This window comes from Carassius carassius, chromosome 4 (genome assembly GCF_963082965.1).
Source record: "Carassius carassius chromosome 4, fCarCar2.1, whole genome shotgun sequence".
NCBI lineage: Eukaryota > Metazoa > Chordata > Actinopteri > Cypriniformes > Cyprinidae > Carassius > Carassius carassius.
In genome coordinates this window covers 32,288,451-32,570,744 of record NC_081758.1, presented here as the reverse complement: position 1 = coordinate 32,570,744, position 282,294 = coordinate 32,288,451, and the positions used below count along the sequence as shown (strand labels likewise).

The 282,294-nt window shown below is 37.5% G+C and overlaps 16 protein-coding genes and 2 pseudogenes across 30 annotated transcripts; 7 read left to right on the top strand and 11 right to left on the bottom strand.

Moving 5' to 3' along the window:
- Positions 1-16,957: 16,957 nt before the first annotated feature.
- On the bottom strand, positions 16,958-31,104 carry LOC132139843 (globoside alpha-1,3-N-acetylgalactosaminyltransferase 1-like). Its single transcript, XM_059548492.1, has 6 exons — positions 30,979-31,104; positions 30,018-30,132; positions 25,216-25,251; positions 19,815-19,838; positions 19,394-19,528; positions 16,958-17,877 (listed from the first exon to the last, which is right to left on the bottom strand). The coding sequence occupies exons 2-6, from the start codon at positions 30,080-30,082 to the stop codon at positions 17,187-17,189; spliced, it is 951 nt and encodes a 316-aa protein (XP_059404475.1). The 5' UTR covers positions 30,083-30,132; positions 30,979-31,104; the 3' UTR covers positions 16,958-17,186.
- Positions 31,105-37,134: 6,030 nt separating this feature from the next.
- Positions 37,135-44,661, bottom strand: LOC132139838 (histo-blood group ABO system transferase-like). 4 transcript variants are annotated; one of them, XM_059548481.1, is made up of 8 exons: positions 44,569-44,651; positions 44,392-44,465; positions 39,267-39,296; positions 39,104-39,139; positions 38,660-38,704; positions 38,395-38,427; positions 38,168-38,302; positions 37,135-38,014 (listed from the first exon to the last, which is right to left on the bottom strand). In XM_059548481.1, exons 5-8 carry the CDS (start codon positions 38,674-38,676, stop codon positions 37,324-37,326), a joined length of 876 nt encoding a protein of 291 aa, XP_059404464.1. In that variant the 5' UTR covers positions 38,677-38,704; positions 39,104-39,139; positions 39,267-39,296; positions 44,392-44,465; positions 44,569-44,651; the 3' UTR covers positions 37,135-37,323. The 4 variants fall into 4 exon arrangements, with proteins under 4 accessions (XP_059404464.1, XP_059404462.1, XP_059404461.1 ...); XM_059548479.1 differs by lacking the exon at positions 44,392-44,465 and having other exon boundaries at positions 44,569-44,661; XM_059548478.1 differs by lacking the exons at positions 44,392-44,465; positions 44,569-44,651 and adding an exon at positions 39,452-39,685 and having other exon boundaries at positions 39,267-39,420.
- Positions 44,662-61,226: 16,565 nt separating this feature from the next.
- Positions 61,227-113,380, bottom strand: LOC132139835 (globoside alpha-1,3-N-acetylgalactosaminyltransferase 1-like). 7 transcript variants are annotated; one of them, XM_059548470.1, is made up of 8 exons: positions 113,259-113,380; positions 91,852-91,962; positions 71,128-71,163; positions 70,678-70,704; positions 68,339-68,386; positions 65,028-65,057; positions 64,781-64,918; positions 61,227-61,965 (listed from the first exon to the last, which is right to left on the bottom strand). In XM_059548470.1, the coding sequence occupies exons 1-8, from the start codon at positions 113,309-113,311 to the stop codon at positions 61,275-61,277; spliced, it is 1,134 nt and encodes a 377-aa protein (XP_059404453.1). In that variant the 5' UTR covers positions 113,312-113,380; the 3' UTR covers positions 61,227-61,274. The 7 variants fall into 7 exon arrangements, with proteins under 7 accessions (XP_059404453.1, XP_059404455.1, XP_059404454.1 ...); XM_059548472.1 differs by lacking the exons at positions 91,852-91,962; positions 113,259-113,380 and adding exons at positions 74,451-74,557; positions 74,639-74,690; XM_059548471.1 differs by lacking the exon at positions 68,339-68,386.
- Positions 113,381-113,517: 137 nt separating this feature from the next.
- LOC132135659 (arf-GAP with Rho-GAP domain, ANK repeat and PH domain-containing protein 1-like) lies at positions 113,518-133,926 on the bottom strand (annotated as a pseudogene).
- A 4,877-nt stretch (positions 133,927-138,803) lies between these two features.
- On the top strand, positions 138,804-151,651 carry LOC132139850 (DNA excision repair protein ERCC-6-like). Its single transcript, XM_059548501.1, has 5 exons — positions 138,804-138,918; positions 139,043-139,084; positions 145,244-146,957; positions 148,300-149,803; positions 150,812-151,651. Exons 1-5 carry the CDS (start codon positions 138,875-138,877, stop codon positions 151,624-151,626), a joined length of 4,119 nt encoding a protein of 1,372 aa, XP_059404484.1. The 5' UTR covers positions 138,804-138,874; the 3' UTR covers positions 151,627-151,651.
- A 2,170-nt stretch (positions 151,652-153,821) lies between these two features.
- LOC132131121 (MAP7 domain-containing protein 2-like) lies at positions 153,822-172,459 on the bottom strand (annotated as a pseudogene).
- A 2,576-nt stretch (positions 172,460-175,035) lies between these two features.
- Positions 175,036-188,613, bottom strand: LOC132139821 (ribosomal protein S6 kinase alpha-3-like). Its single transcript, XM_059548434.1, has 22 exons — positions 188,269-188,613; positions 186,427-186,462; positions 182,743-182,859; positions 182,569-182,650; positions 182,346-182,426; positions 182,108-182,187; positions 181,770-181,876; positions 181,531-181,568; positions 181,235-181,377; positions 181,086-181,156; positions 180,924-181,012; positions 180,766-180,830; positions 180,189-180,291; positions 179,970-180,100; positions 179,757-179,882; positions 178,853-178,942; positions 178,608-178,766; positions 177,535-177,696; positions 177,338-177,414; positions 177,066-177,183; positions 176,824-176,964; positions 175,036-176,660 (listed from the first exon to the last, which is right to left on the bottom strand). Exons 1-22 carry the CDS (start codon positions 188,329-188,331, stop codon positions 176,538-176,540), a joined length of 2,202 nt encoding a protein of 733 aa, XP_059404417.1. The 5' UTR covers positions 188,332-188,613; the 3' UTR covers positions 175,036-176,537.
- Positions 188,614-190,100: 1,487 nt separating this feature from the next.
- On the bottom strand, positions 190,101-200,073 carry LOC132139822 (pyruvate dehydrogenase E1 component subunit alpha, mitochondrial-like). Of its 3 annotated transcripts, XM_059548437.1 has the most exons (12): positions 199,912-200,067; positions 198,686-198,706; positions 194,670-194,738; positions 193,992-194,165; positions 192,901-193,027; positions 192,686-192,777; positions 192,493-192,585; positions 192,156-192,311; positions 191,990-192,061; positions 191,734-191,801; positions 190,892-191,000; positions 190,101-190,685 (listed from the first exon to the last, which is right to left on the bottom strand). In XM_059548437.1, exons 1-12 carry the CDS (start codon positions 199,966-199,968, stop codon positions 190,521-190,523), a joined length of 1,203 nt encoding a protein of 400 aa, XP_059404420.1. In that variant the 5' UTR covers positions 199,969-200,067; the 3' UTR covers positions 190,101-190,520. The 3 variants fall into 3 exon arrangements, with proteins under 3 accessions (XP_059404420.1, XP_059404421.1, XP_059404419.1); XM_059548438.1 differs by lacking the exon at positions 198,686-198,706 and having other exon boundaries at positions 199,912-200,073; XM_059548436.1 differs by lacking the exons at positions 198,686-198,706; positions 199,912-200,067 and adding an exon at positions 197,129-197,824.
- Positions 200,074-201,727: 1,654 nt separating this feature from the next.
- Positions 201,728-207,412, top strand: LOC132139820 (CTD nuclear envelope phosphatase 1A). 2 transcript variants are annotated; one of them, XR_009433672.1, is made up of 9 exons: positions 201,728-202,371; positions 203,474-203,540; positions 203,850-203,968; positions 204,617-204,688; positions 204,899-205,015; positions 205,182-205,293; positions 205,508-205,592; positions 206,050-206,128; positions 206,505-207,412. XR_009433672.1 is itself a non-coding variant. In XM_059548433.1 (8 exons), exons 1-8 carry the CDS (start codon positions 202,267-202,269, stop codon positions 206,563-206,565), a joined length of 738 nt encoding a protein of 245 aa, XP_059404416.1. In that variant the 5' UTR covers positions 201,728-202,266; the 3' UTR covers positions 206,566-207,412. The 2 variants fall into 2 exon arrangements, 1 of the variants encoding a protein (XP_059404416.1); XM_059548433.1 differs by lacking the exon at positions 206,050-206,128.
- An 8,987-nt stretch (positions 207,413-216,399) lies between these two features.
- LOC132139819 (gamma-aminobutyric acid receptor-associated protein-like) lies at positions 216,400-218,480 on the top strand. Its single transcript, XM_059548432.1, has 4 exons — positions 216,400-216,591; positions 217,221-217,299; positions 217,401-217,519; positions 217,656-218,480. The coding sequence occupies exons 1-4, from the start codon at positions 216,502-216,504 to the stop codon at positions 217,737-217,739; spliced, it is 372 nt and encodes a 123-aa protein (XP_059404415.1). The 5' UTR covers positions 216,400-216,501; the 3' UTR covers positions 217,740-218,480.
- Positions 218,481-220,717: 2,237 nt separating this feature from the next.
- On the top strand, positions 220,718-232,337 carry LOC132139817 (G protein pathway suppressor 2-like). Of its 3 annotated transcripts, XM_059548429.1 has the most exons (13): positions 220,769-220,872; positions 221,181-221,251; positions 221,473-221,590; positions 221,733-221,842; positions 221,946-222,058; positions 225,250-225,329; positions 225,456-225,535; positions 225,706-225,880; positions 226,033-226,116; positions 226,925-227,001; positions 227,113-227,208; positions 230,001-230,084; positions 231,624-232,337. In XM_059548429.1, the coding sequence occupies exons 2-13, from the start codon at positions 221,249-221,251 to the stop codon at positions 231,714-231,716; spliced, it is 1,113 nt and encodes a 370-aa protein (XP_059404412.1). In that variant the 5' UTR covers positions 220,769-220,872; positions 221,181-221,248; the 3' UTR covers positions 231,717-232,337. The 3 variants fall into 3 exon arrangements, with proteins under 3 accessions (XP_059404414.1, XP_059404413.1, XP_059404412.1); XM_059548431.1 differs by lacking the exon at positions 221,181-221,251 and having other exon boundaries at positions 220,718-220,872; XM_059548430.1 differs by having other exon boundaries at positions 220,758-221,251; positions 225,459-225,535.
- Positions 232,338-237,568: 5,231 nt separating this feature from the next.
- Positions 237,569-244,423, top strand: LOC132139815 (cellular tumor antigen p53-like). The gene is made up of 11 exons (XM_059548427.1): positions 237,569-237,828; positions 238,741-238,812; positions 238,998-239,043; positions 239,121-239,297; positions 241,498-241,681; positions 241,789-241,901; positions 242,033-242,142; positions 242,236-242,375; positions 242,484-242,581; positions 243,390-243,497; positions 243,615-244,423. Exons 1-10 carry the CDS (start codon positions 237,584-237,586, stop codon positions 243,495-243,497), a joined length of 1,293 nt encoding a protein of 430 aa, XP_059404410.1. The 5' UTR covers positions 237,569-237,583; the 3' UTR covers positions 243,615-244,423.
- Positions 244,424-244,703: 280 nt separating this feature from the next.
- On the bottom strand, positions 244,704-249,798 carry LOC132139816 (zinc-binding protein A33-like). The gene is made up of 11 exons (XM_059548428.1): positions 249,694-249,798; positions 249,236-249,299; positions 249,029-249,153; positions 248,202-248,282; positions 247,364-247,480; positions 247,133-247,264; positions 246,907-247,035; positions 246,455-246,506; positions 246,296-246,322; positions 246,170-246,196; positions 244,704-246,065 (listed from the first exon to the last, which is right to left on the bottom strand). The coding sequence occupies exons 2-11, from the start codon at positions 249,258-249,260 to the stop codon at positions 245,506-245,508; spliced, it is 1,275 nt and encodes a 424-aa protein (XP_059404411.1). The 5' UTR covers positions 249,261-249,299; positions 249,694-249,798; the 3' UTR covers positions 244,704-245,505.
- Positions 249,799-251,880: 2,082 nt separating this feature from the next.
- Positions 251,881-254,370, bottom strand: LOC132131115 (macrophage-capping protein-like). Its single transcript, XM_059543063.1, has 8 exons — positions 254,125-254,370; positions 253,863-254,017; positions 253,261-253,422; positions 252,985-253,134; positions 252,694-252,780; positions 252,386-252,518; positions 252,212-252,303; positions 251,881-252,130 (listed from the first exon to the last, which is right to left on the bottom strand). The coding sequence occupies exons 1-8, from the start codon at positions 254,315-254,317 to the stop codon at positions 252,065-252,067; spliced, it is 1,038 nt and encodes a 345-aa protein (XP_059399046.1). The 5' UTR covers positions 254,318-254,370; the 3' UTR covers positions 251,881-252,064.
- A 3,402-nt stretch (positions 254,371-257,772) lies between these two features.
- LOC132139814 (serine/arginine repetitive matrix protein 1-like) lies at positions 257,773-265,658 on the top strand. Its single transcript, XM_059548426.1, has 10 exons — positions 257,773-258,028; positions 258,947-259,007; positions 259,104-259,766; positions 260,116-260,754; positions 262,750-262,880; positions 262,976-263,069; positions 263,154-263,202; positions 263,357-263,431; positions 264,828-264,980; positions 265,078-265,658. The coding sequence occupies exons 2-9, from the start codon at positions 258,967-258,969 to the stop codon at positions 264,969-264,971; spliced, it is 1,836 nt and encodes a 611-aa protein (XP_059404409.1). The 5' UTR covers positions 257,773-258,028; positions 258,947-258,966; the 3' UTR covers positions 264,972-264,980; positions 265,078-265,658.
- Positions 265,659-266,560: 902 nt separating this feature from the next.
- Positions 266,561-269,611, bottom strand: LOC132139813 (small ribosomal subunit protein mS31-like). Its single transcript, XM_059548425.1, has 7 exons — positions 269,380-269,611; positions 268,657-269,085; positions 268,349-268,498; positions 267,659-267,805; positions 267,496-267,569; positions 267,264-267,401; positions 266,561-267,181 (listed from the first exon to the last, which is right to left on the bottom strand). Exons 1-7 carry the CDS (start codon positions 269,502-269,504, stop codon positions 266,955-266,957), a joined length of 1,290 nt encoding a protein of 429 aa, XP_059404408.1. The 5' UTR covers positions 269,505-269,611; the 3' UTR covers positions 266,561-266,954.
- A 1,169-nt stretch (positions 269,612-270,780) lies between these two features.
- Positions 270,781-275,281, top strand: LOC132139812 (mitochondrial ornithine transporter 1-like). The gene is made up of 7 exons (XM_059548423.1): positions 270,781-271,172; positions 271,513-271,611; positions 272,189-272,456; positions 273,522-273,665; positions 273,788-273,963; positions 274,798-274,956; positions 275,085-275,281. Exons 2-7 carry the CDS (start codon positions 271,557-271,559, stop codon positions 275,204-275,206), a joined length of 924 nt encoding a protein of 307 aa, XP_059404406.1. The 5' UTR covers positions 270,781-271,172; positions 271,513-271,556; the 3' UTR covers positions 275,207-275,281.
- Positions 275,282-276,233: 952 nt separating this feature from the next.
- LOC132131107 (transmembrane 4 L6 family member 4-like) lies at positions 276,234-280,850 on the bottom strand. Its single transcript, XM_059543049.1, has 5 exons — positions 280,524-280,850; positions 279,963-280,028; positions 277,897-278,030; positions 277,621-277,807; positions 276,234-276,576 (listed from the first exon to the last, which is right to left on the bottom strand). The coding sequence occupies exons 1-5, from the start codon at positions 280,698-280,700 to the stop codon at positions 276,568-276,570; spliced, it is 573 nt and encodes a 190-aa protein (XP_059399032.1). The 5' UTR covers positions 280,701-280,850; the 3' UTR covers positions 276,234-276,567.
- Positions 280,851-282,294: the final 1,444 nt, after the last annotated feature.

Here is a 282,294-nt window from a genome sequence, read left to right as displayed (position 1 = left end):
CTGCGTCATGTGTCAGTTGCTGCGGTGCATGTTGCGCCTTCGGTAGTGACTGACACCTGCTGCTGGGTGTCGCTGCATAATGTAGATTGCGTGACACACTCACTTAATGGCAGAACGATATTGAATTAACAGTATGTTATTGTCAAACATACGTCTTATTACATCGCGGAGTTCATTTGTAAAACAAATATTGAGTTTTTATATTGAGATTAAAATGTGTCTTACGCCTCTTAATGTGTATTTTTCATTGTAAGTTTATTTCCAGTAGCCTGCTTTGTGCAATGCATTCAAATACGTAAATACGAGTTTTTTTTTTTTTGCATAGATTTGACAGTTCGGTTGTATCATTTGTAATTATAAAATAATATAGAGACTATGCAGAGGCCATAAAAAAAGAAAAAAAAGAAATCAAATGTGCCACCACTAACTGACAATTGTGTTTAAAGTTTTTCTACGAGTTATATAATTATGAAAAACAGTAAACAAGTTTCCCCCAAATTTAATTTGTCTTTAAATTTATGAAATTTAAACATATTTGATTTTTGGTAAATAAAGGGGATTTGTTATTAAAATTAAAACATGGAAGAAATATTGTGATTTATTTAAAAAATAAAGTTTAATAAATTTTTTCAACAGTAGTAGCAGTATCACATACATATTACTAAATAATAGTAATATTTCTAGTACAATGCCTTTATGTAAAAATTAACTTTTAGGCTTAATGAATGCATATTTGTCATTTTAACTGAACTTAAGACTGGTGGTGATGCTTAAGATATTTTTGGTCATTGAGGGTTTCTGTAAAAAAATAGTAATAGATCATATTAATTATTATTAAAAGATAATACTACTACTAATTCTACTATCATACTAATGTATATACAATGCACTATGAATTGATGAGCTGCTGGGTTCATGAATATTAATCACGTTGTCTGCGTTCGGTCAAACTGATTTGCTGAAATCAAAACAGGGACGGTACTATTCAGCACCAGCCAATGAAATTGCCATTTGCGCATTAACTCCGCCCACTACCGGAGAAACCGGTATGTCTTCTGCTTGTTGGAAAATGAATATGAATAATTCTAAATTAACTCCATTATTTTGACAGGAGAAGACAACAAAGACTAGTTTACATATAGCGTGTCGATTCAGCGTCTTGCGCTCTCTCTCTTTGCATGTGTGAGAAACAGCGCTACCAGTAAAGCGACGGTGAGTCGTGCGCCTTCACAAAGAGTTTACAGAGCATCAAATACAGGTGCGCTGTGCGTCCATTGAGATGAACTGAAAAGTTCAGATCGCTTGATGGAGAGAGAACTCTGAAGCTCAGATGCTATGTAGTAAACAAACCCGCACGTCTCTGCCAATCATTAATTCACACAGAGACGCGCAGAACACGGATTCATATTCAAACAACTTTTGCGGCTTTTACAGATTTACATATTTCAAACAACATTTAGGCCTACAGATACTGGTCCATATGGAGATTTGATTTGATTAATTTATGCTAACTTTGACAAATTCCATGACTGTCCATATTAAAATCTAAGTTTCCTTTTCATGACTGGATTTTGAGATTCCGTCCTCGTTTTCTGCTTCGCGGAAACCATAGCGCTGAACCGGGTTTGAACGGGACCTCGGTACTAAAGAAACCTGGTACCGTCACATTTAGCTAATTTTTTTTAGTACCAACTTGGTACCAAAGTACCGGGTCTTTTGACAACACTAATCTGTTTATTCTTCTTATTCTTTTTATTACTATTAGGCCTAATTGGGGCTACGTCTTAACCTCAGTGGTTATATAGTTAATTTGTCTTATTCAGTTTTACATGACCAGTTTTTTTTATTATTAGGCTATTATTTTATTACAGCTCCATCAACTAATGCACAAACCGTTATAGAAGTAGGCCGAATTAGAAGGATGGGCCTATCTTCATTTTGAGCAAATGCAATATACGTCTGACTGTTTTGTCGTCATGTATGACTAGCACTGATCCAAATGTCTCATTCAACCTAATCAGTAATGCTGTTTTCCAGGTGCGCACTGACAGCAACTGCAACAGAAGCTGAAATATGGAGGCATGCCATAAGGTGGTTTGCCCTTTCGGCGGACAGGAGAGGAGGGCGCCAGGAGAGACTGGCGCGTCAGCAGCAGGAGCAGCAACAGCAACAGCTGACACCTAGTGATTTTGTTTAAGTGCATGTTTTTTTTTTTTCACGTTGCGTTTATAGCCTGTGCGTTTTTATCCATTAATTCTGTTTTTGTTGTTGACTGTGTTTTGTGTTAATTGTTGACTTTGTTCATGACTTTGTTGTTCATTTTTTATAATTAAATCTATGAATTCGTGGTCATTAATTCTGTGTTTATTAACTTTGTTCACGTTGTTTTAGTATGCGTTTTAATCATTAAAACGATTTATTTCAGCTATAGCCTATAGGCCTACGCATTGCTCCAACTGAAACTAGCCTTTATCAAGTCAAGTCAAGCTTTTTATTTATAGCCAAGGCCTTGTAGTGAAAATGTTTTTCTGGACATTTTCACAGTCTGTGAAAAATGTAGGCTTATGCATAGGTTAGGCTACTATGATACCCTAACTGACAAAAATGCCGGAAATAAGGCAAAAGGACAATCCAGTGGTGATTTAAGCGGATTCGTAACACATCAGGCACAGCTCCGGTAGGCGGAATCGTTTCACGCACCCGTTACGCATCTGTAACGGGATGATCAGGCGGTGTTGGATCGGTGCTGGCACATATCCGCAACAACCCCTAAAAACAGACCAGAAACGGCTTCGGCCCGATGTGCGTTTGGACTCAGGAACGAGTCCGTGAGGCGGATGCGGGCCAGACCCGGCTCTATCGTTTTGCGGTTGCGGCCCTGTTCCGTTACAGCGTCCAGTGGCTATCTGGGTCAGGTCGCTGAAACCGAACCGTTTCAAAAAGTCCTGCCCGTGCCAGGGTGAAGATTTTCAGAAACTCCGGTTGCAGAGTTGTCGTGTAGCCGGTCAAACCGGATATTTTGACTTGTAACGTCATTGTTAACACGTGGAATGTCTGTGATGGCCAACACCTGTTTTTATACAGTCCATGGTCTTTACAGTTAGGGTATATCGCCACCTGTTGGTTTGCCATACACCTGACATCGCTTCATAAGCGTGCTTTTGCCAATATCATCTGTCTGCAATACCCAAATGTATGCCCACTCAAAACTAACTCTAAAGCGCTGCTCATGTGTTTAAATTATAACATGCATAAAAGAGACAGTTCAGTTAGCTATCTTGTTTTTTCCCCCCTAATTTTATCTTATGCATAATATATCTGATGGAGGTATTTTAGGGATTCTAAGATGCTGTCAAGTTTAAAGAAGTTTTTTTTTTACCATTCTAAATAACGTTAGTGGTCTGTTGTGCCATCTCACGCTCTGTTGTCTCTAATGCAGCACTGGGCTCTATACCAAATATATATAATACATACCAAACTGTATTTTTATCGTTCCTCCAGATAAGTTCAGCTGCATACTGTGGAACCGCGGATATATTTTGAGGCTTTAGAATGCCACAAACACACTTGCATATGTACGTTAGCTAGAAAATACGATGATTTAAATTCTTGTAATTTTGTAATTTTACTCATATTAAACCAACAAGTACATATATTTAATTACCAAATTTGTAGACTGAGAAAATTTTCCAAATTTGTGGAGAAGCTCACCAAGATGGCTGACTACGAATGTTGTCTGTCTGAAATGGCCTTCAAGAGTTAACCAGTTATCGGTAGCCATTGACATCCATAGTATTGTAAATTACTATTGAAGTCAATGGCTACTGTTATTAGCCATTCAGTGGCTACCTTTAACTGTTACCAGCATTCAAAAAAATCTTCTTTGTTCAAAAGAAGAAAGAAACTCACATAGGTTTGGAACAATGTCAGGATTAGTAAATGATTACACAATTTTCGTTTTTGGGTGAACTATTCCTTTAAACATGTAATATGTTTACCAAAGTTAATGTATTGCTCACTGCTCATGGTGGTGTCCCTCCTCTCAGGGTGGAGCACCGAGATCTCTCCATGCATTGTTTCTAGCACAGCATTATAGGCGTGGGACAGATGATGTCTCAAGCCCCCTCTTCTATTCAATGCGGTATACTCCAGTTTCACATCGCATCCTTTATGCCTCTTTCAAACCACCTATATTCTCTGTCCAGAATTCTCAATTCATGATCATGAAAAGTGTTTTTCTTCTGTTGTAGATGCATAAAGACTGCTGAATCCTGCCCAGAAGAGTTTGCACATCTATGCTGAGTCATGCGTCGATACAGTGTGTAGTAAGTTCGTGTGGGCAAGGAAGAGGACAAAGGGGTCAGCAGGACTGCTGACGTATTTATTAAACAGAAAATAATTTAAACTTTGCAAACACCAAATGGTGACTTCTATTCTGGCACGTTGTCCCGGCACTTCCGATTTACTCTTTCCGGTTTCGTTTCCGGCTTCGCGTCAGCAGTCCATCTCTCTCTCGCTTGCTTCCGACTCTCCTGGCGTTTTATACTCTCTCCACGCCAATTACTAGAACCAGAAACAGGTGATGATAATTTTCGCCCAAACCACTCACTTACCGCTCGTCTCCTGATTCTCTCTCCCGCTGCAGACTTCGCTAAACCACGCCCCCCCTGCCACATACCCCCACCGCCCAACTCAGGCCGCGGAGCCATCCGGCCTGCAGCCCCCCCCCCCCCCCATTTCTGGAGAGGAAGTCGGCCACCGCCATCTGAACACCCGGCCTGTGGATCAACTTGAACTTAAAAGGCTGAAGAGCTAGATACCAACGAGTGATCCGCGCGTTGGTATCCTTCATGTGGTGGAGCCACTGCAGCGGAGCGTGGTCCGAACAGAGGGTGAACTCCCGTCCCAGGAGATAATAGCGGAGGGGGAGGACGGCCCATCTGATGGCAAGGCACTCTTTTTCGATGGTGCTGTACTTAGCCTCTCTCTTCGAGAGCTTCCGGCTAATGTACAGCACCGGCCGTTCCTCTCCCTCTATCTCCTGGGACAGGACTGCCCCCAGCCCCCTGTCCGACGCGTCTGTCTGCAACAGAAAAGGGAGAGAAAAATCAGGAGAGTGTAACAACGGCCCGCCACACCGGGCAGCCTTGACCTGAGTAAAGGCCTGCTGACACGGCTCCGTCCACTGGACCGTATCTGGCACCTCCTTTTTAGTGAGGTCAGTCAAATGGCTGGTGAGGTCCGAATAATTAGGAATAAACCGTCTATAATATCCCGCCAGCCCCAAGAACTGCCTCACCTCCTTTTTGGTCTTGGGACGTGGGCAGGTCGCAATAGCGGCTGTCTTATCAATTTGGGGACGCACCTGCCCATGCCCCAAGTGGAAGCCCAGATACCGTACTTCCACCCGCCCAATCGCACACTTCTTTGGGTTGGCCGTGAGCCCCGCTCCCCTCAGCGACCTCAGGACAGCCCTCAGATGCTGCATATGCCGCTGCCAATCATTACTAAATATAATGATATCATCTAGGTAGGCAGCTGCATACGCAGCATGGGGCCGTAGGATCCTGTCCATGAGGCGCTGAAAGGTAGCTGGAACCCCGAACAAGCCAAACGGAAGGGTAACAAATTGGTGTAATCCAAACGGCATTGTGAAAGCTGTCTTTTCTCTGGACAATGGAGACAAGGGGATCTGCCAATAGCCCTTTGTTAAGTCCAATGTCGAATAAAAGCGAGCCGTGCCTAGCCGATCAAGCAACTCGTCAACCCGCGGCATTGGATATGCGTCGAATTTCGACACAGCATTCACCTTGCTGTAATCTACACAGAAACGGACTGAGCCGTCCGTTTTCGGAACTAAAACTATCGGGCTCGCCCAGTTACTATTAGATTCCTCTATTACCCCCATGTCAAGCATAGCGCCTAATTCAGCCTGAACTACTTTTTTCTTGTGCTCAGGTAAACGATACGGCCGGCTGCGAACTACCACGCCTGGCTCGGTCTCGATATGGTGCTGAATCAGGTTAGTACGGCCCGGTAGGGGCGAGAAGACGTCGGCAAACTCTGCCTGCAATTTCGTTAAATCAGTGAGTTGGGACGGCGAGAGGTGATCTCCACCTGGAGCCAGGGCGAGGGATTGTGGTTTGATATTCGCCTCTGGCCCGAGATCATCCTCTCCGCCAATCACCGTTGCCAACATCACTGATTCCGCCTCATTCCATTTTTTAAGGAGATTGAGGTGGTAGATCTGACGGGACCCGTTCCTATCGGACCGTATTACCTCATAATCGAGATCTCCGACCTGTCGTGCGACCTCGAACGGTCCCTGCCACTTAGCCATTAATTTGGAGCTCGACGTTGGGAGTAATACAAGTACTTTCTCTCCCGGTGCAAATTTGCGTAACCTAGTTCCCCTGTTATACAGCTGGCTCTGGCGGTCCTGGGCTTGTAACAAATTCTCCATTGATAGCCGCCCCAATGTGTGGAGTTTTGTTCTCAAGTCCAGCACATACTGAATTTCGTTTTTGCCCTGAGATGGTCCCTCCTCCCACGTTTCTCTCAGTATGTCGAGCACCCCCCGGGGCTGGCGTCCATAGAGAAGCTCGAAGGGGGAAAACCCCGTGGAGGCTTGCGGGACCTCTCGCACAGCGAATAACAAGGGCTCTAGCCACCTATCCAAAATTTTTGGCGTCTTCGTGAACGAACTTACGGATCATGGATTTAAGCGTGTGATTAAATCGTTCGACCAGGCCGTCGGTTTGTGGGTGATAGACGCTAGTTCAAATCGACTTAATGCCCAATAATCCGTACAGTTCGTGTAGCGTACGTGACATAAACGCCGTGCCCTGATCGGTGAGGATTTCTTTTGGAATCCCCACCCGGGAGATAAGACGAAACAGGGCATCCGCAACACTTTTAGCGGAAATGTTGCGGAGGGCCACCGCTTCAGGATATCGTGTTGCATAATCAACTATGACTAGTGCAAAGCGATGTCCTCGTGCCGATCGCTCTAATGGCCCGATGAGGTCCATACCAATTCTCTCGAAGGGGACCTGCATTAAGGGAAGAGGGCGCAAAGGCGCTTTTGGGGCGGCCGGTGGGTTTACCAACTGACATTCCGGACAAGACGCCCACCACCTGCGCACGTTGTCATGAATGCCCGGCCAAAAGAAACGGGCCATGAGGCGATTTAGTGTTGCTGCCTGTCCCAAATGGCCCGCCATAGGATTAGAATGAGCCGCGTGGAAAAGCATTTCCCTGCGGCCCTTTGGAATTAACAATTGGGTTGTATTCAATTTTGTCCGAGCGTCTTGGGTCACTCGATACAACCGGTCTTTTAAAATGGCAAAATATGGATAGGAGAGCGGGAGGGCAGGTTGGAGAGACTGGCCATCGATAGCGCGGATCTGTTGAAACGCGTGTTTTAGGGTCTCATCCTGAGACTGCTCCAGAGGAAAGTCATCACGCTCCAAGAGAATCAGTCTCCCGATTTCGTTCGGTTCCCCTGAAGCAGAACCCAGCGGTCCTGGCTCAGTTTCCCCCACCTGTACCCGTGCGGTCTCCTTCCGCGCCTTATTTCCCCAAGAGGCATCCGCACATAACGACCCCAATAAAACCGTAAACGCGGGCCAATTCGTTCCCAAGATTATCGGATGCCGGAGGTGGGGACTAACCGCAACCTCCACACTATGCTTTTGTCCCCGGAATTGAATTATAATTGGGACAACCGGATACTCCACCACATCCCCGTGTACGCACCGCACCTTAACCACGCGGCTTGTATCCAATGCCCCCGGTTGAATCAGGCTTTGATGGATTGAGGTTTGGTTACATCCTGAATCCACCAAGGCCGGATATGTACCCCCCTTGATACTCACAGGTATTTGGTACTCGCCAGCCTGACCGGGGGTGACCTGTGGGACGTCCGGGACCCGGATCATCGTCCCCACCTCCATCACTGGACACCTGTCCACGAAATGCTCCAGGTCCCCGCAACGCCAACAGGCCAGCCCAGACCTACCCGCCGCCCCAGTGGCAGGGAGTGGATTGGAGAATTGGCGCGGAGAGAGCGGAGAAACGGAAGCACTGTCCCCTCCGGCAGGCCACCATGTGGTCCTCCGCCAGATGGATGGCCGAGTCCAGCGACGTGGGGCGGTGGCACTGGATCCACTCGGCCGTCTTTTTGGGAAGCCGAGCGATGAACTGCTCCAGCTCCATCCATCCATCAATCCAGCTCCGGAACCTCTCGCGGTCCTCCTGCTGGGCCTGAACGATGGCCTGGAATCGTCTTTCCTGATCGGTCCTCAGATCCAGCAGGGCCTGGTGTTGTTCGCGGTGCAGGACCGCGAGGGAAGCAATAACGTCCGCAAGTGGCGTGGAGGACGGGCTTTGCATGGCGGCGGTCCTACTTCCTTCCCGGGTTTCGGCACCAGTGTAGTAAGTTCGTGTGGGCAAGGAAGAGGACAAAGGGGTCGGCAGGACTGCTGATGTATTTATTAAACAGAAAATAACTTAAACTTTGCAAACACCAAATGGTGACTTCTATTCTGGCACGTTGTCCCGGCACTTCCGATTTACTCTTTCCGGTTTCGTTTCCGGCTTCGCGTCAGCAGTCCGTCTCTCTCTCGCTTGCTTCTGACTCTCCTGCCGTTTTATACTCTCTCCACGCCAATTACTAGAACCAGAAACAGGTGATAGCCTAATAATTTTCGCCCAAACCACTCACTTACCGCTCGTCTCCTGATTCTCTCTCCCGCTGCAGACTTCGCTAAACCACGCCCCCCCTGCCACACAGTGGTTGTTTTGTTTCCCCTATTTATAAGTCTCCATACTCCTCACTGAACTTAACAGCATATACAAAATTACCTCTTTGGAGTTTGGAAATTCAGTCCTTTGGATTGACCAAACATTATGTCAGTGTAGTCACTGGTTTAAAATACACAGGAATCCTATTCTTGGACAGAACTCTTCTAAACTTCTCAGATACTCCAGCCACATAAGAGATAACCACATGGTTTTTCTGGGAACTATGTCTCCTTTGACTTGATTGTTTCACTTCCCTTTTTTCATTTTGTATGAGTTTGTATGAGTTTCAATGCCCAATCTGCAACACTTCTTTAGTGCTTGTTTAATGTGATCATTCTCTTGTTCTCTGGATATGTGTCTATACTTTCCACTCGAGGTTGTGTGGATCCAACCAAGTTTTTGTTCTAATGGGTGGTGTGAGTCCACTTGTAATTTTCTGTTTTCATCCATTCTAATAACATGATCGAATAAAGGAAGTTTGTTATCACACATCTCCTCTTTAGTGAACCTGATATTGGTGTCCAGTGAATGAATATGCTCAAGAGAACAAATCAATCGTACATCTCTTAATTTTCACCAATGCATCATCCACATTTCTGAACAGTGGCTTGGGACCTCCCCGCTATCTATATGTGGCCTATGCTTTCCTTTCCATTTCCTCTATAACAAGTAGCTCAGTGATTTTAATAAACCAATTTTTTGGAACGCTTTTATTACCTCGATGATTCAGTTATGAATCTACACAGATTCAAAGTCTGAATCTGGTGCAGGAGTATGAGAAGACAGCAAGGAAATTGGTGGATTTTAAGAATTATGTATAATTCAATTTGAGATGCAGACATTGTGGGATTATACAAGTTTACATCTGACATCATCTTCAAAAGACCATAGCTATTTTGCAGAGGGCACAGAAACAACTTCAGAATGAAAGGATTCAACAAGTCCCTTGAAGCTTTGGCTGTAAAGGATCACCAGTTATCAGAAGCTGGCTTTGATATTACCAGAAGAAATATTTCACAAGGTGTCCAGCATGCACAACATAACAATAGTAAAGAAAGGCAGACTAAAAAGTTTGCATTTTTGACATCAGATGTAAAGACCTAAATAAAGACTTGACATGTACTGATAAATGGGTGAAAAACCTGTCTGACAAAGAACTCACAAAGTCAGAGATGTAGGTTTTAACTAAAGGTTTGAATTTTGCAGTGGCACTGGACAAGGTTCCATTAGTGGAATGAATTATTGCAACAGAATCTGCTATTCAAAATAAAAACATTCCAGAAGTGGAGGCCAAACAGCTTCACACAAAAATATCCATGACTGTGTCTTGTGCTAAGCTAACAACTCCTAAATACTCCTTGTATGTATGGATTACCAAAACTACTTATGAAAGGTTTTCCACTCAGACCAGTAGTGAGTAGTATTAATTCCACCACATATAACGTGTCTAAATATCAGACTACTTTTGAACCGTTTCTTGGCTAAGATGGAACGGCATATACAGAACTATAAGGATTTTGTTGACAAAATCAACGGACTCACCCTCAAACCAGACTATTTGGTGTCATATAATGTTACATCATTGTTTACATGTGTGCCGACAGCCCTGGGGGTAGAAATGAAAAGGGAGAGCTTGATCACACACTGAGGACTGGGGCAAAGTCATATTCTCCGATAAAGCCCCTTTCCGATTGTTTGGGGCATCTGGAAAAAGGCTTGTCCGGAATAGAAAAGGTGAGCGCTACCATCAGTCCTGTGTCATGCCAACAGTAAAGCATCCTGACATCATTCATGTTTGGGGTTGCTTCTCATCCAAGGGAGTGGGCTCACTCACAATTCTGCCCAAAAACACAGCCATGAATAAAGAATGGTACCAAAACACCCTCCAACAGCAACTTCTTCCAACAATCCAACAACAGTTTGGTGAAGAACAATGCATTTTCCAGCACGATGGAGCACCGTGCCATAAGGCAAAAGTGATAACTAAGTGGCTCGGGGACCAGAATGTTGAAATTTTGGGTCCATGGCCTGGACACTCCCCAGATCTTAATCCCATTGAGAACTTGGTCAATCCTCAAGAGGCGGGTGGACAAACAAAAACCCACTAATTCTGACAAACTCCATGAAGTGATTATGAAGAATGGGTTGATATCAGTCAGGATTTGGCCCAGAAGTTGATTGAGAGCATGCCCAGTCGAATTGCAGAGGTCCTGAAAAAGAAGGGCCAAGACTGCAAATACTGACTCTTTGCATAAATGTCATGTAATTGTCGATAAAAGCCTTTAAAATGTATGAAGTGCTTGTAATTATATTTCAGTACATCACAGAAACAACTGAAACAAAGATCTAAAAGCAGTTTAGCAGCAAACCTTTCTCAAAAATTCTCAAAACTTTTGGCCACGACTGTATATCTCAGAAGTGATTAAACTAACATTTTTAAACGTTTTATTACCTGGATGATTTAGTTATGAACACAGACAACTGCCAACATTTCTATATGTTGAAATCATTATGATCACACTTAATAATCGCTTTAGTGAGCTTCTGCCTAAAATTAATTCAATGTTAGCTAACTGTAAGATTCTATTATCTTGAACTGTTAATTTGTGAAATTAACATTACTTGGACACATTTCACTTTTGCTATGATCACTCTAAATTGTATAGTATATATGCATTTTCTGTAGTAGACACGTGTATTGTGAAAAGTTCAGTACAAGTAAATATAAAGTGAATTTAAGTATTTACCCTGACTGTTTAATGAAAATGTTCCATAAATGCATTTACAGTAAAACTGCAAATGTGTAATGTTAAGATTTTTTTACTTTTGAATATACAAATATGAAATGTTGGGAAAATGCAATAACATTTTTAAATCAGACCAGTAGGTGGTGGCAAATGACTTAATGTGTGAGTCATTGTTTCAACCTATTCCTTCAAATGGCTGATTCATTCATTAACAAAACATTGTTGTCTGTTGCTTGGAGTTCCGCTACTGATTTGGTGTGGCTTTGCTTAGAAATGTTTTCATTAGCGAAATGGAGCAAAATGTGTCTAAAATGTAAGTCAGTTAATATTAATCACTTGTTTATTGAACTCAATTTATTTATTAAAATCAATGTTACATTTACAATCGTACTAGTTGGGAAAACATCACTCTTGGTCATGTGATGTTGCTTACCTATATCATATATGAATATTTATATTTTGTTTTTACCACAGTATGTTTGTTCATGTTTGTTTGTGTATGCTGTTGCGCCTATTAGTTCCAATTTCTCCATGATTCAGACAGGCTGCAGGAGCCTCAACTGACGTGACCCTGATACTGTCATTAGTCAATCCGTTATTACCATTAACACGGAAAGTAATGAAATCTAAATCATTCTTGCCAAAGTTTCTGTGATGCTGCTGCATAGGGTGTGTGTTCACTGCTGTGTGTGAGCTCTTTGGACGGGTTAAATCTAGAGCACAAATTCTGAGTATGTCTCATCACTTTTCGCCCCTTCACAAAGTCTACTTGACAAGCATTAACGTCAAGTCCTGTCATAGTGTAGGGCTATGTGGGCAATCTCTGTGTTGTTGTTTTTTGCAACACTCAATAATGTCAAATCAGTTCAGTTCAGTTCAATGCTTTATTTGGTTTACACAGATGTATCCCATAGGAGTTGGTCACAATTTATGGGCTTCTGCTAGCCACTTGCCTTTTGAGGAATTGACCACAGGTTCTCTGATTGAAATCCGGGGAGTTACAGGTGTACATGTTGTTGTGTGTCTGTTGTCCCACGCGAACCAAAATATGTGCACCTTCCTGTAATTGTTTTGGGTAAGAGAACCAGAACTGTGCAAATAAAAGTACATACATTTCCCAGAAGTTAGTGTATTGGACAAGTTTGACTGCATTAGCATGGTTAACTTCCATTTCTTTAAGCCCTTTTAATTAATACAGGTGTACAAGAGGCTGATTGCCAAAGCATGCATTAAAACATGTCAACAAGTAAAGCCATTTTTATTTGGATAGCACTTTTCACAGTCCATGTTGTCATCTTATTTTTTAAAGCAAGCAAAATGCAAATAAACTTATTAATGATAACAATTTATGGCACACTGCAGTTGAACCCTTGATTATGAACAGAAGTTCCTTGACCAAATTACAGTTCCATATCTTCTGGAGAGCAAATGTTTGAAGATAATCTTGCTAAACAACCTTTAAACTGACAACGGACTACATTTCCCAGCAGCCATTTTACTAATCACGTTAACTTGAAACCAATCACACACAAACTATATAACACCCACTCAGATCCTGTTCAAACTGCTGTGTATTGTTTAAGCATTTATGCTAATCAGTGTAGCAACTTTATGGAGCCAGTTCCTTGTCGATATTCAAAACGTTTAAAACACCGCACACTGGTGATGCCTGCTGGTCAAAAGTGTGTAAATGCAACAAAATTCAGGCTTAAACAAGCATAGAAACATTTGTTAAAGCCCATTGCAAATTTTTTATTGAAAGTATACTACATTAAATGCAATAAAAATAATAAAATATCATTAAATATGACGTGTCTGTATAATATGTGGTTTTTAAAATATTTTATATTAATTAGCTGGCTTGCCTTATTTGTTTTATGGGCAACTTCTATAAAGAGGCCAGTAAGAGGCTATTACCTACTTCTCATTCTTTTAATTACACAAATATCTTGTTAAAAATGTCTACATATTGATGAAACTGAACTGAGATCAGTTAAAAACAATAGACGCTGCTTTAGTGTTTGGCCACTTGGGGGGGGGGGGGGGGGGGGCATTGAAATTTCAAAACAAAGTCTCATTTGCTGAAATCACTAGATTATCCCAATTTAATATGCGCTCCGAACCACTGATTCAAAACAAAAGATAAGTAAAAGTTTCGAAACTTCATGAAGCAGTGTTTCAAAAGCAGCCATTAGTTTACATAGTCTAGTCCAGTCTTTCCCATTTTCTTGCGTTTTGATCTTCTGCCTGTGTATCTTAGATTAACCCTTTGCCTTGGTGTTTCGAACTGTTTGCAGCTCACCTGGACTATTGCTCATGTTATTGGATTACCGCTCTTGTCAAACCCGATCCACCTAAGCCTGATTATCAGATTACTCTTGTGTCTACCCCTCAATTAGGTGTGGGCGATATGGAAAAGATGTCATATCACATTTCTTTTTTTCTTTTTTAGAAATATCACAATTCACGATTTTATCACAATTCTTTGTCATGTTGGTTTTAGTATTTTGCTAGTTGTCTGAGCATTACAGCCAAACTAATTTCCCTATTATAAAGACGAAGCCTTTCAAGGTAACAAAAAAAGACTGGGAGATATTTAGGCCAAAGAGGGTGAAGATAAAAATCTTTGTTCTTATCTTTTAATAACAAAGATAAAAGAACGACAAAGATGCACATTACAACTACACAATATACAAATAAAACAAATATTGCTTTATTATCAGGTAAAATAGGTGCATTTAGCAGGAGCATTTAAGAAATTGAATGAATAAATATAAAAATAAAACACTATATAAACTGATTCCTAACGCAACTGTATTAAATTTCTTCAGTCTAGAGCAGTGAGTGATTTTTCTTTGTTTTTTTGTTTTATTAACGTAAATTATAGTACATACAAAAATAAAATCCTGTCAGCTGTCTGTCAATTCTGTCATAGTGTTTTATTTTTATACCACCATTTACTCACTCAAAAGTGGTTTTAAACCTGAATGAGTTTCTTTCTTCTTCTGAACATAAATGCTATTTTGAGGAACATGGAAAACCAAACAATTGCTGGTCCACACACAGTGACTTCCATAGTATTTTTTTCTACTATCAAATTCAATGTGGACCAGAAACTGTTTGGTTTTCCACGTTCCTCAAAATTGCATTTATGTTCAGAAGAAGAAAGAAATTAATACAGGTTTGGGACAATGTAAATAATGACAAATGAAATTTAGGGTGATCTATCCCTTGACAGTAATGTCCCTTTAAGACATGCACACATCTAATATACAGGCACGTATACATTTTTCTCTCAACTGTTCACTTTCATTTTAGACATAACCAACTGAGCCTATGTAAACCTTGTGTGTTTTGACAGTATTAGCACAAAGATAACTTAGTTCAATAATCAGGCGCTGTTTGACAGTCTTTAGCACGCAGGCTTCGGGTGTATGGGGCGCTCAGAAAAAGCACAGGCAGACCAACGTGCGAATGAAACATTTAAAAGCACATGCAAATAATGAAGAGTAACTCTACTCAGGGCCGGCCCTGACCAATTTGCTGCCCTAGGCAGGATTTTACCTGGCGCCCCATGCATCACAGCCCATTTCACCCTGTCATTGTGTTCATGATTTAGCATATATATATATATATATATATATATATATATATATATATATATATATATATATATATATATATATATATATATATATATATACACACACACACACACATTACAGCAGAACTGTTTCCAACACTCATAATAAATCATCATATTAGAATGATTTCTAAAGGATCATGTGATAGACCGGATGTCACATGTGACACTGAAGAATGGAGTAATTATGCTGAAAATTCAGCTTTGCATCAGAGAAATAAATGATAATTTAAAGTATAATAAATTGAAAACAAATTATTTTAAATTGTAATAATATATCACAATATTACATTTTTTTCTGTATTTTTGATCAAATAAATGCAGGCTTGATGAGCAGAAGAAACTTCTTTTAAAAACATTACAAATAGTATGTTTCCAAACTTTTCTCCTTTACTGTATCCCCCCAAAACTGCACAACTGTAGAGTAAAACATTAATAAAAAAGTGATAGAAAATGTGTCTTAAAACTGACATGATTGTACAAAATCACAGTCTGGGGACTCAGAACTCAGAACAACTGCTAACATTAAGTTTAAGGTAAAAATAACTGCCATGAAATTATAGTATCTTACTCCTATGCAATAAATTGTTCTTTCACTACATCTCTTTACCTCTGTCTTTATCCTCTTCTCTTCTTTTTGGCACTGTATCTATCGCAGACTATGCTCATTTATAATGTGTCATGTAAATTCGGCTTTCCGTCACAATCTGGAAACTTTCACCGTGTCTAGAACTGGCGCGAGCTGCCAGGCCCGTTTCTACGAGCTGTGTGTTAACAAAAGCAGTGCTGTCTACATTGGATGCGGCGTCGGGCACGCTACACAACAAATTACCAACAACTGATCGTGCGCGCGCTCTGTTTCTGACGCACTTCAAGCACTCGATGGGCGGGGGAAGATTGAAGAGCCGGACTTTTTTTTTTTTGCTTTATTTGGTAGTATTTCGAATTAATGGTTTTTAAATAGTAGCCTATTATAAAAAAAAATATGTAAAAAAAAAAAAATTCACTCGTTTACTCATTCTGGCGCCCCTATGGATGAGTGGGACCCTTAGCATTTGCCTATACCGCGGGCTGGCCCCTACTGCTGAGTTAACACTGCTGTGAATGCATGTGGCATTGTACAGTAGCCTATATGACGGAGGTGTCAGAACTGCTGCTGATAGAATGTGCGCTGTAGCACGATACTACGATATTTCTTCAAAAGCAGACCATGGAGACATTTTTATCATCTACGATCAGCATACCGCACACCCCTATCCTCAATATTGCCATTGTCTGACCTTAGCCTGTTTGAAAATAAAGATTTGCAGATGGCAGGGCCATCCTCAGGGGGGTACAACTGGTGCGGTCACACCAGCCCCGCGCTTGAGGGGGCCCCATGGGGAATGGACTGAGGAGGAATGAATGCGATTGCGAATGGACCAAGGGGGAATGAACGCGAACGAACCGAGGGGGGTTTTCAGTATTTTGAGGTAAATGAGATTTGATTAGTTCTTATACACTGCAACATAAACAAAACATTTAATGAATTCTATACTTAAAACAAGTAAACTAAATCTCTAATTAAATCAAGAGAAAACACATTTTACATGTCTAAAAACAGGTCTTAATTTGCTTCTCGTGTCAATCAATGTTGTTTTAAGGGTGTTAAGACTTTTTTTTTACTAGAGAAGAAAAACAGGATTTACCATGTTGATTAAATATTATTAGATATTTTATATGAATACATCTGACCTTCACTAATTCACAGCTCACGAGAACATTATATTACACAGAAGGCATCTTTATTGACTTATGAATTATAAAAAATATTATGGCACATGATTTAATCAGCATTTAACAAGGTATCAGAAACTCATAACTAAAACTATGTGTCTTTCAGTTAAATGTCCCAGTGGAAAGCCAACCTGCATGAAATGGATTCAATGTGTGATGTTTCAAAACTAAAAATTCCTTGTGAAACAACATATTTGTAAACTTTCACAAAACTGCTACAAGTTTGGACGAACTTCAGCATTGTTTTTAGCTACATGAGAGAAGCGAATTATTTTCACTTGGCCTGCACTCATACTAATGTCCCGCCACAGATATTCAGGTGAAAGTAGTTTGCTGGGTTTGTTATAAAAGAAATACTTGTTCAAGTGAGATTCCTCGTGCCATATCGCCTCAATGGAGTTTGCAGCATCAATGTTCATCTGCTCCCGGCAGGTTTTGGTGAGTTTATGCACATCTTTCAATGAGCCACCAAATGCAGCGGCAGTATAATAATAATCACCTTCCCCAGCTGGAATATATGCTTGAGACTCTCGTCTATGCTCATATGTAAATATGAACCTCGGAACATTAAAGAACCAAGGATGTATCACACCTACCAGACGACCCAAAGTCTCCACACCCCAACGGCCATAGAACTTTGTATCTACATCAAGGCAGAAAATATAGTCTGCCCTATTGGCCAGTTCATTCTCTATTAGTTTTTCAAGTATTTCCATCCTGCCCATACTAATGTCCTGCCATCTGTTCAAACTTGGAACCTTCTTTACTGTCAGATAACGGTCTTGACCTAATTTCACATTAGGAACTTCCTCTGGTTGATCTGTAAACAGGTAGTAATGCACCCGAAATCCAACAAAGTAATGCTCCTCTGCTGACTCCAGAAAATCTTTCAGAAAACGTGTATATCTGGAAAAAAGTGAGAGGAACAGATATTAAGATGTATACATTTTATGTGTACGTTACTAAAAGAAATACTTTTATTAAGCAAGGACAGTAAAAAGTAAGAGCAAAAACAAACCATTGTTACAAAGGATATCTACACTCTTAAAAATAAAGGTGCTTCTATAGACCCCTTAAAAGTTTGTAAACATTCCAACGTCTCCGGGTGGGCGGGGCTTAGCTGGAGGCAAAAAGAGGCGTGGACGCAATGTTGACAAGCGTAAGCTAGCACATTTTAGGAGGGATTTATTAAACGTGGATGCAGAAGGTTCGGAACTGTCCGAATATGTACAGTCCCTGACTCTGCGGGACCGTGACAGCTTTTTTAAAAATTTTATTAACTCTCGCGGATGGAAGCAGGCTACCTGACCCATATGCCATACGACCATATGAATTACTTTTGGGTGGTATGGGGAATTTTGTCAAGGCTTATTTTCTAATGTAACCTATCGCTGGGCTAACTATTATAAGCAATGAGTATTATTTTAAGAGACCATTCAAAGGATGGCACACACATCTATCACTGTATGTTTGTTTAACATTTAAGCTAGTGCGTTTAAGGTTGGCGACTTTTCACCTATACTAGATAAAACCAACACACCAGTTCATATGCATATATTATTTTACCTGATATAAAGTGTGCACTGCAAACACGAGCATTATTTATGATCATCTCTGTCCAGTCTGTACGCCATACTGCATTCAACCACAATTGTCTTCTTGATTTCTGTGAAGGAATGTCTGCCGGGATCCGTTAAAACTTTAGTTTTGAAACAAAAGTGCTGTTCCTTCTATTCTGGCAGCCAAAAACCCAAAAAGAAGACATTTTAAAGTCAAAACCTCAAACCTTTAGCGCACCTGCAATGAGTTCTGCCTTATGTTTTGCCTCCAGCTAGAGCGGTGACGTCACAGTGACGTATGCGATTAAGGGGTCTATAGATTCTTCACAACAATGCCATAGTAGAACCAACATATTTGGTTCCACAAAGAACCATTTAGTCAAATGTTCATTAAAGAACCATCTCTTTCTCGCCACAAAGAACCTTTTGTGAAATAATAATAATTCCTTACATTTATATAGTGCTTTTCTAAGCACTCATAGCACTTTACATTGTCGGGGGTATCTCTTCAACCACTCCAAACAGAAACGTTCTTTAGATGTTAAAGGTTCTTTATGGAATTATCGTGAAGCACCTTTATTTCTAAGAGTACATTTGAAAACAATGTTAAACAAAATATAAACAAAAGACACTTTTATTAGTAAAATAGCTTGCATGTACAGTAATCAAGCATTTTGCCTTTCCTTAATAATTTTGTTGCTAGTTAAATTTACTAAATCTAAGGACATCACAAAATCTTCCAAGAACTCTGTATTAACATAAAAGGTAACAAAATAAATAGAATATAATAAAATAAAAAGGGAAAAAATGATAAAGAGAAAAATATGTAATTTGAGAGTCTGAGAAGTATGTAATTTTTTTACTTTCCCAAAGCGAAGAGAGTGGTCGCTATGGTGATGTTTTGTTGTTTGCATAATGGGTCAATCAGTGTGGCGTCAAAGGTTCCCTCCCAAACAATCGGGGCTAACCATGGTGTTACAGAAGCAACATCTGTCCGACTGTATTAAACACACACACACATATAATCATTCATTGATTACAATTAAACATTGGTGTTTCTATGCAAGCATGTGTACACTGTACACAGTTTCCATAACCAGCATTTATTTTAAACAATTTGCAAACATTAAAAAATTTGCATTCTTCAATTATCTTGTCATGGTATTAAACAGTGTCTTAAAAGTTTTAAAAGCGCCATATAGTGTAATTATGTTCATGTTCATGAACTTACTTGTATGTCGAAAAGAGAATACATATGTGTGTAAACATTATATGAGAGCTTACCCCAGGTGACCTGTTAGAAGATTTCTGCAAACCAAAACACAATTATGACTGGACTATGCAACTCATGTTTAGCTGTAATCAAACTACAACAGCAGGGTTTTCCATAGTCAAGCAACAGTCCTCATCTGTATGTCAGAGTGTACATGACATTATGCTTAATTACATGTCACATATCACCGGTATTTCAGAGCATATGCACAATGTGTATAAATGCTGGGAGAGGCTGAGCTACAATTGTGCTATCCGTCTGTCCAACCAATAATTGTGGTACAACATAATTGCACTGGTATGATTTCAGTCAGATTAAAGACATTATATTGTGATATTTTAATAAATTGTAGCCTCAATTTCTTAGCTGACAGGAGTAGCACCTGGTGTCAGTGTTGCCAAGTCTGTGGTTTTTCTACCACTATTTACTACTGCAGACTACAATTGTTGCTGCAGGTTGTTTTTTAGTCTGTGGGTTAAAGCAATCTCCCCACAATGCTTTTTCATTGGAAGGGGTCTACAACAGAGGGAAAAAACCATGGAAAAAACATAGTTGGGCTAGTTTTGATTAACAGAACTAATGTCCTTGCCCGGTGTGGTACCGAGCTTTTACAAGACATTGCATAGGTTTCTCTGCTATGGGAACGCTTTCCTTTCAAACCTTTCCTTAAGTTATATTGGCTCACGCCAGTCCAACTGACTGGCCACTTGTCGCAAAGTATGCAAATCGCATGCTTATACTAACAAGCTCGAGAGACAGTATAAAATGCGTCCCATACTTTGCAACAATTGGCCACTCAATTGGACACTGTGAACCAATAGGACTTCAGTAAAGGTTGGAAGGGAGGGAGTTCCCATAGCAGAGAATCCTCCGCAATGTCTCGTTCCTGCTCTCAGGGAACCAAGGTTATGACAGTAATCAAAGCGGTTTTCTGCTGCTTTAACCCATCTGCTTCAAGCTTCGACATGCTGTGTGTTCGGAGTTGCTTTTCTGCATACAATGGGGGAAAATATTTAGTAACACTTTCTATAAAGTCCGTATTCATAATACATTATAAGGGTATTCTTAAGGCATTATAATGAATGCATAATGCATTATATAAAAAAAAACTTATATGTATCAACTCATGAATAATCATAAGTATTATGATGTATTATAATTGTTAAGTATTTGTAACTTTTTTATTTGTCATTATTTAGAACACAATTAACTCCTATTAAAGGTACAGGTTGTAGGACCTGCCACTAGAGGGCACACTACCAAAACTATAACAATCGCGTGGTTTGATGACGCTATAAGGAGGAGCGTGGAATGATGGGATTTGCTGTCTTCTACCCAACCACTGATAAATCATGGTTTTAACGCGAGTTCAACTATTTGTGCAAGTAGATTACATACAAAGTCAATGCAAAGACGTGATCAGACTATGGATCAGACGGGTCCTGGCACAGGTCTATAGACGCGATGCCCCGCATTTGGCGTGTATGCCCCATAATACTAATCTTGTTGATTGTTATTGACATTTTCTGTAAAGATATGAATCAAAACAACTCCCCTGTTGAGTAAAACACAAGCGAGATCGGCATCTCTTTCTAGTTGAAGTTTGACGTGAAGTTACTTCCGCATTTGTCCACCACACTGTTGTCATGTGGTTTCTACGTCAGTAAAGGCGGTAACAAAGGGGAACTAACGTCATTGACAGGCGACTGCACTGCCCCGTGTCACTGTTTAGAATGGGAATTTTCTCATGATTTACAATTAGTTGAAAACATTAGAGATATTGTTATTTAATCAGCTGGACAAAATATATAACACTAGTGGTTTTTGGATATTTTACTGCAAATATCTTACAAAATGTACCTTAAAATCTACTTCATTTACAGTATAAAATGGAATGTATCATATCTTGACATTGTTTAAGATCTGCACAGTATCTTACTACAACTTGTGAGTAGTTAGATGTTGCGTATTATTTGAGTGTTTCCTGTGGAGCTAATGTTAATTAATTGAAGTGAGTTTAATACTCCAACCTAAAAAAGTGCAATGTTTTATTTGGTTTCATTTTATTTTGATGGTCCCCTAAACCAATCAACTATGAGCAACTTTACAACTGCATGCCAACTAACTCTCATTAAAGTATTAGTATGCTCAAGAATGGTAGAATCTAGTATGGTAGAATAAGTATGTCAGTTTATCTGTTGGATGACCATCATATTAAAGTGTTAGCATATATTTACAGTAGCTGACATACTAATACTCTGATGACCGCTAATTCATATGTAGTTGCAGAGTTACTTATCAACAGCTATCTAAAGGTTACCATCAAAATAATCAAACTGATATTACAATAAAAATAGTTCAAATAATATAATACACATTCATTTGATCTGATCTTATGCCTGAGATAAAATATATATATATATATATATATATATATATTATTAATACTTATAAGTAGTCTTTGATTGCTTAAAGGTGCTATGTGCAAAAATTGAGCTAAAAATATTCAATAAATGACCTACACGCATCAAAAGTATGAGAAGAAATAAGGGCGATGATGTCATTAAAAAAATGTAAAGTTATAGTGCTGCAGAGATATCAACCTTAATTAGCATTAGCATTACTAGCCCCGGCCCGACAGGTGTCGTAATACCAGTTTCGGCCATGGGAGGCGGTATGCGGGCAACATAACCACCAGCCAACCTGCAATACACGAATAACTCGCACGGCTTATAGGCGTACCTGAACCTGATGTCAATCATGTGGAAAGTACAGCCCACTACTTCATGTGACTTAAGCCCTTGGCAAGAGACCACCCCCCGCTACAGGGAAACAACCGCGCTCGGAATCACAAATCAAATCCAATAAGAAAAGGAGCCGAACCAGAGTAAACATCGGCACTGCTTTCAATCGCTGGTGACAACTGATGGACCTGAAAGAAATGAGGTTCGACACCGAACTTGCAACATTTCTTTTGGATTGGTAAGTTAGATGCTGTTAGTATTTCGCTAGAAGTTTGTTTTATATGTTTGTGTATTTTTTTTTTGGGAAGTTATAACATAGAAATGTATCGAAGGCTGTTCTAGAAACGTGCTAATGTTAGCGATGGCTAACCGTAGCTGCGTTTGATAATTAGCTAGCTATAACTTACCCATTTTTTTATATCATAAGTAACCTGCTCTGTCTAGTCTGTTGGTCTCCGTGTCCTCTTTGCTTCGTGGTTTTTCTGAACATGAGAAAATTGATGTGTGGCGTGAAAGCGTGTGAAAAGAGTCAATTGCGTGTGTCTCACAGTGAATGCTTGTGAGAGTTGGCAGCTCTGGTTACGTTGGTTGGAACTAGCTTGGTCAACATCAGCTGTCTGATGTTGACCAATGATGTTGACAGAATGCTGTCTGTCAAATTAATTTAATTCCAATAATGTGTATTTACAACTCAATGTAATATGAACAAAACGAATATGAACATATTCACTGGTAAAGGTGAAGGGGAGTAGCTTGAAGATGTCATGTTTCAAAATCACTTGACATCACCCAATGTTCCTCTGGAGGCAAAACGTCCACTTATAGCAGCGGTTCTCAATTCCAGTCCTCGCGCCCCACTGCTCTGCATATTTTGCACGTTTCTCTTTGTTAACACACCTGATTCAGATAATCAGCTCGTTAGAAATGAACTCTGTGCATTAACTGTTTTTCAAATGTTCATTGCTCCCTACTCTCTGAGCAGGGGAAGTCTGTTTAAGTTTACCTCACATCGAAACATTCATTCACTGATTTGTGCTGTGCAGCGTCTTTAAACATGGACAACTGTGACATCATATACCTCTGTAAATCGATACAATTTAAATTCACGTCTTGCACACTTCAATGCACTTTGATTGGAACATATAGCTATGTTCACTTCGAACTGGAATCATGGCTGAATATCCTGTGATGTCCACTTCGCAGGGCACTTATGTTCGAATAGAACAAATGTCTGAAGCTCTAAGAGAAACGTTCAAAATGTGCAGAGCAGTGGGGTGCGAGGACTGCAATTGAGAACCGCTGTCTTATAGGCTTCAGCTATGCTCTAGGGTTGTTGTGAAGGTAGGGACGGAGCATAGAGACTATGCCGTTTCTCGTTTGTTACTCTAGAGTAGACCAATTCACTTTATTGAGGCATACTGCCCCCATCTGGTATGGAATGTGGAGTATGACTTGATTTTTTTGCCAGATATGACAGATGGCACCTTTAAAGTAAAGTAGCATATGAAAAATGGCAAGATACGAGACTCAATACATTACAACCATGAGAAATATCAATTGTAAAAGTGGATGCAACATGTTCATTGTGTAATAAATCATCAAATTCTTAAAAGCTATAACCATAAATAAGTAAATATTATAATATATTAAAACTGTTCTTATGAATATTCATGAGATGATACAACATATTATAAGGTTTTTTTTATAATGCATTATGCATTCATTATAATGCCTTAAGAATACCCTTATAATGTTTTATAAATAGGGGCTTCATAGAAAGTGTCAGCAAATATTTATTTGACTCCCTGCTGATTTTGTAAGTTTGCACACTTACAAAAATATTTATGGTTGGTAATTTTTATATGTTTATTTTAACATTTAGAGACAGAATACTAACCCCCAAAAAATATATATAAAAACTTCTGTGCTTGACTGTAGGGATGGTTCTTGGGGCCATAGTCAGCATTTCACTCACTCCAAACACGGCGAGTCGAGTTAATGCCAAAGAGCTTAAATTTTGGTCACCTGACCACAGCACTTTCTCCCAAGCCTTCTCTGAATCATTTAGATGTTCACTAGCAAACTGTAAACAGGCCAGTACATGTACCTTTTTGAGCAGGGGGACCTTCCAGGCACTGCAGGATTTCAGTCCATTGCAGCATAGTGTGTTACCAATGGTTTGTTTGGTGACTGTGGTCCCAACTGCCTTAAGCATGAATGTTTCGCCAAGCATCATTACATATTCGGGTCTTTAGCGCCCTGGACCTATATACTTTCTGCACGAATTAACCTCTATCTGCTGCAATAGTAGAAAATTATCTTGAGGTATGGTATGCATTTAAGGGTTAACAAGCTCCTCCCGTGTATTTCAGGGCTTAACGAGCTGAGGTTGGGAATAACTTCTTAATAGGACAGGACTAATCTGTGTTCTATATGGACACATAATCTATCTGTGGGAGCCGGAATTCTTGCAGGTTGGTAGGGGATTAAATACTTCACTGAAATGCAAATAAATTTCTAAACTTCATATAATGTTTTTTTTTCTTTTTACAAAATCAGCAGGGGAGATAAGAAAATAAGTTTTTGTCAGTTATAAATTGTTTAAATCAGATTGAAACTGAATGTTTCATTTGATGACTGAATATATGCATGAATATAGACTACTCACCCAAACCAAATGGACTTGAATCCCCAGTAAATGAGCCTGTGAGGGAAGACATAAGAAGACACTTTTTTCACTGTTTAAGTTAAAAGTAGGTTTTAAGTAATTTTAGGTAGTTTTCCTTGTTAACAAATGGTCTGAGGAAGGAAGTGAAAATGCAGTTTGTCAACCTCATGCAGGAAAGTTGGTCAGCCTATCTTTTTGAATGGTAAAAAAGGAACTATGTAACGGTTTCAATAACATATTTTACATTCCATGAATATTAACTCTCAGAAACAAATTAGTACCTTTAGGCTGGGGTTCAAGAGCTCGTTTTCTACATGATAGTACCATAAGAGTACAGTATGTTACACCTCTTGCGTTCACGTCGCTGCTGACCTATGATGCTGCTGACGTGTTTTCTGGCGTGCCCAATAACAAAGATAACATGTCAGCAGCGTCGTACATCAGCACTGCAGTGTTGTAAAAAGCGCTATACAAATAAACTTAAATTTGAAATGTGAACGTGCTCACAACAGACCCAGAAGAGAAGACAATGCTGAATAAAGTCGTATTTTATTTTATTTTTATTTTTTTCCGAAGATGAACGGAGGTCTCACGGGTTTGGAACGAGTCATTAATGACATAATTTTCATTTTGGGGGGAACTAACCCTTTAAGTAAATAACATACACATAAAAAGTAAGTAAAGATAGTAATGTATTCCATGTTTTATTGTACAGTGGGGAGAACATTTAACTGTTCATGAGGTAGATGGCCTGAAAGGGAAGGAAAAAAAAGCTCTGTAGCGCCAACCACATGGCAACAGTTAAAAGAGGAAGTGGCATGGGTGTGAGGGGTACAGAATGACTTTGCCAGCCCTTTTATTAACTCTGGATGAGTGCAGTTATTAGAAAATTGTTAGGGTTGTACCAGTGATTCGCTCAGCAGGTGCAACCCTACCAACTATCCATAAGGCTGTATCATTTTATTTATGTGCATACAGGATTTTTTTTTCATTGAACACACCTTCAGTGGTGATTAGCTGTGGGTATATTATTGTTCTACTAACATGTATTACAAAAGAACCAGATAATTTAAACAAAACATTATTTTGTGAAAAAACACAGTGATCAAAATTAATGAACAGTTACCACTGTAGTACTAAAGAAGATTTCAACTCAAATTTGAGCGTTACAGTTGTCAGAAATTAGTATAAAGTGTAGATGACAGCTCTTGTGTGATCTTGGTCTACTTTTCTTCATAGTTCAGTAACTGTGGTGGGTTTCTTAGCCATCCTTTGTCACCAAGGATTTCCCAGTGATTTTCAATTGGGTTTAGATCAGGACTCTGGGCTGGCCATTACATTATTTCAATGTTCTTAGCTTCAAGTAACTGTTTTGCATTGCGGCAGGGGCATTTTCTTGCATAAAAATTGCAGGCCGATTGCTGCTGAAAGAAGTTCTGATATATATATATATATATATATATATATATATATAGAGAGAGAGAGAGAGAGAGAGAGACACACACAAACCCGATTCCAAAAATGTTGGGACCCTGTACAAATTGTGAATAAAAAAAGGAATGGGATAATTTACAAATCTCATAAACTTATATTTTATTCACAATAGAATATAGATAACATATCAAATGTTGATATTGGCTCATTTTGGATTTCATGAGAGCTACACATTCCAAAAAAGATGGGACAGGTAGCAGTAAGAGGCTGGAAAAGTTTAATCTAAATATAAGGAACAGCTGGAGGACCATCTTGCAACTTATTAGGTCAATTGGCAACATGATTGAGTATAAAAAGAGCCTCTCGGAGTGGCAGTGTCTCTCAGGAGTCAAGATGGGCAGAGGATCACCAATTCCCCTAATGCTGTGGCGAAAAATAGTGGAGCAATATCAGAAAGGAGTTTCTCAGAGAAATATTGCAAAGATTTTGAAGTTATCATCCAAAGATTCAGAGAATCTGGAACAATCTCTGTGCGTAAGGGTCAAGGCTGGAAAACCATACTGGATGCCCGTGATCTTTGGGCCCTTAGACGGCACTGCATCACATACAGGAATGCTACTGTAATGGAAATCACAACATGGGCTCAGGAATACTTCCAGAAAACATTGTCGGTGAACAGCAGATACTTTTTTATCAGATACAGCAGATAAACATGTGATACTTTTTTAGGATACTTTGATGAATAAAAAGTAAAAAAAAAAAAAAAAAAAAAAAAAAAGAAGCTATGTTTTTAAAATATAAATATTTTGTAATAACAATATACACTACTGGTCAGTAATTTGGGGTCAGTAATTTTTTTTCTTTCTTTTCTTTTTTAATAAAATCAATACTTTTATTCAGCAAGGATGTGTTAAATTGATAAAAAGTGAAAGTAAAGAAAAATATTATTAGAATATATATTATTAGAATTTTTTTTATTTTGAATAAATGCAGTTCTTTTTAACCTTTTATTCATCAAATATATTAGACAGCAGAACTGTTTCCAACACTCATAATAAATCAGAATATTAGAATGATTTCTAAATGATCATGTGATAGACCGGATGTTACATGTGACACTGAAGGCTGGAGTAATGATGCTGAAAATTCAGCTTTGCATCACAGGAATAAATTATTTTTTTTAAGTATATTCAAATAGAAAACTATTATTTTAAGTTGTAATAATATTTCACAATATTACAGTTTTTTCTGTATTTTTGATCAAATAAATGCAGGCTTGATGAGCAGAAGAAACTTCTTTCAAAAACAATTAAAATAGTAATGTTTCCAAACTTTTGGTCTGTACTGTCTATATATATATATATTCTTATCAGACATCAATTTCTTGTCAGATTCAAATTGGTTGTCATAGTAACAACACTAATTTGTATTCCAATTTCTTCCACATTCTGGTGCTCAGTTTGAACTTCAACAGATCGTGTTGACCATGTCTATTTATTTTGTAATTTGCAGAGTGCACAAGCTTTTCAGGACTAACAAAAATGCAGGGGAAATCAGAAAGCCATGCTGTCGTGGCAATTTTATACTTCAATAAAGGTATGAGACAAAGTCTTTTGAATATTTATTTTCTTTCAAGAAAAGTTGACTGCAGTGTGTGACCAAGAGGAAACACCACAACTCAACATTTATACCTTCATCAAATGCAGATGCTCTGATCTCATCCAATCACAATGCATAGTCAACATATATGTCGATTTAAGTTATCCAAATATGTCCCATAGATGCGTTTCTATGTATTCCATGTAAAGCTAAGTATAAAGTAGCATTTATCGTGTCACACTTGTCTTGCACATACACACTTTAAATAGATTTCCTGTTGCCTCTCACCTCATCGAAAACTCTGAAGCATACTGAAGCAAACGGAAGCGCTCAGAGACAAGTCTAAAGAACACTCTTTAGTACAGTGAAGCAAGAAATACTACTAATAATATTCATATTTCAGAGATAAATTAAATTTCCTCCACACATGCACATGATGCTTTTTTTGCATTGGAAATACAATGATCATCACCTAACTTGATTCGGATTCAAAAGATTCAACATGTTATCTGAAAAAGCATCTTGAGGTAAGTTTAGTGCCAACTCTCATGCAAATGGCATGGTCTCATGTGACAACATTTTCTCAAACAGTGACAGAGATGTCTATAGGTTATTTTTTTAACACCTATAACTAACAGTATAGTTAGGCAAAATCATAAAAGCAAGAATATTTTTCAATAATTTAACCATATGTTTACAATCAATGTCGCTTAATGGTCCCATTAACATGCATAATAATAATTTATTTTTACATTTTTATGATATTTGAGGACAAATTGAGAGTGGCAAGCACTTTCTTATTAAATTTGCTTTAAATTTGTTTTTATTTGTACATTAAATGTTTTAAAAATGCCTGTCTGAATAAATTTTTCAACAAATGCTGTAGAAAACTGATGAAAATAAAATGCAGAGGAAAACCAAGTTCTACAGTATGTTTGATGATGTAAATTTTTAGAGGTCGTTAACACAAAAACAAGACATCAAAGTTAATATTTCCCTTTGTGTTACATACTTTAAGTATTCTATAGTACTTAGATCAGGCATGTCCAAACTTGGTCCTGGAGGGCCACTGTCCTGCAGAGTTTAACTTCATCTCTAATCAAACACAGCTGCCTGCAATCTTCAAGTAATTCTGAATACTGTGGTTAGATTTATCAACTGTGACTACGTTTACATGGACATCAGTAATCTAATTGCTGTGCCGAATGTGCCGATGCCCCCTCCATAATTTTACATGTGTACATATAGTTCGTCTCCGTGATGATGCCATGTACAGATCTGGGTGTTTCATTTTTTATTTCATATCTTAATTTGATTTCTGTTTATTTCAAATATGAGTTTTGCCAGATTAAGGTAATCAAAAATCTCTGTTTACTTGGTATATTCTTATTCATAGTATTGCCTTAATCTTGTTGTCCATGTAAACGTACTCTGTGTAAGTAAACGTAGATTAAGGATTAAGCTAAACTCTGCAGGACAGGCCTACCAGGACTGGAAGAGCCCAACCCTCTTTTAAAACATTTATTTTGTAACCTGAAGTGAAACACATTTTAAAAGCAACCTTCCCAACACTGCATGCCTACATACACTGATTCACAGCCATGTGAATGACTGATTATATCTGCAGTAACCTTAAAAATTGACCAGGGAGCATATATAAAAAATTACAAGACATAAACAGATTCAACACTATTACTGTAAGTAATTTAATATTCAAATGCAAAAAGTGAGTAAATCTGCTACATATTTTAAATATAATTTATACATACCCACTCAGAGACAAGCCAACAAACATCCCAAGAAGGAAGAAATGAACACTCTGACGTAGTCGCATTTTTGTCGTATCAGCTGGGTCTTGTGTCTGTATTCACTCGATGGACTGAACTGGAAAAATGAGAGCAAAAATATTGGGCATGAAACAGTGTGCTGACATGCTGCAGGAGAGATTTACAAGTCAAATACAGCCTGGGAAGGGTGGGACTTTACATTAAGACAAAACCAACAACTAAAACCATAACTACACAACAGCTTAAGACTGATCTGCATCCTTCAGCACACCAGTGTAGCTAACCTGGTCTTTTTTGAGTATGGAGCAGGTGCTGAATTATCACACAATGCATAAAGAACTGGTTCTTCGACTTTGAAAAACTTTTTATTTGACGGACCCACCCTCATGTTCAAAAACAAGTAAACGTCACAGAAAATCTAATGCATTCTAAAAAATACTGTAGATCTCAGTAAACTGTGAAGATCAACAAAAGAGTATTTAATGAACCCAAATGACTAACTATGTAAAAGAGTGCTGATAAAGACTGTTCAGTTTGCAATAATTTTATATCATTTTTTATTTCCTACAGCCACGCATGACAAGATGAGTTGTATATCTGCTGCTGCAAAAAAAAACCTTCCAGAAAAAGAACATTCAATATTAATGATAGTTAAAGAGGATTTTTTGATGTGGTTCTAGTCGAGCCGTTTTTGTTGGGGGGTGATTTAATAATACTTTGAATAAAAGAAGCATTTCACAAGGAACAATGTAAAGTTTACAGTCCAATGTTTTAATGCAAAAACAGTAACACGCATTTGTGACAATGAAATGGCCTTTAGGCTATGTACCTGTATAATCACAGCACAACGTTAAAAAAAATCAAGTTTAGTCCTATCGTTGGGATCCGCCGACAGGCTACACTGACATGCATATTTTTCTACAACAAAGTGTGAAGAACTTACGTGACATTGTTATATTTTCGTGTTTGTATAATGGCAGCCACCAGCCTGCAACTTTCTGTACCTGAACCGATCTCTCTGACCGCGACGATGACGTGTGCGGCATCAGGCAAATGAGAACAACGCTGTGATTTAAAGATAAGGCTGATTTTTATAACTAGACATTTTTACAGTCGTAGTAAGTGCGTGCTCTTTTTGGACTGGGCAGTTCTGAAACTTAAAGTATATAATAGGCCAATGACCGTTAAAATAAGCCAAAATAAGAAAATATTGTTACCGAATTTATGACTCCTTTGAAGGTGTCTCTGTTTGGCATTAGCTGTTATAAATCAGCTGTTTATAAATAAATTAGCTGCATTAGCTGTTTATAAATTTGATGTGTCATAAAGCATTTAGCCAAAGATGAAGAGAAATGAAAGCCATATAATCTTGTTAATCATTGTAGCCACTCAAAAAATACTCAAAAGGTTATGAAAGTTTTTTTTTTTAAGTAAAAACTATCTTTAATAACCCCTCAAAAAAAAGGACAAAAACACTATACTTGCATTCAGAATTTGACTTGCATCTAAAAGCCCATCATCCTCAAAAAATGCAAGGTTAGCTTTATACACAAAATGTGGTTTTAGAACATATATATTTTTCATATATGTCGTTAGAGATGCACTGTACAGATTTTTTTCAAAAAAATTTTAGGTTTAAGGAATATAATCTCTCTCTCTCTCTCTCTCTCTATATATATATATATATATATATACTATATACAGGTGCTTCTCAATAAATTAGAATGTTGAGGAAAAGTTCATTTATTCAACTCAAATTGCGAAACTCATGTATTAAATTGTCACGCTGTCAGTCTCTGTTTTCCTGGCTGTCCACTAGTGAGCTCACTTCTCCTTAGGCACTTCACCATAGGCACTATAATTCCTCTAGTCTGGTCCTGTCTTCACAGTAATTGCATTCCAGTTAATCGCACAGGTGCAGGCAATCTATTGTCATTAGTCTCCTTATAAATACCTGTCTTTCCCTGTTGTTTAGATGGAGTCCTTACCCTTCGTGTACCTATGTTCTCGTCTCCCGAGACTTCCCCTTACCTTCTCGTTCCTCCGAGTTCCCGTTCCGTTTCATCCGGTTACCTCTTTTGTTTTGTTTGTCTACTTGGACTGTTTGTTTTGTATTACCTTTTTGTGCAATAAACACACCAGCAATTGGATCTTCCCCTCTCCTCGTGTATTCCTGGTACTCAATCGTCACAGATCTGTTGAGACAATTGAGAATTGAGACAATACACTAGCTCACTACCCAAATTCAACAGCTAAGATCGCCTGCTGCGCCCACCCCACCACCTGTCCCCCTCAACCCTACCAACATCACCAGCCAGCACGAGCCCAGGATACCAACGCCTGAAAGATATGCGGATGAGCCAGAGCTGTGTTGAGCTTTTCTGACTAGATGCTCATTATTCTTCTCCCTTCAACCTGTTACATTTTCCACTGAGAGATCCAGAGTGGCGTTGGTGTTAAACCTGCTGTCGCGGCGTTCGGCTCTTTGGGGGACAGCGGTGTGGGAAAATAACGATCCTTGCTGTTCCTCGTTCCAGGCAATACAAGAGGAGATGAGACGGGTGTTTGACCGCGCTGTGTCGGGCTGCGAGGCAAGCATTTAGTTTCTGACTACATGATACAATTTCGCACCTTGGCTGCCGAGTGCCACTGGAATGAGGAGGCGCAGTGAGACAGATTCCGGCATGGGCTGGCTGACCGTGTCCAATGTGAAATTTATACATTGGATCTTCCCAAGAACTTGAACGGACTGATGGAGTTAGTGTTACGGGTCGACTCGAGGTTGGAACAGTGCTCTCAAGTGGAACAGCACTACCGAGCCAGAAGACAACTCGAGCCATTGGGCTTCCTCGCCGAAGACATGGTCAGCCCACCCAGCGATCCCGAGCCCATGCAGGTGGGTAGAGCTGGGCTTTTCCGGGAGGAGAGAGAGCGTCGACGAACTGAGGGGCTGTGCCTTAACTGCGGCGTGCCGGGGCATTTCCTCAATCGCTGTCCACTAAAAGATCAAGCCCGGCAGTAGGGAGGAGGCTATGATTGCCAGGCACTGGTGGATTCCGGAAAGGAGGGTAATTTCATGGACTTTTCTTTGGCCAGTCACCTTGGCATCCCCATCACTTCACTCCACCAACCCACTGCAGTCCACGCTCTCAGTGGTCAGACATTACCCACCATCACGTTGACTGTAGCGGGTAACCACACTGAGACACTGGAATTCTTCATCACTGACACTCCCCTCAGCCCCATAGTTCTCAGGCAACCATGGCTGATCAAACACAACCCCAGGGTGGACTGGGGTCAAGGCTCCGTTTCCACCTGGAGTAATCAGTGCCATGCCTCTGCCCATTCATCTGTATCTAGTTCTGTGTTTCAGGAGGAGACGGTGGATTTGTCTAACGTGCCCAAGGAATACCTCGACCTGAAGGAAGTGTTCAGTAAGTCCCGGGCTGCTTCTCTTCCTCCCCATCGTCCCTATGACTGTGCTATAGACCTAATGCCAGGTACGTCTCCGCCTAAGGGCAAGTTATATTCACTTTCTACTCCTGAAAGGGAGGCCATGGAGAAATATTTTTCTGATTCACTGGCTTCCGCGTTCATCCGCCCTTCCTCTTCTCCAGTGGGGGCGGGGTTCTTTTTTTGTGGGTAAGAAAGATGGATCTCTGCGACCTTGCATTGATTACCGAGGGCTAAACAACATCACAGTGAAGAATACCTATCCTTTGCCGTTGATGTCTTTAGCCTTCAAGAGGCTGCAGGGAGCATCAATATTCACAAAACTGGACTTACGTAATGCTTATCATTTGGTCCACATAAGGAAGGGGGATGAATGGAAGACAGAATTTAATACCCCCAGGGGCCATTTTGAATATTTGGTCATGCCTTTTGGGCTGTCCAACTCCCCTGCTGTCTTCCAAGCACCCTGGCATTTGTGCCTCTTTGAGTTTCTTATAGATATCTAAATGGCTAAAGTCTAATCTCAATGTAATAAGCATAAACTGGGCTATAATAATATGTAAGCAGCATATATGTACATGATCGAGTTTTTGAGAAAAAAAATATTATGTGTGGTTCGTGAAAACCTAAAAATGTTAAATCACTTGAATAAGGCAATAAAACAAATACAGAACATTGGTTCCCGGGACTTTTGAGAAGATGCATCAAGGCCCAAGCTGATCGCCACCGGTCTAAGCCTCCCGTATACGTCATGGATCAAAAGGTGTGGGTTTCATCCAAGAACATTCCTCTGCGTTCCGTGAGTAATAAACTGGCTCCCAAATTTCACTGTCACCATATCATTAGTCTGGTGGCGGTCCGCCTCAAACTACCTCCTGCGTACAGGAGGGTTCACCCCGCATTCCATGTCTCCAAATTAAAACCTGTTTTTCACTCCCATATTAACCCACCTGTCCCAGTTCCCCCCCTGCCGCATCTCGTAGATGGGGAGCCAACTTATACGGTCAATCTTATTCTGGATTCGAGACGAAGGGGACGCGGATTTCAGTATTTGGTGGACTGGGAGGGTTACGGTACGGAGGAGAGAAGTTAAACAGTGTTGAACTGCCTTTAGCAGCCTCCCTTTGCTCTCTCTCTCTGTTTCTGTCTTCTTTTTTGCGAAGGCATAATTTTTCTACAGTGTGCCAATAACAGCAAATTTGGTGTTATTTAGATCAGATCATATTGGTTCAACATTTTGATTTAACAAGAATTATAATTATCGCTCTAGAATGTGGATGTTATACACACTGTTAACTTAGCACCATCATTAAAAGACTAGGAGCAAAACAAAAACGAAAAAAAAAATACAAAACCAAACTCCCAAATGATTAATTCAACCACTGTTTGTAATGTATTAATGCCCTTTCACTGCCTGTCAATGGGACGAACTTATGAAACTGTTGTCTCCAGTCCAGTGCTCAGAGATTGTGAGTGATACTGCGGAGTGATTAGCAGAATCAGTGGATCATTAGCGGAGTGTTAACAGACATCTGGGATCGAGAATGGGTGCGCATGAGGGCAGGGGCTGAGAGAGGCACTTCAGATGATGAGGGCAGAGGGGCAGTGGCTCTAGACACAGGGCCACCCCACTGTGCACGGCCCTGCTGCACACGTGTGTGGTGCAGTGAGGCTCTGATACAGCCACTGAAGCTGCACCCGGTCACTCTAGTCAATGCTTGTGTTTTTTCCAGCCATGCCATGCGCGTTTCTGAAGCTGCTGTCTGCTACTGTAAAGATACACGCATACGCCTTAATAAATATAGCCAAAATGTGTTGCCATGACTTATCACGAGTGGCAAAAGATTACGTTTTAGTAGCATTACCTTGGTAAATGGAAACGCTTTTTAATCTACATTTATAAAATATCACCAAAGTTTTTCCCTGGGTTCTACCTCGCTGCCCCACCGCGGGTATGGCTGTGGTTCTGCTAGTCCCGCTTCTACTGTTTCTAAGCACCTGGTCAGTGCTACCCAGCCCATCTCGCTGGCTTCTATGGACCATCAGCCTCGGCTATGTGATTCAATTCGCCCGGCATACCCCCAAGTTCAGCGGTATCTGCTTCACTACAGTGTAAGCAGCTGATGCCCCTGTTCTGCGGGCAGAGATCGAACTAGTCTTCTACCACACTACAATCCATCACGCTCCCTAAGGTCTCAAAATGCTGGACTTTTGGTAGTTCCTAGGATAGCAAAGTCCACTAAAGGAGGTAGAGCTTTTTCGCAGTTGGCTCCAAAACTCTTGAATAGCCTTCCTGATAATGTTCGGGGTTCAGACACACTCTCTCTGTTTAAATCTAGATTAAAAACGCATCTCTTTCGCCAAGCATTTGAATAATGTATCTTAAATTGTGAGAGTAGTTGTATCTGATCAAATGTGTATTATTCTTTAGCTTGGGTTAAACTAATTAATTTTACTTTGTTGGAACAGCAGCTATGCTAATGATGTCTCTATTTGTTTCTATGTTTTGCCACAACAACAGAATCAACAACAGAACTAACAAATATTGCTACAAGTGTGACTGCATCATATAATAATTATTAATAATATTAATAATGTTCATCATCTGGCTGACTACGTCTTGTATAAATTTTTCTACAAATCCTGTCATACGTGCACAAACTGACAGTGACCACTTATAAGCTATTATTAAATATTGTAGAAACATAATTTTCTGTAAAGTTGCTTTGTAACGATTTGTATTGTAAAAAGCGCTATACAAATAAACTTGAATTGAATTGAATTTAAAGTCAAGCAAAAGGCATGCAACTAATAGCAACGGCTCTGATTGACAGATAGGCCTATGTAAAAATAAACAGGAATTTTCCGACTGTTGAGCGATTAACGACACATTTTTTACAAATTGTGTGAAATTTGTCTGAACATCTTTGAAAATCTACTCACTTTTTCACAGATTCTGCAAGGGGTTCACAAACTTTCTTGGCACTGTATACAGTATATTGAGTTCATTGTATTTTATTTTAACTAATTATTGTTATTTATCTAACCATTAAGTATTTTTATATTTATGAAAAGCTGTTATGTTTAGTGTATTATTACTTCAAAATATCAAATCTACAATAGCTACAATGTGTTTATGTTAAATTGTATATTCATAAGCACATTTATATTTATACAAATGCAAACAAACAGAATTCAATGTTTCACAATATACTTCTATAAATAACATAAATATATAAAATATTTATAAAGATTCTGGTGTTTCAAAAGCTGTGCATACATACAGGTTTTTATGGTGTCAATATTTCACCTATCACACATTGTTTCATGTACACCAAAACATACAAAAAGTCAGGTATCCTTGCATGCAAATACCTGAGATCACGCTGTAAAGTAAAATCATATTTATGCAGTAGTACACAGAAAATACCATTTCAAGTTCACCATTGGTTTTAGATTCATACCCTGTATCTACCTGGCTTTCTCTCAAAACTTCCTCCATCAAATCTATTTTTAAAAAGAGGTAAAATAAAGGAATGTCACTGCTTTAAATACACACAGATTCCATTTGGTTGCATTATAAACGCAAGAGTGTTGCAAAACATTAGATAACAAGTTCATATTGTGATTGTTTATTCAAGAAGACTTTGGCAGATTTAGTTCCAGGTGCAACTTTGTACTTATAAATATCTGTACATGTCTGTGATTATCCATTTTATGGTGGCAGTTGTCGACTTCATCATTTTCAGTATTACTTGTTAACAAATTTACAATATTTTATAGGATTCCTGTGAGAACACACCATGGTAGTGTTGCTGAGTATTGGAAACAGTTGCTATGGGTTTGGACGAACGTCTGCATTGTTTTTAGCAACATGAGTGAAGCGAATTATTTTTATTTGGGCTGCTCCGACATTGATGTCCCGCCACAGATATTCAGGTGAAAGCAGTTTACTAGGTTTGTTATAAAGGAAATACTTGTTCAAGTGAGATTCCTCGTGCCATATCGCCTCAATGGAGTTTGCAGCATCAATGTTCATCTGCTCCCGGCAGGTTTTGGTGAGATGATGTACATCCTCCAATGAGCCACCAAATGCAGCGGCAGTATAATAATAATCACCTTCCCCAGCTGGAATGTATGCTTGAGATTCTGGTCTACGCTCATATGTGAATTGATTCCTCAGAGCATCAAAGAACCAAGGATGTATCACACCTACCAGACGACCCAAAGTCTCCACACCCCAACGGCCATAGAACTTTGTATCTACATCAAGGCAGAAAATATAGTCTGCCTCATTGGCCAGTTCGTTCCCTATTAGTTTTTCCAGTATTTCCATCCTGCCCATACTAATGTCCTGCCATCTGTTCAAACTTGGAACCTTTCGAACTGTCAAGCTACGGTTTTCACCCATCTTAACTTCAGGAACTTCTTCTGGTAGATCCGTAAACAAGTAGTAATGCACTCGAAATCCAACAAAGTAATGCTGCTCTGCTGACTCCAGAAAATCTTTGAGAAAACGTGTATATCTAACAAACAGAGAAAACAAATACCGGGAGATATATTTTGGTTAATTTATTCAATCATTTATTCATTACTATTTCCAGAAACAAAGAAAAATCGAGGAGAGGAAACAAATGAGAAATACTGAAAGATTATGAGAGATATCACAAGGAGCTCACTTTCCTAAAGCGAAAACAGTGGTCGCTATGGTGAGATTCTGTTGCTTGTAGATAAAGTCGATTAGTGTGGTGTCAAAGGTTCCTTCCCAAATGATTGGGGCTAACCATGATGTTACAGAAGCAACACCTGTCCGACTTCATTAAAACACACATACAGCACTGTAATCATTCCATTCATGAGTGGAAATGTGCCATAACAAGGTTGATACAAAAAACATAATACTCACCCTACCAGTGCACTGGGCTGGTTGTACAAAATCCTGCAATACAAATGAATAAGCAGAAAGAACAACAGACATTTTATTGGTTCATGGAGTTAATATTTAATATATGGGTTTCCCAGTTTATCTATTTCCATCTCTCACTAGTCACTATTCATCTGATCAGAACCATAAAAAAATAAGCTAAAAAAGTTTTTGTCTTAAGCAGTAGCCCCCATTAACTACGGATCAACTTAAAAAAAAAAAAATGGAAGATGGAAGTTTTACACACCCCGGCGATGAGTGCATTCCAAAGTTCTTCAGCTTCCACTTTGGCCTGATGAAAACAGAGTCAAACTTTTACTCTTCTGAATTTGATTATATGGTGTGTGTGTGTTTTAATTTATGTATATAAGCATGAATAAATCCAAAAATCATACCTTTAGGGTGTTCAAAACCGTAAGAGCACATATTGCTTCCTTAAGGGTACATATTACTGTGGTACTAACATGCACCCTTTAGGGGTAATGAAGGAAAGAAGGAGCAAAGGTGTCCCTTTGAGGGCACTACCCCAGGGACGAGCTGTTGTACGCCTAAAGGTACAATCTTGCAAAAAAAAAAATATATATATATATTTTTTTTAAGTATTTACAGATACTAGATTGTAGATGTGGGAGCATTTGTTTACGTGTGTTAAAGTGAGCTGTTTATGTATGTGCATTACATTATTACTTACTCGATGAAGACTTGTTTTATTATTTGCTGATTGCAACTTAAAACAGTAAAAATACAAATGAATAAATAAATAAATATCAGCAATGAAAACTTCCTAAATCAAGAGATTAACACATACTGTACGTAACATCTGAACTATGTTTGCCTAACTGGATTAAACTCACCTGGTCTGGTTGGAGTTCAGGTAAATGAGTCTGCGAATAAACACATATAACTTCATGAGGAGAGATCTTTGTAAAGATGTGTGACTGTTCATTTTTGTGTGTGTGTGTCTGTGTGTGTGCATGCGGTGGATTTTCTTTTTATTGTCATAAACCTCTTCAGTGTCTCTGTCTCTGTCTCTGTTTACAGCCAATGAAAAACTAAATGGTCGTTTATAGTCACTCTGAAGACAAATAAATCATATTAATAATGTTAAAATAAATATTAATGCTTATAAAACATTAACATTACAATCTGTAGCTCTGTATTTAAGCTTTGAAATGTTAATTTCACAACCTGGCACACAAATAAGTCATGAGGTTCCTGCTGATATCTAGCCTACACTCTCAACAAAAATGGTGCTAAATGGCACTAAAAGTGGTTCACTGTCTTGCAATCATAGGGTAACCACTCAATACATTTATGAGAAGTCCTCTCAATGGCAAAAGTGTTGCAAAGGAGCCAAATTTACACTATTCACACACTTTTACTTTTTACACTGTTATTTGTTAATGTTTTTGCTGTAGCCAATTTAAAGTTGAAACTATTTATCATTTTTTAAATGTTTGTTAATGATTACTAATGTTAAGGAGGTGAGTGAGGACCCAAATGCGGTTCAACAGAAAATAGAGACTTTAATGAAAACATTTCTGTAATCTATATAGCCTACCACTCAAAAGTTTTTGAACTGTAAGATATTTTGTTTTTAAAGAAGTCTCTTCTGCTCACCAAGCCTGCATTTATTTGATCCAAAGTACAGCAAAAACAGTAATATTGTGAAATATTTTTATATTTAAAATAACTTTTTTCCCTATTTGAATATATTTTAAAATGTAATTTATTCGTGTGACCAAAGCTGTATTTTCAGCATTTTTACTTCAGTCTTCAGTGTCACATCATTCAGAAATCATTCTTATATGCAAATTTTCTGATTATCAATATTTAAAAGATGAGTTTTTTTTTTCAGTATTCTTTGATGACTATAAGGATCCAAAGATCAGCATTTATGTGAAATAAAAAGCTGTTGCAACATAATACACTATATCATTCAAAAGCTTAAGAGTCAATATAATTTTTGTTTTTTGGAAAATAAATTAAAGAAATTAACACTTATATTTAGCAAGGACTCTTTTGTGGGTTCGAGTCTCAGGCCAGCAACACCACTGCTCCCCGCCGGGCACCGCAGCATAAATGATGACCACTGCTCTGGGTGTGTGTTCACTGCTGTGTGCACTTTGGATGGGTTAAATGCAGAGCACGAATTCTGAGTATGGGTCACCATACTTGGTTGTATGTCACTTCACTTCACTTTGAATTGATCAAAAGTGATGATAAAGTAATAATTTTTCAAAAGATTTCTATTTCAAAATAAATGCTGTTCTTCTTAACTTTCTATTGATCAAAGAAACCTGAAAAAAAATCTACTCTGCTGGTTTCAACATTATCATAATGTGTTTTTTTTTTTTTTTTTTTTTTTTGAGAAGCAAATCAGAAGACCATAATTATTTCTGAAGGATCGTGTGACTGGAGTAATGATGCTAAAAATTCAGAGTTGAAATCTCAAATAGAAAACAGTTAATTTAAATAGGTTAGTAAAAATATTTCACAATTTTTCTGTTTTGCTTTACTTTGGATCAAATAAATGCAGGCTTGGTGAACAGAACAGACTTATTTAAAAAATATTAACAAGCTTACTGTTCAAAAACTGTTGACTGGTAGTGGATACTATAGGCAACTTTAATTTTTCTCAAATTTCTAGCTTTTAAATGGCTTAGAAATCTATAACTGCTGGACAATAACAAATAATAATGATTTGTTTATATACTACAAACAGATTTTTTTTATCACATAATAAGGCAGAATAGTTTCTATTCTGTAATAAAATCTATGTCAATTGCTACTGCATTGTTCATACTTTATTTATCACCTGCTGAAGATTACTTGAAAAACCATATATTGTTGCAATCGTATGTTTAATGTCTTCGTGTTTGCAAAAGTGTCTGGGCTTTTTTCTGTGTAAAAACTGTTTTCATACAGCGATAGCTGGACGCTTTTCCCCATATTAGGAATTTCTTGAAATGACTTTCTGCGCGAGAGCGACCTCCGGCTTCGAGGATGAATGAAATGCACACTGCAGGAGTGTTTGCGCTCTGTGATGTCCATCTCGCTGTATTCTGGGTCCGAATTAAATATCAAATCTTATGCAGACTATCCCGTCTCTTTGAATTTAAATCTATGTTTATTCACACCAGCTCTTGAAAACCTCTATGAGAACAAACTTGACCGAAAAAGTGCGGGGAACGAATTACCATGATATTAAAGGGGGGGGGGGGGAGATAATCCCATAATCCGCGTCCCCTCTGCAGGGGCGTGTCCCCCCCCCCTGCAGAGGGGACGCGGATTATGGGCTGACCGTGAGGGATGGAACTCTCTCTGCATCAGGCAAACTGGACAGATATAATGGAGAAAGCGATAAACAGAGCAGGAAGGGTTAACAGGCAGGTCACAACCAGGACAAGACAGGACTGGACTTGCCCTGACTCTGACAGGGTAGTAGTATGCTTCCTACGAGAAAAGCTCAAAGAGAATCTGACAAGGAGGCAACAAAAGCAGAGGAAGAAATAGAGGAACAATCAGAGGGAAAGAGGGAACAGGTGGGCAGAGTGCAAACGAGGTAGTCAGAGAAGATGATTAACAGCTGGGAAACGAGAAAGGGAAAGTGAAAGTAACCCAAAAGACCAGAAGAGGGAGACAGAGTAAAAGGAAACAGGAACCTGACAAGACAAGAGATAACAACTAATCCTTTAGTATCTTTATGGGCATTGGAATTTTAGCTAATGTAACAAGGCTTGTGTAAAGGGTGGCTGTTTAAGTTTAACTAAATGCTTGCTAAAGACCTAACAGATTGTAATTTGGGTGCAAAATTAGTTTTATTGCCTCAACACTCACACTCTTATCAATAAGTGCTTGATCATATGGAATTGAAAGTTTAATGACATTTGTAAGCATTTCAACCTACATGAAATAGTGATTTGTTTAAATTTTATTTAATGTTTAATAAATTTATTAGCGAACATTAAAGGTGCCATGTGTAAAAATTGAGGTAAAAATATCCAAAAAATGACCTACACGCATCAAAAGAATGAGAAGAAATAAGGGCGATGATGTCATTAAAAAAATGTTAAGTTATAGTGCTGCAGAGATATCAACCTTAATTAGCATTAGCATTACTAGCCACGGCCCGACAGGTGTCGTAATACCAGTTTCGGCCATGGGAGGCGGTATGCGGGCAACATAACCACCAGCCAACCTGCAATACACGAATAACTCGCACGGCTTGTGGGCGTACTTGAACCTGATGTCAATCGTGTGGAAAGTACAGCCCACTACTTCATTTCAGTTCAGGGAAGAGAGCGGAAGGATGGCTGAAGCCCTTGGCAAGAGACCCCTACCACCAACACCTGCTACAGGGAAAAAACCGTGCTCAGAATCACAAATCAAATCCGATAAGAAAAGGAGCCGAACCAGAGTAAACATCGGCACTGCTTTCAATCGCTGGAGACAACTGATGGACTTGAAAGAAATGAGGTTCGACTCCGAACTTGCAACATTTCTTTTGGATTGGTAAGTAAGATGCTGTTAGTATTTCGCTAGAAGTTTGTTTTATATGTTTGCGTATTTTTTTCGGGAAGTTATAACATAGAAATGTATCGAAGGCTGTTCGATAAACGTGCTAATGTTAGCGATGGCTAACCGTAGCTGCGTTTGATAATTAGCTAGCTATAACTTACCCACAGATCCGATCCGGTTTTCACCTGTTATCTACCAAAGCCCGTCTCTACCAAGCTGATGCTAAAATGTAACATTACCTAAGAAGCTAATGCTGTAAACATACAGAGAGTCCTATCAGCCCTATTGACCTCTTAACGTTGATAAAAAAAAAACACTGATTGATCGATATTATGTATGAGGAATACATTTTGGTCATTTGTAGCCTACTGTATCTTTCAACAGTGTTCGTGTTTTTTTTACTATAGTAGAGATGATCGGTTCACGTGCGCTAGGGATCTGCTGTGTAACATTTACAAGTGCCAAAACGGTATTGTTTGAATTGCGTAATAAAATTGACAGAATCTGATATTTTTTATATCATAACTAACCTGCTCTGTCTAGTCTGTTAGTCTCCGTGTCTTCTTTGCTTCGTGGTTTTTCTGTACGTGAGAAAATTGATGTGTGGCGTGAAAGCGTGTGAAAAGAGTCAATTGCGTGTGTCTCACGGTGAATGCTTGAGAGTTGGCAGCTCTGGTTACGTTGGTTGGCGCTAGCTTGGTCTACATCAGCTGTCTGATGTTGACCAATGATGTTGACAGAATGCTGTCTGTCAAATTAATTTAATTCAAATAATGTGTATACACAACTCAAAATGTAATATGAACAAAACGAATATGAACATATTCACTGGTAAAGGTGAAGGGGAGTAGCTTGAAGATGTCATGTTTCAAAATCACTTGACATCACCCAACGTTCCTCTGGAGGCAAAACATCCTCTTAGGCTTCGGCTATGGCTCTAGGGTTGTTCTGAAGGTAGGGGCGGAGCATAGAGACTATGCCGTTTCTATGCCGAGTAGACCAATTCACTTTATTGAGGCATACTGCCCCCATCTGGTATGGAATGTGGAGTATGACTTGATTTTTTTGCCAGACATGACACATGGCACCTTTAACAAGCACATTATATCACGTTTCTAACTCTTTAAATTTATATTAACTAATGATCCATAAAGCATTATATAATGTTTATTAATCATTTATCAATGACAGTTAGTATAAATTGTTACCAACTCTCCTTTTAATCATGTCTTTTAAAATGGATAAATATTAAACTGCCCATTCAGTATTTAAAATTCTATACATGAATTACTTATAACAATTTAGGAATATATGTAGAAAACTATTAATAGTAAAAATAATGCTTTTGCGTTGTCCAGACATTTTCAAGGGCACCATGTTTGAAATTCTGTGATATATGCAATTATTAATTTGTTCACTATGAAACCTAAACAATATACACATAAATAGTCTAAATACTTTATGTACTCCTCCTGGCCCCATGTCAAGCAGTGGCAATGTTTCCAACTTCTGAGAAAATTTCTCAACTGCTTCTAGACAATTAAGAGTTTTCATTATGCTGCATTATTGTCACATCAATTAACAAACTAAACACCAAGGCAAACAATCTAAAATTGCTGAAGAGTAATTACATACCCAGTCAATACAATCCCAAAGAACACAAGAATGATGAAAAAAATCTGACGGAGTGGCATTGTTCCTGGAATAATTGTCCGCATTGATATGAAGTTAAAGACTGAACCGTAAGCGAGAGGAGTAAAGCAAGAGAACATGACATCAAAGAAGGAGGAGTCTGTTGCCATGGTGAGAGGGACATTTCTGAGTCAAAGAGACATTAGGGTGGGGCCCTTTATTAGAGCATAACAAATGAGAATTGATGCAAACTTTTTTTTTCACCAAAGTCAAACTGATGAGAACAATATAAGAAGCCCCAAAACCTTTCAACTTTTGAAAGCTTTTCAAAGCTTTCAACTTTTGAAAGCTTTTCAAAGCTTTCAACTTTTGAAAGCTTTTCAAAAGCATTTTCTGTCCTGACTGATAAAGAACAGAATTATTAAAACTCCCATTTACTGTTGTGTATTTGAACATGTAAATAGTGAAACTCATGAATAAACCTTTTAGATCTTGAACTCACTGGATGTAGTAAACAAAATAATATATACCGTATTTTCCGGACTATAAGTCGCACTTTTTTTCATAGTTTGGCTGGTCCTGCGACTCATAGTCAGGTGCGACTTATTTATCAAAATTAATTTGACATGAACCGAGAGAAATGAACCAAGAGAAATGAACCAATAGAAAACATTACCGTCTACTGCTCATTTTCCTGTAGTCTACACTGAAGACATAGAGCGCCCTCTCGTGGCTGTAGACGGTAATGTTTCCTATTGGTTCTAAATAAATGCGATTTATAGTCCAGTGCGAATTATATATGTTTTTTTCTTCATCATGACGTATTTTTGGACTGATGCGACTTATAGTCCGAAAAATACGGTAATGAAAATGTGTGTACTGACTTGAAAGAAACCTGGGGTGTATTCCAGAAAGCAAGGTTAACTTACAGATACATATACCCAGAACTCTCCTTAACCTAAACCTTGCTTACTTGAGGTATGCTGGTCCAAAACTCTTCCAGGAGTAAGTTCAGTCAACCCAGAGAGAGTATGTTCAGGGTTAACAAACAAGACGAATTGACGAGTCACCATGGAAATGGACACAAAAAATTATATTGTTTGTTTGATGCCACATATGTATTTTTATTATAGAAATGATTCATTATGGATAATGCAGATCCACGATGTGTGAGATGACAAAAATATATAATAATTATATTACAAAAAAATTACCTTGTTATAATTGTGTTTTAAAATTAATATATATGACATTAACATAATACAAAAAATTAAATAACATTAGAATAATATGATATTACCTTATATATTGCTTATATACTGCTACCAATGTGTTTATGGTGTGTGTGTGTGTGTGTGTGTATGTGTGTTCACTGCTGTGTGTGTGCACTCTGGATGGGTTAAATGCAGAGCACGAATTCTGACTATGGGTCACCGTCTTTGGCTGTATGTCACGTCACTTATATAGTATATATATATATATATATATATATATATATATATATATATATATATATATATATATATATATATATATATAGTTGTATGATATGTTAATTATTCAGCACTATTATAAGCAATCAGGCATAACATTATCAACACTTTTCTAATATTATGTTGGTCCCCCTTTTGCTTCCAAAACAGCCTTGACCTAGGCATTAAAGTGTTAGTTCACCCAGATAGCAAAATTATGTAATTAATAACTTACCCTCATGTTGTTTCAAACCCGTGAGACCTCAATTTATCTTTGGAACACAGTTTAAGATATTTTAGATTTAGTCCGAGAGCTCTCAGTCCCTCCATTGAAACTGTGTATGGTCTGTCCTTGTCCAGAGAGGCAATAAAAGAACAAAAGAGTGCAAAAGAACCGGTGAACCGTTTTCTTCAACCGGTTTATTGAATCGAACTGTCCGAAAGAACTACTGATGATCCGAAAACCAATGCAACTGGTTCTTGACTCGTGAACGAGTCAGTCTTTTGTTCGTTATCTGGCTCGGCTCGGTGTTCATCTTCAGTTCTCTCTTCACCGTTTAAAACGATTCAGTTCGATTTGGTGAACTGAATGATTCGTTCGCGAACCGGATATGACAAACTGCTTTGTTTTGAACTCCCTCACACAACAGACACGGAAGAGAAGACAATGCTGAATAAAGTCGTGGTTTTTGCTATTTTTGGACCAAAATGTAATTTCTGCTTCAAAAAATTCTAACTGACCATCTGATGTCACATGGACTACTTTGATTATGTTTTTCTTACCTTTCTGGACATGGACAGTATACCGTACACACAGCTTCAATGGAGGGACTGAGAGCTCTCGGACTAAATCTAAAATATCTTAAACTGTGTTCCAAAGATAAACGGAGGTCTTACGGGTTTGAAACAACATGAGGGTAAGTTATTAATTACATAAATTTGCTATCTGGGTGAACTAACCCTTTAACTCGACCCCTGAAGGTGTGCTGTTATATCTGGCACCTGGAAGATAGCAGTAGATTATTTAAGTCCTGTAAGTTTTGAGGTGGGACCTCCATGGATCAGACTTGTTTGTTCAGAACATCCCACAGATGCTCAGCTGGATTCAGATCTTGGGAATTTGGAGGCCCAGTCTACACCTCAAACTCGTTATTGTCCTCAAACCATTCCTGAACCCTTTTTTGCTTTGTGGGAGGGTGCATTGTCCTGCTGAAAGAGGCCACAGGCACCAGGGAATGTACATGTACATGGTCTGCAACTATGCTTAGGTAGGTGGTAAGTGTCAAAGTATAATCCACATGGATGGCAGAACATAACACTGCCTCTGCCGGCTTGCCTTCTTCCTATAGTGCATCCTGGTATCATGCATTCCCCAGGTAAGCGATGCACACGCACCCAGCCATCCATGTGATGTAAAAGAAAGCATAATTCATCAGAACAAGGCACCAGTTCTGATGCTCATGTGTCCACTGTCAGCACTTTCGGTGGTGGACATGGTCACCTTAACTTGTCTGCGGCTATGCAGGCCCAGACTCAACAAACCGCGATGCACTGTGTATTCTGACACCTTTCCATCACAGCCAGCATTAACTTTTTTCAGCAATTTGAATATTTTTGATAACTATATTGTAATCATATATGTGACCCTGGACTACAGAACCTTAAGTCTTAAGTCACTGGGGTATTTTTTTAGCAATAGCCAAAAAAAAAAAACATTGTATGGGTCAAAATGAATGCACTATTTCTTCCAAAATTTTGATATCAGTTGCTTCAAAAATAGACATAGTATCTTCTTTTTTTATATTGCAGTTGAATCTGACTGACCTCTGTGTAACTTGAGGATGTGCTAATCTCCTTCCTGATATTAATGATCTTCTCAGAAAAGAAGGAGGCAAACTCGTTGCATTTGCTGTCAGAGAGCATTTCACTGGGAATCTGACTGGGGGGGTTGTCAGTATCTCAACAGTAGCAAAAGGAGTGCGAATGTTGTTTAAGTTATTGTTTATAAGGTTTGAGAAGAAACAGCCTAGCTGTGGCTAGTTCCACACTGAAAGCATGAAGGCTGTCTTTATAGACAAGTTTCATCTTCTGCCACACCCACTCAGCTTTTCTGTATCGTCTTTTCATACTCTGTACTGCTGTTGATTTTCTCCAAGCTGATTTCTGTCCATCTGTTTTCTTACTGACTATTATTGGAGCAATATCATCAATAACATTCTTAACTTTTGAGTTAAAGGAATCAAGGAGAAGATCAACAGTGTCTGCAGAAATGCTTGGTTTTAAAGATATAGCCTCTATAAATAGCACACTAGTGTTCTCGTTAATGCACCTCTTTCTGATAGAGACAGATCTAGATTCAGTGGTAGCAGAGATCAATATATTAAAGAAAATACAGAAGTTATCAGATAGTTCTACGTCCTTAATAACAATGGATGAAATGTTTAGACTTCTACTAAACATTGATTAAATCTAGCGTATGTCTCTTATTGTGTGTAGGTTTATGCACATGCTGAATCAGGTCAAAAGTGTTTAAAACAGTTATCATTTCTTTTGTAGTTTTGTTTTCTGCATTATCTATGTGCATATTAAAATCCCCTGCAATAGCAAAACAGTCAAACTCTGAGGAAATCAGTGATAACATCTCTGTGAAGTCTTCAAAAAAGGCTGGAGAGTATTTTGGAGGCCTGTAAACAGAATGCTTGGAGCACCTTTTCATCACAATCCCTAGATATTCAAAAGACATATATTTAAAAAAAAAAAATTGATTAGTTATATGTATTGCTAAGAACTTAATTTTGACAAATTGAAAGGCAATTTTCTCAGTATTTAGATTTTTTTGCACCCTCAGATTCCAGATTTTCAAATACTTGTATCTCATCCAGATATTGTCTGATCCTAAAGCTTATTTATTCAGCTTTCAGATGATGTATAAATCTCAATTTTGAAAAACTGACACTTAAGACCAGTCCAGGGTCACATATAATACAGGTCCTTCTCAAAAAATTAGCATATTGTGATAAAGTTCATTATTTTCCATAATGTAATGATAAAAATTAAACTTTCATATATTTTAGATTCATTGCACACCAATTGAAATATTTCAGGTCTTTTATTGTTTTAATACTGATGATTTTGGCATACAGCTCATGAAAACCCAAAATGCCTGTCTCAAAAAATTAGCATATTTCATCCGACCAATAAAAGAAAAGTGTTTTTAATACAAAAAAAGTCAACCTTCAAATAATTATGTTCAGTTATGCACTCAATACTTGGTCGGGAATCCTTTTGCAGAAATAACTGCTTCAATGCGGCGTGGCATGGAGGCAATCAGCCTGTGGCACTGCTGAGGTGTTATGGAGGCCCAGGATGCTTCGATAGCGGCCTTAAGCTCATCCAGAGTGTTGGGTCTTGCGTCTCTCAACTTTCTCTTAACAATATCCCACAGATTCTCTATGGGGTTCAGGTCAGGAGAGTTGGCAGGCCAATTGAGCACAGTAATACCATGGTCAGTAAACCAGCCAGCCAGGTCGTGCTGAAAAATGAAATCTTCATCTCCACAAAGCTTTTCAGCAGATGGAAGCATGAATTGCTCCAAAATCTCCTGATAGCTAGCTACATTGACCCTGCCCTTGATAAAACACAGTGGACCAACACCAGCAGCTGACTGTGGGTACTTGACACTGTACTTCAGGTATTTTGGCATTTCCTTCTCCCCAGTCTTCCTCCAGACTCTGGCACCTTGATTTCCGAATGACATGCAAAATTTGTCCAAAAGTCCAGTGCTGCTTCTCTGTAGCCCAGGTCAGGCACTTCTGCCGCTGTTTCTGGTTCAAAAGTGGCTTGACCTTGGGAATGCGGCACCTGTAGCCCATTTCCTGCACACGCCTGTGCACGGTGGCTCTGGATGTTTCTACTCCAGATTCAGTCCACTGCTTCTGCAGTGTCCCCCAAGGTCTGGAATCGGCCCTTCTCCACAATCTTCCTCAGGGTCCGGTCACCTCTTCTCATTGTGCAGCGTTTTTTGCCACACTTTTTCCTTCCCACAGACTTCCCACTGAGGTGCCTTGATACAGCACTCTGGGAACAGCCTATTTGTTCAGAAATTTCTTTCTGTGTCTTACCCTCTTGCTTGAGGGTGTCAATGATGGCCTTCTGGTCAGCAGTCTTACCCATGATTGCGGTTTTGAGTAATGAACCAGGCTGGGAGTTTTTAAAAGCCTCAGGAATCTTTTGCAGGTGTTTAGAGTTAATTAGTTGATTCAGATGATTAGTTTAATAGCTTGTTTAGAGAACCTTTTCATGATATGCTAATTTTTTGAGATAGGAATTTTGGGTTTTCATGAGCTGTATGCCAAAATCATCAGTATTAAAGCAATAAAAGACCTGAAATATTTCAGTTGGTGTGCAATGAATCTAAAATATATGAAAGTTTAATTTTTATCATTACATTATGGAAAATAATGAACTTTATCACAATATGCTAATGTTTGAGAAGGACCTGTATTGTGCGCAATCTGCCACGCCCATTGGAGTCTCATCAATAGGTCACAGATGCGCTTATAGCAATGAAGTACAATAACCCTGAAACATAACCTACTCCAGAGAGAATAAGTTGCTATGGCTACTTACATACCCTGAAAGTTATCTCTGTAATTGGAACTGGAAACTGAGTTTATCCTCTTACTTACCCTTAAACATAACTGGGTACGTAACCTGCTTTCTGGAATACCCCCGGCTTATGACAGTTAAACCAACCTCAGCTCAAATATCAACAATGGGTAGGATAAAAAGAAGTTTGGAAAAAATAGACAGAAAAAAAGGGCCAAAAAAATAAAATAAAAAAGAATAGAAGTAACAAAGGACAAAACCAGTTACACATGAAACTAAAAGCCAGGTTTAAAATATGAGAAGTAACAAGAAACTTATTTGTACTCTGGCACACCCTTGATATTCTATCTGACTGTTTGAGGAACACTATAATAAAGGAAGTTGTTTAGCTTTCCAAACTCTATTTTCTAAATGAACCTGTTTTCTAAACAAACACCTTAACACATCACTGTAAAAAATTAATCATGGGTCTTGTAATTTTCATTGATCTAGATTCAGTCTAGACCAGTGTCACTAAATGTAATATTTGCTCAGGTCAATATTTACCTAACTCTTGTTGAACACCAACAATCCATTTTCCATTTCATGAATTTGCATTTGAATTTCCGTGATGCTAGGCATTGAGTGCAGAGAGACATTTACATTTACATTTACATTTATTCATTTAGCTGACGCTTTTATTCAAAGCGACTTACAATTGCTATATATGTCAGAGGTCGCACGCCTCTGGAGCAACTAGGGGTTAAGTGTCTTGCTCAGGGACACATTGGTGTCTCACAGTGGATTCAAACCCGGGTCTCTCACACCAAAGGCATGTGTCTTATCCACTGCGCTAACACCACCCCCATGAAATTAAAAAATTCTTATTATTTATTGTTAACTTCATTCAAAGTATGATAGCATTGTTTACAGTGCCCTCCACTATTATTGGCACCCTTGGTAAATGAGCAAAGGCGGCTGTGAAAATAAATCTGCATTGTTTATCATTTTGATCTTTCAATCAAAAAATGAACAAAATTCTAACCCATCATGGAAGTAAAACAATTGAAAGTGTGGTAAGAAACTCATTGTGAAATAAATGCTTTCTCAAGTTCATTTTAATGACAATTATTGGCACCCAATTATTGCAACATCCTTTTCCCAGTAACAGCTCTGAATTTTCTCCTATAATGCCTGAAGAGTTTGGAGCACATCTGATAAGAGATCAGAGACCATTTTCTTCACCTCTCCAGAATATCTCCAAATCCTTAGGATTCACAGCTCCATGTTGGTGCTTCTTCTCTTCAGTTCAGCACACTCATTTTCTGTAGGATTCAGGTCTGAGGACTGGGACAGCCATAGTAAAAGCTTCATTTTGTGCTTAGTGACCCATTTTTGTGTTGATTTTTGTTTTGGATTATTGTTCTGATGAAAGATCAAACTATGGCCCATTAGAAGATTTCTAACAGAGGCTGTCAGGTTTATATATTTTTTTTAATCTGTTGGTATCTGATAGAATCCATGATGCCATGCATCCGAAGAAGATGTCCAGAACCTCTGACAGAAAAATAGACCCACAACATTAAAGATCCAGCAGTATATTTAACTGTGGGCTTGGGGTATGTTTTCTCCCTGTTTGTGCTAAACCCAACTGGTGGGTTTGCTGCCGCAAAACTCTTTTTTAAGTTTCATCTGACCATAGAAGCCAATGACGTTTTTCAGCACACTGCGGAAAGCATGAAGTGTCCAACCTGACAGGTGTCTCTTTACTCCTCCCCCGCCTGCAACTGGAAGATCTCGACAGCCGGAGGCAGGCTAGTGTAATTCATCTCGAACAAGCCTAATGCCTCTGCCTACTATATAACAGTAGGAGAAAACAGCATGTGAATAGATTAGTATGTCATGGGTTTCAGACATGTGACTTCTTTGTTGCAGTTTGTGTCTTCGGCTGTTGCAAAAAAAAAAAAAAAATTATAATATAATATATATAATATATAATATATATAATATAATATAATATAATATATATATAACACTGTATAATGGTCAAAGTAGACATTTACTTGAACTTCCCTTATGGCTCTAACTGCTCCTTGTCAGTTCAATCAGAGAAGTATAACAAAGATGATGCACTTGGCTGCTTGGTGTTCACAACTGGCTGAGAAGTAGCATCTCCCATTTCTTCAGTGAAGATACTTCTCTTGGTTACTACAAAACAGAATCATATTAAAAGCATTTTGTAACATGTTAAGAGAAAAGTTATTCCTGTGTATTGCTGAGTGAAGAAGCAACTAAAGTAGCAACAGAAGTGATGAACTGATTCTGTGTTTGTGTTGTATCAGAGGTGACCATCTGTACATGTAAAGTCTGCTTACATTTAGAAACAAGCAGGACAGAGCTATCACAGGTGATCTCAGACATACTGATGACTATTCATTTGATTGCAGTACATTATCATCATGAAAACAACTGAAAGCTAATGCATTTAGTTTATTGAGTTTATTTGAAAACATCAATCTTCTATAGAATTAGCAATACTACAAGTCATGTCTTCACTCTCACATCTTTAAAGAAATATGAAACAAAAACAATTTTTGCTTATTTAAAGTACATTAATAAAATAAGAATGTGGAAACTAAAAATACAAAACTTTCTCCTTGTATATGCTGGACCGTTATTATCCTCCTTTTATTCTATTATCTGTTGTTTGTGGTTTGGAGTGTTGATTGTCAAAGTTTAGTGCAGCATATACACTCTAGACTATCATAATTATACGTAGATCAAAGATCAAAAACATCTTGTTCATGTATTAGCTTTAGGTGGTAAGCTAAAGTTCCCTGTCGAGTGGGAACAAGACATTGCGAGAACTGCATGTGGGAACTCCTCCCCTTATCCAATTTCCTTAAGTCTTATAGGATAACACCAGTTCATAAACTGGCCAACTGATGCTCATCTATGCAAATACCGACGGGCTTGGCGGGCAGTATAAATGTGGCGAGAGTGGCAATTGCGTAAGAATCTTCTCCTTCAAGCTGCCATCATCGAAGATGCACCAGAAGATACTACAACTACTTCACCGCATCCGGTGGCACCTTCTGTCCAATTGCATGGGCCCCATCAACCCACTGGACCAACAAGAAATCTGCATTGCCTGCCTGGGCCTGGCCCACTCTAAGGCTTATTTCTTTGAGTCTGACTGCATGCTCTCTTCTGACTTGGATATTTCCTCCTCATCCTGTCTATACAGCATTACCCCTCCTCAGAGCAGAGCTGCTGTAAGTGCCTGTTATCGGTGTTATCCTCCACGAGCTGTTTTTCCCCGCCAAGGCGTCAGTCTTCTTGGCTGCTGAGCATAATAGAACACAGGTATTCTCTCCAGTTCAGACGCAGACCACCCCGTTTCAACGGCGTGACTCTGTCACTGACATTGCTTCAAAATACCCCTGTTTTGAGACAAGAGGTTTACAGCTTGCTCGAAAAAGAAGGGGTTAGAGCAAGTCTCTGACTGAGCTGGAGAGCAGGTTTTACAGCCGGTAATTTGTGGTACCAAAGAGAGATGGGGGGCGTTCATGTACATGAGTCCCATCAAAACAGCACTTCACAAGTGAGCGTTCAGGATGACGACTCTGAAGCAGATCCAGGCACAATCCATTCTGGGGACTGGTTTGCATCCGTAGATCTAAACGATGCATACTTCCATATTCAGATAGCACGGCACCACAGTTGTTTTCTGAGGTTTGATTTTAGCCCATTCACGAGATGTGCTTATCAATCATACACAGGGGCACTGCACAAGATCCCGGGCCCTATGCATAGGCAGTCCTAATGCCCCCTACCCCGGGAAAAAATATATTTTCCACAATTATCAAGGGCCCTCTCTTCCTTTGGGGCCTTGGTAATCAGTACTGGTTTTACCCCCAGTCCGACGCCCCTGATCATACAGACGTGCTACTTCACCATCTGTAGTCCCTATATGCTGCACATGTATATGCAGAAGTGTATATGCATGAATGTTCACCCCCTGTCAATCTTGGTGGAGATACGAGCCTGCCGATCTCAAGAGTGCATAGCGATGATTTCATCAGTTTTGCCCCACTTCAGACTGACCTGGTCTGTTCCCTTTTTGGAATTTCAGAGGGTTTTGGATTTATTAGTTTATAATTAGGCCTTATAAATGAGTTTGCTACTTGGGTTTTCTTCACATAAACCGCTTGGATCAGAAAGCGGTGTCCTTAGCCTTAGTGACTTTTCTGCTGGAGTGCCCATGAATCTCAGTAGAGGGCACTCCACTTAGGACCATTCCACCCATCAACCACCAGATGTCACCATATCATCACTTGGACACTAGCACCTCTCATACTGTTGCACCACACCCAAACTACATCTCCCATGAGTCACTGCATCACTATCACCTTGCCACACCTGCACCTCATTCATCAGCTAATCTCTTTGCCACACCTGCACCTCATTTACACACACATATAAGCAGCACACTCACTCCAGCAGATTGCAAAGTCTTGTTTAGCCCTGTCTACCTTTGGACTGTGTATTCCGACTCTGATTCTCTGCTGCCTGTCCCGATCTCTGCTTGTTTCTGGTTACAATTCTGGTCACACCTGACACCATTCCTGATCTCTGCCTGTCTGACCATTCTGTTTAATAAATGCTGCAATTGGATCCAAACGTCTCTGAACGTCTCTACTCTCCATTAGAGTGACGCTTATCCCCAGTCTCCTAAACCGTGGAGCAGACATGCTTTTGAGGAACAGAATTTCTCACGGGGAGTGGAGACTGCATGCCAGTTCGGTTTGAATGATCTGGGACAGAACCAATCAATCACAGAGACCGTTGGCTCACTTCTGACAGTGCATTCAAACAGGGCTGTATTTCCCAAAAGTATAATTTAGAAACCATTGATGGTAGCGGCAGCCCAGTACAATGCATATCAGAGGACAGAAAAAAAAAACATATGTTTGAATTATTTCATGATAAATAAACTGAAATTGTAGCCTACATGTACATAGTTTGTACATACATACATTTCTTCAAACTGAATGTTAAAAGATCATATTGATCATGTTCTATTCTGTAATATTAGTATAAATCATACAGTGTCAGAATAAAAAGGTTGCATTTTATGCATGCAACAGCCTGCCACTGGCAGTCCCTTATAATAATAATACATTTTATTTATAGGTCTCAAACTCAGAGTGCTACAACATTTACAGAAATGAGACTTCACGAGTTCACCCTTACATCTAATCTGAAAGTGAATAGTAAGCATATTTTGGCGCGCTGTCCTGGGGGAGGGGTCCAGGCCCGGAGTATAGCCCGAACCCAAAGAACTCCCCCTATCCCTAATTTTGGATAAAAATGGATGCCGAAAAACTGTCGTAGGATGGGAGGTAGGAAGGCTGCATACTGTATATATACACTTGTTGTGCTAGTTAAGATGGTTAGCTAAATGAGATGCTCCTCCCAAACTTTGTTAATAAAACATCATAAATCAAAAAGAGCAAAAAATACATTATATCAAAAAAATACACAATAATAAAATATATATGTGACGAGTGGGGCGGGGCCGAGGGATGTAGGAACACGAGTGAGGCCGGTGCAGTGATTGGGAAATCCGCTACACCTGCGACCCACCACCGGTCTTGAGTCCCACAGAGGAGATGGAAGGATATAAAACTGGAGCGACGACAGTGAAGGACGAGAGAGGACCAGGCCTGGGCTTTTAGTTGTGTTTTGGTTTCATTTTATGCACATCAGTCGTCCGTGAGGGGCTGATGCGCTGTTTTGTGTTTATTTTTATAATTAAAGTTTCATTTGATTGTCCGCCGGTTCCCGCCTCCTTCTTCCGGATGAATATGAAAGGTTGAATTCATTACAATATATTAAAAGCTTGACTAAAGACTTCCGGTTATGTCGAGGTGCTAAAAGGTCACAACTTTTTGGCTCTGCTGTTAGCATGTAATTAATCCTACAGTACCAACTAGAAGTGTATTCAAAGCGAAGCAACAAGTACATAAGAGTACAGGGAATCAAAATGTCACGTAAAGGTGGCAAAAAAGACAAGAAAAAAACGCGAAACGAAGACGAACTCTCTGAGGGGGAAGAAATCAGCGACGCCATGGCAGCCATGGAAGACGGCCTTGACGAAGAAGGAGATGGTGAAGTAGAAACTTCGGGCGAAAATAATATCATGAAAGCCATAATGTCTTTGAAAAGTGGCCTTTATAAGAAGATAGATGGTGTGCAAACAACAATTACGGAGGTAAGAAAGGAGATACAGGAATGCACAGGGGTCAAATAATTAGCTTTACCAGCTCAAAAAAAAAGTACACAATTAGAAATAAAGACATTAGATGAGAAAATTAAAGAACTTGAAATAGATCTCTACAATAAGAAACCCAACTCTAACTATATACATGTACTATTACTTTTACTTAGAGCAAAGTACAATGAATTGTCAGCTAACAAAGCAGCAGTTAATTTAATGAGACTAAAACAATCCTTTTATGACCAAGGGGAAAAACCAGGGAAACTTTTAGCATGGCGCATTAAACAACAACAAACAGAAAGGTCTATTAACTGCATTGAAGATCAAAACGGTAGAACCATAGTAGACCCTAAAGAAATTAATGAGGCCTTCAGGGTATTCTATGAGAAACTGTATAGTTCTGAGGGTACTTGCAATTTCGATAAGCAAATACAATTCCTAAACAACCTTAATATTCCTAAAATTTCAGAAAATGAAAGTAGTGCATTAGATGGAGAATTAACAAAAGTAGAAATCGTAGAAGCAATTAACTGTATGCAGGCTGGAAAAGCGGCAGGCCCAGATGGCATACCTATAGATATTTATAAAAAATTTCAGTCCAAATTAATTTCACCCCTATTAGAGATGTTCCAGGAGTCTTTCAGGAATGGTCTTCTTCCTACAACCATGAGGAGAGCCCTAATAATTTTACTTCCAAAACCAGGGAAACCAAACACAAAGTGTGAAAACATGCGTCCAATCAGCCTTCTAAACTCAGATACAAAAATACTCAGCAAAGTTCTTGCAAGAAGATTGGAGGGCCTGCTACCTCTGGTGGTGGGAGAGGATCAAAATGGTTTTATTCAAGGTAGACAGGGCTTTCATAATGTCAGACGAGTGCTCAATATTTTACATAATCAGAGAGGGGCAAAAGACACGGCTTTAATCTCTCTTGATGCAGAGAAGGCCTTTGACTGTGTCGAATAGCACTTCTTATTTGAGGTGCTCACTCGCTTTGGCTTTGGGAATACATTTTGTAATTGGGTTAGAATGCTTTGTACTGAGCTTACCACAGAAGTTTTGACCAATAATGTGGTCTCCAAACCTTTTAACATCTCTAGAGGTTGCCCGCAAGGAAGTCCTCTATCACCTTTATTACTTATGATTGCAATAGAACCTTTTGCCATAGGGGTGAGAATGCATAGTAGCATTTATGGAATCCAAGAAAGTCACCTGGAACATAAAACAGCACTATTTGCAGATGACATCATTTTGTTTCTGAAAAACCTGACCAGATCTGTCCCTGCACTCCTAGATCTCATTGAAACTTTTGGAAAAATATCTGGATATAAAGTTAATCACTCAAAATCATCCATAATGTTACTTAACGAATTAGAGAGGGAAAATTGCCCGAGTTATGCGTCTACCTTTACCTCAACAGATAAATTTACATATCTGGGCATAAATATTGTCCCCAAGGTGAATAAGATTGCCCAGATAAATTATGACCCAATTCTGGAAGATACTACCTCATCAATAGAACGTTGGACATCTTTACCCATCTCAATGATTGGCAGGGTAAACATTCTAAAAATGAATATACTCCCTAAATTTCTCTATTTGTTCCAGAATATTCCCCTACCCCCTCCCTCATCTTTGTTTAGTAGAATTAAGAAATTGTTTACCAACTTTATTTGGCAAAATAAACGTCCCAGACTACGTCTATCTTTATTATACCTACCATTTGACCGAGGAGGCCTTGGATGTCCAAACATTCAATGGTATTACTGGGCAGCTCAGCTGCGTACAATTATGTTTTATTTTTCATCTGAAAGCCGTCCTGCTTGGATGGATTTGGAAGCTTGTTCAATTACACCAAAAATACCACTGCACCTATACCTGTACTCAGCAGACCACAAATACCTAAGAAAAAACACAGATAATCCTATTGTATTGAACATGATCAATATTTGGTTTAACTCATGTAAATATTTGAATTTGAATTCCCCCTTGTCACGTTTCAGCCCTATTTGGGGTAACGCTAATTTCAAACCAGGGAAATGTGATGCACAATTTCGGATATGGGCTGAAAAGGGGTTAAGAAAAATTCAAGATATGTACAGTGAAGATGAAATACTTATGTCCTTTGGAGTAATATCAGCTAAATGACATTCCAAAGACCCATTTTTTCAAATATCTTCATCTTAGAAGTTTTATATCCTCATCTCAAAAATATTCATTAGACATACCGGACATTTCCCCACTAGAGGCAGCAATTATAGGACATTGTTATGATAAAGGTTCAATCTAATCTCTGTATGACTTGTTTGTGTCTGGGTCTGACGAATCCTCAGAATCAAGATTAAGATTATGGAAAGAAGATATAGATGACGAAATATCCCTAGAAGATTGGAATGAGGCATGTAAGAAGGCTCAGGTGCAGACAGTCAATACTAGCTTGAAACTACAAATGGCTGATGCGTACATACATAACTCCTGCCAAGTTGCACAAATTTAACGATAATATTCCTGATACCTGTATAAAGTGTAACGAAGCAAGAGGTACTTTGTACCACTGTATATGGGAATGTATAAAAGTGAAACCCTTTTGGCAGGATATTATTGATATGATTGACCAAATATTATCAAAGAAACTACCACTGGATCCTAAGCTTTTTATCCTAGGTATATATCCTACCAGCCCTCCCGTACAGAGCAGAGAGGTCAGATTCATAGACATGTGTATTTTACAAGCTAAACGTACAATTGCTCTGAATTGGAAAAATATCAATGGGCCAAGAATTGGGATGTGGGTTAAAGAAATGGCATCAAATATGTCAATGGAAAAGATAACGTACATTGTCAAAAATAAACAAAATACTTTTGAAGATGTCTGGAGACCTTTCACTAACTTCTTAAGACACAATGTTAATGTTGGTAACCTGCTACAACAAGAACAAGCTCTGAGGGAATAGAGTAGCATCATGATCTTCTGAGTAGAATTGTTAAACTCTCCTTACCTGATTTATGTATCTTTAAAAGAAACACAGCCCTTTTTTTTCTGGGGAAGGGTTAGTGGGAGGGATAATAGGGTGAAAAATGTTTGCTATGTTTTACATGATTGTTAGCCTATTCATTATGTAATCTGATGTGATATGTAAACTGAAAATTTAATAAATATATTGTAAAAAAAAAAAAAAAAGCTTGACTAAAAATATGTTTCTTAAAACAGTCCAAAGATGTAGCATTCTTAATATATGCAGGTAATAAGTTCCATAACTTAGGGGCATTGTAGAGAAAGGACCACCCCCCATAGTTTTTAGTTGACAATGTGGCTGGCACAGAGAGGGGAGCCATCAGAGCCGAGAGAGTGAGAGGGTATTGATGGTATAACCAAGTCACGGATTATGAAAATGAACCATGGTTTTACTAAAGTGACCATAGTTCAAACGTAGTATTTGTAGATTTATTTATATTTGTATTTATATTTGTAGAACTATTTTAACCATCTGTAAATAAAAAATATAACTTAACATGATGCAATTAAGGCATTTTGAATGTTAACATGTGTTTCAAATATAAAGTTAAGTGAGTATCATTACCCCTTTTACTCTTAATAATGAAAATTTCTGTTAAAAAGTATTGTATCAGTATCGATATCGACGATACTGTCCTTTAAAATTATTGGACAGAACAAATGCTTGAACAAGGAGTTGTGCAGCATGTTCTGAAAGAAATGGCCTGATCTTCTTGCAGGATCGGACAGTTTTAGCAATGTGGTCTAAGAAAGTCAGCTGATCATCAATCATAACTTCAAGGAATTAGTGAAAAGCCATGTTTCTGAATGACAGAACCTAGTGATGCCATGTACACAGAGGAGAGAAGTGGTCCAAGAACTGAGCCCTGAGGCACTCCAGTAGTTAGATTTTGCAACTTGGACACCTGACCTCTCCAAGGTACTCTGAAGGACCTATCTGAGAGGTAAGACTCAAACCACTGAAGTGCAGTTCCTTAGATGCCCTTTGCCATTATTTTTACACTCTTACACTCATCAAGCCTGCATTTATTTGATCAAAAATACAGAACAAAATAGTAACAGTATGAAGTATTAAAATTTAAAATAATGGTTTTCTGTTTTATTGTATTTTAAAATATAATGTATTGCTGTAATGAAAAGCTGAATTTTCATCACCCAAAAGATTTCTATTTTGACAAAAAAAAAGTTGAATTTCCATTTAATTCCCATTTCCAACTTAAAATATTTCCAAAATACCCCAGATTATATTCCCATGTAAAGTTTCTGGAAAATGTCCACCTCTTTGCAACCCTGTACAAGATTTTATACTAATTGCAAATAAAGTCCATAAATATGTGATAGTTTACATCTGTTATGGGTTTGGACGAACTGCAGCATAGTTTTTAATAACTTGAGAGAAGCGAATGATTTTGACTTCATTTGTGTGAGGTTTGAAGTCCTGCCACAGATATTCTGGTGAGAGAACCTTACTGGGTTTGTTATAAAGGAAGTACTTGTTCAAATGGGACTCCTCCTGCCATGCTGCCTCAATGGATTTAGCTGCATCAATGTCCAGTTGCTCCCGGCAGGTTTTAGCAGCCTCGTGTACATCTTTCACTAAGCCACCGATCACAGCCCCACCATAATAATAATCGCCCTCAGCATGAGGAATGAACGCTTGAGACTCGGGCCTGCGCTCATATGGAAACTGTTCACGTGGTGTTTGATAGTAACCAGGATGTATCACACCTACAAGACGGCCCAAAGACTCTGACCCCCATCGGCCGTAGAACTTTGTGTCCACATCAAGGCTGAAAACATAGTCAGCTTCACTGACCAATCGACTTTCAATTAGTTTCTCCAGCTTTTCCATCCTGCGTAAAGTGATCTCCTGCCATCTGTTAGAGCTAGGGACTTTCAACACCGTCAGCTGACGTTCTTCACCCAGTTTCACTTCAGGAACTTGTTCTGGTTGATCAGTGAAAACATAATAATGCACACGAAATCCAATAAAGTAATTCTGCTCTGCAGACTCCAGGAAATCTTTAAGAAACTGAGTGTATCTGGGAAAAAAAAGGAAGAGAGACTGAAATTTAGAGTAATAAAAAAAGCTGTAAAACATTTTACCCCCCCTTTGGCATTTTATTAACCAAAAGAAGACCATAAGACAATATCTAATATACTGTACATTTGACACCATACAAAACACTAGATCAGGATTGTCCATGCAGCCATGAGGAAAAGCAGGATATCCAAGAAAGCAGGGTTACCTTACCATCGGCGATGGGTAGTATTTCAGATACAAGTATTAAAAATACGCATTTGAAATACAAAATACTCTTTTATATTTTAAAGCCATTGGAAAATAATCTAATGTAATTTGTATTTACATTTAAGATTAGTATTTTTGTAGTTTCAAAATACATAAAATATTTTGTGCCAGTCAACCTCTATCAAACCCCAACATTCATGCATGTGAGCTGCAGCTGTACATCTCCATTCAGCATTGAGTGAGTGACTTTTCTGGAATAAGAGAAGTTGAGGATGTCTTGGTCAATTGTACTTGTTGATTAAAGTTAAAATAGTGCATCTTTCAGATTTGCCTTCAGTTAACATGAAAGAATAAAAGATCACCAACAAGGAAAAAAAAAATAGCGTTAGCCATTCAGTTTTGATAGTTAATCGGTTGTTGATTTTTTTTAGCAACTAGCTTGACTTGTGACATTAGAACAAATTATACTGTATGAATATGATATAGTGAGGAAAATATTTATTTAATCCCCTGCTGATTTTGTAAGTTTGCCCACTTACAAAGAAATGAAGGGTCTGTCATTTTTATGTTATGTTTATTTTAATTTATAGAGACAGAACAACAACCAAAAAATCCAGAAAAAAACCCCCCATTATATATAGGTTAGAGATGCATAGCTTTGCTAATAAGGGTGTGCCATGCAGTGGCGAGCCTACATAAGGGCCAGGGTGGCACTGGCCCACCCAATCAAATGAGGAAAAAAGAAAATCCTGCATACATTACAATAATTGCTCAAATACATGAACATACAAACAACTTGCATGTGTGAACAAGTAAAAAAAAAAAAAAAAAAAAGCAAGCATTAATAAGATCCTAGTGGATGAGCGCTGATCTTCTAGTATTGCACTTCAATTATTTTGCAAACGCAAGAGCTGTCAATATAAGCAATCAATCCAATCTAAGACCGACTGGTCTTTAGTCATCGTCCCATCCAACATACCTGAGATCCGGTTTCTACTGGTTAAACTTACAAATGACGCATCACCACTATAGCAATGTAATCTTATCTTAGATGTTCTAAGCAGGATGTAATGTCACTCTAAAGGCTGGAATACTCACACAACACAACTTTTTCAGTAGTTTATTTGGGGGTTCTTTGACGCTAATCTCTTTTACTTAAATCTGGGATTTCTTTGAGAACATTGATTGTGGATTAAAGCTTTTTTTGTGAGATTTTTGTGGTTTTGGTTTTGTTCCTTTCTTTGATTTGGCACAGTCTAGTCCTTTTTCTCTTTTCCCCATTCTTTTGTGAACCTAATAGATTTTTGCTTGGTTTAAAATTGTATATCAGTTGTAAATGTATGAAAATAAGTATGTTGGGTTAATCTTTTGGCCTGTTTAATTACATTGTGATAAATGTAATTTATCAGTTTATTAGACTCAAAATTGTTTGTTTATAAATAATTGTAAATGTTATTTAAATTAATTATAATTTTAAAATGTACATTTTAGATAAACTTTCTAATTTGAATAAACTGTATACAACACAATAAACTTTACATGAATTAAAAAAAAAAGAAAAGAAAAGTAAAACACATCTAAAAGTTTTTATTTTTTTTGTCTGTTTTGTTGTAATTTTTTGTGTGTGAGTTTGTTTTGTTTTGATATATTTATGCCCATCTGCGCTTACCATCACATAAAACCTGGAACACTTGGTTGATTGACAAAGATTTCTTACTCATGGTTATCAGTTCCCAAAACATCACCACTTTAAATGCTTATTATTATTGGTATCTTCTTTGATGTGAAGATCAGAAGATATTGGTGGTGATCGTCGCATACTAGGTGGTTATGCAATCTTTTTTTAATCTTCTCTTTTAATCTTTAATATGTTTTTATTATTGTGTGATATTGAATTATCTTTTTGATGCTAAATAAACAAAATAAGGTTATGTTCAGAGAATAAATTGCTATGGCTACTTGCATGCCTTGAAAGTTACCCTTCAAAACAATAATAAAAGGCTATTTGTTTACTTGCGCAACATACCATGGGGAACAGCCCAGACAGGATCCAACTGCAGTCTAGCATTTATTTAATAACAATAGTCAAAAGTACACAAGAGACTAGAAAAAAGAAACACAGGAAACAGCAGCCAGACAAGGGAACTAAACTAATAAATAAAAAGATGGCACAGCCTTTGCAATGGGTTTAAATGGATCACCCTAAGCGCCTGATCACTTGGAATCCATTATGGTGCTGATTTATCATTTCAACCTTCTTCTGTCTAGAAGAAAAATGGAAAGCTAGTGATCCTGAAGACCTCGATCAGCTGGTTCATGTGTGTCAAGCTGGAGCTAAAGTCAAAGACGAGGATTGGTCACTACAATAGATGAACAAGTCCATATATGCAAGTGGCAAAACTGGTATAACCACATAGATGGCCAGATAAAAAGACACTTTTTTCTCTTTCAGTGTGTGCGATGTGTGCTATGTCAGTCAAGTTTATTAATTCATGACGATACCACCGTCTGCCTGACTCTTACAATTAAATGTTACAATTAAATGCTACAGTTAAATTCAAAGTCAATGAAGATCAGAGGAAGAGATTGGAGAGATGGAAACTCACTTTCCAAGAGCGAAGACTGTAGTTGCTATGGTGATGTTTTGTTGTTTGTAGATCGTATCAATCAGGAATGGATCAAAAGTTTCTTCCCATACAATTGGGGATAACCACGGCGTCATGGCAATAACTTTGCCATCTGGTCTGTTTTAAATGAGGAAATACACACATGTGTGGATGAACAGCAAATCCAAATACAATCCAAAAGTAGTGTAAAATTAATAAATAATAGTTTAAACAAGTATGTTCTTACCCTACTACACTGGGCTGTTTGTATGAAAGCCTGTAAAATAAAATAAGAACAGTTGTTGTAAGATTATTTTTCTATTCATTATTCTAAACTGTTTTGACCTCCGACCTATTTTTTCAAAAGTCTGCTGATGATGTGGCTTAATGTGATCTGAACATGGATCTTGACACCGGAAATCTCAAGGTTAAATGTCTGCGACACATCACACCCAAACTCTACCAGTTTTACTCGTTACCTGTCAACATCTGCATTCAATCGGAAAAACCAATAATAGCTTTCACAGCTCATTATAGTCTTGTCCATCACTACCTCAGAGTTACTCCCTGCCTACACACCTTCCTACTGTACATACTTTGGTCCCCTGAAGCCACTCTTTTGGAATAGTATATTACCTTAATATGATTTGCATTTCTTCTACATCTCTCTATACTGCCCTTCCCCTTCTTTTAGCCTTGGCTCCGGATATATTAATCACAACATTAAAAACTTTGACTGAAAGCAAAAAATGACTGGAGAACCTGACAAAAAGACATAAGGTACACAACTGCATAGTTGATGTTAATGAGGGTAAGAACTATAATCCAAAGAAACATTGCGAATGACAAATTAAAAACGAAAAAAAAAAGAGAGATGCTAATTATAGACGTTTCATCGGGCGCACGCGCCTGGCCCTAAGTTAACTTCCGGTCTGGCTGCGGTGCCTTCTACAAACGCAATTAAAGTTAAGGTGATGAGAAGACTGAAGTTGGGCTCAGGTGGTTGTGATGTGGGATGTGTTTCCCATACATTAATTTATTTGTGGAGACTCGCCACGAGTTTACAGCTGTTACTGGGGAAACCTCTATTTCTCGCGCTTTAAAGCATCTCCTGATAGCAAAGAATGAATTTGCATTTTCATTAAGTCCGCCTGATTTACGCAGCAAACATATTTTCTTTGTTATCAAAAAATATCTTCTCTAGAGGGACTTGGCTGTTGTTTTTGATTCTATTTGGAAGTCTACCAGAAGTTAAGTTAGGGCCACAAAAGCGTGCATGAGCAGTAACGTTTGTTTATGTTGTTGCCGTTGAAACCGCCTATAGATTTAGAAACAATATATGTATGTTTATTACAAATTGTTTAAGTAATCTAAAAGTATAGAGAGATCATTATTACGACTATAATTATGACTATTAAGTTCACAGTGCTTCATGGAAGTGAAGAGGCACTAAAAGTTCTTTTGGCGAGATTTGGTTGTCACGATTCTCTGATTGGTGGAATCATGGGTAATGTAATTTTTCACCAAAAATGTAGCTGTTACAAGATGTTTTAAAAAATAATTTGAAATAATGCAAGCTGATAGCTTCAACAAAAGCATATAGGTGACCTGTGCTGCCAAAATTAGTCATAAACCTTGGAATTAGTCACAAACCTTGAATGAAGTATGATTTGTTGGAATCGGGCAAAAATGACTGAGGTGAGTTTTATGTCGAGAGATTCAGCAAAGTGATTTTTGAGAAAAATCACAGAGCAATGTTGCATCTTTTCCTCCAATTACTATATTAATAATCAAAATATATCTATTTTTATTTTATTTTATCTCTGTTATTATAAATAAGAACAGAAGCAAAATAAATAAAAGTAATTAAACATCTAAAATTATTATTTGGAGCATTGGGATAGCTAGATGAGGTCTGAATGAACAAATTTTTGTGAAAACCTCAAAATCAACATTTTTTTATTTTTTTATTTTTGCCTGTAGCTCAAAATTAGCTTGAGCACATTCCAACTCATTTTGCCAGCACGGGTCACATGTGTCACCCTGGACCACAAAACCAGTCTTAAGTCACTGGGGTATATTTTTAGCAATAGACGAAAAACATTGTACGGGTCAAAATGATCCATTTTTCTTTTATGCCAAAAATCATTAGGATATTAAGTAAAGATCATGTTCCATGAAGATATTTTGTGAATTTCCTACTGTTCATTTTTGATTAGTACTATGCATTGCTAAGTACACATTTTGGACAACAAAGGCGATTTTCTCAGCATTTCGATTTTTTTGCACCATCAGATTCCAGATTTTCAAATAGTTGCATCATGGGCAAATATTGTCCGATCCTAATTTATTTAGATGACTTATAAATCCCAATTTTTGAAAAATCGACACTTAAGACTGGTTTTGTGGTCCAGGGTCACATATAATTGATTAACAGCCTCGTAGCTCACAGTAGGTCTGTATTTAATGGTTTATTAGTCATTGCTAAAATCAGTTCCTATATAAAGAAAATGAATGGGATTTTTACTTCCAGAACCTGACTGTTGCACTCTTCATAGGGCTTAACATTCCATGTCATCCATTTTTGGCAGGTATATTTCAAGGTACATCATTGAACCTCTCCCACCCTCTCTTTGTCACATCTCCCTGTCCTCTTACAAATTTGAAAAATCTAATGACAATTTTTTTTTAATGTTCTTCTCATCCTATCATTTATTCTCTAACTCTCACTCCCCTAATTTCCCTTATATTTGCTGGCATTAATTCCTTAATCTTATTTTCTTTTGTTGTTGTTGTTGTTGTTGTAAAGCAATCAGTGGTTTAAAGGCCAATTCACACCACACAGACAAATGCCAACAAACACATTTGTTGGGTGTTACCCTGTCTGCATCTTTTGGGGTTTGTTTTCAACTGAGTGAACATACTCAATCAGCGTTTGTCAGTGTCTGTTAGGGAAGTGTGAACATGATAGCTGTTTTTCATAAAATTCTAAGTCCAACGGCAAACTTATTTGTTGGTGTTTGTCGGTGTGAATTGGTCTTAAAGACTTATGCAAAAAAAGTTATTTGAAAAAAAAATGCTGTTACAATAAATATACAAAATTATGAGTTGAGTGTATTGTATTTTATGGTCTCTGAATTAAATGCTCTTTCCTCTTCACTGTATGTAGTAGTGACTCCTGACTTGTTTGGGATAAACAGTTTGTAGGCTTTATATTCTAGTTGCTGAACACATGCATGGCAGAGGATTTAGTGTCCTTGCTTAGTCAGCCTAAGGGGGTGCTCTAATGTTGATCAACAGGTTCTTAGTACACAAAACACGTGCATAAAATTATACCTTGTTTTATCTAAAAAGGAACCCCACATATACCTTGTTAAGGATGAAAAGACAACTAGTTACTTACCTTATATAGACTAACACACATAGCTGAAGTTTTCAGTTTATATTGAGGAAAATTTTGGTGGGGCACCATACAGATGAACTGTGGTTGACTGAATGACAATTCAACAAATAGATCACAATAAATTAGAGCAAATCTGTGAGAGTGTTTGTACTCACCCTTGCGGTAATTGTAATTTCGAGTTTTCCTGGTGCTCTTTTGTTAGGCTAAGAAATAGAATACAGAATCAGTAAATAATTAAGTAGGCTTGAAAAGGCCAACTTACTGAAATCCCATTTAAACTAATTCTTCTTCTTCTGAGATTAAAAGCATCAACCCTAACTTCTCCTACTTGGAGCTTTCAAGCTACCACCAGAAAACTTAGCCCAGTGGGTGCAGTTGCATAAACTTAGCCTCTATATTAAGACAATTTCTTAAGAATGAGTTTGACCAACTAGCTGTTAGACAAGTTATACTAATGTATGCTTTTTTAAACTGAATTAAAAAAAATGATGACCAGTTTTAAATAAAAAAAAAAAAAAATTGATGACTAACTTGAAAGACTAAACCTTTTATACAACTAGCCCCAGATCTTCAGACTGTTCTGACCAACAACGGCACATTAACACCAAGAACGATAACTATAAAGATAACTATATTAGCATCCATTAGATTTCATCTCTTTATTGTAAGCACACACTGGTCTGTCCCTTTAAATTCTCAAGCTAAAAATAGCTGGAAATGGAGGCGGAAGCCAGACATAAAATTGACAAATGTGGCCCTGGACCACAATATCAGTCATAAGGGTCAAATATTTTTAAATTGTACAACTATTTGAAAATCTGGAATCTGAGGGTGCAAAATAAATAAATAAATAATAATAATTCAAAAAGAAACAAAAAATCTAAATATTGAGAAAATTGCCAATAAAGTTGGCAGCTGAAGTCTGTAGCGATACATATTACTAATGATAATACACTTTTTTGACATATTTATGGTAGGAAATTTAGAAAATATCTTCATGGAACACGATCTTTTCTTAATATCCTAATGATTTTTGGCATAAAAGAAAAATCTATAATTTTGACCCATATAATGTATTTTTAGGTATTTCTACAAATATACCCGGCATTTCCATCTGGTAAAAACATAAATACTTGCAGACAAGCTTCATTAACTTCTCCATTGTTGTCCAGTCGTAGTACAACCAGGGTGTGATGTTTGGTCAGTGTGGTATTGGTCCTGCCCCTTCTCCACTGTGATTGGTCAGCTGACTTAAAAGTTACAGTGGTGTAAACAGGCCTTTAGTGTGCTATAGAAACCACCCATAACACCCTAGCAACCACCTAAAATACCCTAACAACTGCCTAGCAACACCTTAGCAACCACCCGAGCATGCCTGCAGCCACATATCAACACCTGAGCAACCTACATGGGTACCCTAGCAACCGCATTGCAACACCTTAACAATTACACTGGGTACCCTAGCAACCGCATAACACCTTAGCAACCACCTTGAGTACCCTAGCAACCACATAGCAACACCTTAACAACCACACTAGGTACCCTAGCAACCGCATAACACCTTAGCAACCACCCTGAGTACCCTAGCAACCACATAGCAACACCTTAACAGCCACACTAGGTACCCTAGCAACAGCATAACACCTTTACAATCACCCTTAATAACCTTGCAAACGTATAACACCTTTGCAATTACCCTGAGTACCTTAGCAACCGCATAACACCTTAGCAATCACCCTGAGTACCCTAGCAACCGCACAGAAACACCTTAACAACCACACCGTGTACCCTAGCAACCGCATAACACCTTAGCAACCACCACAGGTACTTTAGCAACTGCTTAGCAACACCGTAGAATCAATACAATATACAATTTATTTATCTATTTTCTAATAGACTGTATCCACCTTCATGTAAGCATGGGTACCGCCATTTCTGAACTATAATTTGTCGGATTTCGGATAAAGCACTTCTGTTGATAGTAGTTGTTTTGTGATGCAGTAGTTTTGCAGTTTATAGACATTTATAGACGTGTGCAAGTGCATGAGTGAATTTATGTTTACAGAGTATATATAGTACTATATTTATTTCTATAAAATGTTTCATTTCTTTTTTTTATAAAATATCACTAAGAAGCTTTACTAGGTTTTAAGTTTCTGGAATATAAAAGGAATATTCTGGGTTTAATGCAACTTAACATATTTCTAACTCTTTAAAATCCCCACAAGTCAATTTGTTTTTAAAATGGGAAGGCATGATTCCCCTTTATTAAAATAATGCTCACACCTTTACACAGAAGTAAAATATCTTCTATCAGGATAAAAAATCAGGTTATCAATTCATGTTTAAGAGTACATTCAAGAGCATCCTGTTGCAAACAAAACATTCTAAAAACTCTCACTGTATAAAAGTGTACGTGTGCTTCTGTGAATGTGTTTTGGTATGTGTATGGGTGTATGTTTTAAGTGAGTGCATGAGCAGTGACAGTACTTACTTGAGGCAAAATCTTTTATCTTTATATCTGAAACAAAGATAAAGTCATAATACAAGAACACTGCATCACTTACAGTATTTTATTATCTTTTTTATTTGATGCTCTTTAAGCATACATGTTGCCTTTACAAAGTATTGGTGAAAGTAAATTTAAAATTTAAAATGGCTATAAGTATAAAATTGACCCTAAATGTAATCAAAAAGCAAATTGAAAATGCTAATTTGGTAACTGATCAATTTGCGGTTTCTGTTATAGACAGTGTCTTATTCTCATGTTATGAACTGTATACATTTTATAAAATTATTTCTGCACAAAGATTACATTACTCCAAGAGCATCCCATTCATTTCCAGAACAGTAAAAAGCAATTATTAACTGGTTTTGTTTTATAGATATATAAAAAAGACTGTTCTGATGGGTGCAGTTACCACAAAAAAAAAAAAAAACTTACCCAACTGAGGTGGAGGTGTAGCCCAAAAAAATGAGTCTATGAGAAAACACAATAACAGAAAATGAATGATAACACTTATTTAACATTCTCATTCACTTTCAAGTAATTCCAGAACTCTGTGAATGAGGAAACCGCTTCGACACCTGTTGCAATAGGATCAGGGTAATACTGAAATAAGTTAAACCACCAGTGTAATGTTTCCGTATGCTTGATATCTCGTTACCAAAGTGCATGAGCTCATGCTGGCATCATTATTTCATTTTTAATGCACAGTTTAATTAGAGGGAGAGAGAGATACGTTTTACAGGAGAATTCGGGAGAAAACAGGACAAAATATGTAGATCACAAAAAGAAAAAAATATATATTTTCACACACTTCATGGATTCAACTGAACAGGAAAATTACCTTTCAACTGGGTTATTTATTTCAGACCCAAACACCACAGACAAGAATAAAACCTACATATTTCAAAAAGAAATGACATACCCACTAAGCAATATGCCAAACAACACCAGAAGAAAGGGATTTACTCGCATTGTGTTTTAACAGTTGGATCCTTAGTAATTTGAGAAGTAGACTGACTGGATGGTCAGATAATGGAGGAGAATATGGTCCTTTTCTATAAGGAGCGAGGAGGGGTGTGTTGTGTGTGGTGTTGTTCAGGCAACAACAGTCCCAGCTACCTGAGACTCAAACAACCAATCAAACTACCCCTGGCAGTTTAACAGCCAATGACTGATCAGAATCATTCAGTACATTATAATATCCCCCAAAGAGTCTCTACACCAGATCTAAATAACAGGTTCTGAAAACTGTCAAGTCTACAATAAAAGCTTGTGTAGGTGTAGGACAGAGTATGTTTTTTAAAAATCTAAAAACGCTGTGCAGTTTTACAAAACCTTCATTATTATGCACAGTTGTCTATTGTTATCTTGACGCATTACGTCTGTTTTATTGAATCAAAAGATGTTAGCTACTGCAAGTTTAATCTTCTGGACCAGTCGAACTCACAAATGAATCATTGGGACATTCTAAAACCCTTAACGTAAAAGTATGTGGCTTAATGCATTAAAACAGTGTTTTAATAAGGCCTAACTCAGTAAATAAATTATTAATAAAGCATTCTATTCATAGACAAGCAGATAATGTGCCCAAAATACGACACATTAGCCTATTGTGGTGTAATTTATCAACTGCATGACAGATAATTATATGTAACAATAATTGTCTTTATCATGCTATATAAATTAAAACAATACTGATACATCCTTTTCATTTTCTTTCTCATACTCTGATGATATGAAATAATCTAATTTTCAAAAAATTATTTAATTCATAATTCATTCTTCTATCTGAAGACCTGATGCTCCCACTGTGGATAATCAACCCAATTCATTTATTAAATAGTGGGTTGTTCGTCTGTTAGCCTAAAGATCAGCTTAATAAAAACAATTGCTTCATAATATTGGGGACATGGAGAGTTAAAGGCTAATGTTTTTTTTTTCTTCTATGCATTATAAGGAAGGCTTTGTAAAACTGCATAGCGTTTTAAGCTTTTTAAACAACATACTCCATCCTACAACAACTACGTACACATTTCCTATCATGTAAGTCTATGAAAGACGACCGAACCAATCAGAGTAGGACACATGCAGCCCCACCCCAGGTGCAGCCCCGCCTCCATCTGTAAGCTGCAGCCAGGTGCTTCTCTGCCATTTTTTGCTGCCACAACCCCCAACAGGGGGTCAGTTTTTACAACGAAGCGACAGAAATGACAACAAGATTAAAAAGCATTTAAACTGCTTTATATAATGATACATATCCTGTTTATTGCAAGCATCCTAGCCAAGTAAATTTATTAATAGTAATGACATTAACATATGTTCTGTAGGGACACAGATTGAATTTATTAGTCTGATTCTGATGCGTACTTTAGCTTAAATAAATCAAGTCATTGTCCATAATGAAGTCGGATATGCCAATCCATTTATTGTCCATTTGGCATTGCAAATAACAAAATAATATAAAGGAAAAATATAACTTTAAACGTAACTTTGTTTCTTCATTAATAAACAAATATTTAATTCAAACAAACTGTTAAGAGGTACGACCACAATTTCCTGCACCTGCAAGAAATACTGTATAGTGAAAAAAAATGGAACCAGGCCATGTCACAACATTTCTGACACATTATCATCATCATTTTGGGAACAATTTAGAATAGGGAACACTTATTCACTATTAACTACGACTTTTCCCTCAATAAATTCCCAATTTGCTGCGTGTTAATAGTTAGTAAGGCAGTTGTTAAGTTTGAATATTGGGTAGGATTAGGGATGTAGAATAATGTCATGTAGAATAAGGAATTAATATGTGTTAGTACTAATTAATGGCTAATATTCTAGTAATATGCATGCTAATAAGCAACTATTAATTAGTAGAAACCCTAAAATAAAGTATTACAAACCGACTTAGTCCAAGGGCAATCCTATGCTACAAATAAAATAAATAGTGATAATTCATATAATTTCAAGGTCATAACATTTCTGCAATTGCACAAAGCACAAAAAGACTGAAGTATACAGGATGTAAAGATTTTATCTAGGATAACACAGCACTGTTGCTTCATGACTTCATGAGACAGCTGTGCTTTTTTTTTGCAAGACATCAATTCATGAGAAATAAATTAAAATAGTGTAGCCCCATTTTGTTTCACTTTTGACTGTATCAAATTATAAAATATAGTACAAGATTTACCTCAATACTCACAACGTTGTGATGTGGGAGGCTGACATGTAAAGTATTGAAAAATTAAAAAACATTAAGCACCATTCCGAAGGAGTCAATTAAACAAAAAAAACTTTGCTGAAATAATCAGTAAGAAAAAGGTTATACAGTAGCATCATGATAATGCAGTTATTGTTTTAGATAAATTGGTAGTTAATGGTTATGAGAGGCAGTCATAAAATGTGAATAATTTGGCAAAATGTCACTAAGAGTTATTACCTGCTAGCATTACTAGTCCCTGGATCTTTTTAAATACTGTTTTCTATGTACTATTTATTAGATTTATTTATTTTGCAAGATTTTGCACCAAATGATTGTATTTCAATTTCGTTGTACTTGTCACGTTTAGAGTAGACCATTTCATGATTTCATATATATATATATATATATATAGCCTAATATTTTAGTACTGAGTGATACACATAACGATAGAAAAAATAGCGCTCAATTCAAAGTTTCTTATTAATAATCAACTAAATCGTTCTGTATAATTCAAGATCCAAACAAAGATAACGTAAACTAAGTAAATACGTACCCAGTTACTGAGATGCCAGCCAACACAAGAAGAAAAGTGTTAATATTTTGAAACTTCATTATTCCTGTAGGCTATGTTTGTCCTTGTTTACTTCAAACAGAAAAAGACCGAAAGAGAGATGACGGTACTAAACTAGCTTAATCTGTGTGAACTTTGGCACGGTTTAATGAATGGTTCTAATATAGAGTTCTTTATAAAAGACATGTTGAACTTAACATTGCCTGTTTACGCGAGAAGTGTTCCGGTGTAGGTAAAACTTCTGTCCTCTGAGGCGCTGGATAGCATCCAGGTCATAGAACACTCGTGCCACACCCGTCATTTGCTTTTAGAAACTTTATCCCAATGTGTTTGAATATGTGTGCAAATAGCAACATCAGAGATGTTAATCAGATCAGAGAGAGACATTTTAAGGAAATAAGGAAAAATAAAAGGATAAGCGTGCTCCACTTCAGACATTTATGCCATTTCCTTGCTAACTTTCTACCGTCTCGTTGACTCGGATGTACGTCACTAATTTTGTTGTTCCAAATGTCCACTCCTGGTGGAACCGTCCTGAACATCCTCGAATCAGCTATGGAGTTAGTTGACTTTTACATTTAAAAATTTGTTTAATGCAGCATTTTATAAGTAGGCCTATATGTGTATGATTGTGCAGCTTTAAATATTAAAATAATAATAATAATAAATCACTGAGTTGTTTGAGGTGAGGGTAAATTAAACGCGATCTGCAGTGAACGGCTTGCCATAGTAGTTTACATGCACACTTTTTGGTTCAATCGGACTGAATTCATTACGATTGATGAATCTGATTGTAGTGTTTACATGAACGCTGAATAAAGTGATCGGGTTGATGTGCGGGTTTATATGTCACTGGCTACAAATCGGAATATATTTTTTGACAGGTGCACACTGCTCAAATAGCGAAAGTGAAAGTGACGTAGATAATATAGAGTTTCTCATTGTTTGGACATAATAACCACTCTCCTACACGGTTTCTTTCTTTCTTTGTTTTAATATTTACCCGTTTATAGATAAATATACATATAAACCGCTGTGCTGTGCTACTCATATTTACCACGCAAAAAAAAAACGGGTTGCCTGTGGATGAGTCTCCAAAACAAGGTTGTCCTGCTCACTTCACAGTTGCCGAGTGAAAGGAGAGTTTTATAATGACAGGACCATAGACTGTATAAAAACAGGACAGGACACGCATTTATACAACACTTTATTCAAAAGGAAGAGCCGCTTGTTCCGTGCGTCATACGTCATTACCTTATTTCTGCGTCATTGCCAGGGCTTGACATTGGGTGCGTTCGACATGAAGCAGGGCTACATGCAGATCGGGGGCGGAGTTGAAGACAGACATGTCAAGCCCATAGACTGTGACTGAGTCCCAATTCGCCTACTTATACTACGACCTAAAAGTATGTACTTTTTTTTGTGAGGAAAAAGTACATACTTTTGAGTGTGTAGCAAAAGAGTATGCACGTTCTGGGACATACTTCGATGACGTCATGCAACGTGACCGACAACGTGGTTGCCTAGTTACGCACACCACAACTGTTAACGTTTCATTCATTCTTGTATGTCCAATAAAATTTTATTTACTATTCCCATCTTTTTTTCTCATCGTTTTTTTTCACAATACATTTTACAATGTGTTCTTCTACCAAGTTGAGGAGTGAAGAAGCAGGGCGTCGTCGTCGTAGAACCTCCCGCACGCAATGGGTTGTGGGCAATATTAGCACTTATGCTGCGTTCCAGGCAGGTTTTTGAGCCCGTAAGTCACGATTTCAAACCACGACTCACGACTTTATAGCGTTCCAGGCAAGTCACGCCAAACTTCCTGAGCGCAAGCAATTGTAGCTAGATTATTAATTTTATTGCAATGTTATATTGTCCTAAAATCGTTTTTTCAACGTGCACCACTTGCGTAAACACTGCATCCATAGGCAATATTATCCGTAGAGGCTGCCATTTTTGTTTCGCAGGCTATGTGACGTCAGAGTTCGTAACTCGGAGTACATCTATCTAGTAAGAGTTCACGGGTGGGAAGTCACGGGTTTGACTGCTGTTCCAGTGCACTTTCACGGGTAGAAGGTTGGAAAAACACGGGTTACGGGTTGCCTGGAATGCGGCATTAGAGTGTGCATTGATCATGCATTGATCTGCACTTCGAATTCTAACCGGAAATAGTAGACCATCCGGGTATCTTTGGAATACTCTTTTCAACATACTACGATTTGGGACGTACTAATTCTAGTTTCGCATACTATTTAGGATGGATATTATGCGAATTGGGACTCAGTGTGTATAAAAACATGGACATAGTGTCCGTGACGTCACCCGTAGTCTCCTGAAGTGTGTTCTTGAAGCCTAAAGTGTGTAGAGCGGGCCGTCGCCATCTTGGCAGCGCGTCACCGCGCGACTCTGCCGGACAATCAAAAATGGGCAAAAAGGCGGGAGCTAGTTGCTGAAGCCACACCCACCTAGCTATGGTCAGCAGCGGCAATCCACTTGTCACTCAAGTGGCCACGCCCTTAATTATGCAGAACTTTAAGTCTTAATATAATTTAAACGGATGAGTTATAAAAAAATTCACCCCCGTCACAGTTGTCATGAAGGGCAAAATTAGCTATTTAGACCAAAATCATTTTTTGAACCAGGCTGTAAACATGTTTTTTCCTGCTGTAAAGTTGGGCATTTTAACATGGGGAGTCTATGGAACTGACTCCCTTTTGCAGCCAGCCTCAAGCGGCCAGTCGATGAATTGCAGTTTTAGTCACTTCCTTATTGGCCTCACGAGAGAGAGCGGGAGGTTGGCGCTCGGTCAAGCCAGACATCTTCAACTCCCGTTAGTGACACTCACGTGGCGATTGCATACTTTATCACAGATTAAGTGAATTAAATACAATATTTGTAAAATACACAGACGTTTTAGAAACGTTTTCATTAGCAACAGAAACTGTTTTTACATACTGCTTATTTTTTCGATATAAGCAGCGCCATATTTTCAAGAATAAAGTTCAACATAAACATATACTATTTAAATACTAATACAGTGGGGCATATATGATTTTATCAGTGTTGTATGATAAACGGGACTCAATACAACAGTGCGACTACATTTAAAATCTTTTACCATTCTAAAAACTCAGATTTGTTGCCATTATCGGAACTGAAAAGGTTCGTCTAAACATGGGGGCAGGGTTTCATATTTTTTTGAAGCACCCCTGGGCGCCGCCATTGGCTAGCGGACCCCCACCTACAGACGGTTGGTCTGGGAACGCCCCCGGGAACGCACCGTCACGTGATGTGAATTTAGCCCGTGGGGGAAAATATTGCCTTGGCGCCAATTGAAATACACGGGACAATCTTGCCGAAGAGTTGCTGTGTCGTTTTCTGTACCTCCAATAAACTAACAAATTATGAATTGAAGTTCTACATCCTTCCTAATAAACATACAGAGCCGGAAAGGATGACAACTAAGCTACAAGCAATAAGTTGTAAGGATGATCAAGGGAAGTTGTGGAATCCCAAGACTAAGCATGTGTATGTGTGCAGTCGGCATTTCATCACAGGCAGGCTATATTAACATCGTGTTCATTATTAACGTTATCAAAACTGTGTAAGGTTGTTTCAGAAAGTGGCATGCATATATAATTAGCCTTATCATTCTACCTGAAGCAAAACTATGTAACGTTAGCCTAGTGTCGAACATAAACCCACTTAAAGCGTGTGGACACGTAACAACTTAGTTTTGTGTCAGAACTTTTACACTTTCATTCATAAATTCACCCCGTCTGTGTTTGCGAAACAATTGAATCGCGGAATCTAGTCCAAAATAGAACTTGCTGTATAAAGCAGAACGTCACGGAATTAGGCTATTTTTGAATGAATACATCTACATTAGGGCTGTAAAATGAATCAAATATCGATATGGACTAATGTATATGAATATTAAAGTTAAAAGAGACTACAATTGTTCTACGTGTCTCTGGGAATGAGTGCTCAATATGTGCATTTTTGTCATTCAAATACACACAATGTTCGCAGTGTTTTCCCCCACGCCGACTCCGCCCTCACCACGCCCCCAGCTATGACTAGATGCCGACTGTATGTATTCTCCATTTCATTTTGGCGTCACTTTGACAGTGAATAACTTTACATCCGAGGCGTTTAAAGACTCCATTTGTCCATTAATTATTTCTAATGAAACACGAAAATATATAAAAGGCTGCATTACCTTGTAAACAGGGCCGGCGATTAGCGAACTAGGCGGTTGCCTAGGGCGACAAATATGTTGGGGGCGCCCTCTAGGGTCGCCGTTACATTACGTTACGTTATGTAACGTTACATTAGGCAAGTGCACAGTTGTTGAAGAAAATGAAGCGGTCTAATAAACCCAGTGCTTAATTTGTGCCGGAACAAGCCGGATCCGGCACCTCATTTTGGCGGTTCCCCCTCCTCCAGGGGCGGCGTTTCAGTATGGCAGACAGAGAATAGCCTGATATGTGCCGTGAAAAACTATCCAAAATTCATATCTCTATTATAATTCTTTATTATTATTTAAAATCACATGGTTTTAGAAATATTTAACTAATGATAAGTTTTTAAAGGAGCTTGTAAAACTTCGTAATTCCACTGGATCCTCAAGCTCTCGTGAAACCTCGTCACTTCACGCGCCTCCACTCAGATTGATGCGCATGCACAGCCTGGAGGAGACAGATCTCCGCTTATTTGCAAAGCAAGGGTAAACAAATAACTTTGAATAGTACAGCATTTCTTTATTCAAACACTATGTCTGTAAAGGCTATTGTTTTGTGTGTTTGAAGACTGGAGAAGTAGTTTTTTTTGCCATCTAGCCAATATTCTTTTGTACGTTGAAAATATCCTGTGCATAAGTGCTTAATCGTTTATATCATGAGATTTTGGCCAAGTGTATTAAACAGTGCAAAAAAAAAAAAAAACATAAAAAAACATTAAAAAATAAACGTTATATCCAAACCTGTAAAAGGTAATAATGGCATATAATGCACTGCACTTTCCTCAGATGCGGACAAAACACAGATCTCCTCATTCGCCGGCCAAAGACCTTCTTAAGTCTAAATGTGACTGTGAGGGCACATAATACAGCCTTTGGAGCGTGTGAGTACCAAATGGAAAATTCTTAAAAAGGTGTGCAAATTATTTTACAATTTTGTGACAATGCAACAATGACCCGATTAGTCAAGTGACAGTTCTGTCAGCTGTCCTGAAATGTGAGTGAGTATCGCAGCGTGCAGGTCACTGATGCGCTCATGAGAAGCGCGCTCTGAGAGAGTTCATGGATTCAAATGACTGATTTAATCTTAGACTTTGTGTGGATTTATTTTATTATTCGAACCTACAAGCTATGTTGAATAAATGCAGGAATTTCCCTCATTCTAAACTTGAAAGCTGCGAGATTTATTAAAACCATGCAACCCATAGTCCCCCTCAGAAAAGTTTTTAAGCCTGGAAATTGTGGTTTTAAAATCGCATGGCATTTCCATGTTATTCATGACCTTACAGACCCTATAAAAGCATCTGCACGCTCTTAATCACTTAAACTGGTCCACCAATGTGATTGCGCGAGTGCTCCGTTACCTCTCTCCCTTCTGTAATCGCGTTCCGGATCCGTTGCCCTGCTTTGTTCTGGTACCTCGCAATTTAGAAATTAAGCACTGTACGTATTACTAGCAAACGTCACTTCACTGATAACCTACATGGTTACAATTTAATTCAACACTTATTTGGCTGTTGCAGGTGAAGGGGCCACATCTAGCATTCCAGGTCACAGTGAAACACAGACCACTGAGACTAGGGCAACCAAAGGGCTAGAGCCGGCCCTGCTTGTATCTTACGTTATGGTTCCGTAGAAGCAGTTTTTGTAAAAAATAGGCTAACGATTGCATCATGACCAGCGACTCTCTGTCGCACAGTAGAGAAATTACCCTATGGACAGGAGGAGAAGCTCGCAGACAATCTTTTACTGTCTATGAGGCAATCGGGGGGACGTGGAGGCATAAAGTTCAAGGGAGATAATTAATCAGAATACTTACCAAAATTTACTGCTGTTCACGCTCGCCTTCTCTGGAAGATTCGGTGGGTGATTCAGATTTCTCTTGGCACAGCGATTAGAAGACTTACAGGTTGCTCACATGACATCTACGTCATCAAGCTGAGTTTCAGTCTGCGCAGTATGCCTGACACCCAGGAAGTGCGTGCTTCTAATTGACTTCACTTTTCTACGTTGAATCCAATGGGGTCGCTGTGTCCATTTCTTTTACTGTCTATGCGTCTGACCCGAAACACACGTGATCATTGTCATGTGCATTGATTGGTGCTTGGTTGTTGGCGGCTGTACTGCGTTTGAGCTCCGTCACTATATTCTTTTCATTGACTATTTTTAACTCAAAAATCAATTTTATACATCATCGTCTCCGTTTATATAACGTGTGAATATATCCTCTATTGTATTCTACAACAAAAACAATCAGAGCGCCTCGCTATCACTAGTTTTATTTTGATCTCCCGGGTCCGCTATTAGCTTTTAGCCCGTTAGCATCAGCGGCGTGGTTGCAGCTAACTGCGCTTACATTGCTAATACTCTATTCACACACATTACCACTGCTGTACTCACTGTTACTTGCTTTAATGGCGGATGAATGTCTCCACTCTGTGCAGCTCGAGCTCGAGGCCGTGGAAAAGCAGATTCGCGACCTGGAGGTGAGGCAGGCCCAGCTGAGAGAGTGGAGAGCCACGCTGGAATCATCCCGGGCTGACGCTCACAAGTCCGGGGTAAGTATACAGCGATCTGCTAACAGTCCCACCACGTCTACTCCGTGTGTTTCTCTGCACAGGCCCGGTGCACCCAGGACGCGATCTTCCCAGATGTCCTTCACTGCGACACCGGGACACCACGGACCCTGGGTGCATCCACAGCGGAGGACGCGAGCTGGGTCCCGGGCGACGGCTTCTCCCCCTCCTGCCTTCGACATCTCCATCCGGAACCGCTTCGCTCCCCTCCGCGAGACAGGACGCGACGCTGTGATCATCGTAGACTCCATCGTCCGACACGTAAGTGCTACGTTAGCCGAAGGTAAAGTGCACACTCATTGTTTGCCTGGTGCTCGTGTTCTCGATTTTTCTGCGCAGATACCCGCGATCCTGAAGGCCGACGAGAGCTCCAGAGCGGTCTTTTCTGGGAGCGTCCTAGGCTGTTTCGCGCTGATGGATTACACCCCAGCAGAGTAGGAGCGGAGCTGCTCTCTGACAACATCTCCAGGACACTTCGCTCCATGTGACTAGTAAGACAATTCTCTAATAACTATTATGATGAGTTTTGTTCCACCCGCTTAAATGATAAAAGTACTTGCGCTGTAAAAACTATTAAGACTGTGTCTGTTCCCCGAATAGTGAGGTCAAAATATAATGTAGGATCTAGAAAAATTCTTATCGTAATTAAACCAGAAAAATGTAAAGTAAATGAACAAAAACAATTTTTAAAGTTTGGGCTCATAAATATTAGATCACTCACACCCAAAGCAGTTATTGTAAATGCAATGATCACAGAAAATAGAAAATGTACTCTGCTTGACTGAAACCTGGCTAAAACCAAATGATTATTTTGGTCTAAATGAGTCTACTCCACCAAACTACTGTTATAAGCATGAGCCCTGTCAGGCTGGTCGTGGCGGAGGTGTTGCAACAATATATAGTGATATTCTCAATGTTACCCAGAAAACAGGATACAGGTTTAACTCTTTTGAAATACTTCTGTTAAATGTTACACTGTCAGACATGCAAAAGAAGTCTAATGTATCTCTTGCTCTGGCTACTGTGTATAGACCACCAGGGCCGTATACAGAATTCCTAAAAGAATTTGCAGATTTCCTCTCAGACCTTCTAGTTACAGTTGATAAGGCGCTAATCATGGGAGATTTTAATATTCACGTTGATAATGCAAATGATACATTAGGACTTGCGTTTACTGACCTAATAAACTCCTTTGGAGTCAAGCAAAATGTCACCGGGCCCACTCATCGTTTTAATCATACACTAGATCTAATTATATCGCATGGAATCGATCTTACTGCTATAGATATTGTACCCCAAAGTGATGATATTACAGACCATTTCCTTGTATCGTGCATGCTGCGTATAACTGATATTAACTATATGTCTCAGCGTTACCGTCTGGGCAGAACTATTGTTCCAGCCACCAAAGACAGATTCGCAAATAACCTGCCTGATCTATCTCAACTGCTATTTGTACCCAAAAATACACATGAATTAGACGAAATTACTGACAACATGGGCACTATTTCTAAGCTGTTGCCCCCATCAAATTGAAAAAGGTTAGAGAAAAACGTACTGTGCCATGGTATAACAGTAATACTCACTCTCTCAAGAAAGTAACTCGTAGTCTTGAACGCAAATGGAGAAAAACTAACTTGGAAGTTTTTTAAATTGCATGGAAAAACAGTATGTCCAGCTATAGACAGGCTCTAAAAACTGCTAGGGCAGAGCATATCCACAAACTCATTGAAAATAACCAAAACAATCCAAGGTTTTTATTTAGCACAGTGGCTAAATTAACAAATTACCAGACGCCACCTGATTCAAATATTCCACCAACGTTAAATAGTAATGATTTTATGAATTTCTTCACTGATAAAATAGATAACATTAGAAATACAATAGCGAATGTAGATTCTACAGCATCTAACACTTCAGTTTCATCCATCGCACCCAAAGATAAACTGCAGTGCTTTACAAATATAGGACAGGAAGAGCTAAATAAACTTATCACTGTATCTAAACCAACAACATGTTTTTTAGATCCTGTACCCACTAAATTACTAAAAGAGCTGTTACCTGTAGCCGAAGAACCGCTTCTCAATTTCATTAACTCGTCGTTATCTTTAGGTCACGTCCCAAAACCATTCAAGCTGGCGGTTATCAAGCCTCTTATTAAGAAACCAAAACTAGATCCTAGTGTACTGGCAAATTATAGGCCTATTTCAAATCTTCCATTTATGTCAAAAATTTTTTTAAAAAGTTGTGTCTGCTCAATTGAGCACCTTCCTGCATAAAAATTATCTGTATGAAGAATTTCAGTCAGGTTTCAGGCCCCACCATAGCACAGAAACTGCACTTGTTAAAATTACAAATGACCTGCTTCTTGCGTCAGATCAAGGCTGCATCTCATTTCTAGTCTTACTTGATCTTAGTGCTGCGTTCGACACCATAGATCATGACATACTCATAGATCGATTACAAAACTATACAGGTATTCAAGGGCAGGCTCTAAGATGGTTTAGATCCTACCTGTCCGATCGCTACCATTTTGTTTACTTAAATGGGGTGTCATCTCATTTATCATCAGTAAAATATGGAGTGCCACAAGGATCCGTCCTAGGTCCCCTTCTATTTTCAATATACATGTTGCCCCTTGGTAATATTATTAGAAAATACGGAATTAGCTTCCACTGTTATGCTGATGATACTCAGCTATATATCTCAACGAGACCAGATGAAACTTCCCAATTATCTAAGCTAACAGAGTGTGTTAAAAATGTAAAAGATTGGATGACAAATAATTTTCTCCAATTAAATTCGGATAAGACAGAGATATTAATTATTGGACCAAAAAACACCACACAGAATCTTGTAGATTACAATCTGCAACTAGACGGATGTACTGTTACTTCCTCTACAGTCAGAAATCTGGGTGTTATATTAGACAGCAATTTGTTTTTTAAAAATCATATTTCCAATTTTACAAAAACTGCATTCTTCCATCTTAAAAAACATTGCCAAGCTACGAAACATGTTATCTGTTTCTGATGCAGAAAAGCTAGTTCATGCATTCATGACCTCTAGACTGGACTATTGTAATGCACTTCTAGGTGGTTGTCCTGCTTCGTCAATAAACAAGCTACAGGTAGTCCAAAATGCAGCAGCTAGAGTCCTTACCAGGTCAAGAAAATATGATCATATTACCCCAATTTTACAGTCTCTGCACTGGCTACCTATTAAGTTCCGTATCAGTTACAAATTATCATTACTTACCTATAAGGCCCTAAATGGTTTAGCTCCTGTGTACCTAACTAGCCTTCTACAACGCTGCAATCCATCACGCACCCTAAGGTCACAAAACGCTGGACTTTTGGTAGTTCCTAGGATAGCAAAGTCCACTAAAGGAGGTAGAGCTTTTTCACATTTGGCTCCCAAACTCTGGAATAGCCTTCCTGATAATGTTCGGGGTTCAGACACACTCTTTCTGTTTAAATCTAGATTAAAAACGCATCTCTTTCGCCAAGCATTCGAATAATGTATCTCTTAAATTGTGAGTGTAGTTGCATCTGCATTTTTATTCTTTAGCTTGGGTTAAACTAATTTTACTTTGTTGGATCAGCAGCTATGCTAATGATGTCTCTATTTTGTTTCTATGTTTTGCCACGGGATTTACATCCCATGGTAACTAGGATTTACACAAGCTCCAGTCTGGATCCAGAACACCTGAGAAGAGATGATGCTGACCCTCAGAGGACCCCAGATGATCCTAACCTTGAATCAACAAACAGAACTAACAATTATTGCTACATGTGTGACTGCATCATATAATTACTATTAATTAATAATATTGATAGTTCATCATCTAGCTGACTACGTCTTGTATTATTATTATTATTTTTATTTTTCAAAAATCCTGTCAAACGTGCACAAACTACTAGCTACTACTAAATATTGTAGAAACATAATTTTCTGTAAAGTTGCTTTGTAACGATTTGTATTGTAAAAAGCGCTATACAAATAAACTTGAATTGAATTGAATTGAATCATGTGCTGAATCTGACCAATCGTGAAACAGCTGTGTCTTCATCAGCGCTCCTGCAGCCGCTCTGGAGAAACTGCAGCGGCTGAGTCAGCAGGCTGCTCTCGAAACACTCTCGCGGTACTTTGATGGCACAAGTGACAGTCATGTGGCATTGCGCCGTCTCAAGTCAGACAAAATTTCAGAATCTTGCAGAGAAGGCGAGCGTGAACAGGACCAAATTTTGGTAAGTATTCTGATTAATTATCTCCCTTGACTTCATGCCTCCACGTCCCCCCGATAGCCTCATAGACAGTAAAAGATTGCCTGCGAGCTTCTCCTCCTGTCCATACGGTAATTTCTCTACTGTGCAAAAGAGAGTCGCAGGTTATGAAACTGATTTTGGACAGGCCTCTAAGGCAGCGTAATGGTTTAATGATCTACAGCAAAATATAGAGAGCTTTGGTGATAACTATGTATATATTTATTTACTGCAATATTAATTTCTCGCTAGAAATGGCATAAAAAGTGAAAAACGTTGATCAGAAACATACATTTACACACAAACTGACCACCGACCGCAACTTTCAGACGCCATCTTTATTTTTTGGCTTAACTCTCACGGAATGAAATGCACAGGATTGTGGGATATCAAAGGCAGCGAAGGATCCTGTCATTATATGCCTTCAAAAATTGGCCAGATGGAGGCATCTCAGGAGACAGGAAGTGCAGCTAACTTTGATTTCGGACGTGCCTTGATGCCTTCCTACCTTGGAATGCGTCCTCCGAAGGCAGCATTTTTCAGTTTTCGGATGCAGCCTGAGTCTGTGCAGTACACCCGACCCCCAGGAATTGCGTTCTTCTAATTGACTTCACTTGTCTCCGTTGAATCCAATGGGGTCGCTGTGTATATTTCTTTTACTGTCTATGGTTATATCCACTTGGGCCACACCGCTCTTCGACGCCGGCTCACATTGACTATGTTTACATGCAGCCAATAACCCGTTCAAAACCGGGATATTAGCAATAACCCGGTCACGCACGGCCATGTAAACAACGGCAAAAACCCGGATATGCTCATATCCCGGTTTTTAAAAACCGGGATATTATACCTGGGGTACCCCTTTTCTAACCCGAATATTTGGTCTTGTAAACGCGTTTCGGCATATCCCCATCAAAATGTGTGTTCTGCGCATGTTCTATTCGCAAGGAATCTTGGTCTTTTGAGTAGAGACGGCGCATAAAAAAACCCTGCGTGCAGTATAGAGGCACAGTAGTGTCAAGTGCTGCTGGTGGATCAGTACCAGCGCCAAAGCGCAAACAAAGTCTATCGCTATCTGCCCCAAACTATTCATTATCCGCCTGCTGTTGCTGTTGTTGTTGTTGTCTTTGGATACAGGAAGAAGAATCGGAAATGACGCATATTGCGTCTTGTTGTCCGTACGTCCAGACGCTAACCGTGCGTCACCGTTTACATCGGGATTGGCGACTGATTACACATTCCATGCATACAGGAGTAACTCTCTCTGCTCACGCATGTAAACGGGTTATCCCGAATGTTTCAGAAACCCGAATAGTGACCTTAACCCGACCATAACCCGAATTTTAACAGCATGTAAACGTAGTCATTGAAAATGAATGACTTCCGGCCACTTTGAAGCTCTTGACGGGTCACAAATAGCTCTGGCCGCTCTGCTCACAACGCTGCAGAAAGATTCGTGAGCGCTCTGACGTAGATCTAATGCTTATCTTGTATTAAAGTGGCCGCAAAGCAAACAAGCTTGTTGATCTATGAGAATGAGAGTAACGTTATAAATTAACCTCATTAAATGTTGTTGTTTACAAAGTATTAAGATCCTTTACCTAATAATGTATAAAGCACTGTAAAAATACTCTGATGTAAGTAAAAGTCCTGCATACTTAAGTAAATATAATACAGTATAAACATTACTTAATGTAAGTACAGGCTAATCAAGGGAATTTGTTTAAAAGTAAACTGGGACTACTGTACTAATTATTATATCATTAGATTATTATTCTTATATCGTTACCACACATTAGTAACTCACCAGGAAAATGAACAATCTCAGACACCTTGGTCCACGTATCATTTTTATTTTATTTTTTATCATAGATTGTTGCAAACCCGCCACAGCAACAATCCTAACTCGTCCACTTCAAAAATGGCAACGGGCATTCACCCGAGGGGAAGTCCTCGAGTGTGTTTCAAAATATCAAACAAGTAACACCTGTAGTGGGTGCTGTTAAATAAAAGACGCTAAGAAAAGCTAGGATTAAAGTCTAAAACCTGACTAACAAATCAATACGGACTAATGCGGTTTCATAAACGACCATTTCACACAATTTTACTAATTCGATCCAGGTCCAGCGAGTCAGGATTATTTGATGTGCACGTTTATTCTTAAAGCAGCCTTTAATTTAAGATCGATCATGCATCAAATCGATCCAGCATGGCAAACAGCGATTTTTTTTTTTGCTGTTGTTTTCATTTGAGATGTTGTGTTTTCTTCGGTCCACAACTGACATCTCAGGTATAATCAGAGGTGGGTAGTAATGAGTTACATTTACTTCGTTACATTTACTTGAGTAAATTTTTTGGGTAACTAATTCTTTTTTGAGTATATTTAAAGATGGGTACTTTTACTCTTACTTGAGTAAATTTTTTGGAAAAAATCTGTACTTTTACTTCGTTTCTGTGGGCGACGCTCCTCTCGTTACTTTATCTTAATGCAATAAATGTTATAAATGCTTCAGTTTATTCCAAACGCGCAGTCTACTTTTCTCTGGGCAATGAGCGATGCCCATTCGCGAATGATTCATTCTATTGAGTCAACTCTGTTCAAAGGCTTGATCAAACCAGTTGGCAAACGAGTGAATAGGTTCATGAATCAGTTTGAATGATTTGTTCAGTTCCCTGCCGCACGCACTGAACGTTTAACATCAGCAGCGTTGAAAACCGTGGCTATGGAACTGCACCTAATTGAAAGCAAATCTGCAAAGGCTATTGTTTGCTAGCGATGAAGATCTTTATTAGATGAACACCGCGTGTGCTGTCTACTTTTCAACAGGTAATAACTTGGGCTACATTCGATTACAGTACACGATACCACTGTGACATTAGTTTGTTGTACGTGTGACTTATAACGGAAGGGAACCAAGTTGAATGCAGCTTCCAAAAGACAAAATTAGCCGATTAATATTAATACAATCACACCGGCGTGAGAATGTTCAGTGAGTCATATCATCAGCTGCTAAATTCAGATCTGTGTTCGCTGGCTGGCGCTGAGCCAGAGAGAGAAGCGTTTTTACAGCGCTGCGCATTATAACCAATCACACATGATTCTGTTGAGAATCACACACGATTCTGTTGATTGCAATGGCCAATCAGAGGTGTTCCGATGAGTCATCGCTGAAATGCCGGTGCTTCCTTCACTCGCTCACTGACGGAATACCTCTTTCTGGCAAATTCTCTCGTCAGAAACAACAAAGTGCAGATGTGTATACGAATCTGTAAATAAGATATTGATTTCACAGTGTTAACAGTTTCAGTGATTTTAATGGGAGTTTTTAAGAGTGATTGAACTTTAGACTGTCAGTGAAAATGATTTTTGATAATGTAAATGTTATTTGCTCTCTTTATGAACAATGAAAAATTAGTAGCAGTTTTTATATCACATTGACTTTCAATGTTAAATTCACATTTAATATAAAGTCAGTCGTATTAAAAATATGTTATGGCATGACACCTATATCTGTTAAGTAAACAGACAGATGTTCTGTAACTTAACGGTCATGTGAGGAGTTTTCTCTCTTCTCTGTGTCAGAGGTTATTTATACATATATAATACATACTTTAAAATATAATTTATTTCGTGATGCAAATCCGAATTTTCATCAGCTGTTACTCCAGTTTTCAGAGTCATGATCCTTCAAAATATAATTCTAATATATTGATTTATTACCAGTGCTGGAATCAGTTTTGCTGCTTAATATTTTTTTTGGAACCTGTGACATTTTGTTAGGATTATGATAAAAAGAACATCATTGATAGTAAATCAACATATTGGAATGATTTCTGAAGGATTATGTGACATTGAAGACTTGAGTAAAGGCTGATGATATATATATATATTTATACACACACACACACATACATTACATACATTTTATCTATATATCTAAATAAAAATAGGCTCAGTATATATGACCCAAAGTAACTAGTAACTGACTACTTGAGTATATTTTTTATCCGATACTTTTTTACTCTTACTCAAGTAACTATTCAGACTAGTACTTTTACTTGAGTAAATATTTCTATAAGTACTTTTACTTGAGTACAGTTTTTGGGTACTCTACCCACCTCTGGGTAAAATTTTCATCTATAAATGTTAGAAAGTCATGCAGAGTGAACGAGCGCTCGCAACAGATGGAACGCAATACAATAATAATAATTATTCTGCAATAATTCTGAATAAAATATGCATTCTGCTAAAGTATTTGTTGTTGGACATTAAATCTGATCCATGTAGAATTTTAATGCTACATGTAACTTAATTGTTACCACAGCAGTAACTACATTAAAGCTGCTAAGGGACCTACAACCCTGCTCCTGGAGAGCTGCCATCCTGCAGGCTTCAGTTCCAACCCTGTCCCATCACACCTGTCTGTAATTATCAAGTAGCCCTTGATTAGCTGGTTCAGGTGTGTTTGATTGGGGTGGAGCTGAAATATACAGGATATGCCTAGGTACAGTTCTCTCACTAGTGTTTTCTAGAGAAGTCTGTATATTTGTAGGTTTTGTGTGCCATCTGAGGGTGTTAAGTTTGGTCATGACATTGATATTCGACTAAAATATTTGATTTTGATGTTGAAGTTTGATGTGTGTATATTTTGGTGTGAGATTGTTTTTATAGCTGTGAGTAAATGGTGAACTGTTTCATGAATTGTATATTAGCTACTGAGAAAAACTGTAATCAAAAATTAGTGACCTGTATTCTTTAAAAAAAAACAACAACAATATCTTCCCCTTGCAACGACATCATGTTTTTCATTTAAAGCAACCTGTCATTTAATGATCAAATCAACTGACAGTCACACCCTACATTTGAGTCAACAAAATTCAAATCCGCCCTGTTTTGTGAGTTATCAGAACAGGTGTGCCCTCTTGACAACACAATCACGGGCACAATACTGCATTGTCTTCATTTACTCAATGTTACGCAGGATAACCTCAGTCACCACTTTTTTACATTGTGAGAAAAAAAGAAGAATGTAACTGGTGGGTGCAGCTGTTAATCCCTAACATTCTGCCTATAAATGTCTTAGTTTAGTTTTAATGAATTCAGTATGAATTCAATGGGTGGCAGGATAAGCCCATGTCAATGGCAAAAGCACGTAGGCGAGACTGGAATTGGTTCTACCTATAGGTAGCCTCTAATATTATTACTGTCAAATTATTGTAAAGGTATAAGTTAAAGCTAGTTTTCAATGATTAGTTGGGTCAGTTACACTTTTCACTTTATAAAAAAGACAAAGTGCTTGGGGCATTCAATTTAATTTTTTTATTTTTTATCTTATGAAACATTTGAGTGGGAGTGACTGCAGAGTTGTGCATATCACAATAACCAATTCCTGTAACACTTTTGATAAACATAAAATGTGTATAGAATAATAAAAAAAGCATGTAATTTACATATAGGTGAATATCATTAAATCTTTCTTTAGTTGGTTATTCATACATTGTGCCCTGCTTGTTAATGATAAGTGGGTTAGCTGCAGAGATAATTCTTAATTTTTAACTCAGTGTGTGAGTTCCAAATGCAATAGAGTGAAAATGTGAAAAATCTGTCTTTGTCTGTGGACTTTTGCACTAGTATTTGTAAGATAAATTTAGCCTTTCTGACAGACAGAGGGGGAATGTATTGCTGCATAGTAATGGCATGGAACTACTTCTGCTAAAAAGCTTATAAATTTGGCTATGGTATATTTAGTACTGTAGATTGCTACAACCCAAAGTATAATGGACTTGTAGTACAAGGGTTTTACATAATGCTGAAATCTTTTTCATCAACTTATGGATACATAGCCTTGTTTTACAAATACAGTTTTAAGTAATTAGTTTGAAGGGGTGAAACTTTAAGATATATTTTTAAATATAAAATAATATATTTTTTTGTAATGTTCACACTTCTTAGGTGTTCGTATAACCACTTGTGAAAAATAAGGGGACATCGGGCCAAATGAGAATTCAGAATCATACAAATGCACCACAACATAATTTTTTTTCAGTTTCACTTCTGTTTCTTTTCAACACGTTCAACGTATTAAACATCATTAACATGTTTGTTCCAGAACGTTGGCAACACTAGCAACTAGTGTTTCTCTGTAAAATACTTATTGTAGCAGCCCACTACCTAGTAAACACTACTTCAAACACTGCTTCTAATTGTAGATACATTGTAGCTTATTCCTTTGAGATCACAACACACTAAAGATAAGAATAAACCAGCTTCAAATGACAAATAAGTAAATACATACCCAGTTAGTGACACTCCAGCCACCACAAGAAGAAAGGTATTAACGTTTTGAAGGTATTGCATCATTTTTGAGTTAGGTTTTGTGTCTTTAGTCACTCGGAGAACTGAATGTCTGATAGAGAAAAAAAACCCAGGAAGAGATAGTGGGAGGAGCGTGTGGCTGTGGTGACACCCATTTATTGTAGAAATGTTAAGTAAACATGCGTAACTGTAATATATTGTGCTAGGAGGTGGTTTTGGAGAGATGAACGACAGACACATACTCTGCAAGCTTACTTGTTTTACTGAGAACTCACGTTCAAATCAGGCCACACACGTAAATCTCACTCAGAAACATCTATTACACTACTTGCCCATTAGATTTGAATATCTTCCTTACAACATAAACAGCTTGGAAACATATTTTTATTTTTTTTGTGTAACAGGAAAACCTAATGGCTTCAACCATTTAGATGACGGTATTACAAAATAATAAAACAAAGTATTATAACAGCTGTTTCTTTAACTTTAAGCATTTGCAAAGAACACCTATAATACTGTAACTTATAAATTCAGCCTTTTTGGAGCAGTACGAAACCTCTGAGGATATCTGCGAACAGTTTCCACAGCAGGTATTGCACTCTCTGGAACTTGTGCTGACAAATTCTCTATGTTTTCAGGGCTCTTAGGCTCAATGATTGGCATGGAACAGTCACCAATGGTAAGAAAAAAATCAGTGTTCCTCTGTTATCATCAGTGACACTTGAATTTGGGATCTCTAACACACCCAGCATGGGAGAACCTTCTGCAGCATTTCTTGGCAACATATGGACCACATGCACAGTGCACCTTCTCTGACCCTCCTGCACGACATAACTTACAGGATCCTTTCGCTCAATCACTGTTGCACTCAACCATTTCTCCTGCCCCTCCTCTGAAATTTCGGACTCGTACTGGTTCTTCCTCCACAAAGGATATTATGGCTCGTCTTCCTCGGTCATGTTGTTTCTTTTGTTCCTGCTGTCTGTCTTGAACTGACTTTGCTAGATCAGGCTTCAACAGTGAAAAACGTGTTCGGATATGACATTTTATAAATTGCTCTGCTGGTGTTTTTCCTATTACGGTATGAGGTGTAAGGTCTGTAATATGGTTTGCTATAAATAGCATGTAAAACAAACTGGGTTCAACTAATATGTTTCTGTTGATGGATGCGCATTCTGGATTCCCAGACATTACAACAATAGCGATAAAAAATAAAATAAAAACCCTGGACAACCGATTCACTCTTGATCAAAGTGAATGATTTGGGTGCTGATAGCGGGTGCGCACTGATGAGACCTGAACAGCACACGTTAACTAAACTCATTCAAGCTTTTACATTTAAACATTTAAGAGCCAGAGGACGCGAGAATTGTTCATGCGCTCAACTCAAATGCACTCAGTTGGATAGAATATTCTGCTTTTTTGTATAAGAAAGTATTCTTCCATAAACATAGCACATATAGAACTGTACCGAAACCCATGACTGTAAAACCGTGAAACAAACCGAATCGTGAAAAAGTTGAACCATGCCACCCATAATCAGCACTAATGCCAATCGCTACATTCGGAGAGCTGCGAAAGTTGGTATTGCTGCCTTTGGTCTGAGCATCGCAAGCAGATGCTTGTGGTCAATTATGAGTGTGAACTTCCATCCGTAAATATATTTATGGAACTTCCTTACCCCATATATGACGGACAGGGCTTCTCATTCTATTTGAGCATACTTTTTCTTGGTTTCCATCACAGCGAGATGCAAATGCTATGGGACGCTCCTCTCCATTGTCCAATATGTGTGAGATCACTGCGCCCACCCCATAAGGTGAGGCATCGGACGCTTATTTCAGAGGTCGATTGCAATCATAATGCACCAGTACTGTGCTACTGAGCAACAGCTGTTTCGCCTCCTCAAAAGCCATATCACAAGCAGCACTCCAACTCCACGGTTGCTTCTGTTTAAGCAGATTATGTAAAGGCTGAAGCCGACTGTAGAGATTTTGCAAGAAACTACCATAATAATTTAGGAGGCCCTAAAAAGGCTGTAATTCAGTTTGTTTGGTTTTGGGGCATTTACAATTGCTGCTACCTTTTCGTCAGGAGGATGAAGTCCCTCTTTATCAATGCTGTGCCCCAAATACTCAACACTGCTTTGCATTAACTGACACTTGAATTTACTCTGAGGCCATACCTCTCCAGTTTGGTAAGCACTTCATCCAGTTTCCAGATATGATCCTCTTTTGAGCTGGCAGTGACAAGTAACAAATCCTCTGTGTTGGGTTGCACCGACTAATCGACTTGTCGACTTCAATGCTCTGCCATGACACTTTAAGCTGGATGTTGACTAGTCGCTGGTCCTATAGAGGGCGCATCAGTATAATAAATCTTTGCAGGACTACCACATTAAGGCACCATATTCAAACAGTTAAAAGGACAATAAAAGTATACTCTGAAAGGTCCACAAGACATGTGTGATTATATAACTGGATGCTTGAAATTGAACGTGAGAACGCATATTCTAAACAGTTTATTGTACAGTTAAGTTAATCACTGTTCTATTCTAATGCGCTGCACACACAGCAGCTTGTGTGTCACTCGCAGATCATTCACGCACAGAATCATTCAGTGCGGAGATGTACTGTCAACGCTGTTCTGTGATTTCTCAAAAAATAGCTTAAAACTGTAAAGTTCAAGCATATATTTGTTGATAACTAAATCCCACAGCATCACTACTACTAGAGAGATGCTGCCATGTAAAATAATTCACACACCCAATCTCTGATTGAGAAATGAGCACAGATCTGTTAGAAAAAAAATGACCCAAAGACAAAATAACTGATTAAAATGAGCTGTTATAGGAGCAATAGACATGTAGGCAGCACTGTGTCATATGCCATAGCTGTGCACAAGGGGTTTTTCACAGCTCCAGACTTATTTGTTTATTTGTTTATTAGTCGACTTCGACTTGACTTTCATCACATAAAAGTCGACTTTAAAAAATCTGTAGTCAATCAGCCCCTAGTGTTGGGTAGCTGATATGTTTCCTCCTCCAGATTCTGGTTTATGGTGACTTTATAGTCACCACAGATGCGGATGGACTTATCACTTTTAGGCACAACTATAATTGGCGCTGCCCAGTCAATTTTAGATACTATGCCTGCTTTTTCCAGTCTATCCAGTTCCTTTTCCACTGCCTCTCGTAATGCATAAGGAACAGGTCTAGCTTTCTGGAAGATTGGTGTTGCATTCAGGATGCACTAGGATAGTTGCTTTAAAATCATTAATTGTGCTCAGTTTGTCAGAAAATACCTCAGTGTGTCATCTCAACAAAGTTTTCCCTTCAGCTTTCTCCACACTGAAAATGTTTGGCCAATCTAACTGAATTTTTTTCCAGCCAGTTCCGGTCCAGCAGAGTTGGTCTTTCCCCTTTGACAATGACCAATGGCAGTGTCACATTTTGCTTTTCATACTGCACTGGCACATCTACAGATCCCAGAAATGGAATTCTCTCACCTGAATATGTAAGTAGCTGTATGCTAGTTTTGCTTAACGGTAAGTGTGACAGGAACTCCTTGTATGATAGTTCTGACATCAGCGACACAGCTGCATGTCCATGCACTTCCCATCCAATTCAACATTCACCACAATTCCTTTTTTTCCATCTGAGGTTGTTTATATTGTATACACACCAAATAACTCTGATTCATCCTCTTTTCCTTCATTACAACTTTCTGCTTCCACATACTGTGTCTGTCCAGCTGCTCTTTTATTTCTAAAGGCTCTTACAATGTGTCCGATTTTGTTGCACCCATGACACTCCTCATTCTTGAACCTGCAGTCCCTAGCAGAATGTTTCCCAGCACATCTGTAACATTTATTGCTTTCTTCTGGTCTCTCTTTCCTCTTCTGGTATTTTCCTTTTTCAGAATCATCTCTACCCTTAAAGGTGCCATGTGAAAAAATTGAGGTAAAAATATACAAAAAATGACCTACACGCATCAAAAGTATGAGAAGAAATAAGGGCGATGATGTCATTAAAAAAATGTCAAGTTATAGTGCTGCAGAGATATCAACCTTAATTAGCATTAGCATTACTAGCCCCGGCCCGACAGGTGTCGTAATACCAGTTTCGGCCATGGGAGGCAGTATGCGGGCAACATAACCACCATCCAACCTGCAATACACGAATAACTCGCACGGCTTCTGGGCGTACTTGAACCTGATGTCAATCGTGTGGAAAGTACAGCCCACTACTTCATTTCAGTTCAGGGAAGAGAGCGGAAGGATGACTTAAGCCCTTGGCAAGAGACCACCACCCGCTACAGGGAAACAACCGTGCTCGGAATCACAAATCAAATCCAATAAGAAAAGGAGCCGAACCAGAGTAAACATCGGCACTGCTTTCAATCGCTGGTGACAACTGATGGACTTGAAAGAAATGAGGTTCGACACCGAACTTGCAACATTTCTTTTGGATTGGTAAGTTAGATGCTGTTAGTATTTCACTAGAAGTTTGTTTTATATGTTTGTGTATTTTTTTTCAGGAAGTTATAACATAGAAATGTATCGAAGGCTGTTCTATAAACGTGCTAATGTTAGCGATGGCTAACCGTAGCTGCGTTTGATAATTAGCTAGCTATAACTTACCCATTTTTTTATATCATAAGTAACCTGCTCTGTCTAGTCTGTTGGTCTCCGTGTCCTCTTTGCTTCGTGGTTTTTCTGTACGTGAGAAAATTGATGTGTTGCATGAAAGCATGTGAAAAGAGTCAATTGCGTGTGTCTCACAGTGAATGCTTGAGAGTTGGCAGCTCTGGTTACGTTTGTTGGCGCTAGCTTGGTCAACATTAGCTGTCTGATGTTGACCAATGATGTTGACAGAATGCTGTCTGTCAAATTAATTTAATTCAAATAATGTGTATATACAACTCAATGTAATATGAACAAAACGAATATGAACATATTCACTGGTAAAGGTGAAGGGGAGTAGATTGAAGATGTCATGTTTCAAAATCACTTGACATCACCCAACGTTCCTCTGGAGGCAAAACGTCCACTTATAGCAGCGGTTCTCAATTCCAGTCCTCGCGCCCCACTGCTCTGCATATTTTGCACGTTTCTCTTTGTTAAAACACCTGATTTAGATAATCAGCTCGTTAGAAATGAACTCCGTGCATGAACTGTTTTTCAAATGTTCATTGCTCCCTACTCTCTGAGCAGGGGAAATCTGTTGAAGTTTACCTCACATCGAAACATTCATTCACTGATTTGTGCTGTGCAGCGTCTTTAAACATGGACAACTGTGACATCATATACCTCTGTAAATCAATACAATTTAAATTCACGTCTTGCACACTTCAATGCACTTTGATTGGAACATATAGCTACGTTCACTTCGAACTGGAATCATGGCTGAATATCCTGTGATGTCCACTTCGCAGGGCACTTATGTTCGAATAGAACAAATGTCTGAAGCGCTAAGAGAAACGTTCAAAATGTGCAGAGCAGTGGGGCGCGAGGACTGCAATTGAGAACCGCTGTCTTATAGGCTTAGCTATGCTCTAGGGTTGTTGTGAAGGTAAGGGCGGGGCATAGAGACTGCCGTTTCTCGTTTGTTACTCTAGAGTAGACCAATTCACTTTATTGAGGCATACTGCCCCCATCTGGTATGGAATGTGGAGTATGACTTGATTTTTTTGCCAGATATGACAGATGGCACCTTTAAACGTTCCTTTTCCTCTTTTATGAAACAGTTTTGCTTCATTCACAGTATTCACTGACTGTTAATCCCTTGTCTTACCCGCAATTTCCAGCGTGTTTCTTGAGGCCAGCTCCATGGATGATGCAATTTTGCAAGCCTGGTGGAAAGTCAGATCCTTTTGACTCAACAATTTGCGTTGCATCGACTCAGAATTCCACTCACAAATCTGTCTCTAAGCGCACCACTCAAATACTGTCCAAATTCACAGCTCACTGATAGCTGCCTCAAAGCCACGATGTAATCCGTCACAGATTCACCTTCCTTTTGATTGCGTTTCTGAAACTTAAAATGATCCACGATCATTAATGGTTGCTGTCTGTAAAGGGCTAGCAACGCTGCTTTTAGTTCATTGTACGTCATTTCGCGGCTTCGTTGGTGTGAATAGATTCTTTAACAGTCCATATGTGTCTGCCCCTATCACAGAGAGAAACACGCTAACCTTTTTCTCAATGGCAATGTCATTTGCCAGCAGCCACTGTTCAAAACACTCAATGGACGATTCAAAATCTTCCTTTACTTCCTTGTATGTTACCTATCCACACGGCCAAACTGCATCGCTGCCATGTTAGCTATTTCGATAGCAGTTTTTTACTCACGCCTTGTTCCCTTTTCTTTACTCTTACGACAAGTGCAACACCGTGTTTCTCCACCACTAACAGTCTCTAAAACAAACTCTTAATACTCGTTGCCACTGTAATATATTGTGCTAGTAGGTGGTTTTGGAGAGATGAACGACAGACACATACTCTGCAAGCTTACTTGTTTTACTGAGAGCTCACGCTCAAAACAGGCCACACACGTACATTCAATAGGGGCGTGGTTTACGAAAATCTCACTCAGAATCATCTATTAAAGTAACTACAGCATTCTCGTTGCTCTGCTGGTAGAACAAGGTAAAACTGATGTTTTACATATACAAAGAATTTGGTTTTGATCTGATCTGGTTCGAACATTGGGAGGTTGAAGTGTGGGTATGTTTCCTATGTTTTTCATGTAAAGCATTTTATGCACGGAGGATAATATTGCTCTAATTACTCTCAGGTCACTTGAATAATTTATTCAGCCAGTTAGTTTAAAAGTGCAGAATGAAACAAGCACCACTGATATGCGTAGTTTATATTCTCCCTGAAGTTGGTATTGCCACAATTGCTTATTAAATTCAGCTTCATTAACTTCATTTTTCTACCGTGTAAGTAAATAATTCATGCAATTTTTTATAGCCTACATTCATAATATGAGTGCATCATCTTTGTATATCTTTATTATATATTTTTTATATTAAATATTTTTTTTTAATAAAAGTAACTATGACAGAATCTCAATAAAAAGACCTTTAGATTCAGGCCCTACTGAAAAAACGAATTAGCATTTACATGTTTTAGAGGACGTTTTAACATGTTTTAAGTGATCTTTCTATGGACAAACAATAGATTGTTTGCTGGCCAAGATAGAATCATCAAAATATCACTCCAGACAATCAAAGTTGGCAACACTGTATATATATATATATATATATATATATATATTCACTAAATGACTGAAAATCTTCAGTTATGCAACTAAAATACACTTGTGCTGGTACAGTAAGCAAGCCTTTTGCCTGTATGTTCATTTCCTCTATAACACAGGCCACTGCTTTTAAAACATCTTGTTTACTACCACATTCAATACACATCAGTTGTAATTGTTGCAACACTGGTCCTGCAAGGGCCAAAAGTTTATTTTTCAGGAAATGTAACTTTTGCTAAACTGGTTTTAATTGATACACCATGGTGCAACCCTTATCGTGGCTAGGGACCTTTTAGAGTGTAACCCTTACAAAACTCATGCTCTGTTAGCGCATTAATAGAAACCCAGCTCCCTTTTTTGTAGCAGTTTAGGTGTACATTTAAATAAGGTGTAGTTGTTCAGGGTACATTTTATTTTATTTTTGTCTTGATTTTGACCCTTATCTTGATGGTAAATTTTACGTGGCCATCAATTTTTTTTTTGAGTGCACACTGTTTTACCAGTTAAACCACATACCTAAAAAGAAGTGATGCTTTGAATTGGTGCATACAATGAATGACATCACGTATGACTAAATTAACTTCTTTTTTGCTTAGTATTGATCATCTCTTTCACTTCCACTTGATTTGTGTGTATATGGTGCATATGTAAGGTAACAGTGCAATACATTTTATCATATTATTACTATTAATAATAATATGACAATATCTGACTACAGATTCTGTAGTAAACTTGGATTAAATGGGAGGGGAAACCCTGCCCATAACCAGCTAGGATAAAATACTGATGTGCATTTACTAAAGTATTCAGGAACTGAATAAATTACTGAACAAATTACTGCTAAATAATAATAATAACAACACAGCTTTAATAACAAACACAACAAACAAAAAAGAGATTACCTTAGATAAAGTTTGATTAATATGTAGGCTATAGTACCAGTCAAAAGCTTGGACACATGACTAATTTTAATGTTTTTGAAATAAGTTTTTATGCTCATCAATCCTCCATTTATTTGATCAAAATACATACATACATACACACACACACACACACACACACATATATTTATATTTATATATATATATATATGTTTTTTTTTCTGTATTGTTGATCAAATAAATGCAGGCTTGGTGAGCATAAGAGACTTAATAAAAAATAAAAAATAAACATTAAAGACGCAAATATGATGCAATTAAAATTTTCCCTTTCTCTTTTGGAGTGTTATATGGTGCATAAAGAAGATCTGTAAAGACTGTGGAGACGCTGAGTTTCATTTTGAAAGCGAAGCTACTTTGTTTGGCCTTGCAAAATAGGACACAACTAGAAATCAGTGGTTTAGTTGTACTTACAACACTGTTCTAGAACAGTTCAACCCAAATATTCAGATGTATGCAGAACATTTTACGGAGGATAAGGACTGATTCCTGTGAGAGTAGCCCACTATGCCAGTGTCTGTTTCTATAAAGTGGGACAGTTCCACCTTTGCAAGGACAGTGTGGCGCTTCTGACACTCAGTGTACATTACATTTATTCATTTAGCCGATGCTTTTATCCAAAGTGACTTACAATTGCTATATATGTCAGAGTCGCACGCCTCTGGAGCGACTAGGGGTTAAGTGTCTTGCTCAGGGACACATTGATGCCTCACAGTGGATTTAAACCTGGGTCTCTCACACCAAAGGCATGTGTCTTATCCAATGCGCCAACACCACCCAGTATAGAGTAACTGGTAGAACTTGTTGTTTGTCGTTTCTTTGATCACAAAAATGCACAGTGTTTGGAATAACGGCGTTTAAAAGAACGGCGTTAGGTAACGACGTTATTTTTTCAGTAACTGGGTAATCTAACTAATTACTTTTCCCGTCGTTACAACGCCGTTAACATTACTGGACGTTAAATGCGGTGCGTTACTATGCATTGATTGAATAAACTGTATAATCCGAAGTTAACGCAACCCTGGCTCAAACAGCGAGTGAGGAGGTGGGTTAATAACGAGATAATCGATTATGATTGGCTAAGGCAGAGTCATGTGTTTCATGCTAGCCAATCAAAGCCAGTGTTTTTACACACATGCCAGCACACATGCCAGCGGCGCCACACACACACACACACACACGCAACAGCTTCGCAGCAGCAGCAGAGATGGCGAGTCAGGAGCAGTCCGATGAAAAGTTGGCCTTTTTTTTGAAGGTGGAGATATAAGCACTACTTCAAATTCATTGTGGTCAAAGGCAAGAACGTACATGTAATGTGTACATTATGTCCAGGAGCGAAGACTTTGTCGACATCCGTTGTAAGCAACTCTAATTTAATGAAGCATCTCACAACGACACACGCATCTACAAAGCTAGTGGCCAAAAACACTTTTCTTACAAAGATAATACTTGAAGTGCAGGATAAAACTCTTGCTGTCTGTTGACGTGCAATAAATATCGAAAGTTATGTACGAACACCTGTCTGTTCTACTCATTTCAACTGACTTGTTAAAACTGCTAAAAAAATACAAATTCTTTGACATATAGCAACTTTTTTTTTTTTTTTAAAGAGTAACGCAAATAGTTACTTTCCCTGGTAACGAGTTACTTTTATTATAGAGTAATTCAGTTACTAACTCAGTTACTTTTTGGAACAAGTAGTGAGTAGCCTAACTATAACTAATTACTTTTTTAAGTAACGTTCCCAACAGTGCAAATGCAGACATGGTTTTATGTTTACACAGCGCGATATGCAACACAACGTCACACGCTTGAGGCATTTGGCCAATCACAACGCAATGGATTGCTGGCCAATCAGCATACACCTCACTTTTTAGAATGATGAGCTTTTTAAAAATCGATGCGTTTCAGAAAGGTAATAGTTTCGATGGCGAAATTTCTCTTAATAGAGGAGAAACAATAAAGTACAGTATGTGGAAAATAATGTGTTTTCTGAACCTTAAACCACATAAACACACTGAATTACACCAAATACACAACATAATATTATTTTTAGCAATGTTGTATGATCCCATTAAAAATAGTAATATGTCCAAATATTTTACTAGTAGCCTAGTAAAAATATACAAAATATAAAATTAAAAACATGGGTCGATTTTCACATTTTCACAACAGTACAAACATCAAATGTTCATTAAGTTGCTAGTTCCAATTGGTCAATAAAAATGCACATTTATGATACATCATATTATTAGCTTGTATATATAACTTTTGTTCAGTTAGGTACACTCTTTAAGAAAAAATATGTGGGAAAACTGAAAAGCTACTAGTCATTTTCTGCCAGGATGTTATCTTATCTTCTTATCTTACTTTTATCATTTAAAATATTTTGTTTATATATTTCGTAAATACACTTAGGTTAGGCAATGACATCGTCACACAATGCAACGTAATTTAGCTATAAATCAATCTGCTTTTAGCAACTTCCCCTGGAAATTAGTTGGCAACACTGGTGCTGAAATTGCGTGCTCATGAATCCTCTCATTTTAACACAAAGTATAGACATTGTGAAGGATTCATTGTGCATATATTTATTGTGTTATAACAGAGCTTTATGAGATCGTGATTAACTGAGATTGATAGTGATAATAAATGAAGCACTGCTCTGCCATGCTAGCAGCTCATGCTAGCTTTTCTGTTAAAAATAACAGTGGTTTGTGAATGTTGATGCTTGATTTCACATAGAGCAGCTGTTAGGCCTACTACACGGAGCCATTGTTAACTGAGAAGATGCGCAAATCCACTTCATTTTCAGCGTTTATTTGCGCATCTTCTCAGTTAACAACGGCTCTGTGTAGTAACAGCTGCTCTGTGAAATCACGCACCTGAGGGAATTTACCGCTGATTAGAGAACCGGCTTTACTGACGAGATGCGCATTAACGATCGGCCGATCGTGATCGGAGCAGCCCTAAATTTTAGCCCGACAGCACTTGCATAAAATGGATATTATATATGCATAATCTGCCTGCAGTGAATATGCAGTCCGCAGCACGGACTCATTGTGCTTTCACACAGGACGTGTTTGCAGTCCGCTAGGCCTACTGATCCGCATCTGTTTAGTCCACAAACACAACATTTGTTCATTGTTTTGATTTCATATCATGCAAAAAAAAATTATAATTATATATATATATATATATATATATATATATATATATATATATATATATAATTTTTTTCTCAGCATCATAAGTCTTTTATCACAGAACAGTAACAATCTTTCATATAGACATTAGTTTAAACTCAATAAATATAAACAACGCATTATTCATGCATTTTATTTCTAGGTTTGTATAATAAGCTGCTCAAGCAAGCGGAAAAACATTTAAACACAATAATTAGCCTACGTTACTTGTTAAAATATTTAAAATTAAAACACCACAGACAGAAACAGTCTCGTGCATTTTGCATTTAAATCTTTATCAAAAGCAATCCCACGGGACGGGTCATATAATGAACTTTGTTTTTCTGCTTCCATAATAGTGAACATATATATTGTTTTCCTTGTTTATCTAAAAGTGCTCTTTTTCTTGTTTTAAACCTAGCCAAAAACCCATGTGACTGCGTTTACAATCCATGTTCATTTTTCCCGCGAACAATGCGCTTTCACTTTAATTCAGCGCCTGCAGCAGAGCAAAAATCAGGGACGTGCGGTCAGGGTAGGCAGGGTAGGCAGTGCCTCACCAAAGGAAATGTTGACATTACATTTATTAATTCCAAGAGCTTTATTAATTCACCACATTATTAATTGCATTAATTTTATTCCAAATATTATTTTTTGTAACAAAAATTTTCAGGAATACACATAATATACTCATTTTGCCATTGTTTGCTCCTAAAAACCGTTGTTTCATGCAGGAAATTCAAAAGCCATGGCCATTGAGGCAGAGGTGAGCGGTGCCTCTTTGGTCCATAGAACGTAGTTTATGTAGGTTTGCGCATGCGCAGTCAGTTCTCATGCTGTCTTGAATTATCAACATTGAGGCAGAGACCGAGCTTGCTTCATGTCACGTGATCTACTCGCTCTCACTCAATCAGCGCGCTTCCCGAATAGCATCTAGTATACTTGCGTGTCGGTGTGTGCGCCTAGCAGTTTGTAGGAGCGAATAAGCTGTTTTTGTACTTTAAAGCTGTACTGCTGACGCAATGTTTTCTGACTGTAGCCTGGTGCGCCGTCACCAGACCAAAAGTGTGTGTGTGTGTGTGTGTGTGTGTGTGTGTGTGTGCGCGCCGTGGCTGTCTGTGCGCGTTTGCGCATTTTGATGGAGTGACTAGGCTGCCGCGCCGCCTCCTTCTCTGTGTCCCTCACAAAACATTTGTTTGTTGTATAAGTCATAAGATAGATGTGTCCATTAATTTGATTATTATATTTGATTGTGCATTAGCCTCACATGACTGACTTTGCTGAATGCAGGCAGCGATCTGATGATGCCTGATATGAACTTGGGTTGCTAAATTAACTGAATGAATATATGAACATATATTCCACACATTGATAGGTCACAGCCTACCCATGACAAGATTTCACCGCACGTTACTGGCAAAAATAGACTCACTACGTTAACAATCGCTGCACTGCTGCAGAGCACCGCTCCTTTACACCTCGTGCAGCTGAAATCCGTTAATACGCACTGCAGACGGACCTTGTGAAACAGGCGTTATAACGTAACACCAGAGCACTGCTTTGTGTACCCTCACCACCATAAACATCATATAGGTAGACGCCCCATCGAACGCTACTGCCTATTGGCACGAACGAGCCGTGGAGCCGCCATCTTGGACCGGTCGACAGCTCCACTCAGTGTAACTTGTTTGCCAGGTGCAATGAGCTGTCAGCGCATTAAATTAATCATATCTCACTGAATACCAAACTGATTTTGACGCGGGTTTTTTTTGCTGCAAAGGTCATTCATGCAGCTATGATACAGGACACATGGTTCAGCGTATTTTAATATTCATAATAGGCTTTACAGTTACATATTATATTCTGATACAACCCGAATTCCGGAAAAGTTGGGACGTTTTTTAAATTTTAATAAAATGAAAACTAAAAGACTTTCAAATCACATGAGCCAATATTTTATTCACAATAGAACATAGATAACATAGCAAATGTTTAAACTGAGAAAGTTTACAATTTTATGAACAAAATGAGCTCATTTCAATTTTGATTTCTGCTACAGGTCTCAAAATAGTTGGGACGGGGCATGTTTACCATGGTGTAGCATCTCCTTTTCTTTTCAAAACAGTTTGAAGACGTCTGGGCATTGAGGCTATGAGTTGCTGGAGTTTTGCTGTTGGAATTTGGTCCCATTCTTGCCTTATATAGATTTCCAGCTGCTGAAGAGTTTGTGGTCGTCTTTGACATATTTTTCGTTTAATAATGTTAAAATGTTCTCTATAGGTGAAAGATCTGGACTGCAGGCAGGCCAGGTTAGCACCCGGACTCTTCTACGACGACGCCATGCTGTTGTTATAGCTGCAGTATGTGGTTTTGCATTGTCCTGCTGAAATAAACAAGGCCTTCCCTGAAATAGACGTTGTTTGGAGGGAAGCATATGTTGCTCTAAAACCTTTATATACCTTTCAGCATTCACAGAGCCTTCCAAAACATGCAAGCTGCCAATACCGTATGCACTTATGCACCCCCATACCATCAGAGATGCTGGCTTTTGAACTGAACGCTGATAACATGCTGGAAGGTCTCCCTCCTCTTTAGCCCGGAGGACACGGCGTCTGTGATTTCCAACAAGAATGTCAAATTTGGACTCGTCTGACCATAAAACACTATTCCACTTTGAAATAGTCCATTTTAAATGAGCCTTGGCCCACATTTTTGCATGATAGAGCTTTAGTTGGCATCTGCTGATGGCACGGCGGATTGTGTTTACCGACAGTGGTTTCTGAAAGTATTCCTGGGCCCATTTAGTAATGTCATTGACACAATCATGCCGATGAGTGATGCAGTGTCGTCTGAGAGCCCGAAGACCACGGGCATCCAATAAAGGTCTCCGGCCTTGTCCCTTACGCACAGAGATTTATCCAGTTTCTCTGAATCTTTTGATGATGTTATGCACTGTAGATGATGAGATTTGCAAAGCCTTTGCAATTTGACGTTGAGGAACATTGTTTTTAAAGTTTTCCACTATTTTTTTACGCAGTCTTTCACAGATTGGAGAGCCTCTGCCCATCTTTACTTCTGAGAGACTCTGCTTCTCTAAGACAAAGCTTTTATAGCTAATCATGTTACAGACCTGATATCAATTAACTTAATTAATCACTAGATGTTCTCCCAGCTGAATCTTTTCAAAACTGCTTGCTTTTTTAGCCATTTGTTGCCCCCGTGCCAACTTTTTTGAGACCTGTAGCAGGCATTACATTTTAAATGAGCTAATTAAGTGGATAAAAGTGTAAAATTTCTCAGTTTAAACATTTGCTACATTATCTATGTTCTATTGTGAATAAAATATTGGCTCATGTGATTTGAAATTCCTTTAGTTTTCATTTTATTAAAATTTAAAAAACGTCCCAACTTTTCCGGAATTCGGGTTGTATAAGATATAAGTTACCTGACGCCCAAAATCTAAATATGTGAGGTAGGATATTTATAAATCACACATTATAAATATGATAAAGAAGCAGAAACAGATATTGCAAAATAAGATATTTTAATAAGTTGAAGAAACAATTTAATTATAATTTGTGACATATACACTCTCTCTGGTTCTCTCTCTCTCTCTCTCTCACACACACACACGCGCACACACACACACTTCTCCCTCCCTCCCTCCCTCCCTCTCTCTCCATCTCTCACACAACACACACACACTCTTCTCTCTCCATTACACACTCTTCTCCCTCCCTCTCTATCTCACACACACACACACACTCTTTTCTCTCTCTCTCTCTCTCTCTCTCTCTCTCTCTCTCTCTCTCTCTCTCTCTCTCTCTCTCTCTCTCATACACTCTCTCTCACACACACACACTAAAACCCCTGAAAGAGGACTGTTTTGCAGAGCTTCTTTCTCGTGCTCCCTTTCTGTAGTTCAAGAGAGGAGAGTTTGTCAACATGGTGGAGCCTAATCTTTAGAAACACAGACACAACCAATGACAACATATCAGACTGATTGTTGATGCCAAACTGGGTCTCCTCCATGTGCTCCCCAGGAAGGAAAACATCCTCTGTCGCAATCTCCTCCCGCACAATGTGTGTGACTGTTGACACCTTAGGAGCTTGTATTGCTGAAGCTTGGCGGATCACCCTCTCTGCAGCTCTCAGCACCTTATAATGAGAATACAAATAATACATATTTATATAGCGCTTTACACCGTACTCAAATACACTTTACAGAACAGAGAAAATATGATCAAAGCAACCTTAATATACTTTACTTCCTGATATCACGTGCGCAAACACAAATAACAGTTATGTTCTGTCGAACAATGTATGTATTAACTTCAGATTGGATTGTGTTGGTAATAGGCACTTAACGTTACCTAACGCTAAAAGTAAGTTTCGTGCGTCTAACAAGTGCTTTTTCGAACTTCTTTCTGATCTGAATAGTAAGTTATGTGAGAAACACTTGAGTTGAGGGAGGTAAATAGTCTACTAACGTTAGCTAGCTACGATTTCAGTACAGTACTATCAAAGATCCTTGCTCCTTCTCAATTCTCTGGATTTAAGGACAAACTACAACCAATAGTACAATAGTAATGTTAAATCTTACTTGTGAAAAGTAATCCCGAGCCATACTTGCGATGGTCTGCCGATTAGAACAGGAAAATGCTGCACAGTGCTCTGGCATTTTAGCTGCTGCTACGCAACGAAACTAGGAGTACGACCGGTTCAAGATGGCGGCCGCAAATCTTGTCGCCCAGCGGCCAATAGGGCGTCTACCTATATGATGTCTATGCTCACCACGCCTCGCAGTCGCTGCTTAGAAGTGCAACATTGTAAAGGGTCCGTCTGAAACCGTGTCTCGCGGCCGTGGCGCAGCATAACGTTCGTTCCGAACGCTGAGTAATTAAATACACCGGTATGGCAGTATATTCAAAATTAACATCGTAACGAAAATATACACCGGTTTTCGGTATGAACCGGTTTACCGCCCAGCATTAACACTTTTCATTTATTTTTCACTCAAGTCAGTTTCTCTGAAGTGACTTAATTAGGGAGAGTAGGAGGGCAAGCCATCAGGAGTCCAAATTTGGAAAAAAGAAGAGGGTAAATAGAGGTAAACAGTATCTCTATGCAGCTATCACCCTACCTGTCAACATTAGTTTTTCCCGGGAGTTTCCCGTATTTCACATCCATCTCCTGGCCCCCTCCCGTTTTGTTAGTTCTCCCAGTCATTGTTACAAGATTTTTGGTTTCTGAGATTTTCAGCTTCAGTGGGCGGAGCAACATGAATATTCATTAGTTTCCCTGCCATTTCGACCTTCATTAGGGACCCCCGAGAGGTCTGTATCAGATTAAAGGCCATACAAATCTTAAATAGTTACCGTGCATGAATACAATGTGTGATCAGTGCCTCAAGAGCACTCATACACACATTAATATAATGGACGCATGCTTACTGTACGGCTCCTGTAGAAAATGACAGAGCTTGTGTTTAAAACCAAAACACATTGGAATTAATAATTCACTGAAAACACAAGTCTGTTCTCTCTGCAATCTCTGATGTCATCAGCCTGGGTCCCTTTACATTAGCGCTTTTTTGGACGGATTGTTTGGATGCATTTGCTTACTGAATCATAGGACTGAAAACTTTCCTGGTTTAGTGGCTTAACATTTTCCAATCACAAGCAGAGAAGCAAAATTGGGTTAAAGGGTTAGATTAGAAATTGTGCTTCAGTAATTTTGTATAAACCTATGTATATGCATTTTCTTAAGAATTTTTTGAAGGCTGAAAAGTGAAGTTCATTATTTTATAAAACTCACACATGAAATATTTAACCCTGGGTTGGATTAAACCCCAGATGAACTGAATCCTGTGATCACGTTTCACACTGCTGATACTGTACCTGGGGTTAACTGTTAATCCTGGCTATTCATTAACAGACGTTTCACTCTGTACATTCCTAAGCTCCGGGTTAACATTCTTATTTGCGGTGTCACTGCCATTGAGTGGACGCACAGCAGGCAACCAGTTTACACTGCTTTTCCAAAATGTTTTACAAAATGTTTTTTCCAAAATTTTACAAAATGTGGCCACGTAGATCTATCAGTCAGTTACTTAAATGCTCTATTATTTCTGACCATGCCATCGAATTTGTATTGAACAGACTTTTCTGACCGTAACTACAAATTATACTGTCTCCTCATCTCACCAGTTCACACACCTTCCATCTTTTGACATTTCTTATTTTTCCCTCACCGGCTGCTGTTTACACAACATGTGTGTCTTGTTACTGACGTGACACGAGCCTCACTGCTCAATTTCTGATTGGCTGTCTGTTGCCAAGCATCCAGCAGCAACCAGTAAACACCACTCCAGTCCATTCCCTTTCAGTCGGTCACTCTTGACGTCACGGATCTCTCCAGAGAGACCAATCCATTTTGAGTTTAACTAAACGAGCCGATGAACATTGGCCTGTGGTATTTCACATCTGGCTACCACACCTCGCAAAGCGGGTATAAAAGGCAGCAGGTGCACTGCATTAATTCATCCTTTCACTTAGGAGCTGAGCAGTGGTGCATCACTCTCCTGTTATGAGTGATTGCAGAACAAGTGTGGGCATTACAGGACAGCAGCGGTGTTCAAGATCGCACAGGAAAAAATATCATCCTCATGCAGACACATGGGTGACTGCGCCTTTAAAAAGATGTGATAAGGGTGATAAGCCATGCATTTCTGGATGTGGTCATTCTCATGATACAGACATTATTACATTTTTAAAATTAAGTTTGATATTTTCAGAGTAGTATTGAATCTCATTTTGTAACTGTGCACTCTCCAGGCTGCAGATGAAGCTCTTATCCATGATCCATTGAGGAGACAATGCCAATGAAAGACCAGGGGACATCAGGATTGTCAACTAGCGCCAGATAATCTTACTGTTATTTGGATAACATGACATTCGCTACCACAAAATCCAACTGCCCACCTAATTGAAAGGGATAGTTTACCCCAAAATTAAAATTCTGGTATAATTTACTCACCCTCAAGTTGTTCCAAACCTGTATAAATTTCTTTGTTTTGCTGAACACAAAGGAGGATATTTTGAAAAATTTAATTATAACTATCCCCAATTCCTTTGAGCAGTATAATGATGGCATTTTAAAAACAGCACATTTTCAAAGAAAGTCTTTCTTAAAAAATTTGAAATGTAATTTTATCACTTTAGTTATAAAGAAATTGTTCTTAGTGGGGGAGATTAAGTATTATTTTTTGATGTTGCTTTACTGATTTTATATGGGGTTCTATTATATTTTATCAGATGGATTTCAAATGAGCTAAGTGTGTAACATGCTTCTCTGTATATTTGTAATCTGTATGGATTGTTGTGTACTGTTGAAAAAAAATACAGTTTTATTGTCCTATAATTATTATTATTACTATTTGCTTATTGCCTCCCTGGTTTTATAAATGTACAATATTAAGGTTGTTAAAAACACTTTTATTTACCATAGATTTTATTATAGTTTAATTTATTAAAATACCACTGCATATAGTGGATAAAGCTTTCATTTAAACAAAAACAATGTTAAATCAGCAGGAACATGGCATTAAAACATGAAAAATCATGTTCATTTAACAGTATTTAAGTTAGGTAACATTAACAGAGATAAATTATGTTGAGAGAGCATAACATAACATGTGTACATACATATATATATATATATATATATATATATATATATATATATATATATATATATATATATATATATATGAAACAGTAAATTTGTTCTGACCTGCACTTGTTAAAATATATAAAAGAAGGTCATCTCATACAATGATACAAAATTATATTATATTTAAATGACTAAAACTTCTTTCTGAAAAAGGAGTAAAACCTGAAGGATAGGGATGTTCTGTGATCCCTAAATAGTCTTTTCATGTAATTTATTGTTCTAAATATGGCTGACAAGATTTTTGTGAACTGTTACACTAAATAAAATTTTAGTGGATGTCTTCTGCAAAAGTGTATGATAGTCATATTTGCTTAGAAAATTTAAGACACATTGTAATTAATGAAAAACCCATTTTCATCTTTCAAAACAATTTCATAAATCAGGGGTGTAAAGCAGGTTATGTGACATAGCCAGGTATGTCTGAGGATAAGCAAGCGGATAACCTCAGGTTCTGGTTACAAAATCAGAGGTTACTTTCAGGGTAAGTGAGTAACCATAGTAACTTGATTCTCATGAGCAGGTTATGTTCCAGGGTTAGTTCACTTCAGTGCACAGGTGTCAACAATTTTGTAAAGCTGTCCGAATTCTGAGTGAACTACTTCATTCCCTACATTTGCTCACTACTTTTTACCCACAATGCATTCTAATTTTGAGTGTACAACCGATGTTTACTTAGCTGAAGCACTGTTTCCCATAATCCAATGTGAAGTAGCAACGAGCTGGAGGAGAGATTGGAAGCAAGCGAGTTTGAATGAGAGATGGCGTAACTTTCTTATTTCTGCTTTAACATTAATTTCATACTTTATTTATATTAAAATATATTATGTAGGCAATAACTCAGTTTAATATTTTACAAATTTACTGAGGTGGCATCATTGTTAACTTACAAAAGTGATGGTAATTTGGTGGATAATTAAAAAATGTTCGTCAATCACCTGTAGGTAGCATATTCATTCTGTTTTAAAATTAACAGTCGCCTGAGGGCCCTCTTCGAACATTATCTTATCTGAGCCAGCTCTGACTCAAAATGCTGCTCGGGAGAGTGTCAAGATACTAAAAATAATAAATACGACTGCACCTCTAAAGACGCGTCAAGCTCCTGAAGTTTGCAGACGAGACTACAGTAATCGGTCTCATCCAGGACAGTGACAAGTCTGCTTACAGACAAGAAGTTGAGCAGCTGGCTGTCTGGTGCAGTCTTAACCACCTGGATCTGAACACGCTCAAAACAGTGGAGATGATCGTGGACTTCAGGGGAAACCCCCCTGCACTCTCCCCACTCACCATCATGAACAGCACTGTGGCGTCATTCAGATTCCTGGGAACCACCTTGTCTAACATTGTATTTATATTTACAATTTTTTTTTCTGTTTGTTGTTGTTGTCGTCTCTGTGTACTGAAAGCTTATGTCACTAAAAATAATTCCTGGTATGCACAAGCATACTTGGCAATAAAGCTCTCTCTGATTCTGATTAATAGTATGTTTTGTACAAATAAATAATATACCATCAATGAAACCACAATGCTGACACGGAAGTATGTATAATTACAATAGAGTAATTTTGAGTGTTATTGCTATTAATATTATTTACATCTAATATAAAAGTACATGTGACAATGTTTTTGCAACAGCTCCAAGTCTCAGTGTATACGTTCACTCCTTTCTGATCTGATCTGATATAGTCCAATCAATTGCCATACACTAGGGATTAGTGAATGAGTTGAACAAGTTGAACAAACGATTTCAGACACAGTTTACTTCCAGACGTATTTTTGGAACCACATTCCTCGAGTAAGCAAGGTTTGGGGTTAATCAACCGAAAGTTCAGGGTATAGCTAACAGTAAGTTAACCATGCTTTCTGGAATACACATCAGGAGGCTAACCTTTGTATAAATCTTCATTTAGAGAAAACAACAAGAAGAATCAGAGTTATTCCATATGAAACCATGATGACATTGTTCACCGATTATTTTACTGCCAGTCTTTTTGCAGTCTTACTGACTTCCTTTTTGAAACTGTAAGTTTCTCTAACAAAATGGCAGGGCAGATTAAAACATGGGTTTCACATCACAAACCTTGCCTGTTTTAGCTAAAACTTAACTGAAACATGACTTGCCCAAATCATAAACTTTAAACAAGTTAAATTATTATAAAAACTTAATGAATTGTTAAAAAAAAGGAACTCAAGGAGACTCTAATTCAGATGTGTGAGTATATGAAGATTTTAAAAACCACAAGCACATTTCAAAGGAATAATTACATACCCAGTTAGTGAGAAGCCAGTCAACGCAAGAAATAAATAAAAATTTACTTTCATTATTCCTGCTTTAGGTTTTGTGTCTGTTATCACTGGAGGACCGATTGTCAGTCAGAACTGTAAACAATAATATGCAGACAAGGAAGGAGGGGCCAGGATGGGGAAAGCAGTGTCTTGTGACGACAAAAATGTTTGGTGAGCACAGTAAGTTGTACTTACCTACAGTGTTCCTGTAGCTCAACTGGACAGGATACCATGTGTATATACTTGATATGTTTTTCAGATAATGATTCCTGAGCCTACACAAAGTTTCTAGCATGAGCACAACCTTGTATTAAAAATGGAAGAGACTGTACCATAAAAACGATTCTGCATCTTAAGAAAACAGTGATCACCCTCATGTAGGTTCAAACCCTCAAGGCTCATTTATCTTTGGAACACAATCTTTTGTATATACTCTCTGAATCCGAACTAGAAATTTTATTTAAAAACTATGCATTTAACTCAACATACAGTAAATAACATTCAGAATAATGGACAAAACAAGGGTATAATTAAGAGCCAAATTGATGCCAAAGATACAAGAATTATAGAGGAATTTCATTGTGTCATTTCACATAATGCAAGAGGTCATTGTGCTGCTAGTAATAATTCATAATCTGAGCTTGGCACAGTCTGTTTGAAAACACTTTGAAGTCACTTTTTATATTTTTTTCTTTTTAGTTTCTTCCTTCAGAAGAAACTGCTGCTATCCAACCCATCAGCTGCTTTGAGGTTATTTCACCAGGAGGGCCAGATGTCGCCATCATACTATGAATAAGATTAAAACTTTAAGTTTGCTCATTTATAAAAATGCATTTTCAAATTTTTACATGTTGTACATTGCATATTTAACTAGAATTTTACAAATTAATAATTCAAAATTGTGTGACAGATGATACCTGGATGCTGTAAAATGTGGCTGTCCATTCAGTCAACTCATCCTCATTCTCGCAGCAGAGATACCTTAAAGAAAAGTATTAGTTAGTTAAGTTCAAGGATAACTAGTTAAAGCGGACATGACACACACAGTTCCTGCCAATCTCATGTTAATATTGAGTACCTATAGAGCAGTGATGTGCGGTGGTGTTCTGAAATGAGGAGATAGTAACTCAAGGCAATAACAATTTAAACAATATAATTTAATTGTGAACTCATGTTCAGCTATTCTTTTTAATGGTTAACTTTTAACTATTTTTGAATTATTCAGTTCATCAGTCATCAAAGCTCAGCAAATATTGGTCACAGACACAGATTTACTTTAAATTTCACCAAGCTGATTTCTCATTAATAACTCATTAATTGTAAGACATTGTAAGTCTTATTTTGATGTAACAAAGTGATTATATCTAAGTGTATGAGTTGTTTGTTTACTTTTTCAAATGAGTCTTCCCATTTACAATATTATATTGTTCATTCAGATTCGCAAACATGGAAGGAGGAACACATGAACACAAGAGGCGGGAATTATAGCATGAACCAATCACAGCAGAGCATTACCAGTCATATCCAAAAATACTGGATGGAGGCATTGTCTCCTCTCATGTGATTTTCCCCCATTCATTCTCAATTAACCCCATTCCCCACCCACCCCCACCAAACTCACTGCCTCCCTTGTCTATTTGAAGGAAACGCCCCTGCTATATTGTAGTATTACATCCATATCACAGAAAAGTCTTTAGTTTTTTTACAGATTTATAAAAGACAGATACAGCTGTACCACTTCACTCCAAAAACAGTTGAGTTTCAAGCAGAGTGCCCAGGGCACTTTAGTGTAGCGATCATCTGCAAGCTGTGACATCAACATAAACAAAATGGGAACAAAAACAATATTGACATAAATCTTGTGCAGCACTGCCGACAACTTCTGTAAGCCAAATTAAGCAAGTTGATTGGCATGCTCTTGTTCTTGCTCTGGTTGGTGTGAAATCTGACCACCAGCATGTGCCTCCTGATTGATTGCCCATCAACCAGATAACGAGACCCACGAAACTAAGCAATAGCGGCCTCATAAACCTTTGGCTTTGACGGCAGACTCCCGTAATCTAACCTGTGCTGCAGAAAATGTAGTCTAATCGAGACCAGACAGCTTGCGGGGTCAATATCTCCATCACAGCACCATTTTACACACCATTTGACTCATTGCTTTTGCATGCTTCTGCTCCTCAAGAGCATACAGATGCCTAGTAGAAGGAGCATGAGACTCATTTAGTGTGTCAAGCACATGCGGAAGAATGGACCAAATCTCTCCGGGTGCTATCACTGGCAATGAAGTTCTTAGACTGGTGCCCTGCCCCGGCCAGGCTAAACATGCTGGTGGGGAAATGGCTCATTGAGGACAGCACTGGGAGTCCGTAACAGTCACAGATAGCGGCTCTGTGCGTCTGTGAGGCAGGGTGAGTAATGCCATATCAATATGATGAAAAGAAAACAGCTCTTTTTGTGAAGTTGTTTGTGTTTTTATTGAACAAACATGAACATTGCATTTGCTGCCTACAAGAACAAGAGGGACATAATACAGGATGCAGTGCTTGGGGGCTGGGCCTGCAGTGAGCACTCCCCTCCTCTTGGCCAGTCCATCAGGATGAGGGCTTGGCAGCCGAGTGTGGTCCGGTGTCACAACGGGGGCTCCTCCTCTGTCCATGGCACCTTTTCCCGGGCCCCATCTACTGTTTGCAGCAAACATCTGGCTTATATTGAGGACAGAGCCATGAAGGATGCGGTGGCCTGCTTAGCCGTTCTGAGAGACGGGCACAGAAGAGAAGCGTGATCTAAATGGTGAATTGGAATGTGCGCCGGGGAATCAGGTGACTCATTGCTTTTGCATGCTTCTACTCCTTAGAGAAGCTCTCGATAACCAATTCCATGGCATCACCAAAGAGGCTGGAGGGAGTGATCGGAGTGTTGAGCAATGTCTTACATTCTGAGTCTTTCAAGTCATTTAGGGTCATCCATAGATGCCTGAGAAGGACTATCATGAAGCCCATGGAATGACCGATGGCTTGAGCAGAAGTGCTTTGTCGCCATCAGTGTGAAGTCTGTAACTGCATGCAGGTCTTTCATGATTTCCGCATCCATGTCACCACTGTACAGGGACTGCAGGAGCTTAGATTGAAAGACCTGCAGCATTGCCATCGCATGCAGTGGGTGCCACTTTTACCACGGAGGTGTAAGCATTGTCAGCGAGGTGGGTGGTCAATCTGCAAGTCTTAGAAAGCAGGCGTGGCCGAGAAAGGAAACAGATGCACGGCGATGGCCTTCTCAACGGGGGGGTATGGACACATAGCCGTGGGCCTCTGCCCTGTCCATGTGGGAGAAGATGCCCTGAGTGGAAGGGTGGATGTGTGCCAACTGGGGTCCAGACCAAGACTTCACCAGCTGTTTGTGGACATCCGGGAAGAACGGGACCTTCCTCCTTGAGGGAGCCAGGTGTTGACTCGACTAGAAGTACCAAGAGTCAAGCGTACTCCTGGCAGTTTCCTCTGGAGAATCCCAGATAAGGTCGAGCTCCTTAAAAGCTTTCGCTAGGACCCTGGCAAACTTCTCCTGGGGGTCTGGCGAACTCCTCAGTGCCGGGGCAATTCCTGCCCAGTGTATTACATACTTCCCACCGGCTTGACAGTATTTGCATGTGATTTGCATAATTAACAATAATTATCCAGTTTATTGTACTTGCGTTATTCAGTAACATTTCAGGATTTTGGAGAAGGGGAGGAGTTCCAACTGCAAATGCTTCGCAACATACTTTAGAGTGAATGCTCAAAAGGGAACCAGTATCCTCTTGTTTTCTATCAAAATCCTCTGACATTTTTCTTTACAAATCCTTATTTTGTACTTCTAATTCTTGACCGGTGTTTTGCTCTCTCCTCTGTGTTTCCATGTTAGACACTTCTCACTGGAGCTTACCAAAGCCACTGGATGGCAAGCTTGCAACCTTTAGCCAAAAAAAAAGCGCACTTTGGCAGTACGTAGGGAAGAAGACCAGAGGCTGTTTTGTTTGAATGTATGTCAATATGTCATATGTCATGTATGTCAATAGAGGAGATGACTCACCATGCTGAATAACACTTTTTATGATGGTTGGATGCTACTTTCTTTTGGACTATTGAAAAATAACACCAATTCACTGCCATTATAAAGCTTGGAAAGCCAGAATGTTTTTATATATAACTCAGATTGGATTCGCCTGAAAGAAGAAAGTCATATACCCCTAGGATATCTTGAGGGTGAGTAAATCGTGGGGTAATTTTCACTTTTGGGTGAACTATCCCTTTAAGACGATCAACAACGTTGTTGCTTGAGAGGGTAAGTTGATCAACCATTTAGTTCACAAAAAAAATCCTTGTTTGTGTATGAGCCTTCGATTTATATTTGAGAGAAACAGAGAAGATTGTTAACAGGAATTTAAACTATACCTTTCAACGAAAATTTCTTTTTGGAATGAAAAATAGGTAATTTTTGTGTGATTCGTGTAAATGAGTTGCTAATTCATGCATCAGTACAAAAAGTGCTAGCGCTAAAATTTTAAATGTTTCTAGTGGCTTTTAAATGTTATAATAGACATTTTTAGAATGTCTAAATATAAATCTGAAAGCATGACACAAGAAAAGGACTATATGAGGGAGTGAAAATGACAAATGAGTCAAATAAGTGATCCTATGCTGCAATCTACTGGTTATAGGGGGAATATCATGTCATTTACATTTTTAAAGCGTTTGCCAACAGGTGGCAGAAAATGTACTCTACAAAAATAAAAAAATCAATTAACAAAAAACAATTAAAGTGAATTTTACATATACTTGTTCTAATTTAAAATAAAATAGGAATAATTTTAAGATTAATTTTAAATTTTCATGTAACTACTGCGTTTCTTAATTCGCATGTGTTGTGAAGATTTGCAGCGCATTTCTTAATTTGCATTTGTTGTGAAGATTTGCAGCGTCCTTCGTTATTTGCATGTGTTGTGAGGATTTGCAACACTTGTGCTGTCAAACTGATGAAGATGTTTTCTTCATTTGCTGGTGTTTTTTCAATTTGCATGTGTTTTCTTAAGTTGCAGCGCATTGAGCTCTCTCCGCCACTGTAAAACACAGACATTCTTGATTTGAAAACGGAAAGTGACTTAACATTCAGCCAAGTATGGTGACCAATACTCAGAATTCATGTTCTGCATTTAACCCTTCCAAAGTGCACACACACAGCAGTGAACACACACACATCGTGAACACACACTCGGAGCAGTGAGCAGTTGGGGGTTCAGTGGCTTGCTCAAGGGCACCTCAGTCTGGGTATTGCCGGATTAAGACTCGAACCCACAAACTTAGGGTTAGGAGTCAAACTTTCTAACCATTAAGCCATGACTTCCCTTTTCCGACAACTTTGGATGGCAAAAAAATCACAGACTAACTCTGTAAAGCTTTAAAATAGCTTATGTCCCCATGAGGAATAATTACCGTCTGAATAGGGCTTATGATAACAAAACAAGGCTGCAAATCAGAACAAAGACTGCAAATAAATGTAATAATTCCTATCATCTGCAAAATGATGCTCTCACAGAGAATGAAAACATTGCTACAAGGTCAATTTGGGCCTGATTATTATTTGGGGGTGTTTTTTAAGAAAAAATACTGCTATTCAGAAATAAGATAGTTGCATATTGCTTGATATGTTGGCTAAATAATTAAAAAGGAAATACTTGTGTTGTAACTGTTCAAGATTAAGGGAGACTAAATGTATATGCTTTAGAATCTGCTATTGATATATCAATGCCAAAGGTGGTTACAAATCTATGGACCATTATGACACATGTCAATGGTCATCAGCATTGAAAATCCTGCAAAGTTTTGGATATTTTCCTTTTTTAAAAGAAATTATTTTCATTTATAATGCTAGACTTTGTATTATATTGCCTTCGCATCAAATTACAAAAATAAATAAATGTTGTTCGTTCTTCTGATTGCCGTTATCAATCTCTCTCTATATTGTTCTCATTTTGAAAGTCGTGAAAACACTATTGTGGAGTTTTTCTGTTGCTATTTAAGCAAATAAACACAAACAAATATACATATTTTATGTAGAAGTTTACACAACTATGATTACTTTTCTGAGAGCTCACAAAATTCAAAAGGGTCCAAGTGAAATAACAAGTCTCAGAATAACCCTGTGGTTCTCAATTCTGGTGGTGCTGCCCCACTGCTCTGCACATTTTGTATGTCGGATTTATCTATGTCGGATTTATCTAACACACCGCACACATGTAGATCATCAGTTCATCAAGAGAGAGCTGCATGAACAGAACTGAGTGTGCCAGATAAGAGAAATAGAGAGAAACTGCTGAGGGACCATCACCAGAAATAGGAAACCACGGCCCTACTGACTCACCACTGCTGCTTGTCATGAACCAGTGTTAGTCCCCATCTGTAAAGAAAATGAAAGAAATTTTACACACCACAAATTGTATCTCTGTAAATGTATGTTAAAGGTAAATATTGCTTTAATATTTTTAGACAAGGATGCAAACTCATGATGGGTGAAAAATTAATAATAAATATACAGTATTTAATATTTGAAGTGGATCAAAAAAGTTAGCATTTTGGTTTTAGGACAACTTTGATGAAAGGTTATGATCCACTTCAAATGTTGACTACTATATAGTGTTATATATTTGCATCTTTTAAAAAAAGAAAGAAGAAAAGCATTTATTGAGAAAAAAGCTGCCTAATATTTGCTAAATTCAAAATAGCATACAACCTTTACTTTTATTAAAATATCTTTATATGTTAGAAATAGTAAGCGTATTATGCTAGTGTTGTTCTGAATTCAACCATTGTTTCATTATCAGTCATGACATTGTGTCACATGATCGGCTGCTGCTGTGGTCAGGAAGTGCAGCTGTTACAACCATTCTTAGCAATGTGTTGGCACTTAACCATGTCCTGTCAATTTGCATCCTTGCTTATGAGTGACAGTAAACTCTTGAGTAGAGGTAGTGTTAAGCTGCTCTCAGTTCATTACGGTGTGGGTGGATGCAGTTTGCTCCGGCAACCATGATAGAGCTTGAGCTCTTTGACAGGATATTCCCTCTCACACTGAGAGCCCTGAAAGAACAGAAGCCTTTTAAAATGTATTATGCTTAGTCATATGATCCAACACCAGCTACACACACATACACACCTGCAGTTCCTTGTGAAGTCTGAAGGTGGTGCCAGAAAGCTCACAGTGACGACAGTGGAAGTTTTTGCTACTTTCATTTTTAACCTCACAAACATGCAAAGGTCCACGTTTATACAGATTCCCTATATTTTCTGCACACACAAAAATAGGCAAACAACTAGTGCACTAATAAGCTTTTCTGAGCGAAATGTTTATGGCTAAATGTTTGGGATTAGTTTTGTAGACAAAACATTGTGCCAATAACTGAATTTAAAATTAAAAAGTATTCTCAAAAAACAAAATCGAAAGTACAGAATTAGACAAGAGAATTTATTTGTATTTTCTGTGTTTTTTTAGAATTTAAATTTGCAATTAAATATTCATACATTTTTACCATTCTCTTTAATTGTGATGACTGAATTGATTTTCAAAGTCTGTGAATTGGTGTTTGCATGATGAAACATACCCAGGTATCTCTTGATGCTGATGATATAATGATTCCTCTTGATCAGCAGGTGAGAGAAACTACTAAGTGAGAAATACATTGGCAGCACTCTTTCCTGGTAATGCAAAGTCCTCTCTATTATAAAACAAATCAGAATACAATGAATATATTCAACCAACAGACAGTACATCGAATAGCCACAGAAATCACATTCAGAGTCACATTCAACAGACAAGGTCTGCATAAGGCTTTTTCACACTACACCAACAGCCAACTGCGTACATTGCGTTAATACTCAGACTTTTCATGACACGAGAAACACAGATTCAACTTGTTCAGTTGGCAAAAACAAGCAACAACAGCAACAGATGGCAACATGGGTACCACACTGAACCTGACGACGTGTTTGTTGCCCTTTATGACTTTCGTCTGTTGGTGCAGTGTGAATTTGCCTATACTATTCATTTTGAACATGACACCATGTTTTTTACTAAAGAATAGTAGGTAAAAACTAAATAATGTCTAGGTTAAAATGCACTGTTAATTTAAACAAGAATGATGGACCAAGATGAACCATGAAGGAATTAAAGCCTTTGTCATAGGTTCATTATTCTATTGCACCAAAAGCAGACAATTAGTTATTGGCCAGTTTCATGACAAAGTTTGTATTGCATTTGAAATTGGTAGCCGTTGTCTCTTAACAGAACTAAAGCAGCGTCAATACAAGTAAAGCAAATCATCATGGCACTTAGAATGAATAAACAAATAAATCAGAAAAAACAACTAAAATACAAATAATCTCACCCATGGCCTCTTTCCCTAGAACTTCATAGCAGCTCCAGAATTCTTTACAGGCGTGCTGAATTCTGGCCTGCTCCAAAACCACAGAAACCAACTTCACTACCGTCATATCCACTGTAATCTATTACACATAGTACACACAAAGAAAATCTTCATCTACAAAGATCTTACATTAACTGAGAAGAGTCCACAAGTAAAGAACGTAAGTACAGAAATTTAAGATTATGAGTTAATATTAAATAATAAATATCCACCTGAACAAGCACCTCTGTCACCTCATCTTTGTTCTCCAGGTAAACAGCACAATTGTTGCTGGATGGAGCTTGACTCAAGGGTGTCTGAAATATAATAAAGTCAGCCATTAATGTCAAATACCAGCAAAACAAAACAGTTCAAGTAATTCATTAACAACTTTTCAGTGTTTCTGTACTATTCACTAATGAACATTCAACATTCTTTAGATATTTCATTATGTATGACAAAACAGCATTCAGAAAAAGCTCTTAATGTAATGTTGTAAATTGTGAAGTCTGACCTGGGAGTTGTGTTTATTCAGGATGTCCGATATCATGTTAAGCTGCCTCTGAAGGTCAGACTCTGAGACCTGCAACAGAAGCTTCATCTAAGTCATCATTTTTATCAACAGTTTATCAACAGCATTTGATCAGTATTCTTAATTAATATTTATTAATTCATTAGCACATCAGCTGGTCTATACGTCAGCATGAATCCAAAAGACTATTTTGATTTTAGTTCATCCTTGCTCCTTTCCATGAATGAATGTGGTTTGAGGCACCAGTATACACATGAATCAGGACATCTTATCAGAATGGATGGACAGATGAATAATGTTTATTGTTTGCTTGTTTTTACAACTGATGATTCCACAGGTGCCCAAATACACTTTGATAAACTAATGAAAGATATTATTAATAATTAAGACATAGTTTGGAATATTTTTTTTTAAAGGTTTAGCTAATCATTTGTTTTAAAGGTTTAACTGAGTAGTTAGTATGGATATTAAAGACAGACTCACATTAAATATGCTGCAGTAGTTTTGGATCAGTTCCTCCACCACCTGAGATCCTGCTCCATCTGCTCCATCTGTCTGAAAAAGTGTTGGACGGAATACGATACCAAGGCTTCTTACATTCATCTGATTCTCATCAGACAGGTGCTGAACGCTGACAAAGCAGACATTTCAGGTCAAGTTTTTGGATGTACTGTCTTCTATCAATAACTACATACTCTTACTTATAATCAATTCAAATTAATGGAGTACCATAAAAATTCAAAGTAGGATAAAACTACTGTCTAGTTTTAGAGTTGCTCAGATGTCATAAGAAAGAAAATTATTGAAGACAAAGGACAACTAATTTTTTTTATAGGGGTTGCATAATACTTTGTAGGTTTTAGAAAGTTGAGCAGGTCAGATGACCTATAACATACCAAACCAGATGGTGTATGAGTGCTTTGAGTGTTTCTCTGTTAACTTCTGGGAGTTTTGAAAGGAGAATCTGGTATCTATGAATCTTCTTGCTTCTGTCCTCAAGACCTGCCGAGAGTTTTAAAAAAGTACTCAATACAATAGTGTTAAACTACTCCCAGTTTCTAAGTAGTTTTAAATATCTCATCTCACATTACTCCACTTTCTATTCACCTGCTGCTCTAAGCCAGCTGTCGCTGTTTTCTTGTCCATCAAACACCCCATCTTTGACCTCCCTGAGAAATCGTTTCAGCGTGTCAGCTATGTCATCCACAGAAAAGTCTGCCTCATGCAGTGTTACACTTCGTGCATCATTTCGAAACCTCTCCAGCAGTTTGGACACATGAGAATTAATCCCATTCTTCCGGTAGATTCCTGATGACATCAGTCCTGAAAGAAAGAAATGTGACATTATCTTTACGTTACGCCATTCATTTAAAAAAATTCTGCTTTACTTCCTTCCTTTTAGGAGATAATCATTACATTTTGAGAGGTGTGACTTAATTAGTGACACCATGAAGAAAGAGATGTGCAATTGTGCATTCTTCTGTAATGTCAATGTGTGTTTGTATACCATAACGTGTAATATGGCCCAGGCAGCGGTCAATAGTCACGGGGACACCCAGGTCAGTGAGTTGCTGTTGTGACAGTGGCTGATCTCTAGCACCAGATCTCTGCTGAATGAAGGTCTGCCAGCCCTCAAAATGAGGCCTCCGGTCAGCCAGCAAATGCAGAGGTCCACCTCTCCACACAAGCACCATGGAGCCAGCACTGTCAGAGAGATCTACATACGCATTCGCACTCAAAGTAAATTTATATAGACACCCACGTTTTCATACTGTCATATGACTGTGTGTATGCGAGCTGTAACTCACTGAGTGTGAGTAGCTTGCGCAGGTCGATTGTTTGTACATTGTCTTCCAGTAACACCTGCAGTTTGAAGGTGCTCAGGCAAAACCAACCAATGCCACGGTTGCCCTCAGTGCAGCGCAGGCGACCCAGACGATCACAGGTTCCACACACATCAAACAGTGCAGGAGGCAGCACAGCCTGAATGGAGGGGAAAGAAGAAAGGGAGAGAAGTGGTTCAGTTTGTGTCTCCAACTCCAATATAGTAAATAAATATCATTCCAACTTTACAGAATAATGCAAGGAAGGCTGAGATGAATATTTAGAAATAGAAAAACAACTTTTTATGCTTTTGAAACAAACAAGCCTCTTATGCTCACAAAATTATTTAATTAAAAAGTACAGCAAAACAGCAATATTACAAATGATTACTATAGTACAGTATTGTGGTTTAAGTACTATTATAAAGTGTTATTTATAGTAATATAATAAATGTTATTTATTCCTGTAATAGCAAAACATATAACTTAGCACCCCCTTGAGGGCCAGTGTTTAGATTCAACCCTAATTAAACACACCTCATCCAACTGTTCAAGTCTTTCAGGCTTATTTAAAAAACTACATGGTATGTGTGTTGGAGCAAGGCTGGAACCAAACTGCAGGACTCCAGCCCTCATGAATTGAGTTTGACACCCCTGCTCTAATCTAAAGCATTTGTTTTTCCTTCAAATGATAAAAAGGTTGATGACCATGGCAAAAGCCCGGATCCAGTTCTTGATGATGCTGCCATCATCAGTTCCAAACAGGAAGACTCTCCCCTCCTCAGAGTACAGCTCAAATGTGTGTTCATAGCTGCCAGCCAATTAGAGAGGACATGGTAAATATGGCATTTCAGAATTAATGTGGTCAAATTTAGGATTGAAGGTCAGGGTTTATTACCCATGTTTCCCTGGGCTGTTGACAGACAGGCAGATGATTTCACTGGTCTTCATGCCACCACACTTGTTGTGACTCTGTTCACTCTTAAAGTAGCTAAACATTCCATCACCAAGGCAACACCAACGCTGAGAGAAATCTACAGTATTCACCACAATAAGGTTCACACACATACAGACACAAGGCTCTCCAACAAAACATATAATATGGTTATTATTACTCATTTATTTGTAATTGAAAAACACTAGAAATTGCCATGAATACAGATGAATGCCTAAGCCTATAGCATGACGTTTTACAATTTCTTTAAAAAACAGTTTAAAGGATCATATAATTTAAATGTCATTATACAAGTTAAACCAAATTTGAAAATGTTTATTTTGCAATTACACATTTTTTAAATCTTATATTCATAATTATAAAATACACAATTATGTAGGTGCTTTTATTTAAAAAAATAATAATAAAGAACTATTCTAGAAATATTAATCACACATTATAAAAAAAAAAAAATATATATATATATATATATATATATATATATAGTTGTATGTGCAAATATAAATATATATATTTGTTTTATTAGTGGTAAAATCCACTTTTAATTTGAATCATGGTTCTTGCATAGTATAATGAACATTTTATCTCAAAACACAAATAAAATAGATAATAAAATAGACTTTTGACAATATAAAAGTGTCATTTTAGTCTTTTAAGTGTTTTTGGAAGTCAAACAGATCCTCTTACAACTCCACATACCTGCTTTGGTTTTGTGGTCTGTGATCCGTCTAGTTGATGAGGCGGTCTTAAAAAGATAGCCAGACTGTGATCGAAGGGACACATCTTTATCCACTGACGTAAATGACTCTGATGAACAACAAATCAAGATGAGTGTGAACCTGTGTATCTAAACACATATACATTGGGGTTTTGTAAGTTTATTTGTGCACCTGAGTTCAAATTCTACATAATTAGCTCCGCCTGTACTGTTTGGCCACTGCGTTTGGCCAGAGACAGTGGAGTAGGGAATTCTGGTATTCCAGTGTTGCAGCTGATATCTGCCCCACAATTCAGCAGCGAGAGAGTCTCAAACAAATCACCAGACTGCACCGCTGAACAAAGAGCCTAGGAAACCCAAAGCAACCAAATATGAGAGAAGAACCTTCATTTGTTTTGCATTCACTGTTATTTATTTGCCATTTGTATTGAATTGACTAACTCTGTTGAGCGCCTCCTGTTGGCCATAGAGTGTGTGGTATCTGCAATATTTTCCATCTTTGTATTTTGCTCTGATGTGTACTAGACGTTGCTCGCTGTTTGTGCTCGCACAAAGACTCTCACTTGGGGGAATATTCACTCCCCAGAACTGATTTGCTTTGCCATTACCCAGCAGTAGAAAAACCTGGCAACACACAATGAGATTCTCATGCATCATCCAGAAAGAGAAAGGTACAATGGCAACTGCAAAGCATAAATATAACTCTCAGATGTAACTGCAGCAACACAACGATCGGGATGCATTATATCCATTGTACCCTGATGAGATCATCAGTCCACACTCCTTCATCCAGCTTCAAACTGCGAACCTTTGACACGTTCTGGCCCAGACTTCTGTGTGCACCTGTTATCACACAAATATGTACATATATACATTACATACAACAGCTGCCATTTGTTAATATTGGTGTAAGTGTTTCAATGTATGTACCTGCACATTTTTCACACAGCAGAACACACAGGTTGATTGAAGCCCACTCCGGCATTGAAGAGCTGCAGTCCGCACAAAAACGGTTTGATGGCACACGCCAAATGCTCTCACACAACCCATCACATTCCAGAGCGCGAATTATACACTCTTTAAGCACCTCACACCATCTCTGCTTCTCACTCTCTGAAATCACCATAAAACTACAGAGAGAAAGAGAGAAAAACATACAAATGCAACTGGGGGGATGGTACCTGTGTTTTTCATTAATGTAGGTAGTTTAAAGTATAGTTTTCAATTATATGGTCCTGAAAGACCTTGATAATTATGGAAAGCACATTGTTTGTGACTGGTGTAGTTCAGTGAATCTGCTTGAAGAAACATTTGGCACTGCATTTTTTCCACAACAAAATAAAACCACACACTGGAAAAATCATACTCCTAATCAGCTTTCCAAGAAATATGTCTAAACATCCATAAAACTAATTTAAGATGGCTGTTCGCTTGTTTAAATGAAAAAAAAAAAATCAATCAATTATTTTATTTCTGGTCTTGGTCCACATTGTGTATTGAGCCTAGAGCTGCCCACTTGGACAGGAAAAGATTGTCTGACTGGTTAGTGAATTGACACTATAAAACAATATATACAGACCCCGTGATCAGGCAATCTGATTAGAGCTTCACAATACTGTTATTATTGTTAACTAAACCTACAACTGGTTTTAGTTTGTGGTTAGGTTTACATTGTGTTCAGTAATTGAAATAAAGCTGAATTAAAATCAAATTAAATGCTTTTTTAAATATGTAAGTTTAAGTTGAAGTACTAAAATAACTATGACTGAAATAAAAAGCTATAAAACATTACATTTTACATTACATTTGTGCATGTAGCAGACACTTTTATCCAGAGCGACTCACAGTGCATTCAGGCTATAATTTTTTTTTTTTACCAGTATGACGTACATTACAAAATTCCTAAAACTTTTAAATAAAAACCAATATTATAAAAATAAAAGCCAATTCAAAATATTAATAAATGCTATTATAGTATATAAATATAACACTCTTGAACTAGTGCCTTCTAGTTTTGTGTGCAAAATGTGAAAAGCTGCAGTATTTACCTGAATTCTCTGTATGGAGCGGTGAGTGTGAAAGAGCGCTTGCTTTCTCCATCTCTCACGCTGGCCATTCGCATGTTTAGTTCAGTGATGCCTAAACCCTGAAAATATTCCTATACACAATACATATAATCTATCAAATAAACCCACCAAAACATTTAGAGAGGCAGCCATTCACATTCAGACTCACACCTCGTGGCTCCTGAAGAGGAACAGTTTGTCCTTGCTGACAAGTGTGTAGACTTTGGTGCGTGGCAACAGCATCTCCATGTAGCCCTCATGATAAATATTCACACTTCCATTCCTAAAGAACAGATTTCGGGGCTCCAGACTATGTTTGCGATCACTCAGAATCTTTTCAATACAACACACCCAGTCATTTCTTTCCTCTGTAAATAAAAATAAATAAAATAAATAAAAATGTATGTAAATGATTCATAGCCTGAATGTAAAAAACAAAGATGTATAGTAGACATTTGCAAGGTCTGAAAAAATAGAGGGACAAATACGCACGAGTACTTTCCGCTCGAAACAGGAAAGTCCGGCTCTGACTGTAGAGCTCAAATCGCGAGTCTCCGACACTGACCACCTTAACAACTGATCCCAGAGACACCATCCTTTTAGAGTATACTTCCTGTTGCAGAGAGACACACAAGGTGTGTTACACAGTTTGTCAAATCAAGTTTATATCCTTTCTATCCACCCATAGTGGAACAACATGTTTCACAGGATCTCCAAAAAGGACAATAAAGACTCATAACGAACATAGTGAACAATGCTCCACTGCAAACTTTAAACCATACAGACAACAAATAAATACAAAGACAAAAGGGATACATATAGTATATATAAGGAAGGGGTACATATACAGACAATGTACTTGTCCCTAATTATCTTTGCCGTCATCTAACGCTCACTTAGTAAATTTTCATTTTAAGTGAAGATGATACTGGACGTCTGTCCCAGCCACTGTTACTTTATTATGTTGTATTATTTTAATCAAAAGTATGATGTGACTATAGCAATTATCAATAGACTGATCAATTTGATGATTGTTTGAATATTGGATGTCTCAATTAAATGGAATTGAAATTTATTTGACAAGTTTATAAAACTGTACAAAATACAAGTATTCCTTACACTTTAGAAAAACTTTCAAGGATAAAAACACAATAAAGCTCTTGGCTTATTTCCATTGCGGACCTCATTGTTAAAATAAAGGTTATGTGTACGTACAGAACAGACAAAGCAACAGTATCTCCTAATCATAATTGATCACATTATAAAATCAAATTAATATCAATATAGTAGAGATAATTCACCAATTTGACAAATACAAATCACAATTGACAATAAACACATCACTAATTGACACAATTGACAATAAAATAGCCACAAAACACACTAACTACCCTCACCAAACAGCAATCTTTTTGCCAGTCTTTTAAAACTAAAAAAATATTTTACTCCCTTTACTGAAACTGGTAATTTATTCCATTCTATAGCACTATTATATAAACATTTATTTTAAATTTACATGTACAAATATTAAAATCTCTACCCCTAGTTTTATAGGAATGCTGCTTACTCACCATATAAAAACAATTTTCTAAATAACTTGCAACCACATTATTGACAATTCTATGGGTCATACCCATTTTTCAAGATATTACCAGTCAATAAACCCAAGTCCTTAAAACTTTCACTATGTAAATGCGATCTAGAATGCACATTTAAAATTATCCGAACTCATTACAGCGAGTAGTTTTTCAGCTGTTTTTAATGTCTCTCCTTTATTTTCATTGATTGAGTCACAGTCTCCCTGTATGGGTTTAGAAGAGTTGGTCGATCAGTTTAACTCTTCTTGCTTAGAGATTTTAGGTGCTGTGGCTCCTGTCAAAGTCAGGGGAAGAAAAGTCAAATCGCAGCCCTGGATGAACAGTACTATCCGTGCTCTTAGGCAGGAGTGTAGGAGGGATGAACGCAAATGGGTTAAAGATAAATTAGAAAACTCTTATGAGATTTTGAAGAACCGTTTGAATGAGTATCAAAGAGCTGTTAAATTGGATAGATCTAATTATTTCTCTGTCATCATCTCCAGAAACTTTAATAATTCTAGAGTACTTTTCTCTACTGTAAATGCTGTTCTTCATCCTACTGCTACTCCTGCATTCACTCCTTCTGCTGACATGTGTGAAGAGTTTTTAAACTTTTTTATTGGTAAAGTTGATGGAATTAAATCTCTAATTTCATCTGTTGGCAATGATTTTATTGTTTCTGTTGCCCCTCAGAACCAACTGACCAGTTTCATGCCTGTTTCTTTCCAGGAGCTTAAGGATATAACTGCTAATATGAAGTCCACCAGGTCTCCTGGTGATGTGCTCCCTTCTTCTCTGTTTAAGCAGGTACTTGATTTAATTGGCCCAAGTATTCTGTCTATTATAAATATATGTTTGTCATCTGTTGTTGTTCCTGTTAGTTTTAAGCACGCTGTTATTCAGCCCCTTTTTAAAAAACCCAGCTTAGACCCATTTGACATGAGTAGTTTTCATCGGATTTCAAAATTGCCTTTTATTTCAAAGATACTAGAAAAAATTGTGCACGCACAGCTTAATGACGTTTTAATTAGGAATAACATCTGTGATAGATTCCAGTCAGGTTTTAGAGTTGGTCATAGTACAGAATCTGCTCTTTTGAGGGTGTCTAATGATATCCTACAAGGTGTTGATTCTGGAAACCGCGTTGTCTTGCTGTTGTTAGATCTTACAGCGGCATTTGATACAGTTGATCATAACATTCTCATTGATCGTCTTAGGGATCAGGTTGGTATTCAGGGCTTAGGCCTGACATGGTTCTCTTCCTATTTGAAGGATAGGACTCTTTCAGTCAGTTTAGAGGATTATTTTTCTTCCATTGCCCCCCTTGTGTGTGGGGTTCCACAGGGCTCAATACTGGGACCAATTTTATTTTCCCTTTATATGCTCCCTCTAGGTTCTATTTTTGAAAAATTTGGGATTCAGTATCATCTTTATGCAGATGATTCTCAAATTTATGTACCACAGAAACAGGGGCATAAAAGTGCCATTCAGTCTCTTCATGCATGTTTGGCAGAAGTTAAGTGCTGGCTTGCAAATAACTTTCTCCAATTAAATGAGGATAAGACTGAGATCATTTTATTTCGAAATAAGGGGTGTGTGGATGATGACTGCCTGGGGTTGTTTCCTGGGGAAAAAAACTGTCTAGCGTGAGGAACCTTGGAGTCATTTTTGACTCTGAGCTTAAATTTGAGCAGCAAATCAATGGTGTTGTTAAGAATAGTTTCTTCCATCTTAGATCAATATCTAAATTGAAATCTATTCTTACTTTTAATGATATGGAGAAGGCAGTTCACGCCTTTGTGTCTTCACGTTTGGATTATTGTAATGTATTGTATCTCGGTGTGAGTCAGGCTTCTCTCTCCCGTTTGCAGCTCGTTCAGAACTCAGCTGCCAGACTTTTAACGGGTACTAAGAAGAGAGAACACATTACTCTGGTTTTAATTAAACTACATTGTTCATCCATACGTTACAGAATTCAATACAAAGCACTGTTGTACATTTTTAAGTCTCTGCATGGTCTAGCCCCCAAGTATGTTACTGATTTAATCAGCCGCTGTCAATCCAGCCGATCTCTGCGCTCGAATGATCAGTTGATTCTTGTAGTTCCACGAACGCGTTTAAAATGTAAAGGCGATTGGGCGTTTTCTGTTGAAGCTCCTAGGCTTTGGAATAACCTTCCTCTCTCTGTTAAAACTTGTCCTTCAGTGGGTGTTTTTCAGAGTGCGCTTAAAACTTATTTGTTTTCTTTAGCTTTTGATAATGCTTTGTGTGTATGTCATATGTCATATGTCTGTTTTTGTTTTTATGTTTCTCTTTTATACTTTCTGTACAGCACTTTGGTTCCACTTGTGGTGTTGAAAGTGCCTTATAAATAAAGTTGAGTTGAGTCATTTGTTTTGAGCCTTTTGCAATTTATTCTTCATAACTTGGGAAGAACTACCATACCAAAAGGAGGAAGCATAAACAAAATGTGGTTGATTTAAGGAATAATCATTTTAAAGAGTGAACATCTAATAAACCGGCTTGCCTCGCTAAAAACCTAATTTTACCACATATTTTTTATAAATGCCTTTCTAGCCATAAAATCACCCGTTAATTTATTATCTATTAAACAACCCAAATAGTTTACCTCTAAAGCCATACCATTTATCTTAATCAAAAAGGTATCATCCTTATTTAGTTTCATTTTAGAAGCAAAGAGAGTGGCCTAAGTCTTTCCTGCATGTAGGGATAGTTTATTATCTAGAAACCATGTAGACACACCTGTGGCTGCAAAGTCATCTTTTCTTCTATGACCCCCTTATCCTGATGAAACATTAAAACTGCTGCATCATCTGCATACAGAATAAGTTCCTCTGAACATTAAGATCATTTATATATAAAAGATAAAATAAGGGACCTAAAATACTCCCTCGAGGAACTCCACAGCTAATAAATAAAGGACTAGACAATATACCCTTAATATCAACCCTCTGGCATCTATCATCAAGCTAGGACTAGGTCTCAACTCTTGAGCAATCTTGAATAATTCCACGTTACCCATAAAACGATTTCACTTGCGTTTTGTAAAAATTAGGCCGCTCTGGAAGTTGGTTATATAATTAAATACAGACTGTGAGTCTTAGGTGCTTTTCATTGGGCATAGGCCAACAGGTACTTTCCACTAGACAGTACCAGTGAATCTGGGTGGACCAGAGAACTTTGGGTAGCTTCCATGACAGCTATAGCACAAACAAGTTTGATGTATGTCCCATGAGGACACCTTTGCACAATGAGAGGGTGGAATAAAGGTTATATAAAAAAAAATACATTACCCAGCAGGATTCCACAATTAGAAACCTTTACAAATTTACTAGTGTACCTTATTAGACCAGTAAATTATTTTGTAAAAATAGGCTAATTAATTTTTTTATTATTATTTTGAAAATAATTTCAATGTTGCATAATTGTCAAATAAGAAAATAGACAAATAGAGATAACAAATTTACTTTAAAATTAAATGAATTGCTAATTACAATACTCTAGATATTGAAAAAACAAAGCCTGTACAAACAATTATAAAAATATATGAATTGAAAATAATAAAAAACAAAACAGTCACACATTTTATGGATTAGATCTTTTATGTAATTTTAAGTGTTAGGCTGTTTCCTTGATCTTAATCATCTATGATGTCATTATGTTGCGGTCTTGCCCATCAGCTAATCACTGCATTGCTGTTCATGGTTTTGAGTAGCGATATATCTGTCCTTTCCAATGAACGTCAGCACAGAGTAATCTCAGACAACTTAATCCAGTTATTTTAATCAAATCTGCTAACTTCTTTGAAGAACCAAATGATCACAATTTATCTCCAATTATCACGATTAAAAGATCTGGCATCTGTCAAATCATCTCAGATGTACAGTATTAAGCAAAGCTACATTGCTACACTTGCCTAATCATAACATCTGAATGACTTGGAAGGAAACAAGGTAGTGAACTAGGAAATCTGGTCCACAGGATTTAATCTGAATAGAAGAATCTTGATCATATTGATTGTTCAAGGCCCATTTGTTTACATTACCTTGATGGATTGAAAATATCTCAAATATTCTGAATCCAGCTGCACCCATCGGCGCTGGTAAATCTTCCCACTGAAAATACAAACACAAATATTATACTACAATTACAAATAATTAAATTATAAACTAAACCACAGGATGTCAGAAAAGTCGTAGAAGGCATATTTGTCACAAGTTTTTCTTACCCTTTTGGAGGAGTTTTCTCTAGCCAGCCAACTTTAACAATCTGACGGAAATCCTCTGAGAAATCCGGAAAGTCTGTACATCGGATATCAATACTGTCCTCACTAACATAAACAAATTTATATTATTAGAAACAACAGAATATTTCTGATTTCTTTTCCACTGAATTGGCTTATGCAGGCACAAACTCTGAAATAATTATCCACATAACAGTATTTTTTTCATGCACACCGTTCTCTCGAAATTACTGTCTCTTTTTTATCCTCTTCAACTTTCATGTTGTAAAAACACTTCTGCATGTCTCGAAATAGATCCTCGTGCTGGAAAACATTTAACCATTACATACAACTGTTGATGAAAATGATCAATAAATACACCATTGTTCAAAGGTTTGGGGTCAGTAGAGAAATCCATACTTTTAATCAGCAAGAATGCATTAAACTGTTTGAAAGTGACTCAATAAACCACATTTAGAAACCACATTTAGAAAATATTTATCAAAGAACTACACATGAACTAAAAATGAAGTACTGTACATTTCAGTTTAAAGGCAAAGCAGCCAGTGTAAACATTTTCACAAACATATAGGCCTAGCAAAACAACTAGCAGCTGTCATAAAGACATCATATACACACTCACAGACACACAGTTTACCTTTAAAGCCATGTTCTGGGATTTTGTTGTGTGTGCCTGTGAAGAGAGCCAAAGACATGAATAAATTAATTATCAAAGTGAGTGTATCAAACAATAAAAACAAAATAGCAAACCATTTATATCTATGATCTTTTTAATATTGAATATTTAATGTCTCTGAAATAGATGGCAATCAGATCATTTTTCCTGGCACAGTTCCAAACCATTATGACATTTCATTAAATTTGTTTCTCAGCTTTTTCTTTAAATATGACTTATGATAATTCTAAATAGTTTTGGGATCAAAAAATGATTTGTCTACAACAATGATCTTGCCAACCCTGATGTAAGGCTGTGACCTTATGTGAAAAGTTTTATTTCAGTAACTAAACTCAAATTGTGAAAATCATGTATTAAATAAATTCAATGCAAGTCTTTGGTTTTTTAAATTGTGATGACTTGGCTCACATTGAACAAAAACCCACCAATTCACGATCTTAACAAATTAAAATATAATGACATTCCAATCAGCTAAAATGAGGAAGTTCAAAGAGTGATGTATCCAAGCATATTAACAGAAAGTTGAGTGGAACAAAAAAGTGTGGAAGAAAAAGATGCATAATCAACCGAGAGGACCGCAGCCTTATGAAGATTGTCAAGCAAAATCGATTCTAGAATTTTTGAGAATTTCATAAGGAATGGACTGAGGCTGGGGTCAAGGCATCAAGAGCCACCACACACATAAGTCAAGGAATTTGGCTACAGTTGTCGTATTCCTCTTGTAAAGCCACTTCTGAACCACAGACAACGTCAGAGGCATTTTACCTGGGCTAAGGAGAAGAAGAAATGGACTGTTGCCATTGGTCCAAAGTACTTTTTTCAGATGATAGCAAGTTTTGTATTTCATTTGGAAGCCATGTTCCTAGAGTCTGGAGGAAGGGTGGAGAAGCTCATAGCCCAAGTTTCTTGAAGTCCAGTGTTAAATTGTCTGTCTGTGATGATTTGGGGTGCAATGTCATCTGCTGATGCTGGTCCATTGAGTTTTTTGAAAACCAAAGTCACTGCACCCATTTACCAAGACATTTAGCTTCAATTCTGCTGACCAGCTTTTTGAAGATGCTAATTTAATTTTAAAGCAGGATTTGGCACCTGCCCACACTGCCAAAAGCTCCAAAAGTTGGTTAAATGACCATGGTGTTGGTGTGCTTGACTGGTCAGCAAACTCACCAGACCTGAACCCCATAGAGAATCTATGGTGTATTGTCAAGAAACAAGAGACCAAACAATGCAGATGAGCTGAAGGCTACTGTCAAAGAAACCTGGGTTTCCATACCACCTCAGCAGTGCCACAAACTGATCACCTCAATGCCCCGCTGAATTGAGGCAGTAATTAAAGCAAAAGGAGCCCCTACCAAGTATTGAGTACATGTACAGTAAATTAACCTACTTTCCAGAAGGCCAACAATTCACTAAATGTTTTTTTAATTGGTTTTATGCATAGACTGTATAAAAACATGGACGTAGTGTCCGTGACGTCACCCGTAGTCTCCTGAAGTGTGTTTTTGAAGCCTAAAGTGTGTAGAGCGGGCCGTCGCCATCTTGGCAGCGCGTCACCGCGCAACTCTCCCGGACAATCAAAAATGGGCAAAAAGGCGGGAGCTAGTTGCTGAAGCTACACCCACCTAGCACGACGGCAGTGTCAGCAGCGGCAATCCACCTGTCACTAAAGTGGCTACGCCCTTAATTATGCAGAACTTTAAGTCTTAATATAATTTAAACGGATGAGTTATAAAAAAATTCACCACCGTCACAGTTGTCATGAAGGGCAAAATTAGCTATTTAGACCAAAATCATTTTTTGAACCAGGCTGTAAACATGTTTTTTCCTGCTGTAAAGTTGGGCATTTTAACATGGGGAGTCTATGGAACTGACTCCCTTTTGCAGCCAGCCTCAAGCGGCCAGTCGATGAATTGCAGTTTTAGTCACTTTCTTATTGGCCTCACGAGAGAGAGCGGGAGGTTGGCGCTCGGTTTTATGAAGTATTCTAATTTGTTGAGATCATGAATTGGTGGGTGTAACACAGTACAAACTTCACAATCTCGGAAAGAAGGAGGCGGGAACCGGCGGACAGTCAACCAAAGACTTTAATAATAAAATAAACACAAAACCACGGGACAGCCCCTCGCGGACGACTGCTGCGCACAAATAAAAACCAAACACAAAATAAAACCCAGGCCTGGTCCTCTCTTGTCCTTCACTGTCGTCACTCCTCTTTTGTATCCTTCCAATCTCCTCCGTGGGACGTGAGACCGGTGAGTTGAGCAGGTGTCGCTCATTTCCAATCACTCCACCGGCCTCGCTCCACTCTCGGGTCCGCCCCACTCGTCACAGTGGATTTTTGTTAAATGTGAGCCAAAATCATCACAATTAAAAGTACCAAAGTCTGCGTGCATTGAATTTATTTAATACATGAGTTTCACAATTTGAGTTGACATTCAAATTGATTGAGAAGCACCTGTATCTCTTCTGCCTCAAACTGATTTACTGTAACAAACCTGAATAAAGTCACTAAACCTGATGCACAGCATTTCTAAAACTTCCCAGCTCAGACATTAAATTAATAGTTCACCTTCAGTTACTGGTCCCTATTGACTTGAATAGTGTGTGCTTTTTAAATGGGGACAGCACCTGAAGGTGAACTATTCATTTAAGAAACACACAACTTCTAAAGATATCAGAAGTAGCAATACTAACAATAGTCCTTTCAGAAAAGTTATTTTTGTCAATCCAGCTGGAGTGCAAAAACATACACATTAAAAAGTACACATGATCTGGCTTCACCAAAGCTATATACACATGAAGAAATAGACACTCATTCTGTTATGTGGATATTAGTGGAATACATGTGTATTTTATAGCAGTTATTGGTCAAATAAATATCTGGTCAAATAAATAATTGGTGGAATAAATATTTGGTGTAAACACTTGAACATCTACTTAACTGCTTAACCCTTTAACTTTCACCCCTAAAAGGAGCTTATGAAAAAAAAATTAGTAATCTTATTAGTAGACTATTAATAGATCTAATAGATAGCCTCAAGCACTATTTTATTTTTATTTATGTTTTATATAAAACTCTACCTTACAGTTGAGCTGTCAGTCCATGGTAAAATTTGATTTACATTCAGAGAGTTATTTCTATTAGTTTAATAATAAACATTACTTTAACTTTTTTAGTATCTTGGATACATTTCATAAGTTTACAAAATAATAAAATATAAAAAATTATATTTAAGCATCTCTATAATATATATAGACATATGCCAATATATATGTTACATGATGTCCTCTACAGACATATCAACCAACCGTACAGTAACACATGATTTTAAATACTTACTTGGTTGCTTGTTTGACCCTATTATCTGATGACTGACAAGCACCCTTCTGTGTAACTGACTGAAGTTTGGGAACTTTACAAACTTACAGTTTACAAACTGCTGCTGTCACTAAAAAAAAATGGAAATTCCCAAACACCCCATGGCAACAGCAGGCACAGAGATGGGGCAGTACAGCTATAGAAAGATTGCTCTCTCATCTCTTCCTTTTGATAGATTTATTCCCCATCAAAGTAACCTCAAACGTGAGGTAGACATATCAGTTAAATAGTTTTAAGAGCTATTGATTAAGAAACACTTACATGCACATTCACATACAAAGGGTATCCTTTCTCAAAACAATTTATCTTATTGAAAATTCAAGGGTTATGTCCTATAATCATCCTCACCTTGACCACTGTTAGTGCTATCAGTTAAGACTGTGCTACCATTTAAGATGTTATTAACAGAGAAAAGAAGACCATGAAGTTACCTGAGTGCGTCCAAATCTCTGCTAACCAAGCCCTGCTGTATTACAAGGCATATATTAAAAACACACACGCACACGCACACATACATAAGGAAGTTTATGACTAAACCATTCCTGCAATTCCTTAGATAAGTGAATAACTAAAAAAATTTCCAAGCGTCATGAGAAAACCAGTAATCTCAACATTTGCTGGCCAATCCTTTACTTTTAGAAACTGGAGGAAGCAAGCTTATAAATTTAGGTCTACAAAGTCAGAAGCCAGTTCCAAAATCTCGACAGTTTTGATCAACTTGATTAATCTGATCAATGTATGAACGCATCAGTAGCACCTGCAGTTTAACACCATATAGCAGGGGTTGTTACAGGAGTTTTGTAGAGTTTTAATAATACGGCGTTATGAACAAGTTAGAAATTTACTACAGTCCTAACAGTTTACAGTGACGAACATGTTTTTTTCAACTATGAAAAGATTTCCATTTGTATCGGCTGATGTAGTTTTCCGAGTGTTTTTGTGCGTTGTTATGTTAACCAGATGTGGTACCTCCCCAGGCATGCAGAAGTTCCCCTAACCACGGTAACACAGCGCATGAGCGGTAGCGCAGCGAGTGATTGGGTGAGAACTGCGCGCGAACAACAAAACGTTTGTTAAAATCCCCTTTCGCACCGCAGTCGAGGTGGAGACTAGAGACTGTAGACTGATAGATACATATGCCGTTAAATGAAAGTCCCTAAAAAATCAACGCAAATATGCCGAGCAATAAAGTTGAAGAAATCACGGACAAGTTAGAAAGGTATGTGACCAAATAATCGCATTTGTGCTTCTGACAGTTTTTATTAATAACCCTTTGAACTTTGATTCCACACATAAAACTCTCATTGCGTGTTGAGAACATGTGTGTGTTTTTTCTATTGCAGTTGTCTGTCTATAGACACAAAGAAGATGGACAAATACAACAGGTAAAAAATATGCAGATTATTCTCAGGTTACAGTGTAACCCGCCGGGATATGTATTTTACTGTCTACATTGACGTAATGGCATGCATGGTTGAATACCTCGCTCACAATAACAACATTTGTTTTTAACGTAGCCGTAAATATTTGATACTTTTTCAGAATGCTTTTGTACATTTTCATCTTTTACTGGGAAAGTAGCCATGGATCGATCCTGAAGTATCAATACTTTGACGTTATTGAGGTATATTGATGTTGTATCGATCCTCAAATTAAAATATCGATTATAAAGTGCATTTTAACCATTAATTTGATTGAGTGGGAAAATAGACTATATTAGCGAATAACTTATATAGGATAGAAGTAGGATAGAACTATTTCTCATCGGAACATACGCAAAAGCTGAAAGACGTAACAAAACACAGACAGCGTTGCTGCTGATGTTTAGCTCTCAGTGTGTGTTCAAAAAGGGCTTCAGAAGCATCAGTAGATCTTGTCGTCTGCGACCAGGATTTTGGAAATCAGCTTAAGCCAGATCAATGCGTATCAAATTATTTCACAATAAACTATATATATATATATATATATATATATATATATATATATATATATATATATATATATATATATATATATATATTGAGAAGCAAATCAGCATATTAGCATGATTTCTGAAGGATCATGTGACGCTGAAGATTGGAGATGATGCTGAATTCAGCTTTGATAACAGGTGCATTTTAAATTAAAATTTTCAAATATATTAAAATACACTTTAAAAAATATTACATGCTATCTGCTTAAAAAAATTATGGTAACAATATTACACGTATTATATTTGAGTAGATTTTAAGGTTGTTTTTTTTGTGAAATTTACCCAAATAAATTAAGTAAAAATTCCTAAATTATTTAGTCTATGGCACAATAAATTTAATATAATTAGGGAAATGTGCTCATTTATTTTAAGTTTATTCTCAAAAGTCTGTGATTTTAAATGAGATCTGTTTGTATTTTGTTATTTTATACATTTACAAGACTGTATACAACCAATCAGCTCAAATAGGAAAATACTTGAGAAATACTGGAAAGTACTGCACTAGCACTAGCAAGGCTACTGCTCATTAAACAAGGTTTAATGCCTTAGAATTGTATCCATAACTACAAGCTCTACTCTTCAGCACAGTGGTAACGATTGCACTGTGCAATGGAAACTTCGATGTTACAGAAACTCTTACAAAAGTCAAATGTAACTGAACATTAAACATTAATACATGCCTCCCTTCACTCAAAAACATAAAGTAGCATTTAATTTCAAAATTTACTCTCCATATCCAGCCATATGCAAAGCATGCTGGGAACTAACAATCACCTCTAAAATAAAACTGCAAAATTGAGCTAATTCACTTAAATTAAATTGGCAGCCTTCTTTCCTTAATTATTTTAGTTTAATCAGTCCCCCAATTCAAGCCCCAAAACTGCTTAAGTCTCCTAAAACAAAATGAGGAAAACGCATCTCTTGGTTTTATTAGTAAAAAGTCCTCATTATTTTCTATACAACACTGAATCACAATTTCTTTAATGAAATCCACACATTATTTTTAATTACCACCTTAATTCTTTTGATGAAAATTACAAGACCCATGATTCATTTTTTACAGTGTAGAAAATAGTTAATTCTAATTGTTATATTTGACAAAATGTATGTTTTTTTTTTTTAAATAAGTGCTGCCTTCATTAGCATGATTAGACACTTCTTTCAAAAACATAAAATATTAATATGCTGAGTCTGATCCCAAACTTTTGAACAGTATAGTGTACATGTTATATTTATTTTAATTAGGCTTTACTTAAACTGGTTGTTAAAAGTTAATTTGTGTTATGTTCTGTAATTGCTGTTAATAAATCTATCCTTAAACAAATGTGCAAAATTTTCACCTTAAGGGCTACAATAGCCTGCCAGCTTTTACAAAAAAAATTAACCATGCTTTTACTACAGTAACTAAGGATCAGAGCCGCCTTAACCTAATGTTAGGCCCCGGGGCTGAGAGGTTTTGTAGGCCCCCCATCCCATCGATTTATAGACTCTCATTTTAAAAAAGTGTAATATCTAGGTAATCTACATCACAGAATGCATTAGTTTCTTTCAAGACCTACCACAGTGAGTTTTTTTATGTTTTTTTTTTCAATTTTAACATTGTTATTAACATATCACTGAGCACATAAACACAAGACACTTTATTTAACAACCACACACAGCAACTAAATTTCAACTTTATGCAAATGAGAAGTGATTTTCGCGAGCGACAAACAATAGGAAATTAGCCTTTCAGTGGAGCTCAGTCAGCTCCCATCACCGTCTCGAGTGCAGTGCAGGCAAGACAGAAGAGTTTTAGGGCGATTTCACTGTTTTATATTATTTGACTGTAACTAACCACAAACATGGATATAAAAAATGATGCATGGAAAAGAAACTATCGACAGTCTCAGTGAGTTTATGCTGGATTTAGGGCGTAAATCATTTTGATTACAAATTAGACGCTTTGCAGTTGTTATATACAAGATTTTATTTTGGATGTGTTTATTGTGATTATATTGGCTGGGTTTATAAACGTTTATAAAATTGAAAGGATCATTGCTTGGTGCATTTGGAAACAAAGCTTGTCTAATGTAATCGCGTGCATCGCCGATGATTATACTGTCCGTGTGTTGAAAAAAAAACTTAGATTAAACACACTCGCAACAGACACACCCCAAAGCGGAGACGTTACAGCGATGCCATGCGCACTGAGCGGACTTTTGCCGCTGTAGTGGACAGGACACGCACTGAAAGGTGCGTTCAGACCGGACGCGAATAGCGCGTCAGGCGCGAGTGATTTCAATGTTAAGTCAATGCAAAGACGCGTCAAATTCCCGCGGCGCGAATGAGGCGTAGAGCGCGGCGCGGGACCTCTAGACGCGCGTAAACGCGTCTTTGCATTGACTTTACAATGAAATCACTCGCGCCAGACGCTCTATTCGCGTTTCGTGTGAACGCACCATAACAATAACATTAGAGCGACAGCACTAGCAACGTCCACAAGCGACTAGCGACATACAGCGACAAAATCTGACAAGTTAAAACAATATGACCTTTTCAGCTTACCATGAACCTGAACATGGGAGGCCCCTGAACTTGGGAGGCCCCTGGGCTTCAGCCCAGGTAAGCCCGTGCATTAATGCGGCCTTGCTAGGGATGCACAGGTTGACCGGCCATAAATCGGAACCGGACGGTTTTTGTTCTTTTTTTCGGCCAAATTTTCCGAATGTCCACATGCACAGACTTCGTTGTAATCATCATAGACAGTAAGGTAATCATTCCAGGGGCATAGATGACACCCCCCCCCCCCCCCCCCCCACTTTAAATATCACAGAAATTCGTCCCCCGCACTTTTTCGGTCAAGTGTGTTCGCATAGAGGTTTTGTGACGATCGTGACCCAGTGAAACACAGGGAGAGAGAGATCCAATTGCAGGTATATTTTTTCTTTATTGGGGTAATCCAAATCGTAATCCAACAAGCCAGGGTCAAAACCAGAAATCAATCCAAACAAACAAACAAAGAAGGAACAGGAAAGGGAACAGGAACAGGAACTCGGAGGACGAGTAAACTGGGTACGGCAGGAATGGAGTAATGTTGCTGAAAACACAGCTTTGATCACAGGAATAAATTAAATTTAAAAAATATATTCAAATAGGGAAAAAGGTTATTTTAAATATAAAAATATTTCACAATATTACTGTTTTTGCTGTACTTTGAATCTAATAAATGCAGGCTTGGTAACCAGAAGATACTTCTTTAAAAACATAAAAAATCTTACTGCTCAAAAACTGTTGATTGGTAGGCTATATATATATATATAATTTCTGTCCCCCTCACTTCTGAAAAGATGGCTACGCCCCTGAATCATTCGCTATGTCATTTGTGTGGAAGTATTTCGAAATCTGTGCGCAGGACACCGGCAGCCGTTCAGCACTGGAAGTGCAGAGCTGCACGTCCGAGGCACAGATAACAGGAAGCGATCAGCCGTTGGTGTACTGGCGCACAAATAAGAGCCTTTCCTGCTCACTGAAGCTGCGCGAGCGTCCTGTACCTGTCCGTGCCCTGTGAAGGGATGTTCAGCTCAGCTTCTCGCGTGTTGGATGAGAAACGAAACGGACTAAACTGACAAAAAGTGTAATTAAAAAAAATGTAGGGTAATGATTCACAATAACTTGAGACAATAGGTATTAATTTTTCATTGGCTCAAGTAAAAAAATATGTGAGTCATTACCCTAATTTTTTTTAATTGGATGAATGAAACACTTTGCATCTTTGTTTTATTCGCACCAACATTGTTTGATTTTAACATTTTGGAAAAATGTATTTAGCATACTTATTTAGTTTTACTGGTAAAGAACTTTTGTTTTTTTAAACCAAATTTAAAAACTAAAATACTGAATGCTGATTAAGAACCATCTTATTGAATGTGTGTTGGTTGTGTTGTGTGGATTGTAGAACTATGCAGTTATTGCCTTTAATTCACATCAGTTTACACAAGGCTAGATATGTAGTTTCAACCCAATTCAAATACAAAAGCTAAATGCTGATGTCTGTACCATCTATGTTTTGTATTAAATGTAATCTGCTTATTGTGTAGATACTGCCGTTAATTTCAGATGGTTGAGGATATTGTTTTCAATAGCCAAAAGCCAGTTTGGCCTATTAAATACCAAATAAACATTTTGTTTATGCACACTTTCCTTCTTTCTTGTTTGTTGCTTAAAGAGAGAAAAAAAAACGGCATCGGAATCGGCCAGTTTGCTTGTAAAAAATCGGTATCGGAATCGGCCATGAAAAATCAGTAACCACAAATTTACCACTACAGGAACATTATTTTATTTTTCAAGATGTAACCTCAAAAGTACAAATTTGTACCTTAATATCTATCCTTAAGCATGCATTTTTTTTTTACATTTTACTTCTGACAGTGCAATGAAATGAAATGTAAATATATATATATATATTTAATAATTTAAAAGACCAATTTAGTTTAGATGTACGGAGATGTTGGTATCGATGATACTGGGATTGAAAATTAAATAAGGGGTATAACACCTACGTTTTTATTCTTTTTATTTTTTAGTCTAGTGAAAATATCTCATAAAATGTTTGCTTAAAGTTTTGGCTACAGAAAATAATTATATATTTCATCCTTAATTTGTCATAATAAAAAGATACAGTTCAAAGACAATAGCAGGATATTTTGTTACCAGGGGTGTACATAAGTTTTTTGGTATAGTTCTCATATGAGCACCTGGAGATTTGGTTTGGTACTCACACTGCAGATAGCGTGACTTATTAACTATAACTATAAAAATAAAATAATTATTAATAGACGTAATATTATTGCATTTATTTATTTTGTATTTTAATCAGTGTGATAATACTATTATATTTAAAAATAAATTGAGTATAAAAAAATATAGTTATTTTATAGTGCACTTAAAAATACAATGCTGATCTTAACTTTTTATTTTTTTAAAGTCATTTTCAAACTTAAAATCAGCACGCTTTATTTCGGCATGTAAGTAGGCCTACATTGCCTAGATTTAAGCTTTCGTTTTGAGTGGAAATACAATATTACAGTTTGTTGATCTAAAACAATGATTGTGCATTAACAGCTATCAACCATGTGGGAATGCAAATGTGCAATGTACAATCTTTTTTATTTTGGTCACACCTCTCTCTTATATGCATCCTGGCTGTTACATTATTTGGGGTAGGCTATAACAATAGAATTTATTGTAAAAAAATTTTTGCAAAGTGATTATGAATCAGCTAAAATGCATAAGCTAATACAAAAATATTGTTTTAGCCAATAAATATTGTATATAATGAAATGTGTAAATTTAAATTAAAAAACGTCTGACTACTTGCCCTGACACGATGTAAAAAAAAAAAAACACAAACATTTTTTTCTACAACATCTGGTTGTTGGGAAAAAAGATTAATGTCTGTTTACACATGTATAGTTCATCTTCTTTGTGTTTGACCAAAAACAAAAGTGTTTTAATGTGGTTTAACTGATATTAGTATGTGGGTGTAATTTTTGTTGTTGTTCCTGTGTAACCGTTTTTATTATTTTTGCAGGTATCGACAGGAAGGGAAGGAGGCTGTCAAGCGTGATGATCTGCCTCACGCCCTTAAGCTTTTTCAACTGGCTTACCAGCTGCAGCCGAGTGACAAGCTGAAGAAACGGATCCAGGCCATACAGGATCGCATTCAGAGAGATATGGAGGAAGAGGAGGAAGAGGAGGAATTTGTGGATGTGAATGATAGTGGATTGAAGCTTTATAAAGTGCTTCACAATAAACTTTATGACCATCAGAAAGAGGGTGTGGCTTTCCTGTACAGTCTCCACCGTGACGGAAGGAAAGGAGGAATCCTGGCTGACGACATGGGCCTTGGCAAGACCATTCAGGTCATTTCATTTTTGTCAGGGATGTATGATGCAGAGTTGGCCAATCATACCCTGTTAGTCATGCCTACCTCACTCATACAGAACTGGGTACATGAGTTCAACAAGTGGTCTCCTGGCATGAGGGTGAAAGAGTTTCACGGTACCAAGAAAGCTGAGCGAAACAGGAACCTGGAGCAAATCCAGCGCAGAGGAGGAGTCATCATTACCACCTACCAGATGCTCATCAACAACTATGAGCAGCTTGCATCATATGACCAATGTAAGTTCGAATGGGACTACATCATCCTGGACGAGGCCCATAAAATCAAAACCCCATCCACTAAAACTGCTAAAAGCGCTCGTGCTATCCCCGCACAACACCGTGTGCTACTGACGGGCACTCCAGTTCAGAATAACCTACAAGAGATGTGGGCTCTGTTTGAATTTGCTTGCCAGGGGTCACTTCTGGGAACCTACAAAACATTCAAAACAGAGTATGAGAATCCAATCACACGTGCAAGGGAGAAAGACGCCACTCCAGGAGAGAAAGCTCTTGGACTGAAGATTTCCCAGAACTTGATTGACATCATCAAACCTTATTTTCTCAGGCGGACCAAAGCAGATGTTCAGCACAAAAAGGATAAACGTGAAGAAGGCTATGAAGACGAGGTAGATCAAGAGAACAAATGTCCAAATGCTGGCAAAGGCATTGAAATGCCATCGTTAACACGAAAGAACGATCTCATCGTGTGGACGTACCTCAGCTCGATTCAGGAGGACATTTATAAACAGTTCACCTCGCTGGACCATATTAAGGAGTTGCGGACGACTAACAGATCGCCACTGTCTGAGCTTGTGGAGTTAAAAAAGATCTGTGACCATCCCAGACTCCTGTCTAATCGAGCTGTGACTCAATTAGGCCTGGAGCAAAGTTATGCCTCTATCCATCCATCCGATCTCTCAGATGAGACTTTGGTTGCAGAGTCAGGGAAGCTGCAGTTTCTCGTATCTCTAATGGAATGTCTCCGTGAAGAGGGCCATCGGACCCTGATCTTCTCCCAGTCAAGGAAGATGTTAGACATCATAGCATATGTCCTGCGTAAAAGAAACTTTCAGATTCTGCGCTTGGATGGCACAGTGACGAAACTGGACGAAAGGGAGAGGCGTATCAAGTTGTTCCAGGCAAAGAAACGCTACACAATCTTTCTTCTCACAACTCAGGTGGGTGGAGTTGGCGTCACGTTAACTGCAGCAAACCGTGTCGTGATCTTTGACCCCAGCTGGAACCCTGCAGCAGATGCTCAGGCTGTGGACCGTGCCTACCGAATTGGCCAAACCAAAAATGTCATCATCTATAGACTCATCACCTGTGGCACTGTGGAGGAGAAAATCTACCGCAGACAGGTAAAAATAAAAACACTTTGAACCACATTGAAAAGGATGTACGAAAACTACAAACTAATCAGGGCTTGAATTTCGGCACGGGACTGTGCATAATTCTACTTATTCCCAAAGTTTCCGCACTTGTTACATGGGTAATTCCCAAAAATATTTCAGCATGAAAGTCTCTCAGGACAAATAGCGGAATGTATCATTTGCACTTGCTTTTTGAGTCTTACAATTCTAAACATTCAAGTGCTCAATTCAGTACTTGCACACTCTCCGTATGACCCTTTTCTGTGAGCTCACACCTAAAGCATACACACACAGACACACGTCAAATGCCCATCTTAATGAGTATTCATGTAAACAGTCGATTTATACTAAACACTGTCGGTAAATAGGCTATTAAGTTAATGTAAAGAGAAACAAAACTTATGGGTAACAGATACGTGCAAAGAGACAGCAACCTAAATAAACCTGCTGTCACTAAAATTTTTTCATACATTGAAGGCTAAATAGTGTTATTTTAAAGTTAAATAAATTATTCAGTTTATGGTGTATTTCTGTACCTGAGCATTATACCTACCTGCAAACATAAAGCATAGTTAATTTTAGTTGTATCTTGTTATTTTATTTGTTTTTGCCATTGCTTGTCATTTTTTTATTCTTATTTTATTACTCTTTTTTACTTTTCTTTTTTTAGTTAAAATAAATTCAGTTCAGAGTTTGAAATTAAAGTTCATTTTAAGTATCTTCCTTACAAAATAAGTATGAATCAACACTATAAATTGTGAAACAGAAATACACTGGGTGACAAAACATTTAGGTTGGATGGTTGTAGTATAAAAATATGTCTAAAAAATAACCTAACTCCCTCCTCAAATAAAAAAATTCCCCCCATAAGAGCCACCTAAAGGGGAAATTACCCACCATTTCCCAAAATGAAATTCAGGTCCTGCTAATAACAAGCAATGCCTTATGTTTCCAAATGAATGTTTTTGCCAGTAGTCATTCTTTAAGGTTGTTAATAATAAAAAATAATAATAATACTTTTTTAAATCTAAATACAGTATGAACTATTAAAACTGTTAATTAAAAATTTGTATTTAGTCCACTTCAGTTGTGATTCTGTCAATCCATTTTACATTTGCACTTTTGCTTTTTAGAACACAATTACTTTGAATATAATAATACATTTTAAAATTCCATTTATATTTATTATTTCTGTTATTAAAACAAAATCAAGACAGACATATATTGTTTTTGTAATAGTACTGTTGAACTAAAAAAATTATATTAATTAATAATTTGTTGTTGTTTTTGTTATAGTTATAATTATTTTTATTTCATCCTATATCTGCAGGTGTTTAAAGAGTCTCTCATCCGGCAGTCAACCGGCGATAAGGAGAACCCTTTCCGTTACTTCAGTAAGCAGGAGCTGCATGAACTGTTTAATCTCGAAGACACACGCTCGTCCACCACTCAGCAGCAGCTTCAGGCAATGCACGCACACCACCGCCGCTCTGACACAAGCCTGGACCAGCACATCGCTCGCCTTCACACCATGGAGATGTGTGGCATCTCTGATCATGACCTCTTGTTCACTAAAGAGGTGGCAGCTAATGAAGATGACCCAGAGGATGAAGAGTCACATAAGTACATTCAAACACGTGTCCAGAAAGCACAAGAGCTCATGCAGGTGGAATCAGAACTGCATTGCCAGCTGATGGACAACGTGGCCCAGAACATCGAACCTGCTTGTCTCAGCCAAACAGGGCAACTGAAATCTGCTAGAAGAGACTGCCCAGCCCCTCCATGTACCAAAAACAAGCCAGTGACTGTGGATCTGACATATGACTGCTTTGATGAGCCAGAAATAGAGGAAGATGAGCAGAACTTTCCAACAGTTGAGGATGCAGAGATGGAAGATGTAAGTGAAGAAGAACAAATTGTAAATGAAGAAGACCAAGTGAAAATTGAGTCGCCTTGGTCTGGTGGAGAAAGAAACGTGAATGTTAGTCCTGCTGCTGACAAGCTAGCTGATGCTGTGATCACGCTGGATGACAGTTTAGATGAGGAGGACGTGTTGTATGATAATGGTGCATCAGAGAAACAAAAATCTGTTCACGACTTGCCAAGTACTTCTTGCCATTTTCCAAAGTTGGAAGAGCTTTCGATAGCATCTGATGCTCTTGATAACCAAGAGGTCCAGGTGGACAAGCCCAATTCAATGATGCTTTCGTCACCTCAATCTCCACATGATGCCACAGCGGGAGAGTCTTTTAAAGCAGATGTAGAAATGCTTCAGGGAAACTTCAACTTGCAGCTAGAGGACAGTGCAAATATGTTCTCTGTTGAAGAAGAGGAAGGTTGTGATGTGGATGAATCACTAGCAGAGGAGAGTCCTGAGTTTCAGCTTCAGATGGATGTCAGTGGAGAAAGGCTGCAAGAAGCAAGCATCCATGAAAGAAGACACTATGGTAAACAAAACAATGGTGAAATCAGTAAATGCAACGACAGTGAGATCTTCAATCCTAACATTTGTGAAGTCAGCAAGCATTTATCTCTTCTGAGAATCCATTCTGGTCCAGATACACCTTCAGAAGACTCCTTTGTGCATTCAGTTCAGAATAGGAAAAGGCAGATCATTTCTGATACTGATGAAGAAGAGGAGGATTCAGAGAAGCCATGTATAACAAGCAGCCCATTGGCTGATGGCCTCAACAAGCTGGGTTGTTTAACACCAAAATCCACTTTAACTGACAGTGGCCGACTCTGGCGCAGCTTGAACACTTCTGTGGCATCAAGAAGGTCCTTCATAGTGTCCATGCTGGAGAATGAGTCTGATGAGGAGTCAGAAGAGCCCAGTAAAAATACAACCAAATTCAATGAGATATCAGAACCTAGTGAAACTAATGCAGATAAATATGTGTTGGAAGAGGAGGAGCACAGTGGAGGCAAAACCAAATCCTTTGAGACCTCTGAAGCCAGTGAAACTCATGCTGATGAATCTGTGATGGAGGAGGAGCACAGTGGAGGCAAAACCAAATCCTTTGAGATCTCTGAAGCCAGTGAAACTCATGCAGATGAATCTGTTGTGGAAGAGGAGGAACCCAGTGGAGGCAAAACCGAATCCTATGTGACCTCTGAAGCCAGTGAAACTCATGCAGATGAATCTGTGATGGAGGAGGAGCACAGTGGAGGCAAAACCGAATCCTTTGAGACCTCTGAAGCCAGTGAAACTCATGCTGATGAATCTGTGGTGGAGGAGGAGGAGCCCAGTGGAGACAAAACCAAATCCTATGAGACCTCTGAAGCGAGTGAATCTCATGCAGATGAATCTGTGGTGGAGAAGGAGGAGCACAACGGAGGCAAAACCGAATCCTATGAGTCCTCTGAAGCCAGTAAAACTAATGCAGATGACTCTGTGATGGAGGAGGAGTGGCCCAGTGGAGATAAAACCAAATACTATGAGACCTCTGAAGCCAGTGAAACTCATGCATATGAATCTGTGATGGAGGAGGAGGAGCCCAGTGGAGGCAAAACCGAATCCTATGAGACCTCTGAAGCCAGTGAAACTCATGCAGATGAATCTGAGGTGGAGAAGGAGGAGCTCAGTGGAGGCAAAAACGAATCCTATGAGACCTCTGAAGCCAGTGAAACTCATGCAGATGAATCTGAGGTGGAGGAGGAGGAGCTCAGTGGAGGCAAAACCGAATCCTATGAGACCTCTGAAGCCAGTGAAACTCATGCAGATGAATCTGAGGTGGAGGAGGAGGAGCTCAGTGGAGGCAAAACCGAATCCTATGAGACCTCTGAAGCCAGTGAAACTCATGCAGATGAATCTGAGGTGGAGGAGGAGGAGCTCAGTGGAGGCAAAACCGAATCCTATGAGACCTCTGAAGCCAGTGAAACTCATGCAGATGACTCTGTGATGGAGGAGGAGGAGCCCAGTGGAGGCAAAATCAAATCCTATGAGACCTCTGAAGCCAGTGAAACTCATGCAGATGAATCTGAGGTGGAGGAGGAGGAGCTCAGTGGAGGCAAAAACGAATCCTATGAGACCTCCGAAGCCAGTGAAACTCATGCAGATGACTCTGTGATGGAGGAGGAGGAGCCCAGTGGAGGCAAAATCAAATCCTATGAGACCTGTGAAGCCAGTGAAACTCATGCAGATGAATCAGCAATGGAAGAAGAGGAACCAAATGGAGATAAAACAAAATCCATTCAAATATTTGAAGCCAGTGAATCACAAACTGATGAGTTGGTGGTGGAAGAAGAGGAACCCAGTGGAGAGACTTTAAACTCAGAAGAGTCCGAAGTTCATGAAGAGATGGAAGAAAGTGTAGATTCAGGAAGATACCAGGAGGAAGAAGAATGGCACAGTGCCCTGCTTGAATCCACTGCTGAATTTGAACTAGACTCCAATGAAATGATGGGCCAGTGTGCCCCTAAAACATTCCCTCCGGAAACACACATTCTACCTGTTATTTCCACAAGCAGTGATGTGACTGCTTCTAAACCCTCTGAGAACACGTATGAGATGCTGGTCCTCTCTGGGAAACAGTGTTTGGCAGAAGGGAGGAAGCAAGAGGCTCTGGATTTCTTTTTAAAGGCCATAGACATTAATATTGGTGATGCTGAGATCCAGCTATTGATTATCCATTTGTACAGGCAACTTAGACAATAGGGAAATTAAAACATGCAGCTATTAAAAGATTTACTATTTGAGATTTAATTATATCTGTATCATGTTTGGCAGATTTTTTTCTGTATGATGGTAAAAAGAAATTGCAGACTAAAAATAAACATACTGAACAGATCAGAGGACCTTTTTTAATGTTAACACTGTTCATGAATTTTCCCATAATTCCTCTGAATGTTATTCTTTAGATTTGTATGTTTCTTTGGTTTCAAATTATCATATTCTTATATGTACAATAATAAATACATTTTCAGAGGTTTCATAGCTTGTTTCCTGAATGATTTTTCGTTGTTCCAGATTTTAATCTACATTTTAAATAGTATTTCCTGAATATCAAACCTTAGCTGTTCAAGTTTTCCCCATGAACTTTCTTTAATGTAGTAACTGACCCTGTGTCACAGATGTAGTATATGCAGTCTATAAATACTTTTCTGCCAAAGTAGTTTAAGTATATTACAGTTAGATCACTGAAAGACAGTAATATTATCATTCTATTCATTATATAATGACATCAGAATTGGTTTTGATAAAACAAAGATCAGAATTACAAAGTAACAGGGATGAAAGAGCATTACAGATTTATTATTAGTGAGCCTCAACTATTTGATTAATTTCTTTAATATAATCTTTATTTTATTGAAGGCTAGAACTAAATTCACAGACAATTCCATCAAGCAAAGCAGACATAAACTGGTAAAGACAATTTATTGGTTTATTCCGAGGCATGTAATTATGGCTTGATGCTCATGCCACCATGCACATCATCTGCAGTAATCACAACTTTAAGTCACTGCTGTATTGTGTTTAGAGACTGAAGCTGAGACACATGGAGAAGTTCAGAAGTTCCCTGCAGGCTAATTAAACAGTTTTTCAAGTAAGCTTTTTTGTGCATTCACACTATATAGAACAATAAAACAACAAAGCCGTCAACTGTCATACCCCCACTCCAAACATCTGCAACATCCATAGACTATTAAGGTGTTCAGGTAAGTAAAATCACACCGATTGATTTTTGGTTTGGACCACAACACTTCATCAGTGTTAAGGAATAAAAACATTAATTCTTTATAATATACATTCTGTATAAATTGATGTTCATATTTCTCTAATGTGTTAATGTCCTAGGTTACAAGCATTTAATAGCTAAATAGAAATTAAATACAGAGATGCAATGCAGGAGATGTTTGTGGCGCTTAAAATACACAGCTATTACTCAACAAAACGGTTCATAATAATATTGTTATATATGATAAAGAGAATCGACTGGCAAGAAAACCTTTTTATCATGTATTTCTAACCACAAAGAGTTATTATTTCACACTAGTTCATACTTCATACAGTTATTCTTCCTAAAGTATAAGTAACAAACCAGTGTTCTGTCTCTATCTAGTGATGACAATGTCATTGGAAAATGCTGAACTGTGGCATAAGATACCTTCTTGTCCAAACCCTCTTACCAGCAATTTTGGCCACCCTGTACATATATAAACATACATACAACACACAGGTCTAGTCAACATTTCACACTTAAATTAAATTATGTCCATAATATTGAACCACAGCTTCAATACACTTGGTTTTTGTGCTGTAAAGATTAAAGGCAGAATGACTTAATTTTTAATGCGGACAATATTGAAACCAGACAGACAAATTTTTGTTTTCTCCTTTAATTTCCACTTTCTTTCCATTTTTTGTCAAAAGAGATGAGAAGTTATCCCTTTGCAGTCAGCTGCACCAATGTAGTCTGCCATATAACCTGGTAAATGAACAGAAATGTATAATGTTTTTATAATGTTCAAAACCTATATGAAAATAAGAACAAAACTTTTTTATCTAATTGGAACTTAACAGTCAAGAATTGTGAGGAAATGTATATACACTATAGCTCAAAACTTTGGAATCAGTACACTTTTTTAATGAAAGAAATGAATGTCTTTATGCAGAAAGGATGATTAAATTGATCAAAAAGAACAGAGATATTGACATTGATAAAATAAGCTGTTCTTTTGAATATTCTCGTCATCAAAGAATCCTGAAAAAAGTATCAATATTTCCACAAATATATTGAGAAGCACAACTGTTTTCAACATTGTAATGGTCAATAAATAATTGGTAAAAGTCATATACCAACCCAAGACCTTTGAATGGTAGTGTAGATCTGTTACTGCATACAAATTATGTTCACCCGACCTTATTGTACATGGTGTTTGTCAGAGGATGGAGGGATGAGTTCAGAATCGGATCCAGGGCTACAGACTCCTTGTATTAGATTCTTGTTGCAGTCACCCAAGCTAGCAGCAGGAGAGAGTCTGGGATAAGCTACTTGCCCGGTCAGATCCAATAGGTCTTCTAGAGCACACATGTTATTCATTCCATTCTGCTGGGGCGAGTTCACTGGGGAGAATTCTGGGATGGAAATTAACTCCTTCTTCGAAACAGGGCTGAGAATAGAAAAACAAAAAACAAAGATGACCTCAATATTCCCAGTAAATATCAGGTACTGTAATTGGGCCTATTCCTCCTCCCCTTTTATTGATAATTGGGCAATATCTGTTCAAAATAATGAATTGCATACTGAAGATACCAAATATACAAAAATGAACGTCATGAAATCAATTTTTACAATGGAGAATGTTTTTAAACCAGCTAAATATTTAGCAAATATATATATATATATATATCGTATCGTTACACCCCTAATATATATATATATATATATATATATATATATATATATATATAACATTCTGCTTTTCATCATCGATTTTGAAAAATATATATATACCATCTTGTTCAAAGTTTGCCTACAAATCAGGTCTCAGTAATGATTACATTACATATAACAATCAAGCAGATGATAGATTGCTGCAGATCAAGTATTAGTGTGTGTAAAAATCATAAAAGCATTATATTCAATTTTTTTCTCATTTTTAAAACCTTCTGATTTACTGTGATGCAGTTCCTATACCTGGTCAGTGTAGGGCAGTCCAGTGTACAGGAATTGTTGACCCAGTCACTGTGTCAAACTCACCTAACCTCCATGTACTGCACTTCATCTGCAGAGTCCTCTGCCGCTCCACTTCTCCCCTCCAAAGTATCCAGACAAATAAGAGGCAGAGGGGGTTTTGAGTCTGGCAAGGGGGTCAAGGAAGAGGGTGGGTTGTCATTCCCTCCCTCCTTTGATTTCACCTGTGTTATCATATGTCCACCAGCATGAAAGAAAGTCTTTGCTTGTGGGCCTGTTACCATTGAACTCCCCTGTCCACTGGCATAGGGGATGTCTGATTTCTCCACAGTGACATCCTCCCTTGGTCCTTGAGCTGTGGCCTGTCCATTAATTTGTACAGGATCAGGTGTTTTCACATTGGTCAGCTTGGTTTTCTGTAAATTGTGGGAGGGAATATTTGTAGGTACTTTCACTTGGGTGTAAACTTGGGGTTTACTGTCTCTCATCACAATACTCTTAATATTTTCTGCTGTGTTTTCAGTCAAGCTCTTCAGTGGGGTGACCTGCACCTTTGCTGCTGATGTGTCTTCTCGCTTTATCTCTTTCTTTACTTGTAAACTTTGAGTCTTTACCTGCTCACTCCCTTGTCTAATAGTCTTGGCATTCTCTTCACTGGTCTTTCCTTTCTCTTCTGTTTTCACTGCAGTAGAGTTAATGTTCACTTGGCCGTTCAAGAAGGGATTTTTTGTGGGCATGTGAGCAGGAGACTTCATCTGTTAATTCGCACATCCATTCTCTGGTCTTTTCCCTGGACGCTCCTGTTTGTCGATCTGGCCATGCACAGAGGTCGTCTGAATGGGGTTGGCCTGAGATTTGTCTTCAGAACTTGAGGTCAAATGGTTACCACCTGAATTTTTTTTTTGTAAAAAAAGTATTACAATTTAAAATACCTTTTTTCTTCAATATATTTTAAAATGTAATTTAATCCTGTGTTAGCCAAGCTAAATGTTCAGCAGCCATTACTCCAGTCTCCACTGTCATATTACACTTAAGAAATCATTCTAAGAAGCACAACTTTTTATGTTTTTTTTTGATGAAAGGACAAAATCAAATAATAATATTTATTTTAAATATATAAACACACACACGCGCACACACACACACACACACACACACACACACACACATATATATATATATATATATATATATATGTAACAATTTAAAAGTTTTTACTGACATTTTTTTTTTCAATTCATTGCATCACGTTTTATATCCAAAACTGACAGAAATGCCCACAACTTTACTATAAAGTTTCTAGCACAAGACTACAAAACATTTAACATTTGTTATGCAATGTATGCTCTTTATAAATACCTGAGTCATGGTCAACAATATAACTAGTTATTTTTCTTATTTTAAATCATTGCATGCATTATGTCACAAAAACATATTTCTAAAACACCTAATAGAGTCAAAAACCACACAAATGACTCCAATGTGAAGCAGAGCAGGCAGACTAAATATAGTCAGTTCAGTCTTTGAACAGATCACCTTAAACACAACCTATGACAGTGAGTACGATCCCCTGTCACCCTCTCCTGCAGCTGCTGGAGATACTGCAGCGATGGAAAAATACCAGCAGGCCTGCTGACACATAGCTAACACTTTAAGGTGCTTTCAAAAAAATAAGCATCCTTACATGCATGGGAATCATTTGTTAGGAAAGCCACATAGAAAAATAACTCCCAATATTAATGTAAAATGTAGTTTTTAACATGCATTTCTACCATGTTTGGTGTGTGAGTGCGAGAGGGTTGAGTCCTACCTGGAGGAGAGATGGGGTGTGAGACAGGAGATAAGGGCTCTGGGCTGTCCACTTTCTGTCTGAATATCAGGTCATTCTGGAACTTTACCTTTCAGATCATTCACTACTTTTTTTTTAACTTTACACAAAAAGGGGGTATTTGGGGGTAATCCATGTAGGTATTTGCCTCAACTGTGCAATGCTTTGCCTAATTTAAAAATTTTTGGAGAAAAAAAAACACGCTTTACTACTGTACAGTGTAGCACACATACTGTAGACACTAAACAGTTATAGAGTTAAAGTGATGGATGGTTTGTTTCTTACTGTTACCTTCATCTTGCCATCACCCTTCCTGGTTCTCTTCATTATTTTTTTCAATTCTCTGCAGGGAACATTTGAAGCACATTTTAGTGTAGTACTATTTAGTGTAGTATACAGCTGATCTATGCAAAGTTGCTTACAGTGGCTTGCTGCTGGTCGTACTACCTTTTTTCGTTGTTGTCTTTCCTGTTCCTCCTGCTGTTTAAAAAGCTCTCTCTCCTGCTGCTGGCACTCAGCATCCTTTTGAGCACGAATCTCTGCCTCCTCTTTCTATTTAACACATAAACACAAGTGAAGCTTAGGAGTCCACAGACAGAAGATCAGAGAAGAATGACAGATAGACTGATATAGATATATATGAGCAGACACTCAATAAGATTTAGAACCATATTTAATTGCAGTATGTACTTGGCATTATTATTTGATTTCTTTGTTTTTTAAAACAGTATTTTTCATTCTTCAGAAGTTTGGAATTTAAGTGCAAGCTAATGCCTTTTGGTCCAATGACTAAAAGGGGTAATTTCACTTGAAATCTTCTGACCTCTTTCTCCATCAGGGCCTGAAGCTCCTTCTCCTTATGTTTTTTCTCCTCCTGCTCTCTCTTCTTCCGTTCCTGCTCTTGCCTACATTTCTCTTCCTCAGCTTGACGAGCCTTCTCTTCTTGTCAAGCTCTTTCCTCCAGCTGCCTCTTCTTAAGCTGCTCACTCTTTAGTCTGAAAATCACACACAGTCTCATGAGAAAACGTCACTCTTTAACACTCTACTCATTTTTTTCTTTCATGCGTTTAAAATTTGTCTTTATTTTTATTTCTGTCTTTTTAAAAGATATCTTTCAGTTTCTTATAATTGTACAGCAGTTTGGTACTTTGTGGTTTTTAAGTGCTTTATTAATACATTTTAATTGATTTTAATTGAAAAACACATACAAAAAGCAACTTCAAAACTTCAATATTCAAACCATGTTAACACAGTTATGTGACGCATACTCATTATAAATGTGACCCTTGACCACAAAACCTTAAGTCTTAAGTCGCTGGGGTATATTTTTAGCACAAGCAAAAAAAGCATTGTATGGGTCAAAATTATAGATTCTTCTTTTATGCCAAAAATCATAAGGATATTAAGTAAAGATCATGTTCCATGAAGATATTTTGTAAATTTCCTTCCATAAATATATCAAAACCTAGGAATATGCACTGCAAAGAATTCATTTGGATCATTTTAACCCTTAAACAGGCAAGAGTGGAAAATGATGAGCAAAAAATATTTTCATGTCATTTTTTACATCATCTGAGCTTAAGTAAAACATATCCAAAAGAATTTTTGAAATATTTGATATATGTTGGATTTTATGAGTTGTGACTCCCAGGTCACTTTGCCAGATTAGGGTATAAAAAAGGACCAAGTCATTAATATGTTAACTGTTACTGGCCTACTTGCCACTGCATGCTTAAAACAATTATATCCTATACTTTACCTGATGTAATGTTGACAAATTATACATCATTCAAAAGCTTACGAACTCAAGATTCAGCCTGTGAAAACCATTTTGAAATCGGACCTTGCTTTACCATAAAAATGGTACTCTGTTACCCCCCATTTTTTAAATAGGCATTAAAGTTCACTATCCAAACTTAAATTGCTGTAATTTATGAACACTTTGGAATATAAACCTAAGGCTCGTCTCTTTTTTTCTGGCAAATGTGGAATTGATTCTGGCAAATGTGGAATTTATTCAAGAAATTTAAGTATCAAAAAGTTATAGAAGTTTAAATGTACTGTAAATAATATGCGCTATATTAATTTTATTATATTTTATTTATTATAAATATTTTACATAACAGGTTTTACTCTAAAATTGGTATAAAATTAAAGCCTTGTGTCTAAATAAGTTATGTTACAAATTTGAAGTTGATATGAAAAAAATTGAGGTTCATGTGAGATTTTATTTAGGGCGTCATACCACACACAGCCACTGGGTGTCATCAAAACTATTTTGAATTTTGCTCATTGCTTAATGATTTTTTCTCTAGATTTCTCTGTGAATTTCTATCTCAAAATAACCACCAAATATGAAATCCTGAGACTCAGACCTTTCCAATGATATGTTTGTTGCCAAGATTATAAAAATTTTTGGTCCTAGAAGACCGTAATGCATAATGTTTTATGACACTTGACCCTGCCCACTAAGGGGGAGGTGACCGCCATTAGATTTTAAAGTACCATTTCCATGGTAAAGCAATGTCCGATTCCAAAATGGTTTTCACAGGATGAATCTTGGGCTTCTAAGCTTTCAAATGATATATGATTTATGACAGTGGTTTTCGACCCTAGTGGGTCGCGATGGTATTGCAGGTGGGCCGCCAATTACTAATAAAGAAATAATAATATATTTCATATAATGAAATAACAAAAAAAATAAAATAAACTGTAACTATGCTTCCACTATTCGAGCTTCCTGATTGGTTTAAGAATAAACCGCCAATTTATCTTAGATATTTTTGCTGCATATGCTACAGAACAACGCATTATGCTATCCGATCCAATCAGAATGCATTGCGCCTAGCGCGAGAACAGAACAGACTGGGCATATGCCTACGTATCTCAAGGTTCACACACTGTCTGTGATGCGCCTTTTTTCCGAGCCCATGTTAACGGATCAGAGCGTTCACACTGCATGCGGTAAAAGGCTAGAAATAAAAACGTGCGAAAATAATTAATGTCAAGCACATGAGCATAGAGAGAGTTGCGAGTGCACAGGACGCAGTTTAAGTGAGAGGAGACACATGCGAGAGCAGCGTGTATCTGAGCAAGCACGTCTGGTTTTGTGACCGAGCAAAGTAAATCTGCGTGAGAACAGAGAGATTCGCACTCGTGCGTTATTTTAATGTGCTTTCGCGTAACAATAATGCGCTCTCCCTTCTACATGAAGTTGTGAACCTATATAATGTATAACAAATCTATTTCAACACCTGAGGCACTGCATCAATTAATGAGCTCTATGAACAATGCATGGCAAAAAAAGAAATAAAAGTCCCTGGACACAGGATTTATTTATTTATATTTTATTTATTTTTTTTGCCATAAGTCTATAAATGTTGTTACACCTTCACTATAGTGATTATTTTGACTTATCTCTGTTCTACAAACGTTACAACTTTTTGATAAAGCTCTAATTAGTTTTCTTTTGGAAATATGTTTTCCAAATTCATCCTAAATTCATTTATGACTGTAAAGCATATCTGTGTGTGTCAAAATTGTGATTAAAATCGAAATAGCAAAATTGATCAAAGAAATCGCGCTGTTTTTTTTTTTTTTGTCCATATCGCACAGCCCTAGTTCATTCAATAAATACAGTTAACTATCTAGCTTCTGAGTAATAAATTATTAACCCAACAATAGCGGGGTCAGTTAATTTTTTTTGCAGTGGGCCGCGCAAACATATGTGTCTGGTTGTGTGGGCCGCGAGTTGAAAAAGGTTGGGAACCACTGATTTATGATGATTACTAAAAGATTTAGTAAAAGACAACAGAGAAAAAGACAACACCAAAAAAGAGTGCCAAGCGTCCCACAGGTGGGACAGTGACAGTTATGGGGTTAATTTCTTTTACTAAGCTCCTCACATAGTGGGTGGTGTCAGGTTTTGTATTACACAATTTATTTGAACTAATTTATAAAAAAAAAAACGTTTCTAATCTTGACAAAACACATATCATCAGAAAGTTCTGAGTCTTACGGTCCCATCTGCCAACTGTTTTTTTGATATCGAGACTGAAATGTATAAATTTGATACAGGAGAATGCATAAAAAAACACCCAGTGGCTATTTTGATACAACGCCTAAAAATCTCATGGGAAGTTACATTTTGTGATATCAAATTAAAATTTAGAACACAAATTGGTTAGACATATGACTTTGATTTGATAGTAATTTTAGAGTAAAAATTATTTTGTAAAATATATATTTTATATAAAATATTTAGAGTACATTTGATTTACAGTAAATGTAATAATTTTTTGAAGTTACTTTTTCTTTTTTTTAAAAAAACAAGACCAAACTTATGTCTATATTCCAAAACATTCTTAAATTACAACCATTTAAATTTAGTGTAATGTTAAGTATATTCTCAATATACTCAATACTCTCTTTTTTATACCCTAAACAGGCAACGTGACTCAGGAGTCACATACATTTCAAAATGTGCTAAATAACAAAATAAACTACATATGACTAAATTTTTTTCTTCAGCACCCTAAGACAATGTTCAGAATTAATGTTAGCAGTAATATAATTTTTTTTCCAAAAGAAAAGTAAGTTTAACTACCTCAAAATCTGAATGTTCTCCACCACTGGCAGCCATGTTGGATTTAGATCAGGCTGACTAATATACCACTGAAAACTTGAACCAAATCATGTGACCAGCATACTTGAGACAGACCAGGCATTGATAAATGATAAAAGGATTTAATTAAAAAATTGTTCTTATGCCCCAAAAAAGACAATAAAAACTATGTGACTCGTGGGTCACGTTGCCTGATTTAGGGTTAAAGGTGATTTTCTCTGTATTTTGATTTTTTTGCACCCTCAGATTCCAGATATTTAAATAGCTGTATCTTGGCCAAATATTGTCCTATCCTAACAAACCACACATCAATGGAAAGCTTACTTATTCAGCTATTATTCAGCTCTAAATCTAAATTTAGAGAAATTGACCCTTATGACCGGTTTTGTGGTCCAGGGTCACAAATGTCTGAGTCACATTCAGCAAGCATTGAACACTTTGTACAATAGTTCAGAGAAATACATGGTGAGTCATACACAGGCATACCTTTCCTGTTCCTCCAATTCCCTGCATTGTTTCTCCTCCTGTTCCTTCAGCACTCTGGCCAGACGCCTGCGTTCTGCAAGCAGACGAGACGCCTCCTCAACATCTGTCATTCCAGCAACCACCCTGCAAGGAGAGTTCACAGGTGAAGGATCTGTGAGAGAGTCAAAAAAGATAAGCAAGTGTAAATCATTTTCACAATTTGAAGCTGAAGTGAATGAGAAGGGCATGTAAATGATGAATGTCACTGCTGTTAAAATGAGTTTTAACAAGTTTGGAACGCTCAAGTACTACATAGCAGGCTCCCTTTAGTCTCAAGGGCCTAATTTATGTAGTAATTATTTTATACTAATAAGGCTAAGTATACAAGGACCCACCTGCACATTTGTTTGCCGTCACATCATTACAGTTTGATTTGGGAGGTTTTTTCTCAGGGGTCTCCAGCTTTTCATTCTTTTGCTGTTGGTTTTCCAAAACTACACTTTTCTTCTCCTTTAAACCATTAATGTGATTTTCTATCTTTATTGTTCTTCTTTCTGGAGGTGGTGAGCTGGAAACAGCTGTCTCCATTTTTGGTGCCTTATCCAAACTTTCATTGTTAGGGCTCCTGTTCTGATGGATCTCAGCCTTGAGAGACCTGCCCTCCTTCGGATCCTGATTTTTGACATCCTCGGCTTGCCTGTCTTCTGTCTTCCTGCTGCTGTCACTGACCGGTGTGGCAGGTCTGTGTTTCATAGGGGAAGGTGGATACTGCCGTACTATACAGGGTGACTGAGTATAACTCTTAGGCAATAACCTTCAAAGCATACAAAAAGAGAGCTGATTCAGATGCTTATAATCAGCTCATTACTGAATCAAACAAAATGTAATTAATTGGAGGTACTTATGTCAGCATCTTACTTGGCTGTGGCACGTGAGGCCGAGTGGTGGGTAACATCAACAGGAGATTTAACTCTCCTAACTGGTGAACCCTTAGGTGGGAGAGCCAGTCCTTCTCTCTCTACGCAGTCTCTCTTTCTGCAACAAACACAAATAACACATAATACTCCATGGTGCACTGCTGCCAGATGGCAATGTAACAACATCCTTTTTATTCCTCCCTTTGCAGTAATATTATAAAATATGCTATTCCTTCAATGGCAACGCTGAATTTAGCAGCCATTGTTCCATGTTTCGGTGTCACATGATCCTTCAGAAATCATTTTAATGTGCTGATTTGGTGCTCAAGAAACATTTCATATTATCATAGATTTCGTATTATGATAAAACAGTCGTGCTTAATATTTTTGTGGAAACCATGCTAAAAAAAATTCAGGATTATTTGATGAATAGACACTTAAAAAGAATAGCATCTGTTTGAAATAGAAATATTTTGTAACATTATGAATATCTTTACTGTCCCTTTTGATCAGTTGAATGCATCCTTGTTGAAAATATCCATTACTTAAAATAATAACTAAGAAAACAAAAAAGGATACTACCTGGATATCATTGTTTTCAAAATTGTTATTAAAGCTATTTTAAAAAGTTAAACAGAAAAAAAATATATAAACTAAACAACAGAACATAATTTATACCGTTTACCACCCAGGGATAAAAGTGTTTGTTTGCTTCTGCATGTCTGTGTGGACTGTACAACTAAAATAACACTCTCAGTATGTAGCCTACTTTACTGAAAGCTTTTGTTTTGTACTTCTATGAACAGAAGAGGTTTGCTTTTGAGTTTGTTATAGATCTTTCCTGACCTTTTGGGTGTTCGGGGCACTGAGATCTCCACTGGATTCTTCGGTTGGCACAGGATTGGTTCTTCTTCGAATTGGTGACCCTTTGTGAGGACTGGAGGGCACTGCATGGGACAGACAGAGGAGCATTTCCTGGTCAGAGCAGATGTCTCAATATTACCACTTGTGGCTATGCAGTTTAAAAAAAGCCACATTTACACACATACTCCTTGGTTATCTAAAACAAAACAAACAAAAACTGTATTCATGTTCAGTGATTTAATTTAGCTCCTGTGTGAAGCTTTAATAAGATAATACAACGGGCTGAGTGTGTGGGTGGGTGGGTGTGTGTTACCTTTGCATTGCAGACAGGACAGATGCAGCTCTGCAGCACTGTTACAGCGAACCAGTGAGGAGAGTGTGTGTGTGTGTGTGTGTGTGTGTGTGTAAGGAGGCGATTCACTTTTTTTGTCCATCGAGTTCAGATGGCCATGATGGGCTGACAGAGAGAGGGATGAGTGATGGAGAGAATTAAGGGGGAAAAAAAGGAAAGGATGATTCGGATGGATGGCACAAACATAACATTAATATGAATGGAAAGATGGAGGGATGAATTTGGAAATGTGTCCAGAGCCCCTTTTTAACATGTATTAAAAATGTGAACTTTATGATAAAGGGATAATAGCATATTATTGATTTAGTGACTATTGATTCAAGTTAAACAAAAAATATATAACATTTTCATTTTAATAAAATAATACAGATATTGTATCTTTTCTGACAAACCTAAGTAGGATATAAAGAGGAAATGATGATGAAGGCCAATTACGAGTTTTGAAATGAATTCTGGGTGATATATGACGCATAGATCAGTGTGTGTGTGTTTATGTGTGTATGGTTATGTTAATGTGTCCATGACTCTCAAATAAATCTAACAATTCAGCTGAGATCTAATTAGGAAGAAAAACAACCCAAGAACAGACAAACATGCACACACACACACACACACACAAAACATATAGCTGTGGTGGTACTGCAAACAAGTACTTAAAAAAAAAACACACATAGCTCAAGCAGGATCAGGGGGAGGAGAGCGGGCTGGTTTTTGGGATAGAAACGATGTCAGTCTGAAGGGACAGGAGGAAAGAGGGGATGAGAAAAGGCCAACCACGTTTCTTACTGTTGCCTGATTCAATGGCAGCAGGAGAGGGGGCAGCGAGGTCATTGGGGAGAGCAGAGGGAGCAGCGTGAGGAGGCGGGGCATTCTCCCAGTCACCTTGGCAATAAGGTCACGGTAGAGCACAGCAGAAACAGCAGAGCGTTATGGACAGACTGGGCACCCTTATGTGAAGTGTGTGTTTTGGGGTGACGTGTGTACCTAAGCACACACACTTAAACACTTTCACCACATCCTCTGGCGCTCTTTAAGCATGGCAGCCGGACACAATGAGCAGGTCTGAGCTCATTTCAGACACACTCAAACTCAAAACCTGCATCCTTCACATACACACACTGCATCATCATAATCAGAACACACTTTTACTACTGAGTCTCTCAATAAGCATCCACACTTCTTGGGTATAAAGGGATAGTTCATCCCCTAAAAATCTACTTTCTGTCATCATTTACTCATCTTCATGTGATTTTTTTTTAAAGAATCACTTTTGGTTCCCATAGACTTACACTGTATTTTTATACATACATATTTTTAACATTACATTTTTATGTAATGAGGTAAATGAGTACTGAAAATGTTTATCTATCAACATTCTTCAAAATATTTTTGTCTTTTCACAGAAGAAAGTCATACAGGATTGGAACAACATAAGGGTGAGTAAATCATGACAGAATTGTCATTTATGAGTGGTCTATCCCTTTATTACGAAACATTCAAAAGTCACTGTGGATAAAAGCATAAACTTAAGTGATTTTTGTGTAAATGATATTAATTATCAGTAATGACTTGGATGAATAAAAGCCTTCAGAAATCTTACAAAAACAAGCTTTCTTCCTTAAATGAATAAATCTAAGGCCCCAAATCAATAACCAATTTCTTAACCAATTAATGTGTCCTAGCCAACAGGACGAGGAGCAGCACACAGAAAGAGCTTATTCACTCATTCCTGCCTGTCCTTCCTCTCTGATAAGCTGAAGCATGAAACCTGAGCTCATGGTTTACTAAAGTCCAGATGAAAATCACAAAAAATGCAAGGACACATCTACACTGCAGTGTCACAGCAGCTTTATAACGGCTTCTTGACATTCACTGCATTGTCAAAAAGTGATAATAAAATAAAGCAGGAATTCAGTAAGGTATATTTTAAAATAAATAAAAATGAATTGAATTTAGTTAGAAAAATGCAACATAGAAGCATTTTCATGAGTTGATACTAAGTTGACTGTTGAAATCCACCATATCATGAAAGATTTTCTCACAGTAGTGCCTTACTTCCATTCTCACTCCATCAGTGCTCACTCCCCTCCTCCCACTCTCTCTTTTTCTTCATCCAGTGTGATGTCTGTGTGTGCATTACACTCACCTTGAGCGGTGCTGTTGGGTCCCCATGCCCAGCATTTATTCTTGTTCTCCAGCTGCAAGCTGCGCTCCAGTGATTTCCTCATTAGAGCTTCCAGACGCTCCTGTGTGTGCCGTTCCAGCACAGAAAAAACCAGACACTCACTTCACCAGTGGACATTTACACCAACGAAATCAGTACAACCACAATGGGTGCAGATATATGCACTGATAAAAGAAGGATCTTCATCTACGCCACCTATAATTCTATGTGATTGCTTATAGTACACTACGGTTCAAAAGTTTGGGGTCAAGACTTTTATTTATTTACTTACTTGAAAGAAAGTAATACTTTCATTCACCAAGTATGCATTAAATTGTTTAAAAATGGCATTAAATTAATGTATAATGCTACTAAAGATTTCCATTTGATCTTTTGAACTTTTGAATAATCAAAGAATCCTGAAAAAAAGGTATCCACAAAAATATAAATGTTTCTTGAGCACCAAATCAGCATATTAGAATGATTTCAAAAAGATCACGTGACACTGAAGACTGGAGTAATGGCTGCTGAAAATTCTGTAAATATTTTTTAAATATATTAAATTAAAAAAAAGTTATTTTAAATTGTAATAATACTACGATCTAAACGCAAAGTGTAACGCTCATGGCGCATATGCACTCAGGGCATGTCCTAATCCACTTTTGCTATTTTGACGACGAAAAACGGTCCGTGCGCCGGGGCGCATTTTTGGAAGGGGTTGTCCCTATTCTCTTAATCAGAATCAGAAAGAGCTTTATTGCCAAGTATGCTTGCGCATACAAGGAATTTGTTTTAGTGACATAAGCTTCCAGTAAACAGAGACAACAACACACAGACAAAAAAAAAAAAAAATACAAATAAATAAATAAAAAAAAAATAAAAAAATTTACAGGAGAATTACAAATTGGCAAATAAATAAGTGTATAAACAATTGTGCAATAAATGATAATGGAATAGGATTGAGTGAGATGCAGGAATGTTCTAGGATGGAGGGGTAACAAATAAATATAAGGATATTGCACATTTTTGCATAAGCTTAAGTTTAAGTGGGAAACATTTAACTGTTCATGAGGTAGATTGCCTGGGGGAAGAAACTATTCTTGTGCCTTGCTGTTCTTGTATTTGCGGCTCTGAGGCGCCGGCCAGATGGCAAAAGTTCAAAGATGGGGTGACTTGGATGTGAGGGATCCAGAGTGATTTTCTGAGTCCTTTTCCTCACTCTGGATGTGTACAGTTCTTGGAGGGTGGGCAGGGGAGCACCAATAATCCTTTCAGCAGTCCGAACAGTTCTCTGTAGTCTTCTGATATCTGATTTTGTAGCTGAACCAAACCAGACAGTAATTGAAGTACACAGGACTGACTCAATGACGGCTGAGTAGAACTGTTTCAGCAGCTCCTGTGGCAGGTTAAACTTCCTCAGCTGGCGAAGGAAGTACAACCTTTGTTGGGCTTTTTTCACAATGGAGCCAATGTGATTGTCCCACTTCAGGTCCTGAGAGATGGTGGTTCCCAGGAATCTAAATGACTCCACTGCAGCCACAGTGCTGTTCATGATGGTGAGTGGGGAAAGTGCAGGGGGGTTTCTCCTAAAGTCCACAGCCATCTCCACTGTTTTGAGCGTGTTCAGCTCCAGGTTGTTAAGACTGCACCAGACAGCCAGCTGCTCAACCTCCTGTCTGTAAGCAGACTCGTCACCGTCCTGGATGAGGCCGATGACTGTAGTGTCGTCTGCAAACTTCAGGAGCTTGACAGAGGGGTCTTTAGAGGTGCAGTCGTTGGTGTACAGGGAGAAGAGCAGAGGGGAGAGAACACATCCCTGAGGGGCACCAGTGTTGGTGGAGCAGCTGTTTGACATGAATTTCCCCAGTCTCACTAACTGTTGCCTATCTGTCAGAAAGCTAGTGATCCACTGACAGATAGAGCTAGGAACAGAGAGCTGGGTCAGTTTGGTCTGGAGGGTTGTTGGGATGATGGTGTTGAAAGCCAAACTAAAGTCCACAAACAGGATCCTCACATAAGTCCCTGTTTTGTCCAGATGTTGCAGGATGAAGTGCAATGCCATGTTGATTGCATCATCCACGCACCTGTTTGCTCGGTACGCAAACTGCAGGGGGTCCAGTAAGGGTCCAGTGATGTCCTTCAGATAAGCCAGAACCAGTTTTTCAAACGACTTCATGACGATGAGTAGCCTAATGGGTGTAACGTTCAATACACTAATCAGAGTGTCATCTCCCATTCCCTTTAAGAGCGAGATGCGCTCGTGCCATGGCGTATCGTTATTTACATATTAAATAATTTGTTGGCGGAAAAGCTGAAAGCTTCTCAAGCGAAGAAATCGACCTTCTCGTGCGCGATAATCAGACAAATTAGTTCGCCAATTTCATTCATCATTATAAGTAGTAATAGGGTGAATTGCAAACAGGTAGCCTAATTCTAATACATGCAATGACTATACATCATTACATTTTAATATTTATGTAGCCTACACAATATTATTTTACACTGTAATCCTTTTGTTTTTAATATTTGGCATGTTTGTTTGAGGCGCGTCCCTGTGTGTAATAAGCAAAGTCAACGCGCACTGTGGACCTGCCCAGAGGGCATTTTTTACCAATGCGCTGTTTAAATAACAAAAAAAATATTGCGCCATTGATTTTAGACTAGGTTTGAGTTGGTCTATGGCAGAGGTGGAAAGAGTACAAAAATATTCTACTCAAGTAAAAGTACCATTACATTAATGAAATTTTACTTAAGTACAAGTAAAAGTACCAGTCTAAAAATCTACTCAAGTAAAAGTAAAAAGTAGCTCATTTAAACTTTACTCAGAGTAAAAATTACTTAGTTACATTTTAACAGTGGGAGGGAGTCAAAATGGGACAGGCCAAGAGTGTCAAACTCAGTTCCTGGAGGGCCACAGTCCTGCACTGTTTAGATATAACCCTAGTTAAACACACCTGATCCAGCTAATCTAATCATTTAGGTTTATTTGAAAACTACATGATATGTGTGCTGGAGCAGGGTTAGAACTAAACTCTGCAGGGCTACGACCCTCCAGGAACTGAGTTTGACACCCCTGGGATAGGTCTATTAATCTCAAACTAGTTGTTTTTAATTAAAGGAATCAGTTATTTAGAATAATAAAACATTTGGGCTGTTACCAGGCAAATCATTATCAACAAACTCATCTTTTAATGCAGAGGAAATGCAGAAGATTCATTGGAAGTGGCATTTAGATGTATTACATTGTTTAGTGCAGGACAAGAATGCATTTAACCTGCAGTTACAAATGCATGAATAATGTTTTGATATACAAGACATAAAATGTTGAATACTCATTTAAAATGATAAGAAATTAATTATTTAAAAAAATCAAAAGATACTTTAAATGTGAAATTAAAATGGCCAGTATGTGTCAGCAAGTCTCTGTTAATAAGTGAGTCATTGCGATTGAACCGAATCATTTAAACGGTTGATTCATTCAGGAACGAAATACTGTCACGTTGCTCAGAGACGCAAAACTGTGCTTTGGTGGCTGTGTTTGGAGTTATTTTCTGTTGTAGAAATAGAGCTAAAAAAGGCAATATGGTGTCTAAAACGCAAGTCTCTTAATTAACTTGTTTACTGAACTGTTATATATATGTATGTATATATTCATGATGATTTTTGGAGGAAAAGATGGCATTCTTTGTGTGATTTTGATTTAATATATGAAATTATATAAATATGTGAATTTTCTGCCCCTATATCTTACATTTTGTGATCATTCTAAATGCATTTTAGGAGACTGAATCACACAGTGAAAGAACGCACTATAAATGCGCGTGCACATCATTAAAACAAAAATAGCACACTCCTCACCACTGTCTTTTTGGCTAATTTGTGCAAAACCTCTTGCTAAAATGTCAAAGCTTCATTTTAACCACCAATGCAACGATGCAATTATTTAGCTTACCTCTACATTCTTGTGAAGGGTTGATGTCTTGTCGAGATTTTATATGCTAGTTTGGTCTTCCTAGGCAAGTACAGTTTACACTGCATAATAGAGCATACATATGGCCAGGGGTTCACTTCATTTCCTTCGAGTTCAACTTCAGAATATGACGGGGTTTCGTTTTCAGCGGTGTCTGCACCACTAACGCCTGTTTTGTCCGTCTGCATCTTTCTTGTGATTTTAGCGCCAGTTTGCCCTCCTGCCCATTATTTACTGACGTAGTTTCCAGGGAGCGATTTATTTATTTATTATTATTATTTTTTTTTTTACTCAGTAATTAATGTGTTTTAAAATGTAGCGAAGTACAATACTTCAAACTAAATATACGTAATTAAAATAAAATTACAGATTAAAAAAATTACTTTAAAAAGTATTAGTACACAAAAAAGCTACTCAATTACAGTAACGCGAGTAAATGTAATTCGTTACTTTCCACCTCTGGTCTATGGCGCAGTCTATTTTCAGCTCCTTAAAATAACAATGCGCCTGAACACACCTCTTTTTTTAGACCAGTACGCCCATGGGCGCACAAATGAGCGCAAATGCATTTGCTAATTAAACAAAGTGGCGCTTGATGGGAAAATGCGAATGGTGCTGGACTGAAACTAGCAAACACACTTGTGCTGCGCCTTGCGTCGCATTGCACCGGGTGTATGATAGGGCACTTATTGTGCATAAGAGACTTGTTTCAAAAACATTGTTAAACATTTTTACTTTACTGACCCCAAACATTTGATTGGCAGTTTAGTGCCAAATCACAGACTCAAGTACTAACTAACACCTTAAATGTCCTCATTAAGTTCTAACACATTGCCTTCTAGACATATAACACTAATACGCACCATAAGATCAGCAAAATGCATACTCAGATATTGACATGGCAATTTATAAAGCAAATTGCCACAATCTCATTTAAGCTTCTATTTGTATTTGCTTTGCATCTATTAAAATTGTTCCAGCAACATTTGTTGAGTTCGGCATCACCTCTCCCACATGCCACTTTGTTTCTCTTTCGTTCTTTGCCCACTCCTTTTCAGCCTTTCCAAAATGAACATAGTTCATAGTTCATTCAAGCTGAATGTGTGGCAGATGAAGGCCGTGCTTAAGAAGAAGAATGAATCCACAGCCCAGCAAGAGACAAGGATTAAAATAAAGTCTGATCTGATCCAGCCAAATCCCTCTGACTGGAGAAGTATCACAAGCCACGGCACCCAGTAAACACTCACAGGCTCATAACAGATAAATGTTTGTACACGAATAGTGTCTGCCCTGTGGTTGGGTTATATTACATGTCAAGGCAGGAATTCATTGCCATAGATACAGTGTGATTGCTTAAAATGTCATTAAACAGCATAAAAAATTGTGATTCTTTTTTTTTTCTTTCTTTTTTGTAAATTCAGATGGTTTTGCATTGCACCATATGAATTTATTCAAAATACAGGCCTAATTATATTCCCAATACAGGCCAAAATTCCCTACAGCTACTGAAAGATTATCTACTAATGTCCTGACATAAAAGTTCCATAAGAGAAAATAGCATTTGAAAGGTCAAGGGAAGAATAGCATCAGTATCTGCTATTTCATGATTTCTTGCTTGGACACTGAGTCCTAGGACAAGTGCATTTGACCATAGATCTCTGCCCTTCTCCTCCTCTAGCTGCTGTCTTCTCTTCTACTCCACAGCTGCTCTGCGAAGCTCCTCCTTCTGTCACTGCTCCTCCAGCCGCTTCAAGCGCTCCTCCACCATCTTCTCATACTGCAGCTGTGCCCGCCTTGCTTTCTCCTTTATAGCTTGCTCCCGTGCAGCTGAGAGAGAGCGAGAGAAACTATTGACTTTATTTTGACTTGTTACTGTATGTAACAACATCATCGAACTTAAAGCTTATCATCATAGTTTCAGACAGCTTCAGCAATTTTGGGGCTGTTCTCACAGGGAATATCTATGTAAATATACACTAGCACCTTTGGCAATTAGCATTGTGTATACATATTTTAAAGTCATTAAAGTAAATAAAAAAATGTTTTGTGACCCTTGAGTTGCACTGGATCTAGCATCCTTTGAAAATTACCAAATCATGTGCCATGCAATGCACCACCACTACTGATATAGAGTTCATTTATTGACAAGCAAATTTAAATTTTGAGTTTAAAAACTATGTGGTGCTAATGATACCAAGATCATAGGTTCAATTTCAAAGAATGTATCGACTGATAAAATATAGACCTTTGATGTAAGTAGATTTAAATAAAAGCATCTGACATGCATATATTACCTTCATTTCATATTCCACTGAAATCCGAGAATTGCCCCTGTGAGTCACAGCACCCACACATTAAGAGACACGAACAAACACGCTTACCCAAACTCCTCTCCCTCTCCTCGCGTCTCTCCTTGGCAAGTCTCATTCTATCATCTGTCTTCAAATAGCCCTCCACATCTTTGTGAGAGAGACAGGGAAACATGAAAACAAGGGGGAAAAGAGACTTTATCTCGTTAGGCATTTTTTACACTGCTTGAGGTTTTTAGAAAGGTGGGACTTACATTGTTTACCTGCATGTGAGTTGGTATTGGCTGGATGTCGTGAAGGTGAAGCGTGCCCATTGGTTTGAGTTTTCTTTTCTGTGAGAGTGGGTGGGGTCGGAGCATCAGCTTTCGACAGGATGGAGAAGATGATATGTCCATGAAATTTAAAGTTCAGTCATTAGAACCCATTGTTAATTCTGCCATCAACTCCTTTTCAACAATATGACATGTGACCCTAAAATCAATAATATAATATAATTGAATGTAATAAAAATACTATTTCCAAACATCTCTGCCACCCCAACTAACCATCTGCTACAATCTTAACATATATTTGTGTGTGTGTGTACACACATTTTGTTTTTTAATTAAAGGTGTTTTTGCACATTAATGTAGGGTGGTCTTACTGTGTTTTATAGGGGGACATTGAGCAACTCTCCACAAGTACACCCGGCTGCAGCCTGCAGATCGAGGCGGCGCTGCACCTGGGGCGGGGTTGCACGTGCAGCCCCGCCCCACACCTACTCTGATTGGTTCAATCGTCTTTCATAGACTTACATGATAAGAAATGTGTGCGTAGTTGGTGTAGGATGGAGAATGCTGTTTAAAAAGCTAAAAACGCTGTACAGTTTTATAAAGCCTTCATAATGCACAAAAGAAGAAAAAAAACATTAGCCTCTAACTCGCCATGTCCCTGAAATGATTGTTTTGTTAAATTAAGCTGATATTTAGGCTAACATACGAATATAGTAAATTAATTGGGTTGATTATCCACAGTAAGACGATCAGGTCTTCAGATAGAAGAATGAATTATGAATTAAATAATTTTAGAAAATATGATTATTTCATATCATCGTAGTATGAGAAAGGAAAATGAAAGGGGTGTATCATTACTGTTTTAATTTATATAGCATGGAAAGACAATTATTGTTACATATAATTATCCGTCAGTTGATAAATGACACTGAAATAGTCTAATGTGGCTGCCAATTCAATTTTTATGAAACTTTTAATTTTCTTTACTACATTGCAAAACATAGACTTTTTCTCCCCTTTATTTCAGGAAAATATGCTGCTCCTCATTATTTGAAAGTGAAGAAATCGATAAACTTTTATTTCTATCAGCCAGTGGTGATTCTGAAAGGACATACCTGTAAACCGTTGCTATAGTAACGAACACAATTTCATGATAATTGTGCTCTTATTTTAGTGCAGTCTCACAGCCACTGTCAAATATTGAGATAAACTTTATAAAGTATCATCTATTTATATTAAATTGGTATCTTCTCTGATATCCATTTTGTGACCATTGAGCCGATTCTTTTCAATCAGCTGGAATGATTCGGCACATTCTACGTTTAATGTGGCTTAATGCATTAAAACAGTGTTTTTAAAAGATCAAACTCAGTAAACAAATTAATAATAAAGCATTCTATTCACTGACAGGCAGATGAGTCCAGAATAAGAATGCAATGTGTTTAATTACGTGTTAAAGGGTTAGTTCACCCAGATAGCAAATTTATGTAATTAATAACTTACCCTCATGTTGTTTCAAACCCGTAAGACCTCCGTTTATCTTCAGAACACAGTTTAAGATATTTTAGATTTAGTCCGAGAGCTCTCAGTCCCTCCATTGAAGCTGTGTGTACGGTATACTGTCCATGTCCAGAAAGGTAAGAAAAACATCATCAAAGTAGTCCATGTGACATCAGATGGTCAGTTAGAATTTTTTGAAGCATCGAAAATACATTTTGGTCCAAAAATAGCAAAAACGACAACTTTATTCAGCATTGTCTTCTCTTCCGTGTCTGTTGTGAGAGAGAGTTCAAATCAAAGCAGTCTGGATATCCGGTTCGCGAACGAATCATTCAGTTCACCAAATCGATCTCAATCTTTTTAAACGGTTCGCATCTCTAATACGCATTAATCCACAAATGACTTAAGCTGTTAACTTTTTTAATGTGGCTGACACTCCCTCTGAGTTCAAACAAACCAATATCCCGGAGTAATTCATGTACTCCAACAGTACACTGACTGAACTGCTGTGAAGAGAGAACTGAAGATGAACACTGTGAGAGTTGCCCGCTCCAATATGGCAGCGACGTTGACGTGCGGTCGAGCGGCCAATGAGGCGTCTAGGTATTTATATGTCTATGTTCTAATCGCTGTGCCAAGAGAAATCTGAATCACCCACCGAATCTTCCAGAGAAGGCGAGCGTGAACAGAAACACATTTTGGTACGTATTCTAATTAATTATCTCCCTTGACTTCATGCCTCCACGTCCCCCCGATAGTCTCACAGACAGTAAAAGATTGCCTGCGAGCTTCTCCTCCTGTCCATACGGTAATTTCTCTACTGTGCGACAGAGAGTCGCTGGTTATGACGCAATCGTTAGCCTATTTTTTACAAAAACTGCTTCTACGGGAACATAACGTAAGATACAAGGTAATGGAGCCTTTTATACATTTTTGTGTTTCTTTAGAAGCAATTAATGGACAAATGGAGTCTTTAAACGCCTCAGATGTAAAGTTACTCGCTGTCAAAGTGACGCCAAAATGAATGGGAGTCAATGGAATGCTAACAGCAGGTGGGGGTCCGCTATCCAATGGCGGCGCTCAGGGGTGCTTCAAAAAAATATGAAACCCTGCCCCCTGCCTTTTCCCCGAAGACTTCCGCTTAAACTACGCCTGCGCAAAGCATGATTTTGCATAAAAGCTTTATTTATTGTCTCAATTACACAATTTCACTAGGTTAGAAACACAAAGCGCCAGAACGTTCATTGAGTACAATACATTTTTCAGGGTTTCAATGTTGATGAGTAATTAAAGAAAAAAATTAAAACTATATTGCAAGATTTGTTTTACTTAATCACATTTTTTTTAAACACAGGAATAAAAACCAGTTCTCCCAACAACAAATGTGCTGAAAAAACTTTACTGTGATTATTAATATACAGCAGCAACAATTAAAACGAAAAGTTTGAATAATTCATGTAAATTAACTCCAGAACAAGAGGTTGTCTGTAGACTCTCACCAAACATATGGCCTCACATCCAGACAAACATATACATTAACATAAAAAACAGTTAATCTCCCAGTATAAAAATAATACATTCTGAATAGTCTTTAAAATTATGATTGAGAAAATAGGAACAATCTTGATTAATATAGCCTGCATGTTTCCCTTTAATTTCATGAAGAGAATGAACATCAAGAAATACAAAAAGAGGAGTGTTACGAATCACTTAGAGTAAGACAGCAGTATACTGGTCATTCCCAGTAAACAACAACAACAACAAAAAATCCTGCCCTTATATATCCATCTAACGTCAGCTCCTATGCAACGTCACCATATCCATTATGAAAGATACAGCACACAAGTTGTCTCATGCAAGCTCTGATGATTAGCTCCTATGTGAAAGGTATTGGTCTGCTGGAGAGGAAGATGATTTGAAGTACGAGGTCACTATTTGGACTGCCTTTTTTGCTAATCAAATACCCTTAAGACACATGTGCATGACAAAGGGTTTTTGGACCACTTTGCCTAATTAAAAAACACATTATCGACACAAAATACTTGGTTTGTGATAAAGACGTTACATGTCTAGGGACATACAATGAGGATTGTACATTTACTTGCATAGTTCTCTTTGATTTGACAAATGGTTTCAACACTGCACCATGTTTAAACACCATCTGAAGTTGCATATAGTGGCATTACTGACTGGCAGCTCTTTCTTTTAAAAGGAAATGAGTAAGCCATTTCAGCATGTGAGGTCTGTCTTGAGGAGGATGGGCACAGCCACGATCAGAAAATGATGCTATCAATAATACGGTTCCATGCAGTCTCCGGACATGACATTTACCACACAATACAGAAAACAAACTGTGTATCACAGTCTCTTAACATCGTACACTATCTCTACACAGAATGATGGAAATACTTTAATATTTGTATATAATTCCATATGAAGTAAATTCCTAGAGTATTTTCATAAAACAATTGTATATGAATTCAATATTCTCCTAAGAGCTTTAGGAGATCAATCCATATTCTACATAATGCAGCAATGATGAATGACAAGAACTAAAAAAAAAAGAAGAACTGTTTTTTGTTTTTTTTTGGTTTGGGCTGCCATTCAATGATGACAGTAGAACAGCCATACATCTCACAAATTTACGTTCTATTTGTTCTGAATGGTCACAGGGCAGTAGAGGTCAGCTTTTTGACACCACGGCGCTGAGCGAGTGTGGAGCAACCCACAGACTCCAGTACAGGAGAAACATTTCTGTTTAAGGCTTGATAGGTGGCTGCCATTGCTCCCTGAGATAAAAGATAATGTGTTTTTAATAAGAATATAGAGTCAAACATAAGCATTTAGTATTATAATGACAATGCAGGAATGTTAAGCTGACAAGGAAACCATGGTTAAATTTCGGAACCATATGTTAGTTTTGACATTTGAAACTATTACTGCAAAGCAAACCTTCACTAGATGAGGCGCGTCATGACGGTTGAGTTGGTATATTGGTAGCTGATCCTTGTTAACGATCCATGGGTGACGAAGAACCTGAGCAGCGGTCAATCTCTTATGAGGGTCAACATGAAGCATCTTTGATACCAGGTCCTGTCAACAAAAAGGTTTAAAAGATTATACATCAAATACTGTACACTGAACATCTAGATTAGGATAAGGAAGTGTGATAAACAAAAAGGAGAGCCTTTAACCTTAGCTTCAAACGATACAGAAGTCCAATATCCTCCAGACAGGGAGAATTTCCCACTGCCGATCCGAGCCAGAATCTCTTCCGGCGTATCTTCTGGGCCATTAGCGAATGGAGTGAATCTGAGGAATGAATACGAGGGGTGAGTTTTCAAACTGACATGAATATTGTTGTTGAACTAAATCATGCTTGCATCATCCATACGCAACATTTAAGGTATTATGGAAAAATGCATGCAGTACTGTAAGTCTTGACTTGTATTATGTGTTAATGTACCCTGTAAGCATGGTATAAAGGAGAACTCCAAGACTCCAGATATCACAACCTGCATCATAGCCTTGCTTCTTCAGGACCTGAGTGGATAACACAAGCATTAATAATAAGAGTGTTGAGAATAACTTACAAAAATATTATATGATATATGATTTATGTTATGATATATCTAGTCTCATCTAAAACAAATCAACAGGTACCTCTGGAGCAACAAAGTTAGCAGTGTAGCATGGTGTCATCAGCAGTCCATTTTCTGCTCTGAGTTGTTTGGCAAAGCCAAAATCACAGATCCTGATTGACTCTGGGTTGCCCGATTCATCCACATACAGTATATTACTGGGCTTTAGGTCTCTGTGTACTACCTGCAACCACATTGCCAATCTATTAGCCATAATAAAAATACATAATTTTTCAAGTTTTAATGTGTTGTAAAAGTAATGGTGCGTGTCTTTTAAAGGATAAGTTCACTACCAAAACATAAACATTTCCTGATAATGTACTCACCCCCATGTCATCCAAGATTCCAGGATTTTTCTCCTTATAATGGACTTAAATGTTGGCCAACGGGTTGAAGGTCTAACCTGGTTTCAAGCAGTTTCAGTGCAGCATCAAAGGACTCTTCATGATCCCAGTCAAGTGATCTTATCTAGTGAAATGATTGGTCATTTTCTAAAATGTATATACTTTTTAACCAACAAATGCATGTCTTGCACTAGCTCCGCGATGTGTGTCTGCAAATTCAAGCATTACGTAATCACATTGGAAAGCTCAAGCACAGTTAGCTGTTCGTCTATGTACTCCGATTCAAAAAGGTAGGATAGGGCTAAAAATCCCATCTCATTTTCTTCTCCAAGTTCAAAATCATCCGACATCATTTTGACCTTTTTTTGTAAAGGGCATTTGACTTTCTTTGCATGTTCGCTTTGTAAACACTGGGTTGGTACTTCTACTTATTTCAAACGTGACCTTTCCGACGTGACTGCATAATGCGTGAAGTCAAGGTAGTGCAAGATGAGCATTTGTGGTTAAAAAGTATATACATTTTATTTTTTGTTTAAGAAAATGACCGATCATTTCACTATATAAGACTGTTATTCCTCAGCTGGGACCGTGTAGAGCCCTTTGAAGCTGCATTGAAACTGCAATTTAGACCTTTAGCCCATTAGCCACCATTGAAATCCATTATATTGAGAAAATATTTATGTGTATTTATTTATCCTTGGTAGATTAAATAATAATCAGTAATGTTTGTTGTGTGTGCAAATGCACTTACCCCTTGGGCATGCAGATATTCAACAGTCTTTGTAATGGTGTGCAGGACAGCACTGGCCTCTCTCTCAGAGAAAAACTTTTGTCTGAGAATTTTATCCAGTAGTTCTCCACCTTTCATCAACTCTGTGACAAGGTACACCGATCGCCCATCATCGAATACCTATAAACACACAAAGCCTCAGAATAATGTGAGAAAACACCTGGGACATTCCAGATACAAGTGATCCACAGGTCATGCACACAAACCTCTTTCAGAGTGATAATGTTGGGATGTTGTCCATAACGCAGCAGAATCTCAACCTCCTCTGCTGGATCTCTCCTATCCTTACTGATAATCTGCAATCCAATCAAAACCATTGAGACTAAATGCAGCCTTGTTAAATCTTTTACATTTGTACCGCCCTTTACCTTTTGAATGTTATTGTATACATATTGAAAAAACAATTTTTTTACAACTGACATCAACAATCCAGAACTGACAACTAGAGCTTAGATTCTCTGCCCGGGACGGGCTGATATTTCCCGCCACCGTCCTCGGGTCGGGTCGGGCCCTTGATAAAGCACGTCACGTGTCATGCGCAGCGTCTCGTCCACTCGCAGTCTTGCATGCGTGATGCATCACACCTGCTGTGCGTGCTGTACTATTCAGTAGATTAAGTGCAACATGGAGCTTGAAGAAGCAAAGAAAAAAATTATAAGAGGAGAACTAACTTTGAGCAAGTTTGGAGGAAAATCGGAGGTATGGAAACATTTTAAACTAGTCGTGGGGAGTGACAACATATGTGTTGGCTTTGTCTCGTGCATTAGTTGAGGCACGCATTTATATATATATATATATATATATATAACTGCGCAGCTCCCCCATAGCCTAAATGATCTAGCACAGCAGCACCTGCAGTAAAAAAAAAAAAAAAAAAAAACCCTGGTTATAACGGCCCACATATTAAAAACGGTCCGGTTTAAATCGGGCTCGGGCTCATAATTACAGTGAACGTGTCGGGTCGGGCTCGGACACAACATGCTCGGGCTCGGGTAGGGTCGGGCTTGATTTGTTGGGCCCGATCTAAGATCTACTGACAACACACCTTTCTTTAAAACTATAAGCACCATAAAGATATCAGTAACAAGACAAATGTAAAGGTCGGTTTACCTTGACTGCATAGTCCATGCCTGTGCTCTTGTGCACACAGCGTTTGCAGATGGAATAGGAGCCCACACCAATGTCTTCTTTAACATCATATACATCTGTGAACTGAAGGGCGCTCCGGTGGGGTTGCTGTATAACATACATGCATACACTTTATTCCCATGTGTACTGATGTGGCAGGTGTGAGAGAGGAGTGTGTGAATGATGCAATGATACCTGCAGTATACCGCTCATGTTGAGGTTGCTCTGAATGGGCGGCTGGATCTCCTCTTCTACTCCACAGGCAACAAAGCTAAACCCTCGGAAGAGCTGATGGGCATTGGCACTTGGAGGGACTCCAGGAGAATCTGAGTCAAAAGAAAAAGTAAAGTGAGGACTAACAGATTGTTGTGATTAGAAATGCATCTCCTGAAAGTGAGCACTGGCATCACATACCTCGTGGGGTTTTAGCAGTGAACTCGGTGTCAAAGTAGAATGTGTCATCTGGCCTCTGGATGACTGGTTTAAAGGGAGGAGCCACTTCCTTTCTGTATAATTTCTAGAGGGGAAAATACTAAATTCTAAATTAGGAGTTCACTGATATTACAATAGTGGCTGATAAGCCAATAATTATTTTCATGTTATAACTATTAAATAGTCAATACTGAAATTCTATACTTATTTTTGTCTAAATAAATAAAAAAATATGACATTAGAATTATTTTAAATGTAGGCATCACAAAATTATAAAGTACAGTATGAAAACTGGATATTCATTTTGATTTTATTAAATTGTTAATGCCTTTAAGATTAACTTTGTGAACAGTTGATGACAGCAAAAGGTAATCTAAATGTAAAAATATAGGAAATTAGGCAATTAGATATCCAAATCTAGTTAAAATCCAACCAATATTGACTGAAACTGACAGATGAAAAAGCCTCTAATCATAGGTGCAGCATAGATGATTAGATGATTTATTTATTTATTGGACTTATTATATCTGTGATTCAAACGCTTTTCTTAAAAACTTACATTCCAGTCAATTTTGGTGAAGAATGAATGTCTTTTGATCTCTTCTACTCCATCAGGCCCAGCTCCTGAAATTCCAACCCCAACATTCAATGAACAGACTCAAAATTCACCAAATTCAACCTGTTCTGGAAAACTTGTTGAAAATGAGCTTTCCTCACCTAAGCGGTTGCCAGGATTCCTCTTGAACAGATTGCGGAGCAAAGATTGGGCCTCTGGGCTAAGAAACTGGGGCATGCCCAGCTTTGCTCTGGAGACACAGAAACCAACGTCAGTGCAAAGACTCAGTTATGAAGATCAGTATTTTGAGTATTTTGACTCACTTTAAGATCATTGTCATGGTCTCCTTTCGATCTTTCCCTTGGAATGGAAGCGTTCCAGTCAGCATTTCAAACTGACGAGGTAGAAATACATAATCACTGCACTGTTATGCAAATATTACAATATACAAATACCATGTTATCCCTCTTACCATTAGCACACCGTAGGACCACCAATCAGCACTGTGAGTGTGGCCCCTGCGGTTGACAACCTCTGGAGCCATATATTCCACCGTACCACAGAACGAATATGCCTTGTTCTCATGATCAACGGACTCTTTACTCAACCCAAAGTCTTAAAAACACAAAGACACAACAAATCTAATACATACTCACAAAATGTTCAAAAAAGATAGTAATGTCTTTGAGAACAAAACTTAAACTACAACTCAAGTTCATTCAAGATTTCTATATGCCATGTTATCATTATTAGTGATGAAACACATACCTGTAAGTTTGATGTGTCCATCATTATCCAAAAGAATACTGAAAGAGATTCAAGTTTAGTTCACTCATGAAAATGTGCACTGCATTGGGTTAGTCAAAGTGCGATTATTATGTATAAAATCTGTTAAATTTTTATTCTTAACTAATGTGTTCTCAAAGATGTAGTTACTATGCCCTTTGCTGTTGTACTTTGAGCCAAGACACCTCACATTTGACTTAATACGTGTATAAGAAGCATACTTTTCTGGTTTGAGATCTCTGTAGATGATTCCCAGTCCATGTAAATGGTCCAAGGCCAAAGCCAGCTCTGCGAGGTAGAACTTTACATCTTCCTCTGTAAACATCACCTACATAAAGACATGAAAGAGAAATTAATCTATTTTTACACAAGAATTTTCTAATTATATATATATATATATATATATATATATATAATTAGAAAACAGTTGTTATAAATTGTAATATTATTATAGTTTTTCCTGTAGGTTTGATTAAATAAATGCCGCCTTGGTGAGCATAAGAGACTTCTTTTAAAAACAGTGTGTGTTGGATTATCTGTCCTTAGACACGTCGTTCACCTCTTTGGACAGGCGAGTGAAGAGATCTCCTCCTCTGAGAAAGTCCAGAATCAGATAGAGTTTGCCTTCTGTCTGAAACGCTGAGGAATCAAAATGAACAATTCAAGATCTGTAACAAGGGTACTAAAATTTAACTAGTAAAAAAAGAAGTTGTACTGTAAGTTCAATTAAAGTTCAAGAGAAGTGCACAACCATGAAGTGTAAGCATCTGATTGGTGATGGGATGTCAATAACTCACCATAGTGCAGTTTAACAATAAAAGGATGATTGACCTCAACTAGGATGTCTCTCTCCATCTTTGTACGCACTCGATCTCGTACTGTTATCACACACACCCAAACAAAATAAACATTAAAATACCCATAAACTTCCTTTTTCAGTTTGTACAAGTTCAATAATATTGCACTATCAGCAAATATTTTTAAAGAAAATGCCAACACATAAAACAACATACAAAACACCTTTCAGTGTAGCTTTCTTTAGCACTTTCATAGCATAGAGCTGTCCTGCATCAGGCCCAGTTATCTTCCTGACAAGGAACACCTGCAGAAACGCAAACCGTCATGTATTAAAAACCAACAGAATTATAATACAATAATAAAAACGCATCATGTTGTCATATCTGAGCAGTTCACCTTGCCAAAAGAGCCCTGGCCCAGCACTTTGCAGAGTTCAAACTGTCGTGTGTCTGCTTTTTCCGAGCCTTCCTTGACAAGGTGAGTGATGCTGATTTCCTTGATCAAGCCTTCTTCCTATGAAGGAGACATACGATATATGAGGATGCTTGTGTCATCAACAAAACGTGCGCATACAAAACCAAACCAGCATTCACAGAACACGTCTCTTCTTCTGTCCTTTTAAAAACACTCATCACAGCAGTGTAACTTACAAAACAAAACACACCATCACTTCAACACATCAATATAAACTCATGCCAAAAACGGTCTGAGAGTCAAGCAAACACACACACACACACACAATGAGAGAGGATGTTAAAGAGAAGCCTTGATAGCTGTTGTCTCTGCAGAGGAGCAGCGTGCCAAATCTGTATGAGGAGAGACAATAAACACCACAAACAAGCAGCAGAGGGTTTAAACCAGGCACATCTGACTAACTGAATAAATAACGGACCGAATACCCAAATCTGAGCAAAAGATGAGTGTAAAAGTGCGGTCAGAATCATCCGACTCTGGATGCTAAAATAAAAATTAATGATAACATGTATTAGATAGAGCTAAGATTTCAAAACTCATCTCATTTATCTCCTTCTTCCCCTCCCGCTCTCTCTCAAAACATACAGTTGAATGGAAAACAGGGTGGTAGTGACTTAAAATCTAGTCATACAAACAGTTTGATCAATAAATAACACAGCAGTCTGCCGATATGAATAATACTGAATGGTGGATGATATATGATATTTTATTGATAATGGAAAAAGACCGGAGATGTCAATATCCACCACAGAGGTCAAAATAGGCATAATAGTTAGAAGCTCATCAAATGACAGACAATGCCATTTGTTTCATAAACATGGAAGTCAGAGAAGGTGGTTTTATTGAGACAATAAGGATAAACTTTGGTAGCTGTTTATACATCGTGCATGTTAGCATGGCTTTAACACTTTATTGACCAATCAGCATCCAGGACAAGAATTATCCATTTCAAAATTCTGCATTTAAATTCTAGAAGTTGCAGAGTAGATGAAGTGACTGAGGGGGCCTGTCATGAGAAAGAGGAGTCCGATAGTGTGCTGGTAGATTCCAGGGTAGATTATAACTGAAGCGTGACCAAGGATAATGACTGAGGGACACCTCACAACAGGAACAGGAAGTGAATGTGGGTGTTACATACGCAATGTGAACATCTTGACTCTCTACTTCCCACATTCAATGGGACAAGCCTAAATATACACTACTGTTCAAAAGTTTGGGGTCAGTAAGTATTTTTTGTTGTTGTTGTTATTTGTTTGTTTTAAATAAATACTTTTTTTAGTTAAGACATAGTAAAGACTTTAACATCGTTACAAAACTTTTTTCAAATAAATGCTGTTCTTTTGAACTTTCTATCCGTCAAAGAATCCTGAAAAGAAAAATGTATCACGGTTTTAATGTATAACTGCTTTTAACAATGATGATTATAATAAGAAATGTTTTATAAATTACATTTTAAAATGTATTCAAATACAAAACGGTTCTTTTAAATTATAATAATATTAACAATATTACTGTTTTACTGCATTTTTAAATGTAATATGCATCTATTCCATCTAAAAAAATTTGTCTTGGTCAACATTAGAGTATCATAAAAATAAAAATACAAACATTTAACCCTTTAAGTGCCACCCGCCATTTTTAAATATATATGTGAAAGTTCACTATTCAAACTTAAATTGTTATAATTCATGGATGCTATGGAATACAGTCCCTAAGGTTGGACTCTTTTTAAAAAAGACAATCTGTAGATTATTGCAGAAGTGGAATCATTTCAAAATATTAAAGTATCAAAATTTACTGGTTTAAATGAACTGTTAATAAAATGCACTGTACCATTTTTATTTTATTTTGTATAAAATAAATATTTTTCAAAATACTTTTGAATCCAAAATTGCTAAGAATGAAAGCCTTTGGTTTAAAGCTGAGTTCACACTGCACGATTTTAGCCCGATTTTTCACTTGCTGACAGGTTTTGCGAAATCGCCAACAAATGCCCAAAATCGGAGGCAAATCAGTGTTCGTTCACGTGAGTGACAATCACGCAGTGTGAATTATCAAAGACGCGATCTGAGGGCCGACATGTCACCGTCACCCACAAAATATTTGGGATGCTAAACAACTGGAGCAGGCTGCGATTCAAAATCACGCTGAGTGCAATGATTTCTGACTGAAAACTACATCGGCAATGACCTACAGCCAATGAGAGATCAATGTACAGGGCAAAGGGAAGTTCGGAAAGGAGTTAAAGACCAGAATACAAGTATTTTAATAGATATATTAACAATTATATCATACAGAAACAAGCACAAACATTTGCTTGACCAGCTACAACATCAACACCCTATCCCTGTTCCCTGCATCTCCCTCCTGTTTATAATCTGTTTTCTTTTTCTCCTTGTAGCTGGAAATTAGCTCACAGACAATTTGCGGACTATATATATATATATATATATATATATATATATATATATATATAATTTATTTATTTTTTATAATCCAGTCTCACTCGAGAACTCCAGTCTGACGCACCCAGGTTCTCGCGTTATTTCCTTATTACTTCTCGTGTGTATTTTGTTGTGAAACAGAGTTTGCTTATCAGACAGAGCTGTCGGCGATTCTTCTTTTTGTGAAGATATGCAGTGTGAAACCCCCTGTCGTTGATCCATCGTGCAATGTGAACACAGTAGCAACTGAATGCTACCCCAGATAGTCACACAGTGAGAAAACAACAGCGATCCAACGAGTTTGAAAATCATACAGTGTGAACTCAGCATAAAAAAGTTATGTTCCAAATTTGAAGTTGATATAAAAAAATGTAGGTTCCTGAGAGATTTTATTTAGGGTGTTATACCACAAACAGCCACCGGGTGCCATCAAAACTCCACTGAATTTTTGTAATGCTTTTTTCTGTCACATATGTCTAAATATCTCTGTCAATATTACTTCTATCACAAAATATGCCACCAAATATGGAATCCTAAGACTCAGACCTTTCCGATGATATGTATTTTGTCAAGATTATAAAAAGTTTTGATGCTAAAAGACCATAATATATTTTGTAATATGACACCTGACTCCACCCACTAACCAAAATATATTAAAGTACAATGTGTGTGTGTGTGTGTGTGTGTGTGTGTGTGTGTGTGTGTGTGTGTGTGTGTGTGTGTCTGTATAGTGAGTGAACCCACTGCTCTGGGTCAAAATGAATGATCTCTGACAGCTTTCAGAAAAGTTTCTGCTGGTTTGCTGGAAAATTAAGCTCTGCTTAAAGTGAAAGATTAACTTCCTCTTCTCCTACTGGCGGCTTGCCATGTCACTCATCCAACAGGAAACCAATAAAACCAGGCTGTACTCTGAGACAGGAAATGTGATGTTAAAAGCCGACTTGCTTACATAGGAAACACATCTTTCAATTGAAAGACAGAGGGGTATTGCAGTAGATCAAATTCTTCTTAAGCAGTCAGTGAATAAAGAGCTTGTTTGAGGAACTTCTAGAAACCCATTTAACCGGTGTACTTGAACCTGTCAACATAATTTGGCTCAGTTTGACAGACAAATTCTGTAGTAACACACCCAAAATGCATATATACATAGTCTTAAACTTACTTGAACAGAGGCATCATCATCCACCATGGAGTCATCCTACAAACCGTGAAAAATATGATGTTATTATTACCATAAAACAGAGTACGTCATGTTAGTATTACAACAGCATTTGCAAGGGCTATGATCACAACATGTCAACAATAACAAAAAAAACATAAAGTGGTCTTCAGGAACAGGAAAGATGTACAGGAAATCACAAATACAGTCTATTAAGTTAAGAAGGTTTATTTAAATGAGTGTTGCAAAACTATTATGGTCATTTGTAAATATTATGGCTCCATGAGGGATAATAACTATGTGCAACATCAAATCATCTGACCATGTACTGACATAAGAGTAAAACAGCAGTGTGGAAGATTGTTGTTTACATACAGTCACAGACAAAGTGATTATTTATAGGTCCACTCCACACATAAACAGGGAACTAAAAGAAAGCAGCGTAGGACGGCTATTTTCGGACCAAGGAATTAACCGGGATCAAAGGGAAGTTAATTAGAGAAAGAGTAGGACAGGATAGAGTGATAGAGTACAAGTTGTATATTTCTGCATGACATATCTGTTTATTACACAACTAGACATATAATTGAATCTACTCTCTTTTTAAAGTTGAATAAAACACTGCACTGTAAATATTTAAATACTCTGAATATTCATTCAGTATGCACACTACTGTTCAAAGGTTTGGGGCAGTACAATTTTTTTTAAATGTTTTTTGTCTGTTAAGGATGCATTATTACAGTAAAAACAGTAATATGGTAAATTATTATTATTACAATGACTGCTTTCCATTAAAATATATTTTAAAATGTAATTTACTCCCGTGATGACAAAGCCAAATTTTTTAAGTCTTCATTGCCAGAAAGCATTTTAATATGCTGATTTGGATAATATGCACAGTTCTATGTATTTTAATTTTGCATTAGTAGGGTCATTTAATTAAATGCTATATTTAATATCTCATCCAGATAATTTCACAGTAAAAAAAATATGAAAATGTAATCCACAGACTAAATCTGGACACAGACAGAAACATACAAGCCTGCAGGGAAAATAGTGAAAGTCTAATTTGATCAAATTCTAATAGAGCATAACAGCCAGCACAGGTCCAGAATGCAAAAATGCATTGTTTCATAATCTTCATAATCATAAACACGCTGGCCTCGACTCAAAACCTAATGGCCGTCTACCTACATAGACAGTGTTTGGGGGTATCATAAACTTATATATTGCACATTTATGTTATTTTTGGCACGTCTGGTTACGCCCAAAAATTGCTGTCTATGTATGTTGAGAGCTCACTAATGTTTTAAGAAAATGCCTGTCAGTTAGTCTATAAGAAGTTAACGTAGTTCCCCACCCTGTGGTTATTACCCAATCCGTACTTAAGACAAACTTCAACCAGCAACAAAAAGCAACCAAGTGTCCATTTTAAGTGACAATAAAAAAAAAAAGTAAATTTGCATCGAACACACACACACACACACACACACTCGTACTGGGCTTGTCTGGTCAAGTCTTGCTTCGACGGTTTACATTCTCCAGCTTTACCAAGTAACTAGGCACTTTGGTCCATTTAAATTTCTGAGTTAACATTTAAAAGAAGCACGTCATGTCGCTTTTAATTCTTAGTTGAATTTTAATGTCGACTCATAACTATGAAGCACGCACTTTTTTGTATTCAAGTTATGAGTCTGAAAAGTAGCGAAACAGCGTTTGCAAATTGAAGTATGCACTTCGAGACTGTTCACTGACATTCCTCCGTGAAACGATGTGTCGGATTAAATGTTACCTCACACAATCACCGCATAACAACTCTTCTTGGTTAAACGTAACATAACCCACCTCATTCTCCATATGCCCCACCGGCAGCTTCTGCCAGGGGTCTGCAAACTGCGCCAGCGGCATCTTCAAGTCCCGAGCTATAACTTACGATCAACCACCGTGAAGTGATTTGACGCTGTCAGTCACTGTAAAGTTACACTAAAACTGTCCCACAAAGAGGATGGTCCTAAACTGACGCGTAAATAAAAGAAGAATTCAGTTCAGCTGCCTTCTGGGTAGCTTTTTACTTCTAAAGTGTCCGGTTCCTCTTGACAAAAATTCAAAAGATGTTTTTAACAGCAGAATAGTACACTTCCGTTTTCGCTCAACATGGCGTCGTCGCCCCGTTCGTTCGTTCACCTGTCTGTCAGAACGAGGCTGGAGGAGGAAACGTCACCATGCGTCACAGATCGAGGGACAGACACTGTGGCCACCCACTGGTTCACACCGTGTACATGACCATGGGTCCTCCTCAGGTAGTTTAATTTGGTCAAGGAATGATATCTTTAGATATTAAATGTATTTTTCACATCGCCTATTCATTGTCTTTATCATCTCTGCTGCTTTTTGTACAAGGCAGTCTGAATCACTTTGGAGGATCCTCGGTTGTTCTTCATATCTGATTATGTGGAACATAAATCCTTTGATCATCAAATCTGTTTAAATCTCTTGTCCTTGCGTAGCATCCACATGGCTTCATCTATTAAGTCCTCCATAAGAAAAACACACATGTGACACTTTTTAATAAATAAAGTGCACATGCAAAAAAAAATAAAAAATGCAGATGGAGGGATATAAAAACACAGCTACACTCACTCATCCAGCAGTAGCCTGCCAGAGGGCTTAAAAAAGCTGATTTGAGGATTAAAAAAGGGTTATTTTCTTGCTCACATACATATATATATATATATATATATATATATATATATATATATATATATATATATATATATATATATATATATATATATATATATATAAAGAAAAAAGAAAGATGAATAATCAAGTAAATGATGCTTCAGACCAGTAAGTAGTCATCTTGAAATATTAATAACAATGTAAAAGCTATTTTTTTAGCTTGTTTGTTTACTTGAATTAAAAAAGAAAAAAAAAACTTTACATTTGACAAAAGATATGAAGGGAAGGGGGAGATTTGTAGAATTACACTAAAAGGCCTTACTTTCTAAAAAGTATAACCTGTAAATCAAACATCAGAAGGTATGTAGAAGATTGTGTAAAGCAGGTTTTTCAACATGTTTTGACCATGTATCAAAAGGCTTTATACGGTTAAAGAAATGTATGGCCATTTATGAAAATGTAGAACAACGTAAAGACATCTACTAACAACAAAAGTTTGTATTTGAAATATTTATTTGCTGTTTTATGGTATAAAGACCTCATTGGATGACACATACATTGGCTGATCTTGTTGACTCATCCTGGTCAATACAGGATGACCCCGATGCCCCCTTTAACATCTCAACAGCATCCTAACCTTTAAACTGCAACAATTGTTACTTTCCCAATTATCAGAGATTTTAAACAAAAATTCTATTAAAACAACCATTAATACACTGGAATTGCCAAATGTGAAGTTTTATCCCCAGTAACATTGTTTGTAACAAAAGCATTTTTTCATAATATATATACACATGACAACATAAACCCAGTTTTAAATAAACGTTCAAGAGAGTGAAAGGGTAAGCATCTATGAACCTTTTCCCATTCTAAAGCAACATTTTAAGCGGTTTAATTTCAATCTTATTCATTTTGGTTTTCATTTGCATTTTTTGTTTAAACACTCAAACACTAGATTGAGTTGGCAGAGTGTTAAGAAACAACCGAAATTAAATATCACACCAAATTTTTGTAATATGGCCACAAGTTTACAATTTATAAATGTTAATAAACATTTCCCTTAAAATATTTAGTCAAATTATTTAAATATTTAGTCACTCCTGTTGATGTATAAATTGAGAGGTGTGTGTGTGCACATATTACATTATTTATATGATACATATTTCTAATATAGGATGAAAAAATATCAGTATTGGGTCAGAATTGTAGTTGATGAAGACAACAAGAAAACAAGCCAATGATAACATGTGAAATGAGGCAACTTATCACAATGTGGCTGATAGATTTGCCTGAGTTTCCCAATAACTGTCTATGAAATTTATAGCCACATCGGAGGAGATCATATTTTTCTGTGCACTCCAACAGTAGAGGATCAACTGGAGGAGGAGGGGACTTAGGATGATAAAGAAGGCGATTTAGCTGACAGACTTGAGCTTGGTCCAGGGGTTGATGCCACGCACTTCCATAGGAGGGTCATTGTAGAAGATGTGGTTGCAAAGATCATCCAGTGGAGGCTCAGGGTCTGTGGTGGCAAACTGAGCGGCATCTTCAATCTCCTTCCTTACTTCGACATCAATCTCCTGTAAAAGGTGTCAGTGTTTAGTGAAACTGCAGAAATGTCCATCTTCCAGATCGAAAAACTCCCATTCTTCAGTATAACGGAGCAATCCCTATCCTTATACACCAGTGTGACTGACTCAGAATATTTACACTCATGTCCAACTGTGACTGTCTCGATGATTGTGTCCTACTTCAGTCTGTCTCTCGTAAGCATGTGCAGTCTCACCTTAAGCTCCTCCACGCTGGCCATGTTGTTGCTCAGCATGCGATCCTTCAGCATCGAGATGGGGTCACTCTTACTGCGCACCTCCTGGATCTCCTCACGTGTGCGGTAACTATGAGAACAATTTATAAGAAGAACAAACGTTGTCACATATGGGGAGGAACAGAAAAAGAAAAAATTGGTATATAGAAAAACAATCAGGGGTTTTACTGAGTTTCAGTATTAGTAAGTAGAGCTGTGCAAATTACACCTTTGTTTTTTGTTGTTTTTTAATAAATTGATACTTATGCAGTAAGGACAGATCACATTTATCAAAAGTTACAGTAAAAAAAAAATTTTTCAGTATCATCTTTTTCACAAATTATTTAGCAACCGTTTTAAACACTGAATAAGAAATGTTTCCAGAGCACCAAACCAGTGTATTCGAATGATTTCTGAAGGATCATGCGACACTGAAGACTGGAATAATGGCTGATGAAAATTCAGCTTTGCCATCACAGGAATAAATTACATTTTAAAATAAAATAAAATAGAAAACTTATTTCAAATTGTTATAATATTTCACAATATTACTGTATTTTAATCTAATAAATGCAGCCTTGGTGAGCTTAAGAGACTTCATTCAAAAACATTAAAAACATCTTACTGACTTCAAACATTTGAATGATTATGTTACCCATTTTGAATGGTAAAGCAGTTTAGATATAAAAATTATTACTTTAAAGTATTGCTCACTGTATAACGAAGACCTTTTGTATCTACACTCCTGTTTAAATATAAATCAGGAAGTCTGCTTGTTGCTTAAAGCAGTGGTGAGCTTAGGTTGAGATTATATAAAATATTACCTGACTCCTGGGTCGCTCATACTGTGTCCGTGGTAACGATAGGTCTGCAGCTCCATCAGAATAGGACCCTATGAATATACATTTCAGGTGTTTATTATTGCTACATTAATGCTTTTATCCTATGAGCATATCTGCAAACAGAAAACAATATTTTATAAGAAGTGTAATAATTATATGTTGACACTGTGGAACTGCCTATATAAAAATTGGGCTAATAATATTTTTTTCCATCCCTACAATTTAAAATCAATCGAACCTTTCCTGATCTGCAGTGTTCAGCAGCAAATTTGGTGGCCTCCCTCACACAAAGAACGTCCATGCCATCCAACTACAATGCCAGAGAAAGGGTGAGAAGATATTCTGACATAAAGAGTAAATTGTTACAAGTAAAAGCACGGTGACATGTCCATCCTGCATCATACCCTCAATCCAGGGATGAAATCGCCTCTCTTGTAGTAGTCAGTACTAGCAGCTGCTCTCTCCACAGAAGTACCCATGCCGTATTTGTTATTCTCGCAAATGAAGATGCAAGGCAGCTTCCACAGAGATGCCATATTATACGTCTCAAAGATCTGACCCTGCAGAACCATGTGCAAAAAAGCATGTGTGAAACCTCCCTGTACATCCACTGCTACAGGCCCATCATAATGCACAAGTTAGAACATAAGGTAAAGCAGTATATGGACAGACATATCTGTTTGAAATGTTATTAGGATTCACAGCAGGTGAACACTCGACTGCTGCGTAGAAGTGCCTTACCTGATTTGCAGCACCATCACCATAGAGACAGACACACAGCTCATTCTTGCCCAGGTATTTGCAGGCCAACGCTACACCTGCCCCAAGAGGCACCTGGGATACAAACATGTGTAATATGAATGGTTTAATACTTAATCAGTATTGATACCAGCTCTCTATTCATAAAGTACTCCAGTCGATTCATTTAAAGTACCTGAGCTCCCACAATTCCATTTCCTCCATAAAAATTTTTAGTGTACATATGCATAGACCCTCCCTTTCCTTTAGCAATACCTCCTCTACGGCCTGATGGAGAAATAGAGACACATAGAAGAGGGACAGAAGAAACAAATAAATAATAAAAAAAACAAACAAGAGATACATTTGTAAGAGATCACAACTTTAAACTGTGGGTTTTGTTGTTCTCACCGGTGAGCTCTGCCATGATCTCACGAACAGTGCCACCTCTAGTGAGAGTGTACCCGTGAGCACGATACGCTGTGATAAGATGGTCTGATAGATTAATACCTGCCTCGATACCGACCGCACATGCTTCCTGTTAGAGAACACAATGTACTTGTAAGTGTTTCTGTCTTCACCAAGTTGTCAACATTTGAACCAATTACAATTGACATTTGCAACCATGTGAATCAAAACCTATAATAATCTTAAAGGGTTGGTTCACCCAAAAATGAAAATTATGTCATTAATGACTCACCCTCATGTCGTTCCAAACCTGTAAGACTTCCGTTCATCTTCGGAACACAGTTTAAGATATTTTAGATTTAGTCCGAGAGCTCTCAGTCCCTCCATTAAAAATGTGTGTACATTATACTGTCCATGTCCAGAAAGGTAAGAAAAACATCATCAAAGTAGTCCATGTGACATCAGAGGGTCAGTTAGAATTTGTTGAAGCATCGAAAATACATTTTGGTCCAAAAATAACAGATATTACGACTTTATTCAGCATTGTCTTCTCTTCCGTGTCTGTTGTGAGCGCGTTCATGGCGCTGTTGACATGACGCTGCTGACGTGTTTTCTGGCGTGCCCAATAACAAAGATAACACTTCAGCAGCGTCACTGCAGTGTTGTGAACGCGTTCACAACAGACCCGGAAGAGAAGACAATGCTGAATAAAGTCGTAATTTTTGGACCAATTGTTATTTTTGTACCAAAATGTATTTTTGATGCTTCAACAAATTCTAACTGACCCTCTGATGTCACATGGACTACTTTGATGATGATTTTCTTACCTTTCTGGACATGGACAGTATACCGTACACACAGTTTTAATGGAGGGACTGAGAGCTCTCGGACTAAATCTAAAATATCTTAAACTGTGTTCTGAAGATAAACGGAGGTCTCACGGGTTTGGAACGAAATGAGGGTGAGTCATTAATGACATAATTTTTATTTTTGGGTGAACGAACCCTTTAAATTTGACTATTTTACACTGGCAAAAGTGAATGCTTCGAGTCTCTGATAATCTTCTGTCTATGTTTGTGTAGTGCATGTGGCACCTGTCCATCATAAAGGTGACAGAAGCCCCTGATGATCTTCTGCTTGTAGAGCTGATCGGCTTTGAGCTCCATACGTCTCATGGTCTGCATTGTGCGGTAGTACTGAAGCCCCTCCTCTCTTGTAAGCACGGCCTGCAGTGGTGGGCCCTCCTCCAACTTGTGCAAGTCACATTTCTGCCAAAAAATACATAAGAAGCTTTCAAAAGCATTAAGATACAATAAAATGCACAGTAAAAAAGTTCAAAAGCTTAAGGTCAGTAAGATTTTTATTGTTTTTGAAAGAAGTCTGCTCACTAAGGCTGCATTTTTTTAATATTAGAACTAAAAACAGTAATATTGTGAATATTTAAATTTTTTATTTATTCCTGTGAAGGTAAAGCTGAATTTTCAGCATAATTACTCCAGTCTTCGGTGTCACATGATCTTTCAGAAATCATTCTAAAATGCTCATTTGGTACTCAAAAAATATTTCTTAGTATCAGTGTTGAAAGCAGTTGTGCTGCTTAATATTTTTATGGAAACTGATACATTTTATATGCATTTCTTTCAAAAAAAAAAAATTATATATATATATATATATTTATAAGTTACAGACTCCAAACTTTTGAATGCTAGTGTATATGCAATAAAATATATATTACATAATAAATTAAGTAACTGCTGATCTGATAAACTCACCTTAATATCAAAGGTGGCCTGAGGGGTAAAGTCTGCATAGGTCCTGGCAGATACCACCACTCTTGCACCCTATGAAACATAAAAAATAATAGAAAATAATTTTTTTTTAAATTCTCTACTGAAAAAAGTGAAGTGAAGATGATTAAAAAAAAAATAGCAGTCACATGGAAACACAGACACACACACAGATCTGACAGGAACTGAGATGTTACTAACCCTGGTCAAAAACACTGTCTGAAACAGGAAGCAAGCCAGGAAACTATGAAATATGTCTGTAATAATCCGATGTACATAACCAATGCAATTTTACCCAACAACTACATAAACAAACCTGCAATCTAATACCAATAAATCAACACTCAGTCCTAGATGTGAAAAACTGACATCATCTACACTGACTTTGCACATCTCTTTGACTATAGGGTTGCATGTAGAAAACTGAAACATCACAAGCAGGGATGTCAACGATTAATCGCTGATCGACTGGAAAAGCAATAGAAATGTAGTAGCTAAGTCATTTCACCAGATAATTGTTTCATATCGTGCGCTTTGCAGGGCTGCGGGACACAGGACAGAAAGGCTATTCATTCCTACAACTTGTAAATTCATTCCTAAGACTTATTAATTTGTGGCAAGCAACTTTTCACGTTTAATTAATTTTGTGCCTTATATAACCCATGATTTAACTGAATTGAGGGAACAAAATAATAAATTGAAAATAAATTCTTAATTAATGAAAAAATGGGACCCTTTAAGGAACTGATGAAAAATGGATCACTTTAAAGAAAAATGCATAGCCTATGTAAGAGGCCTAAAATAAAAATAACAGTTTATTTTCATAAAAAGCTAAATATATCTGACTTAATTAAGATAACGGATTTAAAACAGAAGTGTGTAACAGCGCTCCATAAACAAGTTAACGGAAAGAATGAAGAAGAATGAAGAATGAAATGTACATTCTATTTGTTTGCTTTACTTTACAATATTTTACAAATCTTCTGTTTTTTTTTTTATTGTGAGTGCACATATTAAAGTAAACACTTTTGCAGATTATATCTTATTCCAAAGTGTGTTTTTATCTTCTTCTTTCTTTAATGTCTAAGCTATTCAACTTCAACGGTCAACTCTGCTGTTATGCCTAGGACGCTTTTTCACAGGTGAAGAGGATGAATTATGAAAACGTTGAATTTTTATTGTATTCATCTTTTTATCTTTTGTTCACTTGACTGATTTGCACTCTATCTGCCATATGCTACTTTATTTAACTTAGTTTTTAATTAAATTTTATTATATGTCTTTTTTACATTCCCTTATTGTATAGCTGTATCTTATATTTTATATTTGATCTAGATTTTTAGGTTCTACTGTTAATGTTATCTGTATGCACAAGGGGTCTGAGAGTAACGCAATTTCGATTCTCTGTATGCATGTACTGTACATGTGGAAGAATTGACAATAAAGCAGACCTAACTTGATCTTTTCCGTCTATATGTGAATGCGTGTAAAGTACAAACCTAGTTGTTTACATTCTAAATAATAGTTTAACATTCGAACCATTGCAAATATGTAAACATTTGGATTTGTGCCGAATGAGACGTGAGCAATAACCTCCAAATCTAGTCAAACCCGTGCTCGCTCGGTCCTCGTCTGCACGCACACATGGTCACGATCATTGAGAAACAGTGTGTTTTGCAGCATCGGTGATGGAAGCGGTTCTTTGACTGCACAGCACAGCCAGTTACGTATGAGATCATTTTATTTTAAATGCCATAATGTCATTTGAAAACATTGCAATTGTGCTTTAAATTACAAAAACGAGCACCAGGAAACCATTTAAAGAGGCGCGTTTAGTGGTCAGTAAAATGATCTCAAATGTATGGTGCGCTCTCTTCATTTTATAAAATGATCATAATCACATCTATTCATTTTATAATCCTAGTTTTATTCAAACAAGACCCCCTTTAATTCAGGTGAGAAAGGTTTTTTTTGTTGTTGTTTTTCTGAGTGGTATTTGCACATCATGTCATGCCGGTGACTGCGCCACTGCAATAGACGCATTTTGCAGCATTAGGTTAACGATTAATGGATTAATTGATTGTTAATTTAAAAACGAAGAGCGATCATGGAAATGATCGAAAATTGACATCCCTAATCACAAGGAATCCATCCACAATTAGATGTGGGACCAACATGCTGAGCGCTTTAACATATCTTTTGCTTATGTGCTTACAACATGTAACAGTAACAAAGAATGAATAAAGTTTGTAGAAGAAAAATCTGTTTAGTGATTGAAGAGTCACTGGCCGAAGCTTTGTGAGCTGGAGATTTCAAGTGCTCTGGGTAAAGTGAAAGGGGCATGCAATACTCCATAAGGAGCGCTAAAAATGATGTTAAGCTGTCTATACATATATAATATGAAAGAGGTAGTGTATTTTAATATAGGGGCTGCCAGTACTCACAGCAAGCTGTGGCTCTGGTAAGGGAGTCTCTTCAGCCTGGCAGTGGGTGATCTCTGGGGAGGAATTACCAAGGCCCAGGAGGCTCCCGGCTGGTGGGGGACAATTGGGCGCAAGGGGGTCTGTGCTGGTTAGGGTAAAACTGCTGTTAGCTACTGCAGGGGTTAACTGTGCTGGACTGGTGGCTGGGTTAATAAGAGACTTAACATTAATTAGGGCAGGTGATGGAGGAACATCTATAATAGGACTGATCTTTTCAAATGTAGGTTTTTCTCTTTCTGATATTCTTTCTGTAACCAGACTAAACGCGTTTAATTTTTCTGAGGATGAACCACTTGTCATCACTGGTTCCACATAACTTTCTTTCTGAACTATAGCCTCCGAGGAAACAACATCTGTCTGAGGTCTGTCATGTCGTCCTGAGTCTCCTGAAGACTGGCCACTGCTGGTGTGTCCTAAAGCTTTATATTCTACGAGAGTGTTTGAAGGTATCTGTGATAATGGAGGGACAACTAAAGGGCTGTCAGGCTGTTTATCTTTTAAACATGAAGGGGGGTTAGGATCATGGTCATGTGGAGCGGTCAAATTAGCATATTCGCTCTGGACCGCCAGGAGCTGCAGAACGGCCCGGAGAGTGGAGGACTGTAAAAAGAAGGGCACAGGTCACTCCAGAGGGTCAGATTTAGAAGGCCATAAAAAGGGCAAGTTTAAAAGAGCAAGATGAGACTTTTAGGTGTTTAGAGACCACAAAGAAGACATTTTACTGCACTAAACCAATAAAAATCTAATTTATGCTAACCTACACTATGCTACTCACAGGCAATAAACAACTATTGATGGCTACCAGCCAGATAACATTCAAATGGTCAAAACGGCCGATGTTGATACTGATATCTAGACAGCAGAGTGCCCGATAATCAATATAATGCTGATATCCACACATCCAAGTTAATAATGAAAATTAAATTGTAAAATATTATGCAATATTTACTCAGAATTAACTACAAATTTTATCCATCGACAAAGCTGTTGTCAACTTTTATAAAACTGATACGGACATCTTTGTTAGATCACATGAACACGTAATATTGGCCAAATCATATCTCAAATTCAAATACCTAAGAGCCACAATAGAACTCAAACAGGTTTTTCATGTACATATGTCTGTGTGTGTGTGTGTGTGTGTGTGTGTGTGGTTGACAGAGAGAGAGAAAGAGATTTAAGGGAAGATGTGAGCTGTAGTTATTGACCTGAGCAAACGGAGCAGAATTATATCCCTCAAACCCACAACTGCTACAATATTTTAGAAATAAGTAAAAAGCATGTAGCAGAAGCATGTTTAATATGTCAAAACCAGTGATTGGAAGAGAGTATGCTCTAAAAATCATAAGTGAGGAAGAAAGTCTTTGTAGTAAAATATTTATAAGCAAAATAATGTTCATAACCACAAAAATAATAAAAACTATTTTAAAAAATTAGTTAAATTTTTTTTTTAAAGCAAACAGCAGATGGCACAAATGTCAAGTCAATAAGCACATTTCTAAAACGACCGTCTCTTACCTCTGATACCAGTTCGGCTCCCTTAAAGGCAGCCCATGAAACAGTAAAAAAACGTGATATTGAAAGAGAGAGAAAGAGAGACAGAGAGAAAGATATGAGATTTAGTAAAGAGAAAGAGATTGAGAGAGAAAGCAAAAGAAGATGAGAAGATAATCATTTTCATGAACAGAAAGATGCTTGTCTTTTTCTGCCAAATTAATTTTTATTGTATCAACAAAGCAACGACATTCATTTCATTGTGTCAACAAATCTTATATTTTTAGACTTAAGGTCACAGTTAGAGTGGAAAAAATTACTCTCAGGTTAGAGATATAAACTCTAAAACCGCGACTTTTAATATGACATCTAGGGTAAGACATACAAATTATTCCTTTCTTGTTTTGTTAGATTTTTAGACCAATGTAAAAACATTTACATATGGCCAATTGTTTAAAAATTTAAAATCAATTAAAATTAAATTAGTGTGTTTTTAAAGTGTCTTTAAAGTTTGTTATAATGTGGTTAGGAAAAAGATGCCCCTAACTTAATTTTAATATTGCTTATTAATAATAACAACAACAACAACAATAATATATCTGATTTTTTATATACATTTTCGACACTAGGGCTTGACAAGGACTGAGTGGCTTTAAATAATTAATACTAAACTTTTAGAAACAGACTAAAACGTTGCTGTCCACTAAATGTTGCATAAAACAGAACATCAACCATCAGGACATCTGCCACTGGTCAGTAAATATGAAGAAAGACAGACTGTCTCTCTCACTGAGGTCACCTTTTATTTCCGACAGACAATTACGGCAGCAAACTACTACTGAAAACCAAGGGTTTTATGAACAGTCCATTGTTTCTAATTTGTTACAGTGTTTCATTATAGGTTATTTCAGTGACAGTTCGTTGCCTTGCTAGTTTTAGACGTTACCCTCCCAGTGCATTTTAGCTAGCTAGCCAAGCTAAATCACTTTAAACAAGTAGTAAAATATCTGATTATATTTACATCAGTAATAAAAATAAATGCTACGTTGGTTGACGTGAAATAACCAGCACCAACATGAGAATTTGACAGCAATGCGTCTTTAGAAGGGTGTCAGCCGGGCCTTGCGTACGTTACCCTGCAAGGTCAACATCGCATGAGCGCTAACGTTACATTAGCCGTCAAAACATTCGTAAATTTGCTTTACTAAGCAAAACAGCAAATTTTATGACTCAAAAGATAAAATACTTACGTTCCTGCTGGCGCTGCCCCTCAGAACGTTAGATATTATAGTTAGCATTTTTTGCATATTATAATTAACCCACAGCTAACTAGGAACAGCTCACCCTCAGTCAGTCAGTCAGTCTTCCTCTCACACAAACCAGCCCAGCGTCAAGCGAACGAGTTTACAGTTACAGTCGCAGCAGATTCGCTGCACAGCACGTTGAAAATACTGCCTCCTGCTGGCCAGAGCTCACATTACACCAGCTGTTTTTTTTTGTTTTTTTTTTACACCGTCTAGGCTGATGACACGTTTGTTGATTGTTTAATATCATGATAAATGATGTGTTCCAAAATGTCAAAATAGATATAGGAAGATCTCTCTATGCTGACGATGGAGCGATATGGAAAAGGGGTCGTAATGTATCACATGGGACAAGAGTCATACAATCAGCGGTTAATGAAGTGGAGAAATGGGCGAACAAATGGAGTTTTCGACTTTCGGTGACTAAAACTCAGCTAGTTTGTTTTGCGAAGAGGAATCATATTCCAGAAATAAAAGTGAAGTTATATGGACAAGTACTTGAACAAGTTAAAGATATAAGATATCTAGGAATATGGATGGATTCCAGGTTGACCTTTAAGATACATATTCAGAAGTTGATTGATAAGTGCAAAAAAAGTAATAATACGCTTAGATGTCTAACAGGAATGGAATGGGGAGCTAGAAGAAATCTTTATTAAGAATATATAGTGAACTGATTAGGTCAGCAATTGATTACGGATGCATAATTTATGGATCTGCTTCTAAATCCTTGATTTAAAAAGTAGAAATTGTTCAGGCACAATCTTTAAGAATATGTAGTGGAGCTTTCAGAACTTCTCCAGTATCAGCCATACAAGTGGAGGTGGGAGAAATGCCTATAAGTTTACGAAAATTGAAATTAACTATGGATTATTGGATAAATGAAAAAGGGCATTCAGAATTACATCCTGTAAAGGACATATTAAAGGATTGCTGGGAATATGGGAAAAATGAAATCAAAAGTTTTGGTTGGACAGCAACTAGAGATGCTACGATTTTAGGTATTACAGAAATCTCAGTTAGTCCCTCTGTTGTAATGCCGAATATTCCTCCTTGGATGCTTCCTATGCCTCAAATAGATTTTCATCTTCAATATATGGTTAAGAATGAGAAAACAATATCTAAGGAGTTTGTTGTTCAACAATATCTAGATCAAAATTACTCTTCAATGCTCCATATCTTCACAGATGGCTCTAAAGATCCTATATCAGGAAATTCATCTGCAGCTATATATATCCAAAGATTACAAGTCAATATTCAGAAAAGGATAACTAATTTTGTATCAGTCTTTACAACAGAGCTAATAGCAATTTTATTAGCTATTCAATGGGTGGAGGAAGTTAAGCCTACTAGGGTAGTCATCTGTACTGATTCCTTGTCAGCTTTAAATAGTTTAATAAGTGAACAATCAACATCAAGGAAGGATTTAATCTATGAAGTACTTATAAATCTTCTTAGGATTCAGGAAATGGGTATAGACCTGAGGTTCCTATGGGTACCTGCACATGTAGGAGTACTAGGGAATGAGATCGTTGATAAACTGGCCAAACAAGCATTGAAATGTATGAACGTTGAGGTACAAATACAAATTATGTAATTATTATTATTTAGTTATGTATTTATTTAAATTTAATTATTTATATTTAATTTAAAAAATTGTTTACTTCCTTCCCGTGAATGCTTCATACTCCAGTCCAGTTGGTGGCGGTAATACACCATAAGTTGGCTTGTCAACCACCATTAAATCATACAAGAAGAAGACACGTTTGTTGTTTCTCGGAAGTGACGAAACCAAAGTACTGATGGCGGCTCACAGTTTGCTCCCCGATATGTACTGAAACGAATTTGATGGCTTCGTATTGGACTTTTGGCGTACTTTGCCATTTGTCAGAGGTCTCGAGATTAATATTGAACCTGTCGAGCACAAGAGTCGTCAATCCGAGGAGGGATCATTTGTTGTAGAGCTGGTTAGATCCAGAGCTAGCTGCCCTGCCAATGAAATCCAAGTCCAGTTAGCCCTTGATCGCAGAGGTTGGTTTGAGTGCGTGGCTACACGCTTTGAGACGTTTGACATTTTAGCAGTTTTCTGACACTGGCTGGTTCAAGTGCAGCAGAGTCTCCGGATTCTGTAGTTTGGCTAGCCTCGCTCGCGTTACTTTAAAAGCAAAGAAGTGGCGGGAAGTGGTTAGCCGAAGTAATTAGCTGCAGCCGTACTCCCAGCTTCTCTGAAATCATTGGTCTCTAGGGGAGAGTGTGAATCTCTTCTATGTTTCACCTCTGTGCCGTTCATCGACTGTCAGCATGTTGAAAACTCGTCAGTGTTTACTCGGGATTCGCACCTTCCTCGGAGTGACGTCTAGAATATGGGGTTTCATTTTATACATCCTCAGGAAGCATCTACGAACGGTGAGCAAGTCAACACGTTTATCTGTTCTCTTTATAATATATTCCGACCTGTAATCTGTAAACAATACATCTTTCTTTTAATATGCACCTTTCTTCAAATATTAAAGTGAACTCAACTAATCTTCAAAAGACAAACAGCTAACGTTTTGTTATAGATTTGTTATATGCTGCTTTAATTGTTGATTTGTGTTAAAGTTACTCATACTCATTGTATCCAAAAAAGTTTAATGAAACTTTGGCACGGTAGGTTTCAGATTGTGCCTGCTTCAGCTGTACTTCTGTAACCCCGGGGGAGTGTGTTTATGATGCTGTTTGTCCTAATTACTTTGCACTATGGACCTCCTTCTATATGTTTAGCCTGCCAGACACAAGAGGTAGAGACCCAAAACTATTAAAGTACAGTACGACCACTGAGAGTTTTATTAAATACATCTTATACATGTTTTATTCTTCAAATAAATATTTTGTTAAATTGTTTTAAATTTCTAATAATTGCTGGAAACAATACAGTATTCACATAACTATAATTTCACAAACACAGTATTCTTGGAAATGTTTATAATTTTAAACAGCACTAATAGATGCACCCAAGACCCAGGCTTCTCTGGATAAACCAAATGACTTTGAGTTGTTTTATATAACCTGGGCCAAAACAAGTTTGTATTTTTAACTTAACTTTTATTCTAATCACACAAAACGGTTTGTATTTTATTTATATACATAAGAATCACATTACATAAGTAGATAAGAAAAGTACACTGATATTCCTACTAGCCTTACACTTCTATGACAACTTTTGGCAGCTGTTTTGGTGGTGTATTAATAGTCCAGTAGTGGCAGTATGGGGCCATTCTAGGTGCGTGACCATATAGATGTTTGCTATATGATGCCCTCGTCTGAGCTTTGCACCAGCGTGATGAAAGGGCCAAAGAAGAGGAAATATTAGAAAGAGAAACTGATCATGAAAAGAGCAAGAACTCTGTAGGTCCTCTGTATGATCGGTCCGAATATAAGAATGTGTGCATTTTGGGAGCAAGGAAAAGACTACATGATTGTTCCATATGCATCACTGGCTCTGTCTTTGTCTGCTTTTCTTCCACAGATAATCCAGTACCAAACAGTGCGTTATGACACATTACCTCTCTCCCCTATTTCCAGAAACAGACTCAGTAAGTTCTCTCACCCTTCTGTTATTTGCAGTTTTGTCCACTAGGGGACCTACTAACCACACAGCTGGATGAAGTATTGCATTTTTTGAGGACTCATTTGTGACCCAGAATCTGTTGTATCAAATCATCTGTTGTATTCTTCATCTAAGTACATTACAAGTAGCGTGAGAGTAAGAATTGAGATAAGAATTAACATATATATATATATATATATATATATCTCAGGACTAGAGAGATTGAGTGGACGAAGTCTTAATCTTTCTGAATGTTGAATCACCACTTTTCACTTATTGACCGTTTGCCGCATAGATGCGGTGAAGAGGAAGATATTGGTGTTGGATCTGGATGAGACTTTGATTCACTCTCACCATGATGGCGTTCTTAGACCTACAGTGAGGCCTGGTACACCGCCAGACTTTATCCTCAAGGTACACACGTGCATCTCTCGGAAAAATGGATTTAATAGATTATTTCAGTAGCTGCTGCTTTTTGGGAAATGTAGGGAATATTTCACTCAGTACTGGAGGCCTTTCATACATTTTACTTTCTATTGAAAACCTGATAAAAAAAAAATCATATTTTTATTAAGCAAGCATGCTTTAAATGGACAGTAAAGGAATTTCAATGTAGATTTATAATGTTACAGAACATTTCTATTTTATTTTATTTATTTTTTATAAATGCAGTCTTTTGAACTTTCTATTCATATTAAAGATTCCTGAAAAATGTATCATGACTTCAACAAAAAATATTAAGCAGCACAACTGTTTTCAACATTGATGATAATAATAAGTGTTACTTGAGCCACCAAATCAGCATATTAGAGAGATTTCTAAAGGATCATGTGACAATGAAGACTGGAGTAATGATGCTGAAAATTCAGCTTTGCCATCACAGGAATAAATAACATTTTAAAATGTGTTAAAATAAAAACAGGTATTTTTAAATTATAATAATATTTCATTCATAATATTACTGTGTTTTTTTTTCAATAAAAAATGCATTCTTGTAAAGAATGCAAAAAAGTCCATTTTGATTGTTTGAAAGTTTTTTTTTTCTTTCTCTCTCTTATTCAGGTGGTAATAGACAAACACCCAGTCAGGTTTTTTGTCCATAAAAGGCCACACGTTGACTTCTTTTTAGAAGTGGTGAGTGAATTGTCTCATTTGTGCAGATTAGCAAAAACTATTTTTTTTTTTTTTTTTTTTAATTAGTAAATGTTGCCAATTTACTTGCATTTGCTTTGTGCTGTAGTTTTTCTTCTGACAAATTTCACCAATATTCTAATGAGTATTGTGTATGTATGTGTGTGTGTATGCCTGTTTATATCTGTATGTCCTCTTGTTGGTATATGTCAGGTCAGTCAGTGGTATGAGCTGGTAGTATTTACAGCTAGTATGGAAATATATGGATCGGCCGTAGCAGATAAGCTGGATAACAACCGGGATATTCTCAAAAGAAGATACTACAGACAGGTAAAACCCACTGCCTCCACATTTTCACCTGAGAAGGTATTTACAGACCAATTCTTACTCTCTGTACAGATTTTTCTTGATTGATTCTGTTTAAGAAATTGTTTTACATGTCTATTTGTTCAGTTTCTGAACCTGTGCATTTGTCTTTCTTTCCCGCTTTTTGTAGCACTGTACTTTGGACTTAGGGAGCTACATAAAAGATCTATCTGTAGTACACCGCGATCTCTCCAGTATAGTCATTCTGGACAACTCGCCCGGAGCTTATCGAAGTCACCCAGGTTAGAGATCTACAGCTGTACATCAATGGAGAGCACAATCAGGATTTAATTTAGTATGAGTCCACTCTGATTTTCTTAATGTGATGCTAAAATTGTGGTTATTCCTGTGCTTACATCCATCTTGTTTGATTATTGACAAAACTAGCAGATGCACAAATTATTTTGTCTAGTAAATTGTTTTATGAATGTAATTTGAATTTGTTTTCACCCTCAGACAATGCAATACCTATAAAGTCGTGGTTTAGTGACCCAAGCGACACAGCACTTCTTAACCTGCTCCCAATGTTGGATGCATTGAGGTATAAACATTTCTTTAAATCATGGTCATAGTAATCTCTTAATCATGATTAGGCCTACAGAGAATTTATGTCATATAAATTCTGCACAATCTGAACACCCTTCATTTTTTTTACACCCATCCCTTGCATGTTTATTATAATTTTCATGCTGTGTTTACCTACTATTAAGATTTTAGATTGAACAATCCCTTTAAATTCATCCCACAGATTTTCTTATGGTCAGCAGACAAAATGTGGGGTAGGGGAAGTGCATGTTCTGTGTGGGCCAACTGCCATGAAACATTATACCAGACATCTGAAAGACTTGCTCTATGGCATTATTTAGCAGAAATGTGTTTAACAGATGCCAGATTGTTTTCATCACTGTGATGAGCCGGTATGCTTTAGCAGTTTAGAACAAACATGCTTGGGATTTCCGATCATTCCTTACCACCCTCATGTTTTTACATGTCTGCAGTCAGCGCAGCCCCAGTTGTTGACAGCACGCCTCACCAAACCACACTTACCAAGAAGCACGTTTTTGCATTCAAATGCAGGTAGATGGAGGGTTCTCAAGGCATTTTTACAGCTCTTCTTAACTTGACGCAGCATCTTAAAAACTCGCTGATCTTGGTGCAAAAAAATAAGCCAAAACAGTCACAGCTGACAAAGATATGTCTGAATGTATACATAGACCAAGAAGTCAAATATTACAATCATAATACAAAAAAAGCATTCTGTGTGACAAGTGTACACAGCTTGACAAACCTGATTGCAAAAAAAAATCTGTTTGAAAACCACAGGTTTGTTTCTTTATTTCTCTTCAGAAAACAAGTGAAAGTATTTGGGATTTTTTGCACATGACTGCTATATGTTATGGAACTTTTATCTGATGTCGCTGTTTCTGTAAGTTGTGTTTTCACTCCTTTCTAGGTTTACCTCAGATGTTCGCTCCGTCCTCAGTCGAAATCTCCACCAGCATCGGCTTTGGTGATCATATCTTTCAGGGCCAGTCTCTCTTCTGGTCACCGTCTGGTTTTTACATGGCTCTGCCCGTAAGTGTTAGCCTCTCCTGTGCTGGAACTGTCCGCCTCTCGTTATTGTGAGCTCCCATTAGTCATATGGACTCCTCTGAGGAAATGCTATGAGGAGACATGGGAGGAGAGAAAGGGAGAGAACCATGATGAAGAAGCTATTGCAAATAAACTCAAGACAAATGGAGAGGCCAGCATTTTCTTCTTGTATTTTTTTTCCTTAAAAATGGAAATTCTGCCTTCTGTTGGATTCAACATGTGCATGATAGTGTTTCTGAGTGAATGGGGAAGAAAGCTGATTCCAATTTTACCTTTTTTATTTTTTTTGGTGCCAAACTGGTTGTAACTACCAGTAACTTCATAATCACTTATTCCCACTTCCTCAATGACTGTCTTTGTCTTTTTTAGTTTCGTATGACCTTAGCACAAACGGTCACATGGTCATTCTCTAGCTAAGATTCTATCTTTCCTCTCTCCTTTTTTTCTGTCTGCCATCTCAGGTATCTCAGCCTCTTCTCTACGTTAAGAGCTGAGAGCCGTTAATACCGTTGTACTAATAGTATACTGTGGTAGAGATAACTATGATCAGCAGGAGAGACTACAGTCCATTATTACAGCTTATGGAATCATTTTTCTGTATTTTTTAAATGGCTCATATGAAACCTCTGGTTAAATCAGAGAGGTTTTCGAAGACACGTTTTTAGATGCGCTTCGATAGGAATACATCAGCCACTGAGAGTGACACTGAACAACAAAGACTCTGCTATAACAGAAAAATAAAATAGAGCCTTTTGTCAACAACTGAAATGACAGCCTGTTCCACTTTTGGGGGGGGGTATTTTAATTCAATTCATATGTATTTGTATAGCGCTTTTTATAATACACATTGTTTCAAAGCAGCTTTACAGAAAATTCATCTCTTCATTACAATTTAGAGTGATCTGTTATCGGTTTATAATTTAGATTAACTAAACTTTGCCAAGTGAAGGATTCAGACTAAAGATTTTTTATTTTTACTTGAACTATAGATCCTCGATTCTATTTTCTGTATAATATTTCGCTTTCAAAGTACTAAAACTACAAATGACTTTGAAGTCCACATGAAACGAAACTTCGCCCTATCTATTTTCTGAATGCATCTTATTGTTAACAAATTGCATGTTTTAATTTGAATTTTTTTGACCTCATAATTTTTTATGAAAATACCAAAACTCAATCCTCTGTTTATGGGCAGACTTTTTTTTTTTTTTTTTTTTTTTTTTACAATAGATTGCAAGCTCACGTTTAGATCTGTCCCTGTCAACTACTGATATGTGACCCTGGACCACAAAACCAGTCTTGAGTCGCTGGGGTATATTTGTAGCAGTAGCCAAAAATACATTGTATGGGTCAAAATTATTGATTTTTCTTTTTAATGCCAAAAATCATTAGGATATTAAGAAAAGATCACGTTCCATGAAAATATTTTGTACATTTCCTATTGTACATATATCAAAACGTAATTTTTGATTAGTAATATATATTGCTAAGACCTTCATTTGGAATATTTTAAAGGTGTTTTTCTCAGTATTAAGATTTTTTTGCACCGAAGTTGATTGCACACACTCTTAAGTCAAAATTAAATTAAATAATTAAAATAAATTGTTATACTGTGCATAATAGCACCAAAATAACAAAAAAAATACAACTTAGTATGCTCAGTCGCGTTGTTCACAATGCGTTTTCCGTTTGCGTTTGCGATGATATAAAGGTAACTGCAAACGCACCTGGGTTCGATACAACGCTTCGTTGACGTGTTTCCGGTTTTTGCGTAAATGGTCTATAGTTGTATAGACAGTAAAAGAAGGGTTGTACAAAACCCAGGTAAAAGGTCTATTGAATGTGAAAGCAGACCAACGCTGCGGGCGGCGCCGGGAACAATCGGGCTCGGACCGCAGCAAACGAGCCCAGTGTAAAAGCCCCCTAAATCACAAATTTAATGTGAAAATTATTTTTATTAAATTTATTTTTAATTGAAGAGATTGTACTAGCATTTAAGTGCAACCTATAACATCCAGGTGAAAGGTAACACCAACATATTTGGGGGAAAAAATCACATTGTGCTGGAAAAAGGACCATCACTTGTATAATCAATCAGGTGTAGCTAATCACCTGCTCTGGTCATTTTGATTAGCTCAGCATGAAAAGAGCTTTCATGTAGCGTTGCAGTCCTTGCTAGTGCAACTGAAGCAAACAATAAACTATGGGTGGCAAAACACTGTCATAAGATCTCCGGGATAAAGTTGTGGACAGACACAAGTCAGGATGGATACAAAAAAATCAAAGGTTTTCATCAATGCCTAGAAGCACAGTGAAGTGTATTATTAAGAATTGGAAGGTATTTGGTAGAACACTGACCCCCTCCTGGATCAGAACGTCGCTCAAAACTGGATGAAAGAGCAGGAGGAAACTAAGCAGAGTGGTGACCAAGAGGCCTACAACCAGTGGCTGAACCAGAGGGGTGTCCGGTGGTTCCCGGCCACCCCTATAATTACTATGCTACTATTTCATTCTCTTTGTTTAATCGTACTGAAAGAAGTATTTATTTAAGCCGCGAAATCAAGGGTGCGACGCGTCTGGTCTAGTGTTCTGCATCGCGCTTCATCGCGTCAATTTCCAGCCTCTCGTGTACGCGCTCGCGACACGTTCATTTTCTTACGGAGTGGAACACATCGCAGAGTAGCGAAGACACGGACAACGAGCTGACGGACACGACACAGCAGAAAAAGTCTCAGCATTTTATTAAGAATTCAAACGATAAATATAATTTGGGAGCTTTTTAGTAGCGTGACCAGGATCAAGCGCGCTCCCGCTTTGCCTCAAGTTCAAGCAAAGCAGGAGTGCATTCTTATTAGCATGAAGTAAACACTGAAGAAACATCCGATCCATGTTGAAAGATACACTACAACTTACTGAATGTATAGTGTATCATGTAATCACTCAACGAGTGTTTCAACCGCGGAAAGACAGCAGAAAATCCACTCACTAGTGTCCATAAACTATAAAATGTAATACAAAAATTACATTTATATATATTTACACATAATTGCTTATAATTAATAAAAATCTATAGATATAACGTTATTATAAAAATGGTCTTATATAAACTTGTATACAAAACAAAAAGTAATATTGTCAAATATTTTTACCATTTAAAATAACTGCTTTCTATTTGAATATATTTTAAAATGTAATTTATTCCTGCGATTTCAAAACTGAATTTTTAGCATCATTACTCCAATCACATGGTCTTTCAGAAATCATGCTAATATTCAGATTGCTGTTCAAAAAAGTAATTATTATTATCATGTTGAAAACAGCGGAGTAGAATTGTTTCTTTGATGAATAGAAAGTTCAGAAGAGCAGCATTTATCTGAAATATAAATCTTCTGTAACATTATAAATGTCTTTATCATCACGTTTGATCAATTTAAATGAGTTATACCCTCGTATTACCTTGGATACCTACTGCTGTATTATAGTCTTTCAGGCCCTTCTAAAAAAGAAAAGTGGAAAAAAAATAAACAGAGCTCCTCAGACCCTTATTTCTGTAGTCATTATTGTCTCGCGAGATCTGATGCGATATTTTGGCTGTCGTGGATGGTCATTATAATAATGCAAATGAGGGGCGCGTTGATTGGTTGCAGGAAGGGGGGGGGGGGGGTTGACAACGCAGGTAACGCTTTAGCATATCATTACTAACTGACATCATGGCGCAAGATGTGAATGAACGCGACCGGCTTCCCGACCAGTGTATAAGTATGAGGCGCCGTTTAGGGCTTAAATCAAACTTCATTCACGCACACATATGAAACACGCTTGCATATATACTAAGTGGTCACACATGCATATGAACTCACGCACATAACGTTACTCATATGAGACACGAGCACAGCACACACACACAAATATAAGACGAGCACAGCACACACACACACACAAGACGGCGCCTCATATATAAGCGTTAGGCAACAAATAAACAATAACCGAATTCATGATGATCTCAGTCATTTGTTTTTTGCAAAGTACGTTAGCAGCCATTCCCCATACCTCGAAGCTAATACTCCTGCCAGTGTTGTGCCTGAACGCGTTCATTGAACGATAGTTCATGAACTCGTTCATATTTTGGGCGAACATGAACTGAACGTACCGCATTACTGCCTGATGAACGTTACTGTGAAGTCGTTCATTCTGGTGTCTGTGAACGCCACGCTCTCTCAGTTTAACTTCGTTCAGTAGGATGCCAGATTTCTATAAAGCCTTCTAGGCGAAAACACACCGTAAACCGGCCTTAATATGTAGCGGAAAAACACCCAATCTGGCAACACAAGACTCTCTTGTTCAAACGCGTTCATCAAAATGAACAAATCTTTTTTCCGAGTCATTTCGTTCACTTAAGGGGCTTTAAATGTTACTATTAACTGGCAAATTCCCCGAACACATCAACCTACGCAATCTTGATCATATTCTGAATTAAGAAATCATTATAATGCAGTCAAAAGTCCGTTTTTGCAGTCAGTTTACAGGTAACATAAATAATTACTTCACCACGAGTCTTTCGTTTATTTGTCTAGTGACAGACGCAATAGCATACAATAGCCGCATTAGCAGTTAGATGCTGTTTGTTACACACAGTAGAGCAATAAAACACAGTTTTACCGTTTCAATTGCAGGCAATTTTGTTGGAATGGCGCTTTTCCCGAGCTTCGATGCCAACTTCGCCTGATATTGCCCCAAATTTGTGAAGGATTTCGGGGTACAATGTTTATCACAAACACATAACGATAAGCCAGTGGGAAGGGTTGAAGGAACCGTGTCATTAAAAATGAATTTAATCCACTGGTCTCTGATAGGTAGGTCCGTTCTTGGTAGAGAAAACACATTTACATGTTGATTCTGGCAGTCAACCACAGAGCAACTCACGTGTGCAATAGTTCCAGCGTCTTTCTCGACTGAATATGAGGGGGAGAGGGGAAGGGCGAGCTTCCTGCTGCGGTGTCCATATATGGTATATCCTGACCCGTCTTGACGTCAAGACGGGGAAGAAATCAAAATCTCGTATTTGAGTGCGCGTGCACATGGGCTATTTTACAAACCCTGAGGTAAACAAACGCTTCACTTTTAAATATCGGCTTCCCAGCCAGTGTATAATCGTTAGCCAAATATAACATACATTGATTCTCGTGGAAAAGTGCAAATTGTGGGTCATGACTCCTTTAAAACATCTTTGTTAAATAAAAGTATTAAGTTATATAATTCCCATTTTTTCCCATTCAGGTTGGAGTTATACACTGATTTTCTGTCATGGACCTCCTGATAGCCTTTGCCACCCCATGTATAAAACTCTAGCTCCACCACTGTTTACAACAACTCTGAAGCAGTCTCAGGAATTTATGACAAAGAGTGGTCATTGTGTGTGTGCATGTAAAACAATATCACCAATTCTCCACATATGTGGCTTGTTTGGGAGGGTTGCAAGAATAAACACTCCTCAAGAAAGGCCATATGCAGTCAGTCTGAGCTTTGCCAAAATTTACCTTGGAGATCCTGAGGCAGGTGAGACTAAAATTGTAATTATTTAGCCTCAACACCAAACCATATGTCTGGGTGAAATCTAATACAGCTCAATATCCAAATAACAACATTACTCCAGTAAGACATGGAGGTGGAAGTGGGGTGTTTCTCTGCAGCAGGCACTGGAGCACTTGTAAGGATAGAAGGAAAAATGGATGATGCAAAATACTGCCAAATTCTTGAGGAAAAATCTGCTGCTCTCTGCCAGAAAGATGTCAATTGTAAGAATGTTTACCTTCCAACATGACAATGACCCAAACTGAGCACACAGTGGTTGAAGGAGAAAAAGGTGAATGTCTTTGCCTCTCAGAGCCAGATTTAAACTCCACTGAAAATCTGTGGAATGACTTGACAGTTCAGCTTCAGCAGGTCTGCAAAGAAGAGTGGGCAAATAGCCTACTGTATTTCAAAGTGTGTAAAGTTAGTAGAGACAAATCCCAACAGAATAAAGACTGAAATTAAAGCAAATGGTGGTAAAGCAAAACACTGACACAAGGGGGTGATCCTTTTTCCACTATGTGAATCTGTTTTTGTTTATTTTTTTTCTGACATGCTGGCCATATATCTTTCACTTTGATGTTAAGTTGCACTGAGTAAAGCAAAAACTGTGTCCATCTTCATTTCACAAAGAGGGGTGATTATTTTCCATACCCACTGTATATAAACCATTCTTATACAATTTAATAATGTAAGGATAGCTTTATGAATTATAAGGAATTCATTCTGCTTTTATAAATAAGGTCCAGTGTTTAAAGTGTGGGATTTTGAATTTGTGCCATCCTGCAATTATAGTTATGCAGAGTTTGTGAGGGTAAACTAATTCATCATCGTTCCACTTACATCACAAATAAATTTTTGGCATTACTGTGGCTTTGTGACCTGAGGCTAAGTATGGTGACCCATTCTTAGAATTCTGCATTTAACCCATCCAGTGCGCCCACACACAGCAGAGAACACACACAGAGCAGTGGTCGATTTGGAAAGATGACTTTTTCTAGGGACTGCCTGGGTGGCTTTATAGTCAGTGTCTACTGTATCTTTTTCCTTATTCAGGCATTTGTTGAACGAAATTTGAACAGAATTTGTTTTACTGTTTGATACTGAAAACCTCTGTTAGGTACTATGACCTAAAGTTTTATTCAAGTCCTCTCTGCTTACTTTGCCTTATGGCATGCGTCTTACATTTTGTCTGTTTTACCTTAAACAACCCTGTACCCTACTGCTTAGGAGAGGGAGCAGCCTGTTAGCAAGCACTGAACCAAAGTCTCTTTAAGTCATGTCACTCGGCGGCCATCTTTGATACGCCTCTCTGGCGTGCAAGTGCAACTTCTATCTCTTTGAATGGGGAAACATGACAAATTCTACAAAACTGTTCACTAAGCTTACGATTAAATTTAATATTTGAAATAACCAAATAAATCTGACAACAACTGTGTCATAAATGTTGTTACTTTTGCTCAAATAGCGTTATAAAAAGGTTATTTTACAGGTTCGATAAGCCAGTGCACATGCGCAGTATTAAGAGCAAGGACTCGGCACCTGCAGTGACGCGTGACTTTACCGATTAGCGATTGGCTCTTTCATTCAGAAGGCGGGGCTTTCTGCGATTGAGAGGCCATATTGAGATTGCATTTTTCCCCTTTCGAGTGACATGTCTTGGGTTTTCTATAGTCTTTCACTGAACTTGACACTGGTCTGTGGTTTCTAATGACTAAACTGTCAAATTTAGCCGGCATTTTATTTTAAAGTTTTGCATTTTCAGGTAATGCAAAGTAGGCCTCCTGACTACTGCAGACGTCATTACGCAGTTGACGTGATGCGACGTGCGCCGCCTCACTTGTGCCTTGTTATTGATTGGATATCCCGAAGTAGGGGAAATGCCGTTAGATCTAAGGCGATTACAACTATCCATGTCTTATTGGATAAATCTGCAAGACCATGAAGAAACACACCCTACAAAGAAGGTGTTATTAGAATGCTGGGAGTATGGGCGTCCACTATGCAGTTTTGGGTGGCATGGGAATAGGCAGGCCAAAGATATGGAAATTGACAACATTGCTTGTTGCAAAACTGTTAGCACACCAACAATCCCACCATGGATGTTTTGTTATCCCAGGGTAGATTTGGAAGCTAAGAATATAATTAAATCAGGGATATATCAAAATGTTCAGCAATATATTGACATAAATTATGAAGACACAGTTCAGATTTTTACAGACGCATCAAAAGATCAGACTGGGAAAACAGGGGTAGCAGTACACATTTTAAAGTATAATGTAAATATTAAAAAAAGGACAACAGATCATCTGGCCATTTTTACAGCAGAAATGGTAGCAATAATTCTGGCTTTACAATGGGTGGAAGAAGTAAAACCAAATAAGGTGATTATATGTTCAGACTCAATGTCCTCACTAGAATGCATTCAGAGTGGAAAATCTATATGTAGACAGGATTTACTAGATGAAATTAATCAAATAAATTTTATAATAAGTCAACAAAGCATAAGCGTAGGATTTATATGGGTTCCTGCACACAGGGGAGTGAAGGGTAACGAGAAGGCAGACATGCTGGCAAAGGAAGCAGTTACATCAGAACTGGTTGAACTCGATATTAAATTAAGTAGGTCAGAAATTAAAAGTATTATTAAGAATAAAATTAACAGAAAGTGGCAGGAGAGATGGGATAAGGAGGGAAAAGGCAGACATTTGTATAATATACACAAAGAGGTTACAGCTAGAAAAATCAGTGGATTGGAAAGACAGGAGGCAACATGGTTTTCCAGAATGAGGATGGGACATACAAGTTTAAATAGTGGATTGCACATAATAGGGAAACATCAGACTGGACTATGCATAAATTGTGGAGTAGTAGAAAATGTAAAACATATACTTATAGATTGTACACAATACACCAGAGAAAGGGAGAATATGAAGAGAGCACTAGACAGAGAGTTAACCATGGGAAATTTATTGAGTGTAAACAGCACACAGTCCATAGTTAGGGCGGTTATTAATTATCTTAAAGAAAGCCAACTAGCAAGAAGAATTTAGTTATTTATCTATTTAATTTATATTATTATTTCAAGGTTGAGGAGATATAAGAGTGGAAGCTGGAGAAGCTGGAGGAGCTGAACACGCAGCGCCAGCTGAAGGTTTTTTTTTTTTTTGACATCCCTATGCGATCACACCTCAGCCCAGTAGATGGCGGTAATGCACATTGATTGCAAACTGCCAATACAAAATACAGAAGAAGAAGAAGATTGGTTATCCCTCCGCCTTCCGACGCAGTAGTGATGGGATTTATGGCTCTTTGAGGGGATCCGGATCTTCGCGATCCGTTCCTTTCAAAGAGCCGTTCTTTTGGCTCTTTTTAAATATTTAGTCAGTTTTAAGAAGCCAGCTTGGGGGCATCTCAGTTTATCCTGGAAATAATTACTGGGAGGAAAAATGAGGTGAGATTTGTAGTCAAATAATTAAAACTCAGATATCACACACCAATATCTGAGTTTGAATTATTCTGAAATATTGATTATTACCTCGTTTGTCATGTGTGGACTATATTCCATAGGGTTGCACAAATCCCTCTGCTTAGACAGTGACATCACTATTTTGGATTTACCTTTAGTTCAAAGTGTGTGTGTGTGTGTGTAAAGCTACGTTGACTTATGTTATTCATACAATACCTACTCAAATAAACATCAAAAACAAAGCCGGCTGCAATGAATTTCTGTGCAAAACAGCTTTTACTACAAACACTTTCACACAAGAACATTGTTATCACACAAGAACATTTTGATAGAAAACAAAAAATATTTAAAGTAGATAAAATTAGAATAAATAAAATGGAAATGTCTACATACTACATACTATTACTACTGTAAACTTTGCAAATAGGACATCAGTCCCTTCAAGTCAATGAACAATAACAAAGTGGGCTGCAATGAACATGCACAACTAATAACTAATAACATAACGCTATAAAGGGTTGGCCTGCGCTGGGTGCGCCCCTCCCCCTATAACTGTTCTGTCTCGCGGAGGAGCTCATTTGTGTGCATCTGTGTGAAACACGCATAGGAAAAAAGAACGACAGAAAGAACGGCTCCCCTCCAGCCGCGACTCGGCTCCCATCGTTCATGTTTATGAGCCGTTCAAAAGAATCGGTTCGTTCGCGAACGTCACAACTCTACGACGCAGTTGTCAAAGAAAAAAAAAACCCTAAGGTAGTTTGTAAACACCGTCGACGGAAGATATTCTAGGAGATATTTAATCTCCCAGTCCGTGAAAATGAAGTTTATGTACAAAGAAGAACATCCATTTGAGAAGCGACGGTCCGAGGGGGAGAAAATCAGAAAGAAGTACCCGGACAGAGTGCCTGTGAGTCAGACAAACGAGTTGTTTTTGTCAGGGCCCCGCACTTACAGATAACGTAAAACAAGGCATTCCACAGTGGGGAAACGTGTCATAATAGTCATTCGTTTATAAAAACGTGAAAATCATGCAGATGTGTGGTTAATAAATGAATTGTCATCGTCGTTTTAAGCTGTTCTTCAAATATGAAAAGACTAGTGTTAGCGTAAGTAAGCTTCTGTCCTCGCTATTGTGGCGTCGTTTACAGTACAAATAATAAAATAATATATATTTATAAGAATATATTATGTAAAGTAGCATTAATACGTATTACACATAAAGATAGAGCTGGTAAACCGCTTTGTGTCACTGCGAATCATTCGAATGAACCTCGTTTTGACAGAGTTGAGGACAGAATGACTAAAATATGAAATTACTATAATCATTACCAGTAATACGTTGCCATGTGGCCTCACACTAGATTCATTTTCAGTTGCATTATGTGCTGTCTGTCAAATATCAGTTTGTGAAATTGGTTAGAATGGGAATCTGCCCTAAAATTCTCAATCGTTCATCCTAAATCATTATTATATAACATTATTATGCTACTGAAAAAGATGCTGTTATTCTCGCATTCATGGAAGGGTTTTCCACAGGTGATCGTTGAGAAAGCTCCCAAAGCCAGAATAGGAGATCTGGACAAGAAGAAATATCTTGTCCCGTCTGACCTGACAGGTTCACTTACTTAAAAATTTCAGAATAATTTTGTATAATCTTTAATAGTATAAATAATATGAAGGATATGCATTGACTTTTTTTCCCCATTGTTTTTGAAGTGGGACAGTTCTACTTCCTCATTCGGAAAAGGATCCACTTGAGAGCCGAAGATGCCCTCTTCTTCTTTGTCAACAACGTCATTCCTCCCACATCAGCCACTATGGGGCTTCTTTACCAGGTACATCTTTTTAATGTTTGTTCTAACTGAACCTTTTGCACCTGTTTGTTTATGTGAGTAGAATTCACAAAATGTAATTTTTGATCAACGAGAACGAAGCATCTCTAAACACTTTGTCTCTGTTTCTGTGTTGTAGGAGCACCATGAAGAAGACTTTTTCCTTTACATTGCCTACAGTGATGAAAGCGTCTATGGGGACTTTAGAGAGATATTTAACTAATTTACTTGCCCAACACTACCCTTCCTTAAAATAAAACAATCAGTATGTTAGGGCACATAAAGTGTACATGTTGAATGCACTTTCATATCCTCCAAATCTGTTTATAAATTATTTTTGTTTGTTCTCTATGCTGCCTGCATATTGTTCCTTCCTCCTTAAGAGTTCCTCTTTGCTCCTAGGCAGACCAGATACAACCTTTGTCCTGGTCTGTTTCAGTGAATTAGTGGTAATCATATCCTTAAAAGCTTGTTCTTCACTTCTCCTTTCACCTTTTCTCCCTTTCCCTCAGTACCAACATGCATTCTGTAGTCACCTATTCAGTCGATCTTTGCTATTCAGTCGATCTTAAATTTTTGGTTTGGTTTATTTTTTTTAGCCACCATTTTTGCACAGACCAAAATCACTGATAGTACTGGATTATCATACCATGTAATGTGTTTGAATGTGTTTGTGTACCATTGCTAATAATAATTATTTTAAAATCAGTTGGAATTACTGTTTATTTGAATAAACTTGTTAAAATACTTTTTTTAAAGTTTCTTTTCAGTTGTAGGAGATTGCTTTTTTGTTTCAATTGTATTATAATCATTATTATTAGGTTGGAGTTCATGAATTGAGTGGTCTTTTTTTTTTGGCTTGTTTGTATTATTGATTTGTTGTGTTTTCTTTTATTTTGTTTGGTGTGTAATTGTCATGGTCACCAATCTAAGCTTGCCACCATTATAAACCTGATGTAAAAAGCTACTTTTGTCAGTCTTTAATGGGTCTTGACTTAATGCTTTTCTCACAGATCTAAGAATATATGTTGTACAGACAGACAGATACATACAGGTGCTGGTCATATAATTAGAATATCATCAAAAAGTTGATTTATTTCTCTAATTCCATTCAAAAAGTTAAACTTGTATATTATATTAATTCATTACACACAGACTGATATATTTCAAATGTTTATTTCTTTTAATTTTGATGATTATAACTGACAACTAAGGAAAATCCCAAATTCAGTATCAAAAAATTAGAATATTACTTAAGACCAATACAAAGAAAGGATTTTTAGAAATCTTGGCCAACTGAAAAGTATGAGCATGTACAGCACTTAATACTTAGTTGGGGCTCTTTTTGCCTGAATTACTGCAGCAATGTGGCGTGGTATGGAGTCGATCAGTCTGTGGCACTGCTCAGGTGATATGAGAGCTCGGGTTGCTCTGATAGTGGCCTTCAGCTCGTCTGCATTGTTGGGTCTGGCATATCGCATCTACCTCTTCACAATAACCCATAGATTTTCTATGGGGTTAAGGTCAGGTGAGTTTGCTGGTCAATTAAGAACAGGGATACCATGGTCCTTAAACCAAGTACTGGTAGCTTTGTCACTGTGTACAGGTGCCAAGTCTTGTTGGAAAATGAAATCTGCAACTCCATAAAGTTGGTCAGCAGCAGGAAGCATGAAGTGCTCTAAAACTTCCTGGTATAAGGCTGTGTTGACCTCAGAAAACACAGTGGACCAACACCAGCAGATGACATGGCAACCCAAACCATCACTGACTGTGGAAACATTACACTGGACCTCAAGCAACGTGGATTGTGTGCCTCTCCTCTCTTCCATCAGACTCTGGGACCCTGATTTCCAAAGGAAATGCAAAATTTACTTTCATCGGAGAACATAACTTTGGACCACTCAGCAGCAGTTCAGTCCTTTTTGAAGTGAGACGCTTCTGACGCTGTCTGTTGTTCAAGAGTGACTTGACACAAGGAATGCAGCAGCTGAAATCCATGTCTTGCATACGTCTGTGCTTAGTGGTTCTTGAAGAACTGACTCCAGCTGCAGTCCACTCTTTGTGTATCTCCCCCACATTTTGGAATGGGTTTTGTTTCACAATCCTCTCCAGGGTGCGGTTATCCCTATTGCTTGTACACTTTTTTCCTACCACATCTTTTCCTTCTCTTCACCTCTCTATTAATGTGCTTGGATGCAGAGCTCTGTGAACAGCCAGCCTCTTTTGCAATGACCTTTTATGTCTTGCCCTCCTTGTGCAAGGTGTGAATGGTCGTCAAGTCAGCAGTCTTCCCCATGATTGTGGTGCCTACAGAACTAGACTGAGAGACCATTTAAAGGCTTTGCAGGTGTTTTGACTTAATTAGCTGATTAGAGTGTGGCACCAGGTGTCTTCAATATTGAACCTTTTCACAATATTCTAATTTTCTGAGATACTGAATTTGGGATTTTCCTTAGTTATCAGTTATAATCATCAAAATTAAAAGAAATAAACATTTGAAATATACCAGTCTGTGTGTAATGAATGAATATAATATACAAGTTTCACTTTTAAATGGAATTGATTACATTCTAATTATATGACCAGCACCTGTATAGATAGATAGATAGATAGATAGATAGATAGATAGATAGATAGATAGATAGATAGATAGATAGATAGATAGGTTTAATTACAAATTAAGCATGTTTTAAAAATTATTTAAAATATTAAAGTTATTAGAATTTTTGCAGAGGATTTAGACAATTGTTTGGGTACAACAATGGGTTAAAGTATATTTTAATTTTGAGCATGTTTAATTTCATAATAATGCTTATAATTAATATCTGAAGATAAGCCTTGTGAGATTTACAAATTGTCGGGGGTATAAATACAGAAAAATAAAATCAAAAGATAGAAATAAAGTTTGAATAAAACACTTAAATGTTTACAAATAGTAGCGCATTTAACAGCTTTCTTATTTTTCGAACTCAATATTGTTTTAGGCTTCGCTGAACTTTTGCCTTCCAATTTAAAAACAGGCTTATTTCCCACATTTTTACATCTACTTAGGCTAAATTTAACTAATAGACATTTTATTTAGATAATAGTAGACTATTTCAATGATATTCCTTATAATACTTATATACATATGTGGAAAAAGCGAATAATTTTTTTTTTAAAGGCTGGGCTCAGTGCGCTGACGAAACATGCTCACTGACACGTGTCGTCATCAAGGTACGCCCACAGCGGAAGTGCGTCATATTGTGTTTCCTGTCGTCTTCATTTTGGTTGATTACTGATACGCTTGTTCATTTTTCTTTAAGGAAAGCCTTCAGACAAGCTCAGCGTTCTTTTAATCTCAGAAACGGACAAAAGTGCGTTACATGAAGATTCCATGAATGTCACTGCAAGAGTTTTATTTAGTTCGCAGATTTTGCAAGCTAGCTGACTAAACTGTCACTTGAGCCGTTAGCCTGCTAGCCTAATGGTCGGGTGTTAATGCAACTTACTGCAGATCGAAAATACTGAAATTACTTCGTTTTATTAATTCATGCGTATGAAAGATGATTTTTCTTGAACAGATTAACTGAATCAACTGACGAAGCATTCCGGTTACTGCAGGCATAGCCAGCTAGCTTGTGAAGTCCTCATAGAGCTAAAGTTGCTTTGTATTGCTTCTCAGATTACCACATCTCTTTCTTCTAAATAATATTTTGCTCTAACTCGTAGTCTTTGGTTTTTAGAATTGATATGGTAAGTTGGTTTAAACAACGTTAGCAAGGCTCGTCAACTTTTTGACAGCTGCTTTAGTTTGTGTTTGTGGTGTGTCATTCTGAACCTGTCAAATGTCTAAATTGTGCTGTACAGCAATACTAAGAATATTATTGGTTCTGTAATGTTTTTAACATTGCCATTCAACAAGGTTAAATGATTTCTAGACTTGAATTGTTTCCCACTCTGACTACTGACTACAGCTGGCACCACCGATCCCTACTATCATGCCGGCTCTTCTGGAGAGGCCCAAACTGTCCAATGCTATGGCACGTGCCTTACATAAGCACATTATGAGAGAGAGGGAGCGGAAGAGACAAGGTGAGTCCGGGGATCCACTGTTTATTATTTTATAATTTTATAAAACAATTTCCATGTTCATGTTGCTCTCTGTTGCTTTGTTTGAATTATAGGGTTGTTGATCTTGTGCACTTTGTGATCAGTTATCAATTGTTTTTCTCAGAGGAGGAAGAGGTGGACAAAATGATGGAGCAGAAACTAAAAGAAGAAGAAGAGAGGAAGAGGAAGAAAGAGATGGAGGAGAGAATGTCCTTAGAGGAAACAAAAGAGCAGGTGCATCTGTATAATTGCTGCATTCTAATACTTGGATTATTTACAAGTGATGTAAGATTATGTCTCAGGACTCCTGACCAGCCCTCTATTTCTCTCTCATTAGATTATGAAGATGGGAGTGAAGCTGCAGGGTCTTCAAGAGGAGAAGCACCAGCTTTTTCTGCAGCTGAAGAAAGTCCTACATGAGGAGGAGAAAAGACGTCGGAAAGAACAGAGGTATGGAAAAGAAAGCATAGTCGGATGGAAAAATTAAGTCTCCAATAGGGCTGCACGATATTGGGAAAAAATGACATTGCGATATTTTCTTTTTCTGCGATATATATTGCGATATGAAATCTAATCAAATTTTTTCTTACAAACAAAAATGGGGTGAGCACACTTACATTCTCATTTTAAATGATTTAAACATCGACACCATCGTGTCAATTGATTAATGCGCGAGGGAGAGAGAGCAAGACAGCGCTCCTGTTGTTTGAAGACTGTGAGCATGCGGCCGGGGCTCACTCGCTCTCTCTCTCTCTTTCTCTCTCTCTCTCTCTCTCTCTTTCTCTCTCGCGCGCTCTCTCTCAGCACGGGCGCGCTCTCTCTGAATAACGGATCAACTACGACAGCCTACATCGCACATCCTGCGATGTGACTATCTTGGATTCGTACATCGCGATATCTTTGCTTAAACGACACATCATGCACCCCTAGTCTCCAAGCATAAGTTTATCCATCCCTAGAGACCTGATGCTATCCAATTTATCTGGGATCTAATCAGCACAGTTGTCTGATACCCAAAACCTGCTCTTTTTTTTCCTTCTTCTTTTTAATAGATTTTCAAAACAACAGCACAAAAATAAAACGGATTTAAAAAAAAATACTGCCAGCACTGTCTACAAGTAATATGAATATCTACATGATATAGTTATACCCTAGATATAAGTTCTTCACAGTTCTATGGAGCTATATTTGACTACTTGAACCGGTCACAAATAGATTTAACTAGTGGTGCAATGGATCACAAAACTCACGGTTCTGATCATTTTATGGATTTTGAGTCTCCGATCATTTTTCACATCAGCAAAAAAAAAGTTTGTTTTTCATTTATTATTACTTATTACTAAAAGCTTAGTTTAAGTACTTCTATACCACTGCAAAAACTTCTAGCTTAACTAATAAAAGTCATAACAACATACAACATAACACAGTTACAAATAAAGCCAGTAACAGTAGTATTCAGGTGCAGAAACATAAGTGTAAAATAACACAATAGTGCTCACTGCCAAGTTAAAATCAGAGGAAGCTTTGTTAAAGCTGTGGTGTTGTTTGATTAGCAGACAGAAGCAGGTGTTTATGGGCTGCTGTCTCTTTAAGACCAAATGCATGGACCTAATACTGATACACATCCGACTTCTTTCTCAGGTGTTTACAGTCCCTTAAGACACAGCAGACGTGTTTACCTGAATACTTGCTAAAATGGGTATTTTAACAGCTTTGTGTGTATGTGTTCGTTCAAGCACAAAGAGATGTGAAAGAGGAATCAATTTGGTGTTCTCGTCGGAATTGCATCCTCTCCCTCTCTCTCTCTGTGTGTGCGAGCGCTTTGGATCTGCGCACAGAAAACAATGCGTGAGTTCCGATTCAAGTTCTCTCTCTTCCACTTGAATAGATTAAATTCGCTTTCATGTGTAAAGTGTCAGGACAAAACACATGCAAATGATAAACTTCCACTCTGTGATGGTTAAACTTAACAGTTAATCCGCGAATCACATGCGTGCCGAACTGTGGGATCTGGTCTGTACGGATCATCTAGTAGGGCTGTGCAATTTATCACATACGATTGTCATGCGCATCTCGTCAGTAAAGCTGCTCCTGTGATTAGTAGTAAATCACCATCACCTGCTTTCAGGTTGAGCGTCATTCACTTCACAGAGCTATAGTTCACTGAAAATTAGCCAATATCACGTTCATAATCACAGATTAATTGATTACGCCTATGCCTATCTTGTTGGAGAACTATGTCTTTGTGTAGTGAATGCCACTCAATCTGAAAGCATGTGATGATGATGATTTACTACTAATCACGGGCAAAACTGTTTTAACAGTCTTCTGCCAGCCAAGAGGCAGACTAAGGATGCTTTCACGCTAACACTTTTGGTGCACACCCGGGTTAAGTTGTGAGTTTGGTTCGTTTGGATAATGTGAACACTGTTTTCCTAACAAGGGTGGTCTGGGGTACGGTTCATGTGAACTCCGGTGCAGTTTGCTTCTGATGTGAACTCAGTCGTACTAAATCACAGAAGTTATCTGCTATTAATGATGTATGAATTGGTCAAACGGTGTATTTATGCATTTACGCACTCGTTTTCTTGAAAAGCATGACAGACACACTGCAGCAGAAAGTACAGTATATGTATATCTAATTTCTGCTCACACAAGTTGATCCAGCTTTCTTTTGAACCTTTGCATTACAGTCATGACAAATACACACATGAGCCGTTCTGTGTGGGTGCTTTGGAATGAAATCAGATTTTTCAAAATCCGAATTACAAAAATGAAACGAGCAGGCATTTAATCATTTTTGCTGTCTTCTGCATAGTCGTTACTTAGTAACGGGTAAACAGCTCCCCTCTGATGACCAAAAAAAACAGTGGTGGCAGTGGGAAGGGTGATCAGCCAAACTCAGGTTCGGACCAGGCAATCAAACCAAGCCTGAATGCAAACTAAGAAAGCCAGAGAAGAGGACACAAAGTTATAATGATAAAAAAATGAGCAGAGTTTAATAACTAATCTTAGTTACATATGTTTCAGTGTTCAGACTTCATATGACCAGCGCTTATCCAACTAGTATTATTATACCACGAAGGATAGCCATGTAAAATTACTGCTTCACAACATTATCTTGTGGTTAAAAACTTTAAAATGGAGATTACTCAAGAAGACAATACACAATCATAAAACTAAACAACAATGGAAAAATAATTTAAAATTTAATAATAATTTGATCAGTGAATGAATAAAAAATAATTGTACATATGTTTAAAATAATAATTATAAATGAATGAATACATTAATATAAAAAAGCACATGTATGGTTGCTCTCTTAAAGCAACACACAGACAGATCCTTAGATCCTTTACAAATTTCTTCAATTTAAAAAAAATCTACATTAATATTTTTAAATAATAAATAAATAATAAATACACACACCCCACTATTCAGTAGTTTTTTTTTTTCTTTAAATGCTTTTATTCAGCAGTGATGCACAGAAAATATTATATGTAATATTACAAAAGATTCCAAAATTAAATACTGCGACTTAACCCAAAAGGGGGGGGGGGGGGGGGGTTATTATCCAAAGCTGTCAGATTTTGAAAATGACATGTTTGCTAATCAGTTTATTATGTTTAATATATTAACAGTGACATGACAACTCTGACTTCGGCAACATACCAGCCAAACATGGCCATCCACAGTGGACCGCACCTTCTCAGCATGCAAGGTGACCGCTATTTGGCTTCTTCAGTGGTCTGTCAAAGAAGTATAAAGCTGTAACTGTCATTTAGACTCTACTGGAATTGCCCTTCAATAATGACTTCATTTTGCTCCACCACTTGTTTTCACACAGCAGGTCAGTCTAGTCATGGGCGTCCTGGTGCTCTTCTTGGGGAACGCAGTAAACAGCTCTTCCAGTCTCCAGTCATTCCTGTGAGTGTGATATTTTAATGTAAATCAATCTGTTTGTACCTGAAACAAACAAAAAAAAAATTATAATGAGGGACACCCAGTTCAGCTACCACTCACAGATTGGATATTTTTTGGTGTGTGTGTGTGTGCTTGTTCATAAAAAAATTATTGGTTGCTTGCCACCTTTTCAGACGCGTCATTTCCAGTCTCAGCCAGGATTCAGTGCAGCTGGAACAGAGCATGGCCAGTACTCTGGAGCCCAGCCGAGTCATAGCCCCTATGTAGTCACCCAGTCGCAGCATACATCACCTTTTGCCTCCAGTCAGCCGGTGCCAGCCAATTATGCCAGTGGTTCACAGCTTAGAGGTACCTTGTTTGTATTGTCCCTCCGTTCTTATGATTAGATGTGGATATGTATTATTGTTTGCTTGTAAGACTCAAAAGGTTCTTGTGTTCATTTTCTTGTTGTGTTCTTGAACATGGTGTACATTTGTGGTGTGTTGTTTTTCTGTTTCCAGGTGCATCAGCATTCCAGACCATGCAGTACTTGCCCCATCAACAACAAGGTTATGCGGTCCACAGTCACTTCACCTCTCAGCCAGGTATGTGTAATGTGTCTTTGTCAGTAGTAAACCATGACTCTAGAACCTAGGCCCTCTCCCCTTCCCTCATCTGGGAAAAAAACAAACTACCAGTGTAGCTTATGTTGTCTTCTAAAACTCATCTTTGACAATTGCACCTTTGAAACAAGAGGCTAATCCAGCCTTAATCAGGCCACACACTGGACGAGAAGTGCTGCACCACATTTTTTAAATTCGAACACATTGATTTGTATGAGTGTACACACTTAGCGGCACCACCAGTGACTGTCCACGGATCCCAGCTGCGACTCGGTGCTGTTCAAAATCCTGCCGTGCAACAGAGCACCACTCGCATGTTTTCCATTAAATTCCATTATGTTTATCCCAAATTATTGTTAATGTACATAATGACTTTATCCTAGGCTGTTTCAGTTTTCAGCAAAATGTCTGTCTTTCTGTGGCTTTAAAAAAATTCTGTGCTTCATGCAGACTGCAATGGATCGCACTTCCAGCCTTCAAGAGACATTCATTTAAGTTGCTCTGTTTTTTTTTTTTTTTCAACATGTCTACTAATATTAATTCATGTTTGTCTCGTGCTGGAACCTATAGAAAAATAGATGATTGATTCACGTACCTCTTGAACTGAATATAGTGATCTCACACCACATGAAAGAGCAGAAAACACTTTTATTGTTTGTATTTTTTGATCAGATAGAAGGCAAGGCAGCTCAGTAAGGTTTTTAACAGGGCCTGTCCCCCATAAATGTTTTCCCCGTCGTCTTTTTGCAGACACCTTCACAATCCTTCTGTATTACTACTTTCATTCCAGGTTATATCCCCAGCGCTGGGATTCCCCTGCAGAAACAGTTGGAACATGCTAACCAGCAGTCGGGCTTCACAGACTCTGTAAGTAGGGCTGGTCAGGATGTAGACTGGGAACAAAGGAAGGACAGCTGAGTGCAGAGTGTCACTGGATCCAAATGTCTGTGTAAACATTACTCATGTTTGTGTTTTCAGAGTCCATTGAGGCCCATGCATCCACAGGCTCTGCATGTAAGCGCTGCAGGTTTGCTGCCTACTGCTTCTATTGCTGTCCAGATCCCTCCTGGCAAGGTCAGAGCCAAGCCAATTAATCAAATCTGTATTAATTTAGTCTTCCTGCTGCATTATTTGCAATTAATTGATTTTTAGCCTTAACCCTCCTGTTACCCTCAAATCTGGTAACATTACCCACTGGGGTCATTTTGACCCCAGTAATTTAAACCTCCAGAATGTGATTTTTTTTTTTTTTTACTAAGGTTTGTGTCTCAGGTAATTTATGTCTTTGTTGACTACTTAAATAGCCTTTTAAGTTGACATCCACCTACCACCCCCCTCCCCACCCCTTATACATCCAGAATACCCATTGCACGACTATGGACACATTTACAAATCACCATAAAATCTTACTGATTGACCTAAAATTGGAAAAGTATATATATATTTTGGTGTTTTATTTGTTTTATAATATTTCTAAGTATAGATTTTTGTAATCTATAACATTTGAAAAGAAAAACTATTTATTTTATCAAGGATAGTAACACGAGTTATCTTTGGGGTCAATTTGACCCCGGGAAAAACAAACACAATTTCAAACATTTTGAAGGATTTTATTTTAAACATTTAAATATTTATATTTAAACAGAACATCACAATCAAAACATCATTAAGGAACACATAACAGTCCTTTTTTGTTATCAAGGATTGCAACATACATAATGTGTGGGGTCAATTTGACCCCAAGAAAAACGTCCTAGGTTACGTATGTAACCATGGTTCCCCAAACGGAATGAGACGCTGCGTCCGAAACGCTATGGGAACGCCCTTCAGCATGATCAGCTCTGAATAGTTTGTGAAATCAGTCTCATGAATGGGTGTGACGTCATAGGCGGGTGACGTAGCGACCAGGAAGCTATAAAAGAACGTAAGGTGGAACGAGCGTCAGCTTCTAGGAATGAAACGAACTCTGGCAGGGATGCCGGAAGTATGGCTTTGAGCCATAAAAGAGCACAATTAAGGCAATAGAAAGAAGAGCTGTGAGTGGCTCGCAGATCTAAACCATAAAATCTGATGAATGTGAGGGGTGTGGACCGTCCAGCTGCGTTGCAGATGTCTTGTATAGACACACCTGACAAGAAGGCCTTGGAGGCTTGCCATACTTCGGTTCAAGTGAGCCTTGACTCCCAATGGTGTGGGGAGATCAGAGGACTCAAGGTTTTAGGATAGCATCCTGATCAACCACTTCTTCTGGCCGGAGGCCTCAGCCTCAGTGCACCGCAGAGGAAACATGTAACCAGAGGGTGTCTGCCCACTGAATGGCCACCAAGAGGGGCGCGGTAGACTGTAATGGTCATCACGTAGACCCTCAGGGTGGAGTGGGTCAAACCTGCAGAGAGAAGGGCCTGCAGGAACTCCAGAACTGTCCCAACTGGGCAAATAACTGTGTTGTGCTGGCAGTCTTCGCACCAGGAGGTGAAAGGTTTCCACCTCAAGGTGTACAGTTTCCTCATGGAGGGAGTTCTGGATGATCTCAGCAACCAAAAGCTACAATATGTGTCCCCTCAGGGTCATATTGCATTTTGCCCTTCCAGTGTCAGCATTCCAAAGGCTTGCTGTTGTTTCTCCTTTTGCCTTGTAGACTCCTGTCAAAATGAGCAACCCAATGTAGGCTTTCAGGTCAGTTACATCAAAGTCTTTACAACCATCCCCATACACACACCTACCCTCTAAGTTTGTCATTTCAAGTACATTCTTTTCAATTGATGGTGTGATGAAAAGATGAAATGCTGATTTTATATCTTGGACATGGCTGACAGTATATTTAGTGGGCCCTGGAACCATTTTGATGACATTAGCAGCACTAAGTCTACCCTCTTGTTCAGGTGGTGAGCGGGACCATGATAACTTTCAATTTTTGGAAGGTAATGGGTTTGTGGGTGGTTGAGAGACAACAGGAGGGTCAACAGTAGGAGTCTCATTCTCATCTGAGGAGGATGCCTCATAATCAGGGTCCTCAATATTACCGGTCTCAGACACATTCTCCTCTGTCACTTTCACTGTCAAAAACCTGTGACAAAATTTCATTGACAGAAAATCTTTGCTTAGATGTAATTTTCAAATGAGAGAGATGGAGAACATAGAGAGCACACAGAAATGGTTTAGAATGCTTCTGTTCATGCTTTTATAATGTTTGCTCCTCCCCTTTGTTTGGTAAACCATGAAAATTAGGTTTTTCCCTCCCCATGGCACAGGAAATATCAAAGTTTTCGAAAAATGATGTTCTCCCCTCCCTTGCGGCATGGGAAACATCAAAGTTCTCGCAAAAATTATGTTTTCCCCTCCCCCATGGCATGGGAAACATCAAAGTTCTCATGAGAATTATGTCCAATGTCATGTGAGCTACTTCAGATACGGTTATGTTAGGTTAGAGCCCTAAAAAAGAGGGAAGTGGGATTTTTATATACAATATTGAATATGTAAAATTATAATGAACATTATATAATTATAACATGTTATAGTGACCTTAATAAAACAACCAAAACAAATGTGTGTGAAATTTTTATATTTCTTATGATTCATACAGCTAAAAGAGCCTGGGGTCAAATTGACCCCAAGGAACACCGATGCTACAAAATGTGTACAAGACATTTAAAAAATACCTGCAGGTTAATTTTATGTTTACAGAGTTGTTCCCATTAAATTAGGAAAATTAATTAAATCTAAAGAAAAAAACAAAATTTTATAATGTATTTGCAAACGTTAAATATTGAATGGGGTCAAATTGACCCCAAATTTAATAGGAGGGTTAAATAGTAGGATTACTTATGTTTTGGGGATTGATGTCTTTTTTTTTTTTTTTTGGACAGTCTGGCTTGCCATATGCTCATCCACCAAGGCCAGCTTCACCAGGCGCGTTCACACATGGAACGCCCTCACAACAAGCACATGCGGTGAGTTCTGTCCAAACCAAGTATATCTTTTTATATATAGCATGTATGTACATTTCCTTAATATATAAATACTGTTCTTTTGGACTTTATATTCATTAAAGAATCCTGGAAACATTTGTGAGTATATCACATAATGTATAACACATGTATGTTATATAAGATCACAGTTTCTACAGAAATACTAAGCAGCCCAACTGTTTGGCTGTGATGGCTGCTGAAAATTAAGCTTTGCCATCACAAGAATAAATTACATTTAAAAATATATTAAAGTAGAAAACGGTAATTTTTCATTGTTATAATATTTCAAAGCATTACTGTATTTTTGATCAAATAAATGCAGCTTTGGTTAGCATGAGAGAATTCTTTTTAAAAAAACAAGTAAAAAAAAAAAAAAAAAATCTTTCCAACCTCAAATTTTGAATGGTAGTGTGTGTGTGTGTGTATATAGTATTTCAAATGATACACATCAGATTTCTGACCCCATAAGCTGCGTAAAATATGATCTTGTTTTTACGCAGGTTGTCAGTGAACAATGGCTCTGTGTAGTTACTGCATGCTACAGTTAGCTGTTCAGCCTCCTAGCTAGACAAAAGTTTCAAAGGACAGCAGTTTCAGGACAAATTGACTGATTAAAACTTAAGCGACAAAAAATAACCAGTGAAGCATCGAAACACAAAAATGATTGTTCTGATTTTATTGCATTCAACATAAACACACAACATTTCACCAACTAAAATAGTTCCAACGTCCAAACCGAGACCACAGCAGAAGTATTGCGCAATCTCCAAGCAGGCAGCTGTGTTTTATTACTGATTGATTCAGCGTTTTGAACAAATCAGGTAACTGAATGACTCAATGACTCACTCATTATGTGACATACCACCACCTACTGCCGCATTTTCTATGTTTAAAAGTATGTACCCCCCCCCCCCCAGCATTTCTAATTTGTATATTCATTATTGTATTTAAAACCTTAATCTCATAACATCATTTTTTGCAGTTGTAATTGTGCAATGTAAATTATTGAATTTGTTTGGTGTAGAGCCTTAATGTAAATTTTACTTATTGATCAATTGTAAGAATTTGACATGAAATATGATGCGTACATTTAATAAGGTTTAAAAAATGGCTTTTGTAAAGGTAAATAACATCCTGAGGTTAATATAAAAATATGTAGATAAATGTAAAAGCTAGTAGAACAGATAAAATATTGCTTCAGAATAAATTTTTCACCACCAGAAATTTCGGTGATGCAGTGCTTTTGTGTTTTTTCTTTTTTTTTGGTATGGGATATTGTTTGCTGTGAATCTAATAATAAATTGCATAATCTTTTTACATTTAACAAATTAAATATTACATTATACGTATGTAAACTAATGTGTGATTTCCATCAGAGGTTTGATCTTACGTTTCATATCAGGTGGTATTAAAAAGTCTTAAATTTAACTTGTTCATATCTGTAGAAACCATGATTTAGTGTTTGATTAAGATCTGTATAAGGAAGTTGACATTCTGTTTTGTTTCTCCTTTGTTGTACAGGCTACATTTCAAAGCTCTTCTCAACCAAGTCCTCGCCACACCTACCTTTCTCACAGCCAGTCAGGGCAGAGGTTTTACCACCATGGCAAATAGCTTTTCATTTCAGTCTAATGGAGAATGTAAGGCTGTGAAGATAAGATTTGCCACTAACACTTTGGAGCCTTTTGGATTAAAGCTACATAGTGCACAACACTTGGCATCATAGTGCTACGATGTAGAACACATGACTGTATTAGGCCATTTTCTCTGTTATTCTTAAGCTGTTAGACTTCCCTTTGCAACAGGGCATGCCATATATTTCATTATTACAGTGGGATGTGTCTGAAAGTTTCTTTTATGCATTTGAAGACATCGACAACAGCTGTGCCAACATTAGTAACATTATAATACTACCACTAAATGGCACAACTAAAATTAAATCTGGTTTTAAAACTAACTAAACAATATAGGAACAGACTAGATTGTATTTCCATGTTCTGTAACAGATCTCCCACTCTGTGCTCTCTATAACTTGCATTAACATTGATGAATACACCTTTTCCCTACTTCAAAGAGCTGGAAAATAATATTTTCATATGATTTTAAATTGCAAATGTGATGTTTTTAGCCAACCAACTGAATTTCACAAAACTGCACTTAAAAATATGAATATTATTAATAATCTGTTTAAAAGAACTTGTTAAAATCCTAAATAAAAAGCTGTGTAGAAAAAAATATATCTTTTTGACTTTTGAGATGACTTTTGTCATCTTTTTATTTATATTTTTCTTAGGTGTTTATTATTCTTTCTAGTGTCAAAGAATTATGTGGTTGGGTGGGAGTGTGTTTTGATGTTGGCTTATGTAAATACCTTGATGATGATGATAATTAATTCACCACTCTCTTAACAATTTAGTCTAAGTTCAATTTTGATCTGTTGGGGGTTTTTTTCTAGGCTGTTTCTCCTAAATACTGTGGAAATCCCCAGTACTGTTGACCACATAGCACTTCATGACATCTTGAAAGCATGATAAACTTTTAAGTCTGTCCTTTCCTACGTTTCCCTTGAGTTTAAGATATCAGGAACAGACTATTGTAAGCTGAAGGACTGTTTTTTTTTTAGATCTTTATAAGGCACACAAATTTACAGCTTTCCCACTCATAACTCATAAACATCTCATATTCTGAAGCCATTAGAAGTAAATCACTTTTTTTTTTTCATTGTTAAAGGGATTAATAAAAAACTCATCACTTACTCTCATGTTCTCAAAACGTGACCACCTTTTGTGGAACACAGATCTTTTGTTTCATAGAAGAAAAATGTTTGGAATGAAATGAGGGTAAGAAAATAATGACAATGTTTATTTCTGGGTAAACCATAGTTTTATCAGGTTATAAGGTCACCTAACATGAGTAATGTTAATAAAATGCCATGGAAGTGTGTGGTTAGCCATCAGAGGCTTTCAAATAGTCCTCTCAAAAACCTCTAAAAACTTGGCAGGGAGTTATGGAGGAAGTCATGTTGGTTGGGACTGGTCTACCTCCCTTTCCGTACCACTGCTTTTACAGTAATGGCATTTTCTTAAGGGTCTGAGAGACAGCTTATTGTGGTTGCATTTCAAAGATGAGATTAAGTTAAAGAGAAAAAAAAATGTTTTAAATCTGGTCCAGTCTTGAATATTTGTGATTATGTGTAAGTGTGAATTAATTGAGTATCTGCCATAAAAAAAAAATTGTCAGTATATGCATGCAGAAAAAGAGTGGGAATTAAGAGATGTGATTGTGTGAAAGAGAGCGAATACAAATTTAGCTGCTGATTCACCTCCGGCCCGCCCATGTACTGTTGGCCTCAGCTGTTTTCTGTCTCAAACTGCCCTCTGTCTCAAACCATCAAAAGAGTAAGTCAAAGTGAGAATGAGAATTATGTGACTGTGACCTATTTACCTTGAAGATGACATAAACCAAGCTTCTTGAAGAAATAAAGGGTTACAAAGCTCAGTGAATAACAATGATCACATTCGTCGGTGACTTAAGTGAGCTCATATGTATGCGATAATCCGAGATGATCATGTCTCTGAAACAGCTGTACAGTCACAGTTTCCTTTTCAATCTGTACCGAAAAAAACAAACCTCAGAGTTAATTTAGAGCAGCACATTAGTCAACTCTATGAAAATCAAAAAAAATCTAAAGTGAAACTGCCCAACACTTCTTCAGCTGTTATATCAGACTCAAACGAAAGCCATTTGTTCATCACATCTCTCACAGTGTTGTGTTTGTTCTGTGTGTGTTTAATTTAGTGTGATGCTGGGTCAGTTAGTCAAATCAGGACAGTGACGTGAGAGACCACATGTGACCAAACGGGCGGGAAGATTCAGCTCATCGGAAGAGAATGAGAGAGCTGCAAAATGTGAGATCCGAGGACAAACAAGACATTAGAAGAAGAGAACATTTGGCTGTAAGCATAATTTTTGAATGAGAATGAAAATGCAGAATGTATAGGACATTGAAATGGCTATGAGGTTTTGTATGCAGGCCAGCAGCCACTGGTGAGACAGCAGGGCGGAAGTTGACAAAGCAGTTTAAGCCGGTATGAGAGAGCAAGAAGGGAGGGAGAGTGAGTGAGAGAGAGAGAGAAACCTCTAGTGACTCAAGGAAGATGGGCTCCTTTAGAAAGACAACAAAAATAAATGTATCGACAGCATAAGAAATGGAATTCTTGGTGTATTACTAATTATAACAGTTTGTATTTTTAAACGAGATGGGTCAAAATGAAAGTGCAGTGGTAACCATTGAATGAGTCTGAATCTTCGTCTCTTGGCAGGAGAATACCGCATCATTTGGTAACGAAGTTTATGGTTTGTTTGTGTTTTTTTTTTTTAGTTCTGTCTTCCTATAAATCAAGTAAGTGACAGTATTCGAGTACAAATATTTTTGTCTTTACATTTTACTCAATGTCGTATTTTGCCAGTGTTTTGGATTTAGTTGTTGACATGTTTCAAAGTTGTAGTCATTTATGTTATAGGGCGAAAATATATTCCCGGGTATTCTCAAGCGTATGCGGTTCATCCATATATTTAAAAAGGCGTATGAAAAACTATTGGTTGTCTCTTGACCCCCCTTCATGACGTTTTTTGATCTTATTTGTCAATTTCTCTTTATAAACCCACGTACTCACCTTTCTGTCTCAAACAGAAGAATATTATCAATATTCACGCTCCGTTAAATGCAATTAATTTACGAGATGGATTACGCATATCCTTCGACTTCGTCTTCGGGATTTGAGAACTTTATATCGAGTTGTAGGACTGAATGTCCAAACATTAACAGGTGGGTAATAAGGTACAGTAGCTGACCTGTATATGAGCTTTGCATACATGTTTTTGTTTATCAGCAAATCTGATTAATATTGTTCGCTTTTACATTTATTTATTTATTCAATTTTGGAGATATTTCATCCTGGTTTTAATATTTTTATCCTTGGTTTGGGCAGAGGTTCCTGATTGCTAAATGCTAAGTGACATGTGCTTAGACAAGAACTGTGATGAGACACAAGGAAAAAAGAATGTTGAATCTTACTATTATCTCCGAATTATGATTTTTAGTGATTATTTATTTCGGATTGTTATACATTTATGATTTTATTTGCATAATAGAAAATTAAAGTTGTGCAGTTGAAAATGCGTCAGCCATTTTGTGATATGCAGAGTGTTTTTCTTTTATATATTTCCTCATTTCCTTTCGATTTAAACATATTATGAGATTAATTATTTTTTTGTTATGTTATGCAGTCATTCAAGCTTTTCTTTGGTCAATTTTATGCTATTATATTAACTGCTTGTCAGAATTACACTTTTGGAGAGAAAATGTGATGTGACATGGGGTTTATAATTTATTGTAACTATCACTGGAATTTATGAATTCAAGTTTAGGATTTGAATGTTTAATACTGAACATTTTGACAAATCGATACATACGATTAATAACACTGATAAGCTAGAATTCATTTTTTCTAAATATACTTTAAACAAACATACAAAGTCAATGCTATTAATGAAAATATATGCTAGAAATAAAATAACACAACATTTACTCAAAAAAAACATAATTTACTGTACAATGATATTTCTGAGTGTCTTTTCAAAGGTTGGGAAAAAGTGCCTATTGAGGTTACATAAATGTAAGAGTTTACAGGTTATTTCTGTTTGTTTGAATAAAGGGCACACACTATAAACTAAATAAAGTGAATTTTGTATAATTATCAGATTTTTCTTTTTAACAGAGAGAAATTCCAAAACATCAAAATCGGGCGATTTTTAGCTGACGTTTTAGAGCTTTTCTCGAATGTTCCCTTACACACAAACACGTGCCCACCAGTAAGTTTGCCTTTCTTTGAAGCATCATCAGAAAAAAAGGTACTCATTTAATGTTTACATTTTTTTTCACAACTAGATTTATACAATCGATCATCATCATTTTTCCTTTTTGGTGAAAAATTAATAAAACATGAAGTTGTGTAAAACCTTAGCTATGTCATTTGGAATGATCTGCTAAATGATGTATAGGCAAAGAAAGTCTTTGACATCATAATAATTAATTTCTCAAAATTTAATACAACAAATCATCACCAATTAAGTGTGCACATAGCAAAGGAAATACAATAATTAGTAACAAAGTTTCATTATGTCTTTTATACTGTAATGGGTCTATAACATATTATACAATGTAAGTTTTTTTCCTTTCTCTGAAATATGTGAATTATACCACCGCACTTTGTAATGTTAACTATGCAATACAAAATATATGTATGGGATTTGACTTTTGTGGGGGTTTTTACTATTTTCTTTTTATTCTAACACATTTCAAAATGAAACACAGTCTCTGTGAATTAATCACATTAACAAATTAATCGGTGTTGCTTGAGAATATTAGATTATTTTGAGAAAATACATAAGTGATTTGAATTGTGATTGATTTGTCATTTTTTTGTTATCTCTGAGAACAATGGAGATGCAGAAGTGTAATCAGTAATTTCGTATGGGAGTATAAATAAAAAATTATAGTTCTAAGCTAACTTTTTCTGATGGATTTAGTTCTTGTTTGTTATTACAAAATGCAAAACAGAGAATGATGTTAATGTTGACTCATATTCTTTATATCACCGGTTGCTGGATCAGTTTCTGTTGCAGACCAAAAACTGTCTCTAAGCTCCATTAACTTTTTAAAATATGTACAAGCATTTCTTTATCATAACATGCCCTCATAAATGCATGCATTCTGTAGAATGTGAACTGAAAATTTAAATATGTAAAAAGTGGGTGACATAGCCTAGCTTATATGTAAATAAAACTTTTGAAATTGTATTCATCATACCTCTTTCGGTCTGAGTGGTAAATCGATTATGAAAGACCTCATTTTCTATTCTGTAAGTGATGTGGGGACTCAAGTGACTGGTCAAAAGTTTCAAGTGTGATTTTAGAAGTCACGGGTAGCAAACACAGAAATTCTCTGTGATGTGGGTTTTGGTAGGCCTCTGGTGTTCATTATTTGGCGACATTCCTGCAGCCACTTACATATAACATAATATATGTCTGCAAAAAATGAGTGACTTTCGGTTTATCCCTCTGTTAGGTTTTTATAGTTTTGATGTGACGCTTACCGCTCCATATCCTGCTGATGAACTCACGAGTTTTTCAAAACTATTAGAATCAATGGCCCAGTTGTCTCTGCGTTATCAAACTCTGCCTATACATCGACAGGCTTTGCAAAATACTTAATGTCCTATAGTTATAAATATATATGTATATATAAATATATATCAAATATAATTAAAGTCGTTCGTACTTGGAACGTAGTGTAATAAAGACAGACTGGATATTTCAAACTTCCTCATGCAGATTCCGCGCCTTTTGTCTAGTTTTCTAATAGAAACGGTAATTTTCTGCAGATTTTTTATTTCATTTTTCAATTTAATTCCTTCTCTATGGAAGGACTCAATCAGTCAGGTGACGCTGACGTCAGCAGACTCCTCCTGCAGGGGAATCCCCTCATACAAAGCAAGCTCCACGCTGGAGTTTTTCGTTTGAAGCCAGTTTGTGAGTGTGCGCGTTGTTTTGGTTTGATTCGGGTTTTGTGCGAGACACTCGCAACTCCTCACGGCAAGACTCTTACAAGAGCAACGAAAAAACTGTTTGGGGAGAGGAGGTCGGTGAAGTTAATTTTTGCCAGGTAAAAAAGAAACCATTATGCGGATTCCCAATGTTAGAACATAAATTCGTTCTTCATCAAGTGTTTGAAGTGCATTAAAATCAGGATTTGTAACGTAGTACAATAATACTGAATGCGTGCAGATATTGTTATTTTAACTAGCTGACGTTGATGCGATCAAAATTGGTTATTTTTTTTTAAATAAAACTAATGAATTAACATGAACTGAAACTCAAGAGGCCAGTCGCCTGTTTAAACTAGCGAGTTAGCTAGCTAGGTAGCTAACAGTCGAAATTTTAAAAATGTGCTTTTACTGTTACTGTCTTTTGGAACTTTGTATTTAATTTCCAAGTATTTCCCCCCTTTAACAGTATCTACAAATGCGCGTTTAGTTTTAGAAGCAAATTGGCTGACGTTAACGTAACTTAGTTGGCCAAGTGATGTTTTTGCATCTTGGCTCTCAGAGGTTCGTTTCTGAGTGTTTTCTCTGAGCCTAAAATCGCCCTTAGAACTTCAAATATTTCCAAACGTGATTTGGTTGTTTAATATGGAATATATCGCACTTCGCAAAAAGACAACATTGCCGGTGTTCTGTCGATTTGTGCTGCCTTGTCGAAAAATGCTACCTCCCATTAAAACCAATGGTAGCATAATTCGATAGCGAAAAGTGTTACCTATCAGATTTTGCTTCATGCATGATATTAATAAGGTGTGAGGCTTTATTAACATGTACACCTACTCCAACCCTAAACCTACCCTTACAGTATGATAAATACAGTGTTGGTAGCATAATCTGATAGGTAGCATTATTTGTCAGAACACCGGCTGAACCGTTTTAATAATATCGTGCGATTGTGAGGTGTTGTATTTATTTATATATATAATATTTTCCCTCAAGCGCTGAGCTGACTGAAAGTTTTGTTATATCTGTAGTATATCCGCAACTCTAATACAGGCCATGGAAGAAAGTCAAGAATTTGCTGAACTGTGGCAGCGAAACCTCATGTAAGTTTTATGTTGGTTACAGGAAATATTATTTCAGGTTTCTGGAATCATTTCTGAGTATTTATTTATTTTTGGTTGGTCAAGATCCATTGAACTTGTCATTGTGCGTCAGTACTCTGCAGTGTGTATTGTGTGTAATAACACTGATAAGCTAGAAATTCTCTTTCTTCTGATTTGTGTCTCAGTTCCTCTCCGGATGGAGGCACTGGCTGGGACTTAATCAATGATGAGGTATTAAAAAAAATAAAGCATGTATATGCACACACATACCATACTCCCATTCAATTCTGGACTCTTATGTGTTTCAGCAGTATCTTCCAGGCTCTTTCGACCTGAATATATTTGGAAATGTGCTGACTGAACAGCCACAGTCCTCCACCTCCCCTCCGACCGCCTCTGTTCCTGTTGCCACTGATTATCCTGGGGAACATGGCTTCAAACTGGGCTTCCCGCAATCTGGCACCGCCAAGTCTGTCACCTGCACGGTAAGTTAAAAATACATATGCACACATACATCCATGCAAACAGTACTCAACTGACATAAAAAAAAAGACATTTTAGTGTACTCGATCACTCCCTTAATTCCTCTCATCTCACATTATACGTGCACTACACACTAGCATCCTAAATAAATGAAAAATCTATTTAGTAGTTTCAGATTATTGCCATTGATTATGATTGAAAATAAAATGGTTTCTAGTGATTGCATAAATAAGTGTTAGTGATAATATTTAGTTACAAGTTAGTGACAGTTAGTAGTGAACTTACGTTAGTACGTATTAGTTTAAGTGTGTACATGGTTGCACGTGTACCTGAGGTCATGTAGAGACTCATTGTCCTTTCTGGTGAGTGCTGAATTGGAATGTTGCCAGGATACCACGAGACTTCATTCATTCTCCATCACCTCCTTCGTTCCTTGTCCTGAATAATACTTCCAGATTCCCATCTTCTGTGTATTCGCCACTCAGGTTAAGAGAGCTGTTGTGGTCATTCAGCATGACAATCTAACATCTGGAGTGGGCAAATAAGAAATTGAATTTGGCTGTTTCTTATTGAATTGTCTGCAGACATGAATAGGCATGTTCTCATGTGGAGCGCCAAACAGTTCTCCAGTAGCGTTGGGGTTTAAAAAAAAAAAATTGCCTGCCAAACCCAACCCACTCCCCACTAAATCTTGTACTTGTTGTTGTACTTTTTTTGGTTCAGACCTTTCATATCCTATTTAGACTATAAGCTATTATGTCACACAACCCTACATAAGTGGTTTGAAGAATGGATTGAAACCAGTATGTAGATTCAAATGGCATAAAGTTATTAGACATTCATCATGTATTTATTTCAAGAGGTTGCAAAAAGAAATGGCTGTGTGATTGGTGTATATTTACACTTATGCATTTAGTAGGCGCAAATCTACTTACAGTAGAGGAAAATAATTCCTCACACAGCCAGTAAACTTCATTATGTACAATGCCAGGTTTATTATAAGGTTAAATTAGGAAAAAGCTATAGCTCATGTAATTTGTCTGTGTATTTTAGCAGAAATAGTTTTATACACACACTCTCTTGACTGTCTGGTATGTAGAAAGGGGTGTTGCTCTAAGATGGCTACATGACAAAAGATAAGATGACTGTATTTGTTGTTAGTCAAAGAAGCTTTCACACACTGCTCAGTGTACAAAACCATTCATTTTAGTAATGAGTCATATTTCTAGCTTGGTCTCTGTTTAGTCCTCTAAAATGATTTAATCTGACAGTACTTATATTTAGTTATATTTAGTTTTATTTAGTCTTATAAGTAGTGAAGTCTCCTTGGTAATTTAATTTCCTCTTCGTCTTTTTTGTCTTATTTTTTTTTGAGCAGCAATGTTTTAATTAGAAAGCCTGTATCTGAGTTTGAACATGTCTGAACTTGTCCTCATAGAGCAGTGGGAGGAGGGGAGGGGGAGGGGTGTTCAGTTCTACAGAAACTGCAGGCTTCAAGACTCAAAGCAGGGACATTTAGCATCCAAAATTGTTCAGCTTACCCTTGTGGTTAGTTTCTTCCTGTGAAATGGAGTTTTAGAAAAGAGAGCAGAGTTTAAGTTTGTTATAGTGCAAGTCAAACTGGTGTCTTTCAGATCCAGTGATAAACTACAGGACCACACATGATCTGTATGGTAAGAGGAAAATACCATTTTAAAAGCTTGAATGTGATAAATTACATAACTAGATCAGTGTAATAATTTGTGTCTGAGTTTGTTTTTGTGGGGTTTTTTTATTTATTTTTTAATCCTTTTGTGTTGAAGTTTTTTTTTTTTTTAATTTTTGGTGATGCTTGCTATTTTTTCCTGTTCTTTTTAATGTACTAGTTTTTGGTTAGATAAAATGGATATGTTTGTATATAATTATTTTGAATAATATATACATATTTAATATGTAAATTAAAAAACATACATGATCAACTAGATCAACTCACTGATCAACTAGTAGTTGATTATTGGAAAGCTAGCTGGCCATCTTTAACTTATCTTTTATTTTAATCAGCATTCTCAGGATTTGTAACTTAAATGTTTTGAATCTTCTATTAACTTGTGTGATTACTACAAATACTAATGACTATGACGCATTAATTTTATATATATATTTTTCATCGTGTGACTTTTGTTTATATGAATCTGATGATCTTTTCCTTTTCTTTGATTTCAGTACTCGTCTGACCTGAATAAGCTCTTTTGTCAACTGGCAAAAACGTGTCCAGTTCAAATGCTGGTGGATGTTGCCCCTCCCCAGGGCTCGGTGATCAGAGCCACAGCCATATATAAGAAGTCCGAACATGTGGCTGAGGTGGTCCGTCGATGTCCCCACCATGAGAGAACCCCAGATGGCGATGGTATAGACATGCTGTTTCTCTCCAGTCTTGCCACACAGGAATTCACCAGCTGTACTGATACAAGTTCCAATAAAAGCAATTAACAGATCTGTTTTCTCCCTGTTCAGGATTGGCTCCTCCTGCTCACCTTATCCGAGTGGAAGGAAACTCACTTGCTGTTTACAAAGAGGACGACATAACCCACAGGCACAGTGTGGCGGTTCCCTATGAAGCTCCTCAAGTCAGTCTCAGTATTTTGATCTGTAATAACATTAGACAGCAAGAGGAAATGACAAAAATTGTAAATGTATTCATCTTTGCCTGCAACACAGCTATAAGTTTCACGTTTCCTGTGCTTTTTTTTTTGTGCAGCTGGGAGCAGAATGGACAACTGTTTTATACAATTTCATGTGCAATAGCAGTTGCATGGGTGGCATGAACCGCCGACCCATCCTCACAATCATCACTCTGGAGACTCATGAGTAAATAGTCCATCTTTGATTCCTCTGTTAGTGAATTGTATTCCTATGTGGATACCAAGGATAATCAAATCTGCTTTAACTCTTGTCTTTCAGAGGTCAGTTGCTGGGCCGCAGGTCTTTCGAGGTGCGTGTGTGTGCGTGCCCAGGCAGAGACAGGAAAACTGAGGAGAACAACTTCAGGAAAGACCAGGAGACCAAAACCTCGGGCAAGACCCCTTCTACCACCAAACGCAGTAAGTTTTGCATGTGTGTATGAAATAAATTCAATTAAACTGCACATGCACTGCTCAAAAGCATTAATTTCTTCAGAATGTTATAGTAATGTGAATCTAATCTGACAGGCATGACTAAAGAATCCTCTTCATCCACACCTCCACCTGAGGGCAGTAAGAAGGCCAAACTGAGCGCGAGCAGTGATGATGAGATCTATTACCTGCTGGTGATCATGCACCTTCCTCTCTCTTCCTCCTGGAAGTTTCATGGAACTTGTAATGAGTTTTATTGAGGGACACATTAACTAAAAAAACTAAATTACCTACTAAATGGTTGTGCCACATAATGATAGTAGGTAGTAAATTTAGCTTTGTTGAAAAGGCACGGACTATGATTCCTATTTAAAAAAGAAAAAAAACTCTTGCAGCCTCTTGTCCTTTTATGTCTCTTTTTAGAACTATATTATCTGTATTATAACTTTATATTATAACTAATATATAATATAATCTTATTATAAATTTATTTCTTTTTAATTGATTTAATTAGTAAAAATGATTAACCTCTTTTGAATTTGAAATTTATTGCAATTTGTACACATACACGTAGCAGTAAACATTCTCAAAAAAAAAAAAAAGGGGGCAAGAGAAAGGGAAAAAAGTAAAATTGGTTGTATCTTAACTGTACATAAATAATATTGCACAAAATATACATTTTGCACAGGGCCAATAATATTGAACAGTGATATTTCTCGCATAAAGAACAAATTAATACACTGTTGATTTGGTTACATTTATTATGAACCTTTTTATGATTACCTCCTTTTTTAATAATTTTTATATAAAACATTTTAAAGTTCCACTTTATGACAGGTGCTTTGTAAATAAACATGCCTTGCCCTGCCTAGTTATTGTCCTAATCTAGCTTGTACTTTTTAAATGGTTTTGTGTACTACAGATGTTTGGCTAAGACCTTTAACTAAAAAGAGTGTAGTCTGTGTTTGCATGGCTTTTAAGATGATCTTTCTCTTCATGCAGGTCAGAGGTAAAGAAAGATACGAAATGTTAAAGAAGATTAATAACGGTTTGGAATTGAGCGACATGGTACCTCCAGCTGATATGGACAAATACCTTCAGAAATTGTAAGTGATTATATCATGCCACAACTACACCCTGCACAATTTTTTTTCTCAAAATCAAAAATGTTACAGCATCTGTCAACAGGGCTCATTTGACACCTATTTTTTTTATAGATCCACCAAGGGCAAGAAGGAGAAGGATGGACAAACACCTGAGCCCAAAAGAGGCAAAAAACTAATTGTTAAAGATGCAAAAAGTGATTCTGATTAGGATGGTGGGATGCTGAACAAAAAAAGAAATCAATAGTTACGTCTTTTTTGACTGCCTTTCTTTTGCCTTTGACCAAAGCAGCTTGTCATAGGGAGCTTTTGATGAACTGTGGGTCAATGATCCCTCAGTCCTGTATGTCATTTTTTTTTATCTTTTTCACTCCACCGGGACCTTTATAAGTCAGCTGATCCAGAATGAGGCTAGTAATTGCAGGGTGTTGTAGGGTTCGTACTTAATCGCACTGGAGGAGCAATACTGACCCATCATTTTGCAAACCCGACAAGTGAATGTCCAGCAGTAATTTTTAACAATGTTGGGTTTTTCCTGTTGTAGGTCAGTGCAGGTCACTTACCTCTCAACATGTAGTTTCTGCTCTCTGATAAGACTATAAATTTGTCACTGACTTACTGGATGCCCACTCTGTTGAAAATGTATTAATGCCAGTATTTTGTAACCTTTTGTGTAACCAGGTTTTTTTATGAAGGCTATTACTAATTAGATTAAACCAGCAGAAATGGTTACAAGCCAAATAATTATTATAAAATTCTTGAAACAAAATGATAGTAACACTGTTTTGTATTTGGAATCCCTTTTTATTAGGTTAATGTCCGTTGATATTCATAAGCAAATGAAATCGACAAGAACTCAGGGCATGTTTGAGTCCTTCCTGTTAATCTTGAGAAAACTATTTAACTGTTCCAATTTGATCTATATTTTATGCTGCTTTTTTCCTGTTTGTTACTGTATACACTTTTATGCATTAAGCATTTGTAGGTGGGGATGTTTTTTTAAATACATTATTAAAAAAAAAATCATATGTGTCTTGATTTCTTTTTTGGCTCCAGCATTAAAGCAATGTTTGTACAATTTTAAATAATGAAGGTAAGAAATTGCATGCATGTAAGATTCATAATAAAGTATTTACATAGTGTGAACATTAACATAAAAATAACAACGGTATTGTGTTAGAATAATCAGTTTTGAGATTTTAGACAATGACAGTGTGCCTTGTATAGAATTTTTATTGAATCTCTCCAAATATTGTTGGCAGCAAGCAACAATTGTTGGTTCTAAGCAGCAAAGCTTCTGAAACCACAAAACCTACTTTATTAGGATGGTTCCAAATCCCACCCACTAAATGTAAACATTCTTTCAACACTACATGGCAAGTAAGCAAATTTACATTATTTTTAATAACAATCATGGGCTAGAATCAAATGTTTTTAGTGCTAGTGATATGACGTGTGGCCAAGTATGGTACCCCATACTCTGAATCTGTGCTCTGCATTTAACCCATCCAAATGCAAACGAACCCAGAGCAGTGTGCAACCATTTGTTGCACTGCCTGGGGAGCAGTTGGGGTTTTGTGCCTTACTCAAGGTCGTGGCTGTTGAAGGAAGAGAGCTCTGTTCATTCACTCCCCCCACCTACAATTCCTGCCTGCCTTGAGACTCGAACCTGCAACCTTTGGCCACACAACTGCCTCTTTGGCTTACATACAGACATTTTCTAAAAATCATTCACTGTACTCCTAGGCATTTTTGATTTGGATGAAATGGAGAATATCATTTAGAAGCAAACCTCACAAAAATGATTGAAAGAATACAGAATAATCAAATTGTTAGTCATGCACCACAAGGACAAATTAACCTGTACATTGTGAGTACAGTGTTTAAAATTCACAAAACTTTGAACACACCAACACCAAATTGATCTGAGGATCTGTCAAATTTCATCATTTTCCAATCAAAACATCTCAACAGTTTTAAATGGATCTCATCCTTTAGTCCCCTATTATGTCAAGTTAAAAGTAGTGTAGATTTTCATGAGAGGATGCCTCTGGCTTGACTTCTGTGGAGGACAGTGTGATCAGCGTGCGTCCATCCAGTGGTGCGAAAAGCGGGTACAACTTTTCTCGGAAATTTGCGATGAATGTAAAGATATGTGTGCGTGTCTCTACGTTATAGAAAGACAATTGTCCTTCTTCATAGTCCAGGTAGACTCCCAGCTTTTTGGGCACAAGGGACAGAGGTAGCTCAGTCTCTGGTTTGGTACATGCAAAAAACTGCCGCGTACTTCTCCATATTGTCCAGAAGCCCTCAGAGGGGTTCATGGGACACCGGCCTTGCCTTTTAGAGGATTCGGTGGTCACTCCGATACGCCAGTAGCCATCATTGGCAATATCAACTTCCCAATAGTACCGACCGAAAGTGAGCCCTTCACAGCCCAGGACACACGGCCAGCTGTCAAAGCGCTGGGTACTGTACGACACTTCAGCTTCATTCAGAGCTTCCTGTACTTTCCTTTTGTCATCTGAGAGCTGCAGCCATGGGTGGTTAGTCATGGGGTCCAGTGTGATGTCCACTAAACAGGTGCAAAACAGGTGCAGAGGTAAAATTGAAAAACCTTTCTTAAGCCAAAATGGACTTCATTTGTAGATTAATCATAAACTGCTGAATCAGTGATACCTGAAGCACTGTGGATCCATCTCCACACTATGGGAAAAAATTGATGAACATTACTACAACAGTGATATGATTAAAGTTTCTCACATTTAACTGTGCACCAAACAAGATAAATACATAAATCAGTACCTGAGTTTGGAATGTACTTTGGTGTCTCTGTCAAAACAAATTGTGCACGATGAATTGTAAAGTATGAGCACGTCAAAAACAACTTTTTCGTAAAAGGAATTTATTATAATTAACCAAATCAGCGTTTAGTCTACTGAAGGATTTAAGTTTAAGGTTCACCTGTTTTCCAGGTACGTTGTTTGTTGAGGAGCCACAGCTGTGGAACAACACCCTAAAAATAAACTGCTTATATAATTGAATGACATTATTATATATAGTATAATATATAGGAGATAATATTTTATCCCTAATTTGTAACTGTCAATAAAAATGATTTAGCTAAATGTATTAAAAATATATTAATTACAAATAAATATATAAACTATAAATAATATCTAAATATATCAACATATATAATAAACATCTGCATTTGTAATTATGCTGAAACAAAATTTCTGTCTAGATCTTCAAAATACATTGGGGATGATCGCACCTGTCTGTAAACTGTTTCAAACTGTTTACATAAGCAATATCTCTTGATCATGAATGTTTGTCTAGTTTATGGGTGTACACTATGGACTCTAGTTAGATTTTTTTTTCCTGTTTATGGATCTCTTATCTTAATCTTGTACCTGGCTGTCCTGTTTCAGTAGAGACCAAGTTATGAACTCCAAAAAAGGCAACAGAGTCAAGATTTTCCTCTTCTTCAGTTCCAGCTGCTTGAGAAACTGGGCTAATTCTTGTCTCATCACACCTAGCCGCTGTACATGGGTAAAAAAAAAAGAAACAATTACATATGCCCATAATATACTGCACGTAGATCTGGCACATTACTACATCTGTCTGATGGGGTCAAACCTCCCACACAGTCTGGAGCTCTTTAGCCCATTCCATGATCTTCTGCTCCATATTCTTGGCAGAATCCACCTTGTTCTCTTCCTGCTCCAACGATGCATTTCTTTCTTTTCGCCATGTGGCCTCACTGAACAACTGTTAGGAGAATATAAACAGATACAATCTTAGCTTTTAATGATCTTAAAGAAAATAATGTATGATGTTTATAAATGTATCTTTTATCCATGAACTCACATCGTCAACTTTCTTGAGCTCCTTTGCCCACTCAAGAATGAGTTTGCGGCATTGCTCCATACTATGCGGCTCTGCATGCACACTGATATTTGGGCCTTCATCTAAACTGGAGCCAGGCTAAAACAAACACACACACACTTAATATTTATTGTGATATTTTAGACATTAAGTGTAGACAAACACACACCCATTACTGTCTACATCAGCATCCCACAGTCCTTATTCCCACTCTTCAGACCCCCAAAGGGTGTTAAAGTGTGTGCATTTAATTTAATGACACCGAAACCCTACCTAACCCTTCCGTGATAAATTTCAGCAACAGGACAATGCAACCATAATGACAGGGTGAGATGGGGTTAATTCTGTCTTATCAGTAGCTTTATGATACATGAATATGAGGCTTCTATAAAAGTGATAACCATTACCAAGCAACCTTTATAACATTAAAATGAAAAGCATTCCCAACTGATAAAAAAAATGCTCTTATGTTTTTAAAGTGTTCTCATTAAGCATTGAATGTAACATTCATTTTTAAAAACATTCTTTTCTAAAATTGTAAAGGTAACATTTTATAATTTTGTTTTACCGAACTTTAGAAAATTGTGCTAATGTTTTAAGAAAATGATTACAGATCATTTTATATTATTGGAAGAACGCTCCTTCATAACTTTGAGAGAACCTTGAGAAAATTTGTTCAAAGTCTGCATGACTCATTTTTGGTGGGGTTTTTCTGTGACTAGCTTCATGGGTTTCATTGTTGCTCAGTAGGTGGCAACAAATGACTCTTTTTAAATGAAAAATCTATAATTTTTAGGCTATAAAAAGCATTACATATTACCCTGCAGACATGTTCCACCTGCTGTTTCCACTGTGTGATAAACTTAACGCTTTCCTGCAGGCTGCGGAGATCCTTCAAGTCCTGTATAACAATAGAAAGGTGAGGTGTAATTTATTTGTAATTAGGACAAATTAAACTTCAAAACCAGAAAAGAAAACAAACTCTGTAAAAGGTAGAGATGGGGCAAAATCCCCCTGCCTTGATTTTTTTCTTCTTAATCAAATGGCTCAAAATCTCACCTCAGCACCTTTGCTGAAAGGCTATTATTAATCTGAATATCAACAGTGTCGAGGTTAGGTGATATATCATCATATTATTTTGAATGGTTAAAAAAATAGTTTTCATAATAAATAGTAACTTTTTTTGTGTCTATTTATTAACAAGGGGTTTGTGGACACATCATGGAAAGGTTATGTATTTTATTAAGTAAAAAGATCAAATAAGACCCTTAAGGTAAGGTGGCCCCCTTAGAATTGGCACAAAAGAACCCAAGTGGCATTTTGTTAATTATTATTTTAAAATGTAATACTAATTGTAATTAATAGGGTTAGTATTTAAAATTTCCATGGATTAGATGTTCATTTCAGACATCTTTGCTTTCATTACATCCTAATTATTTGAAATCATTATATTTGGATTCATAATATTGCTATTATGACACATTTTCCATTAAAATATAGGCAATTAAACATGTAAATATAAAAATTTCTGTATATAAGTCATTGAATCATTTTTCCTTTTTAGAATCATCTTTTTAAAGGGATTTCTTTTTTTTTATGTCTGTCATTGATTATTTAATTATTAAACTAAACTATCTGTCAGTTTACCTCTTGTCTAGGACTCTGACTGCTCTTGCTAGGAACTGAGCTGTGAACCTGAAGATCTTCATCAGGAATATTCCAGCGTACAGCTCCGGTAGTTACACTCAGATCAGCTTCAGGCGCCTCGTCTTCTGTGACACACACACAAGCATCTTTAACATTCAAACACATTTTAAAATGTGCATTATTGCTAAAATCAGTCTATAAACTTACTTTTGCTCTTCAAGATACTCTTCATGTTGGCTGGTTTATCCCTTCTTGTTTTGATTACCTCGATCTTAAGCAGAACACAAACTATTAGCTCATCAAAAGTTAAAAAAATTCCAAGTACTTAATAATTATATATTTAATAAATGTAATTTATTATATAATTTAATATTATATTATTATTACACTATAAATACACTTATATATAAAATTATAGCTTACATATATTAATTAAATTAAAAAGATTTCATATCTAAAATTCTACTTACTGCTACACATGACTGGGAAGATTAAGGATTTGAAAGTCAACACAAATATATCCCAAATGAAGGTAAAGTACATATAAGCTTTTACTTACTGATTTAAAGGTTAACTGAACTGGGGAATGGGGGGATCTCTTTCCGCCTTTTTTAAATATTAAAACATTATATTTAAATCAAAAGAATAAAGTTTACAACCCTCACCTTCAGTACTGCAGGAGCAGACTAGCTCAGAGATTTGAGTTGCAGGCTGGCAGAACCAGAGCACAAGGACCCAGATACTCTCCTGTAGTATTATGTCATCTGAATTGTCTACACAATGAACTTTGTCTCCTCAATCCACCCTAGTCATTGACACATGATATCTCACCTATTAAATCATGTGATCTTCTAAAGGAAAAGCAGAGATGTGGGCTATGCCATTAAGAGCTTATGTAATCAATTTATATGGGCTGAAAAGCTTTAAGTATGTTAGTGTAAAGTTGCAAAGACTAAAGTCTCAAATCCAAAGAGATATTCTTTATAAAAGTTAAGAGTCAACCACTACTATCTAAAATGGCTTGTTCTAACATACCCCCATGTGTCTAGGTCATTGTGTGGTAAGATTTACATAACACCGGCAAAATCTTCATGCAAAGAAAGAAGGCGTAACCAAAGACTATAGAATATGTCCCTCATATAGTTTTGAATGGGGAAAAATGCAACACAGGAAGCCCCGTCTTCTGAATGAAAGAGCCAATCGCGCTTAGGACTGCACATGCGCACTGGCTGGTCTAGCCTGAGAAATAAGCTTTTTATAATGCTATTTGAGCAAAAGTAACAACATTTATGACACAGTTGCTGTCCGATTTCTTTGGTGATTTCAAATCTGAAATTTAATCCTAAACTCAGTGAACAGTTTTGGAGAATTTGATGTTTCACCATTCAAAGAGATAGGAGTTGCACAGGGCAGAGGAGAAACAATAATGTACATTATGTGGAAAATAATGTGTTTTTTGAGCCTTAAACTGCATAAACAGATTTCATTGCACCAAATACATCAAATAATTCTTATTAGCAACATCATATGACCCATTTAATTTCAAAGTCAAAGTTACTTATAATAAATAAATAATAATAAAGAGGCAACATACAAGCATTGCTGTGTGTTTGGTTTAAATAGCAAACTGACTTAAAAGAAATAAAAGCACACGATTGTATTCAGCTTCTTTATTGAGTTTTTTTTTATCTACTAAAAATGAAATAAATAAAAATAAATTCAATATCTCTGTCAATATATTTAAATGTACTGTGAACTTTATTTAAAGGCCAAGACCAGAAATGAATCATGTGAAACTGTTCACTTCCTGTAAGCAAGTGCAATTTTACTTGAAATAATAAATAATGAAGTAAACTGATAAATAAATACATGATGAATATGCATTTCTATATTTAACAAAACTAAAACAAAATTAAACAACTGGGACAGCAACAGACATAATGAAATATTTATTGTTCACCTTTCTCACCACACCCAAATGATTGTCATTTCAAGATAACTGCATGTATCATCTGCAAGAAATGAAACTCATTATATAGTAAGTTATTAAATGACTCAAAGGGTATATCTTGTAATTTTTAATTTAAAATTTAGGCAGTAAAATGCTAATATGATCAGCTTGTCCTAAAGTAGATCTATTGCCAAAATCATTTACCGTAAAACATGTCTGTAAAATAAAAGTTCTACAGTAAGAACAGTTAAGGAATAGTTTAATTTGCTCATTGATTCTTTAGGGAGTCCATAATGCTCCTTTCAGTAGACCTGTTTTTAAACTTAATTTAAGAGTTATGATGGAAGAATGACTCATTAAGAATGTCAATAGGCCTAATTATGCTTGCAGCTGTGCAACTGTTATTATTAAGTCCTAATTGTTTATGTTTTCAATGTGTTTTTTGCTCCATATTCACAGGTGAGCTCATCCATCTGTCCTTCACATTGATTTTGGTTGATTGTGGAGGTTTAGTTTTAGATTAATGTACAGGTTTATCCTCTATCTTGGTGCGTATCTCCAAGATAAAAGATGATCACATTGAAGGCAGTGGCTGTGTCATGTGCGGTGGTGGTTGCATAAGCATTGAGACTTTATGTGGTCTCTGTGTATGCACATATTTGATATCGGGACAATTTGAGGCTCAACATACAATATAACAAAGGTTAACAGACATCATGTCATTGCATGAGTATTTGAACACAACAAAACAACAGACCACTGGGTTGTATACAGGTATTTTAGATTAATGCAAAAGATTATGCATGACAGAAAATTAATAACAATCCACATGGATTTATATATATATATATATAATTAATTTTCTGTCATGCATATATATATATATATATATATTTTTTCTTTTAATAGGCAGTTCCTGAATAAAAATGACAGCCATCCCGACTCTGTACTACCATACCTGGGATCAAACAAGCAATGTTTTGGCTAACAACAAAGAGTTGCAACAGGTACGCTTAGCTAGTATGCTGTCTGATTATACAAAATGAGCATCAGTTTCTACACAGATCTTAAATGTTGGTGTGTGTTTATCTCCAACACTCGAAGAACTGTTTAAAGAGGACAGACTCACGGCCCTGAGGGAGAATTTCCACCTAAGGACACAAAGAAATGTCACAAAGGTCACAGTTCTGCACAGAAATAAAAACGAAACAGTGAGCTGCCAGATATTATACCTGTGTTCTCATCCTGGGATAGTTCATTTTTGTAATAAACTCATCTGCCACCTTCAGGGCGACTCTCTTCTCCTCTGCATTGGCTCCATTACCTGTGCATCAGTGAAGAAAGTCAATGAGCAAATAAAGTATGATTTACTATTCACACAAACATGAACAAATATAGACAAACACCTTTCCAAACATAGATCTTCCCATTAGATCCATTGTCCAATATGAAGCAGTCATCTTTCTCCAGCATCTCTTGACTGAAAAGGCCTTTGTCACACAGTTTTGTCAAGGTCATTTGGCCTGTTGCATTAGACACCTGAGACAGACAATTATTCAGAGATTTATCCCTAATGTGAATTTTTTCCCCTTACATTATTAGCCTTCAAACAGCAACAGGTTTTGTTTGAGTAACCAATTTATTAATAGACAAACCGTTTGTTTGACAAAAAAAATGGTTCGATAAAGAACATTACACCGTAAAGAGAGCTGACCTTGTAAAGGGAAGCAGAATTAGTGATGTCTGCTTCAGCGTCTGCCTCTGCTGAACTCTCCTTCAGAGCTGGGATTGGACCAAGTGCCTTTTAAATAAAAATAGAGATGGTGTTAACATTTCTAACCTGTTTAGGCATAAAAGTATGTATACATTTATCAGTGACAATACATTCAAGGGAATTTTAGGATTTCTTGTTAAAGTGAATTTTTTTTTTCACGTCAGCTGCATGAACTTGAATCTTATGATCACGTTATCCAGCATGATTCAAATATTCAAAAGTGTTTGTCACCTGAACCATCTCCAGTGTTTCCTCTCCCTCTGTCACATCGATGATGCGAGCTTTCCCATTCCTTTCAGTGTCTCTGATCAGCATTGCTATCTCGCGCACCTTCTGTCTCTCAAACATATTGGCTTTGGATCCACTCCATGCGACGATAGTCTGAACATAAACACACAGCATTTGCATGATAACACCAACTAAATGACTGGCCATGTTTATCCAACTACAATACCACAGCAGCAAAATGACAGACAAAAAAAGTAACTTTTGAAAAAACATACACACCTCTCCAAGGTCCAGTATAAAACAATCACCCTTGTTGAAGCTCCCCCAGCTGAGCTCCACCTCTCTTGCACGGATGTTTTTCTTTCCTTTGACTTGGTACAGATGTGTAACTGGGCCAGTCCTGGACCTGGCACTCTTGAATCCAGACTCCACCCCGCCTTCCTGAGACGAGAAACGAGTAGTTTTGTAAAGGTGCATTTTTTTGGACATACACAAACAGTCAAAGTTTGGGGTCAGTAAGATTTTTTTCAATGTTTTTAAAAGGCTCTTATGCTGACCAAGTCTGCATGCAACTGATCAAAAATGTAATAAAAACAGTATTATTGTGAAATATTCTTACAATATTTGAATATAATTTAAAATATAATTTATTCCTGTAATGGCAAAGCGGAATTTTCAGCATCATTACTCCAGGTCACATGATCCTCCAAGAAACATTTTGTATCATCATCAATTTTGAAATCATTTGTGCTGCTTAATATTTTTGTGGAAGCATTTTTTACAGGGTTCTTTGCTGAATAGTTCAATACTGTTCAATAATTAAAAAAAAGAAATATTTCTGATTTGTTGTTTTTGTTCTTTTGCTGTCCCCTTCCTCTCACCTTGTAACTGACTCCTTTAGGGAAGAGACCCATGAACTCAGGTGACTCGTATCCTTGCACCTCTCGATGCTGTACTGGGTCTCCTCCCAAGAAGCTGTCCAGTTGAGTGGCAAGCATGGCACAGGCACCCTGCTCATCCCGGGACGACTCCTCACCTTTATCAGGGAAGAAAGCCAATAATGAAAAATCTACAGGAACTGACTTTTAAGATTTTTTCCCATCCTTAATTACATATACATACATACAAAAACACACTACACACCCATCCACATGTGCAGGTCACTTCCATTCTTTCCACGGTTGCTGAGCACAATATATGCATCTCCATTGTAGAAGATTCCCCTCTGCGATGGGTCAAGGAGCACAGCCCTCATCTTCTCAACCCTCCAGACCCACAGCCCTGGCTCTCGCACTTCATGAGTAAACTGGCTCTGCGCTGCCCGCAGATTAAGCATCCTGCTAAGGTGGAGAGAAAGAGTAAGGAGTGTGTGTGCACGTAGAGGTTGGGGGCTGCGTTATGAGAAAGTCATCAAGTGAAGAGAGGAGGAGGTGAGATAAGAAAAGGGGGAATGAAGCGAGGAGAGAGAGAGAGAGAGAGAGAGAGAGAGAGAGAGAGAGAGAGAAAGAACAGTGCGTATGTACAAAGAAAGAGAAAAACAGGTAGAGCAAGCAGAAAAAAAGGAAATATCAAGTATTACAGTGAAGTATTATGTATATTTTAGAAGCAATGCAATTCAAACAGAGAATTATGACATATTTAAATACAGGATGAAGGAAATGTGAGACATGGAAAGCAAGACAAATTGTTTAGGGAAGGAGGAAATGGGAATGAAGGCAACAGAAAGAGGAAATATGGGAAGTGACGGGAGAGAAAGAGCAGCAGACAGTGAGATTGAGCATGATGGAGTTAGCCTGAGCTAGACCATAGAGGTAGGGACTCTGAAGGTCAGGGGTTAGATATGGAAGCAGAGCACAGGATTGCATGCTCCATTAGAGATGCACACTGGGAAGGATGCTGGGAGGTGAGAGCAGAGAGATCACATATAATAGAGCGGTAAAATGAGATGCAATTGTGCCACACAAATAATTCATAAGGCCAACTGTTGCACAGCCATACAAGACACACGGCTTACATACACCCAGCCACGCTCACCAAAGACAGATAGACAGATCAACAGAACAAGTTCTCCCCCAGTCACTGCGTTTACAGTGATTACTTAATTGCATTAAGCCATCAGATCTTGCATCAGAAACAGAAATAAACTACATGAGAGTGACATGTTGTCCAGTGACTGGTCGCACATGATCGCTGTTAAAATATCTGAATGTTTACACAATCACAATCTCCTCATCAATCAACTTGAGAATAAGATGACAATTTATGTTTCCTCTTGAATGATTTTGATTGTAAATTTGAGGTTGTGTGATGTCGGAGCAGATGGTAAAGCGTTTGCACTGACATATATAGCAATTGTAAGTTGCTTTGGATAAAAGTGTCAGCTAAATGAATAAATGTAATTATAAAATAAGCTTAACATGATCATATATGTACTGAAGTCAAGCATTAAATAGAAATCAAGCATTAAAAGAAACAGTAATCTCTTTTTTTTTGTAAAAGTAATAAAACAAATATTGAATATTGTTTATATTAATACATAAGTATACAATAATAATATATAAGTATAACACACTCTCTCTCTCTATATATATATATATATATATAGTATAGTTATATTTTGAAGTTATGTTTTAAAGAACCACAGCATAAAATTGTATTATCTGTCAATTTCCTACCTTAATTCGATAGACTTTGTTGATGTCTGTACAGCTCCAGACAGTTCTTAATTGTAAAAGTTGCCTGAACAATCGTTTCTACAGCATATACAGTTGACTGACTGACTTCATGACTTCCTGCCATTTCCCCTCATAACTTACAAAGGCCAGGCAAAGTTATTGAGGCATTGAATGTATGGAGCTCATGGTTAGAAGACAAAAGCTTGTTAATCAAATGATTTGCCGCAGGGAAAGTCTGATCATCAGCATTTCACATCTGTTGCAAACACACTGCATGAAAAACTCTTGTCTTTTTGACTACATAAGCAGCACATCCTTTAACAGATGCTGTTCTTGTGTCAGTTATGGAAAGATTGAGAGATAAAGGGTGAAAAGTTGAAAAACAAAGTCAAAAGACCAGTGTCTGGAAGTGTAACCCAATGAACTGAAGCTTATTTTTATTTTTATCAAGAACTTCAGTATTTTTATAGTTCACTTCATCCACAAATTCCATGTGAGCTGTTATGTACTAAAGATCAAAGGCTTAGGATTCATATCTGAGATCTATCAGCATAACGTGGCAATAACCAAGTGAGGATGAAAGTCTGAATTCTCATTTATATGGGGGTAGTTTCCAACGTTATTCATTGTTGTTTGTTGGATGGGTCTTGTAGCGAGAGTTTTGACAGATCTATTTTTACCTGCCTATAACAAAAATAATCCTGTTTTATGGCATTTACTGTAAGAAAGAAGGTGTGTAAGAGACTGCTGATGAAAGAACCACCAGAGATCACTATTTTTAGGATTAATTTCTCTATGGTAATCTGCAATTATGTGGACCCGGGTTCTAGATCCACAGAAAAAAAAGACCAAAAAATTATCCCGAATGTAATTCAGTTACCTACAGTATAAGCCATGTTTGATGAACAGGACCTGGGGCAGGTTGCATAAACCTCTTAGACTAGTCTTAAATACTTAGTCGTCTAGTTAATTTCCTTTAAGATTGGTCTAAAGTGAATCCAAAAAATTTGACTGATTACCCCTTGGCTAACTGCTAGTTGGTCAAACTAGTTTGTAAGATGCAGTCTTAACATAGTGTCTGTTTATGCAACTGGCCCCTGCTGGTCCGGGTCTGCTCTGTCACTGATTACAGATTACATGAGGAAAACTGTAGTTAGTATAAATACTTTTTAGATTACTTTTAGATTAAGAGACTTTTAGGATGAATTTTTTTGGTAACCATTAAATGTAACATTGATATAAAAAAAAAAAATAAAAAAAAAAGAGAAAGAAAATACAACATTTTGATATTAACTTCATAAAATGCATTACACATTACATTACACTAGGGGTTTACATACTGGTTTTAATGTATAAACTGTGTAGTGGGTTTGTAATTATTGTAATTTTGTTAAGACTTTGTAATTAATTAAATCATAAAAATATAAAATACAAATTATTTAAAAACTTGAACACTAAAAATACAATTAAAACTTTATTTGTTTACCTGCAAGTCAATGTGATCAATGACCGAAGTCAGAGAATCGTAAACAAGCAAAAAAAAAATGTATTATTTGAAATATTCACTTCCTTAGAGATAAAGTAAATATTTTATTTTAAGTGCATTGGCTGACAAAATCATTTGGGAATCCCTGCACTATATGAACAAACATTAATAAACATGAAAACAACATTGACATATTTTTGTCCAGAACGAACAGTTGCTGAAGATCACTGGATATGATGACAACATAGTATTTCACAGCCAACACCACTTGTGTTTAGTTCCTTGCATAATTATTTGTTTTATTCATGGTATAATTGATCTCTTCACAAAACTTGAATTAAACTCACTTGGCAAATGGCTCTCTCTTATATGTAATTGACAAACACAAGAGGTTTCAGCCTTAACACTGAGACAACTGTCTCATGCCTCATGATCTCCATGTCTTTACTGTTTCAACTCTAATAAGTTAGTTTTATCCTTTTACCCACGAAACCACTAATTTTCATGATAATGAATGAATATAAGAAATATTAGGTTTACAAAATGATAAAAAAAAATAACAATAACAAAGCAAAGCAACAACATGGGCTCAGTCAAGAATTAATCCAGACAGTTCCTGTCCCGTCGTGAACGCGCCCCCCTCTGCTGACGTCACGGCGCAGCTGCTCGGCTCGTCTGAACAGTCAACTGAACTCTTTTTTTTTCGACGGAACGACTTCGATGTAACTACAAAAGCGACGGATTTTTGTTAATTTAAAAGCATACACGATTAATCTTCGATCGGATGTGGAGCGTCTTTTAAAGGAAGACGTTTGTTAGCTATCACGGCTAAGCGTTTGCTGATGAACTAGATTTGGGTTTCTGTTTTCGTATCGGACAACCTTGGGTATGTAAAAACAAAAATATACGTTAGACCTTTAAAATGTGAAAATGCGCTAACCAATACTGTTGCATGGTGTTATTTAAACTGTAACGTTAGCTGAAAATGTTTTCGCTTCGTCGTAGTTTCGCGTTGACGTTGAAAGCGAAGGACGCCGTTTACTTTTTATTTTTTATTTTTTTTATTCAACTTAAATTTGCCAATTATTTTTCTTTTGATGTATATTACACATGTACCGTTAGTATTTCCAACGAAACGTGTTGTTACGTTTGTTTCGAATTACCCAGTATATGAAACTCAGGCCTTGTCGGCCCCGAGACACGCGTTCATGTAATGTTAGGCCAGGAATGTGGTGTCGTCGACCTCGTTTTAATTCACTTAATTTCTAGTTAAACAATTAAAACATTACATTTTATATGTTCCTTTGATTATTTGTCCCTGGAACACCACTGATGGGGCAAAGTATCATGGGACTAAAATGCATTCAGTGGATTTATATCGATTTCTCGTTGTGTGGTGTGTGATCATATCGACATAAACGGGTTGATCAGTTTAGAAAGACAAAAGCTTTACATGTATTTGCTAAAAGGTTTTTTTTAAATTATATTCTGCGTTTAAAAAGACTATTTCAATAAAACGCGTTCAAAATGGCTCTGGGACAGAGTGTAGCATGTATTAGATCATTATTTAACATTGGCATGTATTACACATGCTGAAAAGGATAACTTGGCTTTCTTTTTTTTGTATTTTCTGTTATGCACCGAATAATACTGAAACCTATTGGCATTGCACTGCTAATCTTTCACTTTCAGATTTTTTCTCTTTTATTTTTGCTTTTTTTATGTCAGTCCTGTTCTGTCATTAGTGTAATTGACATGGAAGTGTAATATTTAATTTTTAATATTATTATTTTTTCACTTAAAGAGAGTTTTAAAAGCTGAAAAATGGTGAGACAACATTCAGGATCTCCTCGTTCCAAACACAGGTACTACAATGCTGTAGATATGATATTTAATTCTGATGTATCTACATAATGATCAATATAACAGTGGTTCAAAATTGACATTTGTTTTTAATACAGGCCTTTCTCGGACAGCTACAGCAGCATGAATCATGAAGGGCGATTTGGCCCCCCTTCAAGAAGCCAGAGAGGTTTCAGAGGACCTCCTGGAAAAGCCCCACCAAGTTGGAGAGATAACAACAGCAGTGGACCCCAGCCATACCCCAAGAGGCCCTCGCTCATGGGTGAACGCAGAGAGCGACCACATGGACAGTGGATGCGGAACCAGGATAACTTCCATCCATATTCCAGCTCACAGGATTCACAGCGGGGCCGCAGGAGGCCTTCTCCACCCCGCACAAGCCGCCCTCCCCCAGTCCAGCACAGGCAGTCCCTACACGGTCCTATGCATGGACCGCCTAGCCCCAGAGCACCACTTTTCCACAATAACCACCCTGGCCACACATCTCCATCTCGCCATTTCCATGGCCCTCCATCAGATAGGCGGGTCCCTTCGCCACATAGTTCCTTCAGGGGTCCGCAGCGACGCCCAAGCCCTCAGGAGCATGACAGGAGCTGGTGCCCAACACCTCGGGAGAGGCCCTTTGGCCGACCAACACTTGGCGGGCACCACTGGAATGGCCCAGGACGTTACCCTCACCCCCCTGGTGGGGATTCGAGGCTCTCCAGCCCACCCCATAGAAAACCCAGAGAGTTTCATGGAAGGAGTTCATATCCAGAGAGGTATAGGAATAAAGCTGTGCAGGCTGGGTAAAGTAAATATACAGTAATGTATTAGAATGCAAAAGTCCAGTTCACTGCAGGGTGATGAGGGTAAATCCCAGCTTCCTTCAGCTTTCTGTCAGTATAAAGTACCGCAGGATCTAATGATAAAGCCTATAAGGAGAAAATGTAAAACCATTTGAGGCTTTTTCCCCTTAAAGTTATACTGGCACAGAAGTGATAAGGCATTCAGCAGCCTGGGGCTGGATCTAAATTCATAGAAGTTAAGAGCTTCCACAAGAGCTTTCTCAAGCAGCACAAAACTGGCATTATAACCAACATGTTTGTATTGTTTGTAATGGATATGTAGGTGGTCTGCAGAGAGAGATCAGCGTGCACCGCATGGAGAGGTTGGAAGGGAGTCCCGGCGCCCCGGCATGGAATGGGCACAGAGAGGAAGGGGAAATCTACATACTCGGCCCCCTTACAGATCACCAGCACGAAGGCCAGGCCCACCCCCATTTGGCTCATCATTCAGACCATATCCACCTTTGCGACCTCAGGAAAGGCCCTTTGGACGGCCAATGAAGAGGAACAGTCAAGATTTCAGACGGCCACCGCCATTAAGTGGTTTGGAGCATGGGCCACCAAAGCGCTTCCACAGGGAATTTTCTGTGAGACCTGTTCCTCTCAGGGGCTTCCGAGGTCGTGGATTATCCCTTCAAGATAAGAGTCGACTGCTAAAGGCACGGAAGTTTAGAGAAGAGTCAGTGGCCCGGTTCAAAGTGCCTCCACCAAGGCCAAGAATCTCAGACAGAGTCCAGAAGCCCAAGCCTCAGACCGTACCGAAGAAAGACAAAGATTCCCCAGGAGTCCCGCCACGCAAGTTATCACTTAAAAAGATGTCATCATCCAGAGAGTCATCCCCAGACACAGACTCCAAGACTGCAGAGCCTGAGAGGGACTCCGAATCAAAGGTGGAATCCCGTCGCTCTGTGAGCGCACACAGGTATGGTATCACCCCTCACACTGTGGCAATGGGCGCGTGATGTTTAGAAGGTCAAGCTTCCTGTTTTTCAATGGCACAACTTTCATCAAAGGGGTGTCACCTTGTCAGATGAGATGGATGAGGAGAGAAAAAAGAAAATCATGCCTGTTTTCCTCCTCATTATTGACAACAGTATGATGTTAATCCTGTCATTGTCCAAAATACCTCTGTCCTTGTCAAGAGAATATGATAAGAGATAAGTCTGAGCAAGTGGTCTTTCAAAAGTTTCACAATCCATTTTGTTCCAAAAGTCACATGCCATTTTTCCCACAATGATGCATCCAGATCGACTTTGAGCCAGAAGAGGTTTAAAATGTCTTCCAGGGAGGGAAACGTTTTTTTTAACCTTAATTTTAAGTGTTTGCAGAAGGACACTCTGCCTCATTATGCAACTAACTGCATTAACCATGAGCAAAATCCAATCTGTCGTGGCTACATCTTAAGGACATAGGATAGGATGTCTCGGAAAATGGAAATGTGAATGGATTTCATAGAAAATGGACAAGATTTCTTCACAACCAGATTCCATTTCAACATTTATGACATTAAGATACTATAATTTGATATTTTTCCCTTTGAAGAACTTAAATGATTGACTGGATGAAGAAACATCAACTCTGGGGCTGTACTGCTTTTTCAGTGGAAAACAGATTTGTTTGGAAGAAGAGAGAGCTCTCTTGAACGAGTCGCCATATAACATTCCTTAATAGAAGAATATCAGATGGTGAGCAAATCTTGCCAGATGGCTGTGGTTAAAAGAATTGAATTCCATGTCCAGTTACCTCAGGAATGCCTCAAAACTGCACTCAACAAGAGGCCTCATCTTGTGAGAACTACTGTGAGAAAGAAGACTTGCATGCACTTTCTTCTACGACAGATCAAAGAGATGGGAACAAAATGGACATTGTCATTTGGCACATCTCTCCTTTGTAACTACAGGCCTTTGACATCAAATGGGTGGTTTTTATGAAAGATTTAGGCTCTTAAATGCCTTTTATCCTAGGCATTGCAAGCAGGGATCATGTTATTTTACAACCAACCCATTGACTGAAATGGCAGGAAGTTGGAGCTGTGCTGAAGATAAGGCCTGATCCAGTTGTGCCTTGTGAAACATGTTTGCCAAAATGTCAACCATTAATTTATAGTCACCCTCAATAGAAGTTCTGCAACTGAAGAACTCTCTGAGCAATTTTAGTTCCAAATGGCTACCCTTTAAGTGAAGATGGATCTATTTATGCAAAGATGTTGAATGTCTTTCCACATACCATGCAGTTTGAAGGTTCTGGATATTAATAGGAGAACTGGCCAACAATATTCTATCCTGTATTTGGAAGATCCTCAGCGAAACCTCAGTGCCACTGCAGAATCCAGAGCTGCAGACCAGAGTTTATACCATGAAATCTGTGTTCCAGCAAGAAGCATTTGCAGTCTCCAAACGCATCTAATCCAGCCTGAGAGGATATGTTGAGAAGAATGTGTCTGGCATGTCAAGTCTGGATAAAAAGGAAGTGCTTGTATGCCAGTCTGTCCACTTTTTGGAGCATAACATGATTCCTGCACAGCGTTCTTCAGTACGCTCATTCAGTCTGCCAATATTGGTTATTCACATTAGTGAAAGGAAGGCTGCTAAAGGCCAAGGTGAATCAGGGAAAATTTATCTGCCAATTCATACTGAAGCATGGAGATGATGGGCTTGCTCTGCTGTAAGTACCCATGTAGTTATCCATCATTGGTCCTTCTGCATTTGCAACAGTACAGTTGGGTTCTTGAGGACTGAATGTTTGAGTAATTTAGTTTGAAGTGCAACATTTCTCTGCTCAGTTCACAAGGCACAAGTTCATTTCATTTTGAAAACATTTGTGCATGCCTTCTGCTTTTTCATGCTTAGAACTTATTCCTTAAGAGCCCAGATGATGTGGATCACTTATTCAGATGCCTTGTTGACTTTCTTTTCAGCTCTTCGCCAATAGACAGACGACTTTCACGTGATCTTGTTGTTGTTTCCCATTGGGAGGCGGGGCACAAACCCAGTACTAGCCCTAAAAATAATGCACCCTGGAGAAATAAGGCACCCAAGAGCAAATCTGGTAAAAGTCTGAATGATTTGCAAATTCACACTGTAGTAATATGCTTGATTTCATGTTTATATATTTTTTTTTTCATAATTTTCTCTATCATACAGAGGAATCAGAAGCTCATGGGAATTTAACATTGAATGAACGCTTCACCAAGCTTCAAAGTCCTACTAGCTCTTCACAGGAGCAGAAAGAAAGACGGTAAGTGAGGAACTGTGTTCTTGGTCTGCTCTAGCTGCTAAATCTTAACAATTTGGCTGAATGCAATATTTTACAATTTTATAGGTCTTCTGGAAGTCCAGAAAAAAACCAAAGGAAGCCTGAGTCATTTCAGGTAAAGTCTTAAAATGTCCATGTCTTTTACTCATTGAGGGTGCTTTAAAAGTAAAAGCTTGTCTTGTTTTTGTCATTTTATATTATGCTTTTACACGTGTTAGTCATTTTTGTTATAGTGATTTGTAGTGAAACATATGTTCTTCTGTACATAGAGGCCTAATTTCCGGCCAACTGCTGGAGTGAAGAGGGGATCAGCCCCTGATGGAGTTATAAGGAAACCATTGATGGTAAGTGATGATTGTTGGTATTAGGGTTGTGCCGATAGACGATCGTATCGTGTATCGACCATAGTCAGAGATATCGACCTAAGCAGATTTCTCTGTCGATAGTCAAGATGATATTATGCTCATTCTCCTATTAATGTATTAATAATAATAATAATAATACCTGTTATTATTTTTCTTAGGTTGCCTATTATAATTCAATTATCAAACTGCCCAGCTATTTCACTTCAGCACCGCATTTCACACACGCACACCCTCACTCACACAGACACAGCGCGCGCGCAAAAGAGGATTACAGCCTAGTCGCTGAAAAAGTTGTAACGCTTTTACTCCAATAACTCGTTAAATCAATGAAATTAAAGAGATAGAAAATTAGGAGTTGGTGTCCCACACATTTAATGGCTGGTACACGGAAATTTGCTCTTAACTCTTTCTTGGCATTACAAATAAAGTAAAGACAAAATAATAAGGCGGTGGCACAGCAAACTTATCATCCATAGTGATTCTCACGTAGTCCTTTTCTTAAAGACTTAATGCTGCATGCACACTACATAGTTTTGGCCTATAAGGCTCCGTCCACATTTCATTGCACTTTAACAAGTAATCTGAATGGCCTATATATGCAATATTTTAAACGAGCCCTCACTAACTGGGTTTAATGCCACAGTTATATTAGAATGCATCTCATTCTTGTTTCTGTGGTGGTGCTTCGGTATCATTATGAGGCGCGCGGTCTGGAGCTCTATATGACTGATGCAGCAGTTCAATTCAACTTTACTCCAAATATATCAACTTACCTGTTTTGAATACTTTATATTTAACATGTTCATTTTTGTCCAATATTAGTGTTAAACTGCTGGACTTTAAATTAAATCTACTATTGATTTTCACCGTTGTCTGATTTTGCAGAACATTTAGACTGATAACTTCCGTGTGCAGATGCGGCAGATTTGTCACAGGATGCACGATATGACTGTTGGGTCCGACTATATATGAACTAGCGGTTTTAAATAGTTATTTTTATATTTAACGTTAGTTTATTAGTATGTTTTTAATTTTTATTGGTGATTCCACAGGCTCTCTATCGCGCACCTGTGCAGTTTAAAACAATGATTTGACAAGAACAAAGAGTCTCTCTCTTGCTCCACCCATGCACGATAATAGTGTGTATCGTCGATCTCACAGCTGACGATATGACGATCTGAGAAATTGCCATATCGCCCAACACTAGTTGGTATACTGTTTTAGAAGTGAAAATCATTATTATTGTCACAGCACTGAATAGTAACTATAATACATGATTATTTAACTGTCTAGTCTTTGTAGTAGGATTGATTTGGTTTATATAGTGTTTCCGTGCACATTGCAAGTAAATCCATAATATTTTCTGTCCTCTTAGGGCACTTTAATTCCAAGACCACCCTTCAATCAGAAGCCTGTCTTCAAAAAGAGTCAAAGTATCATGTCAAAGTACAAGAACTTGCAGACGTTGCGACATAAAGTGCCCCATCAGCGTCAAGCCACTAGCTATCGCCGGTGGTGACCCAAAATTGTGAGTCCAATTTTTTGTTCATTACTGTTGAATATTCAGTCATTTATTTGTTATATTATCCATTTAATATTGTTTTTTTTTTTTTTTTTTTTTGTAGATCGCATATGCTGAGGCAAGTCATCCACTGTAGAGCCTCTTTATGGAGCTCCCTTACCCCCATCTCCTGCTGTACAACAGTTTGAACTAAGCTCTGTAAAAAATACAAATAAATGCAAAGATCACCGAAGTATTATTTTTCTTCTATAGCATTTTTTTTTTTCTTTCTCTATGATGTGCTTTAGGGATAAAGTCTTGAATTCTGTGCATTTATCTTTTTGGAGTTTCAAAAGCAGAGATTAGCATTACATTTTTGTATATACCTTTAACCAGTACAAAACCTGTTTTGATTTATGATTTTTAGCTCTGGTTAGAATTTTTTTTCAATGTTCTTTCAAATTTGTTTATACATCAGTGTCTGAATAGATGCTTTTTGAAAGTGACTGTTAAAAGACTCCTATCATGTGAAGTGATCCCTGTCAAACGCTGTATGATGAGTAGCTTTCATTTGATCAAACCAGCCTAATTAGTTGAGCTCCATGTGTTGATTAATGACTTCCCTGAAAAGTTTTGTTTGTTGCTCATAAAAGACGTACATTCTTTGTAATCAGACACTTTGAATAAAACTGTAATTGTCAGGTGTCTTCTGTCGTGTGAAATCGTAGCAGTTTACTGTTGAATTTTTTCCAACCTATGTTTTTCCGATATCTCAGTCTGAAATTGATTTTCATGCAGCTGTAATATTAAAAATGTAGCGCTGACCTTAATCAATCTCACATGCCTGTAACTTTGTAGCTAAAGCCACTAGAAGGCAAGCCTGTGAGCTTAAGCCAAAAAAAAAAGCATTGCTAAAATGCAAACACTGATACACACAGGGCAGGAGACCAGAGGTCATTGTATGATTGGCTGAGGTGCCTGACATGATCCAAGTTAGCCATTAAGCTTTTTCCAATGGTAAGTACATCTCCCAATAACTAGACAATCTCTGTAGCCATCCTGAAAACCTTGATTAGTTTGTTCAGGAGTGTTTGATTAGGGTTGGACCAAAACTGCAGGAAAGTGGACCTCGAGGGCCAGAGTTGAGAAGCACTATACAGAGGTGGCCAATCATGTTCCTTGAGAACTAAGTTCTTGCTGAGTTCAGGTCCAACCCTGCTCCAACAGGCCCATAGTAATAACCAGATGTTTTTCTAAATATCTTATTTATCTGGTTCAGGTGTGTTTGATTAGAGGTGGAGGTGCATGGATATTTTAAAAGATGATATACAGCATTCTGTTGACCTGAACATCTTAACAAATTATAATTGCACATTAATTGTTGTTGAGGCCTTCACTACGTACAAGTCTTTTTAAGATCTTGATATTCTAAAATTCTGAAATCTGGTGTTCAAAAGAGTGGGAACCCCAATAAGTCAATTTTCACTTGTATAATGCTTATTATAATACACATAGTTTCAAAGCAGCTTCACATATAATATTGTTTATAATACATTAATGCCTTGCAGTTTAAAGTTAGCAACAGGGCAATGAAATACACAAACAGCTGAGATTTGCTGTAGTATACAGCACTTTATAAAGCTAGATATATTTATAGTAATTTCACGTTGGAGTTACAATTCTTTATGCTGCTTTGGAACATGCATAGTGAAAAGTGCTGCACAAGTAAACTTATGATTAACTATTAAAAAAGTTATGTTTTAGTAAAAAACACAAAAATCAGACAATTTTCAGTAGGTTGTATAACACAGCTGACCATTAAGAAGCAACGACAATGATTCAGTCTTTTAATCTGGTTATGGATGCATTTATTACTTCCAGTTGCTTAACCAAGCTTTGCTAATTATCACTGCAGCTAGGATCTTAACTAGCTGGTTCTAGGGCATTAAGTACAGTTGAAGTCATCCGAAGTCATCTATCTTTGTCCGATCCTTAGTTAAGTTATGCCTCAGCCTCTTTCAAGACATCATCTTTCTGTTTGAAGTAGTCTCTGAACCAGTCAATATGTTCCCTTTTCTCTTGAACCGTGAGATGGTGATTCTTTGCGAGGCCTGTAATTACAAGCTCCATGAAGTGCCTGACTGGACCCTGCTGGGGGAATGATTCATCAAGGTGCTTCTCCAGGAACACATGCTCGTGGAAGGGCACACTCGCCTCCTCCTCCAGGCCTGACAAAGTTGCATGATTAGGATAAGGTACAGAATTAAAAACAGAAAGATGTTTGCAACCTATGTTTACAGTGGAACTCACCAGCCTCATTGTTGATTGGATATTGCCAAAGTTTGCCCCCTTTGGTCCACTGGATAATCTCCTCAAAGCCATTCCGTGGCATCTGATTTGTTGCCTGGACAATTTGATTAGCTAGATCAATGTCCCAAAGAGTAGGGCCTGAAAACAGGACAGGCTAAGTAAATTCACACGGACATATTTAAAAGTGTCAGCTGCAAACTGTTAGTGCCATAAAACTGAACTTCTCCTTTACCCAAATCTGACAATGCGTCTTGCTCAGCTCCTGCAGCAAAGAGGTTCAACCTCTTACTAGTGAAAGGACTCTTCCTTTTAAAAATAAAAGGTTAGTGACACAAGGTTAGTGAAAAAATGTATTGTATTTAAAAAGGACATTTCAGGAATGTTTTTTGTTTTACCTTCTACGGACTCCATCAAGTTCACTGGTAATGCCTCGGTCTTGAGTATATCCCTTTCCATCATCATCAAAACGAATCTGATTGGTTGGTCTGACGTTTGATCTGCCATTCGGCCTCTTTCCAACTTTCATATCAGCAATTATGTGTCTGAAAGTTTTGAGATGATACCACATAATTCTTTCAACATATGTACTAATGTTACACTTTATTTCCACATTTACACAGGAAGGTCCATATTTTTATTCACTAATAAAACATCCCTTTCACAACATGCATTTTTATGTTAGTAGCAACAGTTTATTTTTTCCTTATTGTGATCTACTGTACATCAGAATGAAACAATCAAAAGAGAAAGAAAAGCAGGTAACGGACTTGGTTTTATCCATCAGTTGATGACTGAACGGTGGCAGATATTAATTTAAGTCGTAGTAGACTGTTCTAAAAGAGGCGGGGTTTAAGCAGACTAAATGAATGGAGAAGTCCAGCACACATCAACAGAAGTCTGGCGTTTCAATGGAAAATCTAACTTTGACATTCTGATTAAAAAAAATACCAAGCTCAAGTTTATTTTTTTAATGTAACTTACGCATAGATGTATCGTTTGCAATGTGTTTAATAAGAAGCATGTTAGGAAATAGATTTCAGTTGAATGCCAACTTTAATACACACAACATCTGAAATGAGCCCTACCCTATGTCTGCTCTCTTCTGGGCATCAGGTATGGCTTCATGTTTCCTCAGCTGCTTAAGGAGCTCTGACTCTGCCTGATGTCTGTTCGGCAGGGTGGATGCGGCGGCAGAGGCTGCTGCTGCAGCAGCCAGTGCTGGATTCAAGGTCCCACTAAAGTACAGAAAATACAGAAAAAGGTTGCTAGTTTCACTACAGAGTGGATTCAGTGCTATGCATTAAAACATATGGAATTTCTGTTATCGTAGGCATTTCAGTGTCAGCATTACCAATTTGTGAAGGAATTATGCTTGTATGCAAGAATAACTCACTGCTGTTGTGAACCCTCAGCTGTGGCACGCTGGAACATGCTGTGTGTGCTTTCCATGGCCTCTTGGTCGGGCCTCTCACTCATTCTTTGAGTCTTTGAGGGTCTTATTTTACGTACGGTTGTGACCTCCACCTTCATTGCCCCAAGTAGCTCCAAAAGACTCTCCTTCCCACTTTTTGTCTTTTCAACCTGTTTGCTGTCCTCAGGTTTAACCACTGGTCCAGTCTCTAACTGTGATGTCAATGTTGCATTTGAAATTTCAGTGTCCTCATTCATTTCTGTGTTCCTCTGCCCATCAGTGTTAACCTCTGAATTCACCTCATTTTCTTCGGGCGTCTTTCCTTTATCTTTTGACAGGGATGTGGAGCTCTCTTTATTTTCACTAAAAGAGATGCTACTGGTTCCTAATGGCCTTGCTGTACATGGGGCCCTTATAAAAAAAGAAATCAGATAAAATGAGTCCGCATAATAATACTAAAAAAACATTTGGATAATTTCTAATCAAAATATAAAGCAATAATACAGGCTGGAAGGTATATTTAGATATTTAATATACATTTCTAACACATAATCAACACGCAAATAGAAAAATCTGCAGGTTAATCAAGTGGTACTTTATTCTGCCATTTGAGATACTTAAATTCCATATTGAGAATTTTAATTGACACATTAACAAAATTCAATCTCATTAGAGCTGTCACTCTGTCAGTATCAGATAACTTACCAGGTAACAGAGGCAAAATTCTCCTTCTCTTTACATTTTGTGGAAGGTAAAGGTAATTGCGTATTGTGCGTATGAATTAATCCATTTCGAACCTGATTAATATTTATTAACAATCTTCTGTACATGATTCCCCCTCTCAGAGGACCTCAATGCATAGCCTCAATGTCGTCCATGCACGTTTCCCTGCGCAGCACAATCAACTGTCCGGCTGGCGTATGAGAAGTATAACAGTTCCGGGTGCATTTCTGCATTGAATAAAGATAACTTACGTCTCATTTGTCACTTTTTACGAGCGTTTAAACATTCAGCGATTTTATCTGTTTTAATCCGTCTGTATCATAACACTGCTAAAGGATAATTAAATCGGATTGCAACAGGAAATGGGAACCGTTCATAAACTGGTCCAGGATCCCTGCTAGTGACGGGAATCCATAGACAGTAAAAGCGGGAATCCGAATCTTTTACTCGGTTCTTTAGAGCAAGTTCGTTCTAAGAACTGTTTAAAAAAATTTTTTTTTGATTGAATCTTATACTACACGACGTAAGTAGATCATCCCGTGGCCCTTGACATCATGACAACGTTTCCATAATGCCTTTGTATTGTTTTGTTCACTGAAATTGGATGTGAGCGTTTATTAAAATCAGCTTTTATTTTGCACCATCAGTCAATTTCATATACTTTAGCTCAGTTGTCAAATCAAAATAAATCTGAATTCGTAACCGTATAATTACTAGCATACTACTGTTACTATGTTTGCGATGGAAAGACGATAAAAGTAGTGAGAGCACTATATAGTATTTTTATTTTATTTTTTTATTAAACTTCAATAAACACAGTCAAAGTACAGTTAGAGCTACAATAATACACATGAAAACATAAAACACAAACAGAATATAAAGAAAAATATGGATACACATATAGCCAAGGGGTGGGCTAAACATTACATAAATATATTAAAGGATTTACAGATGGAAACTGTCTTAAATGCTTTCTTATTATGTGAATAAATAACCGTCTTAACATAAATTCGAATTTCCTTTTCAAGAACCAAAAATAAAGGATTGGTTTTACTGTACTTACACTTGTGGATATGAAATTTAGCAAAAATTTTAATTAAATGTATAATGTAATGTTCTTTGGTTATATTTGAAGGGATATTAGTAAAACCAAATAAAACGTGTTCTAAGCACAAAGAAAAAATGGGGTAGCATTTGTACTATTACTATTACTACATACTATTGTAGTAGTATGCAGTTCCGATTTCAGCATTAGTTACATCCACGTTTCATCGAGAACTGATCGGACTGATTCAGGTTGTTTCCTCACCGAATCGTTTAGGAATTATTCAAGCGATTAATTGAAAAGATCCGACTCATTTGAACGATTCATTTCCGAATCATACATCGCTACTTCCCTCCTTACATACGGATCCTTTTCAAGAGGTCATGGTTCATCTGTTCGCAAATCTAGCAGTTCAGTAAGGATCCAGCATGAACCAAACAATCTCGCTTACGTACATATTTTCGCTGTAAGCGCTTTCCTGGAAAAAAGGTAGGCATGCTTGCTTGGTGGACGCTTATTGAGAAATCTACATTGGTACACTTTGTTTTTAGATGTTCTCGCTGTTCATAATGTTCAGTTCAGGTGATGTCAGAGCACATCTGTCGATAAACAAAAGATTTTGGTACTACTTTATTTTGCATTACATAGACAACCACATAAGGGCAAAAGAAAGAGCCAGAAAGGAGCTTCTATGGAAAATAATCACTGTGGTTGAAGAGCTTGGCTTTGTGTGAGTTTTTCAAAGCCACATTTTCTTTAATTATTGTATCTTTTGAATAATTCCAGTAGGCAAACGTTGTTACTACATGAAACCTGAAATTCAGCTCCATTCTGTCTGCTTGTGTTACTTTACAGGGTTATGTACAATGTTTTATACTTCAAACATTATAGTTATACTTCAATACTTCAAATTCTGAATGTTAAGGACCGTCTGTGTTTTAGTAAGCATTTTTTTTTGTTTTGGGTTTACTTTCTAAAAAAAAAAAAAAAAAAACTAAATTATCTTACAGTGATAAACTAAAAGTTTTAACCAGACTGATTTTCTTTTCTCTGTTTCATCTTTTGCACAGATCTTTGATTTAGGATTTTGTTGGAGCGCTTGGCACATTTGACCATGGCACCACATCCTGTGGTTCAGGCAATAATAGACCTCTCTGCTGGGGCTATAGGTAACTTCACTTAACATCAGGGCCATTCTGGGGGACAATGGGTGATATGATGATAGAGTGGGACATACTTTAGTTAGCTCCATCTGTATTAAATCCTTTCTTTAGTCAGTTCTTATCTGACCTTTGAGCAGTGTTTTTGCTTACCCCTGTGGTTTCACAATTTTGAACCCATTGTTTCAGCAGTCCCTTCACTCACCCACACACACACACACACACACACACACACACACACACACACACTGACCTGTTCTGTCTGGTTTAGATCATAATGATAAATAGGTGAGGACGTTTATAGTGTGTTCTACTGATTGTGGATCATTGCTTCATATCCCTTAAAACAAATTTTTATTGGAACTTTATTTTATTGTTATTTCAAACCATATCTAAGCTATTATACCAAAATACAAGCCAATTGAAGTGTGTAACAAAAGAAAGAGCAACACAGACAAATTTATGTGTATAATGATGATTAAGGGGAACTATTCCACATTACTACACTCCTACGTTCCATTTGTTTTATTAACAAGAGAAAAACTTAATCTCTCTTTCTGTTCTCCTGCTTCTCTTTCCTCTTTAGGGGGCACAGCTTGTGTATTTAGTGGTCAACCTTTGGACACAGCTAAGGTGAAAATGCAGACATTCCCCAGTTTATACAGAGGCTTTGTGCACTGCTTTGTGTCTACATACAGACAGGTGGGCCTTCGAGGGTTGTATCAAGGTACCACACCGGCCCTAATGGCCAACATTGCAGAGAACTCAGTGCTCTTCATGTGCTATGGCTTTTGCCAAGAGGTGGTTCGCTTCGTCTCTGGTCAGGAGAAAGGGGCTGTGCTCAGGCAAGTTCAGTTTGTATTATGAATAGTACATTTATGCATTTTGGCAGGTGGCTTTATCCTAATGCGTTCATGCATTCCCTGGAAATCAAAGCCATGACCTTGGACTTGCTAGCACCATGCTCTGCTGTTTGAATAGTATCTAGTATTTACTGGAGGCTCCAAAACAAATGCATGGTGGAAGGATTTTGCTTCTAAAGTAGCCTTATTTTTATTTATTTTTTTCTTGAATTGAAATGCGATGCAGGAGGTAAAGTGTATAAGTTTATATATATATATATATATATATATATAATTCTCTTCAGATAAAGTTGTTCCATTAGGATGTACATGTTCACTGGATTTTTTTTATTTTTTATTATGAGTTTGGATATTATTTAAAATGTTAAGGAAACGTATTATTTTAGACAGTTTTGAATAACTTTTCCTTAAAATGTGCATATTGCAATACACAACACTGTTTGGGGGTAAACTTTTATTTTTATTTTTAAGAGTTTTGAGTCTCTTATCAGATCACAGAGAATGCATTTATTTGATTGATCTACAGTAAAACCAGAAATCATGTGAAATATTACAGTTTAAAATCCTATTTTAATATATTTTAAAATGTAATTTATCCCTGTGAAGCTGAATTTCCAGAAACCATTACTCCAGTCTTCAGTGTCACATCATTCTTCAGAAATCATTCGAATATGCTGATTTTGTGCTCAAGAAACATTTATTTTATCAGTGTTGAAAAAAGTTGTGTAGCTTAATATTTTTGTGGAAACTCCAGTACATTTTTCAGGGTTCTTTGATGAATTAAAAGGTCAAAAGGACAGCATTTATTTTTTCAGTCTTTTGTAACATTTTAAATATTTATTTATCTCTTATTATATTTTTATCACTTTTGATAATTTTAATGTCTTCTTCTTTTTAATGTCTTTGCTGATTTGATCTGTATTAATTTGTATCCTTGTACTAATTTCTTAAAAAAAAAAATCTTACCATAAACTTTTGGCACAGTAATGTATATGCATTTCATAAATTTTTGCTTCTTTTAAGGCTTATTTTGCATGTGTGTGATTGTTTTTTTCTGTTCAGTGACATGCAGAAAGCGTGCGCAGGCTCCGTGGCCTCAGTTTTCTCCTCTCTGGTCTTGTGTCCCACTGAGCTGGTGAAGTGCCGACTGCAGGCTATGCATGAGATGGCCACTTCTGGCAAGATCACCCACAGTCAGAAGTAAAGATTGAGCCGTCTTTTCTGTGGACACGGTGTACTTTTTTTTAATTTACTTTTAAGAGCAGGATAACTCATGATATTATTTGTCTCCTTTCTCCTTAAGTTATGTCTGTGTTTTTCAGCACAGTTTGGTCAGTGATAAAGTCCATTATGCATAATGATGGTCCTGCAGGGTTCTTCCAGGGTTTAACCACTACAATTGCCCGTGAAGTGCCTGGATATTTCTGTTTCTTTGGAGCATATGAGCTCTGTCGCTCTCTCTTTGCTGAGTACATGCACTGTGGCAAGGATGACATAGGTATGCAAACAGTTTCGGTTCTTACACTTTAAAATGACTAAATGATAATAGCCTGCTTTGTTTCTGATTTATTGATTGTTCTGGTATTTTCTGGTGTGTTTTTATTGAAATGGCGTACCTGAGTCAGTCATTAAGAGGACAAGTTCAAACATTAAAATCAGTCAGTAATCAATTAACTCTTTGTTTTAAATATAACTGGTCATTCTGTTTACTCAGTTGATTGTGACAGAGATAGTATAAGGAGAAAGACACCTACCTCTTGTAGGCTGTAGAAGTCCCATCTTTCAGTTAAGATTTTACCCATCAAAAGTTTGGGTCGTCAGAAAATTTTATTTCATACTAATTTAGCTCTTTTATTCTGTAACAATGCATTAAACTGATCAGATTTGACAGTAAGAGCCTTTATATTGTTACAACAAATGTATTTCCAATAAAAGGTCTACTTTTGAACTTCCTATTCATTCATTCATTCAAAGTTTTCATCAGCTTTTCCATGTATAAATGATATTTTAAAATATAGCAAAAAATAAAACCTATAGAATATTTAACAGCTGTAATAATATTTCATTGTATTACCTCTTACTCAATTTTTGATCTTATAAATGCAGCCTTGCTCAGCATAAGAGACAACATTTTTCAGAATGATTTCAAAAACTTGAATGGTCGTGTAGATTCTGTATTTGTGTTACTATTTTTCTAGTAGCACTCCAGTGTCCTGTTTGCATTTTTTTTTTTGCTTATGTTTGTATAGTGCTTGCTGTATATTCTCAGATATGTGATGTCCAGGTTGATTAATGTCAGCTCTGATGAGTCTGTGTTGTCTGTCTTTTGTAGGTGTAGCCTCTACTGTGTTCAGTGGAGGTTTGGGGGGAGCTTGTCTCTGGCTTGTGGTTTACCCCATGGACTGTGTTAAATCCAGGATACAGGTCATGTCAATGACAGGCAAGCAGTCAGGCTTCTTCAAGACTTTCATGCATATCTTCAGAACAGAAGGTATATGTGAAAGATCTGTTTTTCTCTGCTAAACGGTATTATGTATAAAATCACAGCTATTTAAATTTGAACATTTTAAATATGTTACATGAAACCAACATTTGGCTCTGTTTTTCTCTCATTTTCAGGTGTGAGGGCTCTATATTCTGGTCTGACTCCCACAATGATCCGCACATTTCCGGCCAACGGTGCTCTGTTCTTAGGTTATGAAGCCAGCCGCAAAATCATGATGGCACAATTTGACAGCTAACCCCTAAACATCACGCGTTATTTTCTCTAGTTGTTTTTTTAGCATTTTTAAATGAACTACTTATAATTCACCATGGTAATTAAAGGATTTATTGATCTAGGTTAATGTACAAATATACTATTGTTTATTCATTTGTTCATAATCGTTGTTATGAACACTAGTCCCATCACTCCCTCATGCCTACAATTTACATTTGTAACCATGAACTCTATATATTTTCAGTGAACAATGCTGAATGAACTATAACTATGCAATTACATTTTGAATGCTGTTTTCTTGAACACTTATAGGCAAAAGGAACTTTGCGATTAAACCTGAATGACCCGACTGCCAACTGTCTATCTAAACATAGTTTTAGATATACACCAAATTTGTTCGATCAATATACCTGCAAGGTTTGTATTATGTTATGTTTGTATTTTATATTAGTATTTCAAGTGAGGGGAAAATGCCTTATTCATAAAAAAAAAATTCAGGTTCATAAGCCTGAGACAACCTTGTGATTTTTTTTTAATATGGTTTAAATGTTTGAAAAGAACCTAAACCTTGTAAAATTTAGATGGTCAATGTGAACCCATTGTATGTTTAAGGGTTTGTGTGTGATTAGAATTTTTGTTTTAGTTTTTTTGCATAAAAACATTTACACTCTGGACAGACTCTACATGCATATTTCAAATAATTTGAAAATGATGTTCTGAGGTCAGCAATATAGTATGTCAGTATTATATTTTGTGCCATATCATAGGTTTTGAAATGTACTGACTGTAAATATTATGCTGTTTGATACACTTCTGAAAGAGTCCAAACTATATAGTTGAAGAACACCCACTCTCTACAAAACGGAATGACTTTGTAAAACCAGTAATGTATTTTTTTTTAACTATGCATATGATTTATTTTTGTGTTAAAGTGATTTGAATTAACTTGATAACAAATCTTAGATTTCTGTGGAGAATTAAATTGTGAAATTAAATGTGAATTAAAGTCTAACAAAACACATATAAACCACACTTTCTAACAGTTTGGATTTTATTTATATTTTAGTATTTTTATTTAATTTCTAAGCTATAAAAAACCGATACAAAACAAGTGTTATGCTATTAATTAAAGACATTTTCCTTTAAAATATTATTAACACTTTAATTCATTATACATAAGCCATTACAAAAAAAACCTGTATTAATTCAAAACGTAACTAATAAACATCAATAAGAAACAAGAAGGTTAAACGTACATAAAGTAAGTACAAATAAACCTTAATTAAAATGTTCAGATAGCATCTTCCACAAGAGGGCGCTGGTTAAGGATGCTGGATGGTAGATATGAAGGATGTGAACTCTGGCACCCGGAGCAGTCAGGGGTTACAGCGGCTACAAAATAACAATACTTTCATCAGTTTTAAAGAGAATTACTATAATTTCTACGATTGCTCTTACTCTTTCCTACTTTTTTTCATTATTGAGGTGTAAGAACCTACTGCCAGTAGGCCTACATTTAACAAGCAAAAATTGCAAAATTAAAACTCTTTGCTAGCCATGTTATGGAGACATGCAATTGTCCTGTTACATAGTACTGTTTAAGTGTGAAAATTCAATTAAATACTCCTATTATTGAATTCAAGTACAGATGAGAGTTCTGGCATTGACGGAAATTAGAATGAATAAAGTAAAAAAAATTGCTGCAAAAATACTGAAAAGGCATCTCTCTGGAATACTTAAAGCTGCAGTTCATAACTCTTTTGTGTTCAAAATACAATTTACAATTGTGTTCAAAATACAATATACAATTTATATAATAAGCGTGTACACCATGAATCCATTTTCCAGTCCGTGTTTTTTTTTGGGGGGGGGGGGGGGGGGGTTATCCTGAATCACCACGGTACACATATATTAAGCGTTTATACTCGAACTATTTTAGACTGGTTTTGGTGGAACCGCTGAGGAGTAGCCCGGTACCTGCGTGATTCGTCATAGACATAAGCAGAGAGACGTAGCTCCGGCTACAATGTTCTTCCGCAAAAAGCACGCAATTCTGTTTATTAACCGCTGGTGCTGGAGCGACAAAGGTCATGGACTGCAGCTTTAAATCTGATTGGACAATCTCAATATTAAGCAGTCTGATATTTTTCCAATATTCACTGTCGTCTGGTGGCAAAGCTTTAAGTTTGCTCATCGAGTGCTTAACTAGCATTTTTTGTTGTGTTGAAACAATACGTACGACACTTTCTGAGTCTCATTTATGTATAGTGTGACGTCAGAAGGCATCACTATTAATGTTTCAGTAAAATTGCTGAATGTTATGGCTAAATTATGGCTAATTGATTGTTGTATATATTTAACACTGATGTATTAGATCTTTTCTTGTATTCCTCATTCACCACCCTCCTTATTTCTCAACTAACGTTAGTGTCTCACCCCTTTCTCTTTGCAAGTTCCACAGAGGCAACCGAAGAGGCCGTTGATCATCTGTGTGGCACAGAGGATGAGCTGCAGGGTGCTGGTCACCAGCAGTGTTGAGAACAGACCCACATTAAACTCCACCACATTCTTTGGCTCTGTGCAAATTTCCCAAGTGGCACGGTCCTTAAGGTAACTCTCAGTTCTGAGAGATATAGACAAAACACATTTAAACATATTCAAACACTAAGAATTGCCATTACATGCTCTAAAGTGCTGAGGTGTGTCTCTTACTGGTTTTTGAAGGGAGTTCCCCAAATAAGGTTAGATTTACAGTATGGCCCATTGATTAGACCCATCAGCGCCACTATGAAACTATAAAGAGCGCCGACTACACCCACTGCTGCAAATAAAATGGACAGGAACATCTGAAATAGAAAATCCTTCATCAGAATGATTTAATTGAAAAAACGTAAATGCAAATTTGCAAGAAATTAATTAAATCATGCAATTATTCTGAATTAATGTGTCCAAATTTTCCACGTTCATGCAGAAGACATCTTAAGAACAATTTCCCAATCACTCAACAACATGGCCGAAAAATGTTCACCGTTCAGTGTTTGTCAGCCAGTGATTCCTTGAACGGTTGCACATTTTTCAAGCCACATGTCAAGGCAAGGCAAGGCAAGTTAATTTATATAGCACATTTCGTACACAATGGTATTTCAAAGTGCTTTACATAAAAGACAGTAAAAATCATGAAGAAAAATAATTTCAAAAATAAAACAAGCAATATAAAAACTTTGAAAATGATGACTTTTTGAAAATGAAAAAAAAAAAAACGTATTTCAAATGAATTTAAAACATTTAAAAATATAAAATGATTTGACATAAAATACAGTGAATATGTCAGACTCAGTCAAAAAAGAGGAACGGCTTTGTATTTTCAAACAAGTCTGTGCTTCACGCTAACAGGCACATGACATATATGATCTTCACAACACATGTACTCGGTTACATTCTAAATACATTTATTTGTCTTAGTGTGTTAAGAGAAGATTCAGTTATCCAACTTTAACAAAAGTTCTTCCTTATGCATTATCGTAACAAAATATTTGTCAACACAATATTGATATCACAACAGATCTAGAAACACATATCGGTAACGTGGGACTGAAATGGCCGGGCCAGGCCACTCTGAGACTGCTCATAGCACAGACACGGCCCAACAGTGTTGGAAGTAACGCGAGTTATGTGATCAGATTCCTTTTTTAAAGTAACTAGTAGAGTAACGCATTACTTTTAAATTTACAAGAAAATATATAAAAAAAAGTATTTTCCATTTATTGACTGACAAGTCTCCTGTCCCTATATTAGGAGAAATCGCAAGTACAGAGGCATTGTGTGTGCTGTGTGAACATGATGTAGTTCTAGACTAAATGTGAATGTGCATTAATTCATCCCACCTGCAAAAAAACAGGTTTAGTATTCATCAAAATGAATTAAAACAGTGAAATACACACTCAGAATATGACGCAAACCTGCAACATTTAAATATGTGAATTAACACAAATGTATCTAATCCCATTTTATTAACTAATGTCTTTGCTGCTGCTGCTTTTATTGCTGAAGAGCGTTGAACCTTCTTCTCCTGTGTTCTACTTTACAGACGTGAATTTACTTTTCCTTCAGCCTGAGGTTTATTCATAACACTTTTTTGGTGTGAAAGGGCTTTTACATTTGCTATAAATAGAATTTCTTATATTAAAAACAATCAAGCTCTGCTCATATTTAAAAAGTAACGCGAAAGTTATGCAAAAGTAACGTAATGCATTACTTTCCATAAAAAGTAACTAAGTAACATAATTAGTAACTTTTTTAGGGAATAACGCAATATTGTAATGCATTACTTTTAAAAGTAACTTTCCCCAACACTGCTGCCCAAGCAAGTTATATAAGGCTTGTGTGTGTTCAGTTATGATTGTGTGTGTTCAGTTATGGCTATGAATTTGGGGTTCATTGCTATTTCCTGTCCTTTTACTTTTGTCCTATGTCTTAACACATATTTTTCATTTGTCAATCAGTTGTTTTTTTATCTTTTATTTGTGTTGTAATTTGTTAACTTTTGAGCATGTACATACATTTTATTTATTTATTTTATTTTTCAGTAAAATCTCTGCACTTTTTTATCCCTAAACAGATTTACTTCTATGTTTCAAGCTCTTAAAAGGTGACAAATGCATCTCTTTTCCTGGGCTTGTAAAAAAAACTCTCTTCATAACTGAATTTCTTAAGGATATTTATAAAACTTCAGACCAAAAATAAAGTGTCTGTTGGTGTCAGGGTTGGAGCAAACTCACCCCACAGCGATTAGCACAACAACCCTGCTTTCCAGTCAGGTGAATGTGAAATGCTGGAATCAGCACCTGGATGAGAAAGAGCAGAATTCTTTTAGATTTTCAGCACTTTGTCATTTGGATTGACTCTAACAAACAATAAATGTTCATTTATGTTTCAAGGTCACTCTGTTCACATTGGATTCACTTTGATTCCCATTTGGCGTGGCACTATTATAAAACCTTATTGGATAATCACTCTGTGACTAAAAAAGATAGGTGTTACCCACGAAACATCAGAATTGTTTTTAATATCATGGTTTCTCATAAAACAAAAAATATAAATTATAAAGCAAAAAAATTCAAGTAAAAATCTTTTTGATTTTCCCGAATCAAATTAAGGCTTGGCATATTCTTACAAAGGCAGCTTATTTGTAGTCACCATGTGACTGACAAGCCTAAACTAAACCTAGAATCATATTTCTACAGTATATATTATCATATAGGCTAATTGCTATGATGCATAAATAAAATTAGAATTTTTGTATTGTTCAATATTGCAATGAAAAAAAAAATCAGACTTACCAGAATCCCCCCTCCAATCAGTCCTCCCATGTATTTAACCTCCTCAGTAATTTGTCCATTCTGTGCGTACTTTACATCCCAGCCAGGAAAAAACAGTATAATATTACATATTATGGAGATGACTGCAAATGGGTACAGACTTGTCCCAACGCAAAATGCACATTTTCCCGTACACATGCTGCAATATGGGTATTAATCCTGAAGTCAGAGAACAACTGTAATCTATACACTATTTAATATAAAAAGCTGCAAGATAAAAATAACTAGACAAGTTTGGTTATCGTCTCTGAGTCCCACACACCCTGCCTGAGTGCAGAGGTTTTTATAAGCACTGCTAGTCATTTATTACTGAGTGAAAATAAAACCAGCCCATAGAACCCAGTTCCTCTAACCACACCCTGTTCAGACAATCTATATCTAAACCAAACAATATAAAATTATATTTGTTTATACATGTTTCTTAGGTGTTTGTGATGCACACTGTTGACCTTTTTTAACTGTTTGTACATATAAACCTTTTAACCCATAAATCTCAGTTATTCAAACAGGCTGTTTTAATAAACAAATCAAGACTTTTAAAAGAACAGTCATCACAAATTAAAAACTGCAGCTTATAACCCATATCTACAAATGTTTCTATGCATTTCATTTAATTAATTTTCACAGGGATCTATCACTCTGGTTGCCATAACACTCGTAAACAGTACAGTTTTGAAGAGGTGTGTGTGTGTGGGATGTGTTGTATTTACTTCACTAAATTATGTTTGCACAGGGTGCTATAAAGCAAATGCACCATGGGACTTTGGACTGTCTCTGTAGTGAGAGAAAAACACCATGAAGGTGACACTGCAAAGCAAATAATTTTATCTAAAAAACGATTTGCTATTTCCTTTGTCAGTATGAAAGAGGAATTATTCAATGACAGTTGCTAATAATTTATTTATTAAGATTTCCATTAAAGGAGTTAAACAAATTTGCAATGACTGATAGTAGACAGATTATGTTTGTGACACAGTATGAGTTAGCTCTTGATGTTCACCGGAGTTTATGTTTGAGAAGAGGTGCAGTCATGGTTAATGGAAACACTGCAAGAACATGACTCCTTTAAAGGCTTTTCCTGTCTGCTTATAGCCCCTTATCCCAGCATACTAAAACATTCCAACTGACACTCCCTATCAGCCAAGCCTTGGACAAAAAACATGTGTTTGTCAAATGAAATGCTTCCATTAGGCTCACAAACACAAGTCACAAAAATCAGATTAGCACGATAATGACATCCTCCGTTTCCTCTCAAAATGATCCTTTAATAGAAAGTAAAAACAATTCTAAAAGCCTTCTTTCTAGTTGAGCAAAATAGTCTTGTATTCATGTTGTAGTCAAGTGTATCCTGTGTCTGTGCAAAGCATGAATCGCCTGTTAGTTCTTAGGATTGTCTAAAAGCCTCTTTTGAAAACATAACCTATTTTTCAACATATAAGGTGGATGTAACTATCATTACTTTTTTAAGACTCCCCATGGTTGTGAAAAATGGTCCAATAAAAGCACAGTTTGAACTATAGAGCAAATGTTGTTTGAAAGGGACTTTAATGAATTTCATATTCTATTGCTAGCTATCTGGTGGTTATATCTGGTGTATATGCATACACCCGAAAATGAATGTTGTATTTAGAAATCTTGTCTTTACAACATTATAAAGTTCATATGATAGACAACACAAGTCAAATGTGCACATGTGAAATCCAAAAGACAGTGTGCTTTTGATAAATTAAAA

Bases quoted from the DNA above. Each gene is read 5' to 3' on its own strand.
- LOC132139814 (XM_059548426.1), top strand. From the start codon at position 258,967: ATGGTGAGACAACATTCAGGATCTCCTCGTTCCAAACACAG. The intron at 260,755-262,749 runs GTATGGTATCAC...CTTTCTTTTCAG, and splicing joins CGCTCTGTGAGCGCACACAG to CTCTTCGCCAATAGACAGAC. The intron at 262,881-262,975 runs GTAAAAGTCTGA...TCTATCATACAG, and splicing joins GGCACCCAAGAGCAAATCTG to AGGAATCAGAAGCTCATGGG.
- LOC132139819 (XM_059548432.1), top strand. From the start codon at position 216,502: ATGAAGTTTATGTACAAAGAAGAACATCCATTTGAGAAGCGACGGTCC. The intron at 217,300-217,400 runs GTTCACTTACTT...TTGTTTTTGAAG, and splicing joins TGTCCCGTCTGACCTGACAG to TGGGACAGTTCTACTTCCTC. The intron at 217,520-217,655 runs GTACATCTTTTT...TCTGTGTTGTAG, and splicing joins CTATGGGGCTTCTTTACCAG to GAGCACCATGAAGAAGACTT.
- LOC132139843 (XM_059548492.1), bottom strand. From the start codon at position 30,082: ATGCGACTACGTCAGAGTGTTCATTTCTTCCTTCTTGGGATGTTTGTT. The intron at 25,252-30,017 runs GTATGTATAAAT...CTTCCCTCACAG, and splicing joins GTTGGCTTGTCTCTGAGTGG to GCTCATTTACTGGGGATTCA. The intron at 19,529-19,814 runs GTAAGCTCTCAT...TGTTTAATACAG, and splicing joins CTTCTAACAGGTCACCTGGG to TCGGACAGATGTTGCTTCTG.
- LOC132139850 (XM_059548501.1), top strand. From the start codon at position 138,875: ATGCCGAGCAATAAAGTTGAAGAAATCACGGACAAGTTAGAAAG. The intron at 146,958-148,299 runs GTAAAAATAAAA...CTATATCTGCAG, and splicing joins AGAAAATCTACCGCAGACAG to GTGTTTAAAGAGTCTCTCAT. The intron at 149,804-150,811 runs GTAAAAATACAA...AGCTCAGTGGAG, and splicing joins TGAGGAGTCAGAAGAGCCCA to GCAAAACCGAATCCTATGAG.
- LOC132139835 (XM_059548470.1), bottom strand. From the start codon at position 113,311: ATGAAAGTAAATTTTTATTTATTTCTTGCGTTGACTGGCTTCTCACTA. The intron at 91,963-113,258 runs GTATGTAATTAT...TTTCTCTATCAG, and splicing joins ACTGGCTTCTCACTAACTGG to ACATTCAGTTCTCCGAGTGA. The intron at 64,919-65,027 runs GTAAGAACATAC...CATTTAAAACAG, and splicing joins AAACAGCCCAGTGTAGTAGG to ACCAGATGGCAAAGTTATTG.
- LOC132131107 (XM_059543049.1), bottom strand. From the start codon at position 280,700: ATGTGTACGGGAAAATGTGCATTTTGCGTTGGGACAAGTCTGTACCCA. The intron at 278,031-279,962 runs GTGAGTTTGCTC...TTTCTATTTCAG, and splicing joins GTTGTGCTAATCGCTGTGGG to ATGTTCCTGTCCATTTTATT. The intron at 277,808-277,896 runs GTAAGAGACACA...TATATCTCTCAG, and splicing joins GGAACTCCCTTCAAAAACCA to AACTGAGAGTTACCTTAAGG.
- LOC132139815 (XM_059548427.1), top strand. From the start codon at position 237,584: ATGGAAGGACTCAATCAGTCAGGTGACGCTGACGTCAGCAGACTCCTC. The intron at 237,829-238,740 runs GTAAAAAAGAAA...TTATATCTGTAG, and splicing joins GTGAAGTTAATTTTTGCCAG to TATATCCGCAACTCTAATAC. The intron at 242,143-242,235 runs GTAAATAGTCCA...CTTGTCTTTCAG, and splicing joins ATCACTCTGGAGACTCATGA to AGGTCAGTTGCTGGGCCGCA.
- LOC132139813 (XM_059548425.1), bottom strand. From the start codon at position 269,504: ATGTACAGAAGATTGTTAATAAATATTAATCAGGTTCGAAATGGATTA. The intron at 269,086-269,379 runs GTAAGTTATCTG...TTTTTTTATAAG, and splicing joins AATTTTGCCTCTGTTACCTG to GGCCCCATGTACAGCAAGGC. The intron at 267,402-267,495 runs GTAAAGGAGAAG...TCCTGTTTTCAG, and splicing joins AGACGCATTGTCAGATTTGG to GCCCTACTCTTTGGGACATT.
- LOC132139816 (XM_059548428.1), bottom strand. From the start codon at position 249,260: ATGAAGAGTATCTTGAAGAGCAAAA. The intron at 248,283-249,028 runs GTAAACTGACAG...ATTGTTATACAG, and splicing joins GTCAGAGTCCTAGACAAGAG to GACTTGAAGGATCTCCGCAG. The intron at 246,507-246,906 runs GTACAAGATTAA...GTTTATTTTTAG, and splicing joins TACTGAAACAGGACAGCCAG to GGTGTTGTTCCACAGCTGTG.
- LOC132131115 (XM_059543063.1), bottom strand. From the start codon at position 254,317: ATGCTTAATCTGCGGGCAGCGCAGAGCCAGTTTACTCATGAAGTGCGA. The intron at 252,519-252,693 runs GTCAGCTCTCTT...TGTCTGTCTCAG, and splicing joins ATTCTGCTTCCCTTTACAAG to GTGTCTAATGCAACAGGCCA. The intron at 252,131-252,211 runs GTATAATATCTG...TTGTGTCCTTAG, and splicing joins ATCCCAGGATGAGAACACAG to GTGGAAATTCTCCCTCAGGG.
- LOC132139838 (XM_059548478.1), bottom strand. From the start codon at position 39,388: ATGCACACACACAGACACACACACACAAAAATGAACAGTCACACATCT. The intron at 39,140-39,266 runs GTGAGTTTAATC...TACTGTTTTAAG, and splicing joins CTGAACTCCAACCAGACCAG to TTGCAATCAGCAAATAATAA. The intron at 38,705-39,103 runs GTAAGTAATAAT...TGTTTTCATCAG, and splicing joins ATAAAACAAGTCTTCATCGA to GCCAAAGTGGAAGCTGAAGA.
- LOC132139822 (XM_059548436.1), bottom strand. From the start codon at position 197,467: ATGACAAGTGGTTCATCCTCAGAAAAATTAAACGCGTTTAGTCTGGTT. The intron at 192,312-192,492 runs GTAAGGCACTTC...ATGGTTCTGCAG, and splicing joins GTGATGGTGCTGCAAATCAG to GGTCAGATCTTTGAGACGTA. The intron at 192,062-192,155 runs GTATGATGCAGG...CTGGCATTGTAG, and splicing joins ATTTCATCCCTGGATTGAGG to TTGGATGGCATGGACGTTCT.
- LOC132139821 (XM_059548434.1), bottom strand. From the start codon at position 188,331: ATGCCGCTGGCGCAGTTTGCAGACCCCTGGCAGAAGCTGCCGGTGGGG. The intron at 181,013-181,085 runs GTGAGTCAAAAT...CTGTGTCTCCAG, and splicing joins ACCATGACAATGATCTTAAA to AGCAAAGCTGGGCATGCCCC. The intron at 179,883-179,969 runs GTATCATTGCAT...TATGTTATACAG, and splicing joins ACATGAGCGGTATACTGCAG to CAACCCCACCGGAGCGCCCT.
- LOC132139817 (XM_059548429.1), top strand. The intron at 221,843-221,945 runs GTGCATCTGTAT...CTCTCTCATTAG, and splicing joins TAGAGGAAACAAAAGAGCAG to ATTATGAAGATGGGAGTGAA. The intron at 230,085-231,623 runs GTGAGTTCTGTC...TTTGTTGTACAG, and splicing joins CCTCACAACAAGCACATGCG to GCTACATTTCAAAGCTCTTC.
- LOC132139820 (XM_059548433.1), top strand. From the start codon at position 202,267: ATGTTGAAAACTCGTCAGTGTTTACTCGGGATTCGCACCTTCCTCGGA. The intron at 202,372-203,473 runs GTGAGCAAGTCA...TTTCTTCCACAG, and splicing joins TCAGGAAGCATCTACGAACG to ATAATCCAGTACCAAACAGT. The intron at 204,689-204,898 runs GTGAGTGAATTG...GGTATATGTCAG, and splicing joins TTGACTTCTTTTTAGAAGTG to GTCAGTCAGTGGTATGAGCT.
- LOC132139812 (XM_059548423.1), top strand. From the start codon at position 271,557: ATGGCACCACATCCTGTGGTTCAGGCAATAATAGACCTCTCTGCTGGG. The intron at 273,666-273,787 runs GTAAAGATTGAG...TGTGTTTTTCAG, and splicing joins AAGATCACCCACAGTCAGAA to CACAGTTTGGTCAGTGATAA. The intron at 273,964-274,797 runs GTATGCAAACAG...TGTCTTTTGTAG, and splicing joins CTGTGGCAAGGATGACATAG to GTGTAGCCTCTACTGTGTTC.